Below are 209,071 nucleotides of genomic sequence, written 5' to 3'. Positions count from 1 at the left end.
GCCTTGAGTCTGAGCCAAATGTGGATGGCCAACCCAGGTTTTTCCCAGTGCTTCAATATGACAGAAAAATGAGGGAAAAGAAAATGTCCCGTATTCAGATTGAACTGCCTAAATGTGTTTGGCTTCCCTTGTTGCCACACATTGCTCTTCTGACAGGTCCTACCCACTCACTAAGCATCTGGAACAACCACCGTCCATGCAGGACACAGACACACAGGGGACAAACAGAAATGAAGACGAGGTAACAGCAGAAAACTTGATGGATGACCAGTAGAGGTGAGCAGGAGAGACCTCCCCACTCTAACTGCTCACATCTTGAGCTAAGTAGTACCCATCCACCACTCTGAGGAAGGGCTCTGGTGGGAAAATCGGAAATAACTGAAGGGGCACACTCTGCATCAGATGTATTCCATGAGAGTGTCTACAGCCCTTTGAGGCCCAATATGCTCATCTTGAGTAGCCATTGCTCCCTGCAGCAAGAAAACTGAGGGCATGGTTCTGCCCTCCGCTGGATCCAGGCTCCTGCAGAGCTCATGTCTCACCACGAATTGGAAACTAGGGACTCTTGCAAAGGAAACATGTTGCTGCCTCAGCGCAAGACAGAGACCTTCCCAACTCCTGCTTACTTCTTTGGTCAGAATGGGAGCCTTGACTGCTCGAGGAGGCAAAATTTCCTCAGTTGATGCCATCTGATGTCTAGAAAATGCCAGCAAGCTGCCGCTTGCCATAACCCACAAATGCACAAGGTAGATCACAGCTGAGATGGACCTCAGTAAAGGGTGAAATAATGCACATTCTCCCCAGAAGGCAAGGTCAGTCCTCTCTGAAGAGTGGCATTTCCTAGCTGTCACTGAGCCCACAGTTGTCTGCTATAGTGGCAAGAACACTGAGACAGCACACTCCACAGGCCTCCTGGGAACTCAGCAGCAGCAGCGGCTTTATTCTTCCTCCCCAGAATGGGGATAAACTGACTTTCAACATTCAAAAGCAGGTACTTAGCACATCTTTATCACCCCCATCTTGAGCACTGTGCAGAACCCTACTGCAAAATCCACCACTCCGCTTACCCATAGGAGAGGAGGACTTCTGTATTTATATTCTTCAGCCAGGTGAAACAACAGCTTGTGACTACACCAGGATTGCTGCCTGCGTATTTACAGGCATAAAGACAGTCGAAGGCTTCATTCAGATAATTTCAAATAAACTGTGCATATACACATATGCATTGTATTTATTGAGTAGTGCCGTGGAAACTTTACACTGATACATAACTTATCTGGAGTCAGAGCAGGAGATACAGCCAGTGTAAACTGGGTAAGATTCACTACTTCTGTTTTTGAGGTACTAGAAAAAAAATGTTATCACTGCACTTCAGAATAAGTCAGAAGAGTGTCCCTTTACCTAGGTGAGATCAGAACTGCTGCAACCTTTTTACTAAGAAATATGAGAAAATTATATACCAGGAGGAAAGGTGAGTGTACTAATGTGTTGTCGCAAGAAAGTATTAGTTAAAGGTGCAAGACTAAACAATTCAATGGAGTCTGAGGGTAAAGATAGCTCAGTACAAATGCTATCTGCATGACAGCATGCTGGGTTTTTCTCAGATGACTACAGCACACAGACAGATCAGATGGTGCAGATGGAGCCAGAAGATAACTAAAATTCAACTAAAAAATGGAAAATTAATTGGGGAATGAAAAGAAACAATTGTGCAACAGTGGGGTTCAGAGGAAAGCAGGGCAGGAAACTCTGGATGAGTTTCCAAGATTCAGTGAGAGCCAAAATACCAACCCTGGTCAGCATCTTTGACAGCTTCCACTACAGCTTGCTCTTAGGGACGTCTGAGTCCATCAAATGTTTCCAGAAAAAGGCCTGTATCCTGTGCCATGCATCTTCTTGGGCTTTGGCATGCTCCCTCCATTGCCCTCCCCAATGCACAAACACCCCAAGCACTTTGTGGATTGAAGCCTGGCACAGAGGCAAGTATGGTGGCTCCAGGAGGTGTCCTGCTCCAGAATAGGAGCAAAACTCCACTTCCCGTCCATGCTGCTGAAGGCGCTGAACAGCATCCCTGCAATAGAGGTCACTTTTCCAGTTTGTGTCATCCAGTCCTGACAGGAAGAGGAACTTGGCCAAGGACCTCTCCATTGGAATGCGACAATGCCAAGTCGCTGGGTCCCTGTGATCATCTAGGATATCTGAAAAATCTACTAGGCCAGATTCATCATCGGTCTTCATCCTCCTCAAATCATATGGGTGGGGAGGAACAGTGAAGCCATCCCCATGCAGGGGAATGAAAGAATTAAAACCACTTCCAGATATGCTGACAGCTGCCTTGATGCCAGGTAGAAATGTGGCCATGGAAAGGGCTAGATCAGCTCCTTTAGACAAGCCCAAAACACCAATCCCAGTGTCTTTCACCTGAAACACAGTTATGATACAACCATTATCAATTTCTCATTTCCTGGGCTGACATGATGTCTCCAGTTCTGCTTCCTCACTCACCCAGCTAAGACCACCCATATTTTATCCTTCCCTCTCTATTCAGGTTACATCACTCCCACATCTCTCCCTTTGCTGAGCCTCCACAAGACTGACTATGAATTGTACAGCCCCTCAACATTCCTCCTCCTGTAACACACTTTCTCCCTGGAGACCTCTACAGACAAAGCCTCTTTGCTCCCTCTACATCTTGTCTCGACACTTGCTCTCAGTAATGTAGCTTTTACTGCTCCTGTTTCCAAACACCCTCAATCTTCTTTCCTCAGGTCCCCTTTGGAAAACCAGTTTTTGATGGGTTTACTCACATTGATTTTCTTTCATGCCATTGTTTTTTGATACTCACCTACAGCTGACCTGCCATCTTCTGTTTTGTTTTGCAGTGCACAAGATTCATTACAGCTGAGGCTGAGTAAGCCCAGCAACTGTTTAAATCAACCTATTTATTTTCAAAGCTCTTTGCACCAAATTAATTTTGTAATGTGTGCCTTGTAAGATACTCTGGAAGTTTCAGAGCTCTGAGATGAACAAGACAAACAAGCAAGGCTATATTCTGCTCTCACACTGGCTTTATTCCTGGTCTCTACATGCTAGAAAATAAATAACTTTATGAAATGAATACCACATTAAGTAGCATTCCATTCAAAGTTTAAATGCTACTTGATTTTTCTTGGTCTATTTTGTTTAAGCATGATTATATATTGCTATAAAGTGTCCTCCTCATCCCACATACTTGTTCAAATATGTTTCTTAAGACATGGCACACTTCGCTTGCCAGTGCTACAACTATAAGGGATCCTGTTGCTAAAGTGTTTTATTACTGTCTTGTGAAACTTACTCAGAATCAAAAGTCTGCAACGTTTCAGAAATAGTAGAAAAAGTAAATGGATTATTTTTTCTCTTCTAAAATCTTGAAAGATGCAAAAGTAGGGAAAAAATTAAGCAGTGTTGCGCTTCTAGCCCAGGAACCGCTTTGATTTAACCTTATACAAATACTAGTTTGCACAACACTCAGTGGACTGTCACAGGATGCTGTGCAAAACCAACTATCCAACTACCTGCAAAACTGGAGTTGAGGTACATGCTTTTTCATCTCTCAGATCATGCTGTCTTTCAGACAATGCTGTCTCCTAACATCTCAGGAACTTCGCTGCATTCAGTGACATCTGACATTTCACATTACAAAACTGGAAAGTAATTCCAACAGGATGAGCTTCATAATTTGTCTCTTACCTGCTGCTGCTTCCGCAAAAAGTTTACAGCTTCCTCAAAATAGCCCAGCTCAAGAATCTCTGGCATAGCAGGGAGATCTTCAAAGGCCATATAAGCAAGAGCCAGAGTCACAAAGCCTCTGCTAGCCAGAAGACTTGCTCTGTATTCCACAAGACCTCCTCCAGATCCATACAAATCAATAAGTCCGGGGAATGGACCAGGTCCTGCAATGAAAGGGGTGTGTGTGTATATATATATGTATATATGCTCAAAAAGAAAAGTTTCTAAAGTTGTCCTTTCAGTAGCATCCCGTCAGCACATAGCAGGACAGTAGATATCAAAAGGAAATATCCTCTGAAGTTTTCCATGGAGGTTCTCATTCTCAGGCACACACACAATCAATATAAGGACGCTAATTTGGATAGTTCTTCTCTCTCTTAGGAACTCACTATGGGAAGTTCATATGTTGGGCATCCTTCTCCCACCATGAATATTGGCTAAAATTGGCCTGGATGTTCTCAGACCATTAGGGATCGATGAACAAACAGTATTGCTGCATAAGCTGCACTTCTTTAGGAAGTATGCTAGTAGGTTTTCCAGGGAGGGAATACTTCAAATATGAAATCCACCTGCAAATGCCAGCACTGACCTACACCAATCCAGGCTTCAATCGGATCTGGGTAACTATGCCATGGCTTCTCAGTTTTCCTCCTGCGGCCATAGGACCTTCCTTTCCTGCTGCTGCTCTGCCCATTCTTATAGCCAGACTTCCCTTACAAGATCTGGTGTCACGGCAGCTGCAAGGGACTTTTCATCCATTACAGAGCAAGAAATTCACGTTTAAGTACTGCTCAAGGAATACGAACAGTTCCGGGCTCAGAGCAGCTTTACACAGGACCCCATCTTGGCACTGTCTCCATATGGAGCTGTCGAATATGGCATCTATTTAATCAAAGAGCTTACTTTTTTCATTTGTTTCCCATCTTCCTAAGTATCCTGTGCAGTCAAGCTGCCCGACTGGGTAGAGACTTCTTTCTTTGGCTTTTCCTGAGCCAAAATGAGAGACAGAAAGACAAGCCCAGAGCTACCACCACACCTCGTCATTCCTCGCTCCATGGCTGGAGCCGTCATGCCTCACAGCTGTGCCAAAGACCAGGGGCCTCTTTACCCTGTCAGCTAAACAGAAGGGCTAAGAAATAAACACACTTTTCCCCAGAGCTCTCACTGCAGGAGAGGTCCTGATCCCCTCAGCTAGAGCAAACAGGACATGCCTTGCATTACCACTGCTGCCCTCCCTGCAGCCCCCCCGCCTCAGCACCTGACCTCCCTGGGCAATGCCTGCTCCTCCCTGCTCTCTGTTAGCTGAGGCTTTGCTCTGGGTTGCCGAGTGCGTCCAGGGGCCACAGGGCACAGTATGTGGTGTAAGTCACACCTGGGAAAACAGAACAGAATTAAAACTCACCAGGAGGGAGGAAGAGGGTTGCTTTCAGACGACCTTCTCTGACCGAAATCCTCTTCACCCCCTCTCCTAAAAACCATCGTTCATTGGTGCATTTTCCCAGCAAGCAGCTTGTCTCCATGTGGCCCTCATACACTTCAAATTCCACATAGAAAGGGGTAAGGACGTTCCTCTTTGCCAGCCGCTTATAGGGCGCTTTAGACTGCAGAGACCAGAGCAGCCCCATCGGCTCCACTCCAGAATAGCTGCCCCCCAGTGATGGGGAGTGGCTGAGGTCGAGCTCTCCATTGCTCCCAGCTCTATAGTGAGCGTGGGCTTGGAAAAGCTCCCCGCTCTCATCCACCAGGCTGGCTCGGAGCGTGACCACCTGCTGCGGCAGGAGCCCTGCCACGCAGATCTGCACAGGGTCATCGAACAGACACCTGTGGGAAGGCAAAACCGTCACCTGCACCGCCATCCCAGCTCTCCTGCCAGGGAGAGGAGCTGCCCTTTTTTGTGGCAAGAGAGAGGGCTGCGTGAAACAGGATCCTCAGGACACTGTCGCTCTCAGACTTAAAATCCCTGCTCAAAGTCCAGGAGGAACCACTGTGACAGCTTCCTTCAGGCAGCGAGCACAGGCTGCTGGGAGATGTAGTTCAGAGCATGCCTCCCTGCAGACACTCTGGCTTAAGGGTGGTACAGTAACACCATCCACTTGCTCAGACGCAAGCTGTCCTGGCGTGCAGTGTTACTTTTGATTATAGAGAGAGACTAAAGAAAAAACCTTGAAGTGACAAAAAGAGATATTCAAATTGCCTTTATCCCTGACGGTCGGAAAGTCCAGATTCCACTGCAGAACTGCCTTGGGCGCCTTTGCCAAGGCACAAAGAACACAAACAAACTGGAAAGCATGAAGTAACGTCTCATCTTCATCTAGCTATGAAAAAAAGCCTGCCCTTAATCCACCTTGGGTTTTCAGCAATTTTTGGACAAGTGCCAGAAGGTAAAATGATGCTTTATGCTTTTAGCTATGCTTCTTTAAAAAAACAAAAGAAACAGGCAAAGCAAAAGAATTCTCTTTTTTCTTCACAATAATCAATCTTGCCTAAAGGGTACCTGCATTTTCCTAATTAATACATGGAAAATAAATTTCCCCCTAGATTGCTAACGTGTCTAAGGAACTGTTTGAATATTTCACGATGAATACCAATATTTGGTTTTCAAAATTAACAATGCAACATTTTTGCTATGTCCGCATATTTAATAGCCTTCTAGTCCTACCCTGTGGGTCTCAGACACATGAGTAGTATCATCCTGTTCCATGGAAATACAAATGGGAATTAAGGCTGCAGAAATAGGCTCCTGGTTCACACAACTTGCCTGACCACGTGTTAGGCAGCAATTAACAGCGAAGGACTGACACAATCAATGAGCCTACAAGCTGCACAATCACTCATCACGCCACGAGACCACAGGTGATGTGTAGATTGACTGTAGGTCTGGCAAAGCAACTCTAAAATCACCATCCAGGATGTAAGAGAATGCAGATACATTTAAATACAACGATGGAAAGAAATAAAAACATGTAGCTTAACATGGAAAATAGCCAGCACTGACCTTTGCACGTCTTCCTAGATGTCCTCCACCCATCACATCATTTGAAAAAAAAAAAAAATTAGTACAGAAATAGGCTTTTAAACTGACCTTTTATTGCAGAAGTTGTAATTTCTCACCATCAAAACACCACAGCCACTGAAGTCAGTGAATGACAACCTGACAGGACTTTTTCCTTAAGCAGAGTGCATGTGTTGGCCTGATGCAGCCTGATGCACAGGTCGGTGACAGAAGAGATTCTTCCTTGTCCACTTGGGTTGTTATGAGAACAATCTGTAGATCTGAACAGTCATGGATTCTGTTTTGGGATTTCCAAAACCTGGATTGCCTCCCTTCAAATTTTATTTTGCTCACCGTCACTGAGGCAACATGCAAAGACCTAAAAATGCCGTTATCTAACCTACTTACAAGCCAAAAAATCTGGCCAATTGATCTGGACTCTGAAATCAAACAAAATAGCCATGATCTGTTTGACAAAAGTTGTTGATGATAATTTAATGTTCTGTTCTTTTCACCGGAATCATGTTTGTACTCCAGCCACAGATGTTGATGATTCATTGTATCACATCAGCCACAGAAATCACAAGCTTGAGCCTCCCACCTCTGCTATAACACTCCCACGATTTTTGTGAGACGATCTACTAGTTGATAATAGCTGTACTTGAGGTCATATTCCATGTCATACCAATAATTCACTGAGGAGACAAGAAAAAGGAAAAAACACTTCTAAGGCTAGAATATAAAGGTTTACAAACACATTCACAGACTGTTTTACACAGTTCAGCTAGTACAGGCTTCTCCTAATCATTGCCTGAACTCTGAAATGAGCAAATCTTTGACTACAGCCAAAAATAACGTAAGCAAACATTAGAGTTCTTTAACAGAGCTGCCAGTGCAACTCTGTCTTAACCCAAACCAACTCCTCTTCAGACTCAATACTGGTGATTCCTTGGAGCAGAAGCTGGCGAAATGTTTAGGAACAAAAAATATATGCTTCAGTTTAGACAAAAAGTACCAAACGCACTGCAAAGTTTTAATATCTGGATGGGAACTTCTCTTCCTCTGAGGGTGTAAAGGATGGGAAATTCACCACTACTTCACAATGGTCATCAGTTAGCTTTAATTCTGCTTCTCATTTTAATTTTGGTGTGTCTCCTGGAAAAAGTAAGAAAAATAAGCCAAGCAGTATAATATTGTACCAATGGTTCTTGGAGGAGGATACACTACAGCTTCAGACATTCACTGGAGCAGGCCCAGAGAATATTGATTTTTCAAGTGTATACAGACTGTAGTGCAGTTAATAGACTAAAGGCTAAATAAACTCTTGAACTCTTTAGCATTTCTGCTAGACAGAGAAAAAGAGAGCGGCCAGGGGCTTGCAACTGGAAACAACTCTACTTCATCTAAAAGATCTTTAAGGACTGATGCAACCCTACTGGGAAAAAAGAATCAGAAATACTGCTTTACTGCTAGCTTGTCTTTTTATCACAGTATCGCAAATACTGGAAGAAAAGGGCTTGCAATATTTGCAGTTACACAAATACTGTAGTGTTATGTTATGTTGTTCAAAATACTGTATTTACTCTTCCTGAGCAGACAGAATTATTCCAGGTAAAAGACAGCAAAAAACTCTTTCTCAAACCTTGCAAAACTTACAGAATATAATAATACTTTGCACCACCTCCACCTGCACCAAATGAGCTTGAAATTCTGGAACTCTCTTTGGGAAGGGGGGAAAAAAAAAAAAGCTAGAGATGATGACAAATCCTAGGAAGACAGAGATGACAAGACGTTTGATAAGCACAGGGGAACAGTAACACAAGCATAGGCTTATCAGCAATGTAGGAGACTGGATCGGAGCAGATTCCAGCTCACATGACAACTGAGTATCTTCCACATTGTGTCTATACCCACGCCTAAAACTCATACACTTTTCTGGTTTCCTTTTCTTCCCCAGGTCCTTTCTTGCTGAGGTGATAACGGCACACACAACGTGCAGTTTCTTGGTGAAAGGGATGTAGATGACCAACTTGCAGTTAGCAGGCTAGGCAGACAAACTGCTTAGCTCCATGTTATAAACAGAAACTGGATCATAATCACTGAATTAGCTATCCTTCTCCAGAACTGACAACTAGGAAGACTTCTCCTTCTGCTACATCCCTAGCACTTACTAACAAGGCTATGAATTATAGGGAAAAAAAGACTGCAAGGAGGTAGCCCCATAGTATCTGCCAAGATTGCTCTTTCCTCCTGAGGGGAGGTAGATGGTGAAAGGGACCTTTGGTCCCAGTTATGCTTTGCTGTAGCTGCACACCCACCACGGTTCAAAAATAATATCTGGGAACACTGTGTATTTTACCTGCTATACAGCCATGTGATTGCTGAACATGATGGAACCAGAGGGAAGGCAGGTATAACATCTCACCAGCTTTCACTGTACACTGCAAAGGTTTTGCCTGAGCATACTCTGGATACTGTTCCAGATTCGGGTTCAATGGGTCCAGGGGGATCCAGGGTACCTAAAAGCAAAAGAGTATGTATATGGTACTGACCCTGGCAAAGAATTCCAGCAAGCTTCCAGAAAAGCAACAGATAACCAAAACTACTAGGTTACAAAACATGTACTTTGCCTGGCAAAACACATACAGCAACACAGTTTTCCACATTCAGCTAGGAATAGGTCAAGGATGCAAAAATTTGCCTTCTTCAGTAAAGCATTTCTAATTAGGGAAAAGGTGCTGAATGTCAGCCATGAAATTTCAGTCTCACAGTACACTTTCGAAATACCTCCATCCCCTTAACTCACTTGTTCCCCCTACGTTCAGTACTTGAGTATTTTATCTGCACCACTCTTTTTAGAAATTCATTTCTTTTTCTAAAGCTCTCTGGTCTAATTTTATTCCCAGCAACTAAACTCCACTTTCCCGCTGGGAAATCCCTCTTGCCTGCATTCATTTCTTCTACGCCCTACAGAATTATAAACCTCAGCACCCCACCTTACTGTTACATGAATGCTCCCATGAGATTCCACAAGCGCCACTCTGGGAACAGAGATAAAGCCCCAGCTCAAGTTCAGCTATAGCATTAGTCACACATTGCAGAGGCAAAAGGAAAGAGATTAGATATAAAAGGCTGCTGAGTTATTGTAAAGTGCTTCCAGATCTATACATTTTAATCAGATAAATATTGCTACGACTAAGAAAACACAATTTACTGATTGAGACAGATACGTTTTATTGCACTGGGTGATACTGTTGTAGAGCAAAACCTAGCCCTAGGTAGAGGGCCAAAGGAAAGCGAATGCAGAGGAGTCCTTTTTTAGGCTTAATGAAATAAATTCCTTTATTGTTGATTCATTTAAAAGTCCTTTACTGGATCTATTTACGTTTGGTGCAAGGAAGGCAGTTTGTGATATCAATGGTTTCAGGTGTGCAGTAAAAACCTTTTCTGAAAGCTAGGTATCCATAGAGAATAGTAAAATACATGATAAATATCTGGGCATTCTCTTTCCAGTAATGAAGGATTTCTAAATATCAACCAACATGCTCAGTTTGAGGGCTCAGCAGTGCCCAGAACTATCTTTACTGTATTGATTGTGTTCTTTATATCCTTTTTACCTTATCTGCACTCTTCTCATCCACAATTTGAAATGAGCCATCTTCTGCTACCTGGTAGGTTGCTGGCTGATAGAGCTCTGGAACCACAGAAAGAATTAAATGATACAACTCAGAGTAGTACTCAGAGAAACTAATGGCAGGGCATGTCACACTTTCACCAAGTAAAAGAAAAACTAAGACAAAACCATTTTCAGCTTACTGTCCTCACTGTCCTTCCCTCTGCCTATTTCAATTTTTATCCAGTTTCTTAATTTTTTTTTAAAGTCAGTCTGAATACAGAACTGCCTTCCTGTTTGGAATTCCAACCTTCTTTATTCACAGGAATTATTCCCCTCAAAAAACATTTTACTCCTGGTCCTTTTGTTCCAGTAACTGTCTTGTTTCCCTTTCAGAGTCACAAATGCATCCCTGACTTAAACATTGTTCTATATTCTGGTGTTTCTTCTTAGGTCAGTCTAGCAAGATAGCACTCACAAGAGTTATTAGAGACTTGTGGCCAGCCTTTCACTTCTAATTTTATCCAATAGGGCTCATCAACTGCTTCAGAAACTGCAGGCTGCTTTTTCTTTCCTTGCTTCAGCACATGTGGCTTTTTAAGCCCTCCCTTGAGAGAGTTTCTCTCCATTAATCCGATGTTCAAAAGATGGCGTCGTCTTTTTACTACACACTATAAAACGTAAGCATTATGTCTGTCTATGCCTTAACGGTGATTTGTTTTACAAAGTATGCCTCGCGATACGCATGTATTTCATACTTTCACATACATATGACACCACCTCTCCTATGCAGAAAGGCTGAGACAGTTGGCGTTGTTCAGCCTGGAGACGAGAAGGCTCTGGGGAAGCCTTATTGTGACCTTTCAATATATAAAGTGGGCTTATAAGAAAGACAGAGAAAGACTTTTTTACCAAAGCCTGTAGTGACACAACAAACGGCAACGGTTTCAACCTGAGAGAGGGCAGATTTAGACTGGATCTAAGGAACAAATTTTTTACATCGAGGGTGGTGAGACACTGGAACAGGTTGCCCACAGAAGTTGTGGATGCTCCATCACTGGAAGTGTTCAAGACCAGGTTGGACGAGGCTTTGAGCAACCTGGTGTAGTTAATGGCAGCGGGGATGGACTAGATGATTTTAAAGGTCCCTTCCAACCCAAACCATTCTATGATTCTATGACTTGAAGGTGGTAAACAAAATAAGACCAGTATAAATAAAATATTGTAGCATCGCACATATCTAGGCAAAATAATATTAGCGTCATATAGCATTCTACATTCACTTAATCTGGAGGTTTGAAAGTCAAGGAATGGGAAAATAAAGTCTTATTTTATGAGGTGTAAACTCAAGCTGTCCATCGCCCAGACGACACTGCAACATAACAAACTATTACTGTGCACATAGGAAAGCAACATAAAGAAACAGAAAATAGGTAATGCGAAGCAATGCTGCCATAAGAATCTCTTTTTTCCTTTCTCCAGTTTTCAGAGTTTCTGTTAGTAACTTGAATATTTCATTAAATTACAACTTATTTTTCAGCTTCCTGGCCTTTTTCCTAGAAAAAAGAATGAGCAGCCAGAATCCAAACCTACTAAACGTCAAAGATGACACGCAACACTGACAAGATGCTTAAATAATTTAAATATTCTAAAGCTGAAGAGATTGCTATGAGTAGCAATGAACTTATTACTTTACAGGACTGGAATACCTGACCTCAGCATAATGTTTGTATTACAATCTATCTGCAGCACAAAATAGAAGAGATTTCTGTTCACACTGGCAAGCGTAACACTGCATAAACATCAATATATTATCTCTGCTTCCTTTTTCATATCTTTCAATATTTTATTCTCTCTTCCTTCCAACTCCCAGACATACTGCATAGTAAATTACGTACCATATGGGATGAAGGGACGGTCACTCGGTGGATGCAGTAGAAAATATTTCTCTCCAGATATCACACAGTACAAGTTCTCATAATGATCTTTATGTACTAGGATCGAAAAAAGAGAGATGTGGAGAAAGAGAGAAAATCAGTGTTACTTCCTTCTCTACATCAGAAACTACAGTAGGCTGAAAGCGTCAGCTTGTCCTCTTATTATTGAGCCACTAACTCAGAACAAGCCTGCTTAAACCTGTGCTGAAAGCACACGGAGTATTTACAGCACCATACAATACGTACAAGATGTCACAGCAGCTGATTCCCCAAGCCAGAAATTCACAGCATCAGGCTTCTTCCCTGTATGGTTAGGGAATAGAGAAACATTGTCAACAAAAGAAGAATTTGAAATGTCATGTTTAAAAGCATTTCAAATAATTTTCTGCCAATTTCTGCCAAATTCTGTCCTTTAACTTCCTTCATAACTATGACAGGCTTCATTGCAAATAGCAAGCTGTGAACAACAGCAACCTCCTTCTATGCTGGAAGCCACTGTAGTGCCCATCAGACTTCACGACATAGTATTATTCATCCCCAAATAGATGGTTACAACCCTTTGTTTCCACATTCTGAATCCGTAAGACTTAGCTCACAGAGAAACCGCAGCATGTCTACATACAAAAAAGAAGGTGAGATCACACTAAATCATTTTCATTGACATTTTAAGGAAAGACATGCTGTAAAATAAAAACCAACTGAAACAGAACAGAATTTAACTAGAAACAAACAGCTGTAATTTTACCAAAGGAGGTGGGAGCTGTGTGTTGTTCCACTCATTTGTTATGCTAGCTTTGGGAACAACAGCATGAATCTGAGGCAAAACAGGACTCTCAATCAGAGAAAAGCCGCTATATGAAAAGAAGTGCTATATGGCACTATCACCACATTGTTTCAGTTGCAGTGGTCCCAACACACAGCCGAGATACTGATTCTGGAGTAACCCAAACCCGAAACTTGGATACTCTATTATTAAGTATTCTATCACTTCTGTTTTCTAAGGGGATCAAACCGAACTCGGGCATCCAGGAACAGAACAAACATTCACCATGTTCCTAGCATGATTGTTTTAAAGCTCTCTATAAAATATTTACTAAATATAGGAGAAACAGAAGGTTTACCAAGTGCCTCACTCATCCATGGTATGTCAGGCTGTACATCACAGACAAGTTCAGAGAACTCCTCAGTGAGGTTTGAACACTGCTTCTGCACGTAGAATATGTTGGGAGAGGTCACTTTCTTCTCCACAATGTCCAAAAAGTCCATGAAAGGCATTTGGCGCTCCTCTGGCATGACAAAACGGTCCTGAAACACCGCATCTGCATAACCATTTGGTGTTACTGCCACACTCACTACCTTGGGGCCTACTACCTCCCTGCAAAATAAATCAAAGGTTTATAGCCAGACCTGCAACTGGCCCATATATTGGACACTGGATACTTTAAAAAGAACATGTTTTATGGCCAGCAAAAGAAAGAAGCCTGGCTTTCCATGAATGGGTGTCTCTAGACTAGATTTTCTACTGTCTGATAAGGACTCTGGCATTCTGCTCTGATTGCTCCATGTGAAGGCAACCGTAGTATCTTTCAACTCTCTAAATTCTCTGTACCTAACAGGCCAGTTCACTAAGGAGCTGCCTTTTCCTCCGTGCAGACAGAGGGCCCTCTTCATCCACTTCTTTCCATGAATCATGGCAGAGCCTGATATTCTCAGGACCGCTCAACCCAGCCGAATCTGGGCGGCCATATGTTCAAAAGCAATTGAGGAAGGAGAAAGGGCAGACAGAGACTGACAGACACACACATTGTGAGGCTAACAGCCCTTATTTCTGTGAGACATTTAATTTTAAACCCATAGATTTTAGGCCTAATCAGAAATCCTCTCTCAAAAGAGAACTTAAAAAAAATATTAGTCATTAAAATGCTCATCTTTTTGGAAAAAAAAAAAAAAACAACCAAGGTGTATCCCATCACAAAGAAGTCAGCCTGTTCTTACAGCTCTACAGCCCCATTCCAACTGGGAGGCTACAGGGTGGAGCACTAGCCAGAACACAGCGAAACTGGTTTCGATAGCCCAGCCTGTCGGCTGCACAGCCAAAACACCCACCCTGCACACTGCAAGTTCCTATCGGAACTGGTCAGGACAGTACGTTTGCAGGAAAAAATTTACACCTGAGTTTGGCAAGACTGAACACCTCATACAGATGCATGAAGGAATCTAAGCTAATCTTACAGATAAAAACAAAGATTAACGAAGAGTCTTTTACTGAGGTCAACCAAAACTGACCACCAGCCCTGCTCCAAAGCTGGTTAATACCTGAGGTACGCTGAGGTCCATTTCTTCAGAGCCGGCCAGTGGCTGATAGCATTCCGAATTATACAAGGTTTATTCGGACTCACCCATTCTCGATAAAACTCCAGCGGGGACGGAGGCCTATCAAGATAGGGTATGGACTCCAACGACCCCAGCTCTGTCCAGGCAAATGAGACACAGTTTTATGCAGCGTCCTGAGAGAAGTGCACTCTGCTAGCACACTAACCAGCTTCAAACCCCACACCAACTGAAAGCAAGCAGCGTCCCCGCTGGCTCAAGAAATCACTGTTAAAATCCAGAGGCTTTTAACCCAGAGGGTTTTGGGGCCCAATGGATACCTCAGGCCGTCACCCTCCTACTCCCCCGCTATCAGTCACAGCTCATCCCACGGGTGACGACACCATGGGCCCACAGGAGAGTGGGCACAACGGACATACGTTACAGGAGATGCACCTTCAATACGGAGATGGTATCACAGGAGGGTTTTTGAATGCTGGAATAGTGCTTTGTTTTGCTATTTTGTATGTAGGAAAACAACCTAAAAGGGCCATTTTCTTGAGCTGTGTTTTCTTTTTGCAGCAGCCTTTCTACTTTTTCTTCACCTTGGAAATATTTGGCTGAAAACAAGAGTAAGAGGGCCGATCATAGAATATCCTGAGTTGGAAGGGACCCACAAGGATCATTGAGTCCAGCTCCTGTCCCTGCACAGGACACCCCCAAATTCACACCATGCCTCTGAGGGCGTTGTCCATGGGCTTCTTGAATATCGTCAGGCTTGGTGCCATTACCGCCTCCCTGGGGAGCCTGTTCCAGGGCTCCACCACCCTCTGGGGGAAGAACCTTTTCCTAATATCCAACGTAACCCTCCCCTGGCACATCTCCCTGCCATTCCCTCGGGTCCTGGCGTTGGTCACCAGAGAGAAGAGACCAGCCCTGCCGCTCCTCCCCTTGTGAGGGAGCTGCAGAGCGCGATGAGGTCTCCCCTCAGGCTCCTCCAGGCTGAACGAACCAGGTGACTTTAGCTGCTCCTCATACGGTTTCTCCTCTAAACCCTTCACCAACTTCGTGGCCCTCCTCTGGACACTCTCCAGCAGCTTTATATCCTTATTGTACCATGGCGCCCAAACCTGCACACAGTGCAGAGCGAGTAGGACAATCCCCTCCCCCGACCGGCTGCAATACAGAGCTTGATGCAGCCCAGGGCACGGCTGGCCGCCAGGGCACACTGGCACTGGGCGCTCCAGTGCAACCCCTGCAGGTGCCGCTTGCAGCTGCTGCGGCCCAACCAGGGCGCCCAGGCGCCCGAGGCTCGGTTCTCCCTCCCGCAGGGCGGGCTGGGGCCCGGCCGCTCCCTCCATCCCGCCCAGCCCCCTGCCCTCTCTCCGGCCCCGGCCCAGCGCTCACCGCGGGCCTCCCGCGGGAAGGCGGCCAGGCAGCCCCGGAGGGCCCTCAGCGCCGCGCCCTCCGCCATGGCCTGGCCCCGGCGCAGGAAGAGGAGGAGGAAGAGGAGGTGGAGGAAGAGGCACCGCCTCGCCGCGGCCTCCCTTTCTGCTCCCGCCCCTGGAAAAATACAATCCCGAGGGCTGTGCGCGAGTGGGTGGCACAGCTCAGCAGCAGCTTGATAACAAATGATCACATTTTTATTGAAACAGTTTTAAGACACGGAGTACAAATGAATACAGAGTTAAAAACGGCTGCCGGATGGAGCCTCATAGTGCAAAAAAAAAAAAAAAAAAACAAAACCCAAACGATTTTTATTACCTTTTTCCAAATTAATTAAAAAAAAAAACCAACAACATTTTAAAGGATTATTTTACCTAAAGCCAAAAGTATAAAAACACACATTTTATAAATAAAGCAGGAAGGATTTGTTTTGTTTCTAAAATGGGTGAAGGAAAAGGGCAGTGTTGGAGAACACAGGGAAAGAGTTGCCCGCCTGGTGCCTAGGGCACACGCAAGGTGTGGGGAGTGGACATGGCTTATTCCTAAATCTGCTGCCCCACGCATCTCCCCTGCTGCATTTCACCCATCCAAATACGGTCCCAGCCGCCCCGTGTCATCTACACGAATGATTTGAAATATGGGATATGCTGGTCTTACCCAGAGAAGGAAGCACCTGCTCTCGCGGGCTGCTGCAAGACCTGTCTATTATTATAACAAGGTTTTTGTCATTTATCCTGGATGCTACACATCTGATGGGGTGGGGTGATGGGAGACACCATCTGCATGCATGAATTCACAAATGGTGTGTAAATACCTGTATTTGATTTTTTCTTATATATAATTATATACATATTCTTTCTTAAAAAAGTGTCTACTCCCAGAAAGAAATGTCCCAATTCCTCTGAGTCACGATGAAGTCTGCAAAAGAGGGGACTGGGGAGAGGGCTGCTGTAAGGCCTGCCCCAACCATCACCTGGGAGGTTGCATGAAAAGGAGAGGACAACCTGAGAGAGGAAGAAACACAGGCTCCCATACGCACAGCTCCTGGGTGCTAGTGAGGAGGAGGAGGAAGGTGTTACCCTGCCTGCTGCAGAAAATAAGAGTGTTTTCTGCCCTCTCAGGTTACAGCCTTTCCTACTGCACCAGTTCAGAGGGGCCAAGAATGAACCAAGGGGTCCCACAGGCAAAGTAATACTATTTACAAGATTTGGGGGGGGGGGGGGGGGGGGGGGGACACACGACGGGACGACGGGACCCAAAACAAACCAATAACTATTCTCATTTTGACCAGGAATGCTGGGCTGGAGGGAACAAAACGTACGTAAAGAGGACACGTAGATCCAAATTATTTTTCAGGCTTTAAGGTAAACAAATAACTCGTCTTAATACAGATACCTGGTTGTGCCTATGCTACCACCCACATAAACCAGTAAGAGGGATAGACTCAAGTTTATTACCTCCTCCCACAAGCCTCTTCACTTCCCAGGCAGTTGCCATTCAATATTTCTCTACCTGGCCCAATGGACAGCCTGTGGTGAAACATATTCACAAAGCGCAACAAAATGTAACACATTTACGCTCTCTTTGCTCTGTAAACTAGTATTTTTAGGAATATTTCCTACTGCCAGCAATAGGAAGTTAGCAGGGAAGAATCAGTTGGATCAGTCTCAAATTATAAAGAGCAACACTATCTCCTCACCCCTCTGAGCAACGAACTTGTGGCACCAGCAGCTGCTTTACTGGGCTTCCACTACTCAATTTTTAACATCCAAGCCTTCAGCAAACAGCTCCCAACTTTGCCTTCTAAGAAAAAACAGTTGCTTAGAGGACAGCAAACAAAGAAACAAGAGGCCCAATAGAACATATTTAAAAACAAACCCCTTCCAATTCACTCTCCAATTACAGATCACCATCTCAGTCCTAAATCTACTTTCCTGAAGCCTTTCTGTACTATATCTTTCACAGGTATTAGCCAAATGATGTTCCTCAGGCCAAGACTATCTCTACCTCTACTCTGTTTTCCTGTGTGTCCTACATATACTATTCTAATTTATTTTAAACTACACAACCATCCTCCAGCTGATCTACTTGCTCAGCGCTTCTCTTACCGTCATTCTGATCAGATTTTTACCTCTGGTTTCCTGTATGCAGCTATGACCCCAAGCAAAATCCATTCCAGGAAGCAAAACACACCCTGATCAGCTTAAAAATCAGATTTGCTTCACACGACTCATTTCCGAGGAGCTTTCTTTCATATCTCTTCGCCAGCTTCACTGGTTGTTGCTCTGTAATGGGATTTTCATTCTTGCCACTGGCTCTTACGTAGCATCTCTGACCCTTTTTGTCACTGCCTCAAAGTTTAAATAATAAAATGGAATAAAATTGCACAGGGAAGTAATATAAAGGACCCTCAAACCATTATCGCCAGTACCAAAAGATACCTGGGTTGAAGGGACTGCTATTTTACCTGAGTGTCTTGTGGCCCCAGTACGGCAAGAAATTTCCTGTATACTAGGACATATGTTCACAGTCTGAAAGTGGAGGAACTAATCCACCTCAAAAGCAAGCTTGACCCACACTAACTCCATCACAGACTCAACATGACCACCATCATCCACTGCACTCACGGCATCTCCAGCACACCTTGTCACTCAAGGAAACTGCCAGAAATTTTCTCTCTGGTTTTCAGCCCGCCGTCCTTTGCAAAACCTGTCTGTGCAAGAAGCTGCCCACAGGGCTGAGCACACCAGCTGATCCAGCCTAGTGCAATGCTAGGACAGGACTAGAAAATAACACTTGTAAAGTTTCAGTACAAGCCCATGGAAGGAAAGGTTAGCAAGGACACCTGAAACATGATTAGGCAGGTTTAAATTACGGGAAAAAGTAGCTGAAAAGCTCTCAAAGTGCTCCCCGTAATGCCAACTCCTGAGCACTCTGAAGTGCTGGCGATCAGCCAGCAAACTTGTTAGGGGGAGAGCAAGGACTGCAGATTATCTAGCCCTTCCGGAGTTATCTGGAAGAAATAGGTCGTCCTACACCAGCCTGGCCAGCCCAGTAGAAAAAAGGCTGCACTGCAGATCTCCAGTCACAGAAAGACAAGAAGTCAACAGACCACATTTCTGAGTGCCACAAGGTTTCAGAGAGATGACAGCCAGGACAGTAAAATGAAAGAAAACTGCTTCAAGCCTGAAACCTGTGGAACCAAGTGATGAAGTCTGGCTACCTTTGAGTGACTTCCGAGATGCTAGCAGTCTCTCTCCTACTGAAAGGTTGTTGCTTGCATTAGTTAGATAAACTGGGGTTACACCGCTCTGCCTTAAAATAAATAGAAGACAAACTGGAGATGGAGGAAGAAATAAAGCATTTTGTATATCCATCCCTGTTACAGAAAGAAGTGGGAGTAAAGGGGAAGGTGCTGAAGAATTTCATTTCAATTTCTGTTTCTTAGCTTATCATTGACCAAAAAAAAAAAAAAAAAAAAATCATCACTGGACAGTTTTAAGCCACAACAAGCACAAGTTAGCATGGGCTTAGAGAAGCTCCACAGGGTGCACACAGAAATGCAAGAAGGGAAAATTTCCTTTTTCTCAGATGAGAAATTCATGAAAAGCAGGCTGGGGGCAGGGGAAATGGTGGTAATCACATCCCAAAATATCCTGACTGAAGTTTTTGGGAAACCATTTTCTGTGGGTAGTTGAAATAGCTTTACGAAAGGTAAGAGAATCACAGCTTCCTTGGGATGTAAATATTCCATTTTCCTGGACAAGGAAGAAGAAAACATTTTCCTGTCACAGTGAAATGAACAAATGACATGAATGAGCTGTTGCACTGAAGATCTCTCGAATCCAGAGTTACACTGTAAGAGATGGAAACCAGCTTTTCCATGTCACTGCTCCACAAATAAATCATCACCCAAAATTTCCCAGGCATGATAACATCAAAGTCACGGTCCAATTCCTAATCGTGACAGGTAGCTGAAACAAACTTTCATATTTGTATCTAAATCCCGTTTTTAAAATGGCTGCAGAAAACCTAGTCTGAAGTATCAATATAACGTCAAATTCCAGATTAAAAATACCACTACTGAATTCATTAAATAATCTCCAAAGCATGGTCCAAGGGTTGCAGAGCCTTCCCCCCAGAGGCGAACTCAGATAAAACACAGTGTGGGGACTGTCTTGAAAGGAGGAAAAAAGCAGACAGGGTTGTCATGACAACAGCAGGATTACACCAGGTAATAAAACTAAGGCAGGAAAAGAACAGACTAGCAAGACAAGATTTAAGCAGAAAATAGTTCATTAATTGCACAGACACTCCAGCCTGTCTCCCTGTTGGGGGTTTATAATACAGAGATTGTTTCTCGCTGGGATATGGCAAAGGGACTGACAGTTTTTGTTAAAGGACAAAGATAACAGCCACAAATGTGACATAGAGCAAGTCAGAAAAATAAATTAATAAATAAACCCATAAAAAGTCTGCTTCTTGATTCTCATGAAGCCTTGGAGAGGAAGAGATTGGCTTCACTTGGACTCCTTTGTTTTTAGTCAGCAGTTCAGAATTTCTTGGATAAACTGGATTTTCTTTGTTTCTTTAGGTGCCAAACATCCTGACCTCCTGGCTATGAAGACATTTCAAGGTGAATTCTCCAAACTCCTCTTTCAAGACTTTGTCTAGAGACAGGAAGTTGAAGACCTTTGGGGAAAAAAAAATACTAAAATTGTGGCCAGCACATCACTAAGAATTAGAGCAAGTCAGTTGTAGGGGCCTGAGGAAATCAATTTATAAAGGTGTCCCCACCAGCCCTAGACCAGTGCAATGATAGCATCGGTCCGAAGCGCTCTCTGTGGTCCTCTTCTTGGGATTATTTCTGTGTGTTCACAAACACCTGAAAGCCACCCCTCTCAGAGTTTTTTGTCCATGCGTCGTTCCACAGCTTGTAACAATAGCTCTGAGTACTGTTCCAGCAAAGCTAGTGTCTGCTCATCTCCCAGACTCTTGGGACTTGGTAGATTGGCACCACATCCCTCATTCAGTGCGCTGCTGGTATCTTGTGGCTTCACCAGTACCTCCTTAACCTGTGGAAGCTCTTCCTCATCCTTCAGAGAATCCAATTCTTTCTTCATGGAGGAAAATGTTTCTGTCAGGAGGCCTGCTATTTTATCTTTGTCAGTAGAAGACTCCATATCATTTATGACCTGAAAAGAGAGAGGGAAAAGTAAAACAAACAAACAAAAAAAAGAATGCATTGGGGTTTTTAGGTAGAGCACCAAGTAAGAAGTAGTTTCAGCCCTTAAGGGAAGATTTGCAGACCACTCAAGTGTCCTTTTCTTCAACATTCAAGACGGCCAATTTAGTCATATAGCAGGGTGTGCATCCAATACTGCTACTCGCACAAAATCCAGAGGCATTACTCCAATAGGATAGAGATGGGAAGCACGTTTCTGGGTAGTGTTCCCCTTCTACTGGGAGGTGCTCTGTTCCCCAGCTGCGGCACAGGGCCACAGCCTCCTCTTCCTGTCTGCCAGATGCAGCTTGTCCCAGGAACAGAGCGAGGTCAGAGAGCGAATGCAAGCACTAAGGCCAGAGCTGCAGAGGACCACATGGCAGAAGCTCACTGTGGAAGTTTCAAGCTCATTACTGGAGACTTGACAGATCAGTGCTAATCAAAGAAACAAAGAGCTGTAAAATTGCTCTGCCTTTAACTCTGGTCTGGCAGTGAGAGGGACAGGCGAGTGGTTGCACGCTCCCTTTCACAGCTGGATTCCCGTGGTGTCTCACATTTGCTAATCCTTTTCCCAGGCATCAAAGACAGAGAACAGATGGGGATAATAAAACTAAAAGCTCCTATAATATTTCATATCTCTCAAGCACTGTATAAATATTAACTAATTCCCTAATACCCCTTTGAAAAAGAGCATACTGTTGTCTTCAGTTTACAGAGATGCTACACAGACTGAAAAGTTAATTTGCTCAGAGAACCATAGCAAGCCATTGGAGAATCTAAAAGTTGGAAATCAGGAGCTCCTGCATCCCTGGTTCAAGCTTAAGGTGCAGTCAAGTGGACAACCAGGCAGCTTGCGTCACTGAACACCCAGTCAAGAGAACACCTTGAGCCAGCAAGGACATACATTTGATGCTCATGGGCTGTAAAGCCAACCTGCTGTACCAGAGCCTGTGTCCGAGGTCACTCACCACGCGGTAAAGATGAATGGCTTTGCGCATGCTGTCCTGGAGCTCGGATACCACGTGCTCACACTGCTCTATGCTGATGCACGATTCTGAAGGGGAGGAAAAAATAAAAACACAAACTAAGGCACAGACACAATCTAATATCTCACAGTTGGGTAAGTAAACATTTTTTTTTTAACTATCTATTTGAAAGACCATGTGCACACACTTCTCACTGAGTTTTTAGGGCTGGTTTGAGCCAATCATTCAACAGGCAAGTCCTACATTAGCTTTCCTTCATACTACCTAGAGATGCTGCTTGTTTCAAACGTCCCTGGTTTTCCAGTCTTTAGCCTCTCCAAAGTCAACGTTTTTTCTCAGATTGCACATTTTTGTTACACCAAGGATATTCACATATTACCCATGCCATTCTCAATAATTAAAGACAAGTTTGAATGAAGGCTTCTAGCGGCAAAAGGGACTGATCTGAGGAGCCTCTAATTTAGCTTCCACCTAGCCAGAAATCTACATGCTCCCCCTCATGTATCTTCTGCACAGCGTACAACGAAGCACTGAGGATGAAGGATTATAATGAATTATTACAGTGTTCTCTAGTGAGGACTGAGGTCCAGAGGAGTGTTAACAAACAAACTCGATCACAAGAGAATCACATTTCTGAGCAACCCAGGATGTGCACTGCTAATACACTGTAATTCAAAAATGAAAAACAAAAGCAAGTAACTGAAGAACACCATATTCTGCCCGGCCCCACCGGATATTCTCTCCAAAGCATCAGAGTTGAAGGCCTGCAATGTTTTAATAAACACTTTCACGAGTTAGACATAAACCATGAACAAAGTACATAGACACACACACACAATCTGCAGTTATCTTCAGTTTGCAAAGACCTGAACAAAGGCCACTTGACTTCCTTTAGTTACCTAAAAAACAAACTTGGTCACATTAGCACTATTATTTCTGCACTTCTAAGAACATCATCTCTGAACAGGCTGGAGGGGACCTTACCTAATTTTATGAATACATCTAGATGATGTATAAACAAATACAGCTAGAAAAACATCTATTTATACATAAACACATCTAAAAGAACAAAGGTGCATGAACAAATCCTTCCATCTGCATTTTTCGTTCCAAAATCACCCAACCTTGTAGAGTTTGAGCACAGTGGGCTTCAGTACAGTCCAAAATTCTTTCCCTTTTTTTTTAAACCTCTTTCCCGCCCCCACCCCACTTTCTCCCCTCTCTTTGTTTTAAACCCAGCTGTTTCTTCACATAATCGTTTCTGGATTTCTCCTCTGATGATCTTTTTTATGCTGGTCTCCAGCTTTGTGAGCTGCCAGTCTGGAGAAAGGTCACAAACACATCATCAGTGCTTGAGTAACAGGTGCTTTCTGCCTCTCGGGTGTGCAGAGCAGAGCTCTTCAGAAACCAGCAGAGAATATTGAACACAGCATCAGTATTAAGCACATCTACAGCATTTTAACTATAGATGTCAAAATGCTTTAACAAAAACAATTAAGTCTCTTTATCTGCAGCTGTTACACAGGCGGGAAAATGGAAGGACAGAAAAATTAAGTGGAAACCCAAAGTCATAGAGCAAGTCAGAAGCAGAGCAGGTCTCTGTCAACCCTACAGTTCTGATCTAAACTGCTACACTATGATCCACAGAAGCCACAGTAAATTGTTCACAGCAACAGTCAACTTGGATCTAAACAGCTTTTCTAGCATCTACCACTAAACATGTGGGAAATGTCTGCAAGAATTTGAAGGCTGACAGCTGTCTGTTGAGAAAAAAAAAAAAACAACTGGGGTTCCACTGCGCTAAATCATCCTAACTCACTAAAGGAAGCTGCTAAATATTCTGTCACGGCATGCTATGTGTTGGGAACTGCTTTAAAAAAAAATAATCATCACTGCTGCAAAAGAATTGCTCTTTCTCTGCACTATCTGTGCTAATGCTGCAAAACAAAGATTCATAGCAACTGACCAAAAACCATGTGATATGTGGCTTGATTCCCAAGTCTAGAAGAGAAAACAGCCTAAAGCGTACAGACAACTGCACTGTTACTTCTCTGCTGTAGAATGTGATTCCACAGCTCCAGGCTGCATCTGCTGTTGGAGGAAACCTCAACCCTGTGGGGGTAGGGTCTGAAAGTTTCAGATGCACTCACTGTTCTACAGAGCGGCTACCCTGTGGCATAGGAACAGCAGGTCCCTCAGGCAAAACACCACATTTCCTGTTCTACATGCATGCTTCAATATTAGGGCATTTGATCCCTCTGGAACTGCAAAATGGAAAATAAACAGTGCATCAAAACCAGATTATCCCTCTGCGATGCTTTGGTGCAGCAGTATTGCGCTTAACCGTTGCAATGAATGGTGGAGCAGCCTGGTACCACAGAAAGTAATTAATCAGAGGATTACAGAGGCGGCCCTTCTCAGATATGAATAAGAATAACATAGCAAAAAGGATTAAAAACTGTGTGCTGCATAGTCCCCTGAAGGTGTAAGGTATCAGTGCAGTGGTTAACATCCAGCTTCCTACTGCACGACTCAACTCAGTATTTCAGGAAGGTGTATTTCCTTTAAGGTTGTGACACAAAAAGAAAAACCTGTGGAGGTTTTAGTCCTGCAGCAGATGCTATGGGACTAAACTGTCTTCTCTGCAGCTGGAGGTTCTCCTGCCTTGGAGGGCAGGATTTTTGCTTCAGTTTGAAGTTACCTGCTAGTTTTCATTTGATTGAAGTACCTTCAACCAGGGCTTGTAACAGATCCAAGAGCTATTTTCAGCAGGTAAAACAGCAGTTTCTCACATCGCACCTTTTTCTCTAAACTAGAGATAATTCAAAATTCAAAAATTAATCCACGTTCATTATGCTTAAACCCAAAGGCTAGGCCTGCACGTGCATTGCATGCCCAGTTTGCAGGCACGTCCTCAAAGCAGAGCGATAGCAGTACAGGGACTTTCTCACTCTCGCAGGTGACTACAGCAAGGAACTAACCTTGATCAAGCCTCATCTCATGCAAGAAAACTGTATGCAAACCCTTCCAGACCCTGCACACTTGCACATTAAGAAAGTAAAGCCTGAGCTGCCTGGCATAACCGTCATTATTATCTGTGCTCAGTAGGTTCAGCTAGTACGTGTTGGCCTGCACTTCATCTGCTGGTCAGACATGCTCTGAGGGGAGCATGAGGGATGTAGCCTTCACACATTCATGGGGATGCCCAGCATGTCAGCTTTTAGCATTGACCAGAAAGACCTTTTAGCTCCTACATGCAATTGTATGACTGAAAACATGAGAGTGCTGAGGTCTACGAAACATTCAGCTAAAAAGGACCTTCAGACATAAGACCCAGAGGAAATGGAAATTAAAGACTGAGAAAAAGATGTCAGGTTGAAGAAGTGTCTCACCATTGAGGGGATGGCTTATGGAACGAGACAGGTGCAGACAGGACGAGACAGGCCAGAAGCTGGACGTAAAGAAATGTGATGGGATCGTGAGGCGGTTCACAAAGACAGGAGAAAGAAGGGGGAAGATAAGAGACGGGTATCCATGCACACCTGAGACCTGTGCCGAGGCAGTTATAGATGTAGGAGACCTCAGCCTGCTGGGGTCTAGTGGGCAAAGTCCAGGTTGGTTGTCTAGCACACAGGCGATGCCGGTGATCCTCTCCCTGCACCTGGTCAGTGTACCCTCAGGAGACCTTAGATGCCGGCCCTCTGACAACTCCCTCAGTTTTGGATTAGTGACCCCTGGCTCGTCCTGGCAACTTGACCTTGAGACTGGACTCTCCACTGGGCTCTCCTTAGCAAGTCCTGTTGGGATCTCTCTACCAGGCATCAGAGGCCCAGCAGTTTGATTCTCCCTCTTGGAGGTTCGGACCTCAGGAAAAGAGGGTTTCTTTTTACAGGCCCCAGCAGGTGACTGCGGAGACTGTGGCTCAAGCAGGGTTTTTGTTTTGGTAGTGGGTGAGAAGGAGGCCAGGGTAGGTCTATCAGGCAATGGCTTGGGAATGTCAAGAATCAGATGTGCTCGGTTTGTTGATGCCAACTTGACGTGGAAGGACTTGGGAGATGAGCAGTTTACAACAGGCTGAAGTGCTGGCTTCACCGGAACATTTTCTTTCACTGGTAGCTTAATCTTCTCAGCATCTGCTGTGGAACTAAACTGTGTCTTCTCTGCCACTGGAGGGCTAGTCCTCCCATCAGTCAACATTTCAGTTGAGTAACCAAGGTACAGATTTTCCCCCACAGATATGCTCCTTGACATCTTAGCTCGGAAGCTGGTTGTGGGGTTCATGTAGGACTTTGGTTTTGCAGCCCTGACATCTTTGGCCAGCAGAGCACCAGATCCATCCATCTTCAACATACTGGTTGATAACACCCTGCAATTGTTAGGTCTGGGATCCTTCTCAACCACCATAAGAGTCTGAGGACGCTGCTTGGCAGAGGATATAACTCCAGGACCCTTATCTGTGAAAATTAAACAGACAAACATACCAAAAATAGACAAGAGCCTGCAGTGAATTCCAAAAACGGAAAGTAACACAGCTGTTCCAGCCTTTATGCCTCAGCTCAGCCCCTGGGAGAGGTGTACAGAACCACTACTTCAGGTTAATTATCACCAAGCCTCAACAGCTTTCTTTGTCACCCATCCCTCATCCTGCTCACACACTGCTGCTTACCTGATGAGAGACACTTGTGCTTCAGGTATATGGCCAGAAGACCTCAGACCACGGTGACCGTTAATTGAGAGGCCAGAGGAAACATGCAGAAACTTTTATATGGTGTTTTGGTCATAAAGTTTTGGGTTTTTTTTAAAACAAACTGAATGCTTGTTTATTGATGGTTCATGAGTTGATTGTTTAAAAATTGAGTTCTTTCACACAGAGTGCATGGATACAGGAAGCTCCCTCTTACTGCCCCCACTCCTTTCCTCTTCCTCTCCTCCCCACCCTGGGGAGTTTCAGTCCTGGCCTGGAGCAACCACCCACAGCAAGAGATAATTTCTTTGCAAGTAGTTCATTTCACCCTTGGCATTGCTCCTCCCAGAGCTGCCAGGCAAATACCACAGACTCAGAATTAGGAGACCTACCATCTGCATTACAAATTAAAAACATTTTCCTTTGACAGGCTAAGAGTTCGAAGACATGAAAAGCCTGTAGCTCAGAATGCAGAAAGACATAAGCTTAATTTAAATCTCTACTCAAGCTCAAATCTCCTTATTTCATTCTCGGGTTTATACCATCATTCCAACCTGTGTCCTTACCCTCATGAACGAGGTCATGAACTGACTGTGCCTTTCTCATCACTGCATTCACAGGGCCTTCTGGAAAGGATGCAATAACCCGTCCAGGAGCCATACCAACTCTGCTGGCCTCCAAAGCTGATCTGCGTTTTTTCTGGACATAAACAGCCCGATTTGAATTTACACTGTCCAGGAGCTGGCTGTCCTCCAGTGCATCACCAGGATGGCTGCTGCCATTTTTCAACAGGTCTGGTGTAAACTGATTGGTCTGGGTTGGTGGCTCGATTGGCCTTGAATCCAGTATCAGATTTGATGATGAGAGTGACAGTCGTCTAGAGAACATGATAAAGAAATCCCAGTTAAAACAAGTAGATATGTTGCCCTGGACAAACAGGCACACACATTAAGCCAGTTTCTCTGGGATAAAGAGCCTTTCCCTATCTGGATTTTTTCAAGTCAAAAATGCCCTAGGCTGTTACCGCTTCATTCTGCTCATCCCTGGAAGCACTGGTAGTCAGGCATTTGACATTAGGCTCTGTGATCACAAACAGCATTTGGTCATTGTTTCTGGGGGGACACTGTAAAAGGTGAAGGCAAAAGAGAAGGAAAAATTCCAGGCAGAGGGAAGACTCGGCAAAGGCAGATCTTTTCTCTCAGCTCACCTTACTAACAATGAAATCTTTTCCATTCTAAGATACCCTAAAAGAAAGTAATTATACTTTCCTAACATTATGAAAGTATAATTACTAGGAAAGCTGGTCAGTATCTTCAAGAAGAAAGCCTCGTTTCCTCTTCCCCTCTACTTTAGACATGCACAGTGGCCTTACCTCTGAATGGAGGCAACTCTTAATCTGGCACATGCAAACACCTGAACAGGTTAAAAGCCCAGAGGTTTTCATAATCTAAAACTACCTGTCTTGTTACACCTCTAGCGCACCACTGAGTTCCTTCACTCACTATTGCAACTCTCCAGAAGCTTATATAATAGCTAACCACTGGCTTTCTTCCCAAACATACGATCCCAACATGAGTCAGACTAAGAAGAGGCGCTCCTGACAGCAGCAACAGCATCTGAATACAGCAATGACAAAAAAATTTCCCTAACATGGTGAATCTAGACACAGCTGGTGAACCATAGGAGATGTACCCAAATCTGTTCAGTCCTCTACAACGAAATTAATTTAAGCTGAGATTTCATGTTGTCATTTTAGAGGAATACAGGATTATTTGTTTTAAACATTTATGAACCCAAATCAGCAAAAGTATTTACCCCATTTTTTTGTTCATTTTTTGTTCCTTTTTTTTTTGTTGGGAATTTTTTTTTTTTTTTAACAACAAGGGAAACAGCTTGGGGAGGCCTTTTGGGGTGCTTTAGAGTAAAGGGGTTTTTTGAAGAATAATATCCCCATGGGGCTTTGTGTGAGACACCAGAGCACCCTGTGAAGGCAGGGGACTGAGAAACAAAGCCGAATAAGAAAGGTCTGTAAAACAAAGGAAAAGTTGACAAGCCTACTTTCATTGTCCAAGCTGAATGAAATGCAAAAGAATAAACAGAGCATAAACAGTGAAGAGTAAATTAGGCGATTAGCAATTCCTCCAGCTTAATCAATCACAGCATTAATCATGAAACAATTAAGCACATCGTTGAAAGAGGAAAGAGAACAAAACAACAGTGATGCTTTAGGAAGAAATAGAGCAGATAAAGTGACACAGGATGGCCTGTCCAAATCACAAGGATCTGCAATCAGCCTGCCAGGGGCTATGCTAATACTTTGCTGTGCCTAGGCACACTAAGGCCAGAAGTTTGCTCAACTATTTTGATCCAGGGCTTAGCATGAGACCTACTCACACTAGCAAAAAACAGACAGAAACACTCAAAACAAGTAGAGCCATACCTGAGAGCCGAGGACTGGGAAAGAAAGCGAGAGGAAATGCTGAGGTTTTCAGTTCTTTCCAGATTCCTACATGAGCCACCTAAAAATTTTGGTTAAAGGGGAGAGAAAAAAAGAAGCAGTTCAGTTACAGAACATTCTGACATATACATTTTCTTATCACAGAGACTATCAAATGTTCCCCCATATCCAAAGGGATTTTTTTGAGCTAAAACCACAGAGAATGAAAACATTTCATTGCCTTTGCCTTTTCTATTCCACTTAGATTACTCTGCCTTAAACTGCTACTCTCCTTAAGGGGTCGCCTCCTCTTTTTTCTCTTCCCTTTGTGTCCTATCCTGTCTATAGGACTGTGAGGCACTGGCATCAAGCAGAAAACAAACCAATCAAAGGAAAGAAAAAAAAGAGACAACTCACATAGATATTGCTGCCTGCAACCATTATCAATTCTAGAAAGATACGCTTTGTTCTGGAGTTGGTCGATAAAGATTAACCAGCTCCTTTGCCACTCTGATGTCTCCTCTTATTCTCTCCCTCCACCCAGCATTTCAGCCTTTTCTTTTGTGACATTTGTTATGCCTTAATATACCACTAGAGGCCACTACATGTCACCTCTGGGGGGAGGCGGTGAACACACAGTTAGCACCTTCATACACAACAGGAAAAACTACTCCAGGAACAAAAGAATGTCTGTCTCTTCAGGATTCCAGGGACAATACTTAGCCCAAACTGACACAGACCCCAATCTCATCCTCACAAACTTACACACAGACTGATGTGAGTTAACAGATGTTGCTCTTCTTTAGGCCTCTCTACATTGGTTCCCCATTTTTACTGCCTCGTACACACACACCCACGAAAGCCTAGCCGAACTTGTAGCCTGGTTTGATTTATACAAGGGACAAATCTGGAGTGACCTCACAAAATCCCCCCAGCAAGCAGAGAGCTGTACCTTTTCCATCAGTGCTGCCCAGGGTCCCAAAATGCTGCTTGAGGAACTTTTCCTGATCGGGTGTCTGGGGGATTTCTCCCTCTGGCATGCTAGTACTCACATCCTCCTCTCCTTCCTCTCCCTCCAGGTCTGAGATGCCGTCCACACTTAGGGGCTCAGTGCTTTCAGAATCTGGGAAAAGGCAAAAACCCCAATGCTGTAACAGTAACATTAGTCAGGTTAAAAAAAGATATTCAGCGAAGATCCTAAACTGAACCTGGAATGTTAAAGCAGAAAATTGGTCCACATTAAGTGTAATTCTCTAACCTACCATATCCCACAAACAGCATAGCCTATGGGATAATCAGTACTAAATCTGTCTCCCTACCTAGCAAGGAAAAGAAATCCAGAGGCACACAGGGACAGAGCACTTTAACCAACTCCTGCTTCTACAGTGGCTTCACTGAAGTGCCTGTTCAAGTGGGCCTGAATCTTTAGAGGAGTACTAGCAAGACTAATAGGAGCATGACCTCAGCTCAGCTCATGAAGAGGATCAGGCATTAGAGATCAGGATAGCAACTGATAAGCATGGCACAGAACAACCCTAGCAAGTTTCCACAGTGTTCCACATCACATATAAATATACTTGTAATGTCTTTGCATCTTACCTTCATTTGGATGGTCTGGGCTGGACAGACGACTGCTGCTGTAATCTACAGAGCAGGCACTGTCAGGACTGTGTTTGTCTGGGCATCCATTACTGTGATAACCTCTACTTAGCTTCCCGTGGGGCAATGCTTTTACCTGGTACTCACTACAAGAGAGATAGGAAAGATACAGCACTAGAAGAGATATTTGGTTTACATGTAAAGAAGCACATTCTAACTTTAATAAGACCTTACCTGTGTTAGTAACACCTTTGATTACAAAAGTAAGGCTTTAAAGAGAAAAAGAAGTTGATTTCTCTCATCATTACACAGTATATTTTTTGCATTTCATTAAGCTTGGACAGTGAAGTCTCAAGGGGACTGTCTGACTTTCTGGGTGTTGGCCGTTTCCCATGATTACCAGGCACCAGCACAGCACTGCCCTGGCTTGATCTTCAGCACAGGTGAGGAACAGATGTAGAGGTTTACATAATGAAAAGGGACTAAAACCAGGCCTATACCTGCATGACAAACTCCAGTCTGCCATAGATTTGAGCTCTAATATAGTATTTTTACCACGCTTATGACCTGCTTCTTTGGGCAACTTCTGTGTTGCAAAATAGAGAAAATTCTGGGTTTGAACAAGACTAATTTCCTGAAGAACATCGTACAAAAACACAATATTGTAGGACAGGGTTCCTGATTTCTGTTGTGATTTCATGAGTCTGATTTTGTCAAATGACACCAGCAGTGTTCTTTTGGCTGATGCCTGAGGACTTCAGTTTTCCACTTTATGAAATACTTTGGTTTCAGATGTACTCCAACGCAAGGTAGGATGCAGAAGTCACTCAACAGAACTGAATGGCAATTACCCCTGGCAGCTTGCAAACTCTGCATTCTTTGAGATGTGTCCAGTCTGTATCCAACACGACCAGAGGGCCTCCCTTTCTTACGTGATGGAGCAGCACATGTGTCTGCTCTGTCCAAATGTTATCATAACAAAATAAAAAATGTAAATAAAGAGAAACTGAGAGAAACCTAGCAACTTCAACTGCAAAATCTTTGCATGCGCTTCTGCATAAAAGCCTGTCTAAAGCTATTAGCCCACTTTTTGTAACAGAGCAGGAGGCAACAGAGGAAATAAAACAGCTATTAGCATCAGGTTAAGAGGGGAAGGGAAGAATAAAATTCAGGGAAGGAAAATAAATGGAGCACAGAATGAAACGGAAAATTAAACAAGGTAAAACTAAACCAGAAGAAACAGCACAGGAATAAAAAAGGTCTTCACTGTCTCCAGCATCCTTTTCAATGCCATCTATCTCATGCAAACCATTCTATTTCCCACCACAGGGTCATCACATGCTACATTTGTTAAATTCTTGCCCAATTAGGTTTGAAATTGTCATAATAGTGTCCTATCATTTCTCCTGGGCAGACATTTCACTGCCACACATACGTCACTATTGGGTGGTTTTCCAGCTTCCAAGTTTTCCCTTGCTTATTTCAATCCAGATAAGGGAGAAAGCAAAAAGGCTGCTCCCAAGTAGTTTATTCAACAAAAAAAACCTGGAGGAGGCTGCTAATGAGCAGTTTCCTCCAATGAGAGATTATTTTAATGATGCCTTCTTAGTTTCAGATTCCTTTAGCATCAGGCTGGCATAAAACTCTCAGCAAAACATGCCTGGCATCAATCAGGCAGTAAGTCAACTCATCCAAGTTACCATGCAAGCTACAAGCAAACAAACAGAAACATCTAAGCCGTGCACAGCAGAGAGCTTATTTTGAACCTGCTAGGGTCTGTGGGATGGATTTCATTTTGCTCAGGGTAGATTACACACTCCTCACTCTCAGAAGGTTCCAGTTCCTGAGAGAAAATCCCCTCTTCACAAGGCACAAGCCGGATCACTTGGGGTCGCACACAAGACCGGTTATCTTGGGGGGGTATTGAGCTGCCAACCTGTTTTTTTTTAAAAATAAATAAAAAATAAAATTAAAAAAAGAGAGAGAAAACTAGATATTACCAGTGTCTTTCCTTAAGTCAGCAAGTGCTGTGCAGAGCTAGAAAGTACGCATTAGAGCACAGAATATGACCAGAAATCTGAGATCAGAAAGCACAGCACTCCTATGTCTTTCCTTTTACCTACTAAACTTGACAGACTACTGCCATAGTTTCCTATTTTGTTACCTGCTTGCAATCCCCTAAAGTTCTCTGGGAAAGTACTGGACTCCCCCATCCCCCTTTGACCACACATCAGGAGTGTAAGCCATGTGGCAGCAGGTTCTTTCATTACTTTTTATAGACTGATCGGACACCATTCAGAGAAGTCTGTGGGCCACATCTGAAAAAACACTGATTTACGGCATGCAGCGAGCCCAATCCTTTCCTCAGTCACGCAGTTATAAAGGCAGGAAAAATTCTAATGAAGTTAGACAGCAGGACAGACTGCTACTGGAAAACAGTCATTAGCCTTCTGAGGTATGAGCATGCATTACATACTGTGACCATTCAATACTGAGATTCTGGATATGTTTTAGAGAGAATTTAATAATCTAGCACAGCTCACAACTAAGGGCATCATACGAGCCACATTTCAGTGGCTACTGGAGTCGAGAAACTGCACCCCAGCAGAGTAAGCTAACACGTAATCAAGTACACATCTGTAATTCCAAGCTCAGCTGCTCAGATTTTTTTTGCCAAAAATAATCAAAGAGCTAAAAAGAAAACATGAGGCCTTCCTCTGGCATTGGAAAGAAACCTTGATCCCATATAGGCTCTGCTACGAGACGGCAGAAAAGCCAGTCACATTACAGGAGTACTAACTTCGAAAGCGTTATCTGAACAGGCTTCTCAGAAGACATTTAGAGTCACCTCTAGAGATATAAAGAATGGCATCAGGTAGTAATAAATATAGGTAATAATAAAGAGAGGCAGGACTGATGCACTCAGAGTAGGTTCACCTCCTTAGAGTAGTACTGCCCTTACTTTGCTGATGTGCACAGGAATATCTGCCTGTTCTTCTCTGTCATCCCCATTGCTGTTCTGAGACAGCGAGTCTCGACTTGGAGAACGGGAAACAGAGAAAGACTCCAACTGACGCAAGTCAAGCATGGATTTCACAGTCATCTCTATGTTGCTGGTTGGCTGAGACCAGCGCCCACGCTGCCGGGGCATCTTGCTCATTGGTGCCTCTGTGTGCTGGATTGCTGCTATCTCTTTGGCCTGAAGGAAATTGAAAGAAAGACAGTCTTAGGGACTGAGTTCTGCTGATAGAAAAATAGGAGAGAAAACAAAAGACCCACAGAAAAACACAATTTTATCCGTCTCCATAAAAGCCCCAAAGCTGTCGGTGAGACAGCTTAAAATTCCTCCCTTAATCATAAAGACATCTTGTAAAGGTGATAACTTCTGTTGCTGCATCTTGCATAACTGAACATTTATAGGCCTCACTTGGATCCAAGCATATCATCAGCTTCAGCACTATGTGACATTCAGGCTAGAAATGAAGGGGACAAAAGCATAACACCTGATGGAAAGATACTGACGTAAAAATCCCAAGTGAAGCCATCTCTTAACTAGGCTATATTTTGCCATTCCCAAGTCATTCTTCAGAGGAGCTCCTCAACAGTTTCCCACCACAGCTGCACCTTTCCCACCAGTGAGAATGAAGTTTTTAATCCCCGTGGGAATTTCTTTTCCAGTTTCCCTGTGACAAGGAATACAATTTGAAGGTTTAGCAACTCACCCTCATTTCCCAATGGGAAAGGCTCCTTGAGAGAGTAAGGTCTGGATCTGGAAAGGGAAACAGGTATATACCCAGTTGACATCCTTGGCCAGCAGTCCAGCTTTTTAAAGACCTCTTACCTCATCTTTCCTCAAAGGGAGCATTCCTACACCTCTTCAAATAGCAGATCACTGCCAACATATGCTTTCCCATAGCCTACCAAATCATTGTATCAAAATTTTAACGGGGAGGAACTGTTCTGTGTAAGATTTTCACTGACTCGGCAGACCCATTGCAGAACACTTGCCACAGTGCAGTGACCCACCCAAGGCTTGGGAAAAAACCCCGCTCCAAGACACTGTAGCGTCTGTGGTAAAAATACCTCAAATTAGTAATGGGTTTTATCAGACATCTCTAGAATCCTCTGTGATATCTCTTTTGGCTTCTGTCGACTTCTAACAGCTTGTAGATCCAAGCCCAGAACACTAATTCAAAATTTGTTTGGCCAGTTGGAACTAGCAAGAAACTTGGCAATTTAACAACTGAATTTCCAATCAGAGAACTCTGAAATGTACCCCTTTTCAGATGAAGGAACGGGGCAACTCCACATTATTCACTGATGTTGATCCATCTGTTTCTGTCTTGGTCTTTCTCTTTCTGCAAATATCTTGTTATCCCTAAGCCAGCATCTCTCATCTTCTCCCCACTTTACATTCATGTCATTTTTGCCCATCCCTGCCCATGCCCCTCTCCCATTTATACCTGAGTCTCTCTCAGTGTTGCAGTTGGACTGAATGTGGAAAGACTGCAGCCCACGTAACTCATCATCATCATTCCCTTCGTCTTCACCATCCTTGTCGCTGTCTGATGAGAGTGCAGGCACAGAGGACAGGGCAGAGATGGACTGGTGCCTGGAAGGCAGGAATTGGAAAGAGTATTATGGTCTATCTCAGGAATTGCCCACCATTTCAATCCCTGCACCAGACAGTTTTCCACCTTATCTCCATCCACATGAGCAGGCTGCCTTGACTCTTTCAAACAACCCTCATTCTAGCAAAACCCATCTCGGAAAGACAGAGCAGGTTAAACCCTGTTCAAAGGTGCGTACACCCTGCCATAGCAATTGTCTCATATGTGTGGACGGATGACAGAAATCAGAATGAAAGTAAACGAGTCTGAGAAGGTCGAGTGGAATGAAACTTGGTCTTCCATTTCAGGCCCTGCGAATTCATAAGGTCAAGATGGTAGAGCATATTTGAAAGGCAAATATTTTCCACTCTTATGCGTTTCCTCTGTGGAACTGCTTTACACATCAAAAGCATCATAGACATACTACCTGTTTGACAGCAATTGGGTATACGGCAAATTATCACGTAAGAGACAGGCTCATATCAAGGATTGCACCACACAGAACCGGCAGGCACAGCCCACTCACCATAAAAGTGCTGTGCTGCCTTTTTTTAGCCTTCAGACACAAGGAACAAAGTAGAACATATTTTAGGCAGATCTTTAATCAAAGTGTTCTCACACAGACCTCGGAGGCACTCCCAGCATAGAATTCCCCAATACCAATCAAGGACACTTACCAACACCAAACTTTATCTTCTCTCTTTCTTCTCCTCTTCCCCTTCCTCCCCTCACCCCTTCGGTCAACAGAACCAAATGAACTAACCCACTTTGGACAATAATTGAATACATGAAAAATCCCTAACAAATTTGAGTATCGCCCATTCCATGTCCTTGAGCTAGAGTGCCAAACTCATCATTAGTGACATTTATAGGATATCACTGGTGGGTGTCGAGTGCCAAGCATTATTCATGAACTAAAAATAGCTCATCCACCAAATACAGCCTGGCCAGGAACAAACCTCCTCTGCAGCTGACAGATAGCAGGCAGCACTGAAATATGGTAAGAAGTAGTTAAGCTGTTTAATCTTTTCCCATACAGTGGCAGAACGTTAATTTCCATTTTAGTAGGAGTGGCTGAGCAATAACTACCCGAATCTTTCAGACGAGCTTTGAGGTGCTCGGGCAAAGAGAAGAATGAAACTGACTGCATTCTGCAGCGTCCTCCAGTGAAACAGTTTCATGTTGGCTGCCCTCGTTTACTTTTCACATTTGAGTTTGTCAATCTCTTCCTCTTTTCTGCAGTCCATCTTGTCACTCTCAGGTTCTTGTGCTTAAGCAGGGGAATCCTAACAAAGGTCAAGTACCACAATACATTTGAGGTTATGCCATATTTAATCCTATGAGGTATATTACATTTACACATGGTAGACAATATTAACTTTGCATCAGTAACTTTGATGACATCTTGGCTGCTTGTATTCACAACGGCTGAGGAGTTTGTTGAGGAAGAAGAGTTGGATTATTAGACATTTTAACATCTAACTGGTTGAATACCTCACTATGATGAGGTGGTACGGCAAGGCAAGGTTATGCGCTTGCTAAACTCCGGCATGTACTGTCATTGGCATAAATGGAGAAGGGAGGATTGCGTTTTATGTTACAAATAGAAAGATGACCTCTGTCCATCAGGTGGTGACTGACAAAATTAGGAAAGGGGGAAAAAGTACATTTCAGTATTCTCAAAGGAGCTGAGTAAGAGAATGCAAAACATATTTTGGAAGTTGGACAGGTGTTGTTTCATACCTCACAGGAAGTGCCAAGCAAATTATGAAGTCACATGTGTCTGATACAAATGTAATTTGCATTATCCCAGCAAAAATTCACACTTCCTTTCCACATCCTCCTTTTTACAACTCAAATGTGCTTTTCAAACTCAGTCCTGTCACTTGAAGGAAGATAAATGAACGGTGTTTTCAAAAGGATCTTATGCCCACTAACTTGAAACCGAGATACTCCTGAAAATGAAACGTAGGTTCACAAGGTCTTGAGTGTTTTAACTCTAGTGCTTGCCCAAGTCAATCCCTCAGTTCAGGCTTTACTCTCTTTCCTTGCCTTCCTCTATGTACTTTGGATTTTCTTCTAAGCCCCTCTGTTGCACACATCTCCTCAACACTCTTCCTCAGTTCTTGTTCGTGCTTAGATGGAAGTCAGAGTAATGTAGGGTGGGGTTTCAAGCACAGGAGCTGCTTCCAAATAAGCACCACATTAGAGCATTCTGAAAGCAAAGGAATAAGACTTCTGGGTTTTGCTGAATTCCTGCTGAGAGCAGGTTACGCCAAACCCCAACAAAGCAGCGTTAAACCAGAATGAATGTTTCAGAGTAGTTATTCCAGAATAGCATGAACAGACATGTCCAATTCTTACGACACATGTGACTCAGAGCAAGGATTCTAATTACCCTTTCTCTTGTCTTCTTCCTTTGCTGAGGAACTATCCCATTCTAGTACTATGCCTGGGTCTTGTTCTGTACGGGTGGGCAGAGTCAGTTGCACTTCAGGTCCCTCTTTTTAAGGGTTTGCCAGTACGGTGTCAATGGCAGGGAAGGATCTTCAGTTAGAAAGTCTTCAGGACACATATACAGACTTAACAGTACCACATGTCTTTATGGAGTTCTAGTATTAAGACATCTAATATTAGATTCTCTGTATTCTTTTGCATGTCCTGAATTTAACCCCTCTTTCTTTTCTTAAAACAAAACAAAACAGCCAAGAATGGCAACTATCCATCTAAAGAGATATGCTGTCAGGATTCCCACTCTGATTTGTGCTACTTAAACCCTCAGGTTTCGAGGCCTATTCATGAAACTGTTACATCCTATGTGGTAGGGATCACTAGGAAATTGCCTCCCCTCCCTCCCCAAATGCCTAAGGGTTTTATAAAGAAAGTTACCCTGCTTTTCCTCACAGAAAGATCCCAGTGCTTCGGACTTGAGAGTTTCCCTGATGTTATAATTGCAGTAGTTCAGCACAGACTCAGGCACCACTTCTGATCTGGCATCAAAAGCCTGCCTCATTCTGAGCCCTGGAAACCACACAGCTTTCCTAGACTGGAACAAAGCCTCATTGAGATTTTGATAAGAAGCTCCTCTTTCCAAATATGAGGGCACACAGTATTTCTTCAGCATACATATATTAGTTTTAGACTATTTAATTTGGATTATTTCTGTCTCCTGCTATTTATACTAGGGCTTCAATAAAAGTCACAGAAAACATGACTTTTTAAATTAAAATAAAAAACATAAATGCTCAGCTAAAACATGACTATAAGCCTTGCAAACATTCCACAGCAAAATGAACTTAAAGCTTCCCTTCCGAAGATGTGAGATAAGCTTTTCTAAACAATAAATGCATACTTGGATCAAAATCAAAACTGTTTTAAAAGAACTTTACATGGTTCGTTCTCTGAAAACATAAATGACTCAAAGCCAAAATGTATGAGCAATATCAGATGAGTACAAGTTCTGTTATACCAAACAATCAAAGCTCCTCGTGTTCAGCAGATGAGAGAAGAGCACACATTTGCAATTATCGCAATCAGAGGCAGAACTGAAACGGTTTCAGGGGCACTATGGAGGACTGTGGGTCATACAGGTCAGATCAGTTCCAAAACAATCCAACGTCCCATAAAGGCAAGTCAGAGAAATCCTTCAGAGGAGAAACTTTAGTCTCTCCAGAAGTTTTTGGAGGGGCTGGGACTCTTTGGTTTGGAGAGAATGATGTTCTAACAATACCATTCTAGAGAAAACATTGTAGAACAAATGACACATCACCAAGCAGGGACCTTTCTTATACTACTGTGAGTCCTTTTGAGACAACAGTTTTACATCACAAAGTGCAACCCCAGTCTCTACCAACCTGCAGAGACAGACTTTGGAAACAATCAGAACAGGTACAAGGCATCTAGAAAACCAATCTTACTCGAGTTCGTTAGTTTTTCTTCTCCCACCTCAATAATGCTGGTCCAGTAGGCTCTTCCTCCATGTTCAGTCCCAATCCAAAATGCTCTGGAGTTACGTCTTTGCTGATCTCCAGTGACCACAGCGGTTGATCAAAACTGAACACAAGCTTTCAAAGCTGACCAAACAACTAGATTCCAGGCTTGCAAAGAGGTTACCAAACAAGTTTAATAAAGCACTGGGCTTGGCATGGCACTAACACCGCCCTTCAGCACGCGTCTGTGACGGAAACAAGTATCACCTAATGCAGAAGAGGACTGGGATTATCTGTCACAGGCTGAGCCTCGGTAGGGTAAGACTGCAGCTGCTGGAATAATGGAGAGTCTGCTATAAAAAGCACATTGCTTGACAGCTCCAGAATTTTGGCTAGAAAAAAGGCTTCCTGAGTTCTCCCAGCATCATTACCAAAAGCACTTATTAGACAAGACTCATTTCAAAGTGACCAGATCAAGACTTTCCCAAATGAAATTATGCAGACAGACTTGTTTCAGCTCCCAAAGCGAGTGGGAAGGTCCCTGTGATATTCCAACAACCAGTCTGGTAAGTCCTCCAATATTTTGGCTCTTTTATATCCAGAACTCAATTTGTAGTCATTTAGAGGAGGAAAACTGTGGGACACATCAAAAATCTGTGTTTATCCTTTTTTTCCCTACTTTGATCCCATATCATCTTGGTCCAGACTCTCTCCTGCATCACTTATAGTAAGTAGCTGGGACTAGTTTGACTAACTACAGAGAAACCAAATACATTACACATTAATAATCCACAATCCCCTACAGGTCTTGTTCTGTTTAAAAACAGGGTTTGTGTTTAAGCACCACTTTTTAAAGAAAGGTCACCAGATAAATTTAGATCTATTCAGTTTGTAGGCTGTGGTAGTTTGGTTTTAGGTATGTTGCTTACTGAGCAAAAAATAACAACATGATTTAGCTGCCAAGAACTTTTCCCATGGAAATTAGTTTTATCTTTATTATTTATACTATAATTATTTTTAGATGACCTTTTTCAAAGCCTCTGGAAAATAGTTAACAAAGAAACAGCACAACTGTAAGGATTCTTTCAGAATTATGATCAACATGGCAAACTCAGACAGCTCACAGGTATACTTAGTACTGACACTGTAGAAAACAGCCTTTAAATTGCATTCAGCCTCGATCCAGACAACTTCATTCTTGAAGGAGCAAGGTTTCCCTGGGGGGATGGTGTGTAGCAACCTCAGTATTGCTAGGTAAACTGCTTATTTCAGTTTCTGACCACATCATTAAACTAAATTAAGGCACAAGGGGTATTGCATACACATTGCAATCAGTGAAGCAACACTAGTAAGTCTGTCTGGAAGTTCACAGTCAGGCATCTATATCCAAAGAAGGAGGGCACAAAGACCATGGCAAATCCAACAGAAGAGCAAGAGAACTTTTGGAAGACACTACCAGTGAAGACAGCAGAATCCTTGCACTTGAATCCCAGTGCCACATTTTTCACGTTAAACCCTACAAAGCCAAAACTCTTCTCAGTCTGCTCTGCTCACCTCATGAGTTCAGCTCCCTTGTGTGGAGGAGACTTTTCTGCCTGCTTCCCTCTCTGCTTCATGTCAGACATTCGCTGCCGCATGTTGATGGTCATCTCTGAGCTCAGACGCCAGATGAAGATGCAGCTGAAAAAGGGAAAGGCGAGGCTGGGGTCAAGTCTCAGTTCAATTTATTGATATTATAAATTCTCACGGCAAAGGCAGTGTCTGTCTGTGGTGGGGAGAGACACACACAGAAACAGCTTCCCAGAAACTCAATCCCATCACAAGCCCCATGACAAAAAGATAAAACCTGCCTGACAAAGACCGCCTGTGGGCGAGAGCAACTGCAGAGATATTTGCACAGACTCGTCTCTGGTCCTATACCTTTATTTGACTATCTGACCAGCTGCTGAAGGATTTGTCATAATAAGTCCCTCCATGGTCAGCAGGATAAGTTGAGCCTACATGTCCTTTGCATCCTCTAACAGTGGCTAAGCTGCAGCCTCTGATTGCAACTACCCCCACGGGCAAGGCCTTCCTAATGCCCACCAAACCATGGAGTCTCTGGCGTGTCATAACAGTTAAGCTTATATGGCAGTACTTTTTGCAGTCAGGGTACTCCTAATATTTTACTTGGACTCCCTCCAGGAACCTTCTAAGGAATTTGACTGAATTTGGTCAGTGGATTCAAAAGCATTTAAGAGAAGGAAACAAACAGTGTGATCTCATTGGTCTCACTTTCTTCAGAAATGTGGCTAAAAAAGTTTAAAAAAGAAAATTCCTCATTATGTTACAGAATACTGTATCTCATCTTCAGCTACTAGAGAGTAAAATGACTAGCCTTTTCTTTGACATTTAACCTCAGTTAACTAATTCTTTTCATCTCACCCATCTTTCCTACGTAGCTGAGTATACTTACACTGATGTAGAAACAGAGGTGGTGCTTCACTATCATTTATAAAATCCTACACACTACTTTGGAATCCAAAGAGGATTTAATCAAGTTCTTCAAGACCCATCAGTGCCACCATACTCACGGGTACTCCAATTCACCACGGAGTTTTCAATGAGGGGCTTTCCCCTCTTCATTGCTCGTTTGTAAAAATTCATTTGCTCTGCCATTTTGAACAATGGCCATGAACTTCGGTCTCCGGGACCTGAGGCAAATGCCAAAAGCACCAGGATCCTGAATGCCTGCATCTTTTCCATTTTTGTCACCTCATGAGAAGACATTTTAAAAGGTTTTACTTCCATGCCACGCAAAAAGAAAACAGAACCCCCACTTTGCAGTCTGAGGAGATTTTAATGAAAAACAAATTCCCTACTTGCCCCCAGTGCCACCCCCTTTGCGACAAGGCTCAGGAGCACTACTCCCAGGTACTGAAGTCACACACAGGTACAGATGCTTCCCATCGACAGCGAACAGGCTGTCATCCTCCCACCCCAGCTTTTCAGCCAGGAGAAAGTGGTGAGGCACTGCATCTGGGAACTATGGCAACCCAGAGGCAGCCAGCTGCCTCCCTTCAAGCAGCAGCTCTCTTGAACATAACAGCAACCATAATCTGCTGCTGAGAAAATAGTGAAAAGCAGGAAGCAAAATTCAGAAGGCAAATCTGGCTTGTTCATTTATCCCACCCCACAGCTATCAAACCTAGAGATATGCAGCAAACAGTATGAACTTGTAAATACATTAACATTCTACACAAAGCTCTACAGAAGCATGCTCCCACCTACCCCTTTTGCTGCTTTTTCCTTGCTGCTTTGTTTTTTTTCCTTACAGTACTTTTTCACATGGGTCTCCCAATCCTTGTGCCCTTCTCCATCTCCATTCCTCTTTCTAGACTCAGTTTTATTCTTTACACATGCTGCTGAGTGTGAACAGACTATCTTCCCTGTTGTCCTTTGAAAAACATGCTTTCTGCTCTCCTTACAGCAAAGTTCTTAATGAATCCTTCCTCAGTTCTCATCCATCTCCTCCACACCCTTAGTGAAGAAAAAGACCCTTTTGCTCATGGAAATGATCAACAAGGGAACATTGCACTAAATCACAAAGATCACGGGGGACCTCAAACCATCCATTTTCTGGAATTTATCAGAAATCCACAACAAAAGGACCTTTTTTTCTGCATCTTTTACCCTCATCTATTTACACACTTGAAAGGTAAAGAAAGAGGAAAAACCAAATTATTTACTTTTTACTGAAAGTCAGAAATAACCAACTGATGCAATTTAATGTGATATATTGAATGTTCTGTAACAACTCACGCTCTAAAACTCTTTTTCTGGTTCAAATTGTAGTTTATTAATAGAAGAGAGGGGAAAAAAAAAAAAAAAAGAGAATCTGGGCTGCTCTGGCCTTGAGATATCACTCCAGGAACCATCTTTCTCAAGGAAAAAATTTATTCAGTTCAGCAGATTTAAGTATTCAATGATTCCAGAAGTAGTGGGTCGACTCAACTCTACAGTCACATTAAACATGTATTCTCCTTTTCCCCTTGGGCTCAGTCTGGCGATTACTTAAGCTTTTGGTGAGCTGACTTAGCTCATTAAATCAGCAGAAGACTCAGTTTGGAGGGGTGCTGATGTAGTGACCTGAATCAGCTTAATGAGGGGTCACCCACACCACGGCTGACTGAGGGGAGCAGGAGCAAGGACTGGGGACAGGCCTGACCCTTTTGCACCTAGACAGGCTCATTTACCTGGCAAAACCTCACCAACAGGAGTACTGTAAGAAAAAGATTTGGCAAGACTGGTCAGAATATCACAAACTGCATTACATTACAGACCTGAAGGCTGGTAAGGAAACAGGCCACATCCCTTGCTCCTTTCCAGCAGGGAATAGTGCCTACACTCAGAAAACCACAAGGGAAGCACTTTACACAGGTGTCTCATTCCACAGAACGATAATATAACCCAACAGCACACATCTAGGATTCAGAAAGCTCTGAGGTTCCTTTTGAATTCATAAAACATCCCTCATTTAAAAAAAAAATCTACCTTCCTTCAGGACACACTTTAAATCCAGTGGGAGATGGCATGAGCTGATATCACAAACAAGCAAACCCCCCTTACCTGTCACCAGAAACAGAGATCAGATGTTTGCAGTCATTACTGAATTTCATCCCAGTTACAATCTCTGTGTGAAATAAAGCACAAGAAAAAAAATAATTCCCTGAATTATTCCAATGGCAGAAGAGATCATTAGCCAAATAGCCTATCTGTGCTCAGCAACTCAAATTCTGAAAAAAGCCAACACACTTCACAGATCAATATTCCCCAATTACCATAACCACTTAACAAAGAATCTAGGCTTGACATAGAAAGGGTATCCCATGGCAAAATAAGGATGAATCCTGAAGTCTCTTTTTGCCTATGATAGAATAGCCCTTGCATGGTAGGAGCTGAGCATATATCATAACAAAACTTAACACAGACTACCTTACAGGCTATTAGAAAAACTGTGTAGACAAATACATGACCTGACAGGCAGGTCTGTGCTTGTGTTTTGCAATGCAAAATGAGGTCTGAAAAAAGTTGAAATTGCAATGAAATAAGTTATTACACTTCAACCAACAATAACCCACTCTAAAATACTCATTGGGTAACCTTTGGTGGGGAAGAACCTTCAGAAAGCTTTGACTCGTATCAGATCCTGCTACATAGTCATCAGCAGAAAAAAAATGCATTTCCAGAAGTTTACGTGCCTTACCTGAATGTCCATACATGGTTGCAACACACTCGCCAGAATAGAAATCAAAGATGGAGAGGTTCTTGTCAGAACAACTGGTTGCAATATAAAGACCAGAGGGATCCGTTTGTACCTGGTTTAAGAGATAAGAGAAATGCAGAGATCTAGTGAGGAAGTGCCTTCAAGCTGCATGAAAATGGTCCAGAACACCCAAGATACTTATAGTAGTTAAAAGTGTAGGTAGCTCCCACAGGACTCTGGTTGAGTACCAGGCTATCCAGCATTCCAGGACAAATCTCCAGCCTGATTAAAGTGTTAAAACTATCTCCAACCTAATCAGAGATTAAAGGTACTTACATTAAACACCTTCATGAGCCTGAAGGCACCACCACCAATGGGCAGACTTATACCTTTCTCTCCTACCTCCTTTTAACCACTGGGGTCTTACCTTCTTCTATCTTAAGATCAAAACAAAAGAAAACCACACACGCACCAAAACACACAGCCCCCTCCAAAATAATCAGAGCTGACAGTTAAGTGAAATATTTCAAGTCCCCAATCTGGAGGAGAGAAACCAAACAAGAACTCAACACTGCAGGGAAACTGTCTCTGATAATGATGCTGTCAAGTCTCCAGCATCTGCAACTCTCGTTTTTGGGTTGGTTTTTCTTTTTTGCTCCGTATATACCCTTTTGTTGCTTGATCATGGATCAAATATAAAAGCCCCTCCAAATGCCTCACTAGGGCTAACACAGCACTACACAGCAAATATAGCTACTGTCACCAAATATCCTGCTTTGTCCTTTGCAGAATTTTAAGGACCTGAGAGTGAAAATGACTGGTTTTTAAGAGAGACATGGTATTGAAATAATGGTAACTTTTTTGTTTATGTGTATTTTGTTGCTGCATCTTTTGCTTTGCATGTCACTGTTTGGGTTCTACTTGTTAAACTGCAATGTATATTGCCACCTCAGAACAGCATGCCAAGAAAGTTTAAATTCCAGAGACAACCATAATCCCTTGATTACATAGCTGTCCTAAAAACAAAGAAAGCAACATTAAAAATAATTGAGAATCCCCACTTAGGCTACACATTAAATACCCCAAAACCTAAAGGAAATTAAAAACAAAAACTCCAGCTCCCAGCAACATTTCATGGTTTGTGGTCTGAGAAAGATATAAGCAAGCACCTAAGCTTAGAAACAATGAAATGTAGCATCAATTTTTCATTTTCATTACTCTGGCTTATAAAAAAAAAAAAACTTTGTAGGACTTATAATCGGTAAAGAGAAAGAGAACTTATCTTCCTCTGTAAAACAGAAGAGGTGATGCTGAACAAAGCTGTTTGCTTTCCTCTCCATTTTTACCCAGTTATTTACACCCATCGATAATACTGCTGGCCTGTGCAGCTGAACAGAAATATTTGGTTTAAAAAGTAGAAAAATTATCAGTGAAAACAAATACAGTGAAGATGCTTGTTTGGCGACTTAACTTGAGAGGTATTTTGGTTGTGTCAATTGGTCTTCCCCCTTTAAAGACAAGAATGCAATTCTTCCACATCCCAGTGTGCTGGCATCACTCTTAACACTGAATCTTGAATGCACCTGGTTCCAGAGGAAGCCCAAGACAGTGGCAGAAGCAGGCATGCTACCCTACCCCAAGGCATGGATGCACTCAGCAGGTAGGAAACATGAACAGACTCTCTCTAAGCAGTACCGACCTTGTCCAGCACTCCAAGACCTGAACAATATGGGCTTTTCAGGGCAGAAGCTACTTAATTTCATCAACTCATGAAAAGTTGCACTTGTATATTCCCTCTGGCAACCACAAATTTCTCAAACACTGATCAACAGGCAGCTCCACCTTAAAAACCCTAACAAAAATCATCAAGAAAGCCAGAATGAGCTCTCTGGAGCAGAAAGTAAAGGATTAAAGTAAATGGACTAAATCTCCTGACAGATACTGGTGCAGTTCTACTTGCTTTTACAGCATGGGCCTGGCCTCACTTTAGAAACAGTACAGAGAGGGAAGTTATAGATCAGCTTCAGCATTCACTGACTCTTCTCCCGTTTTAGCCTGATGGAACCCAAATTCGCTACCAGCCCTTAAGGATGGAGGCAGCAGAATAAGGGACAAAGTATGGAGCAAGCAAAACAAAGTTTTTGTGTTTTCCCGTGTTCAGATTTGTGTTACATTTTTTTAGTGCTGAGCTGCATTCAGATGAGCTGAAGAAAAGGAAAAGGGAAGGAAAAAAAAAAACAAACCACCAGCTTACTTTGATGAGGGTGCCATCTTCACCTTGGGATCCCTTGTAAAGCTTCTTCTGCTTCCCACTGCTTATGTTGAAAACCCTGAGGGGGACAACAAAAGACAACATTGCTCATTTTGCTCAGGTACTGCTCTGCGGCTCGTCAGCAGGATCCTTTTCTCTTTCTGCTTCTCATTCCACAACAGATACAGGGAACAGGGCCAAGCCACAGGAAGTGGAGAAATTACCTCTATGAACTATAACCACCAATCATTTAAACAGTTCCAGAAACAATCTCAACAGTAATGTAGGGGCCCGTGACTGGATAATATGATATCAAGCAGATTATCTGAATTAAAATTGAGGCTTGATTCTCAAGCTGATAATCAAAAACAAGGATCGCATCATGGCACTGAAGGATCAAATGGGAGGGAGAAAATCTTGCCATGCCTTGTAACGGCTAATGGTTATGTAGCAGGAATGGCTCTTAATAAGCTTCAGTCAGTCCTTCCTACTATAAAAATACCTGTGGCTCCCTCATACTACAGGAAAGGGTTGAGAGAGCAAGACCCTTTATTTACATTAGAATACAAAACCAAATTACATCCAGCAGTGGTATCTAGCTATGACCAAAACTCTCAGCATCTCACCCAGATACAACAAGAGGAGACACACAATTACAGAGAGTCTCCTTTGCTTTGAAGGTAGAAGCAGACCAGCTGGAGAAATGGATAAAAAGGAAGCAAAGAATGGATGCCACTTGTCCAAGGACAGTCACAGCTAGCTCAATTTTAGATCTCAGCTATTCCACAGGACCTCACAGCTTCTCACTAGACATACCTTTAAAAGCAAAAATTACCCCAGCACAGAAGTTCTTGCACCACAGCTCGATGATGTGCCAAGGAAGGCACACTTGCTCTCCCAGCAGAAAGGCTTTGCTCTACAGAGTAACCCAGTGGGAAGGCAAGAGTCCCATGGGCATTTGCATATATCCACGACTTTTATCAGCAAGGGGAAAGGCAGAGTTCAACCTCACAGAGTGTGAGGTGAGGCCTCAGATCGGTCTGAAAATGTTGTGTCAAAGAACCTACAGGAACAATGATGGAGATGGGGCCACCCTGGCCAATTCATTTATGACTGCAAAAATATTTTCAAGACAATACGTAAACTAACCTGATGTTACGATCCTGGCATCCAATAGCTGCGTATTTCCAGCTGGGGTCCACATCCATGTCATACAGAGTGGTCTTCCTAACAATGTGATGTGTTCGGGTAAACTGAACCCCTTCGCCTGTCTAAGCATGTGGGTAAAGACTGTGTCAAAATCAAGTAGTTAATCCAGTATTGAAAACTTCTAAATACACGAGTCCTCTCACACAGCCAGCAAAAAACAACCCTTCCCACTAACCAGGTCTGCTGGGAGCAGCTGGGACTGGAGGCACAATGAAATCCTCTCCAGCCCATACTCTTTCACCACTCCTCACAATTGCCCTGGCAGCAAAAGAAAAGCAGATATCCTAACAGTTCTCTACTCTGCATCTCGCTAAGAGGTCAGGCTGGGTGCAGCTGCATGCTTCACAGAACTAGTTCTCCAAAAGTAATCTCTTGCATTGACTCAGTGGGAGGCACTGAGGCTGAAATAGCAGTAAGGTCATACAGAAACTCTGATATCACTCTTTAAAGTAGTTCCTTTGTGGAGACATTATTTTAAAAAGTGTAATAAGCTCACCTTCTGCGCTGTGCGGAAATAGATGCTCTTGTCTGCCCCACAGCTTATCATTCGCACTTTCCCATCATTGGCTGGAACAAAAGGGCAGGAGCCAAACAAAAGATAAACACAAATACAAGGTGGAGAAAATGTTTCAATTTATACCAGTGTTCATTTATTCCAGCCCTCATTCACTAGGACTGACTCCTACCTGAGCAGCAGGATGCTGCAGCAAAACAGAGGGCCCCTCTCAGGGCCAGCATTTATTAATGCTCAGCATGCACGAGTCCTTAATACAGAGGCTTTACACAACAGATTAGGATGTAATTCTGTCTTCTCCCCCAATAATATGCTTGCACACTTATTCTCTATGTGCCACGGCACTCTGGCAATGTGACGGGTTCACACTCAGTATGAGCTGAAAACAGGCAATAGGCACTTTTCAGTCGTCAGTCAGTCACATGTTTCTTGCTGCCCTTTCTTTCAGGAGGAGCAAGTTTTCCGTTGTCCTTTAGCACTCTTGTAACCCATCTGCTCCTTCAGCAAAGCAATATCTGATAAAACTCCATGTAATGGAAACGGGTCCAATATCACACAAGTCCACTTGAACCACATGCACTTTGAGCAGGGCTGCACTTAGCTCAGCGACTAGCACAAAGGCCTTTGCCGCCAGGCCCTTGAGCGCAGTTCCCTCATCTAAGAGTTGAGCTGGCTGCATTCAAGCTCAGCTTACTGAAAAGACACACCTGTCAGAGAAACTTTTGCTGGCCTTGGAGCTCCTTCAAAAAAAGACCTGAAAAAACCTCACAGCAGCTTCACGAAGCCTATAATATGAAGCTTCAGCAAGGTCCCTGCCCTTCATTTGGGAGCTACTTTCAAGCGGAGATTCTCATCCTTAAACCCCACCTGAGCTACACGGTAGCAGCACTGCAGCCACACACCCTGCTGATCTGATTCCTGACCCATGGACTCAGCCTCATTTGAACTTGAACCCGCCTTGCTGCTGTGGGCTTGCCTGGCAGGCACTGCCACTCTCTCCAGGCTGATCCTGACCTTGAATTGCTGACCTGTCTTATCACTATGGATTTGTCTGGTGATCTGAACTACTGGTTGGATCTAGTTACTGCCACTGGGCTTGGTATGTTCCTCCTTGTTCAGCTACTGTGAGACTTTCCCATTGCCAGCGAAGCTACTGCCTTTGCCTGCCAATGCTTGCTGTTCCCCAGCAATAGCACAACACGCTGCACCGACGTCTGATCATCACTAGTAACCGAGTGCTGGGGATGCAGTGTGCTCCCTTACCATGAATGCAAAGTCTTACACTGGTTTGCAATGACAAATTTACTTGTGACTAGTTAATCCCAAAATGTTTTTTGTTGGTTTGGGGATTTTTTTTTTTTTGAGGATGACTGTTCCACAGTTCTCCCCATTAAGAACAGCATGTAGCCATGTAGCCACCTGACATCAGTTAAAGGGAGTAAGTCATTACAGAAAACAGCTTTCCAAAGAAATGCTGAGGACTTCATGCAGGAGAGGTTTTTTAAGTGGGGTGGAAGGAGAGGAGAAAAAAAAACAAAGGGGAGAAGGCTGCAAGTATCATCAAATATCACCTTCTTTTATGACTGCAGCTACAGAAGATGACATGGAAAGCAGCTGCAGCTTCAGCCTGGCCTAACCCAGTGTTTAAGCAGTTAAAATTACTTTACAGCCACAATGGGACAATGGTAGTGCTCAAATCCAGTTTTGGAGGTAGGCCATGGTTCTCTACCTGCAAATTTCACAGCAGTGATGGAAGAAGAGTGTTCATCTAGGGTCTGCTGCAGGCTGTAGTCCTTTCCTGCATCCAAGACATGAATCAATCTATCGCGACTGGCTGAGGCCAAGAGCTTTAAGCCTGTCAGAAAGTTAAAAAGAGTGCAAGACCATTACACTACCATTACTAAAAAGTCATTTTCTCTTCCAGTCACTACTTCAAAACAGCTTCTCAAGTCATCTTAGGGACAAAACATTATACTGTAGCTAACTGCATGGATGAACTAAAAGGAACGCCCCTGGATTTCACACTATAGTAACAGACAGAAAAAGTACCCATCTCAACCTACAATATTCCAAGGAAAAATATGAGAGAAGCCTTTTTCGTCTTTTTCGTTCTCCAGCCCTACTGGCCCAACACTACAGGCTGCTCTGAAATCCAGCAGTAGTCACCACTGAAAGGTCTGACATACCACGGCTGGACATTCTGACTTACTCAACACTACATTCATATGCAAAAAGGGAAGAAGCTTGATTGCATTTACCTGTGTCAGGTTTGGAGTACTCCAGACATAGGATCTCAGAGTCATGAGCTTCCACCTTCAGCATTTCCCTCAGAGACTGCAACTCATATATCCTAAGACACAACATGGCTGATTTCAGTATGTTTCATAAAATTTGCAAGACCTAGTTTTGATTCTCATGCCTGCCCAGCCCGCGTTCCTCACAAGAAACTCTATAGGATTACCTGAGAGTGCCTATCCTGTCCCCCGAGGCCAGGTGCTCCCCACTGGGACTCACACAGACAGTACGTATCCCCACCTTCGTATCCATCACTTGTGCATCAGCTTTGTCTGCACTTCCTGCTGAGTTGTAATCAGTGTCCAGAAGTACCTGAGTGTTGTCATCTACGTAGATGATTTTCATCAAGTCCTGGGGATACAACAGACCTGGAAATATTAACTAGTTACAAAATATTAAAGTGAAGCACCTACCTTAGAAACCGGGTTCCTGGCCAACATATACATTTCACTGGCAGTAATGCTGTAGTTGGTGGGATCTTTAAGCTAGGAGCAAACACTCAGCCCCTTCACAATGTAGGATGAAAGTTTCACAGCTGTGTCTCATGATCACCCTTTGCAAAAGATCTCTCTTCAAGCTAGAAACTAAGAGCACCTTCTGCACAACAAACAGGCTCTGGGATTAATGATTACAACGTAATAGGGGGCACAGCACAAATTTGAGAGACTTCTAGGGATCATCCAGATCAACTCATACCTTTTGAGAAATGACAGAAAAAGCAGGAGCTTTTTCTAGCATGAGCAGATTACTGAGAACAGGCAGGTCAGGGCTGCTGTGCCCATGGATCTTCCAACACAACTGAGAACCCAAGCAAATGTCCACAAGTAATCACTGTTCTATATGAGTATCCTCCGTCTTACACAGATGAAGTGAGTGTAAACCGTTTCTCATTCAATTCTCCCAAACCTCTGCCTTATTTAACACATGTTTTCCAAACAAATTGTAAAGTGGTTACAGAGATGAAGAAAAAGAGAAACAGGTCTCCTGACGCATGTGGCATGAGCCATTTTGGAAGAGACTAAGCTTGGCGAATCCTTGGGTGGTTTATGGAAAAAGCAACAGTTCCCAGGGCCATTTCAGACAAATTTTCTTTCCACCTGATAACTCCATGTTTCTTCAGGTTCATATATTTGCCCAGACTTGTGCTGTGTTTACAGAGAAGCTTGAGCTGACTTAGAATCCAAAGGAGTTTGGGCCTTAACTGGGGAATACCTGCGCACAAGGAAGAGCAACCCCAAAGGCAAGGAGGTGATCAAAACCTGGGATCTTACATTGCTGAGGATGTTGCGGTGCAGAGCTGTGCCGTGAATGTTGGAGCTCTCAGTGTTCCACAGACGTATGGTATTGTCGGAGGAGCAGGTGATGAAGGAACCCGGGGGGAGGCATGACTGATTGTTGTCCTTCACCTCCGGATAGATCTAAGGGCAGGTAAAAATCAACCCCTGAATGAGACTGCCTGGCACCTGGCATCCTAGACACTGGTAGCAAGTTTCAAAATAAACCAAGAGACCTGTCCTCTCTGTTTTGTGAAGTTGAGAGCCAGCCAGTTCTAACGAAAACCTGTTTGCAGACCAGAACTTCATATTCACTTCAGACAAATGCTCACCGAGCTTCCCTGAATGTAGAACACCAAGAAGCAGGCAACAAGCCAGCATCCTCTGTTTCTAATAGTTCGAAGAGAGCATTTCAATGACCATGCAACAACAACTCTGCACGGTTTACAAATTTTAACAACTACTGTCTATTTATCATCCAGAAGGAAAGGGTGAGATGCAATTAATAAATAATAACAAAAAGCCCTCAACCTCTTCCCACTTTCTTTCCACCTCCCCCTTTCCTGACAATTGTCGGACATATTTCAACTTATTAACAATTACATTGTTTCCTATACAATTATATTGTTTCCTTCCCCCTGAGGTAAAGCCAACTAGACAGACTGGAAGTTGGCAGCCACTTCAGGGACTAATTCCAGGTGTCCTGGTAAATAGGTTAAGATATAGGTTAAGATTAAGTTAAGATCTTATCACTTGTTTCATTCCTTTGACTTTGGAGTGCTTGCTCATCACAGTGAACTCTTGTGCATTTTGTGAGAGGAGCCCCCGCATTCAGCTTTGTCCAGGTCTGCTCCTTCTCCCACCTCTCACCTCCTAATGGTGAAACTTTTTTTCCCAGTAACACACTGCAGCTAACGTATTTGGTCAGCTATTGCAGTGCAGCCAAAGAACTGTTCCCAGCTCCCACTCAAGCCTCGCAGCAGCCACACTAGCCACAGGAGGACATCTGAGTTAATTCTTTCTCTCTGCAGTAAGTGTTTGCATTCAAATTTGGCAGCTCTTCAGACGACTTCCTCAGCTGCAACTCTCAATCCAACACTTGTGTCTGCAGACAACGTACCTCAATGTTCCACACGCAGGAAGAGTGGTACAAAGCGGAGTACACCTTGCCCACTTTCTTTGGATCTTTGACATCCCACACGTACAGGCTGTGGTCATTGTATACACAGGAAAGCCACTGGTTGGCGGGGTCAAAGGTCAAAGCAATCGTGTCCGGATACTTCGCATCAGCCATACCAGAGAAAAGACGACTGAACAAAGAGAGAACAACAGCTTGGTTAACTTGCGCTCTTTTGGAGTCAGAGCAAAGAGGTGAAGCATGAGAGCTCAGATTCTCCAAAGGGCGCTGGCAAGGTGAACTGTGGCACATATAGGTAGAGAGAGTAGCTGGCTGGAAGACCTGCCTCTTGAACAACCAGAGTCCCAAAAGATGCCTTAAAGTCCCATGGCAAAAGTCATTCTCCTTGCCATCCAACCGAGAGTCTCACCACAGACAGGCAACTGACCTTCCCTGAAGAAGGCCCAAACAGGACACTTGATCATCACTGGAGCTCATCATCATTTACCCCTGCATAACCAGGTTGTAAAATCCAAGTCAAATAATCTCAGAACAAAGGAGAGGGAGGATCATCTTTTGGTGGGTACTATATTTTGTTTACTGATTGCAGGAACTGCCCTTGTGTGTGACCAAGCAAGAGTACTGCACTGAAAAGACAGGAGCACACCAGCACAATGGACAAAGAAATGATTTATTTCAACAGCTGCTTGTCTGATATGCTTCCCTTCCACCCCTGCCCCACAGACAGGCCACCTTGGTGCTGCTTGCAGCAGCTCATGAGATGGACAACTGCAGATGATACAGTCCTTTCTGGATAGGCAAGCTCTCTGATGCAAGTTTAAAAACAGGAATTCTGCAGAACAAGGAAACATCACTTTCCTCAGGTTAGACCAAGACCATGCCATGTGAACCCTGTGTCTCCTCTACAGGAGTCCTCCGTTATGTCCTGCTGCTGCGCACATAAAGAAGGAGCTGCTTTCATGACCTGAGGTGAACACAACCATCCCACAATGCTGCTAATGGTATCAAATAAGGTAATTATACCCAGAATGCCCACGTGCTGAGAGCAGGTCTTTAAAAGCAGTCCTTTAAAAGGACTGATGGAGATGCAGGCATGAGAGCCTAAGCGCATGTAGCACACAAACTGGAGCTCTGCTTCTGCAAGTGCAAAGCTTTGCAGGCTAGAAAAGTGCAGCCCAGACCTATCGAAAACATCAAGTCATTGATATGGTTATGGGCAGTTCACTGCAAGCAACTGGCATCCCACAGAGAGGCTCTGGCATGCACAGGAATATAAGGAGAGCTGCGTTTTCAGGCTTCTTTGGAAGTAATAAAAAGGAAAAAAAATGTTGTTAGGACTGTAATCACCACTACAAATACATGTTTAATAATCACATGAATATTTCTGCTCACGTGATGCATGAGAGCAGCAGAGAGAATTTTTAAAGGGTCCACGTATACAATCGCGTGACTTTAGCACAACCAGACTGGTAACATTTTAAATTGAGAGAGTTCCTTTTCCAGTTCCCTTACTGGAATATCACTATCTCCCACTGATCTTCTGGAGGAGGAATATACAGCGCACAATTTGAACCTTTACCTCAAGTTCCCAAGAAAAGTTTCGAGAAAACATGTTGAGACACAAGAGTAAAAGAAGAAGAAAAAAAAAAGAGCGAGAGAAAAAAAAAGTGTGTATCTGTAGACATGGGAACTCCAGATATCCAGTGGAATGATGGCTGGTGGATTCATACACCTTTGGATTTCTTTTCCCACTAGTGACAGAAGTGAAAGAGGGCAAGAGGAGATTGGGAAAGCCTCCAAGCAGGACTGGCAAACAGCAGCACGTGAAGGGTTTTCTCTAGCGTAAGAATCTGCAAGCTGGCAGACAGAACTGTAGGGAAATCAACATTACCCATCTCAGAAGGTGAGAAATAGAGAGCCAAGGCAGAAGATACTGGACTGAAGTAGGAAAACAAGACAAGGTAGGAAAAGAAAGACTACAGACAATAGTAGGAGATTTGGGTCTATAAAAGATTGCAAGGGAGCCTTTGAAAAAGTGCTCCATCAGAGCTTGGGCATCTCTTAGCAACATCATTATATGGCTATGGAGAAGAGTCTTCAGCCTTTACCAGTGATAAGCAAAGGATGTGCCACGGTACAGGAACAACTGAAGTGTGCCACAGCATCCTGTGCCCTCTGCCTGCTTGCTCACAGCAACCAATGTCAAAAGGCCACCAGGCCTGAGCAATCCCAAGGAGATGAGAAGCAAGATACACTATGTAGTCCAGCAACCAGCTTTGGGCTGTAGCACAGCCATGCAAGGCAAGGCTGCAACAACTCAGGGAGACTGCAACAGGCTGCCAATTTAAATCCATAAAAAGAGCACAGTCCAGATGGCAAAGGTCTGGGGAGCAGCTCTAACCCCCACAAGCCTCCCTTGTTCTCTTCCACCCCCTCCACGGTACCTTGCTTCAGTCACACTCGCGATGTCTGTTCCCAGGAAGTGCGGCTTCGGCAGTGTTGTAACAAAGTGAAGGTTCAGAGGGTTAAAAATCCGCACGGTGCCATCAGCACAGCCACAGAAGATGTAGTCATGATTCACAGAGATGCAGTTTGCCACAGTGGTCTGAGGAGGACACAGCACAGAAGAAGGTGAATAGGCAATGTGCTTTCACTTCAAAGGTGACCAGACACAAGACAGGGAGAATAGCAAACCGACAGACAAAGGAGTTATGGTCAGCGGAGCTGAAGTGAAGTCAAGCCCTGAGAGTAAGGAAAAGCCTAAAAATCCAATTTTCCTTTCTGAGGAGCTTCCCAGCCAAGGTCCACTCCAGATTCCAAGCGGTTAAGGAAAAAGCCTCGTTCCTCTGCCACCCACTGTGGTGGGAGGTCAGCGGAGCTACACATTTGCTCCAGCTGATTCTTACTCTGAATATTGTCCTTTGTTCCTCTGTGACATTCAGCACCACTGGCAGGCAAGCAGCACCTCACCCTGTACTAGTATGCCAATACATTACCTGTCACAAGGGGATAAGGAAAAAAAAAAAAAAAGGATTTTCTTCCCCCTCCCACTGGGATCTGTACAAATGGCAGAAAATGGTACAAAATGGAGCACTGTGATAAGGGGATGAGTTCAATGCTGTTTTCCAACTTACTGTGAAGCTGTCTGTATTCTGAGCGAGAGTGAAAGGCAGATTATAGAGAGGAAAGGAAAGAAAAGAAGAGGCATTTCACTTGAATGAAAGCGTGAAAAGATTTTTCTCTTGATTTTAATACACTGGATCCTTTCAGGTGGGCATCTCACATTCAGTTGAAAGGAAAATAAGCACAATCAAATCCTTATCAAGGGACTAACCTGGTGGTTTAGAATAGCCAAACCGACTAGCACCTTGGGAACATGCATTTGAGATGCACAAGCCAAGTAAGACTTGGCAGCATGGGTAGAAATCAGAATCCTTCTAAAACTCCTACTTGTCCAGGCCAAGCCAGGAGGGACAACACAGAGGTTGCCAAAACTACTTCAGGACACTGCTTTGCCCGTAGCTGTAACACTGACGCTTGAGAATGGAAGGGCCTCAATGATTAATAAAATCCCTTTGCCAAGAAGCAACACTATTTTTGCCTGGCCTTCCAGAGTAAATCACAAAGTGGCAGAGGCCCAATGACTTTCACTGCTGGTGGTCAGCTTGTGCTCCCTGAGTGCCCTTATTATTTGTTGTTCCTGCTGTGCTTCAGCAGGCACAAATATTGCAGGACAGGAGGATGTAAAACTCACCCTCAGCTCTACCCACTTGTCTAGCAGCCTTTTTTCATTGAATTCACAGAGCAGGCCTGAGGATGTGATACAGAAGGTGCTGTCGGCTTTTTTGCCCCTTCCACACGCCACGTCTGCAAAGAAGTTGTTCCTCAGTTCTCCAAGCAATCCTGAGCGACCTAGCAAGGGGACTGTGGCATTGACCTACCAATAAAAAACAGTTTATTAGAAACAGAGCAAGGCACTCCAGATAGACATTTTTTTAGAACATCAACCCTTGAGTGCTGAAGTACCTCAAAGAAAGAGGGCTACAAACAGCCTACAGGGAGAGGTAGTGACACATTTTACTTGCTGGAGACCCATTGGTTGCATAGTATATTGAGACCATCAGTATTAGCACATCAGTGGAACAGAACATTATTATAGCCACCAAAACTGCACATCCAAACATACGACCCAAAGACAGCACATCAATCCCTGGAAGAACAACCCTTCCATGGCCAATCTGTGATTTATACCAAATGCCAAAGCAGGGTTCAAGCATGAAGTAGGAACATCTTATCATGAGCATGCAGAAAAAATATCATATGTGGATTCTGGTTCCCAAGAGAAGAATCAAACAGCTAAAAGTTTAAACACTTTAGCTGACGCTTCAAAACAACACTCACAATCTTTTGAGATGCTCATACCAACATCAAACAGTTCTCCCCACCTCTGTGTTCTCAGCTGATTCATGACTGTGGCTTCTTTCTATTTTTTTTTTTTTTTTTTGTCCCTCAGTTTATGTAACTACTAAAGAACAAGCATGCTGCTATACAGCTCCAGGAGCCACGCCCCTACCTCAGTGCAGGACAAGCTTTTGGTGCCTTTTGATGCTACCTGCCCATGGGGAGACAGAGAGTTGAGAGCCAGTGGTGGTGGAGGGCTATCATTGAATCCCAGCAAAATCAGAGAGTTCCCATTTCCCACAGCTCACTGGGGCAAAATCCACCCTGCCGTAAGATGGAAATGCCTGTTCACAGCTTGGCCTTCATGCACCTTCTCTCACCTTGGAGGTTTTGCTGTCATCCAGGTACCAGAACTTGATGTGTCGATTTCCAGCAGTGACAAAGTAACTGCAGTCCTCCGAGAATGACACAGCTGTCACTTTACTTGAGACTTTGTTGGCTGCCACTACAATGTTTTTCTGGAAACATAATTGTTTAGATAGCTTAATTTCTTTGCTCAGAAGCAAAAGAAACTCATTTCAATTACAGGCACATATCCAGCACAAATGCTGCAGCAGGGAAAAGATGAGGCCCAGACTATTCCCCATTCATCCCTGAACACAGTCTCCCCAGCATTAGCTGGGAGCATTGATTTGGCAGACAGTACAATTCACATTTACATTCAATTCCACTTCCACATTCACTGGGATCTAGAACAAAACAGCAAGCACAAGTGCCTGCAGGAACTTGCTGTCTGAGCCATGACAAATGTGTTGGTTTCACAGTCACCTTAGAGGTGATTGTGCTCAGAGGTGCTCAGAGCAAGTCTATTTCCCTTTCTAAACAGCAAAAGCATATGTAGGCCAGCACAAGGAGGAGCTCTCCCAGTCTCCAGGCAGCAATGAGGGCAAGGCATTCAAGATGGGAAACAGGTATTTTCTGCAGGAAAAACAGTACTGGTTCCTCCATAAATTCTCTCTTCTCTTTAAAGGCATGACGCTTTATCGAAACACCCAGAACACAGAGACAATGCCTGTATTGGAAGGGACAAAGCAAAATCTGCTAGACCTCAAATATACACTTCAAAACTTCAAAGAGTTTGGGAAAGGAGAAAGAACACAGCAGGGACGCAGGAATGGACACTGCCCAAGCAGAACGGTCAGATGGCAGTAGCTTGCTGCCCACAACAGCGGCACTCAGTTTTCCTCCCCCTCCCTTTCTCCAGTGATTGGTAGAAGAGAGAGAATAAAAACTTTTCCCCTTTGTTTGTGGTGGGTTTTCATCCACACAGCACATGGTTGACAACCATGCACCACTTTTTATTCTCACTCTGTATTGGTTGCTCCCAGTATTCCCAACACAATGCCCTCAGGTCACAAACCACGTCATTCCAAGGGCCACATCGGACTGTGTGCTGACAGCACAGAAGAAACCAACAATAGAGGAGGCTAGGCTGCTGCAGCATCACCACAGAGGACCCCCCAACCCAGACTGGGAGAAAAGCAAGTGGCATTGCAATTAATATAACTTCTTCCAAGACAACACACAGAGAAAGGCCTAGGGCCCTTACAGACCTTAACATCTGGGTTGTTGCTGTGGCCTTTCTTTAGGGAAGCAAGGGGACCCTACAGACAACAGGTGTTTTCTTTTCCTTCACAGTTAAATGACTGACCAAGTGTCCCAGCCAGGAAAAACAGGGAAACCTACTAAGCAGCACAGTGGATAGAAGGGTTGTGATTACAAGTGCAGAAAAGTGCTTTAGGAGATCTGTTTTCACGTCTTGGTCTCTTACTCTTCTTTGATTTTGGGCAGGTAAAAAGTCTCTCTAGTTTTGGTACCTAGCTTGCAAAATAGAGGCTAGCTGGACCTCCTGAGTGTCACAGTCTGGAGCATATGCTTAGAGCATGTGTTTGTCAGCACAGAAGAGTGAGACAATCCTTACCTCACAGGCTCTCATGCACATAATTATAAATAGGATCACAGTGAACAAAAAAACTTGCATAAGCAAGGGAAAACAAAGCTACTTGTACTCAGACCCACACATGCCATGCATTATCACCATCTCCAAGTCACTGTTTTTGTTTGTATAACTAGAAAGACCCAAAAGACTGAGCATTTGAATGTCAACACTGATAAACACACTTAGCTTTTATCGCTGCAGAGTTCAGCTACACAAAAAAATAGCAAGGTCAAAGTTCAGCTCAAGCAGGAGAGAACTAACAGCGCTTAAATTACAGCACAAGAAATGTAGTGAAGAGAGCAACATACTAAATGAGCACAGACCTACAAGCTGCATCATGAGAGATTTAACAGATGCATTGAAGATTTTTTTAAACTGTATCTCTAAAAGAGAGGGTTACAACACCTGAAGGGGTAGCAGTAGCTGAATAAGTGCTTAGCATTTATTAACACAGAAGACTCCAACCCTACTGACAGACAATAAATGTATCTTTTTTATATACAAACACCACACACATGATTTCTAGAAGATAAGACACAGGTTTTGTTTCCAGAGAGTGCTGCACAATCTAGTGGCAGACAGTGGCCTCCATCAGCTTTCACCCACTGCGCTTTCTCTATGTTCCCCTTCTCAATCATCAAGGATGGGATTAGAGCATCCCAAACCCTGGCACAACAAAACAAGCCAAGAGCATTTGCTGCACCACAAAAGAAAGCCCTAGCTGATGAGTTTCCTTCTGCAACCTCATAAATTAGTTTTTAAATAAGCCTCTAAAAAGTACAAGACTTTGACAAGGTTTCAAAGTCCAGGCTTTTCTGACTGGACAGCAGCAAGATGCCACACGTCTCCAAGTATAGAAAATATCCCTTCTCTGGAGTGACTTAGACCTTCCCTAAGGGGTTATAGCTCTCTCTCATGTCCAAACTTGTCTGTGTCTATGAATGTCAAAACCAAACAACAACAGCATAAAAAACAAAAAGCAGAAAGCAAGGTGGAACTGAAAAAGTGGAAGACTGTCCACTTCTTTTAATTTAGCAACACCTTGTGGTCCGCCTAACCTCCTAGAGAACTTACCTTCCATGACCACACGTTGACAATCATGTCATGCTGGTACCCCACTGAAACAATGTACTTGGAGCTGGGGGAAAAAGCCACGCAGGCCACGCCATACTTGTGCTCCTGGAGCTCAGCCACCTGGGTTCGCTCGGCCACATCCCATACCCGAACTGCTGGCATGTGTCCACTCTGGAGGGGACAAAAAGAGACACAGAGCAGAAAACATAACCCCCGAGGTCAGTTCTGACAGACTGAAGAACACAAATACGTGGAGGTTTGGAAAAAGATGTCTAGATGGTGCATTCACAGTAGGGTTAGAGGTTAGACCTCAGTTCCTTCGACTCTTCAAAGCCCAGCTTGAGACTGACAACGTAAGGAGTATATGCTTTTCAACAGGTGTCTGAAAGACTTAATATGATCTCCCCTGCCTTAATCTACTCTCTTATGCTACTCATAAAATAGCCAGAGACTAGGACAATACTTTTTATGTACAACCCTGATCTTTGCAATGGGAACTCACAGCCAGCTCGCGAAAAGCATTATAATAGATTGCATCCCTGGACTCAGCGCGCCAAAAGGCCCTCACATCCTCTGTTCCTAATACAATGTGGACACCAGAGATCCCAAGCCAGGTCATGCCATACAAAAACATGACACGACAGCTGTGATAACTATCACAGAGCATTTGAGGAAGGCCTCTGGGAGACTAGCAGCATCGTTTCTATCACAAAGGTAACACATGGATGCATGCTGCCTGAAAGAGTATGGGCAGGGTAGGGTCAGAAAGAGAGACATTGACAGAACAGAGCATCTGGTTTTATGCTTGTTCTCCAAAGAAACAGAAGGTCACAGACTTCAGAAATACCAATTCAGCCAGCACCTTCTGCCAGATGACTCTATTCTTTTGTTTGTTTGTTATTAAACCAAAATAAAACAAGGGTCACAGGATGAGCTGAAATTCTGGCCAAAAAATGTGCCTGATGGGCAAATCCGACTCAGGAGCCTGCTCATGATTTCACATTGAAGTCTGTCATAACAATAGCTTGCAAGATAACATATCCATGGCAACATGGCAAAATGGTTCCTTTTCTGATCAGTTTTAAATAAGTAATTTGATTGCGTGGGAGAGGCAAGTAAGGAGAGGTTAAAGCTTTAAAAACTCAGAACTGTGCATGCTTTAATTGTCTTGTTCAAAAGATTTGCCAAGCAACTGCTTGTGGCCTGGGAAAACACCGTGGTCAGGTTTTACTGCAGTTGGTGCAGTTCTCCCTCCTGCAAGGCAGAGCTCAGGTCTCAAGGTGGCTGGCAAGATGTTAAAATGAGCTGAATCAGCTACTCTTCAAAGCAACTACTGTACTTGAACACATACATACATGTGCATATACATACATATATTTCTAGCATCTTAGCATACATCCCAAGACGTTAAAAAATTCAATTCGTATTTCCTCATTTAAGAAATGCTCATCAAAAGTGAGCTCTGTGTGATTCCCATGGATGAGGAATCCAGGCCTCTATGAGGAGAATTAAAAAAAAATAAAAGGGAGGGGAGGGGAATCACTTTTCTTCTGGATTTGAAATACATAAAAGACATTTAATATGTATGGTGGCCAAGGACTAAGCTCCAAGCTCTGCCTCCTGAAAAGCCAGCCATGTAGGAAACTAAAGTGTTACTAGGCAGAATTAGCATGAAGCTGCTAAAAGTGAGCTTGACAAAACGAACTCAGAAAGCACTTCCCTATGGGACCACCCACAGGACAGAGGTTGAACTAAGACCAGACTCCTGACACCGGCAGGGGACACTGCTACACCAAGTAATAACTCAAATGTCACACACGTGGGAGGATACCAAAAAGATAAATGGTCTTAACAACAGGGCAAGAAGAGACGTGTTTTGCAACAAGGCGCAAAAAAAAAAAAAAAAAAAAAAGCAGCTTTCAGGTGTAATTGGAAAGGTTTTATTTGTTTGTTTAAATTTGAACTTGCCATTTACCCCAATGAAACTTCGAGCTGAAAAGTTTGAGCTGTCAGTAAGAAAAATAACCATTTTTCAACACTTTTCCTACCCCATATGAAAAGAATAGAGCACCACAAATTTAAAAAAAAAAAAAAAAAAGAAGAAGAAAGATAAAAGAACACACCAGTATCATCAGAACTGAACACCAGGAAGAAAAAAATATATATTATGTAATTTTAATATAAAGGGGGTTTATTACATTAAGACTTCTAAAGTCTAAGAAAGCATTAAAACAAATTACAGCTATAAAACCTCACACTTTCACTGAAAAGGTAATAACAACAACAATCTCTGATGCTCTGATGGAAAACTTGTGCTTACTTTTTCTGTGTCAATGTAGCCTCCATCCCAAACCACTGTTGTTTCTATCCTTGGCCTGATTTACGCAGGATTCAGGCCCAGCTTCGGAGCCATCCAGTGACATGACAGCTGCCATCATGGTGGCTGCGCTAGGAACCTCTGGAGCAAACAGCCTCTGTCCTGACAGCTATGACACAGGCTGTGACATACTTCTCTGTGGCTGAGGCTCAGGAGGGGACCTGTATCACACATGTTCCCTGCCCACTTCTTACAGTCACAGAGACTAGCAGTAAATTACCATTAATCACACACAAGAGCAAACTGAGCCCAACCATTCAGGGGACAGTCAGCATTTCTGTGGATTTCTAACATCCAGCAATTCCAACCTCATGACACACAGCCTGTGTCTTGAACTTCTCACGCAGAACAGACATGCAGTGCACTCATCATTATTCTCCCCCTTGGGCACGTTTGGAAAGAAGCAGCAATTGTCACCCCCAGCCAAATGCACAATGGCAAACCACAGGCACCAGCATCTTCTGTCACTACTCCTAAAGCTCCATTCCACATGCACTTTTCGCTCTTTCCATGACACTGTTACTGGCTTCAGTTACTTCCTGAAATCCTAAAGGGACAATGCTAAACTTGGACCAAGATTAAGGACCATCCAAGTACTCTTTGTTGATGCTAGAGTAAAGCCATGCTGTGTGTCCCTCCACTCATTTTCACTCTAACTTTAGCCCACAGGCAACACCCCAGAAGATCCATCCCCCAAGCTGATGAGACAACACACTGAATAACTGCCAGCAGGAGCATCCAGAGCCACCCGTAACCCAGTAGGTCCACCCAGAGATGGAACACTGAAATAATGTCTGTGTCATGGCAGCTCACTGGCTTGTTTCTTCTAACACTATCTGCCCTGCTTCAAAATGTGATGGACAAGGTGTGCCCTCACTCCTCTCACACTTACCTCTCCTGTAACCAAATATTTTCCATCCGGAGAGAAAGCAAGTGCTGTAATTGTTTTCCTAAAACAGAGAAAATGACACTGAGAAACATTCCCAACACCTGATTCCATTTCAATATGTCATGACGGGGGAGTAGGTTGGAACGAACTGGGAAGAGGCTGGCACAATGGTTTTGCTTTACCAGAGGTCTAACACTTGCTATGGGGATCCCCTGCTGCCCAAGTCTCAAGCAGCATGCCTACGGCACCGGAAAAGCTCCAAAAGTCAAGGTTCATCCTTGTGCCGTTAATTCCAGATGCAGTACCATGTCCCAGTCCTGGCTTCAATAATGGGGTCATAGTTTTAGGTGGAGGGAAAAAAAAAAAAATTCAGATACCATCGACTTCTAGTAAGATCTATCTCCTCCATGTCGTGCCTGTTAGCAGTTCCTCATGGGACCACAATGTTTATGAGGTGGTATCTCATCAGCAACAGCACCTCACATTAGAAGGAGCTGGAGTCGAACGCAGGCAGCCTCTCCCCAAGACAGCTCTCACTGAGGGGATTTAGCCTAGAGCAACAGCAGCTCCTGCACTTCACTCAAGCCATACAAACCTTGAATTCACCTCCCACAGAAAGCAAGCCCAGCTTAAAGCTTCACTCACCTGGAACTGTTTAGAATATGGTGTTGCTTATTTTTTCTAGGGTTGAACAGCACAACAACACACCTAGATGGAAGAAACAGAGGAACAAGAAGAGTTGACATGACCAATGTGTATAAAGAAAACAAAAGAGCTATCCTTGCTGGCAAAGCAGCAGCAAAGGCAGCCCCCAAAAGCTGTTTCATCCCCTAATCTCACAGACTGAGCTGGGGTTAACTAGAAATCACAAAGAAAAAGAGCGGCCCAGAGGGGAATCACAGGTCCCTCCCATGTTGAGGGGTACCATGCACTAGTACCATAAATAATTACCTTTCTAGCATCTGGGAGCCCTGAGTCTCTGAATGCTCAAGCTGGACAGGAAGGTTAACCGTGAAAGTTTGTGCAACTGCCCTAATGGATTGTGTCCCCTGCCATAAAAGTGACCCTATGTACTGGGCACCAAACCAGCATGTCTAAAACAGAGTAAGAAGATCAGAAAGGAGGAAAGAGGGGATCTTTCAGACAAGCTTTTGGAGGGGGGAAAAGGGGAGGTAAAGCAGAGGAATTTCTGTGCCAGGCCATAACACTAGACAGGACAGAAACTGTTGAAGTGGCTGGCCAGCTGAGAAGTGAGACGTGATTCCAAAAACTATTGACCCAGGGGATGTATCTGAATAAACAACTTGCTCAGGGGCATTGCAAAAATCTCTCAGCAAGATGAACTGCAAAAGCAAGCAATAGTAAACTCCTGGTAAGCAATATAATCACCCCCAACGGGAGCAAAACAGTCGCTGACTGGGAGAGGAGGGAAGGAGAACAGGCCCTGCTTCCCCGCTAATCTTGCCCATAGCACATTGGCTTGGTGCCTCAGCCCACCACAACAGGCCTGGTGCAGTCCCGGGCACTGGAGCCCTCCCCACTATCTGCAAGCACCCTACACACACCCCAGCGTTTGTCTCATAGTAGAGAGCAGTAGCCACTGGTAACAGAACACACACAGCCCTTACTGCCCCCTCCCAGAAAAGTAAATTTTAAGGGAATAAAAGGAAGGGGAAGCTGGCCTCAGCTAGAACAGCAATTGCTCTCATGACCGTGTGCTCTATCTCTCACTTCACCACAAAAATAGAAACTGATTTTCGCCTGTCCCTCTGCTAGTACAGACTGCTAGTGCTCAGAGAGTCCCGGCTCCTCCTTTGCTGCAGTGCCAGGGGAGCACTCTGGGATGCCCCTGCTCCACTGCCAGCAGCCCTCACCACGCTGGGGACTTCACTCACACCACCATCGCACTGGGGCTTGCCCGCAATGCGTGCCAGGCTACAGATGTCAGTGAGGGGGAGAAATGCGGTGACAGAAAAGTAGAGGAGTTGGCCTGAAGCAGCCAAGCAGAAAGGCAAAAGCTGAGGCATCACAGAAATCCATTGCAGCACCTCACCAACTTTTCAACACAGGCAGTGCATGCTCACGTGCAGGGCTTTAGCCAGGACTAGGGACACCTTGGCGCTGTGCTGCCCAGGACAAGAGCTGTGTCCTTCCAGGCCCCTCTCCATGCCCCCAGCCGCAGTGCTGCAGGCATGGCTCAGGGCTGGCAGGGACCTACAATGTCTCCGGCACCTCCTCACCTAACCTGGGCAGCTGATCTCTCTCCTGATCTGACCAGGCTGCCCTGCCAGAAGTGGTATAAATTGTGAAAGGGAAAAGAGAGCAGAAAGGAGGACTGAGGCACCAAGACCTTGAGCCCAGAGCCCTTGGCTGAAGCTGTCATGCTCCATTAACATTGCTAGCTCAAAGCAGACAGCGTCAGAGGATACCAAAGCTTTAACCTCCAAAGCACCAACTACTCACAAGATATGCCCGCCCATTAGATTACTCTTCTCCACCCACATCCTACCCAGAAGGCCAAAGCAATTAAAGCCTTAACTTTCTTGACAGTTAAGGCAGACAGCCATAGTTGGAAAGGTAATCTTGTGGAAGAGCAGGGAAAGTGTAAATAAGCAGTTTGTTCAGACTGGGATTGATCCTTCTGTACTTTTTACCCTGGGGAACCAATCTGGAGAGTTTCAAGTCAAAGCTACGCTATATATTTCTAAGGGATTAGTGTAAAGAAGCGGGTGGTTTGTGATCCATTAACAAGTCAGGAGAGGTTAAGCCTCGTAAATCACAAAATATGAAATAGGAAGTTAGTAGATGTGAAAATCTATCTAATCCCAAGCCTCCGGCTAATCAGAAAAGCAAAGCAAAACCCCATTATGTGGAGTTGTATAGGGTTAATGGACCAAAATCTTGCTGAGTTACAACACGGATGAACTGTGCTCATAAGTTTCAAAAAACAAGAAAGAATAAAGGAAAGAAACAAAATCCTGGCAGAGTTTCCTATGCAGCTCTTAAATTTAAGTTACTGTTTTATTGTGAGGAACTCTACAGAAAAACAGGACTTCAGAGAAGTGAAAACAGCCTAAAAACACAGGAAAGATGCAAAAAACAAACCATGGTCTTCAAACCAGGTAAGAAAACAAACCACTTCCTGGAATAGTATAGTGAACCAGGAAGGTCCAGGGCTTTGCCATTACTAACTTACATGACAGAGCCTTTGGCCACTTACAGTTACGACTTTTAGTTCAGTTGCACTCTGGAGCAAGCCATCTGCTGGCAGGCTTCCTCCCCACTTCCCAGCCCTTTGCCAAGTCCAGAGCCCACAGCGAAGGTAAGAACCACCCAGCCCACGCACCAAGGCAAACCAACAAACCGCTCCAAGAGCCACACGGCTTCTAGTGCCAGAGCAGCCATCACAAACATGGATATTTTAACTCTCTTGAAACACCCCTATGCAAAATTCACTGAGTTTGACCCATAATTTAAAAATTATATCTGGAAGGGGCGGGGCGGGGGGAAGAGGGAAGTAAATCACAATATCTCCTTACTGGTCAGCAAGCATTGATTTATGCCATGAAAAGGTAATTTTAACTCACAGACTTGGTGAAATAAGATTGCACGTGGTTATGTTCAGTTGGAAGCTAACAACTAACATAACTTGCTAATTGGTTATTACCTTCTATACCAATAAAGTCATTTAGTCAGGATAAACTAGTCTTCTAAACTTAAGAAAGCAAGTCAGTTGCTACCCAACAAAAGCTACCCCACTGCTATGCTGTCCCACACTGCTTTTCCACCATCACTCTCCTGTCTGACAAACACAAGGACAGTGAAGACCTCAGCCAACTCTAAGGCCGTTATCCAGCAGGATGGCAGGCCACAATCCTCAAATCTTACAGTGGGACACAGATACTGTTCTGGGAGGCAGGAGCACCCGACTTTGAAAACTGACTCCCTCTCAAAATGCTTGGGAAAGTGTCTAGTCCACTCTATCCTAGAGAGCACATCTCCTCAATGAGCAGAAATTAACCATTTCTAGCACTTTAATCTCTTCTGAGTGTTCAGGGTGGCCTCAGTTGCCTGCTCAGACACTCACAACTCAGCTCAGCATGGCCCCAGAGCAGCTACCTCCAGCCCACACAGCCAGCAAGTCATTCTTCAGCACAACCTGCAGCAGCTCCCCAAACAAGGTGGCTCAGAGCCCAAAAGTACTCTGAGTGTGCTTGTTTTAGGAAAGGAAATCGGTCTAGCAAAATAAAAGGAATGGAGACACTGAATGGTCAGATCGCTGACCCACCTACTCCACACTGCCTCCAAGTCCAGTAAGGCTACCAAGCCCTCAGGAGACTCAAAGTATCTACTCCTTTCCATTTATGCTGGCTTTAATCTTACAGCAGTTAAAATAATAAAAATAATTACCATGGAAAATTAATTGCATACAAGAGCGTACACCCATCTATCCATCCTCCACCTTTCCCTCTTCCGTTATAAGACTGCATTCAGCATTTTACAGCCAGAATTATGGAAAGGACACAAGGGAAGAGAGCACTGATGTTTTTGTTTCCAGCTTCTAATTGAGGATGTAGACCAAGCAAAGTACTTCAGACCTGCACTTCTGTAATGGTCACATCACCTCTTCCACCCACTCCACCTCTTTCCCAAACTGAAGCTTTCAAAACAAATTCATGTTCTCAAGACACATTTGTCTGAAGAGAACTTTTTAAATGCTAGTGCCAACATGCAAACCAAGGCTAGCTCCAAAAGCACCTCACGCGGGACTTACTGAGAGAAACACTGACCCTGGCACACACTAGCTGTTAGGAGGTTAACATTGTTAGCACCCTTGTTTCAGCACAAAACCTACCTCCTCTGCAGCTGAGGGCAGCGCTTGATGACCACAGAAGAAACTTGTGGATTAAAAAGGTGCTGATTTCCAAGACATTTATAGAATCTATTCACTGCTGTATGGATTACTGTTGTACAAACCATCAGCCAGCTGGCTGTATCAGCCAGCTGAGATCAAGTGTCCTGTGTGCTTGCATGCTGGTTCCTGCAGAGGCCGTTGGCAATGGCACACATACTTAAAGGTATTATATTTCTAGGTCTATGATGCCACCCCACAACCTTTAAGTACACCTTCCTGATGCAAGCAGCTTTTAGAAACAACTCAGCTGTGGAATCTCTCCCAGTTCTCCTCTTTCTTGTGAGACATTCAGGTAACTTCAAACACAAGGGAAGAACAGAATCGGCTCTCACAGCAGTGTCAAAGGTTTTTACAGACAACCTGAGCTCTGCCCATCAGGCAGCCCATTTGGGTCAGCCAACAGGAAAGTGGCCAAAGGTTCGTTGCAGGGCTTTCCAAACTTCCATGAAGGCACAGCCCTGTCTTATACTTGCACCATATATGCAGATAAAAAGCTGATGTTGTTTCAAAAGGGGGGGCGGGAGTGTCAGAGCAGTTTCCCATTGGCTCCAGCAAGAGGAAGAAAAACCAAAAATGTAAAAAAAGAAGCAATTTCCCTAAGCTAAATATAGGAACAGAAATGGAGAGGAATCGGACATCAGTATCACATTTACACACAGTATCTGACTCACTAAGTCAACAGCAGTGGGTCACTCCATGCAGTTCCTCCCACCTTTACTTCTGCCTTTTCTCCTACTGGATTTACTCCTGCTTTTCCCAAAATCCTAGTTCCCAGGCGTTTTACTCTTCTCATTGTCCTCCTGTTTCCCCACACATCCCTCTAGTCTCAGCTGCCTTCCCCCAGCCACCTCTTTCCTCGCCCTTCTTCACCAAGCTGATAAAAACACAGATTTCTGAAGAAGTCAGTTTTCCTCTTTCCTTCCTCTGCAGGCCACACTCCGCTTCAGGGGGAACTGGGAAAATTAAAAGCCCATGATAGCATTCATTTCCAAGTTATCCATCAACGCAGCGTTGCCCTATCTTGTGGGACACATGACTGGAGGCAGAGTTCATGGGTCAAGTCCTCCTATGCTACAAAGAACATGCTGTATGGAGGAAAGAAAACTCCATTAAGATATCAAAACAAATGTTGGCTTTCTTCTCTTCCCACAATATATTCCTTTCACAATGCTGCAAGAATAAATGAAAAGAGAAAACAACCCCAACCCTTCAAAAATCAGTTCATTTCTCAATTTCTGGCCCGTACTCTGCTCTCTTCTCCCCACCCAAAGCTATTCAAATGAGAGTGCAATAGTGTCCTATGCAATACATGCATGAAAAAGAAAAAAGGCATTGATGAGAACAAAATCTTTTTTACACTGCACTGGTTGCCAAGGGAAGCTTGATCATAGTGAAGCAGTGTCTGCAAAAGATGGTGTTAATTTTCTACGTGGCAACTCTTCCTGCCAAAAAAATTCTTTAATTCACAGCCAATATCGGGAGTGGGTTAACAACAAGAGAGGATGTGCACGCTGACTATGTAACTGAATAGGTATTTTCATGTGAGCTATATTAATTAAAGGCATGCTCAGAAGAAAGATTTATCTTTTGAGAGGTTAAGATTTCGGTGCCACTGCCTGAGCAGAAAAGACTTCGGAGCTCCCTGTACCAATCCACGACGAAGAAGACTGGAAAGGTGAGAGCCTGAGAGATGCAGCTAAATTCACGCTTCCAGACTAATGAAAAGCCATGAATACTGAACAAGAAATCCACTGTGAAAAATAAAGTGAGTGATACATTTAGAGTGTCACTAGACTAATAGCATAAGAATTTCTGATTGCCAACCAGGGACATGTTTGTTATGTTCAAAATGCTGTGTGCCACCCCAGATCTGCAGGAGTGAGAGGTCAAATGCACCATGGAACAGGCTCTGCTTCAAAACCAACAAGAACCGCCAGGCCAAACTGAAGTCCGACATCTTGCCTTCAAAAGCCCAGGCCTAGGGAAGAACAGGGCAGATTTTAAGACACTTGGCCACACTATTCTTCCAGCCTCCAGTAATTTGACATTCAGAGATATTTTAAGCCTGTGGGCACCCACACACAAGAACAGGGACAGCAGCACAGTAAATTGAGTCTACAAGAAGGCAGAGCAGAACTGACAAGAAGGATCTGTAGGGATAGTCCCCAAAGGGACAAGGGACACCTCTGCTTCCCCCCCATTTCAGCCTACTGAATTCACATCACCCATTGCATTGACTAATAGGGCAGACGTGTCCAGTATGAGGGAAACACAAGATGAAGAAGCTCTCTCTCTCTCTCTGCCCTGTGTCATTTGCTCTGCACAACCAGAGGACAGAGCTCCGATTACTCTCCTCAGCTGAGGTAGGGAACACCGGTGACAGCTCACTTCCCACTCAACCTTCAGTGGACTGAGACAGAAAAGCAAGCCATGCAAGAGAACAAATACTACATTCCCAAACATGTGAGCCTCAAAATGCCCACCACTGCCACAAAAAACCCACCAGCACCTACATGATCTGATGACATCCAGAAAAACAGGCAACTTGCTCTCCCCACCACCTGGCGAGGATGCTGCCACCCTTGTGATCTGCTGCCGCCACCATGGTTTGTGCCTGTCTACATGTACAGGCCCGGCTGCAAATGAGGGGACAGGGCTAAGTGCCCAAGAAGCTCCTCCTCAGCTCCTGCCCCACACAGGGCCAACACCAACTCCAGCTGTGCACAGCCAACAGCTTCCACCAGCAACTCCCAACAGCCATTTTACTCCTGCCAGACTGTATCTTTAAAACAACCAGCCGCGTCTCTGACCTCAAGCTGCAGATGCCAGAGAACAGATGCACAGATCTGAATAGACACCCAAAATACTTTAAAAAGACTTTAAAAAAAAAACCAACACATAAACGGAATAAAAGATCCAATAAGGAGCAGAGATTGTGACTGTACACTGACCAGTCCAGGCTTCTATTCTTGCACACACATAGACATGACTGAAGTTTCAGCTTTACCAGGAACACAGAGGAGAAACTCTGCAGGAGTCCTCCTGCCCACGTCCTGCTAGAGTGAAGATGCTGCCTGCCCACACAGATTTCTAGTGATTTCTGCGGTGATTTTTAGTGGGTCCAGCCAATCTTAGTGCAACATATCCTTCCCCCCCCGATACTACCACATGTGGAAAACTCCATCTTAGCATGGAAGCCTCCAACACCAGGTTATTTCAAGGTCTCTTTTTAAGGGGGCAGAGCAGAGGAAGAGGAGGAGTTTTTTAAAACCGGTGACCCTTCTGACAGTGGGCAAACATAAGGCAGAGTGATGATTCAGGAAAACAAATTCAGACTCCACGCTTTGCACAAAATGGAGGCAGGGACCGAAGACAGCCTGGGTCCTGCCTCCCTCCCACCAGGTAAGTTATCCGCAATTCCACAGCAGCCACGCTGGAGCCAGAGATGCAATGGTAGTGCCCTCGGGAGAGTGATGGCTTTTCACAGAGCTGCACCTTTTCCGGAAGGCAAAGAGTTAAGCCAGACAGAGACTGTGAAAGACATGGGCAAGAAGAGCATGTCAGGGAAGTGGAGGGGCGAAAGAGGCTCAGAGGAAACCCACAGAATTTAAACCAGCTTACCAATTGAGAATCATTACAGTTGCAAGGAAGATGAAAATAATTCCAGTTAATTGTTATGGCTCACAGCTGCCTAGTCACCAGTGATTCAGCAGCAACTTCACCTGCAAAACATCCCAGTTCCCTTTGACACTCCAAAGCCAGGAAAGGGCGGGGGGGGGGCGTGTGGTGGAAATGAACCCTCATGGATGAGAAACCAGGGATAAAACCCTGCCCCAGCAGAACTGGGGACAGGCCAGCTCCCTCGCCTTGCAAAATATCCCATCTCTCCTCCAGCCTGCAGCAAAGGTAGATGGAACAATGAAGCCACGCAAAGCAGCAGCTGCACACACACACACTGAATTGCCTGTCAGCTTGCATCTCTAACAGGCTTCAAAGGATGTAAGGCACTGATGACAAACAAATGTGTGCATACACACATATATATGTGCGTGTAGGTATATGTACAGACACATGCATACATACGGCTCATGGCTGACTACAACACACACATATAGAGTCCACATTTCTCCCTCCCTTTCTCAAAAACCACTCATTTCCCTAGGGGGAGGGAAGCAATGCCAGCAATACACCTACATGAAGCATTAAATCAGCTGGGCTGGGAGTAGGAGTTGCAGAGCTGCATTTTGTTTCAGCGCTCTCGACAAACACCCCCTGAACACTGCAAATGAGCAGCAGCCTCAGGGGCTAGAGCAATGGGCAACTGATGATAGGAAGGCTGGAAGAATAAAGTGATCACTGAGACAGTTCATGACAAGAAAATGTGCTGATCAGTCAGACAGGAAAGACTGAGAAGCAGTAGAAAATGGAGCCTTGAGCAGAATCTGGCTGGTCTCAGGTATGACCAAGAAGGATGAAACAAACAGCCAGAACATGGCTGAAAACCTAAAGGGCTTTGCATCAAGGCAGGGAGTGCAACTTTTTCCAGGATGGATGCTACAGAACCACAGTATACTATATTAATTCTTGAAAAAGGACTTGTCTCCATACGCTGAGGTCTCTTCCCAAAGTTACAGCTGTCACAGGCACATCAACAAGTAGAAGAGAACAAACAACTGTCTGTCCTGACAGACCTGCCAAGACACCTGCTTTGGTGATCTCTTCCTCCCCAGTTGTGCTCCACCGCTTTGCTTGCTCTCAAGAGCCAGTCCCTCTTCGATCAGGTCTGGCTGACAGCCCCAGATTTGCCATTCTCAGCAACAGGCCTTAAGCTTTGTACTGAGTCTGAAAGGCATTGGCCTTCCGTGCTCTGAACTTCTCTTGACCTGCCTGTAGCTCTGTTTTACCTGGTTGAGCTGTGACAGCAATTCCTCTAACTGACCAGGTGTCTGGTAATTTGTTCTACTTTATCTTTGTGTGATACAACCATAGTTTTATATAAGTATCAGTAACAAGTAGTTATTTTGTGTAAACTGAGATATTTACAACTAACACAATGATATAGTGGAGAGAAGTGCAGGCACGGTATGATAGCAGAGGCCTTGAGAAGTGGAGATGCGGGATGCAGTGCAGAGGAGTACAGGCACAGGATGATAAGAGATGAAGCACATGCTTGGCAGCGGAGACACCACGGAGCAACACAAGGGTGAGCACAACACCAGGAAAACCAAATAGAAATTAAGAAATGTGTTACAGTTTTAGTTGTATTATCACAATTATTGAGACTTTTTTTCTATATAGACATTCTAATGCATTATTATTCTTTCTTTTTCTGTAATAATTAGTGGTAGAGTAAAATGATTCTTGAATTACAGTGTTAAGAGTTCAGTTATGGTAACAATAAATTCTTGCCTTTTTTTATTTATACACACACATAGCCTGTATATATAAGGGATGCTTCCTCTTTGCCCATAAACAACAGAGTATAACAAAGCTCATGGAGAGTGCCTCAAAGAAAAGAAAATGCACAGGTCTAGGAGAAGAGGAAGCAATGAAAGACAAGTTGAAGAAAAGAAATATTTTAAAACCTCAGGCAAAGAGCAGTTCAGAGGGAAAGGCAAGAAAGGTCAAGAGAAGCAAAGTTCACAATAAAATTCCTGCAGAATAATCAAATCTGCCATCAAGTGCTGAGCAAATTCAGCTCTCCAGCCCAACAGTATAACAAGAGAAGATGGGAGCTCTCTAAAGGCACCCTCCTGGAGGCAAGCAGCTCCCAGCAGAGATTCGCAGATGCAGCTGGGCTCATACAGGAACATTTGGCTCTACAGTTCGGGTCTGCACCAACTTCTCTGCAATAGCAGAGCCACTAAGCCTCAAAAGCTGAATAAGAGTCTTCCTTTAAAATCAAGTCCCAAAGGAAAAGCATACCCCACTTGCAAGCAGTTGGCCAGCACCTGCATTCCCAGGAGCAAGTGCAGCCAGAATATTCCCTCATAGCGCCTGAGCAGCTCGGAAGCAGGGAGAAAGATCTATACATCAAACTAATCAAGTGGAGCAGATGAACATGACAGCTCATGGCAGATGCCTCAGGGCTTTAATTGTTTTACCATGAGCAAGCAGTATAGTCAATATTAAAGTGGCATCAATCAAAGGAGCAAACCAAAAATAATACAATTTAACTCTCTCCCCCATCTCACCTAACCTTCAGAAAGAAGCCGACTGAGGCAGGTCTGTCTCCAGCCCCCTCCCCACCACCGTCTCCCTGGGGAGGATGGCCACACGGAGGGTAAGGTGCTGCGTAGGCCACTCCAGCGGCCATCGACCCAGCATTGATCTCTCCTGTGTTCCAAAGCAGATGGGAAAAGCCCCCACTGCAGCAGGGAAACTGGAGCAGCTCTTCCCCTTGAACGCTTCGGTAAGCATAATCCCTTCGGTATCTCTGTAAGAGTGTCAGAGACAAAAAAACTCAAACACGCTTCTTTGAAATCATGGAGTTAAAGAGTCACCCGCTCCAAACGGTCAGTTGTTTTTGGCTCCTCGAGCCATGGCAAAGCTCACAGCTAAGGAAGGCTGCCAGGGCCTGCAAAACAGCAATAAAACCTCCTGCCTGCCTATTCAGAGCCTGACGAGGTCAGGCTGGCCAACAATGAAAGAAGGGACAGAGGGGAGCCGCCTTCTCCCCCCAGCTGCTGTTCGTGCCACAACCCACAGGAAGCCTGCCATGGCCCCCGGGCCCAAACACCCAGAGCTCTTGCCGGCTCCCTACCCCAGCCCCGCTGCTTCTCAGATCAGGAACAGCTCGGATGTTGCCAGATTGGCAAGATTCAATTCTGCCTATGTGATCTTTTTAGGAGCCTTGTGACTGCTCCAGCTTTAATGAAAGGTGAACATTTACCTCTGCTTTTCCAGTATCTCAGCATTTTAATGTCAAAATATAGAGCATTTAAAATGCACTAAAATGTTTCTTCAGAGAAGCTAATGAGTACCAGTTGTCAAGAGATCTGAAAAGACAGGTTTGCAGAAGGAGAAGCAATCATGATAAAACCCAGTTTTGCTTTCTCGTATATCTACATCTCTTGTCACAGACAAACGTGGCCAGGTTGGAATCCAAAACTGAGAAGCACTAGGTCAGCATTGCAAAAGGGTAGCAACAGCCACTGAAGTCAAGGAAGTGGCTGGTATCAGCTCTGTCGGTACTTGACTGCCAGCTGGAAGAACTGGGTTCAGGTCCACAAGAGGCCAGTGCACATGTGTGCGTGTTGCAGGAATGGTTTCCAGCGCTCGCCCAGCAGGGAGGGCCAAGTCCTACGTCTGGTTCCTAAGCAATAGTCAGGGCACTTCTGGGCCTGCTTACAACAAACAAAATACACTGCTTCTTGGCGCTTCTTAGCTATCCTAACACAATGCTCTTTCACCTTTAACTTGTTGCCTTTCTGACAGCAACTGAAATCTGAGGCCATTGACAGTGCCAGATTTTCCAGGAAGACAAAAATAACCAACTCCCTGTTGTTCACACTGGGTGATGGGATATCTCCTGTATGTAATACTTTTAAGTTAAACTATACAATTTGTGTCAAGGTTGCCAGGAGACACGGCCCCTGTTTTGAGATTCTTAGAAAGGGTGGAGCTCAGCTGAAGTGGTTGGTATCTCATTTTCATCCCAGACTTTTCATCCCGGCCCCCCACCCCACCACCCCTCCGCTCTTATGCAAGCTCAGGACTTGGCTCACAAGCAAGTCGTGTTGCCACACCAAGGCACTGGTTGCTAGGAGGTATAAATGCTGGAGAGATACAGAGCAGGTAGAGGAGAGAGCAGATCACTACCTGCAGGTACACAGGCTTTCGAGCAGTCCTCTATGCCATTCCCCCTCCTTTCTCAGGCAATGGGCAGACCCCAGGGGGTTGCAGAGCTTCAAGCTGAGAAAAGGCCTACATATTCCAAAATAGCCAAGGCAGCATGAGCTTTGCAACCACTCCTCCTCCCTATTCTACTAGCACGCAGTAGCTTTCCAAACCTGTCAAAGCTTCCCACTTGCACAGCTCTACCAGGGTCTTTAGCTCTGTTATTAAATAAAGCAGACATGCTTGTTCTCTCGCTTCAATTTCTTTGCACATAAACTGCAAGTAAACCTCACCACGGGACTGCCTTTTTTTTCTTTTTTTTTTTTTCTGTTAGTGACTTCCCTTTAGTTCACATGGTGGTAACGAGATCAAAGCACAAAGTAACAAACTAACCATCTACATGGGATTATTTCTGGCTTGATTCCCAGTTTAAAATCAAATCGGTACAACCGGCACACTGAAAGATTAAGGACAGTCAGTGTTTCTTTTACTGTGGTAGGTTAAAGTCAGATACAACCAATATCATCTTTAAAACAGCAACTGTTGTAGCTATTCTGACAGACATGGTAACACTTTCCCATTGCGAGAACCAGAATATTTGCCCTGGAACTAGGATGGAAGCAGTAACAAGCATGTACTATATAGTTCTCCTTAATATGGTTTGTCAGGCAACCTAAACAGCAGCAAACTCGCAGGACTCCTCCAAGACACTCTTTCTCTGCTTGCAGCCTCAGGAATCCAGCACAGGGAAGCTTCAAGGGCAGTTAAGTGCTTTTGCTTTGCCACAAGTATTTTCACTTCACCCTTGCAAAGATAAAAGCATTCCTATTTCCCTCCTCTAACTTTCTTCATCACTAACATTTTTGGCAACAGGAAGAATCCACACTTTAACATAAACTTTCTTGAGGGTTCAGCTAATAATTCTGGCCCCCCAAGACACACCACACAGGCAAGCGCCCGGACCTGCCACACCACTTGTGTGAGGCAGTGCGGGACTGAAGCTACTTAACTAGACTTGCTACCTAACTACCCACACTACCAAACTTCATTTACGGCTGGCTCACACCACTGCAGCATCACACACGGGAAGAAAACCCCTCTCCAGGATTTCTGTCGCTGGAGGTCAGAGCACATTCACACTGCATGCACGCATGCTGCAGGCAAGGAGCCTTCCTTGGCCCAGAGTAAGGGTCCTGCAACTCATTCTTACACTAAAAACCATCCCCAACTTCACTGTCAGTTAAGCACAAAAGTTGCTTATAGTCTACACAGTTGTGTGCCATGCTGTGGTCCTCTGAAGGGTCAGAGTTCAAAGGTGTGCAATATGGCAGAGGAGGAGGTGGAACAAGAAAAGCGTTTACTTATTTCTTTGAAGTAATCAAAAAAATTGCATGTAAAAATGCCCTGATATTCAAAAAAAAAAAGCAAAATGCACCATGGAAGAGATGCCTATGCAACCTCCATCCAATTCCTTGCACAGAACCATTCTGAGAGCATTTCTTTCCACCACTGCCCCATTCTGCTCTCCTCTCCCTGTCAGGAACCAAGCTTGCTCAGCACTGGGAACAGGTACACAGAGGCAGTGGAGCAGGCAGCATCTGGTGTTGATCATCTTGCCTTAATCACATCCTAAACTTCTCTGTGTATACACCTTACACAACATCACCTGAGCTCATGTCTCATGCATGGAGCCAGCTGCAGGACATTCAGGAGAAGCAGCACACTGCAGAGGCTCTTATGAACCAGCACAACATGTCTTTGAGGATTCTACCACCTTGAGGGCTGGCTAGTGTGTGATGTTGGGAGCAGAGTGTCCAAACTAGCAAGTGTAAGGATTGCTGTACAAGACAGGCCTTTTTTTTTAAAAAAAAAAAAAAGACTTAAAGTCATCCCACCTCCTATTATCTACAGCACTGTAAGGAAGAAAATAGAAAACTCTTGCTCTTATTTTTAGAAAAAGGTGCAGCTGGGAGAAGCAAAGTGATTTTCTCTACCGTCCAGCCCCATGGCAGACCAAAAATAAAGAAAAAAAGTGCCCTACAATACATTGCTTCTTCCCCGCTGCTGGCTTTTTTCAGAAAAGTCTTCCTGTCCTTCAGACAAACTCACTATCATCCCAAATACAGAGCAACATCATTCTAGTGAGACCCCACCTGGAGCATTGCATCCAGCTCCAGGGTCCTCAGCACAGGAAAGACATGGACCTGTTGGAGCAGGTCCAGAAGAGGGCCACAAAAGTGATCCAAGGGCTGAAGAATTTCTCCTATGAGGACAGGCTGAGAGAGTTGGGGTTGTCCAGCCTGAAGAAGAGAAGGCTCCAGGGAGACATAAGGTCTTTCAGTACTTAAAGGGGGACTATAGGAAGGATGGGGACACTCTTTTTAGCAAGGCCTGTTGTGACAGGACATGGGGTAATGGTTTCAGACTAAAGAGGATAGATTTAGACAAGATGTAAGGAAGAAACGTTTTACAATGAGGGTGGTGAAACACTGGAACAGGTTGCGCAGAGAGGTGGTGGATGCCCCATCCCTGGGAACATTCAAGGTCAGGATGGATGGGGCTCTGAGCCTGATCGACTTGAACATATCCCTGCTCACTGTAGGAGGGTTGGACTAGATGACCTCTAAAGGTCTCTTCCAACCCAAACTATTCTATGATTCTATGATTTTCCTGTCCTCAACCCTGTAATTTTGAAGGTGGGGCGGGGAAGGAGGAATAGTCACCAGTTCATCTCTGAACTGAACTCAGTTTTCTGCTCAACTAAAAGCAGGGTTGCCCACATCCCGTGGAGGTGTTCTCTGGCAATTTGTTCTGGGGAAAGGCATCGGCTCCCACTTATGCGCTCCCTCTCTCCACAGAATTCCTGGTAAAATTTGTGAAACATTTCCTGAAATGTTTCATTGCACGTGGACCATTCTCTTGAAAAATTCTTGGTTCAATCTAAATGTCAAAAACCACCTGGCAATCTAACAGGTCAAGGCTTCCTGTTGTGGCTTTTAGGGCTTTGTTTGGGGTTTTTTGGTTTGGTTTTTAGGGGGAAGGTTTGGTTTTTGGGTTTTTTTTTGTTGGTTTTCTTTTTTAAAGAGCAGCAAACTCTGCTACCAAGGGTCACCAGACTTCAGCTTTGATTCATCCCTGAGCCTAGAGAGCAGGTACTGTCTGTCAACAGGGTGGATCCTCCCGCTGGAATGGCTGCAAGAGGAAGCACAGACTGCTGCTCCTTGCCTGGGGGGTGTTCTACAGCAACACCGCCATGCAGCAGCATGCTTCTATGCTGAGCACAGCTGCAGAGCCCAGCCCTTCCCCAGTGCCTGACAGACAGCAGGAAGCACAGAAGCAGCACAGGCTCATGCCAGATAGGAGGGATGTACAAAGGAAGCACTTTAGGAGAAAGGGCTCAATTCATGTGGCTTCTGTGGAAAGACAGAGAATAAATGGGGACGTTGGTACCTGGCAGCTTGAGGGAGGATGCCATATCAGACCTACTGCTGCTGCCAGATCTTTAAAGAGTAACTGTGGGACAAAGCATCACGTTTCATCTCTCTTTCTCCCAAGGCTGTAGCAGCTGGCTGCAAAACAGCAACCCACCCCCTTGTAACTTGAAGGCTGGATTAGCACATGGCACTCTGGAGAAGTAACCAGAAGCTCTGCGTGCATCAAAACAGCAGCTCTACATACAAGATGGCAGCTTGGCTCAAAAGGAGCTGGCAACACCAAACATACCCACTGCCCTGATGAGTTTTTCAATACAAAGTGCAACACGAGGTACAACGTCACACAGGGTCGGAAGCCAAGTGTCCCACGAGATTCCTGCTGTCCACCACAAGATCTTCAACCTACTCCACTCCTGACGAAGATGGCATTAACCACCTCCCCAGCCAGCAGCTGAGCTCTCAGAGTCAAGGGCTCATGCCCCTAAAGCCTTCCTTCCAGCAGTGTGACAGCATCCTGATGCTGCAGTCTCCACTGCATGCTCCGCAGACAGCAGCTCTTCTAGCAGAGACTTGAAATAGTCTCCCTCTGGTTTAGTAAGAAGCTTTTATGCCCAGCTATTTTGAGGTTTTGCCGTATTTTTTTCCTTTTTCTGCTGGGCAGCAGGTTTGCTACAGGTCTAAAGCTTTGTGGCTACCTCGTTATTTAAGATTCTACCAAATGTTATGTCTCCTCAGTTGTTTGTTGCAGGTAGAGATTTCAAATTAATTAGATATGACATCAAAAGCCCCCCATGTGCAGCCATGCCTGGGGACTGGCTGGTGGAAACTGCCTGAAAGTGAATTTGACAGGCTTGACTCCATTCTGCTAAGGAGGAGTTTGCCTGCAGCTCTAGATGACTGCTAGTACTGCTTCATTTGCTTCTTCGTCTCTTCTTCTGCCAAACCAAGAGAGATTAGAGCTGAACTGGATCAACACACAACCGTTCAGCAAACAACTCTACCTTTTAGGTGCAGTTTTATTACAGAGACAATGTGGAAGAGTTTCCAGGACTCACAAAAAGGGAAACCAAGCAAAAACCAGTTTAAAAGTTCTTGCCTAGCTGTATAGGCATGTGGAAACAGCTCAGACAAGTAAGACTGCACCTACTCCATTAGGCAGGGTCTTTTCTGTCTGAAGTGCAATGAAGGGATTCAGGACTGGACCCAGCTGCTACATAGGTGGGAAGAGGGCAACTGGTCCAGGACTGCATGTGAATCTCACGGTCAACAGCAAGAGAGCAGGGGAGAGGCCATAGCCCCCTTAAATCCGCCTCTGCAAATTAAAATATTGAAGTTATGAGTCTTTGGCCTGAGAACAAAGCACTGTTGCGAAGGAGATCTCCATTCTCTCATCCCAAGTGCAAAGAGTTTGCTTACTTGCCAGAAACTAATACTGCATTAGCCTTCCTCAGCCCACCCTCCCTGTCTAATCTACAGTAATAAAAGCAAGAAGTGAAAGGAAGTATTTTACACTTCAGGCCTTAGTGCCTCAGTGCAGATATGCTGCTTTCCCTCCAGTGGGTATTTAAGACACAGATTTAAGAGTTAAACAAACTATCCCTGCTTCTTTCCGAGAGATCTGCTATTGCTGGGGAAGGGTTTGCCTACTTCTCATCATCTTTTTGGACACTTTCAGGACACTGGAACCTGGTGTTGTTCCCTCTTGGCACAGAAAAATTTGTTTTGTTTGGTTGTAATGGTCCAACTCAAATCCAGCTGCAGCCTCAGCTCTTCAGTTCAAATTGCACTTAATCTCAGTGAAGGGGATTTTCTTATCTTCCTCTCCAGGTCCACCACCACAACTGTGCTAGCTGGAAAAATCTCCCCAGATGGCATGTACAAGCACAGCAGCTTCACAGAAGAAATGCATTAACAGTTCTGATTCCTGGGAGACGGCGAGGGGAAAGAGATCTAACCCTTGAAAGGCAACTATCCCATTTAAAGAGGGCAAAAGCAAACTGCCTCTGGTGTGGCCAAAGATGCTGGTATTTGCTCTGAACCATAGATGAGACCTTCTCTTCATTTAGGGAAGGTTCCTACAGTCTTTACAATGCTGCAGGATTCTGCTTTAGAAAAGAACATACAAAGAAGGTCCAGAAATTCTCCATCAGAGTTTTGGGTAAAGTAAAATTGAATGACCCAGCACCAGCAGAACTGGATTTATCTACTGGTAACGCAGCATTTGAGTATTTCAGTGTCCCTGTACCCATTTAAGCTGTATTTGGGATACAGCCCGACAGCATTAGCATTTATGCCACGGAAAAATAGTGAAGAACTGTACCTGCACAGAGCAGTAGAGCTTTGCACAGACTGCACATGTACCAAAAGGTACATGGGGTCTATAAAGAAGTGGATTCCTTCTGTGTACCTACAAGCTTTCTAAAGGCAACTGCCATTGCAGTGTCCAAGCAAAGTGATCAATTATTTAAGAAAAATACACTCTGAAGTAAGGCAGGAATACTTGTAATCTTGCAAATTAGGATTTCATTGTCCACGTAGCCACCAAGTCTAATCTGGCCCAGTTCAGAACAGCATTTTCCCTTATTCACCAGCAATCATCTACTAGGCCTGCCTCTCACGATTCATTCCTGTGCCCCACTGACGAAAACCTTCCACTTTAAAGAGGAAAGAAAGAGCAAGGCAACACCATGCCTGGTAAAGCCATGCAGTGTTTATCCTAAATGTTATTCTTCTACTGTGGGTTATATGTAGCTTTAAGTGAAGGGAAATTGTTCTAAGCTGATAGTTTATTATATTGTGCAATAATCTATATATATAATGATGGAAAATGATGATTAAGCATTCCAAGAGACTCCACATGTGGATGGGCTGGAAACCACTTAGCCTTACAGCCTACCTACCGGAACTGGAAGGAGGTATTTGGGAGCAAACCAACAACCACTTCTGGAAAAGAAAAATCCTCACTCTTTCAGCTTCCAGTAGGTTTTACCACTCAGTTGTGTGAGACTGCTCCACACGTGCTGAGCAGACTCCTGGCTGGATTAAAACCAGTCCACTCATTTCCCACTGTGCTCCTCCCCTTCCTTCCTTCGCTGTGACACAGACCATGGTCACTCTCCTGCCTGTGCAGGACCTGACACCTCCCTGGATCCAAGGACAGGGAGCCAGGAGGGGTATGAGTCAGAAGGGCTGACAGAGGCTTCCACTCAGTACTGCAAACCAGCCAAGGATGAGGGGTGCAACAAGGGGAGGCACAGTGAAATGAAAAGAGATTGTCACTTGATTCTGCTGCAGTGCAGGTTGGCACACGAGAGGCTGCTGCACTGACATCCAACATGCACAACACAGCAGCAGTAAAATAAAATTTGACCCAGACAGCTGTACAGTTTTTTGATTTTGAATACATCATGCCACTATTCACTTCTGAATATTAGCTGTCCTATCTCAAAAAAAAAAAAACCAACCTCAAGGTGATAAAGCTGAAGCAAGAACAAGTCTAGCTCTTCAACAAGATCTTGTGGCAAAATGCAGCAGGAGAAAAGACTCTTCGTCTTAACTTTGATTATATAGCTTCTTTTATTGTCCCTCCTTTCCTATGTACAAAGGTGATTCATTCTGAAACAGTACAGAATATGGGGGCATCCAAATCATTCGTTCCTCAAATGCACCATGCACACACAGAGCTAGCCAGAGGGCCGTGTCTGTGCTGGCTACAGTAATTTCTGAGAGAAACCCAAATAAATTCATTTCACTGCATTTCAGAGAGGATTCACTATATTAAACCCATGCCTGCTGTTAGCAGGAGATGCTGTATGTAAAGAGCTAAGCTAGAGAGCTGAAGGGGAGGGAAGAATATGCAAGCTGAGACCAAAGAACTCATTTCATGTACTATGTATCAAATACCAGTTTCTCCAGTAAGGAAGACTAATGTGAAAAACCCCTGACTTCTAGCAGAGTGGCTGGGAATTGACAAGCAGAGCTAGAGAGAGGCTTAAGCTTGCCAGAACATAACAGAATAGTGTCTAAAAGACACTGCATACTGAACAGCATGAAGCACTATGCCCCTGCTCCCATGGAAGAAAAAGCACAGGCTGCTCCCTTCAAGCAGGCGAGTGCCTCACATGAAGACCAGGTTCCCAATCAGCTATCATGACCAACTGAGAGCAGAAGAAGAATGAAGAGAAACAAATCAGTCAGTCACACCAACCTACAAGACTTAAAAAACAACAGCGAACACAGCTCCAAAACAGACAAGCTGACTCAAGCTATCTGAGGAGCTGGTCTAGAATTTAAGTGGATAGATATTTTGCCCCCCTCCCCTTCCCCCCTCTCCCCTTTTTTAACACTTTTTTAACACTCCTCAGAGGATTTTCTTAGCTTTGTTTTCCTTCTTGTTTCTAGGAAACAGAACCTCAACTAGCTACTGCAAAAAAAAAAAAAAAAAAAAGGGGAATAAAGCAAAATGAGAGAAGGACAGGGAAAAAGCAAAAGGGAATAAAAACCTGGAAGGAAAAGAGGACAGAGCATCGGTCCTGACACAAGAAGTAAAAAATTCAGTACACTTTTGTCCGCCCCCACTCCTCCCACAAGACCAACTTTGTTACTCACTGCATCACTCTAACAGAGATCAGATTATGCAACTTTGGGTTTCTTTCACTTGCCAGCATAAGAAGAGGCGAGTGCAGGCAGCAGACCTTCGGAGTGGATGTAATTCTCTCTCTTATATTGTCTTATCTCCCAAGACAACAGCCTTATATGAAAGTGGTGGCCTAGAATATCTGCAGCACTTGGTGCCTTTAGCCTTTACAGCAGACATGAAGAAAAGCCTCCTATAACACAAGCATCCCACCAAAACAATACCAGGGTCAGCAAAGCTGCTGTCACACACTGCCGGAGCAAAACCCTCATTAGAGTCAAAGAAGAGAAAGGATGAAACGTTCAAAAGCCAGTGAGAAGGAAATAAAGTAATAATGTAACACTCAGCTCTTTGGCACCACTTTGGAGTTGGAAGGAGCTTGGGTTGCACTGGGAACTGCTTCTTTCAGGAGATTCAGAAACTTCAAGAGATTCAGAAGCTCCAGGAAAGAGAAAAATCACAAAAAAAGCAATCATGTTTAACAAAAATTACTTTAGGCAAACCAGAGACCAGAGTTAAGATTCTGCTCAAAGAACACAAAGCTTCTCATGCACAAGTTTTCAGTCACATACACATTCATATGCCTGGTATGGATAAAGTCAGGATGCCTGGGGCAGCTGTTTTGATCTCAACCAAATGAATATAGGTGTGTTGAAAGTAGAACATACAGAGTTATTACGTAAATTCAGCTTTCAGGGCTAGGACAGGCTGGAGGAGCAAAGCATCTGCACGTCAGGATTGCAAAAGCTCAGTAGTTGAGCAGAGGGCTGAGGAAATCAATGGAGTACCTGGAGCACAGCTGAAGATGACCTACTTGCATGGACAGGTCATGAACTGACTGTGAATGAGCCATATCCAGTCTCCTACATCAGCCTCATGTATGAGGCTTAGTTAGGTCTGCACCAGTACCCTTCTCATGTTTTGACTCCTTAACTAATGCTAGTTTTGTCAGAGATTGTCTCGACTGCAGCAAATCACAACAGCGTCACAAAACAGGCCAGCCATGGCACAAAAGCAGCAAGTCATAGAAGCCATTAAACTGTTACAACACATATCTGGTATATTCCATGGGTTTCCTGCCCAGGCCATGAGATGCTACCACCGACAAGTAAGAACAGGAATTCCCTTGCAAAGCCCTAAGGCATCACATAACCTTTTAATTACCCAAAAGAATCCCAGGTGTCCTAATGCTTGATTAAATCAATGTCAGGCACACACAACCTCATCAGAGGACATCGCTATTAACAAAACTAATCTGTCTTTAGCTATGCAAGAGCCCAAAACATCTATTTACTGCACTTGTTTTCTTCTCTATCTCCTTACCCACTTCAAGCGCGAACATGCTCAGTGTCAGAAAAGATGCAGAGGAAGAGGCAACACACACTGGAATATATTTGCCTGGCTCCAAAGAGTTCAAGCATAAAGGATATTGTCAAGTGCAGATGTGGATCTCAAACTGTCTGCAGTTTAACATGCAGATGTGGATCTCAAACTGTCTGCAGTTTAACAGACTGTCCATTGACAGAAAAAGAGGGAATGGGCAGAAATTAAAACGCATGAAATTCCATTTAAACACAAAGGGGAAAAAAAAAAACAACCACCACACACCCCACTTTGGTTTTTATTATTACTGTGAGAGTAGTCAAACACTGGAACATCTTGTCCAGGGAGGTTGTAGAGTCTCCATCTTTGGAGACATTCAACAGCTGCCTGGCCATGGCCCTGGGCAACCTGCTCTAGGTGACACTGCTTCAACATGGGGGTTGGTCTAGATGACTTCAAGAGGTTCTTCCCAATGACAATGATTCTATGAACTAGGCTATCGCCAGGATGGGCAAAAATTTATAGCCAGTTTTACTAGCCCCATCTTTCATTTTGGCCACAAACACAGAATCCTTAAGTGTTGCTAGCCTGTTTCTTGTACACTTGAAAAAATGTCATCTCTAATTGTTGTAGAAGTAACTTTATTCTAATTCCAGCTTTCATGACTTAAAAGTATGCCTATGCAACACCACTTAGAGATACTGCCCTTCCTCTTCTCCTTTAGCTTGCTGACCAGCAGAATAAACTAGCTCAGAGGAAGAGCCAAGCTCATACAAAACTTCTGCAATCCAGTCAGCTGGAGTATCCCCACATAGTCTACATCAAGCAGTGAAGGCTTCTCCTGAAGAGTCACTCTTCTGTCTTCTCAATCTGTTCCCACTACAGTGTCATTTCTTTTCATCTAAGCCATAGATATACCCCGTCTCAACAGCCACACTTCCACAGGCAGGGTAAAATAGTTTTCCTCCCCAGCTTTTCAAAATGCCATCTATTATGAGACCTCCCTGCCTCTTTCACAGTCTCTTTAAAAATTTTCAGGGGCTTTGATATTTCAGTCCCATCCCACAGATCAGCAACAGTGATGTGTTCCGCTCCTCCAGACACATGCCCTTTGGGCGAGCTCTACCTTCAGCAAGACCAGGATCTGGCCCCAGATGTCTATGATTTTGCCAAATTTGCAACTCACAAAGCCACCTCTCCAGCCTTCAGCTATCTCCCTCTAAGTAGCTCTTTTGCTGCCCGTCAAAGTCTCCTTCTGGATATCTCTATTTGATCTGAGACCACTGTTAATAGATGTGTTGCACTCCAGAGAACGCACATGCAAGGGACTGTCAGCCTGAAATCTTTCTCCGTGTTTGGATGAGGAACATGGTAAGTCATAAGTTGCAGGGCATATACAAGAAGGCTTTTGTCAATTCATTGAAAGCATCACCTGCACCATTAGGTACTCACCAGCTTGAGCATTGCATGCAGTTTTGTGCAAGCTCACCACACCAGAGCACAGCTCAAAAGCCCACAATTTAACACCCAGCTTAGAGAAAGAAAGGGAGAGGCATTCTATTAAAAGGGATCCTGTTAAAACTTGACAGCTAAAATGCAAGACCTCTCCGTTGCCAATTACACTAACAATATTAAGTCTCACCATTCTCCTGTGTCAAAAGACTAAATAAAGGTAAAATAGCCTCCTTATAGGAGACTATAGTGCACCCTGAATCTTTATGTTTATGCATCAGTCCTGATTTATCTGAGCTTTGAAGAATGTGGTTAGTGACTTACCCTGCTGGATATGCAACGAGGCCGGTTCTGGGGTCACAGGCTAATCCTCTGCCTCCCGACACAGTTATCCCCAACACCTTCTCCAAAGTCACCTAGTGCATATGAAAAAGAAAATAAGAAGTGTTATGAAATATGAGTGGAGTTCAAATGGACCCACACACAGATGCTGATAGTCTGGTTCACACTGGCAGCAAGAAGAATCACAGCTCCTAAAAATTCACTGACAAGCACCCAGGACCTGAAGCAACCTTACTCAGTTTTCAACACAGGCACAATAAAATGCTGCTGAGGTACAGTGAGGGAGGTTATCGATCCACTGATTACTTTGTCTATGCCAGAGCACTGCAAAGCAGAGGATTGCAAGCAGTAGATAGTTCTGGTGAGAGGCTGGGATGCACATTCTCTGCCCAATGATTCCCATTCTCCCAGCAAGAGCAGCAAACCACTTCCTCCAGAGCTCTTTCCCAATAATTGTTTCCAGGTTATCCTGGTCTCTTTACCTCCTCCACCCAGTGGTATGCCTGGTCCCAGCCCCATCCTAGGAACTGAATAGTCAATTTTTCCCACAGTGCTTGAAGTGGAAATCACGTCAAGTAGACCAGGGCATCCCTCTCCAGGAATCTCAAGAGGCAGAACAACTTACATGACTGGGTTCACAAGCCTGAATACCAATGACCCATGCAAGAGACAGTAATCCAAAACACTTGCTTTCCCCCCTGAGCAAAGATCTCAACTATTTTTAGGAAAAGAAAAGAAATGCAACTGGGAAAAGCTACTTGGATGATACAAAGATTTATAGCCAGGCCTCTGTGGCAAGAAGCTAGGAAAAGCAAAAACAAAAGGGGAAAGGAGGGGGACAGATAGACACAATATTTTGGGGAGCACTCCCTGTCAGAGAAGGTATCAGAATTTAGCAATTACTCCAAAGCAAAAGGTTGCAGTGGGATTACACTGCACAAGATCTGGTCTGTAGCATGAAAGGACTCAACCTCTAAGCACAAACCAGTTATCAGCCCTGGAGCTGTTTTGACTCACACAAAATTATTCTCTTTCCTTTACATTTGCACAGCTTGATTTTATTTATTATATATTTGATGCATACATTCCTCCTCAGCATTGCTGTCCCTGCCAAACTCATGGATTTTACTGGGTCACAGTCTTCTGTTTTTAATTATCATCATCTAAGTTATATTTGGCTAAGGCCTTAAGGGCATGGACTCAGCATAAGAAGTTACTATTGTAATAATTACTACTATCTTTAATAGCTGCCCTGAAGACAAACGTCTTGTATTTATACCAACATGGTGCACAAAAGGCAGGTTCCCCACGCCACCCTGACTGCACAGCTTACCAGACACGAGGAGTTTGGCTGTAGGGTGAAGAAACAAGGTCTCACTGAGCTCACAGCCCAGGTTACTAGAGATGGTGACAGAAGTAACCCCTCCCCAGAGAACCACCTTGCTTCAACAGGTAAAGCAGGGCTGAGGTGCCACCACCTCAAGTTTGCTGTCCGTGCTTTAGCTAGTTCAAATTTGGCCTGCCTTCAAACCAGTGACATGGAAAGTGGAAGATCTCATATCCCAGTCTCTGGAACAATTTGGTCTTATTTTACTGTTTAGTAATAACATACCCCAGATACTCTGAGACAGTATGAGAGAACACTAAATTGTCCCCTTCCCTTGCAAAATGAGTATCCCTGGAAACATGGCTATTACAGAACTCCACTAGATTTTTGTTTAGTATAAGAACATACAATTAAAAATCCATTTACAAATCCACCAGTGAAAAAAGGAAATAGTTTTGTTCCAGCCTAATGTAGGAACAAAAATGTCATGGGGGAGAAAGGAGTGAGGGAGGCTAGGAGGACATCTACTCTTCCAGGCTTGTTAACAATACTTCAAAACACATTTATTTTTAAAGCAGTCCCAAAAATGCACAGAAAGAACCACCCAATGCTTCTACTGCTGAGGTTCCAGCTCATATCAGCAGTTCCCAACCCATCAAACTAAGAGATGTTTAAATTCCTATAGAAACCATATTCTTGTCAGCACAGGAGGAAGTGGAAGAGGCACGTGCCATTCAAGTGCTCCAACTAGATAAGGCAACAATTACTTGATGCTGTCAGCAAACATCAGTTTAGCAATGCTGTGCTTACGCTGTTCAGCACAGGCTTTAGCTCAGGCTGGCTGTAATTGCAACTATCCTAAAAGGCACTACTTGACCTTGGCTATGCAGCTATTCAGCAGCAATTCAGCAACCTACTCTCATCAACAGGTACATTTTTGCTCTGCCAGTATGTGTATTGAGCCTCTCAGTGTGCAGTCTTATGCCGCAGCATACTGCACACTGTAAGATCATAATGTATGATCTTACAGCTGCCTGCTCTGGAACGGACAGTTCCTTCCCCCCTCATCCCAGTGACACCCCCCGTTGTTTCCCTTGCACCAGCACTGGCATGGCAACTGCCTGCCCAGCAGGCCAAACCATCAGAAAACTATGTTGGAGTTTCTGTTTTCTGTTTGCCAGCTGGGGGAAGCCACAGGGAGCTCAAAGCCAGGTAAATGAAAAACTGTCTCCTTTCACTGGCAACTATATCAATCCAGCTGTACCTCCAAAACCCACACAGTACTTGGTGGTATGGAAAAATCTGTCCCCTCCTGCTCTTTAAGAGGGGGAGAAACCAAAAAAAGGGCACTAACTGATTTATCTTGGCACTCTCACCCCACCAACAGCAAAATATCACACTTGCTCCAGCTTCCTCTCTCACTCTACCGTCCATGGAGGTCCCATGATGCTCTGCAAATAGACTATTTGTGGCAATGCTAGGAGGTGGAAAGTCCACCTTTCTCCTACGGTCAGCACACAGCTTGACACAAAACGAGTAGCTCAGTCTTTGGGTCCAGTTATTCTACTGCCAGCAAGCATCATCTAGCCTCCAACAGATCACCTGTTCCATTAGAAAAAGATACCAACTATCAAGGCCATAACACTGGTATTGATACACCTGGTGCCATATAAGCAAACACCTGTGTCCAGAGACTCATAACTAACTTTCTGAAAAAGACTCCCCCTCTTCTGCTCCTAGTCTTAGCTTTAAAACCTTCCTAATGTAAAGAATCTGAAAGGCAACCCCATGAACCTATGCAATGGATGTCTTACAACGCCTCCCCATGATAATCCTTGAGTATTAAAAACAACTTGCTTTGAAAAGGAGTACCTACAAATTTAAAATTTGGTCTTATGACACTTGAAGCTCCACTCCCACCACTCTGCCCACAGTACACTACAGCTTTATCCCCACGACGAACCTCCAGACTAGGTGAGTCACTTGTCACAAAACCTGACAGAAGAATAGAAACATTTCAGAGAGAAAAAAACAATAGGCAACAATGCAGTATAAATTGAATTCCTCTCAACTTGCCAGCTAAAACAAATATATTATTAATATAATTAATTAGGGCAGGAGTACACCAACTTTAACTTCCTAATTTGGAATTAAGATTTGTCAGCAACGGGCAAATTTGCCCATACAGGTCTGCCATTATCCCACCTCTGAAGTTATGACTTACAACAAGGTAGGAACCCACTTCCTCATGTGGAAGTTGGTTCTTTCCTTCGGTTAGACTTGGTGATCTTAGAGGTCTTCTCCAACCTTAATGATTCTATGTGGCAAGCGCAGTCTCCCAGTCCTACACAGCCATAACCACTGCCATTCATACAAGTCTCCCAGGCGGTACTTCAGCACATCCCAGACAGAAATAAATTCCCTGACAGACTTTTCCAAGTCTAATCTGAGCTAACCACAGGACCTGGACAGTCCCCCTGCAGATCTGAGATACTGTGTTCATTAACAGCAGCTCCCATGTTGGTCCATTTTGCTTCCCACAGTCATCAGACATGTCACTACTTGCTCAGGCCTTCTCAGGCAATCAATGGGCCACCTCACCACCCTCATCCAAGCCTGGAAACAACTGCAAGATTAAACCTGTCATTTTGTGTGCCTAAATTAGAGGTGCAGAAGAAGGCCAGCTATCCACATTTGTTACTTCATCTCGAGGCTTCTATTAATAGTATTTGGCATTTTCAGTCAAGGTTCTCTACACAATTTGCAAGTGTTATCAAATTGATCCACACACCAACATGCTTCTGCAGCTCGCTTTGCATTACCACTATGCTACCTGTAACCACCTCATCTCCAATCCTTTAAGGTCAACTTTTTTCAAGACTGGAGGCTCAATACACAACTCTTAGGCACCAAAACCAGAATCAGCTGTGCAGATAACACCTGTCTTGCAAAACCTGATATTCACCCATTTTACAGGCTTAAATCTAAGCTTGGCTGCTCGGAGTTGCACAAATACGTAAAGAAACTTCAGTGCCTAAGCAACTCACTCACCTTGCTCCTTCCACAACAGATCACTAGATAGTTCCCACACCTGGTAGGACCAGACCAGCAGAGTTCTGAATTGCAGGACTCGAGGTACCAACAGGTATTCATGGCAGCCAAGACTTCCCAGGGAGAAGGGTCTTGCTGCAGCCCAATCCCACCTGGAAGTCAAAGGGCATGTCTGAAAGCAGCCCTTGCTTCCCTCAGGCACGGTCCCATGCAGCCAGGAAGCACAGAGGGGAAAGCCCACGCTTGCGTGACGAAGCCATGCAACCTCTGCCTTACTACTGAAGTGCAGATACTCCTTTCAGAAAGCCTGGTCTAAAAGCCCTGGCCAGCCTCATTTGTCTTTTCAGAAAACAAGATGCATGACCAGCTGCTCCCAGCTCTCACAGAGTGAGGTTCGTACTTGTGCAAGCTCTTTCTGTTGTTTTGAGGAAGTTACCACAAGCAATTGTTTCCACATGCTAAAAGAAATCCTTGAAGGATCAGCCCAACTTCAGCCCCCTGCAAACACTCTCCTCCTTCCCATCGTTTGCATCCCTTGGGGATGTCTACACTGCAAAGCCACACAGGAGGTGTACGGGAAGCAAACACTGCGCCCTGCCCATCCAGGCAGCACACTGTTAGAAAGCAATAGTAAACACACACAGTGCAGTAGTAATTTCCACCAAAATGGGTGCCAAAGGAGACAACCTAGTCACAATGACAGTCCTGCCTGCCTGAGCTCACAGGCGCTCTCCCTCCAGCTGCACTGAGCCACTGGTGCTGGGTAGGAGCTCCTGTGCCTATACCTGCTTGCCCACCATCAGACTCCTGCAGTCTGGCTTCACCTTAATGCAAGAAAGGAAAAGCCCTGCCCAGACCAGCAAAAGACTAAGCAGGAGTTAAGTGGTATTTCAGCCCTTCTTCCCCATACTCATATACTCAAGAAATTGAGGAGTTTTCCGATGCCATCGCATCACCTTCTAATACTATCCACATTCTCTTCTGGGCCCAAAAACTCATCATTCTCTATAAACACAATTTATTTAAGCATGGAAAAAAAGGGAAAGCATTTGAGAGGACACATGCAACTCTTCAGTGCTCAAAAAGACCACCAAGGACTGAAAACTGGTGTTACTGTACAAGGCTGCCCATATGTCCTATGGCGTTAGGCAGGAGCGTACAGCCTAGGAAAAACATGTCCAGGAAGCAGACGTGTCTGTTCCAAGATGGGCAATCTCATGAAGTCTGGATCAGACAGCCCTGGTTCTTGTTTCCATTTGCAGCCGTAAGTGAAGGAGAAAAGTCAGAAAAACAGTATCATAAACAAATCTATGGATAAAGTTTAAGAGCAGGGAAAGCAAATTTGATTCTTTCTCACCTCCTGTCAATCTCCCAGTCTCAAAATAGATATTCTCAGTTTTTAACCTATTTCGGTAGAGTTCTCTACCATGAGCTTATCCACTATTTCTTTAAAAGCCTGGCATTCACAGCATCTTTTGGCAAGGAATTCTACCAGTCTGGTACATGTTGCAAGAACAACCATATATCATTGCTTGTTTTAAACCTGACTTGTATTCATTTCATTTGATGTGCCTTAGTTCTTGTACAGGAAGACAGAGTGAATAGTCATTCCTCACCTACCATCTTTAGGTGGCTCATGATTTTGCAAGGAGCTACGCTATCACCCCCGAGTCACCTGTGTTCCACGAACCAGAGTCTTCATTTACTCAGTTTATGGCTCTCCTGAAAGCCATTTCATATCTTTGATCAGCTCTGACGTTCTTCTGTGAACCACCTTCCAGGTCCGCTATATGCTTCCTAAGATGAAAGAGACACCAAGACTACACATAGCTTTCAACATGTGGTCACAGCAAGTGTTTACAGAGTGGAATAATATAGTCTTCTGTTCTCTGTTCTTTTTTGCCCATTTACACCTTACGCTCGATCTACCTTTCTGACATCTAAGATCATTTACAGACAGCAGTGAAGAGGTTGCCCTGCTCAACAAAGTCACGGATAAGAACTCCTGCTGCTTTGCACTTGGAAACTCATCCCCCATTTTCTCCTCTCTGCTCCCCTATGGAAAGGGAAATCCTATTCTTGAATCAACAGTTTGATTTCTACTTCCTCCTTCCTCTCCATGCTTTTATGAGTGCTTATTCATGAACAGGAGCATCCTCAGAGGGAGCACAATTGCAGCACAATTATTCCATTCCACTCCAGAATGGCTACTTCAATAAATGTCCACATGCAGACAAGTTCTATTTTAAAAGCCTTCCCATGGGCCTGTGTATAACACAGTTAACGTTTGAATCCATTTAATTAACTAGCAGCATCAAGTCAGCATGAAACGACAACATCCATCAGAGTTCACATATCATCCACTGCACAATGTATATGGCCTCATCCCTCTCCTGCCTGAATGTGGGCATATTAGTAATGTACATGCAAAGGCACACGTTCCTGAGAAAGTGGTGGACACAGAAACCCATGAAGGTTCCTTTGGGAAGCCTCCCCTAGCACGTCAAGTAATCAGTTACCATCTTGTCTGAGGAGCAGCTTTTAGGGCTCAACTTGAGACCCCAGGACTCCTCAGTCCTGGAAGTACGCTGATACAGGGAGCTACAAAATCAGGCCAAGTCTCACAACAGCACCATACTTTTCACATCCATCTCCCTACATTTTGCTCCCAGCGTTTTCAGCACCGCTGCACACACTCCAACGTGTTTTCCGTGCTGCAACACAGCAAAGTCATATCAATGTACTCTGGCATCCAATACATGAAAATGCATGGTAGCTGTACATTGTCAGTGTCAGCATTTAAAAAATAGCTGTTTCTTACATAAGTGAAATTTGATAGAGCACCAAATCTCACAGCTGGCCCTGTTTGTACATCTCTCCTGCCACCCCTGAGCCCCATTGCAAAAAAGCACGTTTAACCTCCAGGGATCAGTGCGCACGTTGTAGGCTCTAATCCACCGTCTGAACATGCTGTCTGATATCCTGTTACTGCTGCAGAAAAATAAAGGCTTGAAGTTTTACATTTAGCTCTGCTGTGCTGCTTTTGGCACATTAAACACACAACACTAATTACAGTATAATATTCTACTAAAGGGGCTGTCAGCATTTCTACTGCAAAGCTTTCATTTCAAGGCTTTATGGCACAGCTGTGAAATATTAATTTTGCACTTGAGCTTGACATGCAAAGGTCTGGCTTTGGCCCAGGTTCCTCTGCCTGTTTGTTTTTTGGGGAGTTGGGGCTTTTGTTGTTGGTCTGCCAAGAGGAAGGCTGAAGACGGGTGGATGGAATTAACTGCAGGGGATGTTTGACTTACAAGAGCACACAAACGACACAACCACCCAGTCCCAGTTTCACAGTCAGTTTCTGCTCCTCACCTACCTAATGCCTCCCCCTGGTTTTGTAGGTGCAAAACATAGGATATGCACTTCAAAAAGATTTTTTTACATAATTTTTAAAATTTTCTTCAAGAAGCTTTTCTATCCCTCCTCTCCAACCTGATATTCTGTCCCTCAGCATCCAGTGCAAGCAAAGAGTACTGTCTTGACAAGCCTGGAGACCGAAAATATTCCACCTGCAAAAGCAACAGTAGTAAGGTGAGCTCTAACACACGACCAATTCAGGCCACCTCTGCCTTGACAGAGCAGCCTCCGTGACTCTTGCAGTATGTTTCACAAGCCTTGCACACTGCCACTGTTGCAGACTCATACCAATTGCCTAACTGACCCTCTAGGAACTACTCCAAGACCATCCAACTGTTTCATGCAATCCACCAACTTGTTGCAACATTTCAAGGTGTTTCCAGCCAATGGTCAATCTGAAGCAGCATTCATGGGGCGAAAGGATTCAGAGCTATGCCTGAATACTGAACAGGTCCTCACATTTTAATCAATTGGAGAAAAAAAAAAAAACAAACACAACAAACACCTGACCAAAACATCATCATCTGCAACAAGCAGTTGCCAATTCTGGGCAATTGGATTTCAAGATAATCACTTTAGGAACATCAGGGAATGATCTCCTACAACACAGATTATGATTGACGGGCCTTGGCACAAGAGTGGAAAGGCTAGAAAACAACTTGTCTAAAGGTTTTGAATCACTGAGTTATGGGAAGCATTACATTACATTCATAAACCTGCATAAAATCAGATAGGGGTGGGTTTTAATGGAAATACTGAGTCCCAACTCTAATGGCTCTGCCAGGTGTCACTACAATGGTTGTGTATGGGTGTGCGTGCACGTTTATTAAAAATGATCGAGGCAGTTGAAAGAATGAGGATGGAGGTGGAAGAAAGGGAACATGAGCAACCCAGGGTCCCTGCAGGCTGTCTTTCCACACATGCCTGGACACAGTGTGCATGTGTTTGTGGGTCTCTCCACACAGCCTCTCTTGCCTGCTCTCCCCTCCTGGCCTCCTCACTGTGCTTTCAGCCTGCTTTCAGTCCAATTCCAGCTGTCAGGACTGCATTCCTGTCCCGTCAGCCCCAGCTGTCAGGGGCTACGTGCTGAATCTGCACTCTGCCTTCTTCTCCATGCACCTGGAGTACGGCAGTCACAGGGAGGCCATCAATACCATTGCATAGCCCCAGGGAAGTGGGTGGGAGGCTATTAAAAGCATCTCTACCAGGAACCATAGGGAGGGAACTCAGAACTGACAGCAGCAAACATCTGCAAGTGTGCATGTGGCCTGCAAAAGAGGATAGATAGAGGGTTAATTTCTTACCAGCTTCTGCAGCATGACCTAGCCATCATTAAATAATTACCTTCTGTTTCTTTACTTAACACTAGCCTTATCCCCCAACTTTCTCTTCCCCACAACAAGGTCCAATTTCTTCTAAAATGTTACAGGGATGAAGAAAGGCACGTGTAACCTTACCAACTCTGGCTAAAGACATGGCAAGCAGCAACTTCTCCTCCTTCTTCCATTCAGCCATCATTCTCACCATAAAAGCAGCCCAGAGTCAGATTTTAATGAAATTTCACAAAACCTTTAGAGTATCGCAGCTTCAGAGACACAAATGTGGTGAAGGGACAAGGGGTGGAACATGTGCAAATTGTCCACTTTTGTCGGTGGTGTGATGATGCTGTTTTGACTTTGGTGTGGGGAATTTGTTTTGTTGATGTAAGCAAAGTTTGTGAAGATCGTGTGATGAATGTATACTTTAAAAAAGAAAAAGCAACATCAAACAGGCTACAGGTTTGCTGGCACATAAAGAGTCAGTTCTGATTTATTCCAGACTAAGCATCTGCCCATGGAGTCAATTAGACCAGCTCCATGGGCAGGAGATTCCTAAGGGACACAAGAGAGAGATGCAGCCTCTGTGAGCAGGCTTCAAAGAAGCCATTTCTTGAGCTGTCTGGACCTGGAATTGTGCAGGATCACATCTTCACAAGGAACACATTTTTCCAATTTGCAAATGTGCATTACTTTTTCATAAGGAAAGAGAGCATGCAAGATACCAGACCTTATGCAGGGGGTGCTTTTGCCTTCCCACATAGGCAATTTGTCAAGCGATTCCACCTTTGTAGTAGAAAAAGGAACTAATTCACCTTCCCCTGCATGGAGAACTATCTGTAAGAGGATTAGGTACAGGAGAGGACTTGCAACACTCCTCCATCAATCTGTCCCAACAGTGGAGATCAAAGGAAACAAATTCTGACTCTCTGGTAGTGTTATTCATTGGTCTCCTCCAAATCCATGCACAGGGCCTGAATATAGGCAAAGAAAGTGCTTCAGTGAGAAGAAGTAGTAAAAAAAAAAAAAGTAAATACAGCTCCCTTGGGCAGCATTTCAGTTACTCATATAAGGGTTTGAAATCAAGCAGGAACAAACGGTTCTCTCGGCATAAGGGTCACTGTTTATCATTGTTAATCATTACTTCCCAGATAGGAAAGGCTCTTTCCCCTCTGTTTCACCCAGCTTTAACATTCACGAGAAGCAAGAGACAAGAACAAGGAAAAGAGCCAAACAGGGATGTGGGCATGGGCTGGCAAGGCTGCTCCCTCTGCAGCTCTGCCAAAGTCCCTCCCCGCAGCCCCAGTCCTGAGCTGAGTCCGCTCCTAAATAAAAACAGCCAACGGTTAAAAGTCCACAGCTTCATGTCAGAGATGACTATCCACTCCAAGGAAGCTGTGGCAGCTCCACATAACTCCTGACTCTGGAGAAGTCAAACACAGGGGCCCTAACACGGTATTTCTAATACTGATATGGCCATGGCAAGGAACTCCATCCTAAATCACCTTCTGCTGAACTCTATAAACAATGTATATACTCAAACTAAACTTGGACATGGAGAAGATAGACCAAAAGAGAGGGTACAGAAAGCCTTCCCCACAGTTAACCCTGCTGAGGGGAGCCAGAGAAGGAAAGTCACATCTTGGTATCTCAAGAAAAGCACCATGTTACAATCTTCTTCCCCTCCATTTCTTCTCGCTGGGGCTTAATTTTGGTATAAATGGATCACTGCCCCGTTTGACAAGGCTTGGGGGGAAAACTTGGTAGTCAACCTTGAGCCCAAGAGTAGAAATGCTTAAGCTAGAGCTATGCAGGGTAAAGAAAAGCCTCTTGATCAGCCTGCCTGAGGCGACACTCATAATTCATCTGTGATTTCTTTATTTATGCATAACACCCCACACCAAATCAATATATTTTTATTCTTCACCACTGATTTGCACAGCAGTTCTGTCCTAGAAGTAGTTGACTGCCACTTCTAAATTGTGTCTCTAGATCTCGTCCCTACCTACCCCTGTTGCCACAAAGGAAACCACACAGTTTTTTTGGAGAAGGGACACCTCTAAGTAGTGCATTTAAAGTCCCCAGGAAAGATTTAAAGAGACTTTCTGTATGTAAAAGCCTCGCCTTTTTATGCCCAGATTCCTTACACAGAGCAGGTATCTGTGCCCTCCACAGGAGGCCAAAGAGCCCACTTCTCCTGGAGCCTGAAGGCTGCCTGTAACACCTGAAACACTCCAGAACTAGACACTTTGTCCTCCCACACTCGCATCTCCCCAAGACTTCGGTGGTGCTATGGGGGAAGGTACATACTTGCATCCTCAGGCAATTAGAAAATGGTTGTGTTTAAATTACATTTAAAAAAACATCAGCAATTTAAAAGATGCTAAGATTGAAATAAATACAACAGGAAGGACAGAGCGAGTACACAGGATTTATCACACAGACAACATCCCTACAGAACGAGGCAGGTGGTAAAGAGATTAGTATTCAGTCTTTCCCTAAACAGTGTCTGGGCTAGTTAGTATTTTTTTCACAGTACTTGCAAGAAGTCCCAACAAACATGAATGCCTTCTATACTTGCAGTGGGTAGCAACGTGTATTCTCACACAGCTTGCAATCTATAACCAGATATAAGAGGACCAGGTGGTGAAAAACCAGAAACACTGAGGTAAAATATACTGATTCTGGTCATGCAACAAATTAGCAGCATTGCTGGGAATAATCTCACCTCCCTCCCAAATTCCAGCAACTATCTGCTGCACGGACCATGCTGCACCATTGCTGTATCTTACTCCTGCTTGGGGTTAGGGACAGTATTTTCAAAGAATGCTTAAAAATTAATCAAAGGAAAGCATGAGCGATTTCTTTTACCCCCAAAAAACCAATCAGGATATACAGAAGGAGCCACCCAAGCTTCCTGCCCAACCCCAGCCACCACTCACTGCAGAGCTCTTCGCAATCCCTTCCTGCGCTCCTCCCTGCCCTCTGCCCTGAGGAATAAGCTTCTTACAGAAGAGCCTTCATCATCGTCTGCCCTTTGCGCATCCTAGAATTAAGAAGCTCTTCACATCTGTCAGTCAACATACATATTGAGCACCCAAAAGATTTCTCCTGTCAGCCAGAAAGGAGACCGTGTCCTCCAAGAGCCGCGATGCATAGGAACGCGGGCCAAAGATTGAGAAAACAAACTCAAGAGAACAGCACAAGCAGATCTCTCTTGTCTCCTCCACAACCCTGCTGCCACCTCCTCCTGTTCCAGTATGGCTGGAAAGTTCTTCACCAGTAATACGGTGCCCCCACCACTGCACCCGCTGCTCAGCCACCAGCACAGACAACTCCCACAAGCTTACACAGGTACGCACCTCTGGGCCATCCTTCCGCTTCAAAGATGCAAACTGGCACTACAGGAGAGGCAATCATCATTTGCACAGGTATCCCAGATGCAGAACTTGGTTTAGATTTTTCCAAACAGTTAAAATTTCTTGCAAGTTTTATGGCCTAGACCCAGCACCCCAAAGACCTGAAAAACTCCCCCTGCAAGTCAGCAGCAAGAAACACCATCAATTCTCTCTCCCTTACACACACACAGAGGAAACCACCACTAGACATTAAACCGCACAGAGAGACAAAAGGTTATAAAGACAACTACAAAGGAATCCTAAACAAACTCATTAGATCATTCATTCAGCCCACTTTCCTTCTTCACATACTTTGCCCTCAAATCACTTCTTCCTGCGATTTTTCCCAAGCACCTTTTCAGTTTCTTTTCCTGAAGGAAACAAAGTCTGTACATGCGAGATACAATAAGTCAACATAAGCTGACTTATTTGAGGAGTTTGTTAGAGGTGACTTAACAGAAAGAAAAAGGGAGCAGGCTGCCATCTAAGTGACTTAAAACCCTGAAACAGGGGGAGTAACACCAGAAAAGCCGGTCTCCTCTATCCTACATTTAGGCTCAGGAGCATGGGTAACTGGTAGAATTACAAAATGTGAGAACTGAGAAAGTAAAGGCACACTTAGAGGAAGCAAATGTTATCCACAGGTTTAGAAACCCTTTTGGTTTTGTTACTACCTAGCTCCTGACGAGCTACTTCAGGAAAGCAAACAATTACAACTACCGCCACTTCTTTACTGCCCTTGTTTAGAAATCCCAAAAGCCCTAGATCCAGGTACACAACCAACTCCTGTTCCTTCAACACTTCACAAAGTACTCCTGTTTTTACATGTTTAGTTCTTAGCAAAAACTGCTGCTGTAAAAAGCAGAACACAGAAAAACAGATTAAACAACTCCAGTCTTCAGCATGATTTTCCAGTCACTAGTTTTAGACTCATTCACCTACTTAGAAGCATTTAGCAGAATCTGTCTTGGTAAGAAATGACTTTGAGTGACACATGTAGTTCAGAAATACCTGAACTACCAGTCCTAAGTACACTTCAACTGTTTAAACAAAGGATATAAGAAGCAAACACTTGAAGGGCAAGCAGTAAGATTGAAGAGCAAAGCGACACTTAAGAGTCAGTACATCCCTGTTGACTGTCGTTTGTACTGAACCACTATGCTAACCCCGCTCAAACTGTATTTCATGTCCTCCAGCAAAAAGATAGCTATGAAGCTTCTATGCAGTTTCTGTCCACTCCTTGCTGAGTTGCACTGGCAGCTCAGTAGTGGGAAACAGCTGGATACAAGCTTTACTTTCACCCCTGCACAGGAACTGGGCCCTGCGTGAAGCCAGGCTGCAATTCCCATCACCGACCAGAGAAGAGGTGTTGGATGAAATGGAGCTGATTGCCTGTCAGAGCCTGAATCATCAGTTGTGTTCTTACTTTGAAAAAAAAAAAAAAAAATTGAAGAAAGAAATTATTGTAGAGAATTGTTCATGGAACACTGAACCCTGAAAGTGTTCCCACCTGTCCAAAGTCTTGCCTCTCATCTTGTAAGCTGTCAGTCTGTTTAAGGAAAGACGTTACTTCTACCCACAAACCTTGCCTCTCTTACATCCTTAGAGTATCACAGGTTGATACCTGCAATAAAGCACTTATAAAGCAATATTGTAGACGGATCTGTTTACAAATTAGCCAAAGACAAAAAAGCTCTTAAAGACGGAATTAACACCAGTCACAAGTAAAGACTAAAACTGGCTGCTCAGTGCTTATCAGCACTTTCTGCTATTTCTACAGAGGTCACTTCCTACATTTCTTTTGGGTGAGGTAAAAAATCTGTTAGTGACAGAATGGACCACAGAAATTGGCACAATCTGCTACAGCAGCCAGCTGACCAAGGAAAGACTTGCACTAAACAATCTTTTACAAAAAACCAGAAAGGTATTTAGAAATTGCAGAAGTTGTTCTGCTTACAAGCACTTCCTGGGAGAAGTCCTACGCACACTTCACACAGTTCAAACGGTGACAGCAGCATCCCAACGCACCCGTGAAACACAGCCACACAATGATGTCACTTCAAAATACTGCTCCCTACAACATGTCACAACATGATGACCAAGGCAACTAGAAGCTCCAGACGTACCTGGACTACTTGTCTCATAGCTAAACGACAGAAATGTCTGCCAGAAGGAGTTCTAGACAATTCAGCAGCAGTTTTGGAGTCACAAGAACCCAACAGACTGTCACGGACCAAACCCCATGGCTTTGGGGGACCAGGTTGCTGCAAAGTGAACTCTGTGGGGTTTCTGACAGATCTTCCACCAGAAGACCAAAGAGACAGGCAACCATCAGGCAGGAAGCCAACGCTCCAGACCCAAGTATCTTGCCCTTCATGCTCTTCCCTGAAGGCTAGCTGTATGGCATTTGGTTGCTGCTTTCAGACACCTTCCCCAGCCTTTTGCACTGAAGGCAGAGCACTGGGAAGTCTTCTTGAATCAGCTCTAAGGAAGGGAAGCCCTGGTGCTACCCCTTTCTCCTATTTATACCAACAACATTACTGCTACAGTTCAAACATTTTATATATAGCTCTGTGGCTTATTTCCAAGCACAAGTAACTCAATGCTGGTGTACATATGTTTAGACCACAGCAATTGGAAAGAATGTCCCATAAATGCTGTTAACTCTGCTGCTCCACTGTGACCAGAACAGGCTCTACCACTGCAGAAATACAAGCCGTTAGGAAAATTAAGAAAAATAAATAAATAAATCAATCATCCACCCAGAAGTTAAGCAAGCCACTTGCCACCTGCACAGCACTGACAGACTTCCACTACAGCCTCAACAGATTTATAGCTGTTAACAGCCAGCTCTCGTCACATCAAGATACAATGTCTGACTGCCAAGAGACCACATAGAGGTGACCAGGGTGTCTGCCAGCATAAGGGCAGACAGGCAATATGTAGAGCATCTGCCAGTACCCACTTGCATTTTAAAGTAATCTTATAAACTTAAGGGCTGGACAAACAGAAAATAGCCTGATTTGCACAGGTCTTTTTGCAAATCCTGCTTGTACTGAAAATACCAGTAGTGCTACCATATTTTAATGAGTCTGACTTTAGCACTGAAAAGAAACAAGGAGGGCAAAGTCCAGGAGCCATAGACCAACGTCCAAAATGTCCTTCCCCTGGCACTGGTTGCAGGGACCTCAGTGACACGTAGATGAGAGAGGTGCCTGCTGTAAACCCACAGGATGCTGATTCCAGTGCTAGGCCCAGGTTTTATCGTGACCCCAGGTGAGCCAAACCCTAGGCAGCGGCCCACAGGGAGACATGGTGTCTGCTGTATTCCCTCTCCTAAAGGAGGGTGCTCCCACTACCACATACAAACAACTACCAGGTGATAGCTACCATGCCTTTCACCAGATTGTCCCTCTCATGGGCTGCAAAGACAGCCCTGCCCGTCTTCCCAGAATACATTAAAACAACCTTTCATCACATTTTTCTCTGCAACAGCTAAATACTGGGAGCAGGGATTAACATGTTCAAAAAAAAACCTTGCATTTTCTTATGTCTGAATCCAATAGGACTGGACTTTAAAGAGGAAGAAAGTATAATCAACACTTCAGAATTATCAGAATTATCTAAAATGGCACAGCATTTTTGGTTATGTGATGTGGAAAAGTTAATGACCAACATCTCAGGACTCTGCAGAGACAGGCTTCTCTTGTCCTGGGGCATAAATAACCTAGTTTTATCCTTGCATAAACCTGTTTATAACTTCAAAGATGAAACTGCCCTTCCTGAACATGTCAGGTCAGCATTTTAATTGGATCAGGAGGCGCCTCTGTCAGGGACCCTCTAGCTGGGGAAAAAAGGGGAAAACAAATCAACATTTTGGGGATGGTGATGGGGGTAAAAGAGAAAAATGGAATTTCTCTGGTTAAATGTTCATTTGGGGGATGGGAAACAGGGAAAGAGAAACACTATCTGTTCCAGGCTTCGCAGGACTGGTTAACAACGTGTCCACAGAATAGGGATTAATGGACAAAGTGCAGCTGAGCTGGCCAAAACAACACGATAAAGACAACTGCGTGATATACATATAAGGCATGCACACACATACAGTTACGTGCATGAAAGGAATCATCATACATAGACTCTGAATTTGCAATCAGCCACAGAGGCACTGATCTACTCATGCTCTCATACTACCTCACACAAAATTAAGCACATGCTTAAGTATCCACAGGAATGGTGCCAGAGTTTGCATCCACTCTTTTTTTAAACCCTTCACAGTCATCATGACTGTAAAAATGTTACATGAAGAGTTGTACAAGACTTTGTGTACATTACAGCTGTAACACAATACCAGTGTCACTTTATATGCAGGGGAAAAGGGTGAGTTGTAAGTTACTGTACTAACAGGCACACTAAGAAACATAACATACACTCGACTAGAACAGAATATGCTCTTCCGATTAAACACACATGCACAGAGAAAAATAGAAACATACTCATACAATCATCCAACCAGGGCCCAGCATTTAAGTATGCTCTGCAATGCAAAATCCTGCTTGGCAGCTGTGTCCAGTACTTTCCTTTCTGGGGATCTGAGAAAAGCATCCAAACTAAATCACACTAGAGAGTAGAAGGGCAGGACATGGGACAGAACCCAGGCAGCAGACCTGGAAGTAAATCCCTCTTCCAGAGGTATGGCCACAACACATAGGCAGCGTTCCCTCTGCTGCCCAGAAACAAGACCCCGCCCTCCCCCAGCAAGGGAAATCACCCACTTTGACATTTTATAATGGATTTTACTTCTAAGCTCTTCCTTCTGCCCTAACTGCTTCCGCAGCTTACATAGATCACTGATGATTTACAGTTCTGCCATCTCCTCAGCACGAGAGCTCCCCAACTCAGCTAATCCCAAATGCTACATAAACACGCTTCAGGCCCACATCTCCCTTCCCCACAGCCCAGGGCAGCAATACCAGCTCCTCTCTGCCTGAAGAGTTACAGTATTGTTTATACAGCCTCCTCCCCTCCTCAGCCAGAGCTGCTCGCTAAGGCGGGCCAGGTTGCTCCTCCCAGTACAACAGGCCCTAACTGCCAGAAAAAACTACGACTAGAAAGGAGTTTCTGTTGCTTGCCAACAAACCTTTAGGCAGTAGGTGATGAGTGTTCCCAAGTGTTTTAAACCTCTGGAAAGGACTGACAGTAAAACTAAATGCCTTATCGCAGCAAGCACTCTCCTCTTCCCACTGGAACATCACAAGGCTCTCCACAGTGAGCAGTATTTCTCTAACCCCTGGTGGCCTCAGAGCTCCCCAGGTGCCCTGTAAAACCCTTTTCTTTCACAAAGGAAAGAGGCAGTTTCTCCCCAAACTAACATGACAACTCAGATCCCTTGGCAGAGATGCAGAGCTGGAAGCTGCCCAGTGCATCTTACGCAACCATATCCTCTTACCACAGAGGACAGTGTTTCTACCCAGGGCAACCTGGTGCTTTCCTGCAGCCTTGCTGGTCAGCCTGAAACTTTGGTCACCAGAGCTCCACCACCAAGGACCAGACACTGTCTGGAGATACAGACACTGACCGCTGAGCGGTCGTGTTTACATTCAGATGCTCCTGAGCAGAGATGTTCATTCCAAGGACCTGGAGTAGCTCCGATGTACAGCAGAGACAGTCCAGGCACTCCATCTTGTCCCCCACCATTACGTCTGTTTTCCAGTGATGGCTCTATCAAAAAAAAACTATTTATCCCAGATCTCGGACATTAAAAAAAAAAAAGCTTATTTGCAGGCCCACTACTGAAAATGGGCTGAGAACTTGGCAAAACAAGCATATATAAGCCACTCACCACAACAGTGATGTGGAAGACCTCCCCTTCCAGAATATACAGCCAAAAACACAGCCAAAGAAGTCAGCAGCAAGGAAGCTGAAGAAAGACACCTCTAGCCCAGAGTACCCTACCCTCATCCTCCCCCAGCGCCGGTTGGTTACTTGCACTGCTGATTGCATGCAAAATACATCTCAACAGCTTAGCTCGGGAAGCCTGCAGAGACACGCAGCACAAGACATGGATTATCAGGGAGGAAGATTATCCTCCCTGTGCAGGAGAAGGTGGAATCCCAATTCCAGCATCAAAAGCAGGTCAGGGTTTTAGAAACAATTATGTCCGTTGAGGTGGATCACACATTCATCAGAAATATTTGTTAATGCATTCCATTAAGAACGTTTATGTCATCTTGTCCCTATTCCCCTCCACCACCACTCCCATAGCAGGGTTTGGGGTACAGGCTAGGCAAACACCCTCCAGCCAGGCCTCACGGTCAGGCAAGATACACTGAACCACTGTTGCAGTCTGCCTGGCCACAATTCAGTCCAAGAAAATCAGGTGAGCTGGGACCAGATCGGCTTAAACAAATGAAGCAGATCCAAAATTTGTCAGCTCCAGTTTGCAGTCAGCAATGCTTTTGGACCCAGCTGCTCAAGAAGGATGACAACCAGGTTTGAAACAACTGTGCTTGGGACCACTATATCTAGCTCAAAATTGGGAGATAAGCCAAATGCAAGGAGCTACACAGCTGTTTTAAAGCCCTAGATGCTGGGACACTTTGCAGTAAGTATCCTGTCTGTTTTACACTGAGGGGAAAAAAGAGGCTCAGAGAGAGCCTGAAGATCAGAGCACAGAACCCAACAACATTAACTGCAATTTAAAATAAAAAAATCTCTATTTCAAGGTTCGATCTACACATTTCAGCAGCCCAGAAGTGTTGGTTAGGAGCATGAAAAAGATCATTCTTAGCCCAGAAAAAGCTCTTTCAGAAAAAGACACTAATATTGATGCAATGTAACTGGCAAAAAAGAAGTCCTTTTACTGGTATAGCCTGTTTCTTTGAGGGGCAGGATCATTCAATAGACTCTTTTGATGCTGCATCACTGTTAAGACAGCTTGATGAGGAAGCTCAGCTTGCAAGTTGTTTCTAGCAGAGGAAAGTGCTTGGCCAAGTACACCCTTGCACTCATGCCCGCTCTGGATACCTCTGACACCATCCCCATTCTCTTACGGTCCAGGTCACAGCCCCACGGCTGAAGCACAGAGCAGAGCAAGTTCTGAGCACCAAGAACAGTCACCAAAGGAGACAGATCTTGCACACACCCCTTTCACCCCCAGTCCTATTCAATGTTTCAGCAACTCCAGCATCTAGATTGCGTTAGGGACCGTGTAATGAACTCAAACTCCTTTGGTGCAAAGTCCTGGGCTGAACAATGGTGTCTTTTTTTTGTTTGTTTTAAAATGAAGGCATCCCTAGCACAAACAAGACTTCAAAAGCAATCGGCCCCTGATGTGCTACTCAAAGGTGAGCAACCAATTTCAAAGCCCTTGGGTGAGCTCAAAGGTTACCGCTGTTCAGCACAGGAGACGTAGCTAACACTTCAGTACTGGCAGTTCAAACAACTACCCTGCGCTGAGCCTGCGTGTCCATAGGGGAGGGTTTCTGAACAGGCAGCACTGTTTTTCACAGTGCCTACTTGGAAGAAAAACAGGAGCAGAGAGCTTAAGAATTCTATATCCTTCAATCCATTGACACTGCCATAAAGTTGCTTTCTCCTTCTTCCAGAAACTCCTCCATCTGCCTGCTCTCAAGCCATTTGTTAATGTATTGACTCTCTACTACTACACAGCCTCTAATAATCTACTTTCTTCCAGAGAAAGGAGTCTCTCTTGATCCGTGATAGGGGGAGTTTCAGCCTAACTATGCAAAGTGTTGGGGAGTTGCAGAAAATAAAGAACCATCAGTGTAGAGGAAGGAATGTCATTGTTCAAATTCCCCCAGGTAAGAAATATCATAATAGTTGTTAAATCACATTAGGCTTCTTGACCAACTGTGAATTTTAATACTGTATTTGGGAGAACAAGCAGGCCTGACTTTTATTGCTATTGGATTGGAAACACTGAATACAACAGCAGTTCACAGAGTTTTCTGTGGTACGATCTTCAGTCAGAGCTTCCCCACAGTAACCAACAACAGTACAGGTCTCCTGGGACACTAGCAAAATTACAAGGCTTACTGGGGTTTCCACAGCTCTAATTCATACGGTGCTTAATCTGCCTGAGCCTGTTGGAAAGTCATCATCACCAGAGCTACTGAAATTATTAGTGACAATGGAACCGAGTCAGCATTTACAACAGCATGGTTTGGGGACTTTTAAGTAAATAATCCTAAATGAACACACAGTCCTCATATGGAAGAGGTGAGAAACATCCCTAGTAATCTGCAAGAGACTGGGCTTTGTGGCTAAGGCTAAGATTTGGCCTCAGAGGATCAGGATTCAATTTCTAGGTCTGCCTCAGACTTCCAGTGGGAGTTTGGAGCCATGTGTGTAGAGGAAAATCATGCCCCATTCCTCCCACACCTGTGTTTTTTAAGCCTGAGGCTCCTCTGGGCTGGGTCTACTTTATCACACATCTGTCCAATGCTCACCAAAGCAAGGTAGAGATGTGATGCTCCTGCAGTCTATGGTCATACAAATATTAGCAGCGACTCACCTTTGCACTAATATTTTTGAAGACAGATCACACAGCACATATCCACTGCTGGTTACAACAGCCACAGGCCTCAGCTGTATTTTCCTTGCACAACATGCAGGCATGCTCTGGGAAAGGCTAAACAGCACTGTGGTGAAAGGAAATAGCAGGAGCTTTTTCTGAATTTCAGTAGCCACCCTTTGGTGGGTACAGCATCAGCAGAGCCCGCAGGGTTTCAGGCACAGGGACCAGCCCACATCTGGAGCTGGAAACCTGAGCAGGAAACGCTGCAACTTTGCTGTGCACATACAGGAGCCCTCGGAAATTGCCAGCTTGGCAAAGCCAGGTACATCAGACACAAACAGAAGCCTGAAGTGACTGAAACTAGGCCTGGTGCTAGTTAATTATTCAGATCACTCAGCACCAATATCATGGCTTCATTTCGCTAAGCGCTGCTTGAGTGCCATGTAAGTGCCACTCCCTGCCCCAACATCAAGACAAGAGACCTTTTAAAAAAAAGCCAAAGACTGCCTAGTACATGGTGTTTGCTTTCATTCTCACAGAGAAAACTGTACCAAAGCTAACCGAGAAACTAATTCCTAAGACTCAGGTCTTAGAAAGCAAACTTATCTTCTCAGCTTTGCCAGGCCATCAAAATGCTGACTGCCACTTTCTCAGCTGGAAACGGAGGTGATGCCTTGCGGTTGCTTTCCACTAGACACAGAGGAGAGTGAAAAAATATACAAGTCATTTTACAGGCACTTGCAGACCCTTGATGATACAAAAGCAGATAGTGGTCCAACCTGGCCTGACTCCCAACCATCACTTCAACTGTTCTGCCCTCCTGAAACAAATGAGGTGATACACCACAGGCAATGCCAAGCACACAGCTAGCAAAACAGATGGTATACTTTGGAGGAGGTCTCTTTCCACTGTGTCTGTGGATGTCTTTCTCCACCAGCCTTCCCTGCACTACAGTGAACAACAGCTCTGACCAGCAAGCAGCAAATGTACCACCTGCAACACCCCTGACCAGCCCTGACCTCTGCCACCTCACCATCCCAGCCAGGTCTTTGGCATAACACTACATGCTTCACAGCCCACTGCAGAACAACAGCTCACAAGCAAAATGAGGTCATCAGTCTATATGTGTACGGTTTATCCAGCACAGCAGGGACAGAGTAAAACCTGCTTACGAGTCTCTCCAGCCAGGTTAGCTAAGTCTCACGTGCCTTCTCAGAACACTCAGCTTATGTGAAGGAGGTAAAGAACAACATGCAAGCCAAGACCTGAGCAGATCTAAAAGACCCTCCAGGAAAGCAGTGTGTGACCGCCCAAGGAAAGCAATAACCATTTAAACTCACTCAGCAAGTGACCTGGTTTGTGTAATTTGTGCTGACTGCACCCCAGCTGTCAGCACATCATTGCTCCCTCCCTGCTATAGAGGGGTCTTCCTGCTGTCTTTTGTGGTAAAGACAGCACGTTATTTAGGGGTGGACAGAAGGGTGATCCTTCCAGCAACCTTGTCTCAGAATTGGCAAGAGTCACAGTGGTTCATGGATACAGTTGCAGGCTACAAAACCAAACATGTTGAATTGCTATATGCTTTTACATCCATCCTACTTCAAGAACAAGAAGCAATTAGTGCTACAGTCCACCAGCAGAAAAACTTTGGCTTTGATATGCCCTGTGGCTATAAGTCACATTTAACATTCAAGTTCGACTCCAGGCCAGACCACCCTGTAATTTCAGGCATAACACGCACAGAGCAAAGAACAGAGCGAGGAAAACCTGTGTGTGAGATTGCTAACAAACACAAAGTCATCTTGAGCACTATGTATTTGAGGATGAAAGGGAAGGGACCAGAGCAGCCCAGCAGGGAAGGATTCAGCCCCAGAGCTATGACACTTCCAGTTGTTACACTGACTCTATCCACACATACAGACATGCCACTGAAATGCAGGTCTGGCTATGGAGAAGCTAACCAGCCTTTATCCTCTGCCTTAAGAGACAGTGTTATAAGCCTGACCAGAGAGAGACATAAAATCCCTTCTATCTCTAGACAGCAGCACCTAAGCTGTTGAAGCAACTGGGTGCAATTAGACTGAGCGGTGCAGAGCTGTGAGAGGGATCCCTTGCTATCAACCAGGGCCAAGCAGCATTCATGGATATCAGCTCTGAAGCAGAACAGGCACAACAGCAGAAGGCCAGACCAGGGTTAGATGCATCCTCTCAGCTGTGCCACTGGCTGCACTGGTCCCAGAGCTGGTGGGGTGAGCACTACTCAGACTAGTGGAGCAGAGAAGGGGAATAGAGCAATACTGCACTGAACAGCTCCTCAAAAGCACCATCATTGTGTAAAAGACCTTTCCAAATCCTGCCAAAACAAAAGCTTATGACAGCATCAGACAGTCTGCTCTTTACCTCAGCCACGCAGCCAGGCTGCTCAGCCCCGCATCCAGCTTCCTGGGAAATGCTGCCCATGAGGAACCTAGCAGGCTCTGCTGCCACAGGACCAAGTTGTTCCCAAAGACTTACACAGAATCCCACTCCGTAACAGGCCTCAGCTGCACCTTAAACCATTTAACAAGAGGTGATGATTTTTGAAGCCTTTATATCAGTGAATCAAACTTGCATGGTCTTTGGTTCTGTTCCAGTTCAGGTTCAGCAATTGTCAGCTGATCCAGTTAAGACCAGTAGCAGTCTAAACTGATTCATGTTGGAAGCTACAATATTTTCAAACAAAAAGGACTGTGTTCTGAAGGCAGGAAGCTAGAGCCAGGCCAGAAACATTACTCCATTCTCCTGTGTCCAGGACCGCTTGCGGTCCTAGCTGAGCCCTGCAGCTTCTCAGGGGATTGAGGAGCTGGAGAACTGCACTGGGAATGTGAGGGGCATGACAAGGCATCAGGGATCTCAAGGTTCCATGGACCTGCTTCCCTCTTAAATCTGCGCCTGTGCACACCCTGCTCATCGGCAGGACACAGAAGCAGGCATACATGTTTCTGCTGCCCTAATCAGGGCTCATTTTCAGTCCAACCCAACATTATGGAGTAGAAACAGGTGCTCCAGCTGCATGGGAGACCAAAATACAACAGTCCCCGTGCTGAATGACTTCCTGCTGGGGAACATCAGGTTTTACTCAAAGCACTCTTCTAAACTGGCAATTTGAAATATTTCTGGCTTAGAAAAAACAGGAGAGATCAAAGAAACAAGCAGCAAATTCCAAATGTGTTTCTTTGACTCACTGCCTTACCATTGTAGGGAAAAGCCTGTAGCAGGTTTTGTAGCAATTTGTTTCTACATTGACATTCATAATCTGGTTTGACTGAAGATACAGCCCCCCCCCCCAAATAGGCACAGCTGCATCAGTTAAAATGATACTTATATTTAGAAGAGTAGAGCTTAATGATATGAACAGCCCCTGCAGGAAGTGTACCTGCTCAGGTACATTACTTTTGTGGGCAGAGAGAGATTTGTGTAGCCAAACGCCATGGTACCACAGCAACCAGGGATTTAGCAATGGGAAATGGCTCAACCCCACTGTCCTGCTAGTGCCAATCATTCAGGGTGATCAGTGCTGCTTCAAAAGGCTAGTTTTAGCTCGCTGCCTAGTTTTTAACTTTCTGTCTCTACTGGAATCACAAGCATGGTGACCAAATGCACGGCTGGGTTTCTGGTAGGGCTAGTAATTCTTTCAAAATTGAACTAAGGCCAACCAACTTATCTAAGGAAATTTTAGCTTCCAGCCACAACACCGGCGTGTTACAATCCCAACAAACACCAAGGCTAGACTTAAGTCACTGTACTCTAGGTCTATATTGATTCAAGACAAAAAAACCAGAGACCTGGAGGGGACAGAAAAAGTGGATTCAAGCCATGAACATCAGAAGACACACAAAAAACCCCATCCAAACACAGAGCTAGTCACACAGCAACAAAAATCAGGACTCACTCCCACAAAACAAAAGTTGTTTTCAAAAAGCAGCAACATGAACACTACATCCAATTTGTCAACAAGCGTTACGTAAAGAACTGCTGTTCCTTCCCCTTATTTTATTTTTTTAAAATATGCATGAATAAATATTGGTTCCTTAGTTTTACTCCTGCAGAGATCTCCTGGGGCTGCACAGTACAACCATGCATTAATTATAGGTGAGGAATAAGTCCTAATAAAAGTCACAAAACAAGTTCTCTCTTGTACAGCTCCCAAGTAACACACTGCATGTCCTGCACAGCCCTCATGCAAAATATCTGTACTTACCCACACTCCCCCTTCCAGAGCAATGCACAAACAGGTCTCTGCAAAGCCAGCCTCCCACAGCCTGCCCACATCCAGCCCAGCATTACAAGGCTGCTTCACTGAAAGGAGCCAGTTTTCACAGGGCTTCTCTTCAGCATGACAAACTGCCCAAGGGGGTCTGCCCCTAACCACTGAGACAGCCTGGCATGCCTCACACTGCCAAAGGCTTGCTCAGGAAAGAGAAGAGACACCAGGGACACCTTCCACTGGCAAGGAAAATCATAGCTCATGGGAGTCAAGGCAGTGCCGCTGAGGGTGCCTGTCCATCTTAAATTGAGCAGCTGGTTGCAATAAAAGCTTGAGGGACTCAGAGGAACCACAGGGCTTTGAGGACCTGCTCTTCACCTACATCTGCACGTACAAAGCACAGTATCACCTTTCATGCATTAATCTAAAGGCGACAGTCCTCTGTCCTGCGTAACCAAGCAGCATTCAGCAGAGATGACCACCCAAAGCTACCAGCTTCATATGCCCTTCCACACTTCCACAAGACTAGAGTCACATACAACTCTGGAAGCAGCCATTTCTCAAAACGTCCAAGAGACAAAAGATGCCTGAAAAACCTGTCCCTGCAACTCAGCAAGGATTCTTCAGGAGCAACGTGTATGATGCTCAATTTCAGTCCCAAGGGATTTACGCTCACATAGCAGAGGGAGCATCTTCACAGACAACCAACATATGTCAGATCTTTGGTAAGGGGCCCACTCCTTTTTGCCTTGCCCACTCCAGCTGTCCCACTGAAGGCAGGCCATAACTCATTTGAGGGAAATTCAGAGCAGATCACTAGGAAACCAACACCAGCAACTACCTCCTCATCAGTGACAAATTGCTTTTACCAGCAAACTCCCCAGCAGTTCCTTTGCATCTCACTGATTAACTGCTCTTACTAATAAGATACAGAAAATCCAGACCTCACACTCTAATTGGATGGTGTGGAATGAATCCGTGATATCCCCAGGGGATCAGACAGCTCTGGCTGCACACTGGGAGACAGCACAAAGGATACAACGGAGCTCTTCCAAAAGGCACGTGCAAGGAAAACAAAATGAAATAGGTACCAGAGAAGACCTGGGGTATGTGGCAGTAGATCCCAGCTCTGAAATGGAGTGTGCTGACCTCACACCTACTCACAGAGCCAGAATCCAACGACCACTGCATGCAGTGGAACAGGTGGCTTTTGGCTCTTTCGACAGGGGTCTCTGCAGAATACAGATCAACTATCTGCTCTTCAGCAACAGCTACAAAGCACATTTCCCTGGCAGTTCACAGGCTGCATTAAGTGCAGCAAATGCATGCACATACCGAGATCACACACAAACACCAAGGACTCTCCTCCAGACAACTTTGAGGAAGCTGAGCGGGTTTTTCTCTTGCTCAGCAAGAGAAGAATATTGTGTTCCTCAGTACTGAGCAGTCATCTCAGGGAAACTCTGACTTGAACTACAGTTCTGAGAACAGGATTTCATGCTGGGGACAGGCCATTTAGGTAAGGGGTCATTTATTTCCCCTGAAGTTTTACAGACACTCTTCACTCCACGAAATAAATTTTGAAGCACTACTGTTTTGAGACAAATAAATGCACTTTGCAGTCACAGATTACAAGCATTTCTTGTTTATTAGTGAGTCTTCACAAGGGAAGAGGGATTAAGCTTTCTATTTATGGAGAAAGTGAGCTACAAAAAGGCTGAGTGGTTTGCCCAGGGCTACAAGTGAAACAGTGGCAGGGGCCGAACAAGGTGCCCTGACTCAGAAACGCCTGCTGTCAGCACAAGGCAATGCCACCCAGCTCCTGTTCTCCCTGCAGCCGGGGTTAAGTCATCCTCCTCTCCTCATGACACAAGTCAATTCCCAGTGAGTGACTGTCTGTCAGGAGTTCTCCATAACGCCAAGAATGATGGATTTGTCAGGCAGAAGCAATTATACCCCAGACAAGACATCTCCAAGGGAAGGGTGTCTGAGGCAAGCAGAGAAGGAACACTGAAGAAAGCGCATCCAGGCCTGTGGAACACAGACCCCACCTGAACAGTCACCTCTGAGACACATCTCACATCCTTCATCCTTCAGACCATCCTAGCATTCCCCACATGCTCACAGAACACTCCTTTGCCGGGCTGAGAGCAATGGCTTACACAGAAGAACGTGTCTTTGTGTATGGTTAGCTGCTGGTAATGCCGGTTAGCAGTTGGAAACATGGAGGAAGAGGCAGCATTATATTTCTCCTGTCAGTCATCTGTAACAATTCCCCACACCACAGTGTGGAAAATACCAAAAGCTTTCTGATACAGACTGAGTACATACCATACAAGCAAAAAGAGCATGTTTCAGAAAAGGGACCCGGGCTTCAGCAAGGATCTGCAGCACAGTAAAGAACCCAACTAAAAGACAAACTACAGTCACATATCAGTTGCTGTGCGTCACCCTACGGTTACACCAGGTCTCCCAAAGCAGTATTGCTAACACAGACGGGACCTTAGGCAACAAAGTTAAAGCGTGCTGACCGCACCACACAGCACTCACCTTGCTGCCTATATCTTCCCGCTTGTTCCCAGGCTTGCTTCTCCTCAGCTTAATGGAAGGGGAGCGAAGCAGATTTTTGATCCGACTTGTTATTGTAGACCCTTCGACTGACATCATCTCCAGGTGCCAAGAGGGTATTCACCCCACACACAAACTTCACCTGGGGAACGAGCCCAGGTTTGAGGCAGAAATTCCGACGTGCTCAGCTTTGCTTACATTCGTTCACATATCTCTCAGCAATTCTGCTCAGGGACTCCAGTCCTGTTACACTGCAAAGCTATTCACAGAGGCTGGCAGACTTTCCTTTTGCAGATTCCAGAGGATCAAATCAGCAGTAATCTAAACAGAAAGATGCGCCTGTAGGTCAATACAACATTTGCAATAAATTCCAGCCTTATTCTTTGCAAGAAATGCCAAATTCAGGAGTTTATGATAAGGATGTGTGCAGTATTACTTATTCCCCAAGGCTTCCACAAAAATTATCATCCTTTTAGTATAATCTAAACCAATCCCCAGATGCAAAATTTAGGTGTTTTACACTTCGGCATCATCTTATGACAAAGACAGAAATTCCCATTGTTGCAGCCTATTAGCAGCAGTCCGTCCAGCCCCTTGCTTTTGCTCCATACACATCCATTCCACCTTAGGCTTCATGGTCTGGAAAGCACAACACCGTACCTCGTTATTAAACACCAAGTCACAGAAGCACACCGAGAATACACACGAGGGAGTTTTTAACTCCCACAAATTTAGCTCTGCTTTAAGTACGCGTATATAAAGCGTGTGATATCTGATAATAAAGGCAGATAATGTTGCACATCCCCGCACCCCCTATTTATAAAGGGGGTGAATGAGGAGCTGCAACTGCTGCCAACAATCACAGACACCCCCCCCACCCCAAAACGTTCACCTTTCCCGAAGCGAGGAAGGGGGAAGGAGGGATTCAGCCAAAGCCTGCAGTAAGTTATCCAGCCGGCTTCCGTGCAAAATGGGGGCGGGGGGAAGAGAGAGCGGGGAAGAGAGAAGGGGAGAGAGGCGGGGAAGAGAGAACCGTCCAAGTCAGCACAACCACCAGCCCCTCTCCCTGCAGCGGCAGCGCTGCGGACTGGGGGAACGCGCCTTCTCCTCCGCCGGGTTAAACCTCTCCTACCTGGTGCCCAGGAGCGGCTCGACGAGGCCGGGCACCACGGAGCCCCGCAGCGCCTGCCCATGCAGCCGGCCTCCCCCGAGGAGGGGCCGCGGCGCGGGCCGCCCCCGCGGGCGGGGCGGGGGCCGCTCCCTCAGTGGCGGCGGGAGCGCGGGGGCGGCTCGTCTCGGCCAGACGCGGCGGTGGCGGGGCCGAGGCCGCCTAGGCGAGCCCCGCGGCGGTCCCGGGAGCCCAGGGGCGAGCGCCCGCCCGCGTCGCTCGCCACAGCCGCTGCCCCCGGCGGCCTCAGCACCGCCCGCATCCCCCGGCCGACCGCCCCGCCGCACTACGGCGGCCCGCGCGGGTCAAACCGCGGGGGGGGAGCGGCGGAGGGAGACGGGGAAGCGGAGGGATCGCGGCGCGGCGGCGGTGAACGGGCCGTGAGGGAGCTTGGCGCTGGTCAGTCTCAGCGAAAAGTGGGAGTGCATCTCCCACCCGAGAGACACGCACAGCGTTGCGGTGACACCCGAGGGGTCTCCAGGCCTGGAGGGCAGCGGTGCTGAGGATGCTTCTGGAAAGACGTGGGTCTGTTCAATATATTCATCAATGACCTGGACAAAGGGATAGAGTGTAACCTCAGCAAGTTCGCTGGTGATACCAAGCTGGGAGGAGCGGCTGATACACCAGAAGGCTGTGCTGCCATCCAGTGAGACCTGGGCAGGCTGGAGAGCTGGGCCCAGGGGAACCTCATGGGATTCAACAAGAGCAAGTGCAAGGTCCTGCCCCTGGGGAGGAACAACCCCCCCGCACCAGCACAGGCTGGGGGGGACCTGCTGGAGAGCAGCACCGGGCCCTTGGGGCCAAGGGGGCCAGCGGTGTCCTGGGGTGCATGGAAAGGAGTTTGGCCCCCTCTACTCTGCCCCAGTGAGACCACATCTGGAGTTCTGCGTCCAGTTCTGGGCCCCCCTGTTCAAGAAGGACAGGGAACTGCTGGAGCAAGTCCAGCGGAGAGCTACCAAGATGATCCAGGGACTGGAGCGTCTCCCATATGAGGAAAGGCTGAGAGACCTGGGTTTGTTTAGCCTGGAGAAGAGAAGACTGAGGGGGGATCTTATCAATACTTATAAATATCTGAAGGGTGGGTGTCAAAAGGATGGGGCCAGCCTCTTTTCAGTAGTGCCAAACGACAGGACAAGGGGCAATGGTCACAAACTGGAAAACAGGAAGTTCCAGCTAAACATGAGAAAAAACTTCTTTCCTGTGAGGGTGACAGAGCAGTGGCACAGGCTGCCCAGGGAGGTTGTAGAGTCTCCTTCCCTGGAGACATTCAAAACCCTCCTGGACACATTCCTGTGCCCCCTGCTCTAGGTGTGCCTGTTCAAGCAGGGGGCTTGGACAAGATGAGCTCCAGAGGTCCCTTCCAACCCCTGCCATTCTGTGATTCTGGGTCCTGCGGTCAGTGTAAAATGTGTTGAGTGACCACCTTACCTCAGGGTAGTCAGGCTTGGATGATACACATCTTCCGAATCACTGGTGTTTGGATCCTTTACTGGGGCACTAGCTGATGCAGAGGCTGCTGGCAAAGCCAAAGCCATAGCAGCTGAGCTGGACATAACCAGATGACCATTGTTCTCCACAGCCCCACAATGGCACAGCAGGACTACACTGCAACTGTGGTCTGTTCCTACCTATGAAGAGGTCCTGGAGCTCCTTCTCCCCATAGCTCTCTACAAAGTTCTTGCTAAGAGTCTGGCAGGCCGCTGTCACATCAAGATGTGGGGATGGAGCCCATGGAGTCAGAAATTTCGATGCTTGTGTGCTGGCTCATGGCAGGTGAGAGCCTAGAAGCAAACATACACCAGGCCAGCAGAAGGTTTTGCCCTGGAACTACCTATTATCTGTTCCCCATGGAAGAGTTCAGAAGCGCTACGCTAACTCTTGTGCTTCCCAAATGGGGACAGACAGATGCCCTGCCGTGCCGTGGCAGGCACTAACTGCATGAGAGGAGGCAGGGAGGCAGATTTCACAGGCCACCAAGCCTGAATTGCTATAAAAGAGTGTACATTTAGGATGTAGCTCTCTTTCTAAGAGTTCAAAGAGGCTGTGGAGACATCCACACTGGCCTAACACCAAAGCCCTAAAGGTGAGAAAGGAAACCAGCATTTCTTAGGGTGGAAAAGTCCTGCTGGCACCCACTTCCTTAACATGCTCTGCCACTTATTACAACCTATCCTCTGTCCTTGGATCATCCTTCTGGCTCCCCATTTCCTATAGCAGCTGCCATCCCCACCTTTCCCGACTTTCGTGACTGTCCCATCTTCAGTGATTAATGCAAACCCAGAGTATTTGCAGCAATGGGAGATGATAGTTCCAAAAAATAGTCCATGAAAATCTGCTGAAGTTCACTCACAGATTTACTATGACAAATGATCCACATATGGGCTACGGTCTTCTCCTTAGCGGTGCCCACGGTGGCCAGCACACTGCCACTGTCACAGCTTGTGACTATGTGAACCTGCTCTGCCTGAATTTCAGGAAAAGGCTGTTTGCATTCCAAGCGGGATCCTGAGCAGGCACAAGGGCTTGCGGGATTAGGATCTTAAGGCTTGACTCGTCAGAAACCTGCATGTATTGATGAAAACACTCAGAGGCAAAACATGGGACATCTTTCTAATCTCTGTTAGTTCCAGTCATGTCACAGTAACCCGCAGGAAATGAATTTAAAATATCGGTTTCCTACCTATGTTAGGCTTTAGTTTTGATACACAGGTACCATAGAGAAAGCCATGCTTGTTGCTGTGTCAAAAAGTCACAAGGTTCCAGGAACGGGGGCTTTCCGAAAGATACCAAATTTTGTGAGGTTTACAGTAAAATTGCAAGAGTTGGTAATGTAGCAATTATTTTTAAAATAGAAGTAATTGAAGTCCATGGGAGCTAGTAATATAAGTATAGAATCATAAAATCCTTTGTCTTAGCTTTCAGGCCCAGACATGGCCTGCAACCCGAGGGGTGGCACGTAAGAAAAGAATTCTAGAAAACGTGAATGTTGTCCATTCCTACCGACTCTATTGCCCTATTGCTGAATAACAGTGCCACGTTGCTAAGGATGAGGAGAAATTCATGAAGGAAACCAGAGCTGCTGCTGCAAAAATAAAATCCCTTTTCTATGAAGATTTAAACATATGTTTAGTTTTATCCAGACTATCAATTCTAGTGAGTGGAACAACTCACACTGGACATGGAGTTAAAAACGTGCACCAGCCTGTACAGGACTGGGACCTGGCACTGCACAGGGGGAAAAAAATAGTTGACAGTTCTTAAATTTCTGCTCTTCATCAGTAAAACATCAGAGTCATCACATTTGGGAGAAACATGCATATATATTTGAGAAAGAAGTGAGGGATGTCTTTGAAAACAAGGGACAGCTGAGATGTTTGCTTGGGAGACACTGTTTAAAGGCAGCTAGCATTGTTCCTCTTTTGTGGAAAGCTGAGCCTGGCATAGTGTGATTTGTGATTACATTGCTTTGTGTCTGTGAAGCACCGAAGAGACAGGCTAACTCTGAAACATCAGTGGACTTCTAAATTCGGTGAAAGGGAACTGGGACAGGGAACGGATGTTTCTGATTTTCTGACTAAAGCATACTACCTTTCTACTTATTTTTTTAAGCAGGATGAAATATCACAGAGCTTCTTCAGTTCATCCTAAAAAGAAGGATCTTACCAGTTATTTTTAAATAAACTTTTTCTATAGTTTTATTAATACAAACACTTGTTCTTTTTATTCCTCTAGGCATTGCTGTACAAGTCTTGCCACACACCTATTTCACCATTAGAAGGGCCTGATTTTTCCAATTGCAGTATCAACTTATGAAAGGTTAGTGCAAAACCCTTGCACTGACTGTACAACTACTAGACTTCTAGCTTGGGTGAACCTGGAGAAGATGATGCTAACCTGCATGGCTTCTGTTCTCCCAGTCGTATCCTCCAATAAATACCAAATAACTTGAAACTAAGAGTGGCATGTCTAGAAGCAAGCGGTAAACCTGCTGTGCCATGACATGCCTCCTGATGTTGCTCTTGCTCATGGTGTCCAAAATAAGCTCTCCCACGGCAGCAGTCAAGCTGGTAAACTGCTGGTCAGTCATTTGCTGCTGCTTCTGTCGAAGCTCATCAAAGGCACACGTGTGTGGCTTGTGATGGTGAGTGTGCTTCTCGCTGTGCTCACCCATCCCACCGATTACTGCTCTTACTTTTGTTGTGCCCCTATTATTGTCTTCTCGCTATTGCTCGCCTTTTTCTTGAGTGCCTTTACGTCAGAACAAAGCTTGTCTTTTACAGCACATTCCTGTAAGGCCCGTCTCCATTGGGCAGCACTGACTGCCATCAGTTGATAACCGAAGGCAACAGGATTTTCAGTTTCACTCCAGAGATCATGAGTTCTTCCTTGCCAGAAAGGACAAAGTACCATGAATAAATTATATCATTTTTCTTTGGAATTTGCAGCATTTGGTCTTGAATGATGTGTTCCTAAAGTAGTCTTCCAAGGGATGCCATAAAAAATGAGAGAGAACAGATGCCTCGATAAATGAAATGTCGTCTTTTTAAGCTTTAGGTAATGAAGTATCTGAAAATGTTTTTCTCTGTTGCAGAAATCATCTGTGCTTTTCTAAGAAATAGCATCTTGGAAATAATCCCATAATCCTCCTGTAGGGCTCCAAGCAAAAGGAACATTTTTGAAGAGATTTTAAACAAAATTATTTTCCTAGCCAAAAATACCATGATAAAAAAGCATGTGAAAGAAGACACAAAGCAACAGAGCAGAAGTGCTACACAAGCCCTCTCAGTGTGATATTAAAACCTTTCCTTGAACTTGTTCTCCTTACATGCAAAGCTCTTGTCATCTGCAGCCAAGCAGGGAGCGTGAGGTGACCCTCCAGCCAGCTGTGCTGACACAATGAGGGCAGTCGTCGTCCCATCTCCGGATCCACTGGGCTCTGTCTGGCAGGGGCAGCAAGGTGCTCCATGCCCCTGAGACCCTGATATGTTGACTCCACGCTGCAGCCATGACCCAGGATGGTTGCTTGCTCAGCTTGTTTCTGCCAATTTTTTATTGATTTCTTAGTAAGAGAAATAGATCTGAGAAAGGATTTCTTTTTTTTTTTTTTTTTTCCACACACCAACGTGTTAGAGCTGACCTGCTCTCCTGGTACTGGAGGGAGTCCAAACTGGAAGTTGTGGCATCCAGCATGAGCAACTGGGGCCAGCTCAGAGACCAGGTGAGGTAGACAGGGATCAGCGTCACACTCATGCAGATTCACAGCTTCCAGACAGCTGAGGGCATGGCTTGAACTTGCTCATGTGAGTCTGCAAAAATATTCAGGACAGACATTTTGCTCCACACTCTCATTGTCACTTTCCTGAGCAGCTTTTGGGCCAAGTGAAGATCAGGGAACACATTTTTTTTCCCCACAAACTTTGAAACCCTGTGGAAGAAGAGCATTCAGTCTTCTTCCCTAACAGTTGTCTACCCTTCCACCTCCAAAGGACCACGGGGCTGCTTTCCATTTAGGCTAACAGCTATCATTTTAGCCTCACAGGATGTTGATTCAGCAGGGTTGTAATGCCTTTTTCCACCTGTTGACTTGTTAGAGCAGTGAACAGCAGGAACTCGGACAGGGAGAGAGGGTGGAGGCAGAAAGATAAACAGCTTTGGTCTAGTCCGGAATAAAAATACCTAGACGAGAAAATAGAAGGGTAGAAGGTAAGAGAAGAAAAGCAGCTACCATGGAGTATGTATGGAGAGCATTTTACATTTAATTTTTCTCCAGAAATAAAAATTACTGCAAGCTTAATAATGTCATTATTAACCTCTTAATTAGATATGAGTTTGCCCTGGCAAAATGCACAGAGGATTCTTTGTAGGACGCACAAAGGTTTTCAATGCTCAATGTACAGCATTACAGGTGATGAACCCCTGCTGGAGTTAGTTGGTTTTGTTGATTTGTTTTCCTGCAGTGAGCTTTGTTCCTTCCTATCTCTCCTTTATCGCTGCAGCTACAAGGGATAAGCAAAATAAAGTTCTGGAAATTGTTTCCAACCATAGCCTGGGTCTTTCTATCAGACTCCTGGTACATGACTTAAAAAGTTTAGATTCCAGGCAGAGGTTACACAGGATCTTTTCTTCATCTGTTTCCATGGAAAAGTCATGTAGACATCATCCATGCTTTGTAAACCATCCAGGGAGAACATGCTTATATCACAAATCCCAGCTAAGCTTTAAAAAAAGAAAACTATACATGCATGAATACCATTCAGCTGGGCGCCAGGAAATTGTGCTGATAAAGAGAAACCATGGGCGTACGAACAAAACGGGTAGTATAGAAAGCCTGGCTGAAGATAGGAAGATGCTGCTTAGAAAAGGCTTGTATCCACCAAGGATAGATGATTTCTGTAATAAGACAAAAGGTGCGCAGATGTACCTGGAAATCCCAAGCACAGCTACACTGATTTTTTTTTTTTTTAATGAATTAGAAGAATGTCCTAAACTGAAGGAAAAAAAAAATATAAACCCATTTAAATTTTGGCTCTGCTGTTATAACAGGTGAACTTGTCCACTTAAGTCTCACTCCTGTATTTCAAGGGATCAACAAAATCCATGCCCTCGGATAAAACTATTTTTAACATAATTAGCAAAGTGCGTGCGTGTGTCTGCTCAGCTCTCAAACCAAGGCTGCTGTCTGACTCACCGGTGCCTGAGGCACGTGCATGTTTGGTGTGCAGCGAGGTGTGCTTCTGTATGCTTGCTCTGAGGTGGCAGATGTGATTGATTAAAAAAAAACCTGGGCCAGCTGATTTAAGCCTGGAGGAATGGCTGCAGGACTTCCCACAGCCACCTCCGGCAGCACGTGCTGTGAATGGTCCTCATGACAGCCTTGTCAGTGCTCGGATGTCGCAAGTACTGAGGCAAAGCTCAGCCTGGACACTCTCTCGGTCCTGTGAACTCCTCACCATCACAGCTCTGGCTGCTCAGATAAGCCATGACGTGTTACCCAGGCGAATCCACAGGGGTTTCTTTAAGCTCAGATCTGAGTCTGGTACGATTTACACGCAGGACCAAATGGTTTGACAGTCTCAAAAGCCCCCAGCGGAACTGCAGTCTTGCATGAACTCCTGCCTTTTTTACAGAGTAATTAGCTGGGACCTTGGATGTGGGCAGAGACAAGAATGGCAGCGTGCAGACAGGAGAGGGCTGCCTCTCACAGACTGGCCAGGCACCAGGGCTGGCAGGCACGCACAGATTGGATGTTGGATACAGAGGTCCCTCCTTGTAAGGGGAGCCCAGAGCTGAAAACCACATGATAGAAAAGCATTTGACTGAGCTGACACTTAAATAAGGAATGCCAAATCCTTGTTCCCTCTTGTAGGAGTTATTTGTGTTCCATTGTTCTTAATTACTGCTCTCTGGAAAATACGAAGCAGAGGCTGAATTTACCATTGAACTCTGCGAGGAACAAGAAAGGTTTCCCTCAGAGTAGCCACTTCATACCTTTCCCAGTTTTGGGCCCATGAATGTTTTGCAGTGGAGACGCCTACACGCTTCAGCCTGTTGGCAGTGGGTTTAGGAGGTTTGTGAAAGGTAGTCGAGAACTGCTACCTTTTACAAACGTTTTAAAAGTAGCTGCAAGGGCTCACTGAGCAGAGGTTGAAAGTCGCTGCGTTACCGCTCTAAGATCACCCAAGGGCCTGTTTCCCGTAGGAAGGTTGGGTTGGGTTAGGTTATTGTTGGGTCAGGTTGGATTAGAGAGAGCTCCTTACCGTTACAGACACAGAAAGGGATCACAAGATATGTTCTCCAGCATGTGTCTAAGCAACTGATTGTCCCTCACTTGTCCTCCCTCTGGCAGCACAAGCAAGAGCGTACAAACTACGCTGCTTTCACTCCAGGGCTGTTCTGCATGGAAACCAGGGGGCTATTATTTTCCAGGTCTGCCCCAAAGCTTGGGGAAGAGGTCTTGCATCTCCCTGTAGGGCTGAAGGTCACATAAGACCGATGCCTCCGCATCACTTGGCTGATGGCTCCCTGGATGTTCTTATGTGTTTGAGGCCAGCTCTTCGCAGACCACGGGGATGGCACTCAGCATGCAGGCTGGCCCCAGCCCAGGGACCTGAGAGGAGAGAAGCATGCAAACCCCTCTCGTGCTGAGCTATGCGTGCCCCACCGCCTGCTGTCTAACCTCCCCCTCCCTCCCCGAGAGTATGTAGGTCACTCTTGACAATGTTTTCCTCTGAGCCTCCTCCACGCGTTTTACCACTTTGTTTGCAATTAGCTTGTACTTTTGTAATTGACCTAAATAAGCCCGTTTGTTTCATTCTCCTTTATCCCATGCCTTATGTTTCCAGAGAGCAGTAATTAAGGAGAACAATGTAGCACAAATATCTTCTGCAAGCCCAAAGCAGACAGTGCCCTGGCTGGAGTTAGTCTTGCTCTTGGTGATCCTCAGCAAGCTGACAGTGTAAACCAAAACTCAGCTGGCTTTGGGTTTTGGCCTGAGAAGACGACGGCATGACAGATCTTACAGCCTGAATGTGTTGTACGGCTCTCTGGCCTCGACAGAAGCATTTTATTATTACTACTGAATTGAAAGTTGAAGAACTGAATTGAAATTGAAGAACTACAGCAAAACTGTGAGTGAGCAAGCAAGAACGAAAGTCCCTCTGATGACAAGTGATTTCAAAGCATTATATTGCAAGCCATGAAATCCACGCATTTATATCAGTTTTTGCAGCTGCTCGCTGTCTCCTGCAGTCACACTTAGCACAGCGATGATGTTCTAAAATTTCCTCTCATGTCATGACCCTGCCTTCCCTGTTAGGGCTCAAATACGAATGTTGGAGCACGCAAGTTATCGCTCTCTTTCTCTCATGTTGTTGAGCAAAACTCAGCTGGTGGGGTTTCAAGCACTGTCTTTTGCCTCATTTTCATTAACACTCCCTTTACTTGCTCTGCTTTTTGCCTTTCACATCCTTACAAACACAAAGCAAACATCAAAACAAAACCTTTCAAGAAAGTTTTTCCCAAAACATCCTGCATAAAGATGTTCTGCTGCTTCCCACTGAATGCCCACCTCTGTGTCCTGCTCCTGCAGGCAGGGCTGCCTCAGGGTCCGTGCGGAGGAGGTCAGTGCGGAGGAGGTCAGTGCGGAGGAGGTCCGTGCGGAGGAGGTCCGTGCGGAGGAGGTCCGTGCGGAGGAGGTCCGTGCGGAGGAGGTCCGTGCGGAGGAGGTCCGTGCGGAGGAGGTCAGTGCGGAGGAGGTCAGTGCGGAGGAGGTCAGTGCGGAGGAGGTCAGTGCGGAGGCCCCCAGGGGTTGTTACAGAGCCTGTAAGGGGACGGCTTAGCACTGTGGCATCCATGAGCACTAAGCTCCATCCTCTCGCCTCAGAGATGCTGAAATGAGGCACGGAGGCTGAAATGCAAACATTTCATGCTGTTTAAAAACTAAATACCAGAAATGCTAGCACTGCATCTATTTGTGTTTTTGCAGACCCGTTGCTGGTACCCTGCCCAGCCCTACCTAGAAGTATGCAGTTTATATCAGTCCCTCCGCTTGTGCTTGGTTCTCTAGAGACACTCTCTGAGAGGACTTTGGTAGGCATCTGAGGCAAAGCACGACTCTGTCCCAGAGGAGGCTCTGGCCAGAAAGCAGAGAGGCAGCATGGAGATAGGCACAAAAAGAACTGTGGTGCTTGGCTGCACAGCTGGGGTTTTCCAATAAGACTAAATTCGGTACCCAACTCCAACTGCATTTCCTTGGGAAGAAGGGCGACGCCTTTTAAAATCCCCATCAGTTCAACCCCTGGCTCCCTGACACAGGCTTTGGGAGCCAGGTTGCCCCCTTCCTCTGTAACGTACCTTGGCTTGCAGAATTCACCACGCAGAATGAAATTTGACCTTTCCACTCCCTGTGGCAACCATAATTCAATTAAATGGGACAAACGTTGGACAGCAGTTGCCCTCAGGACATGGTATACTAAATATGATACAAGCAGAAGAGTGAAACACAAAACTCATGAAACAATCCTGTCAAAAGAGAGTTGGCAAGTGGGTGCCCTTCAGAACAAGGACATATAAAAACACGGGCACAAGATGACTGACTGAAAGAGAGGGAAATATAAAAGCATAGCCACGCCGTAAGTGCACGGGAGAAACTCTTCAGATGTCACGGTGATCAGCACGACATCAAAAACCTCAGCAGATGAGAGAATGCAAGAGAGCAGCGTGGCCTGCGCTAGGATGTTCACGAGCAACAGTGCGATGTGTAACAACCCCGGAGACAGAGAAAGAAATCAAAGTGGAAAGGAAATTCTTCTGGATAGACTCTAGGTGGTGAAAAATAGAGTGCACAGTGAATAAATGTCAAAGACACAGCAAACCGAAAATATCATTCCCAGAATGACTGGAATTAGGAAGGCTGGTAGCAACAGCTGAGAAACGTTGCCCAGGGCAGTGGCACCATCTCCATCCCTTGAGGTATTTAAGTCCTGGCTGGAGAAAGCCCTGAGCAACCTGGTTTGATCTCATGGCTGACCCTGCCCTGAGCAGGCGGCTGGACTACAGATCTCTGGACGTCCCTCCCTATATGAGTTTCCTACGATCCTACAAGTGCCCACAGTTTGGCGTACAGGTAAGGCAACTATTGACAGTGCCATGACAACACACTGGGTTTAGGCTGGTGTTGTGGCTTCCTGCAAAGAGACCACTTGCTTCCTTGGAAGAAATGTTCACAAAAAACCAGCAAGACTTATAGCACTAGGCTCATCAGAGCTTTGTGCTCAATGTGATGAAAGAATTAATAGGTTATCAGCTTGTTACACAGTTCATTTCTGCTTCTGTTTCAGTTTGGTTTGGTTTTTTTTTTTTTTTTTAAGATAGAGGGGAGAAAATTACATGCAATCTTGCAAAAAGAAGATAATTACATCCTCCCCCTTGGGGAGACAACCAAGATGGCTTCAACTAATACTCCCAGTGCCAGGAGAAGGCAGCCAGTCAGGAGCTGGGGCCAGCTGCATGTGGCTCATCACAGCCAAACCAGTGCTGTAAAACATATTCCTTCGGTGTTCACCCTGTCGTCCTCCTAAGTAGAAACACATGAAGCAAAACGCTGCCAGCGCTTCGCTCAAATACTGCAAATGAAATTGTGACTGTGGTAATTGGGAGTTGAAAACAGGCAAATTTTAGGCAGCAGCACTCCTGCGGCACGATGCCGCTCACCTGGCGAGTAGCCGTGGGGAGCCCACCACCCACGCGGGTTCGCGGCTCGCGGGGGGAGCGCTGCGCTGACCTCCTCGCAAGCGCCTGCGGGCTCCTCCTGGGGCAGCACGCAGAGCCTGGGGGCGCGCAAGCCTGCTGCCGCAGCTTCTGCCCCGGCAAGCACCCGCTGGGGAGCTCAGAGACGTGCGGGCGGCGGGGCCCGGGCATGATGGCGCAGCTGCAGCGACGGCTTTCCGTCCAGCCGGGGCGAGTGCTCTGCTGCCTGCCCTGCCCGCCTCACGCCAGGGCGCCGGCTGCACCCAGAGCACCTCGGGAGGCGGAGGAGCGCTTGGTTTCCCGCACGCTTTCCACTTGCACTGCCTGCCTCCCAGACAGAGCCAAGGATCCAACCCCCTGGGACCCACCTTCGGCCAGGAATAACTTCTGACTTGAAGCAATTTTAGTAGGTCACGAAAGCCGCTGGCTTTTCCCTTTGGCAGTTATGCCTCTCTTCCCCACCCTATGAAAAATCAAGTTTTCTTTCAAACATGAATGTGCCCCTTGTAAGCTGATCTGCAATATAATTATTTTCTCCCTTGCTCAGCAAAGTTTATGAAACTGGACATTTTCCCCGTCAAAGCCAGACAATGAGGCCTTGTCTATGCTGGAGCACGGTAGTAAACAGTTCCCACTGTGGCTGCCATCAGTTCAGCTCGCCTGGTGGGAGCCATTTATTAAAATTTCTTCCTGGAGACTAAGCCTCCCGGTTCAAGTTGATTGCCCCATATGTCAGAGCCACAAAACATTTCTGGGGTGAGATTCTGCAGGAAGACTTTTTTTTTTTTTTTTTTTTTTGCCATGGACAAGATGAGGAAGCAAATTTAAACCTTCGCAAAATGATCACAAGCTGAAAGTCTGCTTAAGCCATTTTTTTTAAACCGAAGAGTCATCGTAACCTAGAAGCAAGGGCACTGGTTGATAGGCAGGAGTTACTCGTTACTGCTGCAAAAGATTTGCAGGCATCTCCTTTTTCCATCAGGTTTTTGCGACCAATCACCGTAACACAAGTTACAACACAATCACATCAGATCTACATCATTAAAAAAAAGCATCAAGATAACCAGGGGAGAAAAATCCTATCTGCTGTGTTACCCATCTCATATGTGGAAATGTTCACGTTTGAATTTTGCTGAAGCTTGGCCCGTCCAAATTTACCCAGCCCCATAACCAGTCCCAGGCCCTCGAGAGAGGGGCTGCTAGCCATCAGCAGGCCCCATCACCACCTCCCACACACCCCGAACCCGGCCAAGACCAGCCAAGCCAGCAGCTGCTCCTCACCCCGCATCAAGGGGCAGGTTCTGCGGGGGGTTCCCACCAGCCTCCCACCCGCCCCCGCGCCTCGCTCCCGGGGACGAGGAGATACCTTGTCCGGGCCCTGCTGCTTTTCCAAGGCTGAGCGTACAAACCATGGCTCCAGCCAGGCCCCAAAGGGACAGTAATGGTTTATCGAATCACGTTTTACTCCAGCTGCATAACTTTGTTTTATAGTAAAGTCCAGGTCTAGCACGTCTCAGAAATAAGGCATAACATTAGCCAACACATTTCCAAAGCTTGTACTGCCGATGCCCCTGGCTTAGGCAGGGGCAGACAAAGCTGAATAACAGAGCGCTGTGCCCCCATGCAGAAAGGGCCACAGGCTCGCTCTTGGGGTGGCCCAGCTTCAGCCACGCCAAGCAACAGGCGGCTTCTGTGGGAAGAAGCGTCTTTAGCTGCTCTTTACCCAAACAGCTCTGGGCTTCATTCGATACCAAAAGAAAGCAGACACCTGGTCGCCATTAGGTTTTTTCCCTTCAGGAGAAAGCAACTCAGCAAGGAATTCCAGGATCTGTTCAATAATTTTAGCATTGGTTTAGGGCATCTCAGAGTGAAAGATACGTGAGTAAAAGAGCACAACTGGCAAGCCCTCATTTATGCAGAGGGCAGGGCAAGCTGAAGGGAAGCAGAAGGGAGCAGAGGGCTTGCCCTGATACCGCTGCCTGGGTGAGCTCTGAGTGCACAGGCACGACTGGAGGGGTGCAAGGTGTGCGTTTGATGGTTGCAGGATAAGGCACAATATGCGGCACCTGAAGGAAAGCAGGATAGAGGTGGCTAGGTACAAAACACGTAGGAGGCTGGTGCTGAGGATCCACTCTTTGCAACTGGGCGGATGGCTGGAGCTCCACTCAGCAGGACCAGCAGGGCTCTGCCAGAGCACTCTCACGTTGGGAGGCTGCCCTACTCTCGCTCTCAAGACAAGAAACCCCAGCATTTGCTTAGCAGTTGACTTTGAGCCAGCAGGTGAGCGTAGCCACAGGCCTGGGCTTTGAGGCGCTGTTGCAGGGTGGAGTGGGGAAGAGAGCAGGGGCTGAGACCCTTCTCCTTATGCCACGGATGGGGACTCAGAGGCCCGGGCCCGTGCAGGCAGAAGGGCTGGTGGGAAAAGGGGAAAAAGAGGAGCCTCTGCCCGTCAGGGCAAGAGCAGCTTGTGCAGCTCCTGCAAGGGGCCTGGCACACAGGGTACTGTGGCAGCAGCAAGGGAGCGGTGACGCTGGCAGCTTCCCCAGTTGCCTCCGCCAAACCACCCCGTCACCTCCAGCACAGACCCACCCTTCTCCTCTTACTGCTGTGGGAAATCCCGGCCCAGTGTTCAACAAGATGCTGCAGCGACACGTGCTGCTGCAACAGGTGCTCTCAGTCCTTTGGGGGAACAGCAGGGTGCTGCTGTGCTGTCCTAAAAATGCCTGTAAAGCTGTTACTCTCCTGTTAATGGGCCTCAATCACATAGTTACAAACTAAAGAAGCCTCGGTCATATTTTCACTCTGCAGAATGTCCAGGGGAAGGCCAGGGGGCAGAAAACACATTGCACTTGTTCCAGAAATCAGCAAGCTTCTGTCATACATTCATCCTCCTATTTATGTTTTTATGTAGATTGGGTCCAGCACAGTTTAAAAACAAACTCTGGCCCCTCGTTTTTAAGCTGATTGGTGATAACGCTGGTGTTATTTTACTTTTTTTTTTTCCTAATAACACTCATATATGACTAGATCCCAAAGCCCAGGGACCCAAAGTCCGTGTGCCAGGTCCTTTGGCACCTCAGCAGTGTGAAGTAGCCTTGCAGGGCTCAGGAGCCTCAGCTGCAATTGCAGCCCGTTGCTGATGTAGGCTGTGCAGACCCATGCCAGCCTACAGACCTTGCCCAAAAGCTTTGGCCTCATACAGCCCTGGGCACTGGAGAAACAGGGGCTGAGCCCCACACCTCACATTTTTCACTGCATTTTTTGCCCTCAAACCCCAGCTTTGGCCCGGGGAGCGGCTCAGGAGGAGCCAGCCAAATTGTTTCATACGGCTGTTGTCTAAGGAGTTAATCACAACCCAAAGTCACGAAAAATGGCATACGGCTTATGCGCGTGTACCTTTCTGTAGCTGCCGTTCGATGGCCCGGTCGCAGCCCACGCGGCACGGCGTGCGGCGGCGCTTGCGGGGGGCACCCCTCTGCGTCAGCCGGGGGAACGACAGGGGCCCCGAGGCCGGCGGGGAGGCAGGAGCCCTGCTGCCAGCCAGAGAGAAGAAAAGCAGTCAAAAACCACGCAGGAAAGCCCACCTCCTCCTCCTCGGAGCTGGTCGCAGCAGGCTGGCACAGGAGAGCGCGAGGCCTGCCTTCGCAGCGCCACAGCCCTCCCGCCTACACCCACGTAGCCTGTGACCGCGGCCGGGCAGGCGCCGCTGCCCTTACGGAGCCCTGCCTTGGCCAGGGCGGTGCTGGTAACACCCTCCCCTTCACATCCACACCTCACACAGGCAGGGACCCTGGCCCGGCTGGTTGCCAGCCTTGTGCTGAGGAGAAAGGCTGCAAAGACAGCCTGTTAGGGAGCCACCTCCGGGTTTTGAGTCCCTCAGGCTTTGATTTCCAGCATCTGCTTTTCACTAGAGGAGACACAGAGCCAAGAGCTGTAACCTCAAGGAACCACAGTCCTGCACGGAGGCAGCCCTGCAAAAACCAGGGAACTCTCACAAGGACGAGGTGAACCAGGTAAGTGAACACTGTAAAGCAAGGAGAGGTCTTCCGTTGCTTCTGCCCTGCATGACGGGACTCCTGCTACCCGCGCGGGGCTGCGAGGGAGCGGCCTCGCTATCCCAGCGCGATGCCCCAGGCTGGCGGGGCGGATGCTTGGAGCGGCTCACGGACAGACGTAACCGCGTCCTGGAGGCCTGCCCAGCACGGGGACACGCTCATCCTGATGAGCACGCCGGAGGTCACGCGGCCACAAACCTGGGGCAAAGGGCTTTGCAATTGCCTTGAAATGCTGCAGGGGCTGTTTGTGCCGGCAGCCAGCAAGGCCTGGGGGGCTGGTGGGAAGGAGAGACTGCGGCTTTCCTTTGTCAGAAGAGACTCTCAGACAAGTGGAGACTCCAAATCTTTCCGGGGTAGAATTCTGTTTCAAAAGGAAGATGGGGGAACCTCCAAAAAAGCTGTTACCTGCCCTGGGCCCCCAGCTCCCAAGAGACCCAAAACAGACAAAGGTGCCAGCTGAGGCAATGCGAAATTCCAGTGCCCAGAAACAGCCACGCACGCAGTGGTGCAAGGTCACCACATTGGCCTGCAGCAGCAGTTAAAAGGGCATATCGATGATGCACCAAGCTTAAGTGATCACACAGAGGGTGCCACAATTCCTCCACTACTAGGATCCCAAGTGGCAGTAATTTAGATTCCATTCTTTGCTAATTACAGACAAACTGGTCCTCTGCACATTCTTAGGCTGCATTTATGGACTCAAATCCGGCCTTAAATCAGGTGGCGTAAAAGCTCCCTGTACCTTTTCATAGACAACTAGCCAGCTGAGCCTATTTGTACCATCGTCTGTGTTTCCAAAAACACAATGAATATGCTGGAAAACATCGGTCCCCAGCAGAGATCATCACGGGACTCTATTGAGGAGTTCTTTCCATTGCAAGCCTGACTGGACAGACCCTACGCTTATCCTCCTTTCTATTCCAAGAAGTAACTTTACCCCTTAAAATAAGGATTCATGGGATGAGGCCTTGCTGCAGGGCTTCATCAGAAGTTTTCAAAGCTATGTTACCTGACTGTCACCCATGTTTGTACATTCTCTCCTGTGAGGTCTGATCCTCCTCTTTAAAAAAAAATAAAATAAAATCTGTGACATCTCTTTTCCAGCCCATCACTTACCCTCACGCATGACTGTTGTATTTTCTTTGCTCAGGTCTGTAGTCAGACTTGCTTATTTGCAGACGTTCCACTACTTTAAAACAAACAACATTTACCAATTTTGTTATCTTCCATTTAATGGATATGGAAGCAATAGACGGTGGCTTGTTATGGGCATTTTGTCTATTTCTGCTAAAAAATCATCTCCTCCGACGCCTCACTTGGCGACAGACCACCCCACTTGTTCCCATAAGGACAGCCGTGTTATACAACTTCTCTAGAGGAAACGGACACAAAGGATTAACCTAAGCTTGGGGCTGGGGGAGGGAGACCGGAGAATGGTTTTACGTGGCCTTAATCTTCAACTGTTGGGGTTTCCCCCCCTCCCCCCCCCCCCTTTTCCTGCCATGATCAAAGATGCATTTTGATGAAAATAAAGCCCCCTTTGGTACTTCTGCATTTAGCCACTCAAAATCCCTTTTTAAAACCAGCAACACGTCTTGCTTACTGCTCGAGACCAGAGACAGAACTGCTCCTCCAAGTTGTCCGATTACTTGAACCAAAACCCAGATGTTTGCAGTGCCCAAACTTCTGCCTCGGAGCGCGCGCGCGTGTCACCTGCTCAGGCCCAACGCCACGTGTCACCAACAGCCACGACGCTTCTGCTCCCTCTCCCTCCGTGTAATAAACTTCCAAAGCCAGTTTCTAGTCGACCTCGATTGGTTTATTTTAGTTTTATGCTTTGTCCTCACATACAGTTATTTGAGTCCTGTACTGTTAGATTTCTACAAAAATATCAATTTTTCAAAAGCAGAAAAGAGGGAAAGATATATTTTAATATATAAAAGGAAAAAAGCTAAATCTGACATTTCATTATATTCTTAAAAACATTCCAGTCTATTTACAGATGCATAAAAAACAAAGAAAATCTCCGGGTCTCTTGGTCTAGTGAGAGCGTGCGCCTTGCAGGGGTTTCCTTTGTCCTCCTGATTCTAAAATCTTTTCGTTACGTGTCATATTCTTGCATTATTGCCTCAAAAGACAGCATACATAATCTTTAAAAGGTTTGTTCCAAACCAATGGGAGCTTGGGAGAAGCGCAAAGAAGAGAGAGTCAGCATTTAGATTCATCGCAAAGTATTAAGCTGCAGCCATGAGATGGCGGAACAAGGAGAGCAAAAGCTAAGAGCATTTCAAATGTGCTTTGTTGCCTGGTAGAACCCACCATGGATCCCCCCTGGAACTGCACACCAACTACCATTTTCTGCAGCCAAATTTGGGGTCTGTTCCTCATTAATTTAATAATCACGTTCAGGAACCAAAAAATTTTTTGCTGTCACCTTTATGCAGCACATTTTCACTGCAGTAAGATTCCTTCCTGCCTGGTGCCAAACAGCAAACACATCCAGGTATTTTCCATTACCTTGATAATGGACAAAACATCCTCAAAATTACAGCACTTATTTTAGATAATCATTGAATGGTTTTCACGTTATAGCTTTCTCTGTCCCACAGAAGTGTGCAAAGCACCCGTACTTTAAAAAAAAGTATTCCGATACGATTAGTATTCAATTCTGTAATTAAAATTAGCCATTTGGAACCATAAAAGGACAGGGTGCAGAAAGAAAGGTCAGCGAGTAGGAATTTTAAAAGGATTGCAGCACAGTCCTGGGTGCTGTTTCATGCACAGGAGGAAGGAAATCTGTTGGCAAAACAAACTGCCATGGGTAAAATAAAAAAAAAAAAAAAGCAACTTCAGCCTATTAGAAATGCTCAGAACCAGATTTCCAGGTAAATAAATTTAAGTCTGATGTAGTGCTACTGATTTAGTTACTCCAGATTTCCACTGGTTTAAAATACTTACGTCTAAATGCTTACTCATGTCATAAATTCCCTTTTCTAAGGCATTCAGTGACAACTGTGAGACCCTGCATGACTCGCATGCTGACCTATACCCTCTTCCAAATCACCAACCCAGAACTTGTATCAAATATTAAAACAGCAAATAAGCAGAATGCAATAAAGAATTACGTGTAACCGATTTAAAACAATCCATTTAGAATGGCCACGTGAAAAGCCATTTTTAGGTAGGCTCTGGAGTAACTTTATGCATACTGAGCTTGAAGGGCTTCTCTCCTCTGCAGCATGATATAAAAATCATAAAAGAAGACGGGCAAACAGCCACGGTACGGGTATCCCCGGTGGTTCTAGCCTAGGCACAGATCCAGAAGATGCAGCTCACTGAGCAGGGTGGATGGTCACACTCTGCCCACACGCTGCTCCCGAACCACGGAAGAACATCGCCCTCAACACCTGCAAAGCCTGGTGTTGTGGAAAGATGAAAATCCTGCATTACTGCATCACCAAAGAAAGGGAATTGGGGGCGGGGGGGGAATCCCAGCTGCTGTTGCTGAAACAGTAAAACGGGACTATGTTCCTAAAACATAAAGTGAAATGCACCACCAAATTCTGTCTAGTTTTCATGCCAAAGTTTTTGACCTTTATGGAGCAGTTCAGAAGCCCCTCAAGCGCACCACAACTCATATTTACAAACTTGATAGGAAAAGATTGCGTATACACTCATTAACAAATCATCTCTCCTAGGCTGAAAATTTCATTTGTCAAGAAAATTATGAAAACAAAAATTGTGTACAAAAATATAAATATCTTTACAGTCTGTAGGCCCTTCACATCCAACAGCTGAACAGTGAAGCGTCTCTACAGGTTATTGAGTAAGCAGTGGCAGAGAACAATAAAAAATACATCTTGTGATTCAATACTGCCCTATTTCCCTGGTAATGAGCATTTTTTTCTTGACTTTTTTTTTTTTTTTTGCTATACACAGCTTGTGCAAATGCAGTGAGAAACCTCTGAGTACCTTTCCTGAATTTATAAAGAAATGGAAGGTTTGGAAAGATATACACATATTTTCATATATACATTCACATATACACCTCGCTCATTTATGGTAGGCTACAGACCTGAAAACATTCCGTATTTTTATGAAGCGACCCTTCCTATTAACATTCCTAACCACCAAATACATCTTGAAGAACGACAGGAGGAAAGCAAACGGGAACTGGGAAAACACTCGAGCTACTTCGGCAATGTATTTAAAGATGTAGCAACAGGGTGCCCATGTTTCTTTCTACTCTCTGTAATTTTTCCTTCTGAATGCCCCAAGCACCAGAGGAGGGAGTATCTGTATCGGGCAGGAGGCAAAAGTGATGGGGATTTTTTTTTTTTTTAGTAGTTTTATTAAAGTTAACATACTGTCCTCCTTCTCATTACACTCGGAAATATAATTTTCTTCCCCATGTAGTGAGAGTTACAGATGTTTATGGAAATCTTCTGTGCATAAGCTCCTAAAAAGAGTCTCTGCCAGAGAACTACCTAGCACCAAAGAACAAAATCCTTTCACTTCAGCCCCTGTGCACAGTCTCAATTTTCCTTCTGCTGCTCTAGGTAACAAGTTGGAGAGTAACTGCAATGTCATTTCTGCACATTCATCATATCCTGCAAACACTAAAAACAGCAATTGTGAACAATCCCATTTCTGCATAGATAATTTGCCTGGTACAAAAACCAGTAATCCCGATTGGTTTTCCCCACCAGAGAGCTGCCTCCCTACTGGGGGAGAAGGGGGGGACGGGCAGGGGGGAAATCTCTTTCAATAGCCTAGGTTTCTCAGTCCTTCAACAAACTCTTTCTGTGAAGGAGCCAGTTTTGGAAGGATACCATGTGCCCAGCAATGGTTACAGATCATCTTCCTTGTTTTGTGAAGGGGAAGGAGAACACCCAGAATACAATATTGAGGTAAAAATATGTCAACATGCTTAAAGTTTCATAGCACTTATTTCTCAATTTGGGGCCTGCCCTCAGATGAAGAGAGTGCTGATGCCATACGGAAAACGAGTGTTGCAGACAAGTGAGGTTGCCGAACTCCAACACTGGTTCACTGATCCAGATCTCCATTCCAGTATCCCATTAAAAATATATGCATTTATTTGCCTGCTGAATTTGAAGGCAAGGTCCCAGCAGTATTCAGTTTTGTAACCACAGGTGCTAATGTGGGCATCACCTTGTTATCCTGTCCTTCTTGAACAGTTGCAGGTAATGAAGTTTTTACCCCACTGGGTGTCACTTTTGCGACTACAGGTGCCAGTAAGGGCATCACTTTATTACTCTGCCCTTCTGAGTCTACCGGCAGACTCGCCACTTTTAAGCCAAGCGGTGCCAGCTTGGGCATGGGCCTCCACAAAGCATCAGCATTACTAACTTCTGGATTAGTTTTCATCTGCAAAACTGGTGGAGTCACACTAGTGGCCTCGGCCAAGGTTGTGACTTTTTTGCCATTCCCACCGCTGGTTACAGACAGATTGGGAAGTGGATCCTTCATTTCAGCACCTATTACTATCTTTAAAACATCTGCTTCAGACGAAGGCTCCCCAGAGTTCTTGTCCCCGTCAGTAAGGTCGTCGTCTTCCAGGTGCAGCAGGAGAGGGCTTATAGAGCCACCACCCTCTGGAACTTCGGAAAGGTCCTTAAAAGTGCCTCCCAAATGGCTGAACTGGAAGGAAGACCCATCTGCAGAAGCAAAATCACTGGCTGTTCCTTGACGAGCTTCTGCATCTTCATGAGAGAAATCTGAGTTGAGAGTGCTGGGCAGTTCTGACATAGCTGAAGCATCGTCGTTCAGTTGCTGATTGAGGAAGGCAATCTCATTGAGCAGTGAGGTGAGGGTTTCATCAGTGTCATCGCTCTCCTCGATGCTGCTCAGCAGCTCATTTGCATCCAGTTCTGCTTCCTCCATTGCAGACGCGACTTTCCTCAATTCCATTTCTATCCTGGAATCTTTGATCTGCAGCTTGCGGAACGGCAAGTCTTTAGATTTTAATCTTTCCCCTCCAGGATCGCCATCTTTCCTCCTGGCTTGGCTTCCTACAAACTCACCAACAGAGGGCTTTTTGCTAAAGGACTTGGGAGGTTCCTTTGTACACAATACGTTCCGGAGCTGCGGAAAGCCGTCTTTATTTTCAAAGAAAACTTTTGCAGGACCTGTAGTGTTTCTTTCATCTCCACCACTGTCTCCAGAACCTGGTTTGGCTTTTTCTTCTGAAAGGATGCTATCACTCTTCCTATTCTCAAGGGGTGTTGCAGCCAAGGATTGCTCAGAAGCCTGAGCACCCAGAGCTGTTGTTCTATTAGAATTTTTATTTCTGTTCAGGGTTAGACTCATGCTTCCCTCAGCAGCCAGTGATGTCACGTTAACAATCTTTGGCATCATGAACGAATCTTCGCTTTCTGCAAAACCAAACAAAGCAGCATCCATCAGGATCCATGCTCGCTGCAAGATAATCCTTAATTAAATATAATTTGCTCCCTTTCAGGTTACTTAACTTACTTGAGTCTTCCTCAAGTAAGCTGCTATTCACAATTTAAACCACTTACACCGTTTTGGTCAAAAGCCTTGAAACACTAACAGCTTAACTTCCAACTTGCAGAAAAAGCAAGCTCCGCATCTATTACCCCAGAACCACTGGCCCGGTCCCTTCATTTGGCAGGCTGGCATAAATGCAAGTGTCAGTAGCACTTACAGTTCTGTTGGTGAGGCACAAGGAAAACGGAATGACAATTTTCTCCCTTACTGTTTTTTCATGTTTTACTTCTATGCTCATATTTTGCAATACTGGTTTTCTACAGAGGCACTTCAGGGACTACACGATAACTTGCTTTCTGCCTCCAAGCGGTTCCCTATTTATAGCACTCAGATTTTTCCCAGCCCCAAATCTGAAGCGAACTTTCCTCTTTCGTTATGACCCAATGACCACAATGAAGCAGAAAATGAGCAGCTTGCTTTTAACACACCAGATGGCAAGCAGCACACTATTGGAAGGAACTGCCCCACACCTAGACCCAGTTCTCAGTCTTGAAACATCTCTCCAGCAGACAGCAGAGCGGGCAGGCGGTGGGAAGGGGCTGTGCCAGGGTAAGAGCCTGGGTGTAAGAGGTGAAGATTTTCAACTGCAGCTTCCCCAGCAGACTGCATTACACCACAAACACATTCCAGTCCCTGCTTATTCTGATTTTGCTGAGGGCGAGGAGGATTGCTGAGGTGAAGGAAAGTTAACAAGCTCTCATCTATAATCCCCTAGAGGCCAGTCTAAACTGTTCAAATCGTTTAATAGTGATTGTCTTTGAATACTCAGACAATAATACCTATCGTTATTTCTTAGTAAGGAAACAATTTTTGTTCATTTTTGTAAGGGTAATGGTCCTTGCATGCAAGCAAAAAGAGCCACAAAAACGAAAGAGCCTACCTGAACTGGGCTCTGTAGCTGACACTACTGTTGAGGGCACTGGGTTTCCAGCAACAGTTGACAGTGTAATGGGAATAGTAGAGTTAGTAAGGATTCCTTTTACTTGGACAGGAACTGTTGATCCTGGCAGCTGAATCATCACAGAAGCAATACCTTATCCAAGAAAAGGGGAAGGGAGGGTGAGGTGGAAACAAGAGCCTTTCAGAGCCTTTCAGTCAAGCCTGAAACATAAAAGCCTTGCAATTCTAGGCAAGGCTTTACACTGTAATACCATCTGAAAGTGGTAAAAATAGAAATATAGATCGGTTAGGTGATTAAGATATCTGCCCTATGTCTCTCTAATTTGGGAATAGTGAAAAATCAACAGATACTACTTACCTGTTGATAAATGGACAGTTTGAGCTAATTATATCAAATCTCTTGGAGTTAGGTTCTACCTCACTCAGGTTATAAAAACCGAAAAATTAAAGCAGAAATTATATAACGTTACTTTGTAAACTGCTATGCCCATCTATAAACAGCATGATACTGATTTTCATTAATATGTTCTCACACAATCATACCTGGCTGTGCTGTCATGGTAGTATTGACAGCTCGAGGCTTTAATTCAGCTTGCAAGAGTGTGGGAGGAACAGCTGCTACCTGCCCTGGTACCAGCGGGCTCTTCAGTGTCAGCACCTGCCCCTGTGGAGTCATCACTAGGCTCGCAGCAGTGAGCGTAAGAGAGGAGGAGGTGTCCTCTGTAGAAAAAAAAGATATATGTGAATCAGTAATTTATTCTGGCACAGCACCCTTGATGGCAAATGATATCCTGCAACCCGATGGTATGTACAGCTGTGGAAGGAACTCCAGCTAGAGGGTATACAAGCCCTAGATTAGAAAGCCACTACAGAAGCTATGCAGGCTCCAGGTACCCCATCTACGCAGCCAGAGCCAGTCTACTGTCTCTTCAGGCTGTATAACATAATCCCAACCCTCCAGAGTGGCATCCTGATCAGGTATCAGAGCAGTCTTGCTGAAAATTACAAAGGGGGCTGGCTTAGTCCAAAGAAAGAAAGGACGTTCTTTCACCACATCCACATCCAAATTCTGATGCCAAACTTCTCCAGGACTGGACAAAAGTAAGGCTTGGGAAACCAGACTGATTGGTTGTTTAGAAAAGCCCAAGACCACTTCAAGTAAGGTCTGTTTATTATTACCAAAATAAGAAGCGCCACCAGATCCTTACAGAGTATCAAAGTGGTGCTACCATGAAAGTTTGGACTTCTGCCATTCTTATGGTCCTTCCTGCGTTTATGGTGGGAAATTCTCCATAAACACCAAATATTTCTCCACAAATTCTCAGCTCCAAAAAAAATTCTCAAGTCTTTGACAATTCTGTCACTCAATTCAAGAGCCTTCCACCACTTCGAGAGCTAGCTTTGATGGGGAGGAGATGTTTTAAAAAAAATGAATGTTTTAAAAACTGAATGTATTCTAGCAACTCCAGTACTCTGGGGGTTGGGCTTCTGGTTTTGAGTCAGCAGAAGATGACCCACCTTTGCCTCTCAGAAATCGCTGCAGGATTGCAGTGAAGCTCCATGAAATCAAGGGCAACTTAACAGGAATTTAGTTCCCATCATTCTGAAACTGAAAAGTCACGCTCATCTGAAGACCTCAGTACTGCTGGTCTCATACCTACTGAAAATAAATGGTTTCCACACCTATTGGGCACACGCTTCCTGGTCTTATACTTAATTCTGCTTCAAGAAAGAAGTTGCCCCCACAAGCAGGCTAGCATTTGCCCTCCCATGGGGTGCTGCTTCAACATCTGTCTCCCCTTTATGCGAAACATGCACCGCGCTTAGCCCACCTGTGGCACGGCCTCCTTTTCTGGCAAGTATCAATGGTTTGCCTCTTCTGTTTGTCATGGCCATCTGGGCCAGCTCTCTGGCAGGAGAGGATCCTTCTTCCTGTGCGCTAGCAGTTGAGGTTACAATAGATTGCTCTGGCTCAGCCTGTTTCTTCTTTTTTTGTGCCTCTACTGCTTTTTGTTTGGCATAAATGTATTCTAGCTTCTTCAGGACCACCTCTTCTGTCTTCCCTACAGAAAAATTACCACAGAGTCAACCCATCTTCAAACTCTTTTTCCAAAGATAACGGGCTGAAGACAGAAATAAAAATCTACTACGCTGACACCATTCAACTTCCATACAATAGATAACCACCACCCCCACCAAGTAAATAGCACACTTAATACAAGAGGGAAGTAATTACTTATTTATTCCAAGAATATTTTTTTTTCTCTTCAGAAACGTCCATGTTTTAGAATTTATCTGCGACTTGGATGAGCAGAAATCGGCTTGGACAAGCACTAGTGCTTGCTGAACAAGTACCATTTGAAAATATCCACAGCTGTGAAAAGAACGTCTCTCCTAATGATAAATATACAACTGCCAGGCAAAATGTTACCTTTGCTCGTATGAGATTTCTTGGACGAGCAGACGCTGTTACTCAAAATGACATTTCAAGGTAAACTCATATAGAGTTTACTGGTGACATGAAAATTGTAACCTTGAACACAAAGATTTTATAAATAATTTTTTTTCTGCAGCTGCACACAATTTGATATGATCAAAGTTGAAATAACGATACTGGCTTGTTTCCTGCTTAGTATTTATGTTCTAACATCACGGTCTATCTTTAACTAAGTCTATATTTAGCTGACTCTCCTGAGACAGGATTTTTTTATCTCATCACTTTTGAGGTACTTCACTAGGAATGCAAAAGATCAGAAAACTACTTTGTGAAGTTGCTTCCATTCCCTGTCAAAAGGCCTACCATACACTTCTACATTAAGAAATGGGTTCACTAAAACAGTCGAATTTTTTTTTTTTTAACAGTTCCTCAAATATACACAAACTGATTCATATAAATACACAAGATTTAAGTATCTTTCATTCCTACTTTACAGGTAGTCTCCTGTTTTTATTCCCAGGCACTATGAAGATTACAAGAATAAATTCAATGTTTTGTTTGTTCACACACATTTTGGCACTGGCTGAACAGGCTCCACAGCCTTCCTACACCTCCAAGTAAGACAGAAAGACACAATATGGTTGGACTTGATGTACTTGGATATCTTTTCCAACCTTAATGATTCTATGATTCTACGAATAAATATGACGTGGTTTTGTCTTGAAATGCCTAGATGAGTAGCAGCTCAGAATATACTAGAATTTTGTTTGATGGACAGAGCTGCCGCCTTCTAGACACTCTAGCAGTAGTTGTCAGGAAAGCAGTACAAGGATAGTTATCTGCAAAGTTGTCCAAAGGAGTCAGAAGTTTTGGTACTGATCAAAGACAGCTGTGTATACTTGTGAAACACGGAGCAGAAAAGCCGTTTCAGGAAGTGATCCATGACAGAACAAAGTAACCCCCCACCACCACTAATGCATACCCAATGCACAGGAACCCAAGCCTGTGGCTTGCAGCACGGAGATCACTCTGCACTTCCTTTAGACACGAAAGAAAAAAGCCGTTCTTATCAGCATGACGAGTGTATCACTGAGTCAGAGCTTAGCAGGTCTCTGGCGTCAAGAGTCTAAGTTTTATGTGAACTAATGACTCACTCTGATTCATAGAGGATTACTCCACTCAATCCTGTTCTTAAAAGCCTTTTCTTTCATTATTCCAGCTAGTCCATATGCAAAAATAGTCTCACCTGAAAGTGTGGATACTTTTCGAATCAAAACAGCCTGTTTGCGTGTCAGTAAGTTCTTCTGTCCAATAAGTTTATCCGCCTGATCAGTCAATCCTTGGATTTCTTCATAGGCCTAGAAAAGTGTCAGGGAACTGATTTATAAACCAACGATAGACGACTTAATAAAATAATTTTCCTCCCCAGAAACCTTTACAGAATTTATTTAGACATTTTCAGCATCTGGAGAAACTAGGACTCAGCATGTGAAGTACCACGTAAGGCCAGCTTTCCTTGAGTGCAAGCTGAGAAAAGTGATTAACATCTTGTTGTCCTTCCTCCGAAGTTCAGCTATTTTACAGAAAAGCCCCAACCTTTAATCCCTCAATTTCAAGGTACAGCTGATAAGCATAATTGGGTATCTACAGCTCATGTTTTGTTTTCCTGTCATTTACACCTTTACAATTAAAGTTTTTAATGTCAATATAATACTTAATGAAATGCTGTCCGCTCCTGCATTAAAAAGGGAGTCTTCAATATATTTCAAAATTGCCTGACATACACAGTAAACCACTAAGGAATTAAGACGTAACCTTCCATGGCTAAATTCACAAAGAATACAATGAGGAGAGGGCTAATATGAAAATACCCATCTGTGCCATCAAGATTAAGCTTCCAGGAGCACAGATTCTTTCAGATACTGTTTTATTCTAGAGTCCTGTAAAGGTGGCAGTAGTTCTCTATTCACAATATCACTGGGACTCACACTAGCTTAATTACTCTGTCCAGACAAAATGATTCCCCCTCCTCACTTAAGCTTCAAAACACTTACTTGCTTGAGAATGTAGCATTTGGAGACCTTGGGAAGGCTGTGTAATCCCAGAGTTCTCTTCAACTTTTCAAAGAGATCTCTCATTTCGTTACGTCGCCGGCGTTCGTTTGCTGTGTGTGTCTGGCGGTAATGAGCAAAGGCTTCTGCCTCAGTCTTCAGCTTTCTGTTCCAGAATCGAGGTTTCTGCTGGAGAAGTAACCATATTGACCAGTTTAAATAAAAAAAAAAAAGGTAATGGCAAACAATGTTCAAAGGCATGCCTGATTTACAAGGTTTCTACAGACACCTGAAGATTTCATGCCATGCTGTTCTGCCATTATGTCTTCATGAAAGTTCAGTGTCAGAAGCACACACACTAAGCATGAAATGCTGACCAACAAGAAGTAACCAACATAATCACATCAACCCTAAAGGAAAAGACCATGAGCAGTCCCTTCTATTCATAAGCTTTTATTTTTTGCAATACAAGGCTACTTAGGTAAGCCACAGCATTACAGCAAAATCACGCATGTTTCAGTCAAATTTTCTGTTGTTGTTTGCTTGTCAAACAAATCTATTGATGAATGAGACAACAGCATCAAATATAGGATGCTTGAATTTTGCCCTGGAGTTAAACTAGTTTGACTTCTGTTATGTTTCATGGGTATATATGGGTCGGGGCCAAGAGACATCGCAGGTAAGAATGTGAAAGGCAGCACTGAAACTTCTCACCTCAGACATCTACCAAGAAACAGCAAGTGTCAAAGACAGGCTCTGATTTTGAATTTGATCAAGTTTTCAAAAAGGTTGACAGGCAATAAGCATAATTACTAATCTCTACAGATTTGAAGGTTTGTTATTTCACTGGTACTCCTACAGGTTTTGTACAATTATGCTATCTATTTCATGATGAAGCAATATTTAAAAAGCGCTATTAATGCAGTTTTTACATCATATGAGGTCTGCTCCAAACCCCAGTGAATCAGCGGAAAGACTCCTCAGGTCCAGTGATATTATTTCTGTGTCTGCTGGCCTTAGGAGGAATCTGAAGACTGTCTCCTTACACCTGGCTCCTGACATCCATTTTGCCCCCATAGGCAGACTGAGCACAGTAAGGCTGCCGCCGCATCTGCTCTTGCGTTGGGCAATGGGTTCCTTTCAAGGAAGGGCCTCATTCCGTAACTTCAAAGGCAGAGAGAAGAATATGTGGAGAAGGCGAGGCAGGCAGAGCATCCTGGAACCCATCTCCATCTCAGGCAAAAGCAAACATACCAGTCTGCACTGATCTATAAGACATACACCAGGCTCACACCCAACTTCAAAGCCCCGCCCCACCCCAGCAGGTAGCTCTAGACCTGATGCCAAGTACATTGCAGATAGTTATGATGGACAGTTAGTGAAACTGGCTTCAAAGCCACCCTAAAATACAGCGGAAGCTTCAGAAGGACTGCAGTGAGTTTTGGTTTGAAAGGATTCTGCATTATCTTTAACTTGCCTAAATACATATTATTAAACTAAAGTTTTCAGAAATCCTTTGCCCAGTGCTGTGCCTATGTAATGCTACATAGCGTCTTCTTCGACATCTGAAAACATTTCTCAGTTGTTCATTACATGTGCTGTAAGAGTTATCTATGCCAAGAACACAAAACCTAAGCAAACATACTAATTAGAAAAGGCAGATTTCCTCCCATACATAAAACTGAATCGGAAACCCACTGATGCCAGTAGCAGCCCTTTTTCTTTAATGAGATTTGGACTGAGCCCCTTTCCCCCATATACGCATTTTGTTTCTTGCATTTCATCATAAATATATGGAAGGTAGATAAATTGCATTAAGAGCTGCACTTGAGATGAAAGTTTATCTTTAAAATGGAGGTGTGATACCAAAAGGAAAGAGGAGAGCAAACATATACCTTCGTAGGTTTTTCTGATAATTTTTCATCCGAAGAATTACGAGCATGGTATCTGGAAGAAAGGTAGAAAGTTTTTCCCAACACTACTCATCTCATGCACTCTATCCTCATCAACTACATTCCAACAGCCTAGAATTACTCATTTTCATCCCTTGAAATTATCTCTTCCTTGTAAAACTACATGAAAGCAGGATACTGTTCAGCTTTCTCAAGAAACTGAACTCTTTATCTCCAATGCCATCATCATCCTGGTAAAAAAAAAATCAGCGGTTCTGAAAACTGTAAAATTGTCCCGTAGTGCAAAAGACAGACTATTTCACTATATGCCAAAGCGAATAAATTCAGCCTGTGACTGTTAGCTACAGAAAACTTTTGGTTTGGGTTTTTTTTAATTAAGTTTTGGTTCTTCTTTTAAAAAAAACCACAGATTCAATACAGATGGCAGAGCAATCCCTCCCCCAAGAACAACCAGTCAAAACCCTCACATTTATGACTATCCTAATATATAACAACAGCTTCCTTATATCTCAGAAGCTTCAAGAAAACAAAGAACAATACACATTTGAAAGAATTATTTTTTTACAAAACAGGACATCTGTTTTTCTCACTGAAAGATTTTCACAATTTATAGCTAAGTCGCCATCTAAGGATAAAAGTTGAACTGTATCTTGGGTGGGGGGAAGGAGCTATCTGGGAGATATATAATATCACCAAACAGATATTTCAGCATTTCTACAAAAAAACTCTGCAAACAAAAAGAACTAAGGATGCGATGTTCCCCGTTCTCATTTGGTGCAACCGAGAAATAGCCATGACCATCTTTACATACCTCCAGTAAGCCGCGTCTTTACTTTGCCTTTTGTCATTATAAATGCGAGGGCAGCAACAATAACAAAAACACAAACAAAAACAGAACAAAACAAGCCAAGCTATCCAACCATGGCAGACTATATGTAAATAAGAAAATACTTTCTTCACTGGGGCAATGGTCCCAAAGACAAAGCTTTCATTTACAGAATCAGGGGTTAAGCCAATGACTGCTCCTGCCTAAAAATAACAAGTCCACCAGCAAGAACAAACAAAGCTTACAAAATCACATTTAAAACCAAGATGTCCCTGCTCACGTTCAGTTTGCAGGAAAGGAGGAGATTCACTCGTAATAATTTTGCATTACAAGATACACATCCCCACAAACAAATTTAATTAGAGGGGGAATAAAAAAAGAATGCTAAGACACCTTGAATCTACCCTTAGTTCTGACAGCCCCGTCCTCACGGACACTGGGAAGCACCAGCGCTCAGGAAGACCTGACACAAGCCTTGTTTTATCTTACCATCACAATAAACCTGTTATTTAATGGGTTCATTCAATGCCAGCTCATCAATAAAATACAAAACTGTAGTGCTCTCCAAGGATGCTTACTTCTGTTTGGAAGGTCGGATATTAGCAGCTGTGGCCTTCAGACGGGCAATGTTAATCTTCTCTGAAAGCTCCTCCACGGTCTCAATGTCCACCTGCTCGTCATCCTCACTGTATTCACACGCATCCTGGAACAGTTTTTGTTTTGTTTTTTAAAATGAGTATCTACTTCGCAATAGAGCTCAGGCCAAAACAGTTTCACTTCAGTCTCAAGAGAGATTACATTAGAACATTAAGAACCATTAAAGAATCAACATCTCTGGCTACGCTGGCCAATGAACAGTGCTAAGCAGGTGGTTATTTTAACTGTCACCTCAAGGAATTCCTCCCACTAGTAACTCTGCAAAATTAGTTTTGGTAAGGGCAAAACCCACCTCTGTCATTTACGTTTTTACTGTGGGTGAGACAAAAAGCTTTCTCAGGGCAGAGCTTTCCTGCCTCCATTTTCAAATAAGATTAAACTGCCTTTATGATCTACTGCTGTAGGCTCTTGCTAACATTTTCTTTGGACACAAGTTGCGATAGCTATCACCTTGGTAATGGTGTCTTATACCAAGACAGCAACAGTTAGAACATCATACAACCAGGCTTCTTTGGGACATACAGTAAACTGCTTACATGAAGAGTATGATTTTGGCTCTTTCCAAAACGCTGCCCAGTAATTATTTTAAATATTTATCATATTCTGAAGAGTACTTTTTCTCCGTGCTTGCCTGACCAAAAAAACTTGCTACCATCTGTGAAGACAGAGATAGAGAACAACTGAAGTGCTGTAGCAAACTACAAGAGTTAAATATCAATCTTGTGGCCATTTGTAGTACCAGTGATTCCCCTCCCCCCGCAAACAAAACAAGCCTTATTCAAGCAACTTCTTGTATTACAGTTTTTATTGAATTTTTTTATATTATGATCTTTGGTCTGCTTACAGAACGCAGAACTCTTTCTCCTCCTTAAGCAAGAAAATGTAATTATACTTCCATTCTGTACTCTATTTCACCCAATTCCCTGAACTAACCCAATCTTGTCCTCCTCCTATTCTTCTCTTCTGTCTTTCCTTCCTTCTCTTTGTCCTTCTTTTCTTTCTTTTTGAGGAGCTGCAATCTCCTTCTTCTCTGAACTGAATACTTACCTGAAATTGATGCAAACAGTTAATCACAAAAAACACACTAAGAGCAGAACAGGGAAGAAAAAAAGAGCAATGTGCAATACTGGATCAGTAAGTGGTCTCTAATAAATGCTTTTCATAGTACTAATTATTTAAAGTTATCTACAGCTCGTGCGGCTGTTTTAAGAAACTGGTTAGAAAGGAGAAAGTGTTGCACTTACTCAGCTGACCACAGATCAGGCTATAATACAGCACTATAACAAAAACAAACAAGAGCAGCCTACATTACCACACAAGCAGAACTGAAATGTGGTTAAGGATACACATTTCCAATCAGTCATGAAATTTACAGCTATGTTAGTTTAAAGGGACTCAATTTATAACCAGGCAGTAAATCTTAGCTGATAATTTCCTTTTTGACAGAGAAGCAGGATCTCTAATAACCTCATGTTTGATACAATGTTTGGCTTCTTCATATTGACTAAACACAACCTTTTCTAAAACAAAAAAAAGAAGGAACACACAACCCCAAAACTCACAACTCGCAGCAGGGCTATCTAAAATTCAAACAACATAAAAATTACCATCTTAGTTGCTGACACCACAGAGTGACCACCATTGTCAATCATGCTGCCACTTAAAATTATCAGTATTTTTTAAACTTTCTGTAATACTTCATCTCCCATGGCTGTGAGATCGAGGCTACGGAAAACTGAAAACAGAATCAGTGTGAAAAATTAAGGAAGCTTGCCCTCCTATACTGAAGGCTGCACTGGGATATAACCTTCAGAAAGTATAGCAATATGTACTTTGTAGCAATATAGCCTTTAGTAAAATATATAGCGACTCTATGTGCATATATACATATATGAAAGAGGGCATATATATGTATATATAAAAGTGTGTATGTATATAGTACATATATTTTGTTGTCTACATACACCCACATATGCAATACTGCCAGCAGAATCTTCCAATCTTTTAAGACAAACCATGCAGCACCCTCACCCTGTAAAACCACTCTCAAATGTTCCTGAGTCTTCCATCACTTTCTACTCACATCATAAGGGGGCCTACAAAGTGTTGGTAGCATAGATTCTGTGTAGGAAGAGGTATAAATGTCTGAACTACTCACTGACAGAGAAGCTGACACCTCTTTCTGTGCTCTGAGGTATCGAGATGTTACTGCTGAAACAAAGACAAGTGATGCTCAGGTTACCAGCTATAGCTGCCAGATCTGAACAGAAAAGCATCCTTACTTCTACAAGTTGCTCTGCACACTCCCACATTATGTACTGTGGACACTCCCATGCTACTTTATCTCTATGCTTGTAAAAGGTCATGTCTTTTGAAAAAGAGAACAGCAAGGAGAGCGACCTTAGATGAGAAATTACTAGCCTTAGAGAACAATCTCACTCTTCCTTTCAAAGATATTTTTAACACATGCTGACTTAAAGACACCATTCTTCTCTGCCCAGGAAAGCAGCTTGGATCTCTGTTGAGTTCTGTATTTGGAAAGGAGATAAATAAGTTATTCTACTACTACTAACTTCTGGGGCGTCTTGCAGCTTTCCTTCAGAGCAGCTAGCATTATGCCATGACAGTCCTTGGTATGAATATAGAGAGCAGCATGGAGGTAAAAAAAAATTCTCATCTGACTTTGGAAGTATGGTACGGGCAGAAGCGTAAGTAAGTACTCTTTCTTTTCTCTCTGCGCATGAAAGCCCATAAAATCCTTGTTTGTTGCATCTTGTAAATATTCTCCTACAAAGCAAGACACATTAGCACTAGGACTGCGTACAGCACCAAGAAAATGAACTGTCTTTACCAAGGAAGCAGCGTGTCACTTTGAACTTGACAGGCTGGTCAGGAGCTGCATGTCACCACCACTCCTCAAGGCAGCAGGAGAGCTGTCAGGAAACACCATGTCCCTGGGACCTTGCTGAGGTCCAATCACATACTGCCTGCAGCCTGGATCCAGAACACACACGCAGGGGCTACTGGAAGTGTGACCGAGTTCAGACTAGTTCGAGTTTCAGCAGCTTTCAAACACTGCCTGTGAACAAGTACGCAACTTTGTTTCACATCTGTTGAGTGGCTCTATATACTTATGGAAGCTTTTAAGTTCTACTATATAAAATCTCACTTGAAGAGTATGACTTAAGCAAACAGCCAGCAATTTTTCATCAGCCGCTCCTCACACCTGCTTTGCTTGTTACAGATCTTGTCAAGATCCAGTTTTAATGAGCAGGAGCGACTTTTTGGACGCATGTTTTTTATCAAGTCATTTTGTTCTTAAGACAACAGATGCATCCAAGTCGCCTTTAAGTCAATTCTCTAGCTTCCCCATTGAAAAGACCAACCCATTTGCACACAGTCACAGAAAGGCAAGAAAATAAAACACACAACTGAAGATTTCCAAATTCTCCCAGAGTCCTTAATTGCTATGCCAGGATTCAGAGTGAACTTAGAGGATGTACTAGAGGACCCAGAGTGCTGAAATTCCAAGAATTCCTCAGCTGAGGAAAAGAGCATAAGCTTGAATCTTAAGTTAAAGTCTCTTAAACTCGTAAGAGCAGAAGGAAGGGAAAGCAAAAGAAAAAAAGTTGGAAGATATCAAAATTACACCGTCTCCGCAGACGCAGACCTTCTGTTAAGCTACAACAGGTGATGTAAACATGTAGCATTGCTGCTTCCACAGCCTTTTTTTAATCCTCCCCAGGGCCTGATGAGAGAAGGAAAAGCACCCTAAAGCCAGAGGAAGGAACACTGACTGAACAGAAATTATTCAAGCAAAGATACTGTTTAAATTACAGAACTACTGAATAAATACGTGCCATTATGTTGAAAATACTACAGGTGTGAGAGGTACAGGGTTACGTGATTTTAACAGGTCACATTTTATGACAACATAATTGTATTTCATTATACACTGCTCTCCTGGGTCATCCATAAACCTCCTTGATGCTGGAAGCCTCCTGATATTTTCTCTAGCTTGTCCACTTTATACAGTCTCATTGCTGTGATTCCACATGCAAGAGATGTGTATTCTTTTTCTTCAATGAGCAGGACTACCTTGTCTAAACTACTTTTGGACATCATTACACTGCAGTGAAAGGGGACATGCAGGGTAGTCCAGAATAAGCTACAAAACAGAAGAGGGGGGGAGGAACCAACAAGAAATTAGCTTACTGTGGAAACACTATTGTGGTAAAGCTTTTGAGTGCTGACAAGTTACACTGGGCTTACCAAAGGGTTGGTAGTAATTATCCATGAGCTGTTCTCATGGTGGAACTTTCTACATACTACCACTCTAGAAAAATGGTATTCAAAACCCGAGACATGGCATCTTTTTCATGAAAGACAGGGGGAAAAACGGAAGTAAAAACTCTCCACTTCCCACCAAGAACTTCACATCTTGAAGTTTACGAATCCTGTATGTGGGCATATATAAAACAAAGCACATTACTTTTTTCATTCTTACATCTAACAAATGCTTCAGGGTGGTAAATCTTTCCTTGCTACCTCTGAATTCCTAATAACAGGAAAAATTATCACAATTGTAAAGACCATCAGAAGTAAGCCCACTGAAGTTCTACCATACGAACAGCTAGTCCTATGTAAGAACTGCCAACCCGTCATAGGCTGAACCCAACTCATAGGCTAGCATAACTTCTTGGGGTGCAACACTTACAATGCTTGTGGGAGCCCTACCTTGCTTACACCAGTCTTTCCACAGGTCCTGCAGTTACAGAACTTCTACATGCCTTTAAGCTTTTAAGAATGAAGTACCTTAAGGAATAGACACACAAGAGGAGCAATCCCACAGTACAGCAGAAGTGTCAATGTTGCTGCAGAAATGTCAGCACTTTTCTCTCTCTCCATTTCAACACCTGTTTCTAAGCAATCTCCTCTTACTTTTATCTGTCTGTTCCTGGCAATCTGCACCCCTATGGCTGGTTCCTGAAGAGGAAATTGCCTGATGGGCAGAGGGTCCTCAGTGACAGTACTGAGAACGAAGGAGGGTGGATGACAATGGATGGCATTAGACACTACCCAAGCAAATGCCTCATTTCTGGATCGGCCTCCTATGCTACGATGTCTGCAGATTTCACACATGGTCTGTACCAAAAGCTCGGAACGTGCAAGGGATTGTTAGAACTTAAGTAGTCCACAAAATATGCCACTTGCACTTTTTATTAAACTTATAATGTTATAATAATTCATAATAGTTCCTTATCATTTTAATATTCAGCTCAGAAGAAGAACAATTGAAAAATTAGTTTTTGACAACATTTAAACTAAAATAACTTGCCAGACACAGAAGCTATGTTTAGGCTAGTAAGTTAAATGGGATCACGGGACTCTAGCCGTAGCATTAAAATACTAGAACAACACTGGCATGGTTTTGGCTTAAGCCAACAAGCACTCGTGAACAATTCACAGGCACAGTCCGTGACCTAGCCCAGGCCAAGCAGTCATTCTCAACAATTTTGTGCACAATCATCATGCCTTGGAGATCAAGAGTTTAACGTCATGTCCCAGACCATGGCACTTGGATCTGTTCAGACACCAGGCCCTGATACTGATTAGTTTGCTTATACAGATATTCACAAAAGGTTTTATTCATTTCACCAAATCCAAGACGATCAACCCTCCTAAGCTTCTCTGGATGCAGTTCAGGGTAGGAAATGCGAAAAGGCAAGGATACCATCTCAGGAAGCTTTTTTTTATTTTTTTTTTTGAGTAGAGGAGCGTACAAAAGTCTCTTAAGGACACAAAGCTAGCACGAGGTAAGAAGGTCATCTGAAGAGAATCGCTATGCAAAATTAAGAACAATGAAGTCATTACTCCAGTGAGAACAAGTGTGGGGAAATGTACTAAAAAGAAACAGTAATAGCTACTACAGGCAAGTAGCAATCATCCTGACTCTCACTGGATTTTTCTGCAGTTTTTAATGGCTCTTTCCTGAGTAACAGTCTACATTCCAAACTAGTAGTAAGAGAGCTGTCATTAGTATTTCCACTAAACAAAAGTATTAGTGGACGTGTGCGCACACTTTGCTTCTGTTTCTACTAGCTTAATGAAACAGATAAACAGCCCCTCGCAGTCTGTTTATATGGCCTGACTTCATCCAGTCTGACAAACAATACCAGTGCAGCCTGTCTTGTAAGCACTACACTGATAAAAGAGTATATCCCAGTGAGAAACAACAGAGACACATTTAGATTTGAAATTGAGTTTTCCATTAGGCATTGACGTGCTAACTTAACTTGCAGACAGCACAGTCCAACAAACCAAGAATTCAGCCAGATTAGGTTTTTGCACAGTCCTGAGATATCATTCCTCAGCTTTACTGCTCTAGAAGCAAAGGTAGCTTACTCATGTTTGTGTGAGCTTATGGTAAAGACATCCCCTTATATGGCTTACCAAATCACATTAGTCAGAACCTGCATAGCAATTTTCTTCCAAAACAAACATTTCTTATAATCTCTGATAATTATTTCTTTATTTCATCATCTTTTTGCAGGACAAAAGAAAATGCATCTTCAAGACATGAACCCTGATAACAGGCTACTCTGTGACCTACACATTATATTGGCTTACCGACAGATTCCTAAGACTACCTTGTCTGGAAAGATTATTGGGCATCAGGCATGAATTAACCGTGGTTCTCAAAACTTGATAATTACTCTGCTGAAGTTACTGAAGGATAGAGGTGTTATTAAACTGTCACCGTTTGACTCAAGACAAGACAGCAACAGCTCAGTTTTCAGCTTGAAAGAACTCCCAAAAATTACATCTGCTTTCAGTTTCCTCACCTTCATGCAGCTGAGATGCTATCATCTTGCCCAAGAATAGTGAGCTAGAATATGAATTGATTAGTCAATTTTTCTGAAAGTTAAATAGATTCTCTAGAAGCCAGAGTTTCTGACTTAACTGAGTTACTCTGAATGTGGTTAGAAGAAAAAGTAATCTAATTTGGTTTTCAACTGCGAGGGGACTACTTTAACACAGAAGGCCTAGAAAAACTATACACTTCCAAATTCCTGAAGACACTATCTCCCCTGTTGCTGATTTGTTTGTTCAATTCCTCTCCAGTTTTTTTTCTCTTTCCACTTTTATCTCATCCCAAGAAATGTCTACCTTACTCCTTATGTCTATTTGACTGACTCAAACACCCACAACTTCATAAATTTTAAGTAAGAATGCACATACTGGTATCTAAAAAGTACATCAAGGAGTTGGACGTGGGATTATTTTCTTTTCTTTTTTTTTTTTTTTGCGTGAAATTTGATGGAAATTCTATGACTGTTAAAACCTAAACATATCTTAGCTGTACCAAGCAATAGTTTACCCTTCTTCTGTGCTTTCTGGAGCAAATTTGTTTTCTACCAAATAGGGAATGACAGCTTTCACACACTACTTAAAAGAATTACTAAATTTCAAGAGGAATTTAAGAGACTCAAACATTCCTTCCAGAAACAAATGTTAACTAAGGGCTACAAAAATTAAGGAGTAAACAGCTTAAAGTAACAGAAATACTAGGTTGGCTACTACATTTTAGGATCATAAGTCATGTTACAGGAAGCGAGTTGCTTGAGTAAATCCTGGAGGAAGACAACATGCAATGGTTCTATTATAGCTTGCTCAATATAACTCCTTTTATCTGGAAAACAGCGAATTTCCAAAAGGCCACTACGATGCTACCTATAAAAAAAGCACACAACTAAGAAATAAAAGAAATTTCCACTTGGAATTCCAATCCAGACTTTCTAAGGAAACTGAAGTTCAGAACACAAACATCGTACTGTATCTTTCAAATCCATGGGTTGTGACATGTTAGCTGTCAATTAAAAAAAAAAAATTATATCCCTTCATAAACAGTTAAATGCTTACCACTTTTTCAACATCTACTTCCTCTTCACTTGGGAAGTCAGAAGCACCATCCAGCATCTCATCAGCAGAATCATCAGTTTTTTCATCCTCTTCATCCTCATCCTCATCTTCCTCTTCTTCCTCTTCCATATCATCAGCAGTTATATCAATAGTGGGCATATAACCCTTTTTGTGATGCCTGGCTTCCTGTGCCCTCTGTTCTGGTGTCAAAAAGTCACTTTTCTCAGATGTATCAGCTTTGTTACCCACCTCACTTTTATTTTCTAAAGCAGGTACAATGCTAGATATTTTGCTCCAAGAACTGTTGACGTGTGTTACAATATCATGACCTGTTTTCATTTCTTCCTGAGAATCAAAAGCCTCTTGTTCTTTGTTGTTACTGCCTTCCTGCCTAGCTACATTTGTTTTGCCTTCTTTGGTATTGACTGTATGCTCTTCTCCTGAAGCATTATCCTGCTCTTTTGCAGAACTGATTTCAGACTTACTTCCTTTTTTTTCTCTTATGCTTTCTGCTTCTATAGAGCCCGTATAGTCCTTCCTTCCCACATCTGGCTGCATGGCATCACCCTGGCATTGTTTGTTCTGAGACAGTTCAGTCCCTCTCCATTCCTTCTTGTTCTCCAGCTTTATATCTTGCTTTTGTTGACTCTGTGACTGCCCAGAACTTGCCTTGTTGTTGTCCTCCATGTGTGTCTCTGCATCTCCTTCTTGCTCTTTTATTAGATGCTCTTCCTGTCCAGCACGTATTTGTTCCTTCCCATGATTCTTCAACCGTGCAGTCTCCTGATTCTTGAGACTCTGTGAATGTGCATTATCCACAGGAACAACTAGAGGCTGATCTGATGACCCACAAACAGTTTCAGAGTTAGCTGAAACAGCCTCCACTACAGCTTCAGAACTGACAGAATCCTCCTTCTCCTCAGAGGCCCCTTTTTCTTCCTCATCAGTTGGCTTCTCACTGATGTACGAATGGTCAGATGATATGACATCTGCAGAAACATCATGCTGAGAAGAGCAGCTATCATCACAAGAGTTCTCTATCATCTTTGAGTCCTTCTCCACCATTTCTGATGTCATAGAATTTATATCAGGTGCAATTGTGCCAGGTGCTGACCCTTCAACATTATTTGACTGGTTAACCAACAACTCATCTTCTTGTTTCCTATCTGACACTGTGACCTCAGACTCTATAACTTCAATGTCATTTGAACATGAAGCCTTCCCATTTTCATTCTGCTGAGCAGCACCTGAGTCCTCTTTCTTGCATATTTTCCTATAATCCTTCTTCATCTGAAGAGATGCAAAATGGTGAAGAATGGAGTTAGGCACAGTCTTCTGCCCTGGGAGCTGAAGTAAAGCAAAACTACCAGATTGCAAAGGTATGAGGTTAGCAGTGGTAGCTGGCAGACCACCTGAGCTGCAGGTTACTTTACACTCGGAGGCTGGCTGAGTTGCCACACTGCTAGCAGCAGGAGGAGAGATCCTCAGGGTCAGAGTGCCTGCCTGTGACACAAAACTTGTTACTGAAGGAAGAAGAGAAGATGCTTGAGTGGCTAGGTTAGATGTAGGGGATAACTTGGGTACTGCAGTCTGTACAGCTGAATTTGCAGCAGAAGCGGAAGACACAGAGTAAGTGGAAGACGCAGGAGGCTCAGGAGGCTTAGAAGGTGCAGGCAACCGGATTCCTACAACAGATCCTGTGAGGAAAACAAAACGTCAACTAATACTTTCTCAAAGCAATTTTTTTTCTTTTAGTTTTAATATTTGATGCTGTACTAGGAGTAGCCAGCATTCTCAAGGATCACAATGTGATCCAGTATTTGACTGCAAGATATCAGCGAAAGAGCTGGTACTGCATAAAGACATATTAACTGTTGAGTTTTTATATGGAACACCCCAACAAAACATATGAGGTAGCTTAACAGATTTAATGGTAAGTTTAGCATTAAGCTTTTCAATCAAAAGCAAAAAATAAAAGGCACTGCATTTAGTTGAAAGTTCTCTGTATCTTACTTTCCCTGGAAAACAGGAAAATGGGGATTTTCTTAAAAAAAAAAATTTAAACCCCTTTTTTCCCACCTCCCTCAGAAAAAGACTTCCATAGAGGAAAACCATTACAAGCATGACAAAATTACACGATTATACCACAACCTTTTTCACCTTAATGAACTCCTCAGCAGCGTTTCAAACTCCGTAAGGAAAGGAGGTAAAAATACCACCACTGGCACCTAGTTTCTCTTACACAGCAAAAGCCCCAAACCAGAAAGGAATGAACTTTCTGACTGATTCTTTACTACACCTCATGCTCGTATCGAACTAAGGCACAGGATTATCTTCTCTCCTCCCCAGTTTTGTCACCTGCTATGCTTGTTCTCACCTCTCTCTTTTTAACACCACTCTGTCTCCCTCTCCTCAAGATGCTTCTTTATAAAGGGAGAACAGTACTTTCCTACTGGAAAGTAAACATGCATTTAAAGGGTATTTTATTTATAAACATGTTTTATTTACGAATATGTACAGCAGTATGCTCAACAAGTGTCCTACCTACTTTTTGTTAGATACCTGCAATTTCTAACTCTTCCAACCCTGTCTTCAACTCTGTACTAGAGAAACAGCTCAAAAAATCACTTTTTTTTTTGTTCACACATACTGAGGAAAAAACCCAGCAATTTTGTACTGTAGTATAACATTTGATTTGAATATCTGCTGTAAAAGCATTAATAAATCTGCAAACCAAACAAAAACAGAGCAGCACATCCAATGAGGCACAAGTAATAGCTCATTCTTTTTAAAAGAACCTCCAACAAGAATTACTTTTGAATCACCAGATCAACAGAATTGCTTTTAAGTTCTGACAGTACCATGGACATGGCTCATTGCCACATGCACAACAGAGGCCTTTTTACTTGCTGCACAGAACTCCCAAATTTTGGTGGCTTAGCTATTAACTGCACTTTCTGTATTTTAGATGGATGGTATTTAAGTTGTGTTACAAATAATTACACTATGTTCTTCAACTACATATGCAGAACCAAATTAGACTCTGTTCTATTACTTCCAGCAGGGGAATGAGCCTCACAGAGACATTTATTACACTGTTCATTTCTGGGTAACACACTGGTCAGTTGAGACAGGCAGACTGGACTTTGTACCTGGATTGCGGAACATCACTGGCTGCACACTCGGCTGGGTACCTGCGGCTCGAAACTGATGCAGAGGGACAAGCTGAATTATCTGTCCATTAGGATGCCGGAACAGGTTCACACCACCAGGGCTCCTGAGAGGCTGAAGGATCATCCTCTGCCTCTGAGCAAGCTGCATGTTGTTTAGCGGTCGCAAAGCAGGAGACGTCTGATGCACTGGAATCAGCAACAACCGAGGTCCTATGCGTTTCTCTGTTCCAGGAGGCATCTTCTGGGGAGGCTTATTTATAGCTTGTGGAGTCACATCTTCTGAAACATTTTTGGAGTTATATAAAAATCAGCTTAAGAGAACAGCCTACAAATCAGGCATTATCCTTAATGAAAACAAGCACAAATGTTCTGGAAACAACTGGATAGCTTTAGATTGGTTTGAAAGCATTTTTTTCTCTTTTTATTCACAGAATTCAAAGAACCAACCAGGCCAGGACAGTCTTTTTCATGCAGTTCTATTGACATTTCTCTACCATGACTCAGAAGACCTCCGTGTTAATGACAAGAGAGTAATTCCACACCTACTTCTTGAACTCTATGCCAACTGTGAAATTCTAGCAGTCATAGCAGTAATTGTGCTATATGTTTCTACAGGCCAAGAAGTGATGTGAGACTTCCAGCTCATTTCATAGCAGTCACTGACCAGAAAGCTACATTCTTTTTCCTCCTCTACCAGCTCAGGCTGGAATAAAACAAGCAACTTAAGAGATTACATTTCTTATCCTATTTTGGAAAGAAGGGTGGAGGCAAGTGAATCTATATTTAAATGGGGTTCTACAGTTGCAGACTGTATTCCAGCTATGAAGGAGGCAGAACAAAAAACCAAAGCATTTGCAGTAACAGCCCAAAGCACCTATGCCTTACCTCTCTTTGGATTCAGTGCAGGACTTGTATTAACTCCTGATAGTATAATGGGAAGGGAGCCAGCAGAGGAAGTTGGCCTGGTCACCATAGATGTAGCTGTTGCAGTTGTTAGTACAACTGTAGAAGTGGATGTTGTGACAACAGGACAAGTAACAGTTGGTGTTGTTACTACAGTTTTAGGGAATGACATGGTTGCTACTGGCGCAACAATCCCCGCTGCTTTCGTTACGTTCACAGTGGAAGCAGGAGTGGTGGACGAGGGAGTAGTAGTACAGGTGTTGGTTCCAGATGCTGCAGGAGGAGCTGTGACTTTAACTGCAGGAGGAGAGCAGGCAGGTTCATTAGCTCTTGTCTGGCTAGGAGTGGTCACAGTAGATGCTGCCACACTGGTACTTTCCACAGTAACTGGAGAAGTGGTGGTGGCTGTAGTGACCCCAGGACAGACTGTGCATTGAGCTGGAGATTGCCTCAAGGGAACCACAGGAGCGACAACCATTATCGGTGTAGGCTTGACACTGAACTTCTGTGGCCCTGACGGAGGCTGGCGTGTGCTCGCTCCAGGAATCTTCTGCTGTAGAGCTCCGGCTTTGTTCATCACAAACTGTGTGAACACACCACCAGGGGAGTGTCGGGCAGCTGCAAATAAAAACTTGCAGGTCAAAATTTTAATAGATTTCCTCTTTGCCTTTCATGAGGCTCTACAAGTGTAATTTCAGCATGAATCTGAGCCTCCATTTTCTTTGTAGCTTGTAATTAAATTGAAACCTTTATGGTGGTCCTGAGCATGCCTTACATATTAGAAATAAGTCTGCTTTATTCCACTTCTATAGCTTTTTGTTGCATTTCTTCCTGGCCACACAAAAGAATCGGGTCTTGAGGGGTTGCTCTTTATCATATAACTATGAACAGCAAATTCTAATTACAGTACAGGAAAGCAAACACCTAAGTGAAATAATGGTCTCAAACTATTTTCTAAACCTCAAATTCTTCCTGTAACAGCTTGTGTGATCCATCTCTTTTCACCGCTTCTTGGTTTTCATCCCCCTTCTACTGTGTCCGCATCTGACAAAGCCATGGGGGAAGGGCGTGGGAGGGAGGTAAGAGTTTGCCATGTCCCCTTATTGCAGTGACATTCATGCAACTGAGGACTGGATGGGACAAAAATTTAACCAATGGGAAGTAATCACCATTGGGAAGATCCTTGCCCTCAGCCCTTTCTCACCAAGGGATCAGAATACTGCATCTACATCACTCCAGATGCCTACAGAAGAGTACAACAGCATTGAGATTATGCAGCAAGCCCACCTCAGTTACTGTAGTTATTTATGCATACAGCATTTTTAACGCAGAATATACCAGAACACTTAAATCATATATGCAACAATCACTTCACCCATCAATGGAATGCAGCCAGCTCTTTAATATTGCATTAACACACAAAACAAGAAGTTTTATTACAGGACAAGAAAAACAACACACCCATTTACATGGCAATGAAAATTTAGGCAGAAAAACAAAACAATCAATCAGAAATTAAAGTTTTGCCAGGACACAGGTAACATCCTTTTCTCTTGCAAAGCTTCTTCACATCTTTAATTAACGTGTGGGGAGTACGCGGATGGGCACTAGATATTTTCTTTTTTAACTCATGCAAAATGTAATAGCTAAAGGAAACTTCCTCTCTTGCCATGCTGGGGTAATCATTTCAGTACCAACTCAGACACAAGTACCACATGCTTCTTCTGATACTTTTTTTTTTTAATATTTTTTTTTGTTTTTTTTACTCAAAGCACTGAGTAAGTCCAACCCTGTTTAGCTTGTGAAATCCGATGAGATTACAGGCCAGTGTGGTTATTGGCTGCACACCTGTTGTTTCGCTAATCCAGATTTGGACCATCTTGTTTTTCACTGCTGCTTCACGCATCTCTGGTGGTCACAGGAATTCCAACTATAAGTGCAACATCATCAGAAAAACTAACAGCGAAGAACCACAGATTAGAGTGATCCTTTACTCATTTTAAGTTAAATCGATGTTTGATGAAAAGCAATTAAAAATCATAGTAAGGACACTCTCGAAACAAAAATCCAAGTTTAACATTCAGCGTGTCTCCATCCACTCTTCCTTGTCTCTTGAAAATATGCTCTAGTAGCATTAATAAAATAACTAATCGTCAACATCTGTAATCGTATTCTGAAGTCAAAATAAAATTTTTTGCTTTAAAGAGGTTATTTATTGCAGAGGCAGTTTAGGTAGGCAATGCAGCCAAAGGCAGCATGCACTGTTCCACAGAAATCAACAGCAATGCTGTACACTCACTTTTTACTTCAGCTTCACGCAATTTAAAACACAGTAATAAGTTCCAACCTACCTATCTGTCTCTGTGCTGGGACATGGGTTTTCAGAGTCGTCACAGAGGGGGTTGAAGTAGTGCTGGTGGAAGATGTAGTTTTGGGAGTTGATGTTGTGGGCACCTGGACTGATGGTGTCCCAGAAGCAGGTGCTTTAGCACTGGATGCTACCTTGGAGATCACAGTACTGAGGGTTGAGATATCAAGTACTGTGGGTTGCAGCCTGCCTGTGATATAAGCTGCTAGCCGACTGGTGGGATGTAATGCCCCCATCTGTCCCAAAAGCAGTTTGGCCTGAGGATACCTTTTATCATTAACCTGAAAAAAGTGGAAAAGGGAAACTTTGTGAAAAGAGTGCTAATTCACCACCTCTGGAGAGGTGTTTAATTCCATGGGACTTCCAAGTGTCCTTTTCAAAAAAACCATTGCAATTCAGAATGGGAATTCCTAATTTCCTTACTGCCCAGGAGAACTTCAAACTCTTACATCTTTCTAAAACAGATTTTTAGATGCTACTCAGACTCACATAAAACTACAGAGTCCAAAGGAGCATGTGAAATCACTGAAATTAGGTAGTGGGAAGCTAGCATTTGTTTTTCCTGTTCCTTATTTGTTCCTTATATGTCCTCAATAAAAATGGGTTCCCAAATTAAAGGATAATTTTATCCAAATTCTCAAACCTAATTATCACCTAGCATCACCAAAGAAAGAATACTTATGTCATATACATTGGGACAAAACTCTAAAGAGCTTGTAAAGGCTTTATCAGCATTTTTCTTATCTGTACTGTCATTTGACACTGTAATTAAGGTAGGATGAGCTGACTAACTTCGAATTCGGAAGTGTAGTGGTAACTGACTGCATGGGAGAGAAGAAAAGGAACATCTCTCAATGTCAGGCTTTATGCCTACAGGTCAATGGGAAGTTTTGGTAGTGTTGCATTTTACTTTCATGTTGTTTGATAATACCTTCTAAAACCCAAATATATTTAAATATGCTACTACTAAGTAAGGTCTTGACTGTTTCTATTGAGCAACTTTTATTAAATGCAAGAAATCTCCCCCTACATTTTTTTCTCTCCACTAGCTTCTCTTTGTAAGGGTCCCGTATCTGCAAAGGTTTATGAAAAAAATTTTTACTCTTATCTTCTAATTCATACGCCTTCCCTGAAAGTGGTGGTGTTATAACCACAAACACCTTTGATTAAGACCACCTTCATCCTAGCCCTAAAATTCCTATCACCAATTCATAATACCAAATCGGCAGCACGAATCTGCAGAGAAAGGACTCACTTTTAGCTATGGATTATGGAGTCTCGATGAACAACACCTATTCTGCAAAGAGGACACAGGCTATTAGTGAAGATTAACAGTAAGCTGTAGCAAAAAGCAATTTATGTTTACAGTTCCATTTTAAAGTTTTGTTCCAGTGTACACTTCCTCAGATAATATTCTTTTTGTGGCCTCTAACAGCCATTCATTTAGAAGTATTACCTGTCAAATGCATCTGCAGGGAGTTTTCAAAAGCACCAAAAAGATCTTGAGAGAGATTCTGTACTTGGGCCACCAAGACCCAAATGGCTAAAAGGGCAAACTAAACAGTCATATTTCAGACTTCTAAACACATTTCCTGTTACTGAGTCAATCTTGAAAGGGACAAGCTTATGGAGAGGCAGGAATGCCACCAGATACTAAGAATCCTGGTCTGGACAGGCAAAAGACTAGGCAGACTAGTTAAAGAGTGTTCTGCCCTTCAAGGAGTTCTGCAATACTGGATGAAACTGAATCTAATCTCCACAGTAAAGGCAGAGGGACCCACCTGAATCAAGCCTGAGGGGCTCATATTAGCTTTGCGTTTGTAGACGACCAGCTTTCCTGCAGGAGAAACCCCTGCATAAAAAGGCAAGCCTTTGCCCCCATGCAACTTCTGCAGTTTGTCCAATGTGTCTGCCCGCAAGAACTTTAGATTTTCTGGGTTTTTGCGTGACAGCACTCTGCTATCAGGAGTATCCAAGACAGGTATCTCAGGCTTCTCATCCTTGTCCTGGTAGGACGGCACTGAAATTTTCACTCTGGAGGAGTAGATGGGAGGGTCCTTCTCATCCTCGGCCTTGCGTTCTGAAGCCAATTCAATAACGAAGCTACCCACTTTGAGGCACTGTGGCGCGTTACTGTTGATATGTTGTGGTAAGATGGTCAAGATCTTACTGTGATCTTCCTCCCAGTTGCAGTCAGAGATAATCTCGATAAGCTTGGTTGGTCCACCTGGAGTGGTGTGATGAACATAGGAGGTGGAGGAAGAGTCCCCCTCACTACGGGAAGACCACCAGCTTTTCTCTGAGAAAGAATTGAAATAGGTTTCTGCAATACTATGGCATTTTAATCACCTGGATATTCAAACAGTTTTATTCTGCCCGCACCTCCACCCTTTCTCAACTGCAGGGCAACAACAAGTAAAAGAACGGTTCAAAGCATCACTTCCCCTTGCAGAGCTTCACAAGCAAGCAAAAACTCACTGCAAAACTAATGGAACTATTTCTCACAGTTCATTCCCTGCAGCCGTACCATCTCAGGTTGTATCCCATTGCATCACAAGCTAAACAAAGCTGGGTTGTTTCAGTACATGGATGAAAGACCTCCAACAAACACCAACATGCAGTAGAAAGCATCGCTGGTTATTCAAGAGATGGCACTTTTCTCTTGGAGCCAGAAAAGGACCACTGTCCTATAATGGCATGAGGGGCAAACATGCCGCTAGTAGAACTATCTTGCAGAAGATGTGCAACAGAAGCATGACCTTTTGTTGTCATTACAGATCCAACGTCACTTTTGCAAACCTGTAAGGATGTTGAGCCCTGTGTCCTGGCTGTTTTAATTTCACCTACCAATTCTCCAGCATTTTCAACTAGTTGTATTATTTTTCCATTCCCATCCTTAAATGTAGAGTGTGCTGCTGTATACATTAAACTGTGAAAAAATTCAGCTCAAAAAGGCAGCTATACTTCATTAGTGGGTGACACAATGCCTCTAGTACATGTCTCATTTTAAAGGTCATAACATGACTTGGGCCACTTCAGACTGAAGGAGAACACAGATGTCTAGCCTACTTCTTTATGAACTAGAAACTCAAACCCAGTATTATATATACGTAACATAGCAAAACTTCAATTCAACCTTTCAACTTGAACTAAAAGAATTCAACATCAAACAACTCCAAATAAAGTATAGGCGCTTCCTTGTCCCATAGGGTTCTAAGTGGAGAACACGAGGATCCCATCCTCACAGTACCACTTGGATATTAATTCTTCAGTAACTACAATGTAATAGTAAGGAAAAAAGGGGGGGGAAAAAACAACCCAGACAAACCATGTACAGCAATCTCCACTCATTCCCAAGAATCTAATTATCACTCCTGAAGACAAGTTTGCTGTGCAGTATTATCTTTTATTGCTAAACAAGCTACCGGTCATTTTAACCTTAGAGCAAGTAGTGGATATAAAGCCTGCTGTATCTCCCATGTGACACAAACACAACTGCTTAAGAAAACAGGAAACTGTAAGCATATCAAGATTTTTTTATTGACAACTGTAATAACTCCCCCAGCACACGGACTTTTGTTTCATCAATAGCTGCATAATAAAAAAAAAATAAAGCCAACATTAAACCCCCGCAAACATGTGGAACTACCAAGAGGTCAAATTATATTTAAGACTCAGCTCTTACCTCCTGATTTATCAGCGTCTTTGTCTACCTCACAGGTTGCTTTCTCAGGAGACTGAAGCTCTGGTTCATGCTCCTGTGGGAGGAAAGAAATGCAAGAAAAATATTCATCCTGTGTATCTCTTCCAAACCAAAAATCACATCACAAAATAAACTACTTCATCATACTGTCACACCAAAATCATAAAACATATGCTAACTTTGACAGTGTTACAATTTTTATCTTAGAACAGCTCTTTTAACAATGAACATTTAAGCCTCACATGGTAACGCATGCGTCAGCCAGGAATTTCCACAGACAAGATCATTTCTATCATAGTAATGAGGTAAATCTACCAGCACTGCTAGGTGATTTAGGCTCCACGCTCCACATCCCTATCACCATGAAATATAAGTCAAGCCCTCATGTCATGGAGGAGTTTCTGGGGAAAAAATTACTTCTGCATTTTCAATATATCTGCCTGTTCTGTGACACAAACTAGTTACTGTGACTTCTTACCTTTATGCTAGAACTCTGTGAATCGCTTTTGTCTTTTTGTTGCTTTTTCTCCTCTCTCCTGCGTTCATATGCTCGTACCCTTGCACAAGTCATCATACTTTCAAAGTACAAGTAGACAGGATCTTTGTCCTCCTCTCGAATCTAGCGAAAAAAGAAAAACCAAAAAAGAAAAGAAAATCTCTCTGTTCTAGATACACATTAGATTCGTGGAACAGTTATGCTTTCTAACAACACTTCAACATTAATGCTTCAATAGTAAATGTCAAAAGAAAGGTCTATCATTTAAAGCTGAATCTGCCCTCTTAGTATATCACAAAGCCCAGCCTAGATCTTGCTTCCAGATGACACATTCAGGGCCGGGTGGTAGAGGGGTAGCACAGAACACCACCCCACCCCCCCAAAAAAAACCCAAACCCATTCAGATACTCTTTTAAGTGGGGAAATGAGTCCTAAGTATCATGCTTTTTTAACATTATCTGGTATACATTAAATAGTAGCCCTGGTATGTTTGTTCTTCAGATGTAACTAGACACAACTCTAGTGCTGTTCCTCCTCTACTGCTGTTGTTGCTTTTGTTAGACACTAAGGTGAGGGGAGAGGCAAGTGCAGATTATTCCAACATTGGCAGTGAAACCTCAAACAAGAGCCAAAAAAAAAAAGACTCCAGAACTATACTGAACCCCGTGTGTCTGTATCCCTTTTTTTTTTTTTTGGCAAGTAATTCATTAATCAGAGGCTACATTATGCAGCTAACAATTTATACAAACATTACAGGACCAACAATCATTTTGCCAGAAATAGTATACATTATTGCACTTTCTAAATCAGGCTATTAATGAATCATAATCACCTTTCACCATCTGTGTATCACTACATTGAATTCACAACAGAGATAGTTGAAGATTTATACACAGAAAATTCATCCCAACTTATCAACATACCTATGAGCTGTCAGTCTTAGGCTTTCATCTCAAATTTCATCTAAAATGGCCTAGCACAGAAGCATTTGGCCTGCTTAGTTTAATTTTCAATACAAAGATAAATGAACGCATCTCCTTTCCTTTCTTACCACTGGATTGGGTTTAGGAGTGTACACTCTGCCTTGTTTCATTCCACTGGAAGATCTGTGCTTACTAGAAGGCAAGACTTCAGGGTTGGGCAGTACTGCAGATTTAACTGGTTCAATAACAGATGGTGTCGGGATGTAAATTGGCTCTGGATCTATTTCACCTTCTACTTTCACCCATAATGGACAATTCTTAATAGGCTGTTCCGGCTCCGAGTCACAGATAGCTGAAAAAAAAAAAGAAGGAAAAAACCCAACTTACTTATGAATGAAACACCATCTAACACAGCTGTAACAGAAATTTTTGAGCCCAAGGTCTAGTCATACAGCAATCACTAGTTCATACTGCCAGAATACACTACTGGTTGTTTTTTTGTCTCAAATTCTAGCCAAAAGTGACTGGGATTGGTCCACAAAAAGAGGAAATTAAAATAAAAATTATTCTACACTCATAATTTCTCAGTTGTACTGTAATATCAGATACAGAGAAACACCGAAGAATCAGCAGTCTTCACTGATGCTATACACTTAATTATAAACACCTCCAAAACACCCAGACTTTATACCACAGCTCTACGGAATAAGTAATTTATTCCAGTGGAAAACCAGATAACACTATGTTTGTTTTTAGCTATTGCCAGAAGTACTACTAGCAAGAAAGTGAAAGTGTAAATTCATGGCCAATTTCTACCAATTTGGTTTTACGAGTATACCTTAGAATATATCTAAAATGACTGTAAATCACTATATTTCCACTTAAGTCAGTGAACTATATACAGCAACTGAAAATACAGCTCTAGATATTCACTTGGTAAGAGGGAGAGAAAACATCACTATGACTGTGAAGATTACCAACAGTGATAGTAGTAATTATAATTATCTCATATCCTTAGTCCTTAAAGATATTTAGAGAGTTGAGCAAGAGTTTAAATTATCAAAAAGGAACTCCAGCTATTTGAACACAATAAACTAGTGATCAAAATGAAGTAGTGCCCAAAATGCTGATCAGGTAAGAGTTTTAAAAAAGGGAAAAGGTGTTATTTCCTGCTAGTCAGCTATACAAAAGCTGATACTGCAGACATCTCTTGGAATTCACTCCCAATTTCTGGAATTAGAAACTGCATCAATACTATGTCCTAACAAAAATGCCCACCAAGAAAGGTGGTTTCTGCAAAGCTGCAAGCAATCCCTTTTGCCCAGCAATACTCACTGTATTCTACCCTTTTTCTCTTCTTCTTATCTTTCTGCTTCAGCTCGTCTTCCTCCCCATCACCCTCCTCTTCTATATCTTCATCCTCTTGCTGATCTTCTTGTGTTCCATAGAACACGAGATTTCCACGTACAGCCTTTTTCATTATTTTCTTATGTTTTGATCCCCCCTTCACCAGCAACACTCTTCTCTTCAAGCAAGTACAACCAAACATACAGTCCGGTCTGCGGCAGTGGGTAGGCTGACGCTTCTCCAGTGCTAGACTGGCACATACGCACCCCAGTCGACAGAAATCATTATTACAAGGAGGTGCTCGTCGTCTTATTATTTTGTGGATAGGTTTGTTTTTGAGAGAAGCCTAAAAAAAGTTTTAGAGAAGTATGCACTTCAAACTTTAGTAAGAAGAAATTTTAGTAAGATTAAATAAAGCATATGCAAAATCGCTACTCGAAGTTCATTTAGAATAACTCCTCCAACTACATGGTTTACACAGAAAATTTGTCATCTATCTTAAAACAAAACAAAAAAAAAAAAACACAAAGAGGAGAGTTCACACTTAAGGTCTTCTGAGAGGCAATTTGAGATGGCTAAACTATCTTGGTAATAAGTAGGACGTGAAGAAAGCAAAAGAGGTTGTTATGTAACAACCAAGTTATACGACCTGGATTTTTTTGCAGTTAGTTCAACTGGGGGGAAAAAGCAGCAACAAATAGGAAATGCAGTTACTGAATAGCAATTGTATTAACCAGAATTTTTAATGGTGTAAATCCGAGTTAATTCAAATGAATAACGATGCATATCAACACGCTATTATCACAATTAGTTTCTTCACATACTGCTAAGTCAACGCTTCTCAACTTTCACTGCAAAGACCACACCACAAAGGAACATCATGCTTTGCCACGCTCCTTAGCGGCTTCAGTCTTATTTTCTGCATCTATATGCAACATCAGAAAGTGCACACATTTAGAAAAGCAATGGTACAGAAAGGAAACTATTATAGATCTACCTGAGCTGTGAGCAGGGTTGCCAGAGAGATGTCTGCCCGTTCTTCCGTAATATAGGTCCGTGGTTTGCCATCCCAGAGAGCACAGTCTTCCAAGTCCATTAACTTCACTTGAGATTTAGACAAACCTGGTGGACGAGCTGCTTGTTGCTGTTGCGGTGCTTGGCGCAAACTAATCTGTTTTGGAAGTATGCTTTCATCCAGAGCTGGCACCACAAAACTATCTGCTTGGTTAGCCAAACTGTTATTTGAGACTGACTTAGCAGCCTTTTCCCCTACTGCTGAAGAGTTCTGTTTCTGCTTTCCAGAAAAAGGTGAAGGCAGTATAGGCTTGTAAGATGATTTTACTCTACTATTCGTAGATGTCTGTCTGTTTTGAGTCCTTGTCTTCCTAGAGGTAGCTGACAGAGGAACAGGCTTGAACGTGTAAGATGTTGATGGAATTATGGTGGACTGCTTCTTTAAAACACTGTCAAGTGTTCGCACGTAGCTAGTGCTCTTAGTGGGAAGCTGATACACCACAGGAGAAGTGGGAGTGCTAGAAGAGAATCCCATACTTGTTTCCATCAACTTCCCTTCATTTTCCAGGTACTCATCCAGCTTGTCACTACAGAATGCTGAGCGATTCTTCAAAGAACCTTCGGAACTGCCACCTGAACAAATAAAGAGCACTTTAGCTAGCTCCTGGAAAAACGTACTGGCAACTCTTATAATAATTAAGATATAGAAGAGGTAAATACCTCTCTAAAAATAGATATACAATTATTTTGGAAGAGTACAACATAGGCATGCCAAATATAATCCACTCAAACAGAACCAGCTGTCTGAACAACTGGATTTGTTGATATTTTACACGTGTATTCGTTCACAAAACCAGCAAGAATTCAACAGGCAGTGCTTCTATGCAGCCTACTTTGTTGCATGTTGATGTCCTGAACATCTAGCCTACCTGGTACACCACAATACATCCAGAACACCCCAACACAACATTGTATGAAAATGAAGAAGGTACAATATAAATATTTAATCTAAATATAGAATAAAAATTGGAAAATTGTCAAAAATCCATTTCTCCCTGAGGCAGGGCAAAGTCATCAAATAGGTAAGGAATATCTACTCTAATTGGAGTTACAAATACACCAATATAAATAAAAATTACTCTATTTCATTAAGGTCTCTGGGGCAACAGAGTTATGAAATCACCACACTTCCAAGTAAAATCAAAACTGATGAACACCACCAAAACTATTACAGCTTTGACCTTCGCTCAAGCCTTCTGTGTAAAATTGGATTTCCTATATAAGTGTGTTACTGAATACAGTACTGAATAACTGCATTTTTCTCTTACTCAGAGTAAGTTTCTCTTCCCTCATAAGCCTCCATTCTGACTACTGAAGTGGTATAAAAATTTCTTTATTCATGACAGTTTCAAAAAAAAAAAATTCTCGTAAAGACACACACAATTACCAAACTGCAAGATTATGGAAGGTCAAGAAAAATGCCATGTATTGGAAATATATACACTGATATATATTTTTTTTTTTACCTTCATTTCTAGAAGCACCATGAAGCTTCCCTCGCCAACCTTTGATTTTTGTGAAATCATTTGTCTTTCCTGTCCTGGAAACAAAAGGAAATCCGGTATCTGGAAAAGAAGAAAGCTATCCTCAGTTCACGAATCACGCTTGATTGTATCAGTGTCCTAGCAAACTCTACTTATTCCTTTTCAGGGATAGATGAACAGTAGTAAACAAAAAGGCTGAATAAAGAGACTTGATTTTGACCTAGGTGGCTTTGGTTTGTCGGTTGGTTGCTTTGGTTTTTGTTTGGTTTTTTTTGTTTTTAAATTAACAGAATACTTAACAAAACCAAGCTTCCTGTAGAGTTCTGCTATATGGTCATGCATCTGCTATCCCATACAAAAGATGTCTTCTCCTGTATTTACAGTTTTAGTCTCCTTAGCAATGGTGCCAGCAGTTGATTCCAGAACTCAAAACAGGCAAATCAGCAAGTTAGCAGGCTAAAATGGAAGAGGCAGGTTTTGAATCGATACTACAACCTCTCTCAGCAAGGCAAGTAATATTAGTTTCCCCCCTCAATTGATCCAATGACTCTTATAAAACCTGTAGAAACCTCATTCAGCATTTGCTGTTCTGTCAAATTCAGCTGAGTATCAACTAAGCATAGAGACAGCAAATAATCACAAAAGGCAAACCACGACATCTCTGTCAAGTTACCCATCAGGTCTGGGAGCTAAGCTGGAATGTAAAAGTACTAATAGGGATCTGTGCGGCTAGTTGCATTTGACACTGAGCTGACTGAGGTCTTCTGAACTCAATCTGCCTCTTTTGCAGTGTAAAGAAAGCTGAGATACATCTGCCCCTTTACCAGCTCCCAGAAGCAACAGATTAATATGCCAATTGCTGTGTCTTCCTTAATGTAGGAGAAAGAGGTAAGTAGGAGAAAGATAAGCACCCCTATATTCTGTCCAGTTTATTATTAAAAACAGTATCTACCAACATTATTGGTACCATACCATACTACCAACAGTATTAGAATCATAGTCACATTATAACGAAAAATGCACTAGTTGGGATACCAAATAAGTTTTAAAAAAAAGCACAATTGGTCAGCACTTTTGTAATAATTATCATGAAGTTATAGGTTAGTCCCCAAGTGGTGCATCAAGCTCTTCTTCTGGAAAGTTCTGATACACAGAGCTGGAAAGCTCTGTGAAAGACAATTTTTTATTTCGCATGTGAGTGACATCAGAGAAATGCAGATTGCTTAGACTTTTTCTCATACATTTGAGAGTAGCTAATGTGTGTATTTATATTTAGAAAATCCAGCTTCAATAGACAAAACATGCCCATATTAAAGTAAACCAGACATATTATTACTGCATCTCAACCACCACAAAAGTGAAGGCTAACGGCAATCTGGCCAAAATTACTCAGGACTCCTTGGCCAGTAACTGCATCGTGATTTAAGGAAGTTCTCGCATTTTGTCATTTTAATACCGCCTTAATCTCTTTAAGACATCAAGTTCAACTAAATTGCCATTCCCTCCTTCGATCATTGATAATAAAAAGGTAATACTTCAGATTTCACCAAATTCATATTCTACCCACCTGGAGAATTGGGATTGGCTCCTGGATAGCTCCACAAAGAGTAGTTTGAGTAGGAAAGAGGAAGCTGCACACCCAAGTATTTCAAGTCAATGCTCATTGTTGGGTCCACAGAATTCAACTTCAGTCCCACTACAAGAGGCAAGTATCAGTAAATGTCTCAATGCAGCAAGATGTTAGGAAAAAGAAAGTAAAGATATTTACTAAAAAATAAACCAGTAAGTTACATATAGGCTTTTCTAGCATTCACCCACCATTTTAAAAGACCTGAAAAGAACAACTCTAACTGTTACTTGTACTGAATTTGCAGCAGGTATGAATTAAAGATTATTTTAAGGAATCTTAAATCAGGATAGAAATTTAATTAGTTTTCATAGTTTTCTTGATTACTACTGAAATTTCCACATTTATTAACCGAAGTGCCAATGTTGTAATAATTCTCACAACAGATGTTTGTTCATTTATTTTTATCCTCGTTCATTCATTCATTGTTCATTCATTTATATCCTCGAAGGCTAGAGTTACTGCCTGAACCAACCCAGCTGACTATCTGACATTTTGTTTCACTACATAAATTAACAATCCTGTCCATGGTATTTGCACATTCCCTTCTCTACTGAAACCTATTCTTGTACAAGAAGATATATCCCACACACTTCTGTTTCAACCAGCAATAAGAGACAAGAGCAAACCACATTTTAGTTCTGAAGAAGTGTGTGCGCGTGTTTGGAAATTATGATATACATAAAATTGTATTCAGACAGCCCTCTCAGGGCCAGGTCATCAAATGATCCAGACCTGAGTAGGTTGTTTTTTTTTTTCCTGGCTTGGCAGTTTGCAATAGAACGCTTCCTCCCACCCCCGCCTCTTTTTGAAGCAGAGGAAAACTGGCTATAGAGAGACTAGACAATCCATCCTGTTGATGCCACCACAAATGCTTAATTGCCTATAACATCTTCCTTCATCAACTCCCCCAAAGTACTCACACTGAAAGACTTCCCTTGGTCACAAAAGGCATCTTTATCCATGCCAAAACAAATATAGATACAGAAATGGTGAGGGGAAAAAAACACACTAGTAAATTTGACCTCATACCTTTTTCAGAAAATATTGTTACACTGAATTCAATAAATCACTTTTTCAATCAAATTCCACTCACAGCCTGGAGTTGAGAACATCTATTTTGGTTTTCAGCTACAGAAACCTACAGACGTTGCTCCTGTTGCCAATAAGTCTGAAATTTGTATTTTAAATATGTGAGTTTTGAAATTGAAAATGCATGACTTGACAAGGCTCAGAACACATAAAAAAGTGTTCGCACATACAGAAGAAACCTTGTGTTGGTGGTACACATTTATGTTCATAAGTGGCACCACAGTAACCTGATTACTGGCAGCCCGAAAACAATCAACATGGAACAAATCTCAGACATGGTTGTCTAAACTGATATTTTATCAAAGACAGACTAGTGAGATATAATTTTCAAACCTTCATAGAGAAAATGAGCAGCAAGCAAGTCAATCCAGCATTTTGTATAAAAACATGTCAATTGCCAAATGTCAAGGTGCCATCCATTTATTTTCAAACTCAGTTTAAAATTAAATTGAAAGAGTACACAGTTTATTTTTCTTGACACTCCATTTGAATTATTCTGTCATCTTCAAAAAAAGCCTAGCTTTGTTTAACACTCAAAAATAAGAACACCACCCATACATACAATCGATTACTTCAGTTTAGGATCATGAAGTAAAAGACACCCAGACAAAAAACAGAGGATGACTCCAACAAGGGCAACATGGAATGAACACAGACAGCCTAACGAGAACAAATGGTAAAAATAAGTATACATCAGTACAGACATCACCATACATGACACATGAACTATCATTTTTATTAATTCTTATCATCCCCAGTATTGCTAAATTTCAGTTGCTGTAATCAAATCATAGCAAACGAAGAACCATATCCTTCAGAACTTTCTCCTCTCCATCAGATGCAGCTGCTAAATCTGAAATACTATGCTTGACAACAGTGCCTTTGATTTTCAGGAATGTAATAGGGGTTTCAAATTAGCTCAGATAAAAGAGGCATCCCCACTGCAATCCAGTACTCCAGCAGAAGCTTTCTTTTTAAGGTGTGTAAGTTGAATTCCCTTCTTTCTGAAGCATCTTCTTCCTGCGGTCCTGGTGTCTAAGATCTAGATAGCCTCAATCACTGTTTTCCTAACTTCACAAAACAACAATCGTGGGGTTCAGGTACAGCTCCAAGAGATCATCAGTGGATCTAAGAAACTTAAGCTTCCCAGCTACGTTGTCTAAAACCAAAAGTGGAGTTAACATCAAAATTGGTACGTCCATTGCTCATACTGCAGCGAGAACAAGAAAGCCAGTAAAGCTTCTACAAAATAGCTGAAAGCACATTTAGAAACATGCACTTCAAATCATCCAGACAGAAGGGAACCATGTCTCTGTCTGCTTTGTGGTAGAAGACAAGGAGATATTAGTCATGATCTGTGGCCAAGAAATTCTGGAGTACAGGTACCAGAATCAAGACAGTGAATGAGGCTGCACCAAGCTCCAGGATGATACTTAGAATCAGTATGTCTGGGAAAAGATACAGCCCTTAAGTCTGGCCTAGAGGCATTCATCAGCCACCTTCTTATGTGTTACTGATGATATTGGGGGCGGGGGGGAAACCCAATCCCTCTATCCATTAATGTTTTCCTTCTCTAATCTCAAGTCTGTAGTGGAAGGCAACATATCTGTAACTTTTTCGAATGTGAAGGTAATCTCAATAAAGATTGATATCCAGTTCATGCGCAGCAGCTCAAGTCTAACAACAGAAGTGTATGTATTGGAATTCACCTGATCAAATTACATCTGTATTTATCTGTAGCAATGCTCTATGCTGCAAATAGTCTTCACATAGCTTCTTTTCCCTCTGAAAATCAGACAAGCGAGGGTCATTCTCTTCACTGCTGAACTACAATTTCACCATTTAACAGGCTCAGCAGATTTCCATCCAACACTGGAAATGACAGTCACAAGCATTCAAGAAAGTCAATACTCTTCAGATCTTTTTTCTTAGATGTTTGCCTTTTCTTGTCCATTTTGTAGTTCTGTGAACTGCTCAACACCCTTCAGAAGGTACCACACACTTCACCACCACTCATTTACAAGCTGGAGTAAAAGCATGTGGGTTTTACACGTTCCCAGTTTCAGGATCATCTCATGAGTAAAATACCCCTCGCTAGTGATGTGGTTGCCAGCATACCACAATTTTATTATACTTTTCCTGGGTAAAGATAACATCTAAGGGACCCACAGATAATCCTAATGAGCCTTAACATTACTGTAACATTTCCTTAGCACTGTATGTAGCATTCCCAGCAGCTGACTACAAAAGGGATTTTACCACCATTCTTGAAATACGACAACACACACAGACCTGTGAGGGCAGGGTGGCCAGTGAGGTCATTAGAAAACAGGGCAGCCTATTTCTGGAATCATGGGAGGGGAAAACTGCATTCAGACATCCATGATACAGCTGTCAACACTGATGCTACACCACTGAGGTACAATCTGGCTAGTGATACATTATCTTGTTTCATTCTCACCACATCTACGACACAGCTTTAAGAGCTCTCTGTTACCCTTCTTATGACTGCTTTGCAGAGGTGGAAGACAGGAATGTCAGCTCAACACTAGCGAGATGCAAACGCATCCCTTTAAACAGCTGCAAAAAATGCCAGACTAGTTCTCATCATATGCCATGCATAAACCCTTCAAGATAATACAGGGGTCTTCACAGTAGAAGCGCTGTGAGGACCCAAAATAACTAGTATTTGAATCAAGATCAATATCTGGAGTCTCAATCCCTACAGCATTACAGTTTTATGTTTGAAAGATTCAGAGCCAGAACCTCAAAAGCATGAGGTACGATGCTTCCATTTGGATCATTTTCTTCATCATTTGCTCTGATGCATATGTTAACACCACTGGTCTCAGGATTACTATTGCTGAAGACTCTCAACATCATAAGTAGAGAGAACATTAAGTCGTGCTGTGTTGATCCTTGACTTTCTTCCATCAGACCTCAGGATAATACTGTATCTAAATGAAAGATGACAAGTTAAAAGTACCTTGCTTGGCTCTCTTATGTAGCTAATGAACCTGGATCTACAGTGACTCAAAGAAATATGGACTCAAACATAACAAATGTAGTCTTAGTTAACTGTTTCTGGATCTCTAGCTCCTCTGCTACCACAAAATGACTATTTTCCTATGGAGGAGTAAAACCAGATCCATCTGCTCTCTACAAGGATTAGCTCATTACAAGACAAGCACGGCCCAAAGTCTGAAGGCTCAGCATCTTCTGCTGCATGCAGCCTCTTGCTCTGCTGTTGGGAGATTCACCAGTCATCTTTTGCCTCCTCCACCTCTTCTAGTTTGAACGCGTGAAAACAAGAACATCTCTATTGGCTGGCTGAAACTACTTTTGAAGCCTCTGAGAAAAAAACTGGGTCAGATACCACAGATCCTCTCTCATTGCCACAAGTGGCAAGAGGAAAACAGACAGTTTCACACAAATTTCCTTTCACGCTCTCACATTTGTACTATATACCTGTACACTTTCCTGTATTTGGGTGGGAAAAAAAACCCAAAACACCAAAAATCAGATCCCAGCTGTATCAGGCATACACGGTATTACATCCAGTAGGAAATTACCAACTCAGTATGATTAAGTATAATATACAACCAGGTGCAACAATATGTACACTGCCCACTTACCTTCCTGAAGGCTAGGATGTATAACTTGCTTATGCCTCAAGGTCTTCAGCTCTTCCATCAACTCCTTTTCCAGTACTTGTATTCTTGCTTGACAATCTGCTCCAGAAATAAAAAAAGAGAACATATAAAAACATTTACCATGCAAAACTTGACTTAACTGATTAATTTTCCAGTGCGTCTTTACAAATTCCCTTATTGCAGGGAGTAGCCACTTACTAAAAATACAAAAACGTACCTGGATCATTTGTAGTCAACAAGGGGGCCTGAGGATTCTGGGACTCTTCTCCTCCAGTCCTATCAACAGTGTGAATGTCAAGAGCTTCCTACATACATAAATAGCCTTGAATAAGTATAAGATAACTTAAAATGATGACTCAGATGCAAACTAGGCCACATCAATATATAACTGAAATATTCAAAACATGAGATTGTTTAATAAAGAAGTACGCTCTCTTTTATACAGAGCTCTAGATCCTACTGTTTCTCCCCAAGTTGCTAAGTAGTAAGAAAATGTTTGGATTAACATAGGGACAAGATAATGACAGATTTGGAAAGAGGCCACAAATCTCAAAACTCAGTTTAAAAGAAAATATGACTTCAGCTTCTAAGTACCAAGGGCTTAAAAATGACATTAGAAAAGGTTTTGAATTTTACTCAAAACAGTTAGGCTTTACCTTTGATGCAAAGGACACAAAGAGGACTCCATCAACATCTTCAAGGTCCGGCTTAACATCTGGAAGAATATTCCCAGGCCCCAGAGAAGCATTCTTGCCTGTTATTACAGTTTTCCCTATACCTTTAGGTGGTCGACCAGCCTTGGAAATTTTCAGTTTCCGTGGCCTTCCTCTTTTAGTTGTCACTGACGATAGGGTGTTTTGATTGCTACCAGCGCCTTTCAGGGATGCAGGACTCTTAAGTATGCCAGGCCTTTTTCTTCCACAGATCTCTTTAGCTGAAAAGTGACAACTTACAGAGCCCCTGAGATTAAAATTAGGTGATTTAGATAGAGCCCACTGGGCCTCCCTGATCGAAGGGTATTTCTGTGACATTCTACTCCCAGAAGATTGTTTTTTGATAACTAACTCCTCAGTTACAGTGGCTGCGCCTGAGCAAGAGCCTTTGTGATTTTCAAAACACACAGGCAAGGAATCCAGTATTGCACTCAAAGAGGATTTATCCTTCTTGCAAGATGAGAGCATGGTCTGCGGCAGCTCAGATATCTTCACTGTGCTCTTTGTGACTGCACAAGGTTCCAGATAGACCACGGGCATCTTCCCACCATCCAGTTTTAACATTTTTGCTTTGGCAACACCCGAAGGACTGGTTAGCACACGCTTCCTAGACCTGAACTCTCCATCAATTCCATCAGTTTCACTGCGTCTCATCAGGTGTTTCTGTAGGATGGGATCATCATCATCAGTGTTGGAATACTCATCAGTTTCTTCATCTGTCTCTTCCTGTTTCACACTTACTCCTTGTGTACAAATACTTGACTCGTAGTCATAGTCATCTACTGGTTCCTCCTTAATGACTACGTTAAATTGTCCATTTGGGTCCAGTGGGGATGCCACACGGGAACTGCTTTCGTAACTACTAGCAATGGGACTAGGGTGGGATGGAGGGGACAAAAACAAAACAAAGAACTTTACCAAATCTCTTCCTTTACCAAAATTCCATCATCTCTCATAATCCCCCATTACACATTATAAAAAACTTCCAAAATGCCCCGAGCCATGCGTCTGCTAAATAAGCTGTAATTTACAAGCCTGCATTTTTAGAAGCACTCAAAAAAAACCCAACCAACACTACCATCATTAAAAACAATCCAACTTCTTATCTGAGGACAGCAGCTAGCAGCACAATTTCCTTCCCTAGTAATATCAGGGCAACATTTGCACTTTTTCCTATTTGAGACTTGGCGTGAACTCACGCTAAGCTATCATGTTTTAAATGCTCAGAGGTGGCCTTGGTTTGCTGTATATCTCATTAAGTCACCTTGTGCCTTAAGCCATTGTGCTTGCAAGTAAGAAGCCAAGTGAGTGCCTAATGCACTTCAGTTTACATGATTTAAGTAAAGTTTTAGTTCATTCTTCCTGAAGCCAAGTACAAACAATTCCTAAATTCAACTGTTCAAATGCTTACAGAATGTTAATATTTTGTTGAATTATGCTCCATCTTCCACTACGTCTGAGTATTAACCTAACCAGAATTTGACATATCCTGCATTAGATACTGAAGACTAATGGTGCAGCCAGTTACACTCCAGTGATGGGCTTGAGGGACAGGCACATCAGTCAAAAAACTGCAGTCAGTAGTTTTGTTAATTGCATCAGAAGCTGGCTCCCCATCAAGAGGAAACAGCTAAGATATGAAACCAGAAACTCATATCCACAATGAACCTCAGAAAATAACAGCCAGAACTTAATTACTAAATATATTGGATAGTATTCCAATATTCCCTTTATATATTTTATAAGATGCTATATATAATTTTAATTATGCTAAATATTAAATATTATGTTAAATTCAAATTGTGTTATTAAGAGTATTTGCTAATATTAGTTAATGCTAACATTAAAAGTTATATTTGAAATTATGACGATATGTTATATATAAAGGGAATATTGCTTTATATGTTGTGCATAGATACATGTGTATTTTATTTTTATTATCCAACACCACCATCCTGCCCCCCTTTAAAGAATGCCTATGCTCAGTTGAACCCCTGGCTTGGACTGAGGGAGGGGAAGATGCAGAGGAAGAGGCTGCTTCTGCTTCTTGTAGACTGAGGACATACTTAAGGGAAAAAAGCTGGGACATACAAGAGTCATAGCATGGAGCTGGGAATCTCCACCTCGTGAAGAAAGACTGCAGTGTTAAAACAGGGAGCAGCCAAGACAGATTTATATATTTACATACAAAATTCCTAAGAACAAGATGGAACCTACCTAGAAAACCTGCTGCAGTTCAGAACACTAAGTAACCAGAATTAACCTTAAAGCAATAGCCTGCCTTGTGAAGGAATAGCAGGCAGGAGGAGAACTGCATACCAGTCCTGTTCCATCTACTGTCCTCTCTGGCCCATGAGTTTCCTAAACGAAAGTTAGAGACTTTCTAATAAGGATGTCAAACATAAGATTAAAAAGCCTTTTTAAGATCAAAAAGCCTCTCTTCAGTGAGTTTACTATGAAAGAAAATCTAAGACAATCCACTTACAGGTTACGGGCAACATAAAGTCCTGTCACATTACAGCTAGAGTTTTTTATTCAGTACAGCAAATCCACAATTACAGTGAACACTATTAAGAAGGTCCAAGTCATCTGGTCCTCTATCTTAAAATTCTCTGAAATAGAGACACAAAAAACCCTAAGAAATTTGCCGGCCAAGAATAAATTTCTCATCTGAGTTTTACTGTTGTCAGTTGGAAGCCCAGTAAAGCCTGGACTTCTCCAGCCATTTTCTTTTATCTTGCAATATGCACACTCAAGCTAAGGATTACTCTTCCATTAGGGATCCAGACAGTATCCAAAACAAAGAAGCCCTGCTGTAAAAATGCAATTTTCAAACACAAACATTATTTTACTCTGCATATTGCTACCATAAGCCAGATGGTGACAAGAGTGAGGTATCGCCCATCTATATTTGTGTGTGCATGAGAATATTAAGTATTTGCACAAAAAGCTGAGCTGCATTTTCCTAGATTTTTAATTCAGATGCAATTATCAAATTTCCAAACAATATAAAAAGTTGCCTATTAGCACTCAAGCAATTTCAGGGGGCCCTTAGTTTTTGTGGTTATGTATAACATAAGCAGTCACAGAAACTTCTCTTCCCATATACTATGGGAAGATGAATCATGCAAGTTTGTCCCCTCAATATCCTCGGCTAAATCTGAGATCAGGTAAATATAGTGAAATAACGTCTTAACGTTCTTCATCTGATGTGGAACAATGCTCATATTTAAGCAAACTTCTTTATACCCCATGTATTTTGTACCCTCACAATAAAACAGTAAAAGCAGAAAAATAGTTTTCTTGCATTTTGCTAAATTAAAAACCATTTAGCTGCCCCTTTATTGAAAGTACTGAGATACACAGATCTTTTTTTATTAGGTAGATCATTTTAAAAAAACACCATTAAAAAAAAAACAAACAACTGGTCTAGTTAGGAATTAATCTAACAATCTGTGGCTAAGGTTTGAAGGATGATCTCTTGCCTTCCCCTTCCAAAAGGCAAGGAGAGGAGAAAAGTAAACTGTCAGACTAAACACAAGACAACTAAATTAGAAAAAAAAAAGACTATTGGAGCATTAAAAATCCCACAGTACTTCTATTTCTGAACCAGGAAACTCAAAAGACCTCTGAAGGGAGAAAGGGTACATTAGCCTGTAAGACTTAAAACAGTAAGGTTTGTTTGTGGTTCCCTCCACGCCTCCAACATTTGAGCAGTTCCAGGCATAAGCATTCCTACAGAAGTGTCCACAACTCAAATTAAACCTTCATTTTCTCTACAATACACCTGGTGAAACTAAACACACTTCCAGGCCTCAGAAAAGAAAAAATCATATTACCTTGTATAAAGAAAACACTCCTTTATTTCCAAAGAGCACTAAACTCAAGATTAAAATTATTCTCAGCTATATGCAACCTTCTACATAGTTCCGTTCTCAAAAATGTCAGAAAAATTGCGCATTGTTGGGAAATACCATGCACTACAGCACGAGGAACTCCACTTCCTTTGGAGAGCATTATCTGAGAGGCAGCAGTTCCCAACTTCTGACTCTCACCCAAATCTAAACTCAGCAGAAATCACTACCCTGCATTAAAGCAAGAGAGTGCCTATCAACTACTAGTAATAGCTTGCCAGTGACAAAAAAAAAAATTGCCCAGTCTTCATTAATACATAAACATTCAAGTGAGTGGCATCTTTGTCAAACTAGACACATAACACTGTCCTTGAAAGGCTGACATATTTATAAACGGATCTCAACTGCATGACATGAAAGCTCTGTCAACAGATCTGAAGGAAAAAGGAGAACTAACAATCTGAAATTCCAGGATACAAATACAGTTCTGCCATTTCTTGGACGAGATCGATTTTTTTCTTTCCAAGTACAGAATATGACTTTCACGTAGACTACAAAAACATAAAATGAAAAGCTGGACAATGCTTGAGGGTAGTTGTAGGACTCTGGTAACATTTATTCATCAAATGACAGATGCTTCCCAGCCCAGAATAGAGAAAACCCCTTTATAGTCTTTCCCTTTCTGTGTGACTTTTAGCACATTTGAGAGATAACTATCTTGGAGGTGAAACCAGGGAAGGCATCTAAAATGCTTTGGACCAAAAGAAATTAAGTCTGCCAATTTGCCTCATCGGTTCTTAAGGAAGATCCTTGAGTCCTTAAAATGACAGGTTTTATTCCTTGGAAAAGCAGGGAACAAAAAAAACCAAACACAAACAAACCACAAACCCAAGCTGTCCAATTCAAACATTAATTTTTGAATTAATCCAAACAATTTGCTTCAATGACGCCTTCAGGCAAACAAAATCATCAAAATTTTAACTTTTTCAACTGCAGGTAACCCCAAGGAGAAAAAAAATATCACAAAATAAAATAAAACAAAATAAACCTTTCAGTAAATTTTTCAGAGTTTTACTGTTTTATTTCCAATATGCAAAGTTATCTAAACATTTCTCCATGCTGTATTCTTAGTAACTAAAAAATGCCCATCCTCTCTGTGTGTACTCAGTGTACTTTCAGTCTTCAAGATTTGTTTCTCTAGAATTTAAAAGATTTTTGGAGAGTATAAGTAGTCTAGAAGATGTTCTTCCTAATACACTGACACTTGAAAATACTGCAGAAGAAAGGTTAGGACGCTCTGGATCCCAAAGCAATTCTAGTATTCTTAAGAATTATTGCTACTAAACTCAATAAAGTCTCAAAGAATGGAGAAATTTGTAATGTTTTTCAGTTACTCAAAAGGCACAGAGATGTTTTCTGCAAGGAAAACACAAAAATAAATCAAGCAAACCTCTGTCCTCTCTAAAAGGACAGAGGTTAGAACAGGTTAGAAATATAGCCTTTGAAACAAACTATGTCATAAATACAATTTTTTTTCTTCTAAGAACTGACCTCTAATTACACCATTAACATCATCCAGATAGCCTGCATTTAAATAATTTCTTGGTGTACTGACCTACATAAGGCTGCTTTTGTCACATTAAGTCTGGTATTCACAGACAGACATGAACAAACGCAGCAGGAGAGAAACTTTTGTGTTGGTTTTTTTTTTAAATCACTTCTTCAGATTTGAAGTATTTCTAGCACCTCTTGACACAGATTAACTACTCCCTACATCTGCTCTATTCTATTGCTTAGATTTTGGAAACTTAAGTGAAAGTGGAGGAAAACTACAGGTATCACCAGACTCACTTTACCAACACGAACACTTCCTGGTTAGCAGGCTCCAGACTATGGGTAGGCTCTCAACATACACTAGGTCACTTTTCTACTGTTTGTGTGATATGAATAGAATGGTTCCAAAAGTTAATACTGGAGAAGTACACAGACATAAAATCACCAGAGTAAAATTAAGGTCTGAACAATGTGACAGTTATTCTGAGGTATTTCCTCAGGTGGAGATCCAGTTACCTCACAGGAAACATGAGGCAACTGACTACCAACAGGCAGGCTACCTCATACTACTATAGGGAATATAAGAATTCACACAAGCAGTTATTGACAAAACAGTGGCATACTGCCAGTTACAACTGCCTTGTAGCAATCCCTGCACATACCCAACCTAAATGCCCACGCACACCCACTCGCTAATGAAAATTGAAGATACAGAGATAGCACGTCGCTGTGGTAAGCGACCCTAAAAAGAAAGGCAAGGCAATGTTTTGATGACTGCTATGTGCTCTGTTTAAAACTCTGAAAAAATAAATTTAGTCTTCTAAAATGCTAAGAAGGTTAAGAGAAATCCCTCAACACTTCTTTACAAAAGGAGTTAAAGCAACATAGGGAAAAAATACTGAACTCTTAGACTCCTCATACACATGAGGAAGTCCAGACTGATACATGACCATTTACTCAAAGAAAAGCTTTTAATAATACTACGTGTTTTGCCATTTCAGGTCAGACAAACTCTAGCTGTAAACCTGTATACTGAGCATCCTATTATTTAATGTTTTGCCAAGTACCCCAACTCAACCAGTACTTGTGCCAAAAATAAAACGTTAACCCACCTTTCAGAGACTTCTTGTTTTAGCTTTGGCATATCACCCAAAGACAGGTCAGTGCTAAGGAAACCCAGTAAGTCCCTTTCTGCATTAAAGGACTCTTTTTCCAGATCAATGTCTGATGGGTTTTGACCAATGAATGAAGAATCTAAACTTCTCTGATGCAAATCTAATGCATCAACTTCAGTAGAGCGACCACGAACATTAGCAGCGCTAAAAACATCACCTTCCAATTCTAAGTTACTGTTTTGTTTCACATCATGCTGAGGTCGACTATTCAACCCGTCACCTCTGAATCCTTTAGCAAAAGGATTGTAATCTATTTTCAGCTGGGTAATCTGGATGTTCTGGTAGGCTGTAACTGCGAAGAACTCTGTCTGTGGAAACGTAAACGTATGGACATCAGGGCCATTGAGCTGAATGACTCCTGTGGCTTTGTCTGCAGGCACCAAGTGAAGTCGTGGCAGATAACGGTGCATAGAATGCAAGATTATATGACCCTCCTGGTCCAGGGTATTGTTGGTAAGTTTGAGTTTGTAGAAGGATACTGGCTGATGCATCCAGTACTGGCCAGTGGAAGGGGATGCTGGATGGATAAACACTCGCCCGAGAACGTGCGGTTCTGCCTTCCCACTGGGCTCCCACCAACGGCCATTCCACTTGTATCGGTGATTGTCCACAGGGGATATGTCCATGACTAGGATGTACCTCTGACTGGCATCCAGACCTGTAATCCAGTATCGGCAGTACGGGAACATGCGCCTCCCCTGCTTCGTCAGAATCATCTCCGTGTTGCGATGGTAGAACTCGTTCCACATGCTGTTGTTATCTAGGGTGACGGTAATGCCCCCTGAGACACAGTCAGCTGGGAGGCAGGTCTTGACTTTGGATTTTATTGGAGTCGATACGCTGCTGGCGAGAGCACAAGCATCACGGTTTGCTACAAGTACTCCTTGGTCAGCTTTACCATTTCCCTGCTGTTGTTTCAAGATGACAAAAAAAGCAGGCGCTGCACCAGAAACAGTCCCACCATCACGGCTACCCAAGACAATCTGCTGTTTCTCCATGATGAGCACTCTTACAAGCTCTCAAACCAAATGCAAATTCTACACAGTTCTGGTAATCTTGTATGTGTGTTCAGCATTCTGGAAAAAAGGAAAGGAAAACCCAGTTAAAATTATTCAAATACAATCTAAGGTAGGCATGAAGTCTCATGAGAAATCCTTTTTGTAACAGCTCTCCATGTTAAAAACTTAAAAGATAATCAGTACTAAAAAATGGAGCTCAATTAGGATGCATCCAACCAAGGTTGCTTGTGTGTATATAATTTAGGCCTTAGAGGCTAGGGGGCTATGACACCTTTAAACTGCATTTTCATATAACACTTTGCCACAACAGGACTCCGTGCTGTGCTTGATATTTCAAAGTGCTCTTTGTTCTGATACTCCCTCAACTCTTCAGATCATTTGCTTAATGAACAGCTTTTAGCAAAATGTGCAGAAGTTTTCAGAAGAGCAAATGGCACATCTCTGGCACAAAGACAGAAGTCATTTGCTCTGGAGTTCCCAGAGGTCCAAAACTTCTCAAAAATAAAAGGGGAAAGAAAGAAAAAAAAAAGTGTTAAACATTTCCCCCAATTTCTTTATTGAAAAAGACTAAATTTCTGTGGCTGGAATTTCTTTGCTCTCCCTCACCCAACCCCAAGAACTTCTAAACATCTGTCCAAGGCAGAGAAAAAGAACAGCAGGTGAAAAAAAATCGTTCAAACGAATAAGCTTTGGGGAAAGGGAGACAAACTAACCCCCCACAAAGGCCAGCGAGGCAGCTAAGATTAAATGGATGAATGTGAAGCACCAGGCAACCCTCAGCTACCTCGATCTTCTAAATTATGGAAATAATTTAAATCACATAAGAAAACATTTGTACCATTATGATTAGGCTAATCACTGTCCAGGGAACTAAAATAGTTACCTTTATCTGCATGTACACAATTCCACTTGCATGTCTACCTCACAGGTTAAGTATTATGTCAACACTCTAACAAAAGACTCAGACTTCCAAATTCAAACAAAAGACTCTAAACAAAACAACTTCATTTTCCAAACAGCCTGTACATTTCTTGAGGTGAAAATTTAAAGTAAGCTCTTCTGGTAACTCACACGAATGCCATTTCTACATTCAGATGTTTGTATTTTGATCCTTATTATATATGGAATACAACACTGACAAAAATAAAATTGATCCTTGGATCAAACGTCTAGTTAGTAGGAACCAGAGACAAGAGTCAATCACCATCACTGGGAGTTAGCTGCTTGAAAACAATATTTCTTCCCAAAGATTTATTTAAAACTCAGGAGTTTGAGTTAAATGTGTAAAAGACACATTTTGTTTTGTTAGGATTGGGGTACTGCAGGAAGAAACACTCCTCTGTGCAAACCACCTGCCACACACATGTGGGAAATGACCACAAAGCTCAGGAGTCAGGCAGTTTATACTCCATAATAAGTGTTCTTGACACCTAGGAAATATAAGAGATATACTTCCACCTGTTAAACTTTGCGCTTTAAGACTTCATGTAGAAGTCAAATTGGAGGAAAAAACCCAAACCTATTCCACACAGGTTTTGAGACCTGTGACGTTACAAGATCTGCTTTTCAGTTTTACTTTGAGGAAGAAACCCCTCCCCACCACAACCACTCACCCAGCACTACTTGTAATATTCCAGAACACAAAAATGAATTAGCTGTTCAAAATCAGCTTCAGATTTTCTGTTTTAAGAATATTGCCCTGCTTTTTCAGTAGAGCACATCTCAAGTCCCAGCAACACAAAAAGCCATCCAAAAAAAAACACTTTTTAACCTTTGTCTATAAAACCACAATGGAAATATAAATCTCTATAAAAAGTCAGATACAGGGAGTAGGGAGAAAGAAATCATGTCTTAAGTTGTACATGAGTTTCCACCAACTTACCCTCTCTATATACCCATAGAGCACTTATATATGTATACTGAAGATACAATCAAAAAGTGAATTCACATTAATGCTGTGCAATATACATTACAATTGTGTTAGCTCATGAAGGAAATACCCTATCAAAGTGATTTCAAATCTGGTTTAAGACACACAGAAAGCCTGTCTTTAGATTTACTTAAGATAGAACTTACACATGCAAAAAATAAATTCAAGAAAGCTCAACCGCCATGCATTCAGCAAAAACTCTACGCATACAAGGAGCCACTGAGTCACAGTTTGTTTTCCAGCTGCTGTAGCTCTTACATTGCACCATTGTAGTTATTTCTACCATACGCACAGCTTGCCATATCACGTCAAAGATGCACGTGGTTCAACGTGATTATGTGCAATTACAGTAGCCAAAAGCTACGTTATTTCAGCTCTAATGCGGTCTATTACAGGAACAATTTCCCACATTACACTTGGTTGTACACACCAGCCTATTTTATTATAGGATGGGGTTTCTAATCCAGTATTTCAAGGAAAACGTGTGTATTTACAGAAGTTGGAAATTCTAATCTGCTTCGGATGCTTCCCCCCTCTACCTTTACAGAAAGACCTTGAGAAGCAACATGTAACTAACTAGAAAGCAGTGGCCAAAAATAATCAAAGTTGTACTGAGATGTGCTAAAGCAGGAGATAATTGGATGTCAAAAGACCAGTTTCAAAAAACAAAACAGAAGAAAAACCCCGAACAAAAACCAGCCCGAACTGCAAACGAGCCCACGATTTCTGCGCACAGAGCTAGCAGGCAGGAAGTCCTGCAGGGGTTTCTGGCGCCGCGGGGTAGGCGCCGTTAGGCGCGCAGCGAGCCGATGACGACATCTGGCTGCCCGCGTGAGGGAAGCCGTGACGCGGCGGCGGGGAGATGCCGAGCGCGAGACCCACGGCGCGGTCCGCCAACCGCCGCCGCGGTGCCGACGGGAGCCCGCCGCAGGCTCCAATGGCAGCGAGTGCTGGAAGTGCGGCGCTGCCGTTCAACACCGCGGTGGCGGTGCCGTCCGTCTGCCCGTCCGTCCGCCGGTGCACCCCGGGAGGGGCGGCCCCGGCCCGGCAGGCTGCGCCCGTACGCCCGTCACAGCCACCGGCCGAGCGGCGCTTGTCGCTTTTAATGCCCGCCCCCCCGCGGGTCCCCGCCTCCCCGCGGCTGGCAGCCCCCTTCCGGAAGCCCCGGGATGGGGGCAGGCAGCCGGGGGCCGCCCGCGCCCGGAACCGCCCGCCTGCGGCGGCTGGAGGAGGCGCAGGGCAGCGGCACCAGCGCACGTGGGGGAAGCCGCGCCGCTCTTGCCCGCTCCCCGGCCCCGGCCCGGCCCCGGTGACAGCGGCGCTCCCAGGGCGACCCCGAAGCGGCGCCTCGCGTGGCGGCCGGCGGGCCCGGGGCCCCGTCGCCTCGTGGCTAAGCCTGGTGTTAATTTTCTCAGTTGGGGCGGGCGGCGCAGGGGGGGAGGCTCGCGGCGCTGGCGGGCGGCGCTGGCGGGCGGCGCTAGCAGCCGGTGCCCCCGGCGCGCCCCCGCCCCCGGTCGTTACCGTGCGGCGAGGCGAGGCGAGGGGCCTCCCACTTCCTTTCTCCTCACGCCGACCGTGTGTCCGCCAGCTGGGGACAACGTGCGTGCGCACCGCGGTGACGTCACCGCGCCGCAGCGCGCGCAGGCGCGCCGCCAGGTCGCGCACCCCCCCCTTTCCCTCCCGCCTGCCCGTCACGTGCCCGCGCCAAGCGCTCGGCCCGGACCCGCCCCGCGCAGCGCCGCGCGCGCGGGGAAGCTTCTCGAACGGGCGCGGGCGCGGCGACCCGCCGCGCGCGCCCCCGCCGCCGCCGCCTTCTCTACAGCCTTCGAAGCCCCGCGGGGCTCCGAGCGGCAGCGCCGCCGCCCGACGAGGCGCCCGGCCGCACAGCGCTCCCCCCGCCCCCCCTCAGGTCACGGGTCTGGCCCGGAGCCCGCCGGCGGCGGGGACGCCTCCCGCGCTGGCACGCGACGGCCAGGGGGCGGCGCCGGCGGGACGTCGCAGCGTACCGCGCACCGGGCCTCCCCCGCGGGCACAGCCTGCCTCCTCCCTCGCCGCCTTCCCGGGAAAGCACCGCCGTTCTCCTCCCCAAAGGCAACACCCGGGAGAGCTGCCGCCGGGCGACCCGCACCGCCCGCCTCCCCGGGGAAACCTCAGCCCAGGGGCTCACGCCAAAGTCTCCACCCCTCTCTGCGCAAGTTCTCGCTGACCCGCCCAAGCTCAGGTCCGGGTTTGACCCTACAACGCCGCGGCTGCATTAGTGCACCCCGACTTGCAGACGGATAAACACAAACCCAGCACACCACGCCCCAGGTTAACGGGGACCCAAGGCCTGGCCACTCCTGTCACATTAGGCAAACGAGTTGACCAACAAAACCTGGCTTAGCACCGTCTAGGCATAACCTTGACAGTCTTCCCGCCCTCAGCACCTAACCAAGCAGCCTGCCACACCAGCCCTAGGCTGGGAGTCCTTCACACACGCCAAGGAAATCACATTTTGTAAGCCAGGCGCCTCCAAGAATAACATCCCGAATTCTGTTTGGGCTTGAGGGAATTCACACCACAATGCAGCAAGCACAGCTGCAGGTGAACACCTCTGTGAAGCCCCCCAGGCCCCCTTTTTCCATTAAGGATATTTGTTTTACAACACCGCATCCATTCTGAAAGGACAGATATTTACAGAGTGGTGCCAGAAAGTCAAGCCACCAGAGTCAGCAGGCTGACACCAGAGCCACAAGCAGACCAGAACTCTGTACCGACCACCACCTACCGCAGACCCCCACCTCGCTAGCACTGCTCCTCGGTTCAGCCAACACAATAGTGCCTTTGCAGTTAGGATGGAGAAAATGGGCAAATCAAGAGCAACGTTACAAAGGCCAGCACCCTCTCGAAGGTTTCTTGGCAACAGAAGTTCATGCTGTAGGAGTTCATCTCAGATGTACATAACTAAAGAAAGCACACTCTTAACACACTTGAAAAACTTGCATCTGAACAGTAACACAGGCAGGTCTGTAGGAGAAGACCATGGAGTATTTTTTCCCTTTTAACTAGAAGAATTAATTCAGGCTGAAAAATAGAGCATTAGACACATTCACTATACAGAGAAACTGCTTAAATACAAAATTCTGCAAATATGAAAGGATCTAAGATTGTAATTTTGATACTTCCAGCAGTTTATAAATGGACAGAGGCTAAAGGGAAGCTTTAGCCCCACTCTGCTGGTTCTGGCTGGGATAGAGATAATTTCCTTCCTAGTAGCTGGTGTGGGGCGATGTTCTGGATTTGTGCTGGGAACAGTGCCAATAACACAGGGATGTTGTTGTTCCTGCTGAGCAGTGCTGACACAGAGTCAAGGCCTTTTCTCTCTCTCACCCCACCCCACCAGCGAGTGGGCTGCGGGGGGCACAAGGGGTCGGGAGGGGACATGGCTGGGACAGCTGACCCCAACTGACCCAAGGGATGTCCCTCCCACACCATATGATGTCATGCTCAGCAACAAAAGTGGGGGAAGGAGGAGGACGGGGGGACGTTTGGAGTGATGGCATTTGTCTTCCCAAGTAACCGTTAGGTGTGATGGAGCCCCGCTTTCCTGGAGGTGGCTGAGCACCTGCCTGCCCGTGGGAAGGGGTGAATTAATCCCTTGTTTTGCTTTGCTGGAGTGCATGGCTTTTGCTTCACTTATTAAACTGCCTTTATCTCAACCCACAAGTTGTCTCACTTTTACCCTTCCAGTTCTCTCCTCCATCCCACTGTGGGGGAGTAAGCAAGCAGCTGTGGGGGTCTTGGTTGCCAGCAGGGGTCAAACCTTGACATCTGTGTACTAAATAAGGTTGGCATGGTGCAAGGGAAACACCCCAAACGCTGGAAGCAGCAGATTTGAAGAGAATAAAGATTCAGAGGAACCAGAAGGGAAGAGATCAAAAAAAATAACGAAGAGATGGTATTCTGTTTGTTAAGGGCTGTGTTCAGCCATTCTCTAAAACAGCTTCACATTACAATTCTCTCTCAGAAGTTTCCAAAATATCTTTGCACAAGAAAAACCCAAGGCTAACAGCCAAGTGCCTTCACATTTCATGTAGCAAATGGGAAGTAAAGGGAAGAAAGGAACTAAAGCATTCCAGTTTACCTATAACCACTGGGCAGTGTGGGGGTTGCATGCCTGGGGCTGGGGAGTGCCACCAGCTCCGTATGCATATGCACACCCCTGCCTCTTGATGGGGAAGGGTCTTGTGGGGCTGTGGGTGCTGGACATCAGGGAGCCAGGGCACTCCCAGCCAGCCAGGAGAGAGACAGCAGTACCAGCATGTGGAGCACGGCCACAGCCTCAGGGGCTTAAGTGTCCAGCAAGCAGCAACTGGGGAGACCGGGATCCAGGAACCAGCTGCCAGGCAGACTAAATGTCCAAGCTCAGCTGCTGGAGGGAATCTACCTCATACATGTATATACATACATGTATATGCATGTGCATATATAAAAATATATATGCACACACACTCTTGCTAGCTGATCCTCCATCCTGCTGAGGGAAGGGAGCAGGATGAGGCTGTCGCTGCTGTCTGTGTTCCTGTGAGTATCTGTGTGTCTTCCCAATCTGTGTGGCCAGAAGTGTATACGTCATGTATACGTGTGCTCTATGTACTTGTGCCTACAGGGAATACATCTTCAGCCCTACTACTGGTTATACCCGGGGACACGGAGCTGCAGCATCCTCAAGCTGTTGGATCCAGCATGGTATTTTCCCCTTAAATTCGATCAGAAATAATTACACCAGCTAAAAAACTAAGCCACATTGTCCAAGATTGATCAGGAATAGTCATTTTATACCTACAGTAATCACATATTAGGTATAGCAGTCATCAAGTTTTAGGGTCACAGGATACAGTGACACTACTTTGTACTAAGCAGTATGTTTCTGAACAGTGACAATACAAAACCGAATCTTTTTTTCCTTCAGCAAGAGGACCATTTGTACAATTAAGAGCAGCCACACAGAACTGAATCGCAGACAGCGCCACCTTCATGTCCCACAAGCCACATGTTCCAGGGACGATAACAGAAGCAACACTAAAGATTGTTGATGTTGCCAGGAATTTTGCTACCATTTTACCTAACACAGGTAGAAATTCTTGCCTGCAGCAAAGTGAAACCTCTAGTTTATCAAGAGAACAACTTCACCAGTAGAAGTCACAGCAGTACCACAGATTCCCACCAGCTCAGGTAAGCCGGTTCTGAGCAGCTTATAGCTGACAAGAAACAGGACTACTGCAATTAAGAACTACAGCCCATTTAGATTAGTACAAATACCAGTTTTAAGTCCTTGTTTGTGTTAAACACCGAATTGGCAGCACAGAAATGAACCGGTTTGCACCGGCTGAATACTGCCCTCCATGACCAGAGGGAGTTACCTTACACTGACCAGTAATGTGATGTTGCATTTGAAATGCTCAAGTTCACTACCAAGAAGTACCCTGTTCCTCAAAATGCTTCTTCCAGACATATTCCCTGCTTTGCAGCACCTTGAAAGTATGAATCAGTCTTTACAAACTGTATGTCAGTATCCAGTAAATCATATTCCTTCTTTTAGCGATGTCTACAAGCACAAAACACCAGTTCAAGCCTACACCCTATGAGTAACACAGAGCCTGTAACTTTTACCAGCCAGCAGTCCAGATATTGCTAGTTGGAGCTGCAGAAAAAAAACCTGTGTTCTCCAGCCACTCTTATTTCCAACCTGTCTCCAAAAAAAAAAGATTCCGTAAAGATTAGTAACAGATCACGAGCTGGAGGGTCACAAGGCCCAGGCTTTGCTAAAGATCTGTATGTGGGAGAGCAACATATGTTGCAGACACAAAGAAGCAGAACATAACAGTTGCCAACCTGTGGAAAACATAAAACGTGTGCCAATTACACTTTTTGTAAGCAATCCCGTTTTCAGTAGATCTCTACTGCACAAGTAGATCCACGACAGGACATTTCTGTCATACAGTGTACTTTGAAAGGCATTACTACTAGAGCATAAAGGAGGCTTTCAGCTCTCAAATGCACTAGCTAAAAACAAGCCATAGCTGAAACCCGGCTCACTAGCTGAAACCAACAGCTATCAAAACCAACTGTGACAGTGTAATACATCCACAGTGGCAGCCAGTCAGTCATTCAGCAGAGCCCAGAGGCTACCAGTGCATTACTATGACCAGACAGCCCTGACAATCAAAGTCCCAAGTTTTGGCCATTAAAAAAAAAATTAAAGACCTGAAAAATCTAGTGATGTTATAGTCAGAAGTGTTGTGCAATGTGGACACTAGAAGGGTTAAAATACAAAAACATTTTTTCTTTAGCCAATGTTTTGCCACTTTGAAGAATGATTAACACAGTAGCACCCTGCAAGAAAGTCTGTTAGTTCTAAAAACTCCAGGTTGGATTAAACTGACTATGGAAAGGTATCTAGTCCTATTTTCTATACTGAACTGGCACCACTGGCCTCCAGCTGCTTCTCCAGAAGGGTACTGGCCTCCCACAGTTGCACATTTGCTCTACACGGGTGTCTCTAATAACTTACAGCATCTACAACAGCTCTGGACCCCTGTCCTTAGGCAACAGATTCCCAGCCAAAATCTACTTTAAAAGTTTACATTATTTTATTTATGGTAGAGAAGCATCTTAAGTTCTTCATAGAGCTATAGTGAGGAATTATAATCCAGTGTCAGTAAGATTAAAAGGTATAAGCAGTGGCAGAATCTAGCTAAAAAGCATGAGATTGAAAATTTTATTGCAAGAAATTAACTGGGGGGCGCAGGGGGAGGGAGGAGGAAGAGCAGGAAATCTGCTTTTCCAGATTTATGTTTTCTTGCTGGTGCAAACATGCTAAAACACATGCTCCGGCTGCACACAGAATGCGCTGTCCCCACAGCAAGTATGACACAGCTTGCGCGCCATCAGATTTCAGCATTCCTTTATACTCAGACCAAATTCACTGAACACTCAGAGCCCTGACTACTGCAGGATGCATAGGTGGTAGTTCAGGAAATGCTTCATCAACGGTCAGCTACACCCCTGCAAAAGCAGCAGCTACTATTGGAGGAACAGGGCAAACGTGGGGGGAGGAGGAGGGAAATACCTGCTTCACCTCTCCAATGCCAACACTTTGTCCCAAGAGCCCGAACTTTCAGGCCCCTGTAAAGTTGGTGCTTTGTTTACCAGCATTAATCCTGCAGCATACGGTGCACAGTATTCTCCAGCTTTTGGGAAATACAGAATTCTTCCCAAAGACTGAAGACTGCAAAAAGGAAACACACAAACCTTTTATATAAAGTATGAACCACCAGTGAGAGGGCAGGGAGGAAATCCAGTGTTCACCACAAAAAACTGCTCTTTTTTTATCTCTACACGTTATTATTTCAATTGTTCAAATTATTCAATTATTTAAAATAATGTATTTCACATGACTCTCCATATTTTATCAGAAAGTCGTTGGTATGCCCGCTACTTATACATTCAATTATTGTATTTTTTTCAATATAGTGTTTAAACTACCAAAAACTACAAAATAAAAGAATAAAGCAATAATTCATTATTTTTGTTATTTTTGCCACGCAACACTGGCAGAAACAAGCCATAATCAGCAGGAATAACACCACTTTGATGAATTTCAGTCCTATTATGGCCATCATGAGGAACATTTATCACATATATGAATCTTCAGCTGGGGATCTTGTCCACATCATAGAGGCAAAAAAGAATATTCAGCAAAACAAGTCAAAAAAGCCCTCACCTGAGCTCAGGACTATACTACTTATTCAGCTGTTGCCTTATAACAATACTCATTTCTACAGTCACCACTGGCTCATAAAGTTAGAACTGCCAGGGAACCTCTATTCCCCTTTTAAGCTATGTTAAAAAAAACCCGAGATTAACACCAATTAAGGTACCAGACTCTTGGCAATGGGTTCCAGGTTTATATACATCTTCATCACTGACTCACTGACCTACCCTGGCAGACCACACCACATTAGCAGAAAGCACTGTGCTACAAGAGTTAGCAAAACAGCACAATTTCATCATCACTAGTATTTGTTTAACAGTAATTAGGCCACAATCTTGTCATTCCGCAAATTGGCATTTCCTGAAGATAGCGACTGTAGCAAGGAACACAAACATTTTTATTGTAGATATGTTTTATCTGGCTCCCACATTCATTTTCTGTCTTTTATACTGTTCACATCCCTCACTGCCGTTCTGTTTGGGGCCTGATTTTAAAAAAAGGGAAAAAAAAGAAAAAAGGTAGAGACTTTCTTCTGGTTGCTTTCTTCTCTTGACAAGCCTTCATCATTCTTCCTACCCATATCATTCTCACTGCATTCTTCCTTACCCAGTTCAGAAAAAGATATATCAAGAATTTATCATAGGTACTAAAAACTGGCAAAATCCAGCAGTCAAAGCAGATTCCATCTTTCTGTGGAGAGCAAACACCACCACCACCAGCTTCTGATTCTTTGTTCTAAAGTCACCCAGTATTAAAAAAAAAAAGCACTACAACAACACACACACTAAAAAACCCAAACATCCACCACACCACACCCTTAATTATAGAAGAACAAGACATCAAGTAAGCCCTGCTGGCGTCACAGCTAACAGCACTGTTTCCTATGTGCATACCATGGCTGAATTTTGTAGCAGATCCTCTGCTGTCTATGAAACAGCAAACGGACAACAGCCTCTTCTTGGATGAGATCTTTCTCACTCGTCTAGGCAGAGATCTGTTTCATTGTTTGTAAAAAGAATGTCTTGGACTTCCCATTCCTCAGGAAATTAGGATTTTAAAAGCCAACACACACAACCACATACTTTAGAAGCGATCTAGCTGATTCAAATGTAAATGAAGACATGGCAGAAGCTCAAAGAGAAAGAATGTCAATTATTTTTTTCCTCTGGTAGGTGACCAAACAAGTTTATTCTCAAGCGGTTAGGACTAACATCCAGTTGCATGTTTCCAGCCCGTGGCAGGCACAACAGCATCTGCATCAACGCTGAGCAAGCAGTAGGTGAGATTAGTAGCCAGCTGCTGCCAGATGGAACACTTAAGTGAACAAATACTGCCCATCTCTGCCAGACCTAAGAACTATACTTTTTTCCCCATAGGTGCACAAAAACGCTCGTCCACAGCAACGTTTTTCAAGCAGAATCAATTCTCCATTCAGGTTCTCAATACAGACCCACATGGAACTGTGCCCGAGGGCGCTGAAAGGGTGCTCAGGTCCCAGAGCCAGCGGCTGCATCGGGCAAAACACCTTAAAGCAGCAAGACCAGTTCAGCAGCAGCCCCCCTTCTTCTTTACACAACCTTCGGTTTCCAAAGTCTGTAGCAACTTCAAATCTTCAGGGTTTTAGCCCACTCCATCAAGCGTGATTAAAGACAATCCACGCGTTCAGATGCTACGTGTTAGGAGTAAGGCGGTGTGACTGCATAAATTTGTACATCTTAAGAAGCTAGCCAAGAAACTCGAACCACGTTATTGGAACCCGCTCGTCTAACCAGGCTGATGAGATAACTGCTAACCTCACAACTACCAGCTGCAGGCTACGCTCACCTTACCGTTCTTTAAACCCCTTTTAAACCAGTTATCAACTAGTGCGGTGCCAAAGGCCACCAGGGAACGCGACCCTGGCACCGCATCGCCCTTCCAGGCGAGCACCGTGGTTTATTTCTCCGTCTCCTCGCGGCGGGACAGTCAAAGACTGTGGCTCGGCTCCGCGGCGCTCGGCCTCAGCCAGCGGAAAGCTAGAAAATACCACAATACTAGCGGGTTGGCCGAGCCACCGGTAACCGAGGGCTGACAGGGCACGGCAGCGGGGGGGGGGGGGGGGGGGGGGGGGCGGTGCCCCCACCCACCGCTAACGGCCGCCTCACGCGACGTGCCCGAGCGCACGCGCGCCGCCCCGCTGAGCCGTTACCGCCCCGCCTCCGGCTGAGGGGCCCCGCGGCCTCCCTCCCGCCGCGCCGGCTCGGGCGGAGGGGCGGGTGCGGCCCCCAGCACCGGGACTGCGGGGGGGGGGCGGGGAGGGGCGGCAGGTCCCCGGGGAGGGGGGCAGCTCTCCTGGCGGGGCGGGGCGCGGGTAACCCAGCCCCGTCTCACGGGTGGCGTCGGCCACGCCCCCGCCGGGGGACGGTCCCCCGGAGCGCGATGGCTCTAAGACGCGGCAGCTGCTCGGGGCTGGGCCTCACCCGACCCTTCCCGGTTGGAGAGCCCGGATTCGGAGCGGCGGGGAGTGCTCTGTCCCTTTAACTCCCCCCAGCACACCCCTGCGTCAGGTGACGGCCAGCCACCGCCCAGCCCCCACCTCCATCTACCCGCGACCCCGGACGGAGCGGGGAGAGAGCGGAGCGGGGGCGGGCGGGGAGGGAGGCCAGCCCGCCCGCCGCTCCCCGCCGCCAGTGCCCCCTCACGCCTCAAACGCGGCCCCGGCAGGCGAAGGGGAAGGAGCGCGCACGTGTGACTGGGCCTTCACGTGACGCGCGCACCTCACGCCGCCTCCTCGACTTAAAAACTTCCAAACTGGGGGAACGAGGGGGGGGAGGGGAGTTCGGCCGTCTCCTACCTGTCTCCCGCCGCCGTGCTTCACGCGGCTGCGGGGCACCGAGCAATGCCCTGGCCCACGCGCCCCGCTCGCGGCTTCCCGCGGCCTTCGCCTACCACGCGCAACCTCCTGCCGTCTTCATTGGCTGCACCGGCCCATCACGTGGGCCGCTCCCGGTTTTCCCCCCCCCCTCCTTTCCCGCGGCGGGGCCGCTCCAGTTCCCGTCTTACGGGGGTGGCCGCTCCGGGAGGCGGGCGGTGCTCGGGGCGGGGGGGGGGGGGGGGGAAGGGGGGGGGGAGGGTGAAGAGGGGGCGCGCGCCACCGGCGGCCGTTAAAGCTGCCTCGCGACGCCCGCCAGCGGAGCGCTACCGATTGGCCGGATCCTCCCTCCGACGTACTTCCGCTCCCCTCCGCCGGGCCACGCCCTTCCTGCTCCTCCCCCGCCCTTGCGCGAGGGAAACACGCCGCTCGCGCGTGGGCCGCACGGGCGCGGTTAGTGGGGCCAGTGGGTGCTCTCTCCGGACCGGCAGCGAGGGGCGATCGATCGCCGGGTCGGTCCCGATGCCGCGGGGAGGGGAGACACGACACGGCACGACACGACACACGCGCCGTCCCCGCTGGCGCCTCTCGTGGGCGCTCTCCTCCCGCGGCACCGTCACGGCCCGCCGCCCCCCCCACCCCCCGCCAGCGGCATCTCCACAACCCGGGGAAAAAGGGGTCCGCCTGCAGAGGGGGGCGGTGATCGGGCGGTCGTTGGAGCCCCTGCCCTCGCGCGTGGTTAATAAACATCTTCATATTGGTTTTTCACTCTTCTTGCACAAAACCTCTGTGCCCTGCAGGACTCCCGGGGGCGAGTGCGTTTGTTGAGCACCCACGGAACCGTAATCGTACTGGTTACTGAGTTAAGGGGAGGTCTCCGGTGCTGATCTATCAGCTGAAAGAGTTAACAGGTAAAGGCTGTCCAGTCCTCCAGCATGGGGACGTACACAATAATAGATCTAAATATAACAGCGGCTTGGACAAAAGGTGATCCCAGAGATTCCCATCCGGAAAGGCTGTATTCAGCCCTGACTAAAATAATGGAACAAATGCTGAAAAAAAAACCCCAAAAATATATGTAAACAAAACCCCTTGCGCTCTAGGCAGCGTGGGCACGTACAGATAGGTGAGGCTGGGCGAACTCGGCGGCAGCTGTAACCGGCAGTACGGTAGTTGTGTCAACGGAAAAGGTGAGGCACCTCGTACAGTCAGGAAAAATAATTTTAGGCTGACTCGGGTACAGGCAGATCACATGCAGTGGAAACGAAACAAAAATGTAAGCAAAAGGTGATGGTAAACGGCGCCGTCGTGCAGCGCTGGGATAAAACTTCTGTGGTGGAGGCCTCAGCCTGGCACGGTGCTCAGTCATGGCGGCGATCAGCGTCCCCCAGGCGTGGTAATGTGACGGAGAATTTGTGACCATACGGCTTAGGGATCCACAAGCGATATAAAAAGGGAGGCATCTAATTAGGTGTAGATTTATAATTTTACAAAATTGAACAACCTTTGGAATTGTATTGAATTGAGCAGTTGATTCCCAGGTCACTGAAAAGCTCAAGAGTATCTTCTCTCCCCTGTTGGATAAATATTTTTGAGGAATCCGTGTGCAAGGGTTACAAACACATTAACCGGTACAGAAGCTAAACCTGTGGCGGGCTTTTGCAATCTTGCAGCCAACGTTTGGAAGCGTTTGGGTGTCAGCTGAGTATTTTCTGGAAGGTGTGGTCCTTGTCTTTTTGGAGTTCATGAGCAGATCGAGGGACGGCCACGTTTCAACTGCTTTGAAATTCCTGCTACTGTAATGGATGCGGTGCCCGATTCCCAGCTGCAAGGTGCGTTTTAGTTAACAGACCACGCAGAGGAAACGCCACGCAAATTAAATTTACCATTTGACATTAAAGGTAATGTTGCTGCAAACCCAGGAAGGAACCAGAAGTAACGCAAAGGCAAATGAAGGTTCTGGGGCTCTGGATAAATGAAAGATAACACAGGCAGGGGAAGTAGGTCATTGATGGTTATTTCTCAGAGGAAAAAGGCATTTTGACTGGAGCGGTTTGGAAGGAAACCTGGCGGTGTTTGTGAATATCAGAGAAATGAGCCAACAGTGTGCTACAGCAAAAAAAAAAAACAAAACAAAAACAAAACAAAACAAAAAACCCCAACATTATTTTGGTCTCTAAGTGCAAAACCCATCCTTTATCTGCAAGAGGCAGATCTCACGACTGCTCTGCTGAAGAAGTTCCTATGCAAGTCAGATGTGGAAATCTTAATTTTGAAAGTGTGCATGTAATTTGAAGCAGAGATGCCCAAATTACATGGTGAGGTTTTGCAGAAAAAAATCTTTGCTGCTCATTCCTTCTGCTTTTATTCACCTACGAACAATCTTCTGCTGCTTGGCTAATCGGGTTTTGAGGTTGGTTTTTTTATTTTGGAAGATGAGTATTGGGAACCTGGAGCTCATTAGAGATTCAGGGAGCTTAAATAAGCGAGAAGAAAGAATATCCCTCCTCTTCCACTCCTTTCCTTTCTGAATAAAACCTTTAAAAGGGAAAACTGGGGGAAGAGCAGCACCTGTTCTTCCATGGGCATGTTTGCCCAGGGACCACGCTGCTTTTCCACATCATCATCTCTCCCAGAGGCTCCCACACACTATCCCACTTCTCTCTGCTCTCCTGTTTGCAGATCCTTCACGACGGGCCTCCTCCCCTTTACTCTAAATCAAACCCCAACTTTTCCAGCTCTTCCATTCCCACCCATCCCAGGAAGAACGGTAAAATGGGCCTGTAAATCCATTAGGAGAGTTCCCACTGAGGAACATATTTAGGAAATAAAGGCATATGCTTTAGAAAACTGAGCAGAAACAGGCATATCCTTTTATAGGAAGAAATTATACAGGTTTTGAGTGGGCTGAGCTCGTGGGAGGAAGGAAGTGTGATACAAAGAGAAAGGGTGGCGCTAAATCTGGTCTGTGCCTAAGGCTGGCATTTTATTGCCAAACTCATCACCTGGTGTGTTTATTCCTGATGACTGCAGAATCCAAACCCCAAAAAACAAATTTAGTTCTCCCATTAATAATATCCATTTATAATTAGTCATAATGTAAAAATTATTACATTTAAACCACAATAATTACATTTAACAATGACCACCACCCTTATGTTTGAAGTATGTTATTTAAACACTTTAATCAATCATTCAAAGTCTGCAAAATGTCAGAATGAAGGATGCAACTTCCTGGGCACTGAATGAGTCAGGATAATATGAAGAAAATAATGTGTGAATATTTCATGAAATCATCGTTAAGCACATGGGAGCCAGATAAAGATTGCTGAGATAATTGTGAAGCTGGCATTTACCAGCTTTCTAGTGTTGATTTTACGTCCCAAATATGGACTTTCTTGTCTGTATGTATGGAAAGGGTTCATTGAAGGTGGTTGCTTTCTAAGAGTTCCTTAATGTTGTTTTCACTGGGTAAAGCTTTCAAAAAGATCAGTTGTCTTGGTTAACGCTTGGAGCTGCTGCTGCTGTTGTGCATCATCCTCACAATTTAAGCCCGAACCTTCCTTTTATACTTGTCACTGGAGCTGCAAAGGTAGCACTGTAATTGCACAGCAAGAACTTGGGGTTTTTTGCTTTTCTTTCCAAGGCCTGAAGGCCAGGGATCAGCTTCTGGGACTGGAGAGGTAAGGCCAGGAGGAAGGCCTGTCCGGATTTTCTTAAATAGTTCTGCAAGGAAAACCAGCAAAGTGGAAGGCATGTCACTAGCTTTATTGTCGTTTTTTGTTTCACAGATGTAATAAAGTCCACCAAGAGCTTACTTGAGGTCTCCAGACTGCATCCTCTAGTAGCCTGCCTTCTTACATCTTCTGGTCGGTGGTGGTGAGGACACCCCTCTGTCTCTGGACACATGTGAGAGCCTGCACTGCTGAGTTTGGGCTCCCTTTTTCTCTTTTACAGCAGATTGCAAGATGGCCAAGTCCTCTTCTCCACAGGGGTCTTCCCATCCCAGCTTTCCTCCAGGGACAGTTGCGACTTCTGAGTTTTTCCCTCACTGGCTTGTCTGTTGCCCTACCCAGCCCTCAGAAGTCAGGGCACAAACAGGACTGCACTTCAGTCCCTCACCATCTGTCTTTCCACAGAGAGGAGACATGCCACAGCACCCAAATGAGGCAAGCTGCTGGCTGTGGCACGTCTCTGTGCAGTTTGCTCTGGCACGGTGTTTATTTAAGGCAGAAACCTCCTGGGAATGCATGTGTGGTGAGACACTTGGACTTGGCTTTCTTGCTGTGGCCCAGCTCCTAAGAGGCACAAGCTACCTGTGGGATCTGGCTCAAGATCATCGCTCCCTGAGGGAACAGCAAACAACAGCCCTCCCAGCGCCGCTCTTCCAGCCGTACTGTTTCTCCCAGCTGCTTTATTCACCAGAGGTTTGGCTTTTCTGCTGCAATAAGCCTTGCCGAGCCGTGTCTTTTTCCTTCCTTTTCCCCTTTTGAAGGGACCACAGCCTAACAAACACTTCCCTGCCCAAATGGCTATGAACCACTGTCCCCAGGTGCCTGGCTTTGTGCTGCCCCTTCCCTACTGCAGTGGGCGACTCCGAGAGCGAGGGGATAAACCTTTCCCCTGGCAAAGCTTCAAGGAAGGAGGATGCAGGCGCAGCTCCCTGCGGGCAGTTCATTATTGCAACCGCATGAATCCAAGACCTTTTAAGAAATGGAGGCAAGGGGGTGGGGGGGATAAACCTTTCCTGAAATACAATGTGGAGGACGTTGTGCAGCCGGGGAAGAGCATGAGGCTGGCTCCCCAGCCCTGGTTTCCTGAGGGTCCCCCTGTAAGAAGGGCCCTGTATTAAATTTCCTTTTAAGTTGGAAGTGCTGATGATTTCTCAGATGTGTGAAGCCAGTAGTTCTCATACTGCGATGTCCTTACTGAAAGCAGCTTTGAGAGCCCCAAAAGATACTAAAGATCTAAATGGCACTAAAAGGCAGACTGTATCATTGCCCTGCAGCCTCTCCATCCTGACTGCACCGGTGCAAGGAGACATGAAGGAGGCATAGTTCATCCCTTCTGCAAGGGCCAGAGCTCTGCCCCTGCAGCCCAGGCTGCCAGCTGCCAGCACACTGGGGCCAAGCCTTTGGCCCTTCCCCAAAACTGGAGGCCTCCCCAGGGGGTAACAGAGAGGAAGGAAAAGCGAGAGGGTGAGGAGAAAGGGAAGGGGCAGGCGCCAGGGGCTGGGGCACTGCTTAGAGGGGAAGCAGTGGGGGCAGTGAGCTTGCTTGGGTGGGTTGGAAACCATCTTCAGACCATTACGGGCTATCTACAGGCTCCCACACGTGTGCAAAATGTTTGCCTTCCCCAAGGATGTGTGAATGGCCAACAGCAGGTGGGTGCACGGAGGGGGAGCCCAAGGCACCAGCCCTCCCACCTGCGCCTGGGGGAACCCTCTCCCCTCCCCTGGCTCCCAGCACTGCCCTGGCAGAGCGAAGCAGCAGGACGGGCAATTTTGCCACCCAAAGCAAAGCACTGCCCTAAGCACCTGCCTGCTTGGCTGCCACCCATGTCCCACCTCAGAGGCTGTTGCAAAGGAAAAATAAAGCTCCTGAGGCAGGCACATAACCCAGAAACCAGCTCAGAGACCCGGCAGCAGAGCACCAGCCCTCTCCATCTCACCTGAGGCAAGGAAACTTGCTCAAAAGCTATGGCTGCATCAAGTTATGGAGCCAGAGCATATTCACAGACCAAAACAGTTGGCGTTAGCAACCCGCTGCTTGTGTTGTACCCAGGTGGGGCAGGGATGGTTGCTTCAGTCCAGCTTGTCTCTGGGCCTGGGAACCGGCAGCCCTTTGGCAATCTGGGTGCAGTAGGTGCACTCCCGCAGCCTGTCTCCCAGCGGGGCATCAGCCAAAACTCCCCAATGCATGGTAAGGAGGCACCACCAGGACATTCACTGTGAAAGCAGCATCCTTATCCAAAGCAAGGAAACTCTACAGTGTCCACTTAAAGCCAGGGTTCACACATTATGTATTTCCCTGAAATGCATCCAGAGAAATTACAAAACGGCACGGACAAGGCAACCATCAAATATGCAAAGCACTTTCACCATAGATGCTGCCAATAAACAACATAACCACATCACAAATCATCCTGGAGAGCAAACGTGCAACAAACACTGCATGGACTGAGAGGTGGCACTTGTCGAAGGTGTTTCTGGAGCTCTCCCAAGCCTGTTTCACTGTTGGCTTCACAGGGGACGTCACCAATTGCACATCCAGAAATCGCAGGTTTTGTACACCGAATATCAATGCAAGGCAAAAATTACTGGTTTGGGGCCAAATTCTCATGTCAGTTGCTTCCTGTAGTTTTGCTGGAGTCAGTAGGTGTAACTGAGCAGAAGTAAAGTCCAGCCAAGAAAGTCTCCCAACTCTCAGACTGCATAGAGCCAAAGACCACAATTTTCTCTCACTCAGCAGCCTGCTACTCCCTCTTAACAGCTGAACCACGTCAAAATTTATGTTCAGAAACATAAGTGGGATTACTCTTCACTGTTCACCAGCAAGACTGCTAAGCAGAGCAGTGCGCTGAGGCTGGCTGGGGGAGTGTGCCTGCTGCCCCAGACCCCCAGGCAGTTCAGTGGCGTGGTGGCAAAGGTCTTGAATTAGTCAACAAGACGAAGGATTCAGCCAGCATGCGCAGCATCCTCGCAGATGGAAACACTGCTGGGGCTCAGGGGCTGCCGTTGTTGCTGGGGCTGCCCCAAGCCAGGCAGGGTGACGGCTCTCTACCTGAGTTGGGGCAGGGATATGAAGGAGAATGTGGCCAAGAAGAGGTATTGAAATTACATTTGCAGGATGCAAAATAGGATTTTGTGGGCAGGCAGGTAGGAGGGCAGGCTGGAAGAAGAGCTGTGGGGGAAACAGGACCTTCTGGTAAATGGTGAAGGGTTTCCCCTATAGACCTGAAGGTTGTTAAATGAATGTTTTCAGCTTTCTGGAGGGCCCATGTTCAACCGCCTTTATGGGTGTGTTTCTGAGGAAGGTAAACAATGAGATGTGAAGGATTTTTAAAAGGCAGGGCAAAGTCTGCTGTCAGCTGAGTCCCTAGAGCAGCTCTGATTCCTGCTGTAGAAGAGGAGGCCAGCACTTCTGAGAGACACAAATGTCATGCTGCAGAGCACAAAATGTCCCTGATGGGCACGTTATCCCATCACTGACCTCTCTGATCTTTCCAGCTCTCCGCTGAAGCAGCCAGCTCCAGCTCCCTGGCTGGCCCTCTGTAGCTGGCCATGGGGGGGCCAAAACGGAATTTAATCCCCAACATCCTCAGAGTAAAATCTTGCTCTCTGCAGCCTGCGCTGGGGCTTTTCTGTGCTCCTCCAGAGGGGTCCCACCACCACCACCTCCACAGCCAGCTCAGCTCCTGTTTCCAGCATCCTCCCAGCAAGCAAAAGCTCAGGTGGGAAGAAACTGGACAATTGCCTGTTCATCTGCACCGAGGGAAAGTTATGTTGTGCCCTTCCACCATACCTGGCGAAAACAAGGCAGCATCTTGCTTCCACCTGCGATAGCAGGTCCAGGAAAAAACAGTTGTGAGTGAGACAGAGATACACCTCACCCTGCTAATGCATGGGAAGACCACAGAAGGCCTTGTCTTCTTTAGGATTTTACCCCCTTTTGCACTAATGTTGCGCTGAAAACATCTTTTTCTTTATTTGCCAAGCTCACTCTCAATGATGCTCTGTTGCCCAGACCATTTGTAAGATGTTTACTGAGAAAATAAATCCATTAATTTTTTCTCATGAAGGTTTAGAGCCTTCCTGGAACAAAGGCAAGTGCAGATATTCTACGTTCACAGATTTCTGATGCCAATAGAAATTAGTCTAGAAACAGGCAATCTGTAAAGCATGATGTTGAATGCTTGCCAGCCTTGTGACGGCATCATCCCATGGACTTCCGTGAACTGCTGCGCATTGCCCCTGCTGTGGGATCAGCATCAGGGCTCAGCAGTGCTAAATAACGCTTCAGTGGCTGAACAGGCACAAGGAGGAAAACCAATGTCATCCCAGCAAATCATCTTCACCCAGGAGAGATCAGGGCATCGTATAAAGGCAGGCTGGGTGCATATCTAGATTACAACTGTGTTCTTCTCTCAGTTGTGTTATTTCATGCCAGGGAACCAACCTCTGATGATCTTGGTGCCTTTCTCACTGATATACACCAGTATTGGCAACGGGCAGTTCAGGCCCATGGTACAGGAGGCCCCTGGGATAAGTTCTGCTCCACTGAGACAACAATGGTCGAATGTGAATGTGAGAGCATAAATCCCCAAATAAAGTCCCTGTGGGCCAACTGTTGTCTTCAATTACAGCACTTCAGCCCCCCACCTACAGCTCGACAGAGCTCAGCAGACTGGCAATATTTCCTGGAGTATATTAAGAGAGAAAAAGAAGAAATATCGAGCCATGTTATTTTCTGCTATAAATAGGTTCAGCTCCTCTCATTTGGATCCTTGCCTGATGATGCCTGCAGAAAAAGTTGGCCCGCTGGCAGGGCAGCAGGCTGAGCCATTTCAGTGGTGACCCAGAGAGATTTCATCAATAGGCAGAAAATATGGGAAATATTTCACGTAGCGAGCCCAATTGTTGCCTCAGGTACAGCCCAGCATATCAGCATCCACGAAAGTGCATTGGCGCAATTGGGAGCGTTGGCAGACAAGCTGGAGTGAATCAGACTGGGGCGGGGGGGGGGGGGAGGTGGGGAGGGACTGTGAGAAGTCACCGGCTGTTTGCTCTGCCGGAGATTTCCACCCCCACAGCAGTGCCGGTAGAAACATGTGCCCGTGCTTCATCCTTTTCTCTGCATTGTCTGCTGTCTTCACTATCTTCAGCGGCACTGGCACTGCTGGCCCCAGCTGCTAGGATCCCCAAATCCAGCAGAGAAGGAACAAACAAATACCAGGAACATGGGTCTAAAACTGCCCTAGCTGTCTGAATAAATGCCAAGCCTTGAAATCAGGATTTGACCAGGTATTTTTAGTACCAGGGCTTCTGGCAACAGCTAAGCACCTGCTTCATTCTGGGGTGCGGTTTGGATGCCCTGCGTAACCCCCAAGACTGCATCTTCCTTTGCCCTTACACCCTGCAGCTCTGGTACAAGGTTCACAGTCATCAAAAGCCTGTTAAATTAGCTCAGTCCCTCCTTGTACGTCCAGCCACAAGCCTGCAAAATGCTTCTGCTCCCGTTTCTCTTTGTGTATCTTTGTGCAAGAGGAAGGATGTAGACAAATAATACTGGGAAATGTATTAATTAGGCCTGAACCTTAGCTGATGTTAGTGGAGGCATGCAGCTTTACATCATTTAGCAATGTGAACCTTGTGTTTTTAAGCTTCTTTTAAGGTAATTTCGTAAGAAGAAAAAAGGAGAGGCAGCAGCCAGTGCCAAAGGGCTCTCTGCTCCAGCTAACACCTGCGTCACACAAGCAAAAGTGGCTGTTGCAGAGGCATTCATTGGCAGAGCAGAAGTAAAGAGGCGGCAGCAGTCTCCCACGCAGCTTGGGTAATGACAGCATAGCAGCCAGGATCGTTGTCTTATATATTAACTAAGAAAGCAGCAACCCTCTGAATTTGCTACACGAATTGCCATGTTGCAGTGTATAGAACATGCTTCCCTCCAATGCCCCACCGTTTCTCTCAGCTCCCCCTTTTTGTCACCTTTACTGACAACGTGTTTATCAGCATGTAATGCAATATCTTATATTCCCAATTAGATCATTTATGCATGCAAACCCTCTTTCCTTTTCATGAATTTCTGCTCGCTCACTCACATAGCAGGCTGGCAAGAGCCAGCTGCTATAAAGACTCTTCTGGAAATTAGTCCAGTCCCATTAAATCCCTACTGAACTCAACAAAGCTTAAATCAACAAGTGTCATCCATTTCCTGAGGTCAAATGTTTCTCTCAGTTCTAATTTAGCCAGTGAAAAGAAACTGGAGGAAACAAAAGCTGTTTAGATACTTTCCAAGCTGCGGATGGTGGCTCATCGGAGCTCCCGCCCGGAAAGCTGGGCTCAGTGGGAGCCAGCAACAGTGCTGCTGAAATACCCAGCTCCTAATTTTGGTGCTATTGTCAACACGACCAAAAGCTGTTCCGTTTCCCCAGCCTACCCGCATTTAGGAATGAATTGGCTTGGCGTGCCTCAAGCCGGAGGATCCACGGAGTAATTAGTAAGCGAGTAGTCGATCATCTTTGTTTTGCCACTAGACCTCGGTGCAGTGGCTGAGGTCTGGTTCATACTGATGCCGATTTCCTTTTATATGACAGAGTAAATGCAATCAAAAACCATGTCCGTCAGTCTTTTCTGTTCTTGGAGTAAGTCATTGATTTTTAGCTTGGTTTCCCATGGTAACAAGGCTTTCTGATCACCAGCTGCACGTGTTGGCCCTAGTAGCTTTTGAATCTACGGCTTCATTTCAGCCAAATGTGATGGCAAGATTGAGGTCTGAAGGATAATTAAGTTCTTACAAGTTTTCTGAAAACAGGCTCTTTGTGGCAGACTCTATTAGTGCCACATCGGTACCTTCACTGCAGATGGAAGTTCAATGACTTTGTATGGGACACCAGAGACTCCACCAAGGGAGCAGCTCTTGTAAGCACCCTAACTA

The 209,071-nt window shown here is 44.4% G+C and overlaps 4 protein-coding genes and 1 long non-coding RNA gene across 32 annotated transcripts; 1 reads left to right on the top strand and 4 right to left on the bottom strand.

The window, feature by feature from the left end:
* Window positions 1-1,213: 1,213 nt before the first annotated feature.
* LOC142062735 (acyl-coenzyme A thioesterase 1-like) lies at window positions 1,214-5,779 on the bottom strand. 2 transcript variants are annotated; one of them, XM_075105632.1, is made up of 3 exons: window positions 5,174-5,779; window positions 3,733-3,935; window positions 1,214-2,421 (listed from the first exon to the last, which is right to left on the bottom strand). In XM_075105632.1, the coding sequence occupies exons 1-3, from the start codon at window positions 5,625-5,627 to the stop codon at window positions 1,819-1,821; spliced, it is 1,260 nt and encodes a 419-aa protein (XP_074961733.1). In that variant the 5' UTR covers window positions 5,628-5,779; the 3' UTR covers window positions 1,214-1,818. The 2 variants fall into 2 exon arrangements, with proteins under 2 accessions (XP_074961733.1, XP_074961734.1); XM_075105633.1 differs by having other exon boundaries at window positions 1,214-2,283; window positions 5,174-5,762.
* A 1,057-nt stretch (window positions 5,780-6,836) lies between these two features.
* On the bottom strand, window positions 6,837-16,138 carry JMJD7 (jumonji domain containing 7). Of its 3 annotated transcripts, none has more exons than XM_075105636.1 (8): window positions 16,031-16,138; window positions 14,630-14,783; window positions 13,435-13,688; window positions 12,560-12,616; window positions 12,275-12,370; window positions 10,381-10,457; window positions 9,123-9,282; window positions 6,837-7,918 (listed from the first exon to the last, which is right to left on the bottom strand). In XM_075105636.1, exons 1-8 carry the CDS (start codon window positions 16,095-16,097, stop codon window positions 7,896-7,898), a joined length of 888 nt encoding a protein of 295 aa, XP_074961737.1. In that variant the 5' UTR covers window positions 16,098-16,138; the 3' UTR covers window positions 6,837-7,895. The 3 variants fall into 3 exon arrangements, with proteins under 3 accessions (XP_074961737.1, XP_074961736.1, XP_074961738.1); XM_075105635.1 differs by having other exon boundaries at window positions 6,837-7,458; XM_075105637.1 differs by having other exon boundaries at window positions 6,837-7,458; window positions 13,435-13,618; window positions 14,713-14,783.
* Window positions 16,139-19,420: 3,282 nt separating this feature from the next.
* On the bottom strand, window positions 19,421-117,233 carry MAPKBP1 (mitogen-activated protein kinase binding protein 1). 3 transcript variants are annotated; one of them, XM_075105628.1, is made up of 31 exons: window positions 117,143-117,233; window positions 115,993-116,331; window positions 88,128-88,219; window positions 64,850-64,912; window positions 64,208-64,265; window positions 60,939-61,109; window positions 58,246-58,383; window positions 57,219-57,401; window positions 55,909-56,069; window positions 53,447-53,636; window positions 52,324-52,470; window positions 51,219-51,403; window positions 51,016-51,107; window positions 50,487-50,612; window positions 48,740-48,810; window positions 48,184-48,305; window positions 47,038-47,113; window positions 44,784-44,895; window positions 44,147-44,210; window positions 41,093-41,218; window positions 35,463-35,611; window positions 34,722-34,768; window positions 33,962-34,198; window positions 32,766-32,935; window positions 31,000-31,145; window positions 30,353-30,523; window positions 29,404-29,482; window positions 27,530-27,840; window positions 25,822-26,733; window positions 22,262-22,347; window positions 19,421-21,264 (listed from the first exon to the last, which is right to left on the bottom strand). In XM_075105628.1, the coding sequence occupies exons 2-31, from the start codon at window positions 116,107-116,109 to the stop codon at window positions 20,971-20,973; spliced, it is 4,896 nt and encodes a 1,631-aa protein (XP_074961729.1). In that variant the 5' UTR covers window positions 116,110-116,331; window positions 117,143-117,233; the 3' UTR covers window positions 19,421-20,970. The 3 variants fall into 3 exon arrangements, with proteins under 3 accessions (XP_074961729.1, XP_074961730.1, XP_074961731.1); XM_075105629.1 differs by having other exon boundaries at window positions 32,817-32,935; XM_075105630.1 differs by lacking the exon at window positions 25,822-26,733.
* A 732-nt stretch (window positions 117,234-117,965) lies between these two features.
* On the top strand, window positions 117,966-125,703 carry LOC142062732 (uncharacterized). Of its 2 annotated transcripts, XR_012662542.1 has the most exons (4): window positions 117,966-118,256; window positions 118,758-118,951; window positions 120,911-120,994; window positions 121,770-125,703. It is a non-coding gene; the product is annotated as an uncharacterized LOC142062732 (long non-coding RNA). The 2 variants fall into 2 exon arrangements; XR_012662541.1 differs by having other exon boundaries at window positions 117,966-118,951.
* Window positions 125,704-136,346: 10,643 nt separating this feature from the next.
* Window positions 136,347-198,784, bottom strand: MGA (MAX dimerization protein MGA). Of its 22 annotated transcripts, none has more exons than XM_075105606.1 (26): window positions 198,747-198,784; window positions 184,798-185,936; window positions 178,221-179,151; window positions 177,782-177,869; window positions 177,547-177,642; window positions 172,760-172,888; window positions 171,175-171,273; window positions 169,632-170,281; window positions 168,623-168,980; window positions 167,416-167,639; window positions 166,347-166,487; window positions 165,851-165,923; window positions 163,947-164,464; window positions 162,149-162,446; window positions 159,780-160,415; window positions 158,874-159,173; window positions 155,722-157,418; window positions 148,732-148,845; window positions 147,720-147,844; window positions 146,298-146,349; window positions 144,406-144,591; window positions 143,598-143,709; window positions 141,747-141,977; window positions 140,458-140,634; window positions 139,895-140,047; window positions 136,347-138,878 (listed from the first exon to the last, which is right to left on the bottom strand). In XM_075105606.1, exons 2-26 carry the CDS (start codon window positions 185,856-185,858, stop codon window positions 137,578-137,580), a joined length of 9,750 nt encoding a protein of 3,249 aa, XP_074961707.1. In that variant the 5' UTR covers window positions 185,859-185,936; window positions 198,747-198,784; the 3' UTR covers window positions 136,347-137,577. The 22 variants fall into 22 exon arrangements, with proteins under 22 accessions (XP_074961707.1, XP_074961706.1, XP_074961704.1 ...); XM_075105605.1 differs by lacking the exon at window positions 198,747-198,784 and adding an exon at window positions 198,399-198,539; XM_075105603.1 differs by lacking the exon at window positions 198,747-198,784 and adding an exon at window positions 189,331-189,437.
* Between the last annotated feature and the right edge of the window lie 10,287 nt (window positions 198,785-209,071).

Source organism: Phalacrocorax aristotelis, chromosome 10 (assembly GCF_949628215.1).
Source record: "Phalacrocorax aristotelis chromosome 10, bGulAri2.1, whole genome shotgun sequence".
Taxonomy (NCBI): Eukaryota; Metazoa; Chordata; class Aves; order Suliformes; family Phalacrocoracidae; genus Phalacrocorax; species Phalacrocorax aristotelis.
The sequence above is the reverse complement of the archived record's forward strand: the minus strand, read 5'-3'. Positions and strand labels throughout refer to the sequence as shown.

Coding starts and splice junctions, on each gene's coding strand:
- LOC142062735 (XM_075105632.1), bottom strand. CDS start 5,627: ATGGCGGTGCAGGTGACGGTTTTGCCTTCCCACAGGTGTCTGTTCGAT. Junction 3,936..5,173: donor AACCCTCTTCCTCCCTCCTG/GTGAGTTTTAAT, acceptor CTTTCATTGCAG/GACCTGGTCCATTCCCCGGA. Junction 2,422..3,732: donor TTTTGCGGAAGCAGCAGCAG/GTAAGAGACAAA, acceptor ACTGTGTTTCAG/GTGAAAGACACTGGGATTGG.
- JMJD7 (XM_075105635.1), bottom strand. CDS start 16,097: ATGGCGGAGGGCGCGGCGCTGAGGGCCCTCCGGGGCTGCCTGGCCGCC. Junction 14,784..16,030: donor CTTCCCGCGGGAGGCCCGCG/GTGAGCGCTGGG, acceptor TTGCCTGGACAG/AGCTGGGGTCGTTGGAGTCC. Junction 13,689..14,629: donor TGGACCTCAGCGTACCTCAG/GTATTAACCAGC, acceptor TTTATTTTGCAG/GGAGGTAGTAGGCCCCAAGG.
- MAPKBP1 (XM_075105628.1), bottom strand. CDS start 116,109: ATGATGTCAGTCGAAGGGTCTACAATAACAAGTCGGATCAAAAATCTG. Junction 61,110..64,207: donor AATATTTGGTTACAGGAGAG/GTAAGTGTGAGA, acceptor TGTCCCCTCCAG/AGTGGACACATGCCAGCAGT. Junction 53,637..55,908: donor GCGAGTGTGACTGAAGCAAG/GTACCGTGGAGG, acceptor CTCTTTGTTCAG/TCGTCTTTTCTCTGGTATGG.
- MGA (XM_075105606.1), bottom strand. CDS start 185,858: ATGGAGAAACAGCAGATTGTCTTGGGTAGCCGTGATGGTGGGACTGTT. Junction 179,152..184,797: donor AAACAAGAAGTCTCTGAAAG/GTGGGTTAACGT, acceptor ATCCCACCCTAG/TCCCATTGCTAGTAGTTACG. Junction 143,710..144,405: donor AATGCTACATTCTCAAGCAA/GTAAGTGTTTTG, acceptor ACACTTTTCTAG/GCCTATGAAGAAATCCAAGG.